We start from the raw sequence: 285,155 nt of genomic DNA, 5'->3' as shown, positions 1-285,155 counted from the left end.
ACCGACTGAGCCACCCAGGCGTCCCAGGAGTTTGGTTTTGAACATGTTGCCTTTGGGGACTTCTTGGGGCCTAAAGTGAAAGTGCCTGGAAGGCCTTAGCTATTTGATCCTGGAATTTGGGGACAGAGGTGAGCTGCTGCTTTGCTATGGACAGTTGGTAGAGTCTAGATGAGACTACAAACAGAGTGGGTGTCCACAGAGAAGAGAGAGTCCCAGGACTGAGCTCTGGGCACAGCAGCATGACAATGGCGGGAAGATGAGGGAGAATCAGCATGAGAGACAAAAGAGTGGCTTGGGAACTGAGAGAAAAACCTTCCCTCTGGAAGTCCAGACTGTGTTTCAAGGAGGATGTATTATGTTGAATGCTGCTGGCGGCGAGAGAAGATGATCTCTGAGAATTAATTGACCATCGCGCTTAACGAGGTGGGAGGGGTTCAGTCATGTTCCACTCTCTGGATTCATCTCCCTCCGGTAACAAAATCATCCATTCATTCAAATTCTATCAAGCACTGTGCTAGCCATTCTCCCAGATGGCTCCCAATGATCCCTGCCTCCCACCCCAAACACGGCTGGCCTCTTAACCAATAGCATGTTGCAGAAATGAAGGTGTTTGACCTCTGAGACTAGGTCTTAAAAGACATGAGTCTGGAATTAGTAGTGATGATTTGCAACTTGGTGAATATACTAAAAAAGGGGCACCTGGGTGGCTCGGTCGGTGAAGCGTCTGCCTTCAGCTTAGGTCACAATCCCAGGATCCTGGGATCGAGTCCCACATAGGCTCCCTGCTCAGTGGGGAGCCTGCTTTCTCCTCCTCCCTCTGCCTGCTGCCACTCCTCCTGCTTGTGCTCTCTCTCTGTCAAATAAATAAATAAAACTTAAAAAAAAACACACACTAAAAAAAAACCCCACTGAAGTGTATACTTTCAAAGGGTGAATTTTAGGGTATGTGAATTTATCTCAATGACAGAAATATATACATATATACATATTTCATATATATATTAGAAACAATTGAGATGGGGCACCTGGGTGGCTCAGTGGGTTAAAGCCTCTGCCTTGGGCTCAGGTCATGATCCCAGGATCCTTGGATCGAGCCCTGCATTGGGCTCTCTGCTCAGCAGGGAGCCTGCTTCTCCCTCTCTCCCTCTGCCTGCCTCTCTGCTTAGTTGTGATCTCTGTCTGTCAAAATAAATAAAATAAAAAATATTTTTAAATGAATGAATGAATAATAAATAATAAAATCATTTTTTAAAAGATTTATTAAAAAAAAAAAAGAACAATTGAGATGAAATGAATCAGATCAGTCACATCAGTGACCACAATAAATGTGAGTAAAATGAGTGATTCTGCTTAACAAAATAAGTCCCCGTGGCTACCAGGCCACTCTCAGCTCTCTCACGGGTGCCCTGTTGGGAGGATCCTCACGGAGTCCTGTGGCTGGTCCACCTGAGGACCCTCGGGTAGCCCCGTGGAGAGGTCCCCGCGGGTCGTGTCATCTGGAAGGAGGCCCTCCCGCCCCAGCCAGAGCCTCAGGGGACGGCCCTCCGGCCCACATGTGGACGGTCACCTCGCGAGGAACTACAGGCCAGAGCCATCCGAAGAAGCCGCTCCCGCATTCCCGACCCACAGAAACGACGAGATAATAAATGTTTATTGTTCTAAGACACTAAGTTCGAGGTAACTTGTGACCCAGCAGCAATACAAGCGCCGACTCTGCTCTAGGCTCTGGCCCCGGGGAGTGAGAAGGGCGGGCAGTTGCCCGGTGGACTCTGTAGACGCCCGGGAGCAGCGTCTCCACTACCCAGGGCGGCTGGTGTCCCTGGGATCCCCGAGAGCGTGGCGGCTGTGCTCGTCCAGACGGTCACAGAGGCCGGAATCCCGGGCTGTCCAGTCACGGAGCGGGGAGCCTTTCAGTCCGTTTGAAAGTGTAACCAGGAACTCGGGGAGCCTGGGTGGCTCCTTAATCGTCTGACCCTTGATTTCGGCTCCCGTTGTGGTCTTGGGGTCACGGGATCGAGCCCCACCGTGGGGCTGGGTGTGTTCAGCAGGGAGTCCGCTGGAGATGCTCCCTCTCCTCCTCCCTGGGCCCTCCCCGCCACTCAAGCTCTCTCTCTAAATAAATAAAATCTGAAAGAAAGAAAAAGAATAAGCAAGAACAGTGGAGGTACACACCTGTGAGAAGAGCTAAAAGCAAAGACACAAGAAACAACAGGTGTTGGTAAGGACGCAGAGGAAGGGGGACTCTGTCGCACTGTGGCTGGGAATGCAAACTGGGGCAGCCCCTCTGGAAACCAGCACGGAGGTTCCTCAAAAAGTTACAAATAGAACCACCCTACGACCCAGCAATTGCTCTGGTAGGTATTTACCCAAAAAAATACAAAAACATTCATTCAAAGGGATGCATGCGCCCCAATGTTTACAGCAGCGTTATCTGCTAGATAGCCCATTCCGGAAAGAGCCCAGATGGCCATCGGCAGATGAATGGATAAAGAAGATGTGAGGTACGTCGTGAAATATTAGTCAGCCATTTGCAACAACATGGACGGAGCTAGAGAGTATAATGCTAAGTGGAAAAGGTCAGAGATAGACAAATACCACGTTTCCAGTCATATGTGGAATTTAAGAAAGAAAACAAATGAGCAAAGGGAAAAAGAGAGAGGCAAACCTAGAAACAGACTCTTAACTATAGAGAACAAACTGGTAGTTACCAGAAGGGAGATGGATGGGGGGTGGGGAAGGAGGTGATGGGATTAAGGAGTGCGCCTGTGATGAGCTCTACGAATATACAGAAGTGTTGCATCACTATATTGTACACCCGAAACTAATATTACACTGTGCATTAACTAACTGGAATTTAAATTAAAAATTTTTAAAAAGGGGTAACTAGGTGGCTCAGTTGTTAAGCTTCTGCCTTCGGCCCAGGTCATGATCCCAGGGTCTTGGGATTGAGCCCAGAGTGGCTGAGCAGGGAGCCTGCTTCTCCCTCTCCCACGCCCCCTGCTTGTGTTCCCTCTCTCGCTGTCTCTCTCTGTCAAATAAATAAGTAAAATCCTTGAGAGAAAGGAAGAAAGAAAGAAAGGAAACGAATGAATAGGGGAGGTATAATGAAATACTCCTGCCGGAGAAGTATAACCCCAAAGCTTCTTGAGATACATCCATATCAATATCTAGACCCACATCCACACCCACAGCCATAGCCTTATCTATCCATAGATAGAGCTCTTGTAAATAAGAAACCAGATTATGGAAAACTTTGTGTCCTTAAAAAGTGTTTTCTGAAGAAAAAAAATCTTGTTTATCTGATCCATCTTCTCCTTCAAGTCCCAGTTCAAATGTCACCTTTTTAGGTGGAAACTTACTGGAGATACTCCCATAAGGCATTATCTGTTCACTGGAAAACATTTCCTGAGCACCCAGTGTATACCTGCTTTGTGCAAGGGGCCAGGAACACAGCAGGCAACTTCCCAGCCCTCAAGGACTGGGGTCAGTACCTGACCGGGAGACAGGTTTGCTGGCGAGTACAACAGTTTGAGTTCCACACGCAGACAAGTGTGCTGGGAGGTGCCCTAGAGCTTTATGGCAGAGAATCCCACCTTTGGAGAAAGGCAGAGCGGATGGCGGAGGTGGGGCGGTTAAGGGTGGTGATGGATTTGACAGCTACACAAAGAAATCCTCAACCCTTAAGAGATCAGGCATGCATCAAAAGAAATGAAATCTTGCCATTTGCAACAACATGGATGGAACTAGAGGGTGTTATGCTGAGCAAAATAAGTCAATCAGAGAAAAACAATTATCACATGATCTCACTGATGTGAGGAATTTGAGAGGCAGGGGAGGGGGCTGTTGGGGGAAGGGAGGGAAAAATGAAACAAGATGGGATCGGGAGGGAGACAAACCATAAGGGACTCTTAATCTCACTAAACGAACTGAACTGGGAGTTGCTGGGGGAGGTGGGGTAGGGATAGGGTGGCCTGGTGATGGACACTGGGGAGTGTACCAGCTATGGTGTGTGCTATGAAATGTGTAAGCCTGATGATTCGCAGACCTGTACCTCTGGGGCAAATAATACACTATAATATTATAATATTATAATATATTATAATAATATATATAGTACATGGTTAGTAAAAATAATTTTTTTGAAGATTTTCATTTATTTATTTGACAGATCACAAGTACGCAGAGAGGCAGGCGGCAGAGGTGGGGGAGGGGGGGTAGGAGTGGGGGAAGGGGGTCGGGGAGGGGGGAGGAAGCAGACTCCCTGCTGAGCAGAGAGCCCAATGTGGGGCTCCATCCCAGGACCCCGGGATCATGACCTGAGCCGAAGGCAGAGGCTTTAACCCACTGAGCCACCCAGGCACCCCTAATAAAAATAATTTTAAAAAAGAAAGATCAGGCATGTTTTCATGGGCGTATGACATTGGAACTGGGTTTTGAAGGCTGTCTCAGTGACAAAGAAATAGGCATCCACACCACGTTATCTTGTTTTCCCAGCATTCCTGAGGCTTACTGACCAATAAGAATTGTGCACACTTACGGCATACAACGTGGTGATTTGTACACGTGTGCAATGTGAAACGGTGACCGCAATCAAAGTAATTAACACCGCCGTCTCCCCAGGGAGTTGCCGCATTGTTTTGTTTTTAATGTGAGAAAACCGCCATACATTTATCAGAAGAAGCATCACGTGGGTACCATCGCGTGTGGCAGATCAAGGCAGAGCTCGTCCCCAAGGCTCCCCTGTCCGTGTGAAAAAGAATTATTACATAAAATTTGCTTTTCTCCTGTTCATCTGTCTTGCCTCGACTTCATTCTCAGGCCCAGCCAGAGACCCTAAGACGTAGAGGAGGAGTTCTGCGTTCTTTGTAGTATTACTTGCTTCATTAGCGGCCGTATTTCATTGTCTTCAGAGTGACATATTGTTAACATGGCCTTCCGTGTTTTGTCCTTAGATGCTGGGCCAGCCAAACGAGGACCATGGTCAAGGTTTGAGTCCCATCCGAGCTGCTGGGCCGAGTCTTCCCAGGTAGGAGCGATGGGAAGGTCATGGTTTTAATAAATTGTCTTAGGACGGGCAATCAAAGGTTGGGAGGATGGATCGGCTCTCCGGAGGGGCAGAGCTGAGAGACCAGCTCTGGGGCTGGGGGTTTGCCAGGCTCCAGGAGAAGCACAGGGTCCCTAAGCCTGGACCTCCAGCCTTCCTTCCGTTCTCTCCAACCCCGCTTCTCTGTGGTCTCCCCACCGGCACCCCTCCCCACCCTACACTCTTCCACTTATCTGTGGCCAGACCAGCTCTGGGGACCAGTGGAGCCTCAAGGGTGACCAGCTAAGGAAAAACTAAAACAACGGTACCTCCCACTTGCTGAGAATCGTCCTCGACATGCTGTATTATATACACACGTACGTGTAAAAACTGTTACATACGTAACATGATATATGCAGCATGTAGGGACACATAGAGATCCATAACAATGTTTTGCACCTGTATTTCCTTAAAACAACCCAACAAGGCAAGCACTGCCTTTAGCCCCATTTTACAAACGACAAAATGAGGTACAGAGAGTTAAGGAACTTGGCCAACACCAAAGTGAGGAGGCTTGGGTTTGGCCCCAGCCGATCTGGTTCCAGATTCCACCTTCTGACCCACTGTGCCGTACACCGAAAGGCTTATGAACAGGTGAGCGGCGCCATCAGAAAGCTTTTCAAACCAGCGCATGTTTGATTTGAAACGTTACTGCATCTGAGAATGTCTCAAGCCACCAATTCTTCTGCGTTCGTATTTTTAGTCCCAAAAATATTGCACAAACAGAAGTACCAGTATTGTAGCTCTTAGAATGAGCACGATAGACAAGGATATGAAACTGCCCCGAAATGGCTCTGCCATGAGTAATTGCTAATTATAAATAAAATTTAAAAGGGGAGGGGAGTTCCTATTGAGTAAATATAGTCCTAGACAACGGGGTGCGTCGGGTGAAGGATTGGGATTCCACAGAAGTCTCTTTACTTCTTTTCCCGCACTAAGAGGGAGCCCTTAGCCTGTGATTTTATGTTTGAGCATGTCCTCCTCTCCCTACACTCGCAGGGCTCCCATTGGGCAAGCTCCCGGCCATGCTGTAAAAAGGCATTGTCCCCAGAACATATTTAAATTTCAAATACATGCTTAATAACGCCAAGCTCTGTGCTGATTAAGTTCTCTGCATAACTCGAGGGGTCGTTTCATTTCACTCCAGCAATCTGGAATTCTGAACTTAGGTTTTGTCCACACACCGCCCCCTCCCAGCCCCCAAGCCCGTCTTCCTTTTTTCTCTGCAAATCTGCTAGTGGCAATTAGCCTCAAAGATATATACCTTTCTGCTCTGGTTTGGTTTAAAAAAGGCATTAATCTGGGTTATGGGGAATATTCTATGCTAATGTGTGTTTTATTTTCATCAAGTCTCATTGATCTGCACTTTTCATTCTTCCTTATTAATGTCCAGCAGCCCAACTTTTAAAGGGTCAGATTTCAAAGAGACTACATCCTCTCCTTGGGAAGTACTTCCCCCTCATATTTCTGGAAACACAAGTAGGCTATCTGGCCCCTGATCAATATGCATGGCTTGGTTCACGCTGGCATCCTGTGGCTCGCGGGCCCTCAGTGTCAGGGTACCCGAAGCAGAATCTCTCAGGGTCACTGCAAAACGTTTTTAGAACGCTAAGGGGGAGAAAACCACCAAAATCCCCTCTTTCAATGTGAGAATCTCTATTTTCTGGTTTTGGAACCACCTAAACTTAACATTTCAATACTTGCCTGATCCCAGAGCTGTTTATAGAAGGGCTATTTATAGAAATTCCAGATGTGATCATTTCAGGGACCATGGATAAGGGCAGCAACAGAAACCGAGAAGCCAAAAGATCATTCCAACTTCAGAACTTATCTTTTTAAAAGAAATTTCTTACTTGGGCAAGATTTTAAGTTTACAGGAAAATTGCAAAGACGGTTTTGGGGGTCCTCCCATACTCTTCACTCAATCTCTCCTAATTTTAGCATCTACATGCAATGAACCATTTGTCAAAATTGGGAAATGAACATTGGTAAAATACCATTGACTCAAGTCTGGGCTTCATTATGATTTCCTCCATCTTCCACTGCTGTTCTGTTTTCTGTGCCAGGGTCCAATCCAGTATACCACATTGCATTTTTAGTGATATTTTTCCTAATCTTATTTTGTTTTCAGCATCTTTTTTTTTTGCCACTCAATTTAAAAAAAAAAATCAAAGGACAATGGATTATTAAAAGGAATCCTGAAGTCTATTTCTTTCAGTAATTCCTAAATGGTCATACACATTCTCACTAGTGGTACACATGAGATAATTTTAGGTAGTTTACTGATGAATATTTTTAATTTAAATAATTACATATATATTTTAAGGGCTTTAGAGAAATATATAACAAGCCAAGAACACCTTTTTTTTTTTTTTTTCCTTTAAGATTTTATTTAGGGGCATCTGGGTGGCTCAGTTGGTTAAGTGTCTGCCTTTGGCTCAGGTCATGATCTCAGGGTTCTGGGATCAAGCCTGCCTCCCACTTCCTGCTCTTCAGGACATCTGCTTCTCCCTCTGCATCTCACCCGACTCATGCTCTATCTCTCAGTCTCTCTCTTGCTCTCTCAATAAATAAATAAAAATCTTAAAAAAAAAATGATCATGACCCGAGCAGAAGGCAGACACTTAGCCCCCCAAGAAGACCATCTTACAGATATTCTTTCTAAGAATGAGGCTAAATGTAAAAAATAAAATGAGTCCATATAAAGATAGCGTAAAGGAGAATGTTAAGTAAGTAATTGTACAAGGGGATTCACGGGCCAGAGTTTGGAAACACTCATCGCTTTCAAACCCTTCCTTATGCACATGAGGGAAACTGAGGCCCGGGAGGGAAGTGGCTTATGCCTCCTCCTCTTTCCTGGGTAGCCCCATCCCAACGGGGGGCTGGCATCTCCGCAGACCCAGGGCCCTGGGTGGTCCTGTGTGTCCTGCTAGGCACTGGGTGCAGTTCTGGGCTAGAGATCATTCTGGTATGGGAGACGGGAGAGCAACTCCACCAGAGGGTTCAGGAAGGTTTTCTTGCGTCTTTAAAAGGGACCCAGTCATCAACAGTGGACCAGATCCATTAACCAGGACACCTCCACGAGAACAAGGCTCCACAGAAACGAGGACTCTGTTTCCATACCGCACTGCAAAGGGATCGCCAAAGCTTGCTGTCCTAAGGGGACAGCCGGGAGAAGTAGGTCAGGTACGTGTGCCACTATCCATCTAAGGGGGGGCCAGTACACAAATACATATACATGTTTGGCTATATTTTAAAATGATGTAAAAAGAAACCAAAAATTTTTAAACACTGGTTACCATTAAGGAATGGGAGAGGAAAGCAGAAAGTCAGGCCAGAAAATTCTCTGAAAATTTTTTACTTTGGTCCCATGTCAGTGTCTTGCATAATGAAAATTTAAATTCAGTTCTTAAGAAAGCAAGCCCTAGGGATGCCTGGGTGGCTCAGTTGGTTGGACGACTGCTTTCGGCTCAGGTCATGACCCCGGAGTCCCGGGATCGAGTCCCGCATCAGGCTCCCAGCTCCGGGGGAGTCTGCTTCTCCCTCTGACCTTCTCCTCACTCATGCTCTCTCTTACTGCCTCTCTCTCAAATAGATAAATAAAATCTTAAAAAAAAAAAAAAAAAAGAAAGAAAGAAAGCCCTAAAATTTGAAAACAGAATAAGAAGTGAAACAAAGGGAGTGTCTAGGTGGCTCAGTCAGTTGGACATCTGACTCTTAATTTCAGCTCAGGTTATGATCTTGGTGTCATGGACTTGAGGTCTGCGTCAGACTCTGCTCAGTGGGGAGTCTGCTTGTGATTTTCTCTCTCTCTCTGCCTCTCTCCCCCCCTAAAATAAATGAATAAAATCTTTAAAAAAAAAATTAAAGACCCTAACTGCCTATTTACTTGGTAGCATGACCACACACAGGGGAAAGGTGTCAAGGCGGGTAACACACATAATTTGGCTGCATATCTTTGGTGCTCTCAAGACAGAAGCACTGCACATAATGAATCTTTAAAACAATTTTTCCAGGGGCACCTGACTTAGTGGACAGTATGATTCTTAATCTCAGGGTCATGAGTTCAAGCCCCACACTGACTGTGGAGATTACTTAAATAAAAACTTAAAAAAAAAAAAATAGAACTTAAAAAAAACCCTAAAAACTATCTTCCAGAATCATATTGTTGGTAGTCAAGTTGATACGGCTCTTCTTAGATGCTTATGTATATATGGTGGGATAAAACAAGTACTTGTCTCCAAGGTTAAATGATTATCTGAGAACAAAAGCCTTTTAAATACAATCTTTTTGCTAATTAATATGTATTTATTCATTAGTACATTGGAGGAGGCAAGTAACCTTCATGAAAATTGCCCCATAATCTCATTGTTCAGAGATAGCTGCTGTTATCACTGAATGTCTTTAAGTTGTTTTCCTCTGTGGGACTATGCAATTTTGCCAAAATGACATCATGCTGAATATATGTTCAGTATCCCATTTTTCAAATTTTTTGTGACTGCATGAAATTTTTTTCATATCCTTCAAGTGTTTTTCTGCCTCTGCTAGATGGTAAATGCCATGAGGGCAGAGTCTTTGAACACTATTTCTCCAACCTTATTAACCATGCCCCAATCTCAAATTTTGCCATGTATATATAACGTCTATACAAGAATTCACTTAATATTTACTTGTAAAGCAACTCACATTTTTTCTTAGCCTAACCTTAACCAATTGTCTTCTTGAAATTATAGGCTTGATAAACTTGCTATACATTTTTTTTAAGATTTTATTTTTAGGGTGCCTGGGTGGCTCAGTGGGTTAAGCCTCTGCCTTCAGCTCAGGTCCTGATCTCAGGGTCCTAGGATCGAGCCCCGCATAGGGCTCTGTGCTCAGTGGGGAGCCTGCTTCTGCCTCTCTGCCTACTTGTGATCTTTCATTCTCTGTCAAATAAATAAATAAAAAAAAAAGATTTTATTTTTAACCTCTATACCCAAGGTAGGACTCAAACTCACAACCTCAAGGTCCAAGAGCCGCACACTCTACTGACTTAGTGAACCAGCCAGGTGCCCCTAACTATATATTTTTCTAATGTGAGTTAATGTAAATATGTAACTAATACAATTCAAATGTTCATCTGGGTATGGCTGTCAGTCATCTTGCGAATGCCCAGAGGCGTGTAGACCACATTTTTACAAAGTTCTATAGCATCCTATTGAAATAGATTTTAGATTGTATTATCGACTCTATATGTGTCTACGTTCTATGAGTCTCAACACACTGCAAGAGGGCTGTGCAGCCACCACACAATTAGGATACAGAAGAGTTCCGTCCACCCCCAAATTTCCCTCCTGCTGCCCCTTTGTAGACTTCTCTCCTCTGGACAGACCACGGTCTCCTACTGTTGGGTCATCAAGTTGTTTCCTAGTTTCCTCTTTGATGATTAACTTGCTTCCTTTCAGTATTGTTGTGTTTGAACCCCTCTGGGATAGCTTCAAATTGTAATCAATCTGGGGCTTTAAGCACTTACATAAATACCAGACGGTCATAAGTTACCCGGTTCTTCTTCTACTTTGATTCTCTGTCTCCCCCAAGATTTTATGCATTCATAAGGAAGTCATGGTTTCTGTTGTTCCTGAGCACAATTAAACGAAGACAAACAGTGTAAGCCAAAGGCAGAGTATCTCAGATCTAATACACAACACAAAGGGAGCCTGATTTTGGTTTTAGGGCTTGTCTCTTTCATTCCCTCTGTCCTTCCTTCTCCCCCGACCCCTATCCCCTCAGTGCTTGGCAAACCAGCCCTTATGCTAACAACACTCCCCAGCATGTGGGCCACCTCTCCACTAGCCTGTGTCGGTGAGAGACATCACTAATCAATCACCGCACCCTTCAACTGTCGCTCAGATGCCTCAGAGCCCTTCTCAACCCAGTATTCCAGGCGGCTGGCAGGAGGCAAACCACCAGAGGACATGTATTTGCTGTCCTAACTCAGTCTTATATTAAGGCTGAAATACTGTCTCCATCTTGACCTGCAGGGTCTCTCAGCCCACATGTCGTCAATCTTCGCAGCCGAGTTCACTTATCCCCAGTGTAGACGGAGGTCCAATCCCAGCTTAGGGCTGGGGGGTAGGGTATGACTGGAGAACAGGAGCACAAAGTAGTTCTTTGGGTGATGGGACTGTTGTGTGTTCTGACTGTAGTGGTGGTTACACAGACTGGCATGTGTGTTAAAACGCATCAAAATGTATACCGCCCCCCCCTCCAAAAAAAGAAAAGTTAATTTTAAAATGTTAACACAAGTGAGAATGGGTGCTGTTATTCCAGAATGGGTGCTATTATGGTTGCTAAAATTCCAGATTGATTTATTTATTTTAAAATGTTCTTTTATTTTTTTTAAAGATTTTATTTTCAAGTAATCTCTACAACCAGCATGGGGCTCGAACTCACAACCCCAAGATCAAGAGTCACGTGCTCTACTGACTTAGCCAGCCAGGTACCCCACAAATCTACCCTAATTTATAAACAGGAAGTAGTGGACCAGTTTCCAGCCTGGATCCTCTGCCTCCTTAGGCAGGTTGCTTGGTGTACATTTCATATGTAAGTGTACTTGTGTCTTGACCCCAGTGAGGCTGGAAGGTGTGGGTCAAGGGCAAAGCCAACTATCTGGGTTTGAGCTTTTCTGTTTTGGCCATAGTTATTCTCATTTCCCAGCAAACAAGGTCCTTCCTAGTGGGGTGGTTGTTACCTACCTGGGGACCCTAGAGCCTTCTCCCTGCCAGCTTCTTTGCCCCCATGTTGCCCCTGGAGCTTGGATCCCAAGTGTCCTGGAAGAGCCAGCTGTGTCCTCTTCTCCTCATTTACCTAATCTGAATCCTGCCTGTCCTTCCAGCGCCTTCCAGCTCCCTTTCCGTCCCGGCCAACTCAGATGAAGAGATGACTTCATTTCACACAGCACTTGTCCTGATCTGGGCCAGGGGAAAACGTTTCTGGAAATGGATTAAATCAGTGCTCTGCTGTGTCAGTTCTTAGACGGGAGGGAGTATAGCGTCCCATCATTCCACACACTCCCCCCACAAGTGGTGTTTACCGAAGATATTCTTTTTTTTTTTAAAGATTTTATTTATTTATTTGACAGAATAAGCAGGGGGAGTGGCAGGCAGATGGAGAAGCAGGCTCCCCACTGAGCAGGGAGCCCAGTACAGGACTTGATCCCATGACCCCGGGATCACGACCTGAGCCGAAGGCAAATGCTTAATGACTGAGCCACCCAGGAGCTCCTACCGAAGCGATTCTGAAGGCTACTAAAGCCACAGTTCTCCAGATGTGGTCCCCGGCCAGCAGCATCCGCAGCACCTGTAAGAAAGCAAATTCTCGGGGCCCACCCATGACTTGCTAAATCAGAAACTCTGGGGGTGCCACCCAACAGTGTTTGCCCAACCCCTGCAAGTGATTTTCACACTTGCTGAAAAGCATTAAGGTTTGAGAGTCACTGGCCTGGGGACCCAGAGGACCCTGTCTCCACTGCCTCTTAGAGGGGCTCTTAAATGCCGACACCCAGGGAGGAAATGATGGCACCTGGGACAAAGCTGGCAGTGCTGGGGGGCATGAGAGGTGGTCAGACACAGGGTGTATTTTAGTGGTAGAACCAGCACAATTCCCTGAAAAGCTTTGGAGGAGAATCCAAGAATTCGAATCACCTGGGGAGCATTAAAAACAGCTGAGCCAACCCCCCTCGGCCCCAGAAGTGAAGTGTTGCTGCGTTTCTTAGAAGCTTTCCAGACATTTCCCAACGTGCAGCCAAGAGTGAGCGCCAGCCTAGAAGAGCATTTCTCAAAGTGTATGCACGGGAGCACCTGGGGACCTCAGTCAAAGTCAGGTGGTGGTGGAACCTGAGAGTTTTCATTTCTTTTTTTTTTTTTTTTAAAGATTTTATTTGACAGACAGAGATCACAAGTAGGCAGAGAAGCAGGCAGAGAGAGAGAGGAAGGGAAGCAGTCTCCCTGCTGAGCAGAGAGCCCGGTGTGGGATTCAATCCCAGGACCCTGAGACCATGACCTGAGCTGAAGGCAGAGGCTTTAACCCACTGAGCCACCCAGGCGCCCCAAGAGTTTTCATTTCTAAGAAGCACCCACGTAATAGGGCTCTCGCTGGGACTGCTAGCCCGTGAACCGCTCTTTGAGGACCTAGAGCAGGATCCCAGCTCTGTCTGAGGCTCATCAACCTGCCATCTTGCCTTGTCTCATTCCCTGCACCCAAAGGTAAGTCCCGTCAACATTGCCTTGAGATATCCAGAGTCTCCCTGCTTCTCACCTCCTCCACCAGCTCAGTCCTAGCCACTACCTGTCACTTACCCAGTATATCCCCATTTCCGTGCTTCCCCACTGATGACTGTTTTCTGTGCAGCAGTCAGAGTCACCGTCTTAAACTCTGGCTCAGATCACACCATCACTCTCTGCTCAATTCTGATCACTGGTCTGACCCCATCTGTAATACCCTTCCTGTCTTTCTGACTTCATTCCCTACCACTCTCTCTCTCCCATCTCTCTCCAGCTGTGCCAACCGGAACCACAAGTACCTTCCTGCCACGGGGCCTTTGCATGTGCTCTTCTCACTGCCTTGAAAGCTCTTATCCCACATCCACATTGTTCCTTCTCCACTTGATTCAGGTCTCTGCTCAGATGCCCCCTCAACAGAGAGGCCTGCCCTGACCTTACCCCCAAACACCCTCCACTCCATCACTCATGCCTCTGCATTAGTGATCTCTTACTGTGTAACAGATCTTCCCCAAACTTGATGGCTTAAAGCAACAGTAATAATTTTTCACCTCACTTGGTTTCTGTGGGCCATGAATTTAGAAAGAGCACAGCAGGGATGGCTTATCTCTGTGCACACTGACTGGGACCTCAGCTGGGACACAAACAGGCTGAGGCCTGAGATTATCTGCAGGCCTCTCACTCCCAGGCTGTCTGCCACCTGGAACCCTCAGCATGACCACTCCATGTGGCCCAAGTTTCCTTTCCGCATGGTAGCTGGATTCTGAGGCACGGATCCCAAGACGTAGAAAGAGGGCCCGGCAGAATCTGTATCCTCAGAAACAGACATCACAGGGCTCTACCACATTCTGTCTGGGGGATGTGGGCTCTCGGTCCAGCCCACATTCGAGGGGAAGGGAATCGACTTCACCTCTGCCAGGAGGAGGGTCAAGGAATTCGTGGACACCTTTTAAAAGGCCCACACTCCCCCTGACCTTGGCTGTATTCTTCCTTGGAACCATTTCACTTCCTAACATACTGTGTTTCTTTTTCTGTGTGTGTGTTGACCATCTTTGCTGTCCAGATGTCAGCTCCTTGTCGATCCTGATCCCTCCCCTACCCGTTTTGCTGAGGACCAGGCAAGACAAAGGGCAGATGCTCAATATCTATTTTTTGAGTGGGTCAATTACCATGTAATAACACCTGTTCGGTTGGGAAACAGGCTGTTTTCTGGGATCCCAAAGACACTGCACGAGAGAAAAACAATCTGCTCATGAAGAAGAGGACCAAAGAAGCTTGAGAGGGGCTAACGGAGATGGGCTTTGTCATTCCACCTCCTGGAATTATTCCTGATCTGTGGAATAATCAGGCTCCTGCCTGCCCAGACAGGCAGCTTGCTCCCGAAGGGGAAGGCCATGAACGTGTCTTCATTTTCTGGTGTCCCACACACCGAGCAGCGTACTTCAACTCCACGGGCTCTCTAGATGAAAGATGCCAGCCATAGTCGAATAGTAACAGCTACTGTGCATTGAGTGTGTGCTCAGTGCCCGGTTCTGTGGTTAATAACTGATGGGTGATGCTCTTGATGCTCAGAAAGAATCGTGTCCCTTTCAGGATGAGCACACTGAGACCCAGAGTGATAAAGAACAAGAGTCTGGAGAAAAAAAAAGGAAAAAAAAAAATGGGTAAGGGGAAAAAAAAAGTATACTAGCCTGGCTGGCTCAGGCCATAGAGCATGCGACTCTTGATCTTGGGGTCGTGAGTTCAAGCCCCGAGTTGGGTGTGGCGTTCACCTAAAACAAAATAAAAAAAACCAGGGTCCTGCACACTGTTGGGAACTCAGTACATATCTGTAGAATGACTGGATTACTGTTATGTGGTTATGCCTCCGCACTATATACTGTGTGGCATTATATGATTGACATACATAATTTGGAGGTAAATAAATTTTTCAGGGCGCCTGGGTGGCTCAGTGGGTTAAGCCGCTGCCTTCGGCTCAGGTCATGATCTCAGGGTCCTGGGATCGAGGCCCGCATCGGGCTCTCTGCTCAGCAGGGAGCCTGCTTCCCTCTCTCTCTCTCTCTGCCTGCCTCTCCGTCTACTTGTGATCTCTCTCTGTCAAATAAATAAATAAAATCTTTTAAAAAAAATAAATAAAAAATAAATTTTTCATTGGGCCATAGGCTGCCAGCTCCTGAGATGCCACATCCAGACGAAAGCAGGGGAAGGCACACCGCCTAGAAATACTCGGACGTTGAGGTGCCTCCTATTGGGTAAGTCAGCTTTACTCTATTAACACTGCGTAGCTAGCGTTTTTGGAATTTTGTGCAAGGAAGAAGGAGATGTATGTGTGTCTCTCTTGAGAATGACGGCCCCTGGAGTTGTGCAATAGATTGCCCCAGACTTTCCTTCCATGGCCACTCGGCTTCCTTTGGGAAACTCCCAGCCCTCTGGGATGATGGGGAAGCTGACGATCAAGGTGTCCTGTTGTATATCCCCACCCACACCATCCACCAATTAGAGAACTCTATTCCAGTCTCCTACTACCAGCACTGCCTCCCTGATTGGTCCAGAGACGAACAGGGGATCACCTTGAGCCAATCAGAGTATGCCCTGGGACTCCTCTGCCAGAGTTAACTTGGAGAATGAATTTAGCTTTAAAGGGTTAGGAAAACTCCCCAGTCAGGTGCGTGTCGGTGTCCTCCTCAGCTCCACTTCTGTCCCAGATGGTCGGTTTCCTTAATGGCGTTATCCTGAAGGCATCCATCTCCATAATGGTCATCCTCACCATACTGATCCCCATATTTGTTTGATATGGGGAGGGAGAGGGAAGGGCTGGCAATTATAGGGCAAAAGAAAGTATCGACCTCCTTTCTTTATATGTAGTGTTCTTTAAAAAAAAAAAAAAAAAAGATGGGGGCATCTGAGTGGCTTGGTTGGTTAAGTGTACGACTCTTGATTTCGGTTCCGGTCGTGATCTCAGGTCTGTGAGATTGAGCCCCACATCGCGCTCAGTCTGCTTGAAATTCTCTCTCTCCCTCTTCCTCTGTCCCTCTCCTCGCTTGCATGTGCCCTCTAAATAAAAAATAAAGAAAGAATAAAGAATTTTATTTATTTATTTATTTATTTATTTATTTAACGGAGGGGTGCCTGACTGGCTGGGAGCATGTCAGTCTTGATCTCGGGGCTGTGAGTTCAAGCCCCATGTTGGGTGTAGAGTTTACTTAAGGATAAAATCTTTAAAAGGGGGGGACCTCTGGTTGCATATTGATACCAGCAAAGACCATGTTTAAATTTGGATGGCAAGTTCCTGGTGCTGAAGTGTTTGCGTCCGCTTGTCATGGCCCTTCATGTCTATTGAGGGTAATTAGATGCTAGTCACGGTGAGAAGCAGGGAGGAGACAACCGTGAGAAGACAGTGTGCCAGGGCTGAGTCTCAGGAGGTCCGAATTCAGCTCCCCCTTGCCACTAGCTGTAAACTTTGTTTTCTAAACCCACTTACCAGGAGCCCTCATGGGAGCCTTTTAGCACCAGCTGTGTTGTCTCAATCCTGCCAGTCCCATCCTCTTCCTCAGGGCTCCAGAAGCCCTCTGATCGATCCCAGCAGATACTCTCAGAATTGTCCTCCACCCATGCCGCCTGGTCACTGAGCTTAGAATAACCTGAAATCCAAGCTGGGTTTTATTTTGTGGGGTTTCTTTCTTTTTTATTTCCAAATAAATTATCTCCAATATAACAATTCAAATACTGTATGAGTAGATGGTATAACGTCCACATGTCCCCGAGAAAGTCATTACTTCTAGTTTGGTGGGTTTTCGATCAGATTTGTTTTAATGTATAAATTAACATATACTGGAGCACCTGGGTGGCTCAGTCAGTTGAGCGTCTGACTCTCGATTTCCGCTCAGGTCACCATCTCCGGATTGTGGGATCAAGCCCTGAGTCAGGCTCCACACTGGACAGGGAGCCTGCTTGGGATTCTCTCTCTCCCTCTCCCTCTGCCTCTCCTTTCTCTCTCTCCCAGTCTCCTCCTCCCTCTCTAAATATTAATTAATTAATTAATTAAGTTGTAAAAAAATGAAGTGACATATATTATTTATTATCTTTTAAGGGAATCATACTCTCTACACTATTTTTCAATGAACATTTTCTTCAAATAATATGTTCTAGATACGTGTTATCCGGTCCATTACCATGGACCTCATGTGACTATTTGAATTTAAATAAATAAATTTTAAAAAGTCAAACCTTCAGTTCTTTGGTTGCACTTTGCACATTTCTAGTGTTACGTGTGGCTAGTAACGACCATGCTGGACCCAGAACATGTCCATCATTACAGAAAATTCTTTTGGACAGCAGTGGTCTGGATAATTTTTTATATCCACGTAAAAACTTCCTGCTTCATTCCTTTTTTCTTTTTTAATTTTTTTGGCCGTCCCTTCATTTTTCTAGATATGGATATACAGCAATATATTTCATCCTTTCTGCTTTGGGACACTGAGTTTGTTTCCAGTTTTTCGCAGTTGTAGACAATGCTGCAAAGCACACCCTCGGATATAAAACTTGACACGTCTGTGCTGTGTCTGTGCAGAATCAAGTCCCAGGAGGGGAAATGCTCAGATAAAAAGTATAAAACTCTGTCCCCATTTTTTAGTTTTTAAAATAAAACCTTTGTTTTCCAGGAGATGAGACTGAGAAGAAATCTTCTCAGTGCTTAAGATGTCTGGGTATATGTCAGTATAGAAGAAAAGAAAACTTCTGTGCCTTTGGGTTATTTTAATATCCATTAATTGTAGCAGTGCAGTTTGCGAAGTTGCATATGAAGTGGAGATTTTATTTTGAAGCCCGTCTGGGAAGGAAAAATGCATACAATCCAAATATGTCCCTCAAAAAAATCCCTTAAATGGACAATAAAATACAGTCTGACTTTGTGCACATTATACCTACTCTTCATAAGCCTGACATAGCCCATCATTTCTCTGTGGCAGGAAGCACTATTTAATGGGCCACGAGCCAAATAAAGAAGTGGCCTTGCGTGGAAGGGCCATATATCAGCTGAGCTGGAGTGTGTGGCTGCCACTGGAGCTAGGCCTCTTGCTAGCCGCCTCCCTCCTGGAACCTTCGCTAGCCAGACCCAGGGAGCCTCTGGGAGCCAAGACTTTTGGTGTTTCCTAATCCCAGGGCTGACCTCCAGCCTCTCACAGAAGCGTATCTTGTGAGTCTTCCTATCATTGCTCTCTAGAACACAGACGCTCCTCCATGCTGTGTGGACATTGCCATCCCATGCAACAAAGAGAAAGCTCATTCTGGTGGTCTGATGTGGTGGGTCCTGGCCCAGGAAGTCCTGCATGTTTGGGGCACCATCTCCTGTGAACATGCACAGGAGGCGTGGCTGATGTCTGCTTCTGCGGAGATCCAAAGAGATTGAGAAGGAAGAACAGGCAGCTGCTGGAAAGGCTGTGACCCAGGAGGAATTTAGGAGCAAATGAACTGCTCTGGCTTCCAACCTCACTGCTGCTCAACCCAAGGTCACAGGGTGGTCTGAAGGCATGCAGGTGCCCTCTGTGCCCTTTCACTGGTTCCTTGGTGAGGACCACAGGGATCAGCCCACCACTGAAGATTGACCCGCAGCTCCTACTGCTCAGGCCACCAAATAGGCAGGAACGACCTCTGAGCGGTCTGAAGCTATTCTTCCAAGAAAATGGAACTAAGGTTGGCAGAAAATAAAATGTCTAGAAATATTAAGGGCTCCTGAAGTACAGAGTAGAAAGAAAGGAAAATTTTTTACAGTGGAGAAATTTAACAAATACAACATGAGCCAGGGGATCAAAGCTAACATCAACAGTGATAAGTCGTGTTGATAGGACATCCCCTTGATGGGATGGAATGAGACCGGCTTTACCTCTGTGGTCTTCCTCCCACAAATATATAACATCAGACAAATCCCAATTGAGGACTTTCTACAAAATACCTGACCAGTAATCCTCAAAACTGTTCCAGTAAAACAAAAACAAACAAACAAAAACCAAATACCAAACATGGGACTGTCTGTGAGTCTGTCCCAGCCAAGAGAAGTCTAAGTTTAGGACAGCTAAATGTCATGTGGTGGCCTGGATGGGTTCCTCACATGGAAAAAGGACATTAGGTGAAAACTAAAGAAATATCAGGAAAGTATGTGTGTTAGTTAATAATAATGAATCTCTATTTGTTCATTAATTGAAAAATAAATGTACCATACAAATGTAGGAGGGTAATATTAAGGGAAATTGAGTGTGGAGTGTGGGGACCCTCAATACAATCTTCACAATCTTTCTGTAAGCCTAAAACTGTTCTGCAATTGAGTTTTTTTTCCCCCAAGATAATTGCTTAAGCGAAAATAACAAAGCATCTCAGGATCTATAACATAAGTCATAGTACAGTTTATGACAAATATAGCACAGAAGTACTTTGGAAGCATTTTGTGATAAGGTTTCTACATTATGTGTGAAGTATTATAATACCATTTGATGGTAAGCAGTGATAAGTTAAAGATGCATATTATAAGCCCTCAAGCAACAACTAAGAAATAAAAAAATAGAGCTATTTATCCAACAGTGGAGATAAAATGGAATCATAAAAAATAATTCAATTAATCCAAAAGAAAGCAAGACAAAAATAAAACAGATGAGACCATAGCAAACAAAGAGCAAGATGGTAGACTTAATTCCAACCATATAAAAAATTACTGTAAGTATAAATGACCTAAATATTCCAATTAAAAATTCAGAGATTGTCAAGGTGCATAAAACGGCAAGAGCCAAGAAAACAACTTCAAATATAAAGACACAGAGTACAAGTAAAGAATTGAAAGAGAGCCATCATACAAATGCTAAGCACAGTAAAGTGGAATAGCTATCCTAATTTCAAAGTAGACTTCACCACAAAGACTATTTACCAGGGTTAAAATGGGACATTACAAAATGAAAATGGGGTCAATTTACCAAATGGGGTCAATTTCCTAAATGTGTATGTCCTTAATAACACAGAACTGAAACAATAGTATGTGCAGGAGTGCCTGGGTGGCGGAGTTGGTTGAGAGTCCCACTCTTAGTTTCAGCTGAGGCCACGATCCTGGAGTTGTGGGATTCAGCCTTACATCAGGCTCTGTGCTCGGCACAGAGTCTGCTTGGGCTTCTCTCTCCTTCTCCCACTGCCTCTCTCACTTGTGCGTTCTCTCTCTTTCTCTCTCTCTCTCTAAAAAAAAAAGAAAGAAAGAAAGAAAGAAAGAAAGAAAGAAAGAAAGAAAGAAAGAAAGAAAGAGAAAAGGATCTTAAAAAAAAAAAGAAGACGACGACATGCACATGACATGGAACCCCAAACAGAAATAATCTGTTTGACACAGAGACTGTGTGGTTATCTGTTAGATGAGTTCCTATTCATTGAATTGCTGGGTCAAAGAGCACAATGATTTGAAATTTGGTGGATACTGCCGTTTTCAGTCAAATGAGGTTATATCAGTTCATACTTCACAACAATTGGAGACAAACAAGTGAAGGAACACTTGCTGTTAACAATAACCTAATAAGAATAACAGCTAAACCCTATGACCCAGCTATTGCACTACTGGGTATTTACCTCAAAGATACAAATGTAGTGATCCAAAGGGGCACGTGTACTCCATTGTCTATAGCATCAGTGTCCACAATAGCCAAACTATGGAAAGAGCCGGATGTCCATAGACAGATAAATGGATACAGAAGATGTGGTATATATATGCCATGGAGTATTACTCAACCATCAAAAAAAAAAAAATGAAATCTTGGCATTTGCAACGACGTGGATGGAACTAGAGGGTATTATGCTAAGTGAAATAAGTCAATCAGAGAAAGACAATTATCATATGATCTCATTTGTATGTGGAATTTAAGGAAGAGGATCATAAGGGAAGAGAGGAAAAAATAAGACGAAATCAGAGAGGGAGACAAAATGTAAGAGACTCTTAATCATAGGAAGCAAAGTGAGGGCTGCTGGAGGGGAGGAATGTAGGGGGATGAGGTAACTGGGGGATGGACAGTAAGGAGGGCACGTGATGTGATGAGCACTGGATGTTATACAAGACTGATGAATCACTGACCTCTACCTCTGAAACCAATAATACTTTATATCTTAATTAATTGAATTTAAATTTTTAAAAAGGAAAAAATAAATTGCATTAGAGAGAGGTAAGCTAAGATTTTTTGAGCATCTACCATATGCCAAGCTATTCTCATGTATTAACTTTTATGAGAGGGGCACTCTGCTTCTGTCTCATTCTGTAGAGGATCATAACAGGGGCTGTGAGTGTGGGGGACATAGCAAGTTATGATTATCACAAATTCTGCATATCTTCACGTATACAAATTTTTAAATTTTCCTGCATAGTTGGGGGGTTAAAAATGGAGAACAAAGTAGCTAATTCATCTGCCATATTTTCCTTCCCTGCCATCTTTCCTTTGCTTTACCATTTTACCTCCAGAGGCTAGAAGCTGCATTCCAGGAAAGTTTTCTTAAGGCATATTGAAGTGTAATTTTGTATCATTTTCATGCATCATGAGATGGCTTTTTTTTTTTTTTTTTTAATTGTTTCTCAACCATTTAGCCCGAATAAAGTGTTCCACCTTTCTGGGTGTGTGCGTTACAGTACACTGAATGCCCGTGCCCCTCCCTTTCCAAGATTTTCAAGCACCTCCACACCCCCACCCCACCCCCACCCAGCTTAACATGTTTCCTCCTATTGTGAAAAGAAAATTCCATGAATGCAGAAGCAGAGGCTCATGAATTTTTTTTCTCCCCAAGGTGCTTACCTAAGATGAGCTTTGCGATTGGAATGCAAAGGGGCATCAAACAGAATCTCAATCGCATTAGAGAAGATAAGCAGTTATCAGATGGCTTGACTGATTGGGTGGTTAAGTATTTTACTAAGGAAGCCACTTGCAGTATTGAATTCAAGGGGCTTAGCGAGCAGGATCTGGCCTGGCGAAGTCCTGTTGCTAACTTTTGCTTTTGGTAATATCATTTCTTTTTTTTCTATCTCTTGCAGCCTATGCAGGTTTTGATTTTCCAAATAAAAAGGCTGAAAAATCTCCCTTTCTTGCCCACTGAGGCAGTCCCCAAATCACTGAGGTCATCCCCACTGTAATCAGAGTCCTTGGAACAAAATAAGGTTATTTGGGGGTTTTCTTCCAACATGCATTCTTCCACTTCTGCAAGTAGAATTCCAAGGCCAATGGAGAGGCAGGCACTGGTGAAAATCTTTAGAGACTTAGAAACCCAAATTCACAACTGCCCCCAAAGCAAACTAATCATTTTGAATCAATCGCTTTTCTTTCTGACTAAAGACATTATCAGCATTTGAAAAAGCCCATTCACTAGGCAAGATGTAATAATTATTATAATCATAAAAATGACAAGGATTTAAAGAGCCAGATGCCAACCCAGTGAGAATAGGGCTTAATGGGGCAGAGGGACCCAGGGAGGTTTCCCATCTGCAATGCATAACTTGAAGGGAAATCCTGACTCCAATTATAAAGCAAAGACAAAATCCCTTGAATCCTTTCAATACATCCATCTTCTCTGGCCAGATTGTGTTCTTTCTCCTCCCCACACCCTATGCCCTCCCACATTTCCATAAACAATATGACTATCGGCTGAGCCCCTTGGTCAGCAAATAAAGGCAGAGGACTAAGTAAATTTGCTTCCCAGCAATTATTTTTGTGAGGTCACGGAGTTAAGCATTAAATAGAACACTACTGTGGCCGGGGGTATTCAGTAACTGTATGATTTGTGCTCAAAACTGACAAAAGGACTCGGCCAGTCTTTTACCTCCATACCCACAGAAATCATTGACCACGGGGTCTTTGTTCCCTAAATTCATCTAAGAGGAATCTTTCACATGAACGCCCCTAGATGACAGCTAATCCCCTCCAGCACTCTGCTTCCCAAAGAAAAAAGTCTGTTTGGTCATTTGGGCTGAGACTACACCTGCAAATTATCAGGATAATTATGATCTTTAAAAAAAAAAATGAAAGAAAGTAAAAGAAAAATCTAAGGGGTTGAGGGGAAGAAAAAGAAAAATCTACCAAGATCTTTCGTCTCCAGAGGAGGAATTAGCAAGCTTTTTCTGGAACGGGGCGGAGGAGATTGAGGGTTTTTGGCTTTGAGGGTTACACGCAGGGTTTCCGTGGTGAGACCACTAACTCGGCCTCCACGTGGGAAAATAGCCACAGAAAATGCTAAAGCAAATGACGGTTCTGCGGGCTCCTGAACAACTTCATTTATGGACACCGGGATTTGAACGGATGTAATTCTCATGTGTCCTAAAATTCTTCTTCTTTTGAGGGCTTCTCAACCGTCTAAAAATGTAGCTGCCATTCTTGGCTCATGCACAGAGTTGGTCCAAGGGCCATAGGTTGTGTCTCCTCCTTGATCTAGAAGAGTTAGCTTTTGGGGACCCCTTTTGGCCTTGGTGATGTGGCTCCTTCTACGTGGGTCTCATTACACTCCCAGGGAAGTGCAGACATTTGAAGACACAGGTAGATAATGGTTTCTGGATTTTAATATCCTTTGCAAGATGGAATAAAGAATTCCAGGGGTTGAAGCCCGGGACTGGACACCATGCCACATACGCTGAGAAGTCCTCACCAGGCTTTTAGTTGTGAATTCATCCATTGAAATCCTGGGAAATGTAGCATACTGGTCATACAGAGAAGATTGTCAATCAAGCGTCTTCTTGTAAACCACGTTTCTCAGCCTCAGCACTACCAATGTGTTGGGCCAGGTGACTCCATGGTGGCGCTGTCCTGGGCGCTGTAGAATATTGGCAGCAGCCCTGCCTCGACCCACTAGACGCTAGTTGTATTCCCCAAGTTGTGTTCCCCAGCCAAATGCTCCCGGATCCACATCAGCTCTGTCAATAGAACTTTCTGTGATGGTAGAGATGTTCTCTCTCTATCTGGGCTGCCTGTTCACCACTCTTGAGTCCTGAGTGCTTGAAATGTCCTAGGATGCCTGAGGAGCTGAATTTTTACTTTTATTTTTCTAACTTTAATTCCTTGGAAGTTACATTTCAGTAGCCACATATGGCCGGCTGGTGGCTGCCATATTGGGTGGTACTGCTCTCAGGACCACCACCCACCAGCCTAGTGCCCTCCCAGTCACCATGTGAGACGTGAGAGGAAGCACAGTTTTGTGTCTGCAGCAGGGACTTCTCAGACACTGATTCTGAGGTTCATTCTTTCATTAAGTTAATGCATTTATAGAGCACCTACTGCATGCCTGGGGATAGATACATAGATGAACCGGAGGAATAAAAGCCCTTAGGGGCTCCTGAGTGGCTCAGTAGGTTAAGCCTCTGCCTTCAGCTCAGGTCATGATCTCAGGGATCAAGCCCCCATATGGCTCTTTACTCAGCAGGGAGCCTGCTTCCCCCCACTCTCTCTCTGCCCGCCTCTCTGCCTACTTGTGATCTCTGTCTGTCAAATAAATAAAAAATTTTTTTTAAATCTTTAAAAATAATTTTAGAAAAGAAAAGCCCTTAGGGGACTTTCATTCCTAGTGGTGAGGACAGACCAAAATATAAATTTAAATAAAGTAACCAAAAGTCCTGATCAGGGCTTTATGCAATAGAAAAAGTGGGTGGGGAGAGGTTCTCTTTTAGATCAGATGTCCAGAGATAGCTCTCCAAAGGCCTACTTAAATTAAAATTGCAAATGTGAATTGCTTAACACAGCACAAGATTCCTGGAACAGAACAAAGACTTAATGATGGTTACCTGCTTTTCCTTTTAACAGCCAGCATTCCTTGACCTTGTAAGACATTTGGACTTGCCAGGTATTAGTAATCCTCACACAATGTTATGTCTATTATGACCATTTTTCAGATGAGGAAAACTGAGTCCCATTAACTTGTTCAACATTACACATGGATTATACTTGAGCTAGGATTAGACCCCAACCTGTGCCTGCCGTTACAGGAATGTGAGCAACTCATTTGGATTTTCCAGAGCCAAAATATACTAGCATCAGTTTTTCAATTTTCCTTACAAACTAAAGATAGGGATGATAATTAGAGGTGCCTTCCTGTCCTGGGGAAGAAGGACTTCTTCAGCCTTCATCTCTTGATTGAAATGTCCTAGCCACCAAGAATTCTTCAATAATAAATTGTAACATGCCTAGAATGTGTACAAATCTTTGGTTTCTAGGTACAATGGAAAACACTGCCTTTGCTTCCTAATTCTTGAAATATGAGAAGCTGCATCAGCTGGGAGACTCTCAGCTATGGGCAAGTGGGAGATTTTAACTCAACATTTCCCCCTGCAACAGCCCTGACACCTTGGCCACCAGCACGAGGCGGCTGCCTCTTCTGTGCGAACTCCCAAGAAGGTGTTCTTCCAAAGAGAGTGTATCCTCATCCTCCCGGAAATGCATATTTTAGCCTGCCCACTATACTTTATTTCCAACCCCAAACCAATGCTCTGGCTGCCTTCTCAGTCATTTGCAGACCTATGCAGAGCAATACCCAATACACGTTGTGATTTCTTTTTTTATTACTTTTTTTAAAGATTTGATTCTTCAGCCATCCCCACATCCAAAGTGGGGCTAGAACTCACAACCCTGAGATCAAGAGCCACATGCTCCCCCGAAGGAGCCGGCCAGGTGCCCCATCTCTGTACGTTGCAATTTCTTGTTTCATCTATCATACTGTCCATGCGGCCTTTTCCCACCTGTCTGGTGCCATATTCCACACATCTTTTTGTGCTTTTTTTTGGTGAGTTTGTTGTTGAGATGCCCCCTCCCCACCCCCACCCCTGTGCAGGGCTGAAGAGCGGGCTAGGGTTCCCAAACTCGGGAAGGCTGGCATGTGCCTTAGGAGGGAAATCCTAGTGCTCGTGAGGCTTCCTTCCAGCCTGAGTTCCAGTGATGTGCCATGAACTCAAGGTTAATGAATCAACTATGTCGGTGAAATAAGGTGTCTTTCAGCAGAGACGCACATAAAACAAGGTTGTGTATTGGTCGGTTGATGAAAGTGTTGGGACCAGAGACTCAGAACCTAAGCCTGTATTTGTTCTACCGGCAACGGTTCAGAATTTGAGAATTTGGTGTGCACGGCGACTTCATAGAGCAGACCTAGAGTAAGGAGGACTGGTGTAAGTGGCTAATTTGGGGGATCCCAGTCAGAGCACACCCTGCAGGTAAGTGCCCCCGGGTGGTACCCCCAGATCATACACGCAAATCCCCTCTCAGAGCTGGCCCTAGCAATACTTAATCAGATGTTGGCAAGGCTTATACCGTTGATCAAATTTTCTCTTTTCTGGCCTGAATTTTCAATGAGTGTAAGATGGAGACCAGAAAAATCCCCCAGGCTGTTTACCAGGCACACGACACTAGTGTGACCTTGGCATGCAGAATAAGGACAACAGCTAACACTTACTGAGTAGAAACTAGATTCACTTAGCATAAAGGGCTTTACTTATATTCACTCATACCCTCCCAACCACTCTGTAAGGGAAATTTTATAATTGTGTCCATTTTACAGATTAGGAAATGAAGGTCTTAAGAGGCTAAAAATAACGGCGCCACCTCACACAGCCTGGGGAGCCTTCGAACCAGGATTTGAATTCAGAGCCCATGCTTGCAACCGTGAAATCAAACTGCTGTCTTGTTCCTACACCCTCTTTCTCCCTCCCTATCCTGCCGCCTGTGTCTTCAGCAGGTTTCAAACACGAAGGAGCCCATCTGCTCTTTGGGTCAGGTTCATGGTGCAAATCTGGCTTCCCAGAGGATCCTGAAGGCTGGCTTTCTAGAGGAGCTTCTGTAGAAAGAAAGGCTGCTGAATTTTCAAGATGTTCTTTTGCAGCAAAGATCAAATCACATATGACTAAATATACAAGTGTCCCCTAATTCGGATTATCAGACGTCGTCTTTATGTCTTACCCTCTGCGCCTATAGCAGAAATCCCCTGGGATTGGTCAGCAGCTTGTTTATTAACTCCTAATCTTCCTCCCTCTCTCCCTTCCTCCCTCCCTTCTTTCCTTCCTTCCTTCCTTCGGTCCTTCCTTAGCTGAGAGCCCATATTAGGTGGGGGCAGGGAGAGGCGGAGGGAGAGGGAATCTCAAACAGACTCCCACTGAGCATGGAGCCCAACGCAGGGCTCCATCTCACAACCCGGAGACCATGAGCCAAAATCAAGAGTCTGACACTTAACTGACTGAGCCACAAAGGCGCCCCTTTAAACGTTGTTTATAAAGTGCCCGCTGTGTGCCAGACACCTTTCTAATGGTGAACAAAACAGACACCGCCCTGGCATTCACAGCACCTAATGAGAGAGGCAAAATTTTAACAAGAATTTATACAAATCGCTTAATTTTGCTTTTGAGCAGTGCCACGATGGCAACACTTAGGAATGAAGGGTAGGAAGAAGGCTGATGTGGCTGTCACAGGAGGTCAGTGGCACTAGACTGCAGACAATGAGGTTGCACATGTGAGCTGGGGCCAAATTGCTGGGGGCCCGGGTGGGGGGCATCAGAGAACGGGGTCTTTTATTTTTATTTATTTGAGAGAGAGAGAGAATAAGCAGGGGGAGAAGCAGGCAGAGGGAAAGGGAGAAGCAAGTTCCCCACTGAGCAAGGAGCCCAATGTGGGGCTTGATCCCAGGAGTTCAAGGTCAAGTTGGGAGTTCAAGTCTCACACTGGGTGTAGAGCTTACCTAAAAAATGCGCACACACACACACACACACATTTCGTATACCATGAAATTCACCCTTCTATCTATTATTTTAGATTAGATTTTCTTTTTTTAGGTAATCTTCATACCCAATGAGGATCTGGAACTTACAACACCGAGATCAAGAGTCTCATGTTCCACCGACAGCCAGCCAGGTGCCCCTAAAATTTGCCTTTTTGAAGTGTAAGATTCAGCGCTTTCTTCATATAGTCACAGAATTGTGCAACCATCACCACTATCTAATTGGAGAACATTTTCATCATTCTTCCCCAACCCGCACGAGGAACAGTACCCACCAGCCCTGACTCCTTGTTCTCCGCTCTCTCCAGCCCCTGGCAACTACTAACCTGATTTCTGTCTGGATTTGCCTGATCGGGACATTTCATGTAAATGGATTCCTGCAGGATGTGGTCCTTTGTGTCTGGCCCCTGTGTCAGCATCCTGTCCTCAGGGTTCCTCCATGTTGTGGCCTGTCAACACGTCATCCTTTCTTGTTTGCTTTGTTGTTTCTACCAGTTTCTCTTCTGTTGTTGTTTTAGTTTGGTTTTTTGTTTGTTTGTTTTGTTTTCTCAAGATTTTATTTTTAACTAATCTCTGCACCCAACCTGGGGCTCAAACTCACAACCCCAAGATAGAGTCCCTCGCTCCCCCGGTGAGCCAGCCAGGAGCCCCTATGCTGTTGTTGACTACCTGCCGTTGTGGTACAGCAGATCCCAAGGACGAACCATCTTCCGGGACTGAACCCTGTACCCATGGAATAGCAGCTCCCTGTTTACCCCTCCTCCCAGACCCTGGCAACCACCCTTCTCCTTTCTGTTTTTTGGGTTTTTGTTTTTAAGATTTTCTTAATTTATTTTTTTTTATTTTTTTTTAAAGATTTTTATTTATTTGACAGACAGATCACAAGTAGGCAGAGAGGCAGGCAGAGAGAGAGAGGAGGAGGAGGCAGGCTCCCTGCTGAGCAGAGAGCCCGATGTGAGGCTCGATCCCAGGACCCCGGGATCATGACCTGAGACGAAGGCAGAGGCTTTAACCACTGAGCCACCCAGGCGCCCCAAGATTTTCTTAATTTATTTGAGAGAGAGAGGGAGAGAGCACGAGCAGGGGGAGGGGCAGGGGAGAGGGAGAAGCAGACTCCCCACTGAGTGCAGAGCTGGTCATGGGGCTCAGACCCAGGACCCTGATATCATGACCTGAGCTGAAGTTGGATGCTTAACCGACTGAGCCACCCAGGCGTGCCTACTTTCTATTTTTATGAAGTTGGCTATTTTTTATTTTTTGAAGTTGGCTATTTTTGATACCTCATATGAATGGAATTATTTGGGGACTGGCTTATTTCACTTAGCATAATGTCCTCTAGATTCATCCGTGTTGCAGCATGTGACAGAATTCCTTTCCTTTTTTTTTTTTTAAAGATGTTTATTTATTTGACAGAGATCACAAGTAGGCGGAGAGGCAGGCAGAGAGGGAGAGGAGGAAGCAGGCTCCCCACAGAGCAGAGAGCCCGAAGCAGGGCTTGATCCCAGGACTCTGAGATCATGACCTAAGCCGAAGGCAGAGGCTTTAACCCACTGAGCCACCCAGGCGCCCCTCCTTTCTTTTTTAAGACCAAATAATACTCTATCATATGGCTACACCGCATTGTCTCGATTCCAACGTCAATGGACATCTGGGCTGTTTCCACATCTTGGCTATTGAGAATAATGCCGGAACAGATGTGGGTGTGCATGTATCTCTTCAAGGACCTGTTTTCAACTTTTTTGGATAAATACTGAGCAGTGAGATTGCTAGATCATGTGGTAATTTGTTAAGGAAACTTCATACTGTTTCTTACAGAGGCTGCCCCATTTTATAATCCCACCAATATGTGTAAGGATTTCGATTGTTCTATATTCTTGTCAACACTTATAATTTTCAGGAATTTTGACAGTGACCATCCTAATGAGCCTGAGGTAGTGTCTCACTGTAGTTTGGATTTGCATTTTCCTGATGATTTGCAATGTTGAGCATCTATTCATATGCTTGTTAACCATTTGTGTATCTTCTTTGGAGAAATACAAGCCTTTTGCCCATTTTTAAATCAGTTTGTTTTTTTAATTACTGAGTTGTAGGAGGGTTTTTTGGTTTGGTTTGGTTTGGTTTTGTTTTTTAAGTACTCTCTTTGCCCAGCGTGGGGCTCCAACTCACAAATGACCCCAAGATCAAGAGTTACATGCTCCATGGACTGACCCAGTCAGGTGCCCCGGGTGTTCTTTATGCATTCTGGATATTAGCCGTTTATCTAAAATCAGGCTTGCAAATACTTTCTCCCCTTTGGTCTGGGAGAAAACAATCAACGGAATGATCAGGTCAATCAACAGAGTGAATCAACATCTGTTGATTGTTTTCTTTGCTCTGCAGAAGTCTTTAAGTTTGCTGTGGCCCCATTTTCTGTTTTTGCTCCCCGTGCTTTTGGTGTCATAGCCAAGAAAGCATTGCCTATTCTAATGTCATAAAGTTTCCCTTGTGTGTTTTTTGTTTTTTTTTTTAAGATTTTATTTATTTGTCAGAGAAAGAGAGAGCGCACACCCGGGGTGGGGGGTGGCAGGCAGAAGGAGAAGCAGGCTTCCCACTCAGCAAGGAGCCTGAGGCAGAACTTGATCCCAGGACCCTGGGATCAATCACGACCTGAGCCAATAGCAGACGCTTTATTGACTAAACCACCCAGTCGTCCCTTCCCTATGTCTTCTTCTGGGAGTTTCATAGTTTCAGATCTTATATTTAAATCATTGATCTATTTTGCATTCATTTTTGTGTGTGGTAGAAGATAAGAGTCCTCCTTTTATTCCATTTGCCTGTGGACACTCAGTTTTCCCAACACCATTTATTGATGAGACTGTCTTTTCCTCATGGTATTGTCTTGGCACCCCTTTTGAAGGTCATTTGACCTCATACACAACGGATTCTTTTTTAATCTCTATTCCACTGGTCTACTTCATTTCTTTGCATAACTGTATTAATATCCCATTGTATGCATGTACCACATTTTATCTATTTACTGGTAGATAGATATTTGGGTTGTTTCCACTTTTTGGCTATGGGCAGCAAGGCTGTGATAAACATTCATGTACAAGTCTTTGTGTAGATATATGTTTTCAATTCTCTTGGTTATATACCTATACATAGAATTTCTAGGTCAATGGAAATTCTATGTTTAATATTTTAAGGATCTGTGGAACTGTTTTCTAAAGTGTCTGCACCATTTTCCATTCCCATCAGCAATGTATGACCGTTCTAATTTCTCTACATCTTCATCAACCTTACCTTTGTATTTTTATTATTATTTTAGCCACACTAGAGGATATGAAATGATATCTCATTGTGGTTTTTATTTGCATTTTCTTAATAACTAATGATGTTGAGCATATTTTCATGTGATCATTGGTCATTTATGTGTCTTCTCTGGACTAACTATTGAAATTTTTGCCCACCTATAATTGGGTCGTTTGTCTTAAAAGCAACAAAATTGTTAGGTTGTAAGAGTGCTTTATATATTTTGGATACTAGTCCCTTATCAGATATAAGACTTGCAAATATCTTATGACAAGGTGTTAACTGGGCAGCAAAATGATCAGATTTGTGGTACACAGGTTCATCCATTCCTACCAGTTTACAAGAGGATGGAATTAATAAGGGTACACATAGATTTCTTTATATGTTTAACTCATCAATTAGGAATGGCACAGATTTTAAGACTATTATTAGTGGCTAGAATAGTGATACATTTATAAGTAAGTTACCACGTGTCAGATAGTGTCTTCAGCATTTTACATGTTTTAAACTCATTTAATCCTGCATTTACTCTCAGCTGCATTTTATAGATGAGAAACTAGGGTATAAAGAATTTATGTACTTTGCCCTGGGTCACACAGCTAGTAAACAAAGGATGTCAAATTTGAACCCAGGCTTCTGGCTGCCAAATTCGAGCATTTAAGCACAGCACTGTGGTGATGTTCACGGGCAGCCGGGATTTTTCGGTCTCATCTGGAATATCTTTCCTAGTCGGTGACGCAAGGTAGGCTTCCAGCCTCATCGTTCTAAAACTGGGCTGTTTAGGGCGCCTGGGTGGCTCAGGGGGTTAAGCCGCTGCCTTCGGCTCAGGTCATGATCTCAGGGTCCTGGGATCGAGTCCCGCATCGGGCTCTCTGCTCAGCAGGGAGCCTGCTTCCCTCTTTCTCTCTCTCTGCCTGCCTCTCCGTCTACTTGTGATCTCTCTCTGTCAAATAAATAAATAAAATCTTTTAAAAAAAAAATAAATAAATAAATAATAAAACTGGGCTGTTTAATGAGATGATTCCAGTACCTTTTTGTTCTCAAAAATCTGTGATGTCACAGCCACACGCAACCAGGCATTTAAAGATGACTTTACAGCACATAGTCAATCTCATTTATGTCATCCCAGAGAGGCAGCTTTATGTGGGGTGATTTGGGGTACAGTTTTTGGTATCAGGTGTTTCTGGGTTCAAATCCCAACTCCACCACTCTTGGAGGCTGTAAAACCCCGAGCAAGACACTTAACCCCTCTGTGGTCTGGGATCCTCATCTGTCGCATGGTGGGGGGGCTGATAACGTCCCCCTTTATACGTTATTTTGGAAGTGACATAATGCATTCATAGCACCCAGCACATAGTTTATACCCAATAATAACTTTCAATTACAGTGAAAATAAATAATACTTGAACAATCAAGGACATAGATATTATCAGTTCTGTCTTACTAATAAATATATCTGGGGTCCCTGACAATGAGTCAAGGCTCAAAACCACACTATTTCTAAGTGTCAGGATAGGACTTTTACTCTGGAACACCAAGTCTTATGGGCTTTTCCTCCCCTCATATCCCCCAGAAGATCTAGGAACCAAACATAGACATTTCACATATGAATTATTTATTCGATTGGACCCTGGAAACACCATAAAATCTTGCATGACAAAATATATACTTCATACATTTTTCTTTTCCATATTTCACCCAGGGATGGATATCGATCGATCTATATGCATTTTCAAGTTAACTATAAATTGTATTGTTAAAAAGAACTATGAAAATCAAATAGGGCCCATGTAACGTGCTGCTATTACAATTTAATAATGATGAAAATGTAACTAAGATGCCCTTATAAGATTTAATTGAGTAGCCAAGAAGGGTCAAAAATATTGTGGCATATGTGTTTTTCTTAAAAAAAAAAAAAATGAAGCTTCCCAAATGAGGAGGATGGGAAGGATTAATCTATTCCTTGTTCCTTCAAAGTACTGATTGCGAGATTAACCCCGAGATATCTGGCACATATTTTGGCTTTATTTCTCATCACTGGTGGGTAGCACACTTTTTTCTGGAGAGAGGGGGAAAAAAGCCTCAGCCTTAAAAGACGCCTATTTGAGGAAGCATTTTGACTGATTAGTAGAAATCAAAACAAAACAAAAAACCAAAAACCACTGTATTTATTTGTCCAGAAACTCCTTTCCCTGCTGAGAAGCAAAAGTTGCTCGGCTTTGCTGATTCTCACACCCTCCCTGTTAAATTCCTCACCAGCGAGGAGGAGGCATGTGAACAGTCCCCAGACGCTTTCAGTCCAAACTCAGTAGAAATGTGCAGAGTTCCGTGGCGGGGGGGCGGGGGGACCCGCTGAGGTTTCCCAGAAGTGAGCAGCCTGGCGGGGAGAACCCTCGGGATGTTTGATAAGGTTTAATTCCCTGCGACCCGAGAGCTGCTTGGGCGTGTAAATTGCAGGAAGCGCCGGGGTAGCAAAGACGCTCCCTCGGAAGCTTGGCCAGGAAGGGGTGGTATGGAGGCGAGGGTCGTAAATTGCCCTGTGGCTTTTCAGGACTTTATGAGCTCCCAGGCCTCCACCACAATAGGCTGCAGGGTGACTCTTAACACCTCATTAAGGTTGTTTTTTACCAAATGCTAATAATAAAAAGGAGCCCTAAAAGCCAGGCTTATTTTTATTCAGAATTCTCTCCTCTGGGATATAAAAAGATGTCATAAAATGGAACTACAATGGAGAGCCCACATCTTGGGGAGACCCATTGAAATGTTCTTGTTGACAAGAATCCTGGGAAGTCAAGGCTAGGCTCCTGGGGTGGGAAAGCGCCTTCCCCTCTGGGCAAAAGTACCGTCAGTCTCCGGAGAAACGTAATGCCCCCCAGGTCCCTAATTCCTATATTGCTTCATTTCCTGCTATGAAATATTATTTTGAACTTTTTCTTTGTGATCGTGATGCTGGGGCCTTTTCAGGAGCTATCTCTGACGCCTTTTAATTTATTGCGTAGTCTACCGCCTCTAATAGGGCCACAACTAATTAAAAAAAAAAAAAAAAGAGGGGTCTGTGCTAAAAAGAAGGGTATACTCATTAATCCCAGGACAGGGAGAAGATACTGCCTATGAGCCCCCAAAGCTGTTCTCGTTTCTGGACCTTCTGGCCTGCGACAATGGATTTCAATGGGAACCACCTTAGAGACCCCCTAAGTCATTCCCCAGCTGTGTGGCCCTGACATGGGCCCACTCCTCTCTGCACCTGTCTCTTAAGGTCGAGGGTGGAAATACCTGCCCCCAGGAGGTGAGTCGATGTTCTGAGGACTGAATGAAAGATGCGGGCGATAGGCTTGCCAGGCTGCCTGGCAGACAGAAAGCCCTCTGTGAATTGCTACTTAGTATTCTTCTGTGCACTCATTCCACACCTATTTCCTGAGCACCTACTTTGTACCCAACACTGTTGCAGCAGCAAACAGACAAAACAACCGTCCCTTCCTGGGCTAACCTTTTAGTAATTATTCTCCAAGGTACATGACCAGAAGGGCAGGCAGGATCTCTCTTCACTACTCTGCCCCCTTCCAAGGCATGGGCTACAGGTGAATCCCTCACTCAAACTCTGGGGTGAGGGGTTCCCCAAGATGCCGGAGCCTTTCCATGGTTTAGAGCAGTTTTTAGCACTATTGAAAATTAGTGGCTAAAGAAGTCTTTGCTGGGGGGAGAAGGGGTCCTTTCTGCGCACGGTAGGCTGTTGGACAACGTCCCAGGCCTCTCTCCCCCAGATGCCGAGCGCACTTCTCCCCAGGCTGCGACAACCAGAAATGTCTCCAGGATTGCCATGTGTCCCGTGGGGAGTGAAGTTGCCCTCGTGAGACCCCCTGCTCTGGTTCAGTCTCTCGAGCTCCCCACACCTCAGTATCCTCATCTCTGAGCTAAAATAACAATCTTATCTATTTCACAGGTAGTTAGATGTGAGAAGTGAATGGAATAAAGCCTTGCCTGGCACATAGTAAGCCCTCAATAAAAGTGATCTATTAGCTGATACGGCCGCTGTCCCGTATCTCACCTCTGAAGAGGACTTTGGTGAGGCCAGGGTTTCCCTGTGGTCGCAGGTGCTCTGAACTCCGAGAATGTTCTGAATTTGGTGGGGGGACCTCAGCTCAGCCTGGCTCCAGTCCTCGCCGGTGCTGGGGCGAATGGGACAGCGGCGATGGCCTAGCCTCGGCCAGGTACATCTGTGAGTGATTTATGGACCGTCCTTCCAACTTGGCCTTTGCCAGTGAAAAGGTCCAGACAGTTATCGAAAATTAGACTTGACTTTTTAACACAAAAATGCATTTCAGCTGCTAGTCTGACCCCTCGCGGGGCATTCGCCTACCATCCTGGGGAGCAAGTGTGCTGACTTCTGCGTCTCTTTCTGTGGGAGGCTTCTGGAAACTCCAGAAATCCCAGTTTGTGCCGGAGGCAGAGTAAGAAAGAAGAGGGATTTCCAGATTCCAATTTCCAGACTGATGGAAATGGTCGGCAATCTGCACTTTTCTAATACAAGCTATGGAGATACAGACACCAGCTCAGTGGGACCTGAGGCAAGTCACTTGGGCACTCTGAGCCTGTTTCTGCGCCTGTAAAATAGGAACAAAGAAGCTTTGAGATAAAGAGCTGTCTTGCCGGACACATTGTAGAACCCAATGAATGGGTGGCTAACTCTGAAAAAAAATTCTGTTGCCCTGCCCTGGAACTCACCAGATATAACTTTATCCCCCAGGAACAGAGGAAACAGGGTGACGAATATGTCCAGGTTTGCCTGAGATTTTGTGGGGTTTCATCCTGAAAATCTCAAGTCCCAGGAAATTGGATGGTCCTGGGCTAAGGAGGACAGCTGGGCACCCTGTAGAATGACTTTGAAAGTGATTTTCTGGTTCAGTGTCCTGGGCAGAGAGCCCAGTAGGGTTAAACTGTGACTAGCTGGTGGTTTGGGAAAAGCCGCGAGCCCCCCTCACCCGACGGGCCGCTCAGGAGAGAATCTGCTTTGTGAGTTTGGAGAGGAGGTTTACGAGCACTCTTCGTGATGGTTTAATGGTCCCGGGTGATTTATCCTATCTGGAGAGTCATTGCTCTAAGGAGAAACCTGCTTCTCTGAGCTTCTGCTTTCCTTTATCATCAAACCTTTCATCTTCCCGGAGAGTGGTCTCCATCCTCCATAAATAACCTTATTACGGCCACACAAAGGCAGGGCCCAGCCGCCTGGGAGACTGGACTTCTCAGACTGTGGTTTCATAAACCAGTTCGACCAGAACCTGGGAGTACTTCATAGGATGGACTGAGGATGTTTGAAACGGATGGAAAGATGCAGAGGGGACCGGGGTGGCGGGTCCATGGAACGATAAGCTCAGACTCACACGCAACCTGTTCTCCAGAGTGGCAGCTTAATAAGAAGGAATTCACTAACTACCTCTCCTGGACATCTCTGAAGACTTAAAATGCAAGAATGCCTAAAAATCCTATCAAATGAGGCGGACAATGCTTTAAATCAGTGCTAGCCAGTAGAGATTTCCAGATTGGAAATGGTCTGTAATCTACACTGTCTAATACAGTAGCCACCCACCACAAGCAACTATTGGGCGCTTGAAATGGTGTTAGGAGGACTGAGGGGCTAAATTGCTATTATTATTTAATTAGAATTAGTTTTAACTTAAACATAGCTTTAACATAGAGCTCATGGCTGCCATATTTGAAAGCACAGGTTTTATTCGTTTTCTTTTTTTTTTTAAAGATTTTATTTATTTATTTGACAGAGATCACAAGTAGGCAGAGAGGCAGAGGAGGAAGCAGGCTCCCCGCTGAGCAGAGAGCCCGATGCGGGGCTCAATCCCAGGACCCTGAGATCATGACCTGAGCCGAAGGCAGAGGCTTTAACCCACTGAGCCACCCAGGTGCCCCTTATTTGTTTTCTATTTATGATTTTTTTAAAAATTGAAGTATAGGGGCACCTGGGTGTCTCAGTTGGTTAAGCTTTTGCCTTCTGCTCAGGTCACGAACCTAGAGTCCCAGGATCGAGCTCTGCATCGGGCTCACTGCTCTGCGGGGAGTCTGCTTCTCCCTCTCCCTGCTCCCCTGCTTATGCTCTCTTGCTCTCTTGCTTGCTCGCTCTCTCCCCCCAATAAATACATAAAACCTTAGAAAATTTTTAAAAATTATTTTTTGGTATGAAAATGGGATTGATCACACATGTTGATGTATATCTTGCTTAATTTTTATTTTAATTTTATAGGCAGTATATTAAAACATTTTTGTTGTAAAAACATTAAACCATACAGAACAAACAGAAGGTCCATACCACAGTCCTCTTTCCCTACTCGCTTCTCAGAGGGACTCACTGATATCATTGTGGTGTGTAGACAGATCTTTTTCTGGGCATTCATACCCATACAGAAATACATTGCTTTTTTGTGGGGGTGGGTTTTTAAAAATACATAAAGTAGATCAAGCAGTATATACTGTTCCATAATCTCCCTATCTCACTTGAAGATAATGCCAGTGTTAGTACTAGGAGTTAATCTCATTCTCTTCATATTCTCTTATACCACTTCCTCTATTTCCTTCATGTGAATGAAGCCGTTGGCTTAGCTATGTCTATTGATAACAGAAAGCGAAGTGGTTTATAATTTGTCATTACTGAACAGCACGGCGAAGTGCACTTTTACCTGCCATGCTGGGAACAAGGCAATACTCGTGGGTACGTGGCCCAGAGGGGTTTGAAAGGAAGAATAGGGGTTCCTTTCTTTTCCTTTCCTTTCCTTTCCTTTCCTTTCCTTTCCTTCCCTTCCCTTCCCTTCCCCTTTCCCTTCCATTCCTTTCCTTTCCTTTTCTTGGCCCCCTTCCTTCCCCTCCCCTCTCCTCCTCTTCCCTACCCTTCCCTTCTTCCTAGATTTATTAATTTCAGAGAGAGAGAACACACAGAGGCAGAGAAGCAGACTCCCCACTGAGCAGGGAGCCCAGTGTGAGGCTGGATCCCAGGACCCTGGGATCATGACCTGAGCCAAAGTCAGACACTTGACTGGCTGAGCCACCCAGGAGCCCCAAGAATGGGATTTTCCTTTAAATCCCCCTCTGTACTGGATTGATTACTGTGCTACTAAAATTCTTTTCCTTCCCAGAACCTCAGACATTGATCTTATTTGGAAATAGGGTCATTACAGATGTAAGTAGTTGAGATGAGATCCTAGGAGAGTAGGGTGGGTCCTTCACTCAGGGACTGGTGTCCTTGTAAAGAGAGGAGAAGAAACACAGAGACCCAAGAAGAGAACATCATGCGAAGACAGGCAGAGACGGGGGCGGTGCAGGGGCAAGCCAAGGAATACCAGAGATGGCCCGGAGCCGCAGGATGTTGGAAGAAGCAAGGAAGGATTCTCTCTGAGAGCCTACAGAGGGAGCATGGCCCTGCCTACACCTTGATTTCAGACTTCCAGCCTTCAGAACACTGAGAGAATGATCCCCAGGGTTTTAAACTACCTCACGGGTAGTCATTGGTCTCGGCAACCCTAGGAAACTAACATACCCTTAAAAAGGTTTCACTCGTTGATGCTCCTGTAAACCAACATGTGAGAGTTCCCAGTAGTCCCTAATTCCATACCTTCACCAACCCTAAATGGTATTCTTCTTTTTTTTTTTTAATAAACATTCATTTTGGAATAATATAAATTTACAGTAGAGTTGCAGAGATGGTGTAGAATTCCCGTATACCCTTCATCCAGCTTCCCCCAAAGTTAACATGTTCCCCAGTAGCATTTGTCAAAACTTAAGAAATTCCTGTTGGTAAAATGCTACTAAATAAACTGCAGACCTCATTTGGATGTCACCAGTTTTTCCATTATTGTCATCTTCCTGTTCCAAGATCCAACCCAGGAACCTATGATGCATTTTTTAAAATAGTTTTTTAAATACATTTTTTTCCCATTTACTACCTAGTGGGTGCATTTGAAGGATTCTTCTGATCTTTTAACAAAAGTTCGAATAATCTTGGGGCACGTGGCTGGCCCAGTCAGTAGAACTTGTGACTCTTGATCTCAGGGTCATGAGTTTGAGTCACATGTTGGGCATAGAGCCTACTTAAAAAAAAAAAAGTTTTAGGGTGCCTGGGTGGCTCAGTCGCTTAAGTGTCTGCCTTCAACTCAGGTTATGATCCCAGGGTCCTGGGATAGAGTCCCATATCAGGCTCCCTGCTCAGTGGGGATACTGCTTTTCCCTCTCTCTCTGCCTGCTGCTTCTCCTCCTTGTGCTCTCTCTCTCTCTCTGTCTGTCAAATAAAATCTTTAAAAAAAAATTTTTTTAATGATCTTATATTTGGAAGTATTTCAAACATTCAGAGAAGGACAAACAAGTAATACAACAGATACATATGTTTTATATCATCCAGATTTAATAACACTTAATACCTACAAATCCAAGATTCCTTCTTGCAATTGCAAATGTAAGAAACCCTGAAAACCAGAAGTTAATGTGAGGCTACTTATAATCCTCAGATTTCACCTAATTTGAAATACTTATGTTTTATTGCAGATGTATCAGTGTGTTTGATTCCAGGGGCGTCCCTAGGTCCCAATGGGAACATTATATAATGCAGCCATATGTACCATATTACCCTCCTTAAAATCTAGAAAATTCTAAATTTGAAATACATCTGGCCCCAAGAGTTTCCGATAAGGCGTGGTAGATCTCCACCAAATTAGTTTCAAAACTCTTTTCATACAGTGTTTAAGAGAAAAAAAGTCATCGCAGAGAAAGCTACCATCCCACCCATTCCTATATGATCTCATTTCCCTACACCCTTCCCCAGAGAAAACCCCAGCCTGACTGAAGCTGGAGTTGATGTTCAATAAACTGGAAAAAAATAAAATAAAATAAAAAAGTAAATAAAATACATTATGCAAGATAATTATTTACTCCCAAGGAGAAAAATAAAATTAGATTTCACCCACATATCAAACATAAAAATTAATTCTAAAGGGTGCATTTTATGGTATGTGAAAGATATCTCAAAACCAAAAGCTATTCTGGGTGATCAAAGACTTAAAAGAGGAAGGCAAATGTGGAAGATATAGGAAAATGTTTTTATATATTTGAGTTACAAAATGACTTCTTTTTTTCTTTTTTTTTTTTAAGTATTATTTTTGGGGCCCCTGTATGCCTCTGTCATTAAGCATCTGCCTTCAGCGCAGGTCATGATCCCAAGGTCCTGGGATCAAGCCCCACATCGTGCTCCCTGCTTAATGGGGAGCCTGCTTCTCCCTCTCCCATTCCCTTTGCTTGTGTTCCCTCTCTCACTGTCTCTCTCTGTCAAATAAATAAATAAAATCTTTTTTTTTTTTTTTAAGATTTTAGTTTTCAGTGATCTCTACTCACAGCATTGGACTCAAAATCACAACCCTGAGAGCAAGAGTCCCACACTCTATGGACTGAGCCAGCCAGGTGCCCCTGAAATGATTTCTTACATAAGACACAGAATGCACAAACATAAAGGAAAAAATTTGATAATACAACTACATTAAAATACAATAAATTGATAAATACAGCTATATCAGGGGACACCACAAAGATATTGAAAGGATGAGCTAGTATGTGGGAGAAAAATACATTTACAGTTATTAGAAGATTATCTGGAATATGTAAAGAGCTTCTGTAAATCAATAAGAAAAAGACAAAGAGTTTAATAGAAAATGAACAAAATACTTGAATAGGCATTTCACAGTGGAGGAAACATGAATGCCCAGCAAATGTGCAGGTAATTATCAACCTCAATAATAACTAATGATAATTATATAATAATTAATAATTGCAGCAAGGAGGTGCCAATTAAAACCACCAGGTTAGTAAAAACTCATAAATTTGAGAACATCCGTAGCAGTCAGGATGTCCTACATCAGGATGTAGGACAACCAAAACTGTTTTACACTGTTGGTGAAAAGTGTAATTGGTATAATCTCTTTGAAAAAAATGTTGAAATATCAGGTAAATCTGAAAATACACAAGGCCTATGACCAAGCAATTCTACCGTTAGGTCACGTACCCTAAAAATTTATTGCATATATGTGGCAGACACTAGGTACAAGCATGTTTCTGGCAACAAGGTGAGAAATAGCCAAAAATCTGGAAACAACACAAATGGTTTTTCATGAGGAAAATGGGTAAAATAAATTATGTGTAGCATACATGAGAATACGCACAGCAGTGAAATCAATCGTGTTCTCATTGAAGCTCCAGGACATTCAAAACAATGCACGTAGACGGGCACCTGCGTGGCTCAGTTGGTTGGGCGGCTGCTTCCGGCTCAGATCATGATTCTGGAGTCCCAGGATCCAGTCCAGCATTGGGCTCCCTGATCAGTGGGGCGTCTGCTTCTCCCTCTGACCCTCGCCCCTCTCATGGTCTCTCTCTCTCTCATTCTCTCTCTCTTGAAGAAATAAATAAAAATCTTAAGGGGCACCCTGGTGGCTCAGTGATGAAACGTTTGCCTTCGGCTCAGGTCATGATCCCAGGATCCTGGGATGGAGCCCCACATCGGGCTCTCTGTTCAGCAGGAAGCCTGCTTCTCCCTCTCCCACTCCCCCTACTTGTGTTCCCTCTCTGTCAAATAGATGAATAAAGTCTTTAAAAAGAAAAAAAAAACTTAAAAAAAAAGGATGTTTTTTTATATGTTTCCATATATGTATGTTTCCATACATATGTTTCCAAAAATGTATGCAAAAACTAAAAAGAATAATGCTTAGTGATGTATGTCTATGCAATCATACTATTAAAAAAAAAAGCAAGGCAATAAAAGATTAAAATTCAATACACAGATGGTTTTGGAAGAGAGGCTAGGGGTAAGATCTGGAAGAGTCCATGGCAATGTTTCATTTCTACAGCAGGGCTGTAGGTAGATAAGCAGTTGTAGGATTGTGATGATTGTGATTCTTTTAATCATATCTCTTAAAGATTTTTTTCATATATTTAAATTTCAATTTTTTAAAAAAGGTTTGTTTTCCAGGTAATAGATACACAGAGACTTGGGTTCAAATCCCAGCTCCCTCCTTTATAATAAACTGAGAGCGTCAGGCAATTATTTACCTCCCTAAACTCTAGCTTTTCCAACTTTAAAATAAGAATGCTTGGGGTAGGGGGCCTGGGTGGCTCAGTGGGTAAGCCTCTGCCTTTGGCTCAGGTCATGATCTCAGGGCCCTAAGATCGAGCCCCGCATCAGGCTCTCTGCTCAGCGGGAAGCCTGCTTCCTCCTCTCTCTCTGCCTGCCTCTCTGCCTGCTTGTGATCTCTGTCTGTCAAATAAATAAATAAAATCTTAAAAAAAAAAAAAAGAGAGAGAATGCTTGGGGCACCTGGGTAGCTCTGTCGTTAAGAGTCTGTTTTAGAAAAAAAAGAAAAAAAGACTCTGCCTTGAGCTCAGGTCATGATCTCAGGGTCCTGGGATCGAGTGCTGCATCAGGCTCCCTGCTCAGCCGGAAGTCTGCTTCTTCCTCTCCCTCCCTCCCGGCTCTTTGCTCTCTCTCTCTCTCTCTCAAATAAATAATAAAATCTTCATAAACAAATAAGTAAACAAAATCTTTTAATACAATAAAATAGGAATGCTTACATTATGCAGAGCAACTGTCATAGAATAAAAAGAAAGGGAGAAGATAAAGCAAATGTGGCGAAATGTTAATTAATGAATTTAAGCTGACACTATGGTGGTGATCATTTTGCAAACTGTATCAAATCAACACATCACATAACTCAAACTTACACAATGTTATCCATCAGTTATATCTCAATAAAGGTGGAAAATTGGTGAGGAAAAAAAAAAAAAGGTGAGCCTTTGACTACAAACCTGATTTCTTAACCCTTTAGATGTGACTTCCTAAAAGATACTTTTCAAAATTTTATATTTAAGGGGCACCTGGGTGGCTCAGTCGATTGAGCTTCTGCCTTCAGCTCAGGTCATGATTCTGGGGTCCTGGGATCATGATCCACGTCGGGCTCCCCACTCAGTGGAGGGTCTGCTTGTCCCTCTCGCTCTGTCCCTCTGCCCCTCTCCCCACTCATGGGCTTCTCTTTCTTTCTTAAATAAATACATAAAATCTTTTTAAAAAATGAAATAAAATGTTTTTATTTTTTCTCTTAAGACTTTATTTATTGGGGCACCTGGGTGGCTCAGTGGGTTAAGCCTCTGCCTTCAGCTCAGGTCATGATCTCAGGGTCCTGGGATCGAGCCCCACATCAGGCTCTCTGCTCAGCAGGGAGCCTGATTCCTCCTCTCTCTCTCTCTCTCTCTGCCTACTCGTGATATTTCTCTCTCTGTCAAATAAATAAATAAAATTTAAGAAATATTTTATTTATTTGTCAGAGAGAGAGCACAAGCAGGGGGACCAGTAGGCAGAGCAGGCAGAGGGAGAAGCAGGCTTCCTGCTGAGCAGGGAGCCAGATGCAGGACTCAAGCCCGGCACCCTGGGATCGTGACCTGAGCCGAAGGCAGACACTGAACCAACTGAGCCACTCAGGCGTCCCAAAATGTTTATATCTGAAAGAGAAAAAGTAACATAGTGGTTGAGGACATTGGCTTCAGCAACAAACAGATGTAGGTTGTGTCTTACAGCTGGGTGACAACGGCCAATATTTCTAAGTCCCCATTTCCTCATCCCAAAGTGGGGATAAGAATAACACGTGCTTCGTGAGGATGCGAATGACGATGAAAGTCTGGGCTCTTTGAAAGCTCACTTATGTCTTGTTCATGTGTCTCTAGCTTCTTCTGTGTGTCTGCTCCATGAGGATGTGTTGACTGATCTTGATACATGAATCACCATATCCCCCCAATGTGGTCATGATGCCAACCAGATTTCTCCTCCAGACTTCTCATCTGATCGTCAAGGCTATATCCGCCCATGTCTACTCGAGAGTTACTCATTCATCCAGTTTGCCCACACAACACATACTTTCTGAAAACCAGGTCCAGCTCTAAGCTCTGGAGACACAGCAGTGACCAGGAGAGACAAAGCCACTGCCCTCAGGGAGTAGACATTCCACTAGGGTGAGAAGGACATTAAAGAAATGAATAACTGAATGGGAAAAATATCTTGGTATAAACTCACATAAGGAGATAGAGTAGTGGGGAGGGAAGGATATGTTGACTGGATGGTCAAGGAAGGTCTCTCTAGAGATGTATCTAGAAATCCCTAGCCAGTGCCTTTTCAGAATGACAGCAAGTGCAAAAGCCCTGAGGTAGGAATAAGTTTGGCTTGCGCACGAAAATTCAAGAGAGGAGCACCTGGGTGGCTCAGTGGGTTAAGCCTCTGCCTTCAGCTCAGGTCATGATCTCAGGGTCCTGGGATCAAGTCCCGCATCGGGCTCTTTGCTCAGCCTGGAGCCTGCTTCCCCCACCTCTTTCTCTGCCTCCTGCTCTGCCTACTTGTGTTCTCTCTCTCTGTCAAATAAATAAATAAAATCTAAAAAAAAAAAAAAAAAGAAAGAAAGAAAATTCAAGAGAGCCAGTGCAACAGATGAGAATAAGCACGGGGCAGAGTGACAGAGACAGTGTCAGAAGGGGAGGCCAGCCTGTACAGGGTTTTGAAGACCAGAGCAGGTGCTCTGGATTTTGTTCTGAGAGTGAAAGGAAGTCCCTGGAGGACTTTAAGCAGAGGAGTGAGGGGCCCTGCCTTACCTTTTTAAGGTATAATTGACATATGATAAAATTACACAATATTATTATACAATAATAGTTCAATTAACTTAAACTTTTATACTCACCAGCTAAAATAAGATATAGATTTTTTTCCCATCATTCCAGAAAGTTCCCTGATGCTCCTTTCCAACCATTCCCCCTTCACCCTCCCACCAGCCCTTGTTTCTAAATTACACCATCATGGATTAGTTTTGCCTTTTCTAGAAACTCATTTCATATAAATGAAATCATCCCTTATGTCCAGCTCCTTTCATTCAGCAGAATGTCTATAAGATTCATTCCCATCATTGATTATACCAGTAATTCATTTCTTGTGTTGATGAGGCATATTCCAATGTGTGAACATACTTCTGATGGTTCATCTATTTTCCTGCTGATGGGTATTGGCGTGGGTTTTGGTTGGGGACATGAGAGCCAAGCTGCTATGAACATTCTTGTGGAAACATTTTTCGTTTCTTTGGGTAAGCATCTAGGAAGAGAACTGCTAAGGTTATAAGGTAGATGTACATTTCACATCCTAAGAAATGTCTAAACATTTATCCAACATGTTTGCCCCCTTGTGCCCCCTCCCATGTATGAGAGTTCCGGTTACTCCAGATCCTTGTTGGCATTTGATAGTGTCAGTCTTTTTATTCTAGCCATTCTTGTACCTGAGGCTTTCAGATGCTACACGCAACTCTCCAATGTGGGGTGCAATCCATCTTTTTTATTTTATACGTTCTAGTGGGTGGGCCTACGGTGGCATCTCCTCGTGGTTTAATTTTTATTTCCCCAGTGACTAACTCGTGCCAAGCATCTTTTTATGCCGACTTTCATTTTTACTAGATTTCACTATGGCTGCTGGTAGAGACCAGACTAGAAAGGTTCAAAAGAGGAAGCAGGGGAGCTCTTAGAAAGCTAGCTGGGGGGGCGCCTGGGTGGCTCAGTGGGTTAAGCCGCTGCCTTCGGCTCAGGTCATGATCTCAGGGTCCTGGGATCGAGTCCCGCGTCGGGCTCTCTGCTCGACAGGGAGCCTGCTTCCCTCTCTCTCTCTCTCTCTCTCTCTGCCTGCCTGCCTCTCTGTCTACTTGTGATCTCTCTCTGTCAAAATAAATAATAAATAAAATCTTTAAAAAAAAAAAAAAAAGAAAGCTAGCTGGGGAGAGGGTGAGGAGGGATTCCAACAGGGGTACAATTTGAGATACAGAGAGCAGGAGTTCCTAACAGGTGGGCTATAGGTGGTGAGAATAAGAGAAGAATCAAGGAAATGGCTCAGCGTTTGCTCTGAAACCAGGGAGTGACTGGTGATGCTGGTCCCTGAGATGGAGCCCACTGGGGGAGAGGCAGGTTGGGGCATGTTTGTTAATCTTGCAGGAGGAGATGTCTATGAGGCATTTGAATGGTGATGTTGAGGAATGTGATAAGCAGGGCTGGGATTCGAGAGTGGTCGCAGCTGACATCATCTGCATTTTGAACCCATAGAGATGGATAAGACCACCAGGCAGTGGATGTCAGCTTTGGCTATGCTTTGGAACCACCCAGGTGGGGTGGGGGGCATTAGAAATACTGATGCGTGCACCCCGCCCCAGGGATTCTAATTTAATTGGTGTAGGGCTGAGGCTCAGGCATAAGGATTTTGAGAAGTTTCTCTGGTCCTTCTAAAGTGCATCCTCCCAGGGTTGAGAACCACTGATGGAGGGCATGATGGTGAAGAGAAGAACTTTGGGAGTCCTGGCAATCTGTACGTTCCAGTAAGGTCTACTGTGTAGCCTCACGGGGTCTTATTTCCTACTGGAGCTCATTGTCCCAAGCTTCTTCAGTTAAACTCAACAATACCTATCCATGGGGGAGTGGGAATGAATGTGTTGACTCTATGGACACCAGACTCGCTGGACCACTGAATCTCAGAGTTGGAAATGACGTTAAAGGTCATCTCACCTCTGTATTATGGGAACTTTTCTGCCTCGGCTTGAGCACTCCTGTCAGTGGGGGGCTCGCTGTCACTGAGATGAAAGTTGGGGGGAGAAAATAAGTCAGAAGAGAGCATTCCAGGGAGAGTTTGGGGGAGAGCTGGAGGCAAGAGAATCCAGCTGGAACCAGGGGCATTGGTTTGGGGTCAAGGCAGTATTTTCTGCCTGTCCCGAGGAGTCTGATTTTCTGGGAGATGGACTTCTGGGGTTTTTCCTTACTGGATCCAAGGTCTCAGACCCAGAAGTGGTCATGTGAAGAGGCCACCCTGGTCTTCCCACACTTCTCCCCAGGGACCCACCCCCTCCAGGCTAGAGAAGCAGAAGGTCATCCCAGAGACTCCCCCGTGTACCACCAGCCCAGCCTTTTGCAGCCTTGGAGCTGTCCTCCCAGCAGCAGGAAAGCAGGGAAAACGAGGGATTCACGCACCCACACAACGGGATGTGAGGTGGCATCAAGCCCAGAGAAGGCTGTGACGGAGTCTGCTAGTTCTTCCTCCACGTCATAGAGGTAGTAGAGAGGAGCCCGAGCTGTCCTCCGTGAAGCGCACAGACCCCTGTGGTCCAGTGGCTAGATTCAGGTCAGGGAGATGTGTGTGGATGTGCCTGAGAAGCTTCCAGGTCAACTTCTCCTGGGGCTACCCTTCCCTTCCTATTGGTGGGAGTGGGGATGCAGAGGACAGCCCACCAGACCTGGCGACAAGGCATGGCCCCAGATAGAGCAGCAAGACAGAAGGCGGGACCCAGGTGGTGGAGATGGCACCCCACGTCTGGACGGCTGGTGCTGGAGGTTGGCATGGAAGAAAGCCATTCCTTATGCTCTAGTTCCAACCTCAGTTCCTGTGTGTCCCTGTCACAGCAGTCACACCTACACCCTCAACTAATACCAACACAGTGGCACCGGTGTCGGCCCCTGGTTGGTCCCTGCATCTGACCTGGAGTCCCCTGACCTCACCCCACCGCGCCACTGCGCCAGACCTTTGACCGGGCCAAGTGGGTCTCTCTCTGCAGGAGTCGGCAAAGGTTCTTTGTCACGGACTAGATGGCAAATATTCCAGACTGTGTGGCCCAGGAAGCCTCTGTCGCAACTACCCCACTCTGCTGCTGGGGCGCCAGAGCAGCCCCACCCCCCAGGGGGAAAGAGGCGGGAATATGTTCCAATAAAACTGTACTTAGGGACACTGAAATTTGAATATCCTATCATTTTCAGGGGTCATGAGATAGAATCCTCTGATTCTTTTTCCAACCATTTAGAGATGCAGAAACCACTCTTAGAGCACAAGTTTTGTCCAGAAACCACCTGTGGCTGTAGTGGGCCCACTCCTCATCTTCAGCAGCCCCTGTGAGAGGGCAAGCCATTTTGGGATGGACGTGGGCCCCGACATTTCTGGTGAAACTCATGGGAAACTCATGGTGTCTTCTGGGATTGCGCAGTGCACAGCCTGAGAGCTGACCCTTCAAGGGGCTCCTCCTGAGTTGGCCGGAAGGAGCCAGAAAAGCAGATCCAGAGATTAAGAGGTCAGAACCTGATGACCCAGCCCGAGACCCTGGATTCAGCCATACCTGCAGCCTAGAAGGGTTTTGTGGGGGGTTTTGGTAATTTCTTTTTGTGGTGGTTAAAAATAATAACATGAGATCTACTCTCTTAATATATCTTTAAGTACAAAGTCCAGTTCTATTAACTGTAAGCACAACGTTGTACAGCAGGTCTCTGGAACTTTTTTGTCTTGTATAACAAAAACTTTACACCCACTGAAGAGCAGCTCTCCCCGCCCCCTTCTCCTCAGCTCCCCGTAACTGCTGTTCCACTTTCTGCTTCTGTGAGTTTGGTGACTCTGTGCACTTCATGGGATAAGTGGAATCATGCAGTATTTGTCCTTCTTTGATGAGCCTGTTTCACTTTTGCATGGTGTCCTCAAGTTTCATCAAGACTGTGGTATATTACAGGATTCCCTTCTTTTGAAAGGCTGAGTAATATTCCTGTGTGTGTGTGTGTGTGTCTGTGTGTCTACGTGTCTGTGTGTACGTAAGAGAAAGGGAGATTTCCTTCCTTCATTCATCTATCCTTAAACATGTAGGCTGCTTCCCTGTCTCAGCACTGGGAATAACTCTGAGTCAATATGGGTGTGCCGATATCTCTTCAAGATCCTGTTTCCAATGCTTTGGGGTACATACCCAGACGTGGGATTGCTGGATTGTGTGGTAATTCTGCTTAACTCTTTGAGGAGCCGCCACACACCCTAGAGTCTGGAGCCCGGAAGTTTTTGAACCAAAGCATCAACACAGAGGGGCAGTGTGAGTGGCCTTTATTGTATTCTGAGGTCTGACCGCCTGGATTCAAATCCACTGTGTGACTTTAGGCAAGCTGTTTAACCTCTGTGAAAACCCAGTTTCTTCATCTGCACAATCAGAATTTACTTATCAATGAACTATTTATTGATGCAATAATATTTCTGATGCAGGGGAGGGAGTGGTGAATAATACAGAAAAATCCCATTCCTCATGAAGCTTATATTCTATTTGAGAAGATAACTATGTCTTTTAAAAGGAAGTAAAATATGTGGCCAATCTTATAGAGATAAGCACTAAAGAAAAAAAATAGGAAAGAGTTACAGGAAGCATTGAAGGGGCATAAAATTATATGTAGGATGGCTTGGGGAAATAGCTCTAGAAGCTGAGGTTTGCATAAAAACCTGCAAGAATTAAGGAGCAAGCCATGCAGATACCTGGTAGAAGGGAAAACAGTGGTAACAGCAAGTGCAAAGGTCCTGAGGCTGGAGTTGCTTGAGGATTTCAAGGAACAGCAAGGGGGCTAGTGTGGTGGAATGGAGAGAGCAAGAGTAAGAAGAGCAGGAAATTACATCAGAGAGATGGGAGTGTGGGGGAAATGACATAGGGTCTTGTACATCACAGTCAAGATTTTGGCTTTTATTCCAAGTGAGGTGGGAGCCACAGGAGGGTGTGGAGCCAACACCCTTAGGTTTTTGTTTTGTTTTGGTTTAAGTAATCGCTACACCCAACGTGGGGCTCAAACTCATGACCCTGAGACCAAGAGTTGCATGCTCTACCAACTGTGCCAGCCACGTGCCCCTTCATGATGCTTTCCTGGTCTCTCCTGATAGGCATCTATCCTCATAAGGACAGGGCTGGTGACCAATGTCCATGTCTAGTTAAGGGCCAGGATAAAAAAAACAGCAGCTCCCTGGAGGCTGAGGCAAAAGAGTAGAAATAAACACTTTCCCAGGTTTCCTCTCTCTATTCCCTTCAGGACTGAATGCTCCCTAGAGCCAGAGGCCTAATTCTGCATTTGCATCTAAACTGGGGTCTCTGTGGAGTCAGAAGTTATGTTCTGTTTGTTTCCGTAATCTCAGCAATCTGGCAGCCAGCACCAGGCAAGGAAAGCATCAGTAAGTGAGTGGGTGGGTGGGTGAGTGTGTGGATGGATGGATGCATGGATGCATGGATGGATGGATGGATGGATGGATGGTGGATGGATGGATGGATGGATGGATGGATGCATTTGGAGGAAGGAGAGTAGAAAGAAAAGAAACAAAGGAAATGTGGATTGATGAGTGGACGAATACATAAAAGGAAGGAGGAAATGTGGATGGATGGATGGAGGGAGGGAGGGAGGTATGGTCAGTGAGTATACTGAATGGATGAATGCATGAATGATAGATAATACTAGTGAACATTTTTAAGCCCTTATTATGTGCCAGACAGTTCACACAGATCATTTGATTTAATCATTCCCACCATTTTCCATATATGGAAAAGAAACTTCAAGAAGGTTTAATCACAAGCCCCAAATAATGCTAGATTCTGCTGACTCCTGAGTGAACGTGCTAAGCCATTATATGCTAATGCTGAAAAATGGATGAGTAAATGAATGAAAGATTTGTCTGTAAACAGATTTTTTTCCCAAAATATGTACAAAAGCTAAAGAAGAACAAAACGCACCCCATGTCTTCAGTGTTACCTTTGCTGGGAGCAAATCTGGAAGTTCTCCTCCCATTGCTTTGCAAACCAAACACCGTATGTATGGAGTTTGGAGAATTAAAACAAAACAACAACAAACCATTGTATGGGTGTTCAAAGGGGTTCCAATTTACAAGTTAGTTTGGTTCCAACTTACAAATTAGTTCCAAATTACAAATTAGTTATAAATTACTTTGACCATAGAAGGGTAGAGCCTAGGTAGAAAGTGGATTCTGCTCCTCATTGTCCCTGTGTGACCCACCATAGAACTCACATAGATTCTCCAGACCTCAGCATCCTGTCAGTCCATTCAGTAGGTGGGATGATCATGAATGTCCCTTCTAGAGACCGTTCTGCTCAGGATTCGCACTCACCCTTGACCCGGACCAGCTGGAGTCCCCCTGAGCCAAGACGCAGCAAACAGCATGACGATGCCAGTGGGCTCCGGATTCGATCAGCCTGGGCCTCGGATTCTGACGCTGTGTGGCTTCAGACTACTGATTTCACCTCTGTGCCTCTGTTTCCTCCTCTGTAAAGTGAGACTTTACACCCGAAGGGCTGTTGGGAAGCGTTGTCACAGTGTAGGCCTCCAGTAACCTCAATTCAATGCCAGGTGTTGGTTTGTAAAATTTTTTTTTGTTTTTAATATTCATTCAAATATGAAAATACATAGGTAATTATGTTTCTTCTTTTTTTAAATGACGTGTATTCTAGAGTGTTCTAGAATAAAATTATCGTATATGTCCTTCTAGAATTTCTTCTACATAAATACAATCATTCCATATAAAGCATTTCTGCACTTGCTCTTTTTGCTTGATAATGGGACTTGGAGGGATTTCAGCAGAGTGGATCTGTCCCTGCCTCATTTTTCATGCTGCATTCTGTTTTGTGAGTTTGTTTGGGTTATCATTTATGTAGCTATTCTTCCATAGATGGGCTTTCTTCATTTCTTTAATTTTTTTTCTTTTCTTTTTTTTTTTTTTAGATTTTATTTATTTATTTGACAGACAGATATCACAAGCAGGCAGAGAGGCAGGCAGAGAGAGAGAAAGGGAAGCAGGCTCCCCGCTGAGCAGAGAGCCCTATGTGGGGCTCGATCCCAGGACCCTGGGATCATGACCTGAGCCAAAGGCAGAGGCTTTAACTCACTGAGCCACCCAGGCGCCCTTCTTATCTTTAATTTTTAAGCTCACTAATGATGCATGAACATATTCTCTTTGCAAAAAACAACAACAACAAATAAAAACCAAAAAATCCAAAATGAAAAAACTTAACCTAAAACATAAATAAGGCTAAAGTCCCCTTTGCCGACCTGCTGACCCAACTTCTTTTCCTCCCTCCCCCCCGAATAAAACCTCAGCCGTCAATTTGGAATGTGGGTTTCCAGAACTTTTTTCAATGCATGTCCCCACAGAACTGTGCATCTACAGAGAACATACAGCACTATTTTGTGTTTTCGGTGTTTTGTCTTACAACTCGCTCTGACCCCTCAGTAATATATGTGAAGCCTGCGAAGTCAGCTCATAGAGACTCGTCTCTTTCTGTTTTGCTACACCAGAATATTTCTGTAATTTGGGTGTCCACCCTGCACCCCGGTTTCATTGTTTAATTCCCTATTGATTGACATTTAGGTGGTTCCCCGTTTTCCCCTCTTACCCTTAATGCTACAGCCCAGAGGCCACTCCACATGCACATGGAAGGACATCCATCCGTCAGTTACTGGAAAGCCAAGGACATGTGACACAGAGTCATCAACCAAGTGAAGGTATTCCCTCTCCTTCCATTTAGACTGTGTGATCCGCTGGAAAGAGGGAAAGCAGCAGAACCAAAGAGAGCTCATTTTAATCCCAGCCTTTTACCAACAGCTTTGAAACCCTGGGCAAAGGAACTTTTCTTTCGGAGTCTCGGGTTGTCTCCAGGGCACCCCTCATGACACCAACTTAAATAGCGTGTCAGGCACCTGCCCATTAGGGAACCCTCAGTCGATACAGACCTGTCACTGTTAAAATACAGTCTCTTTCTCTCTCATACCATAGGATCTGAGGTGTCTGCTTTAGACTTTCCATGCTGCTTTTTTTTTTTTTTTAAGATTTTATTTATTTATTTGACAGACAGAGATCACAAGTAGGCAGAGCAGCAGACAGAGAGAGAGGGAGAAGCAGGCTCCCCGCTGAGCAGAGAGCCCGATGCGGGGCTTGATGCAAGGACTCCGAGACCATGACCTGAGCTGTAGACAGAGGCTTTAACCCACTGAGCCACCCAGGTCCCCCATGTGCTAACTTTTTAAAAAGCTTAATTCAGGGGCGCCTGGGTGGCTCAGTGGGTTGGGCTGCTGCCTTCGGCTCAGATCATGATCCCAGGTCCTGGGTTCGAGCCCCGCATCGGGCTTTCTGCTCAGCGGGGAGCCTGCTTCCTCCTCTCTCTCTGCCTGCCTCTCTGCCTACTTGGGATTTCTCTCTGTCAAATAAATAAATAAAATCTTTAAAAAAAAAAAAAAAAGCTTAATTCAGACAACCTTTTTCTAAAAGTGACGTTACAATAATAAGCCAAGTTTGTAGAGGAGTCTGAATATTAAGATTTCCCGCCCAAACGCCCGCATTCTGCGGTGAAACGCAGCACTGGAGAGATGACACTCTCCGAGACTCATTCTGACAAGATTGGAGCTTCTCCCGCTCACCCCAACCCGATAATTAATAGGAGCCAGGAAAAAGCCCCTGTATTTCTAAGTGCCGATTCCCGCTGGACCGGCGCTCCAAACATCTGAAGGAAAAACAGTTTGTTAATTGCTGTCTAGACAGTTTATTGCGGCAATAAGATCAAAACCCAGAATCCTAAGGTTTGTGGTATGAATCATGCAGACTAAACAATTGTTTTATTGCATTTACAGAGAACTTGATTTATAATGTCACTGGGCAATAAAATTCCTTCATGGTTTATCCAAAATAATTTTGCTCCTTTTACACCACTCTGTGATAATTCCACCTCTCTGGGGCTGTTAAATGCGTTCTCTGTCACGTCTACACCGTTCCTTGTCGGATGTCTTGTCACCAACGGCCAGGATTCACCCAGTGCTGGCAGAACCCCTGGGAGGGCAGGCTGCCTGGCTGGGGTGGCCTTTGTGACCAGCTGTCATAGCTGTGTCCACCCACCCCGAGACGAGTGGACAGTTCCTGAGCCTAACACCTTCCTGTCTAAGGTTTGCTGGCAAAGGCCAACTTGATGGCTCCCCCTTCACCCCAGTGACCAGCTCCTGGATGAAGCCAGCCAGTTCCTCCGACCTCGGGCTTCCTTCCCTCTGCCTGCAGCCCCGTCGGTCCCCTGATAACCTATGGAATATGAGAGAAGGAAGGAACAGTCCAACATGCACACCCCCTTACTCCCCCCAGTGCTCGCAGCTGCCCCGGAGAGCGGGGCTGCCCTCTGTTCAAAGGAGGCACTCGCTCAAAGCGCAGAGCCTCAAAGGGGCTCACTCAGAGTCAAATACTGGAAAGTTCTTCTGGCTCTGAGGCCAGTGGTCTTGGGCACCAGCAGCCACTCAGGCCATCTATTCCAGCAAGATGAAAGCTTAACAGTCACACAAAAAACTGTGTATGAATGTTTCTAGCAGTTTCCCTCACTGTCGACCCGGAGTGGAAACAGCACAGACGTTTCCCGACGAGTGAATGGGGAAACTGTGGAGTGTCCACACTGTGGAGTACCATTCAACACGGGACAGGAACAAGCTGTTGATCCCCTCGACCTCCTGGATGAACCTCCCGGAGAGTTATATGCATGAAAAAAGCCAATCCCCCCAAGTTACATAATATATGATTCCATTTATGTAACTCCTAGAAAGGACAAAACTATGGAAATGTACAACAGATCAGTTGACCCACCCCCTCACCCCCTCACCCCTTCTCCAGCCTCCCCCTCCTCCCCCTACTGCCCGCCTCAGGGAGACTGGGCTGGGAGGAAAGTGGGTGTGGCCACAAATGGACAACAGGAAGGATCCCTGTGTCTTGATTGTATCAAAATCAACAGCCACCTGTGATACTGCGCTCTGGGCTTGTAGGATGTTACCATTTAAGGGAACTAGGTAGAGTACACCCAGCTATCATCCCTCTGTATGATTTCTTACAACTGCGTTTGAATCTACACGTATCCCAAAATTAAAAGCTTAAGTAAAAAAAAATATATATATGTAAAATATTGAATCATAACACATTTTTATGTGTACATGTAAAAAATGGTTTAATATTGGCACTTTCACACGGTTCAACCTGATACTTTTTTGCTTCTCAGCTGATTTGGTAGCATCTTTAAGACACAGTGCGGCGGCTTCTTTTTTCATTTCACTCTACCCCTGATAGAATGTTCCATATCAGTACCAACAACTGCCTCCAGCTGCAGAACTTGGGTGCCTGTTATAGATGACAGGAACTTATTTTGACAGTTTCCTCTAATGGACTTTTTGGTTGTTTCCATTATTTGGCTTTCACATACAATGTTGCAGTGTATTTCCTTGTTCGTAGATCATTTGTCATGTGTTCAGTGTGGATCTGGAGAATAAGTTTCCAGCAGACTGTTAGGTCAAAGGATATGAACATCTTTTATTTTAGTAAATGTTTCCAAATACCCCTCAGGGAGGTCGAACCAGTTTTAACTCCCACCCACCCAGGCCCTGTATGAGAGAGTCAGTTGCCCCACACTTTACAGAGACAGTGTTATCAAACTTTGGTATCTGCTAATCTGATAAATGGAAAAAAAAAAAGAGGTATCTCTTAGGAATTTATATTTGCATTTTTCTTATAATGCCTCGGGGTTAAGAATCTTTTCTTATACACCCTGCTAACCTAATCCACAATGATCATTTGCAATCTCGTAAAGGGATTTTGTTTTATATTTCTTTTTTATCACATAAGTATTTGCATTCAGTGGAAGATTAAGAAATACTTGAAGATTCGTTGCCACACCTGCACCCAAGCCCCCGGCCTTCCCTTCGGAGCCTCACCCTCACCTCCTGAGGCTAAATGGACAAATGACAAGGAGAAATCAGAAATGTGCTTTACGAAGGGTAGCAAATACACCTAAGTGAGTATTTATGTGTGGGTCAGCTCCACTAGAAAGCCAAGGGTTGCTTTCGGGGTTATCTTTACAGGGTGCTGGGGCACTAGATCAAGGTCCGATGAGCTTTGCAGGAGCCAAAGAAAACTATAGAACTTATAAATAACTACGAAATGTATCATCGTGCTAACTGCCACCTGCTACTGAATTATGTAGTTTTTAGGGGTTTTTCCATCTGAAGAGCAGAATATTCCATTTTTAACAAAATCAATCATTGAACATTTAATTTTTGAAATGTTCAAAACTTATGTGTGTCTATCTTCAATATGAATTATATAGTAACATAATATAGCAAAGTGTAAAGGGCTGTTTTATTATTCCTGAGCATTTAACATAAACAATGAGACATTCATTAAAACATTCCTTAAGACATTCATGGAAAAAGTCTTTATATGAAGTTATAAATTGAGACCAAAGGGAAAGACCTCTCTTGACCTTTAAGAGATGGCAGTAGCTTCTGATTTTGAAAAATGGGTGGGACTCAAGCTGATAAGAAACCTTTTATGCATTAATGAATGCTAACTAGGAAGATAGTTGAGAACATTCCAAAAGTTTATTCCTTTTCTCTCTCTCTCCCTCTCCCTCCCTCCCTCCCTCTCTCTGGGTGCTCCTCGATAACCATCATGGCCCTTGGAAACCTCTTTTACTAAGCTGTCCCATTGTATGCTAAGTTATGGTGGGCTCGAGACTGATCCTTTCACCAAAGTCCTTTGTTTGGGGATTCCTTCTATAAACTGGAAACCAGTGAATTATGCTCCTTCTGGGAAGACTTCCTTAGCCCGATTATATTTACCTAAACAAGCATTATTTTCTGCCTTGTTTTCTTCTTTTTTCTCAAGCATAATTCAGATGTCAGGAAAGCGTGTGAAAGACAAGGAAATTACTCATAAGCAACAAGGTGTTTCTGGCTTCTATACTCTGGAAAGTATAGACAAGTACTTGCCATTTTTTGAAAAATTCTGTTTCTTGCGTTCTGGGACCAGGGCGGGGGCGGGGGGGGGCTTTTGCAGGGACCTGTTTTCTCCCCGCCCCACCCCCCCCCCCAGCCCTGGAAATGACATGAAATGTTCTGATTTTGACATCGTTTTCCTTGTCAACAGTTTCTAGTCTCTTTCATTTTTCTTAGTTTTGTTTTAGTAGCCAGGGTGGGAGGAGAACGGGTGAAACTGGCTTTTTCCTCTTCATCATTTTTATACTAGAAGAAGATCTTTAATCTTTTTTAAAATGGGAGATGCTTTAACAGCAAAATTGCAGAAATTTTTATTTCCAGTTCTCTTTAAAGAAAATAGGTGAGACGTTTAAGAAAAAAGGCCAAGCCCCATAAAATGAGAGCAGCAAAGGGTGAGATGCCAATGAAGGCGCCATGGAGGGTGGGGGGTGGGAAGCGTGTCCCCTTAGGATGGAGAATGTCTCTCTCCTCCTGTGAAAAGCAGCTTTCTTTTCATGGGAAACCAAGCCCCTGGGTTATGAGGTTCGCAATGAGTTCCCCAGATGTCGTTCCCATGAGTGAGGATTCACAGAGGACTAAAGAGAACCCTAGAAGCTTCTGTTTGGTTTGTTTTGTTCTTGTTTCAGTAAAGTTTTGAATAGATAATGCTTTTAAGTGGTTCAAAAATCACAAAGTATAACAAACAGCAAAAAGTCTCTGCTTGCCTGCAGTCACCTGTTTCCCTATTTCTTACCATGACGCCCAACTATTTTGTATTTATTTTGTAGAGGATAATATTGGGGGGGTGATTGTGCATACATAAGCAAATAGAAATATTTTTTTTTGACACAGTGTTAACATATGTTACTGAATGGTCTTTTCCTCCTTGCATTACCCATTTATCTTGGCTTTTGCTCTGTCTCTACACATCCAGAGCCCCCGATCTTTTCTAGGGCTGCATAGTGTTCCACTTAGTCTATGTAACCGTTCCCTGCTGGCGGGCCAACGTTTAGATGGTCTTTGCTCTTTGGCTCTTTCAGACAATGCTCCCTTGACTAACCTTAGTTGGACATCATTTCACACATGTGTGAGCAATTCTGAAGAGTACGTCCCTCCACGGAGAACCGCTACATCAGAGTTTGTTGTTGGCCATTGGCGCAGAGGAAGGACGGAGACACATGCACGCATTATTTGCCAAGCGAGCTTTTCTTTTATTTATTTTCTTTAAGACGTGTTTTTTTAAGTAGTCTCCACACCCAAAGAGGGGCTTGAACTTACAGCCCTGAGACCAAGAGTCCCACTCTCTACCGACTGAGCCAGGCAGGCGCCCCCGTAAAGTGAGCTTTTCGTGTCTTCATGTCTTCCGTTTTACGTGATCTTAATATTTAAGTTTAAGTTACCCTAGTAATATATTACCAGATTCTCCCTGTAGATTAAATCAATAAACAATGCAGAAGGATGGATGGTAAAATGGGAAATTCCCCCTTGAGTTCTCAATCCCCTACCTGTCACCACCACATTCTCCTCAAAAGCCATTCACCTCAACATTAACCTCTGTGGGCAGTTAGTGCATGTGATTCTAGACCTTTCTACACACTTCTATTTCTATTCATATACATATTTCTGTGTACATCTAGATAGATGCACGGATAGCTACAATGTGCGTTTAGGTGTCTGAGTGGGTCTGCAAATGTAAAAGTTTACAGTAATGCTTGTAAAACTTTTATGTGCTGAACATTTTTGTTAAATTGCAGGTTTTGGTTCATTGTGTCTGGGGTGGGAAGATAATGTGGATAAGGGCTTGTAAGTTTTTTGAGCAGCTCTGTACATATTGATACTATAAGTTTGGGGGGTTTTTTTGATACTATAAGCTTTTTTCTTTAAGATTTTATTTACTTATTTGAGAGAGAATGAGTGGGAGAGAGAGATGGAGAGAGAGAATGGGGAGGAGCAGAGGGAAAAGCAGACTCCCCGCTGAGCAGGGAGCCCGATGAGGGACTTGATCCCATGACCCTGGGACCATGACCTGAGCCGAAGGCAGATGCTTCACCGACTGAGCCACCCAGGCATCCCTGATGTTATAAGCTTTTATGAAAAAAAAATCGCTTTAATTGGTTTTCAACTTGCCAAGGCTCTGAGGCCTTCCCAGACTGATTAAACGAATGTAAAGCTCTGTAGTGGTATTAGAAGCAGTTTTTATTTGCTGAGGAAATGAAACTTTAGGGGCACCTGGGGGCTCAGTGGGTTAAGCCTCTGCCTTCCGCTCAGGTCATGATCTCAGGGTACTAGGATCGAGCCCTGCATCGGGCTCTCTGGTTGGCGGGGAGCCTGCTCCCCCCCCCACCCCACCACCTGCCTCTCTGCCTACTTGTGATCTCTCTCTCCCTCTGTCAAATAACTAAATAAAATCTTAAAAAAAAAAAAAGAAAGAAAGAAAGAAAGAAAGAAATGAAGCTTTAAATGACATGAGAATGGCTTCTGACTGGTTTGTTCTCCTATCCTGGCACTGAGCAACAGTGAGTCTTTGAGAATGCAACAGACACGAAGAGAGAAGAGATTCTAGATTCTGCATGGAACTCACTTCACTGGCCAAAACCAAGTTTCCATGGGGCATTGCCATTAGCACAGAGAAAAGCAAAGAGCCCCACACAGTCCTTTCTTCAACAGAGAGATTTCTAGGTCAGTCCCTACCTGTGTGTGGCAGGGGTGGATGGTGTGAATGTGGGAAGGTCCCTGGAGGGGTCACCACAGCATCTAGTCGCTGGAGCTAGAGGCCAAGGCTCCCTGAGTCTCCCGCTCACCACTCACGGGCTCCAACACCAACTTCCGAATCCCCTCACGAACCCACCCATTGCACGTCTGTGTGATACCATCATTGTCTCTCATCCATGCAGCGGAGGGACCTTCCTCACTGGTCTTCCCATCCACTCTCCCTCCCTCCAGTGGGTTCTGCAATGGCAGCCAGGGTAGACTGACTGAACCCAGAGTGAATCCCCTTGGTGCCCCATCCAGGACTGCCCAGATGCTCCCCACAACCTTCGTGTGCTGGCCTCAAGGCCTTTCCCGTGTAGCTGACCATCTTCCTTTCCAGGCTCCTCTTGCTCAGCATCTTCCGGCACCAAGGACTTCGGTTCCTTTTACTGACCCTGTTCCTGCCTGCTTCATCCAGTGACCTCGTCCTACAGGTTTCAGCTCAGAGGTCCCCTCCTCAGAGCCTCCAAGAAGCCCCCTTGCACTAACCCTACCGCCTCCCAGCCATCCGGAGCATGATGGCATCTCTCTGCGGATTTGGGAATGACTAGTTGGCTGATCTCCTTCTCCCTGCCGTAGACCATGGGTTCCGTGAGGGCGGGAAGGCGTCGGCGTCGGCTTGTTGTTGTGTCCCCGGGCGGAACATAGGGCTTGGGCTGTAGCAGGTCGTTGAGTTATCATTTTGTCATTCCAAGAAAGGGAGAAGAGAGGACTCAGGGCACGGTGGCTGTTGTTGATACTGTGGCGGACGTAACTTGGTGCGAATGCTGAGGGAGGAGGTGACAAATTGAAGTAGATGGGTTTGGGGTGGTGGAAGGGGCCAGAAAGCGAAGCTAGCGCCTTTCTTTGTACCTGGGCCAGAAGGTGAGATGATGGGTATTGATGGCAACCCAGAGGTCACGTGGGGCAACTGAGTCCTGCCGGGGGCTCTCACTTGACAGAGAAAAAGAACAGTCCCTGCCTGTATTTCAAGGCAATATTCAAGGCAATATCTTTTTTTTTTTTTTTTTTAAGATTTTATTTCTAAGTAACCTCTATGCCCAACGTGGGGCTTGAACTTACGACCTGGAGATCAAGAGTCCCACGGTCTATAGAATAAGCCAGCCTGGCCCCCAAAGGCAATATCTTGACTCCAGCCCACCCGCAAGGAAGTGAGTAAGATTCAACTAGACTCAACCAATCTTAAGTAAAAGTATAGACTGGTGAACAGCACCCACTCGAGGGTCATTCAGATCGTCTCTGTGTGGGATCTCCCCCAAGTTACAGATCAACTATGACCTCAGCCTGGAGAGATGGTGATAATCCAAGCTCCCACCTAAGGGGTATTGCACAGATTAGATTGCTCTGGGGTGGATAGCATCAGGCATTGGTAAGCATTCGGGAAGTGGGTTGTCCCATTGTGCAAGCCCGTCCCGAGCCAGGAAGGATGACCTGGGGATGCGGAATGAGAAACCAAGCAGAGCAAGACGGCCAAGGAGGTCATTTAATAACCGTGAGGTGAGAGGTGGGCAAAAACGTCTGTTTCTAGAACCAGCCAAGCACCTGCATATCCAGCCCCAAAATGTGGAGACTTGATCATGTCTCTAGCTTTACCTTTTCTTTCCCTCCATTTGTTTTGTTTGCTGCTGTAGTCATGGTATGCGGACAAGAATGGGGCGAGGGGGGGTCCTCCCAGCTTGGGCCCCAAGTCCCCATCTGGTCTCACTCTAGACCCCAGCCTGGCCTAGCATGCGGCGGGTGTTCGATAGACAGTTGCTGAATGAATGAATCCAGATATGTGGAAACAACCAGATCTTTGAGTGAAGCTTTTCTCCCAGATGTTTTGACCTCAGATTTGAGCAGCCCTTGGCTAATTTGGCGACAGTTCCTCTGATCTCTGCCTCCCAGACAACAACCATTGTGATCACCAGAACTTTGGTGATAATACTGTTATTCAGCCTTTCTGGAACCTTGCACCTCGGTCTTTTCCAGTTCTTGCCAGAACATCCGAAGGAGCTCTATTTGCTTTTATGTACCAGGACTGTGAAATAGGCCATGAGAGAAAAGGGGGAGAGAGAGGGAGGGAGAATTGGCTACTGTTGATGGAGATAATTTCCACCTAGAAAAGGTAATAGAAGGGCTGGCTCCATCCGTGTTTTAATCCCACACTGACCTACTTGCCAACTAAATTTAGTTCTGCAATTGACCTTCGCATCAAAAGCAAACTTACGATGTTGTAAAACTTTGGGACATGTTGCCTTTGCATTCCCAAAAGCTTTTCTTCGTTTTTGTCCTGCTTGTTTTATTTTTTTATTTTATTTATTTATTTTTATTAAGATTTTTTTATTTTTAGGTAATCTCTACACCCAACATGGGGCTTGAACTCACAATCCCGAGACCAAGAGTCTAACGCTCCACCGGCTAAGCCAGCCAGGCACCCCTTCTCTCATTTATTGTAAATGGTGAACAATGGGGCGCCTGGGTGGCTCAGTGGGTTAAGCATCTGACTTCAGCTCGGGTCATGATCTCCTGGTCCTGGGATCACTCCTCACTCAGTGGGGAGTCTGCCTGTCCCTCTCGGTCTGCCCCTCTACCTGCTCGTGTGTTCTCTTCTCTCTCTCTCTAATAAATAAATGTGAAAAAAAAACTTTTTAAATTTATTATTTTTTTTAACTTTTAAATTTATATCTCCACAGAAGGTCTTGGGAAAAAAAATTCAAATTGTCAGATAAGTCATACATTCACACGATCCAAAAACCTAGACAGAATAAGCATTGTGGAAAGATGCCCCCAGCTCTTGCTCCTTCTGTCCCCACGTCCCGCCCGGCTATGTCCTGTGGATTCTTGCTGTGGTCTCCACGTGAATGCACTTCCCATTTCTTTTACATACAATAGCATACTGTACACATTTCCCTCCCTCAGCTTGCTTTTTTCTCTTGGTCCACTACCTTGAAGATCATTTCCTATCTGTTTCTAGGAGCTTCCTCTTTCTTTCGTTTCTCTCACTCCCTCTCTCTCTCTCTCTTTTTTTTTTTAAAGCGTGGAGCCCAGTGCAGGACTTGAACTCACAACCCAGAAATCAAGAACTGAGCTGAGATCAAGAGTCAGGCGCCCCGGTTTTTTTTTTTTTTTTTTTCTTCTTAATTGTAGTAGAGTTGACTCAGTTCCCTCATTCTTTGAAACAATCACATTATTCCACTGCATGAATGGACCATAAACTCCAGTCCTCCATTGACGAAGACGTGTGTTGCTCCCTCTCTTTCCCTGTTTAAATTGGATGTCATCTGAATCTCCTAAATGTCTTAGAGAAGTATGCAGATGGATTTCATTCCCTCTTCCGTGTTTCGTTAAAACAATACATCCTTGTTACAAAAAAAAAAAAAAAATTCGAGCGATACACAGTTTTTGACCTACCACTGTTAGTGTTTCGGTGGTTATTCCTTTTCCATTCATACACAAATACATTAGAATAATCTGAGGGGCACCTGGCTGGCCTCGTCTGTGGAGCCTGTGACTCTTGATCTCAGGGTTGTAAGTTCGAGTCCCAGGTTGGGTGCAGAGCTCACTTAAAGATAAAATCTTTTAAAAAGTAAAATAAAAAAAAAATCTCTGTAATGTTTCATAACATGTTATTTATATAAATTAAACATACACAAAACAAAACTATATGTACATATACACATATAGCTGTATTTAAAGACACATGAATAAACGTACATATATAGAAAATGGATTGGGAGGATCTGCTTTTTTTTTTTTTTTTTTAAGATTTTATTTTTAAGGACTGTTTACACCCAGCATAGGGCTGGAACTCACAACCCTGAGACCAAGAGAGTCGCATGCTCTACCGACGGAGCCAACCAGGTGCCCCAGAAGGATTCATCTTAAATACACAGAGTGGCTGCGTAGGACAAAGAAGGGAATGGGATTAGAGGTGGAGATGAAGGAGAAGAATTGTAAAACCATGTTCTATTCTTGCATATTGATCCTGTAGATGTTCGCACATGTGTGATATGATGTACCCATATGTATGTATAAAATTATAGATACACTCTGCCCTCCCCTCCCAGGGCATTGCTTTTAATCCCAGAATACTAGAAACAGCCTAAATACTTAGGTTTAGGTTAAGGGTTCCGACCACATTTATCAGTCTCTCCGTATGGTGAAATATTATGCAGCCGTTAAAAATCATGGAGTCACTCCATGGTGGGGCTATGGAATAAACTCCGGAATATTTGTTAAATGACAAAAAGCAAAAAGCAAGTCAGTGCATCAACAGAAAGGCAAGTGTGTGTGTACTGGGACTCCCACTCTTAAAGGAGACACAAAGAAACTTCCTTCAGAAAGACCTAGAAGGAGGGAGAATTTGGTGGCCGGGGCATAGGGAGGGGCAGACCTTCTTTCCCTGTTACACCCATTGGAACCTTTAAAATTTGCTGACCCATTTCATGTATAGATTGCATAAGTAAATAATAGATTTTAGATGATTCTTAGTGCACAAACCAATGATGAGAGCATGAATGGAGGCACATGGTCGGTTCCATTCTATGCCTGAGGTTCCTCAAAATCCATCCAAAGGTTCCGTGAGAAAATGCAGGTCATAATCCCAGTGAGCATCGTCCACTGTCAGTGGGGCTGGGGCTTCCTTTGACAGGCCCAGCCCCTGCTCCCTTTAGCTCCGTTGACCGCCAGTAAGTCAGCACACCTCTCGGCGCCTCAGTGTCTTGATCTGTAAAATGGGGACAGTAGCATTTCCCTCTCCCTAGCGGCATCCAGAGGATGAACCGAGATCGCGCATGCGCAGCACTGGGACCTGTCCTGGCCCGGAGCGGACTCCCAATGACGCGACCTCTTCTGGTTCTTGTTGCCGCCCCTAAGTGTTTCAAACTAGATGACGTCAGGAGTCCAAAGCGTTGAACGTTAGGAGAAAGAAAAAAAAAAATAGGCTTAATTTCAGAGCTGGGTCAAGAATCAGCCCGTGGCGGGGCTGCTGCCGGCTTCCCCTCCTTGCCTCCGCCTTCCCCGGAGGACTGGAGCCTCGAGGTTTCTCCAGGCTGTGCAAATTGCCTAAGGGCCATCGGGCCAGGGCAACCCCGGGCCATTTATTCTCCCTCCTTCAGCCTGTTCCTGTGTTTATACTACCCTGTTTAGCTTAATGCACATCCCAAGATTACCCCTAATACACATTCTCAGAAATGTTTATGGAAATTCTTTATAAGCAAACGGCTTTATTTCCCTTGAGTAGCTGCAGATACAAAGCAGTGGTCACTTTTTTTTTTATTGACAGGCTTAAACACCTCGCGGTGCCCGGAGCCCCCACCCCGGGGGGATCTGTTACCCCAGCCCACCCACGCTTCCACGGTGGGATACTACAATTAGGACAAGCTGGTGCCTGCCCACTCTGGATCCGTCCTGGATTCCCAGCCCTTAGTCATCTTTCCAAAGCGGGGTCTTGGCGGCTCTCTTCGACATCTGGCTCTTTCCTGTGGTGTTTGGCAGGTAGGGGGAGGAAGAGGGAGAACAGAAGCTATTTGTTTCTCCTCCCCCTCCCCGCCTAGCGTTCCTCCCGGCCTGTGAAGTGCCAGGCGCGGTTGTAGGCCCTGGAGATTGTGCAGTGAGCAAAGCCGTTCTCAGCTGTCAGAGAAAGTGCATCCTGATGGCCGAGGCAGCTCACAGGGAAACCAGCAAGTACGTAAACACGGTGAGGGCTTAGGGTGATCAATACTGTGAGGACAGTAATAGAAAATGAGGTAGTAGGGACCCCGAGTGGCTCAGGTTAAGTGTCTGCCTTCCACTCAGGTCATAATCTCCAGGTCCTGGAATCGAGCCCCACAGCAGGCTCTCAGCTCAGCGGGGTTTCTGCTTCTGCCTCTCCCTCTGCTTGTGCTCTCTCTCTCTCTCTCCCAAATGAATAAATAAAAATCTTAAGAAGAAAGAAAGAAAAAGAAAATGAGGCAGTGAGGACCAGAGGGAGCAGGAGGGCCAATATATCCAGGAAACGGAGGCCAAGGATGACCTCTGCAAGGAGGTAAAGTTCAGGCAGAAACTCGAGTGAAGTGGGCAAAAAGCCAAAGTTCCGGGAAGGGTATTCTGTGAAAGGAACAGCAAGTACAAAGGCCCTAGTGCTGGATTCACTTGTTACATTGCAAGAGCAAGAAGACACACGCGGCTAGAATGCAGTGACAGGAGGACAGTCGGAAGTGACGCTGGAGGGGCAGACAGAGACCAGTTTATTAGGGCCTTGGAAACTAGAGCAAGGGCAGAGGGATTTTGTTCTATTTTTTTCTTTTCTTTTTTTCTGTCTTTTTTTATTCCAGTAGATTTTGTTCTGAGTTTAAAGGAAAGCTACTAGGAGCTTTAAGCAAGGAAAGACGTGATGTGATCCATGCTTTTAAGGATCCTTTCGGGAGAGCCCGACTGGCCCGGTTAACAGAGCATGCAACTCTTAATCTCGGGGTCGTGAGTTCGAGTCCTACGTTGGGTGTAGAGATTATTAAAAAAAAAAAATCCCTTTAACTCCTATATAGAGGATGACCGGTAGGTAAGGGAGTGAAATAATAATTAATTTAGGAGGCCACTATTTGCTCAAGAGAGGAGGATGATGGCTCGTTGTGACATCTAACTCACAGAGATGGAAAGAAAGTGAACAGATTCAGAAGGGACGTGCCTGAGGACAGACACCGGTCAGGCTCATAGATGGTGTGACATGGAGATGACAAGAAGAGAGGAATCAGGGGGTGCCTGGGTGGCTCAGTCACTTAAGCTTTTTTTTTTTTTTTTTTGATAGTTTTTTTTTTAAATAAAAAAGATTTTATTTATTTATTTGACAGAGAGAGAAAAAGCAAAAGAGGGAACACAAGCAGGGGGGAGTGGGAGAGAGCGAGGAAGAAGCAGACTCCCTGCAGCAGGGAGCCTGATGTGGGGCTCAATCCCAGGACCCCGGGATCATGACCTGAGCTGAAGGCAGAGGCTTAATGACTGAGGCACCCAGGCCCCCCAGCATCTGATTCTTGATTTTGGCTCAGGTCATGATCTCAGGATCCTGGGATCGAGCCCCTCACTGGGCTCCATACTCAGAAGGGAGTCTGCTTGGGATTCTCTATCCCCGCTCCTTCTATCCCTTCCTCTGCTCTCTCTCTCTCTTTCAGATAAATAAAATAAATCATAAAAAAAAGTGGGGGGGCATCATGATGAATGAGCAACGATTGGTTGGGGTGCCATTTTTATAGATGGGTGAGATCGAGAAAGGAGCCCATTGGGTAGACACACCTGTAGACATCCAAATGGACATGGCATCTAGAAGTATCACACTTTTTTTTTTAAGGTTTTTTTTATTACTTTTAAGTAATCTCCGCATCCAATGTGGGGCTCGAACCCACAACTCTGAGATCAAGAGTCACATGCTCTACCGACGGAGCCAGCCAGCCGCCCCTGAGGTATAACACTTGAGCTTTAATAACAGAAAGATCCCGAATGGTTCAACACCCGTCACAGGCCAGGCACTTCTGAAGCTTTCTCACCCGTGTTATTTCACGGTATCCTTGCCATCACTCTGAGAATAATGTGGCAATATTACCTTCGCTTTCCAGATGAGGAACTAGAAACACTGAGCAGTTTAGGGGCCCCTGGTTGGCTCGTCTGGCAGAGCACGTGACTCTTGATATTGGGATGGTGAGTTCAAGCCCCATGTTGGGTGTGAAGTTTACTTAATAAAATTTTTTTTAAAAAACCCGGCAAACAGTTTATAACTGGATTTGAACTCCTACATATCAGACTCTGTCGTGGGTTAAACTGTGTACCTTCCAAAGAGATACCTTGTCGTCCTTTCTCCAGCACCTCAGAATGTGACCCTATCTGGAAGAATGGTCTTTCCAGAGGTAATCAAGAAAAAAGGAGGTCATTAGGGTGGACCTTGGTCCAATGTGACCCACGGTGTTTGGGGAAGTGTGGACACAGAGATAGACCTGAGAGAGGGAAGACTGTATGAAGGAAGAGACACAGGGAGAAGATGAGCACCTACAAGGCAAGGAGAGAGACCTGGAACAGGTCCCTCCTTTGCAGCCCCCCCGCCCCAAGAACCACCCCTGCCAACCCCTTGATCTTGGACTTCTGGTCTCCACAAGTGTGAGACAGTCCATTTCTGTGGCTGAGGCCATCCAATCTGTTATTTTATTTTATTTTTCTTAAAGATTTTATTTATTTATTTGACAAACAGAGATCACAAGTAGACAGAGGGGCAGGGAAGCAGACTCCCTGCTGAGCAGAGAGCCCTATTTGGGGCTCGATCCCAGGACCCTGAGATCATGACCTGAGCGGAAGGCAGAGGCTTAACCCACTGAGCCACGCAGGTGCCCCCAACCAATCTGTTACAAGAACCCCAGCAAACTGAACACCAGACCCTTACACCAGCACTCTTAACCGCTAAATTGTCTTCCTCCTCATAGTATGGTTTCTTGTTGGATTCTCTATCTTCTCCGCTAAAATAGATGATTTCTGGACAGCTGAAACCATATATAGCTTGCCTCTGTAGTCACTGATAGGTAAAAGGCACCTAAATAATATCAACTTCGTGTTTGGCTACAGTTTTGATATTGACCTCTCAGTCGTGAGGATCGCCTCCCACTGGGACAGGAAGCCGTCATGACAGAAAGGCTCAAGGTCCTGGAAGATTTTGATTTCCAACCATAATATGACATAAAGCAGGGGGTCCATTCAGGGTGCTGGCAAGAACAAGAAAGCTCACCCGAGGAGGCTAAGGGAGGAGTGTTGAATAAAGAAGATTCTGCACAGCACAGGCAGGGTGTGGAGAATCCGGCAAGAGTGGTGATGCGCCCTCAGGCTACCAGCAGCAGGGGGCCCTTACCTCCTCTGGGCCTGAAAAGGCAGCAGGAAGTGACCTTACAAGGGCCAGAGGAGAGGGCCACCCCACACAAGCTGTGGCTTCAGTAGACAGGCAGGGCCACTGTGAAATCAGGGAGAGTCAAGACCTCAACCTCACTCTCCCCCAGCCTCCCATCTCCAGTGGCAACAGGAGCCACCGAATGCAGACCCCGTGGCTCAGCCTCCTGGGTACAGAGCAGGGCAGAGAACACGGAAAGTGAATCCATAAGGGCACATCGAATATTCTGCACACTTGGGATGTCTACAGGGCTATCGCTGGTTGAGTTGACAGACCCCATTTCTTGAAAACCGTCCAGTAACCCTTCTGGTTACTTATGGTGCTACTCTTCTGTAAGAACCACATAAAATATTTTACATGCTTTTAAAACTCATACGTGTAATGAAGCCAAGATGTTTCAGCAAATGTGCTTGACAGACAAATCCTGCCCAAGATCCTCTCTTCACTGGTGTCGGGACCAAAGGCGATCTCATGACCTGCAAAACATCTGACATAGAAACTAATAAATGCATCCCCCAGCCCGCGTGGCTCCCAAGATGCCCAGGCTGTCACTAGGTCTTGAGAACGTATCTATTTCTTCATTTGCTTCCTGCCATCATCTCTTGCAAGTGTTTACTACTCTTTGCAAACTGGATGTGGACAGTTGGAAATGCATCCCTTTGACAATGCAAGGCAGGATCCCTGCACTTTGGAGGTTGTGCACACAACCTCCACTATGAGCTTCCTGAGACATTGATAAAAACTCGTGTGCTCAAAATTTGGGCTGATCATTTCTAGGGACTACGTGTAAAAATCAGTAACAGTTTAACACAAAATCTAGTATATGAAAATAGCTAATTTGAGTATACATCCTGTGTCAAGTATGGTTGTAGCCTGTTCCCATTTTGCAGATGGGTATGTGTGGCCCAGAGGTGGATCAGTCAACTTGCCTCGGCCACATTGCTGGCAGATAGAGCCGGGAGTCAAATCCAGGCAGTCTGATTCCAGAGGACCTTTTTAACCCCATATGCAATGAAGGATATTCTTGGGAAATAGTTTAGGTCAAGGGTTTGAATACCCATGGACTTGGGTGTTCTGTAAGTGGGCTTTGATGGTATATTTGTAACCTCAGTCTTCAGATGTGGAGCTCAGGTGGAGCCATGGTTCTGATATATGAGTGTGCCCAAAGGCCATAGCTTGGGGTATCTGCCAGGTATCTGGCACTACACGAGACACTAGGGATACAAGATTGGATCAAACGGATATGGGCCCTACTCAGATGGCACTTAAAGTCTAGAGAAGGAGAGAGATCTTAGTCAAGTAACTCACAAATAAAGCAAAATTGTAAGTGATAAATGCAAGTGGAGAGTAGTCACCCTCTTCAAGGGCCATCTGTGAGGGAGCCTACCCTAGTCATGGAGGAAGGGGAGACAGGACTGAAATAGGGCTCGAGTCTGAGTCATTCCCAAGATTGGAGAAGGTATGAGTGTTTCAAACAAGGAGGTGCAAAGGCACTGTGGTAAGGGACAAGGTCTGAAAAGAAACTGGTGGAGGCTTGGAGGCTCAAAATGAGGAGGTCATGCAGATTTTATAGGAGCTGTGACTTCCTTCCCTGGGAGAAGCATATGAAGGCATGCACAGAATTTTTATATGCCAAAAGGTTCATGGCCCCATCCCCAGACCTTAGACCCTTGTTAAAAATCACTGCCTTAAAGAAGGACTTCATTTACACCTGAAAAGGGCTCAAAAACTTTGATGAGAAACTAGTATTTGTATCACAATAACTGGTGATATTAAGTCACCTGATAATTAAGCAACAACCTTCTCTGCCTCCAGTTTAAGATTTTTTTCAGCCACACCCATCAGACCTCAAGCAAAAACACTGAAGGAACAAAAGAATGGAGAAACGTGGGGGAGGAGGCGGAAATGCTCTGAGAATATTGGAATACAGGCATAACACAGGAGATCGCAGAGTCCAGAAATCCTAGAGAGAGACTTCTCCCCACGCTGGGACACCCCTCAAACCGCACCTTGGGATGCTTCCCGTTTGATTTTCCGGCTCAGAAACTAGAATCATTTTAGGCAACTGGCTTAGGATCATGCCTTAAAGGAAAGGCAAAAAGTGGGTACTTGCTGTTGTGGATGGGACGGGCTACGGAATGTGGCAGGTCCGGGCTCAAATGCAGACCACGGGAACCTGGGAAGGTCACTTGACCTGTCCATGACTTTGTTTCCTCATCTGGAAAACAGGTAGAAAAGTTGGGTACTGCTCACCTTCTTCTTCCTGCTTTCTTGCCTACTCTGGTAATTTGCTGGTAATTTCTGCCAAACTAGCCACTGCCAAACCAAACCCCTCCTCGTGAACAGCACTCTTGTCAGAATGACTCCCGAGTCCCTCCATCCTGACCCCAGAAACACAACTAAATCAGACCACTCTCGGCTTTCTCTGTCCTTAGTGCCACAGGTCCTCAAATATCTAACGAGCCCCTCTTCCCCACCCCACCCAGCACTCCAAGAAACACAGGAAGGGGACTCCATTGGAAGGGAGAACCCAAATATATAAACCTGCTTTATTCCTGGATCCATTCATTCATTCACAAACAATACTCAAGCATCTCCTGTCTGCCCGGAGGTAGGAATACAGTGGGGGGGAACTGCACAAAGGCATGGAGCCTAAATGTGAATGAGGACAGGCAGGTAATGAACAAAATGGAAAGCAGCTAATACAGCGCAGGAAGGTGCCACGCAGAGAAACTCCAGCAGGATGAGGGCACGGTGCCTACAACCACGGGGACTGTGAAGGCGGGAGGATGTTGTTACCCATGGGACAGTCGGGGAAGGTCTCTGGGAAAGGGCCATGGGGGGCTTCTGGGTGGCTCAGTCAGTTAGGCACCCGACTTGATTTGGCTCAGGTTGTGAACTCATGGTTGTGGGATCAAGTCCACCATTGGGCTCCGTGCTCAGTGGGGAATCTGCTCCTGATTCCTCCTCTCCCTCTGCTCCTCCCCTGCTCATGCTCTCTAATTAAATAAGCAGATAGATAGATAGAATTTTTTAAAAAGAAAAGAAAAGGGACACGAGTGCAGAGACCCAGGGGAATGAGGGGGCCGGGCCAGGTGGAGCTCTGCAGCAGGTGGTCCGGGCAGAGGGAAGAGCGAAGCCCCGAGGCCCCGGTAGATGAACCAGGGCAGAGCAAGGTTAAGCTTCAGACTCCTGATTGCCGCTCGGGTGGTGGGTCTCAGGGGTGGTGGGATCGAGCCCCGGTCAGGCTCTGTGCTCAGTGCTCTGCCCCTCCCCCCATGCTCTCTCTCTAAAATAAATAAATAAGACCTTAAAAAAAGCAAACAAACCCTCCATTGCCCCCTACCCCCTGCCCTCTTTCCTCTCCTCACGCGCCCCACTTATTCCAAGGCTCCCACTTGAGCCTCCGCCGTTTGTGGAAAGAGTCGTTACACGTGTCACCGAGAGCTCTCTCCCAGCCTCCCAGCCCTTATCTCTCAATCCAATAGGCATTTTGTCCAGCCCTTAACTTAATCTCTGAGCAGCATCAAGATACCGTGGAGTGTAGACAAGTCGTGCCTTCCTTCCGGGGAGAGCCCCTCGGTGAGCCATCACTCACCCTCTGGGCTTGGCCTCCTTTGTGATCACAGCCCCAAAGCACCAACCCTTTTCCAGGCTCCTCGGGAGGCACCCAAGGACCTGGTCCCTTCCTTCTGAACGCTCTCTCCCCGGACCACCTCTGCTCCTGCACATCCTAAACCTTGCACAAACCAGGGTCTCCCCCCCGGGCCCCCCCGAGTTCTAGCCCCATGCCAGACTTCTCCTTTAAGGGCCAACAACCTTCTGGAAAAGTCCCACGGGGTTCCCTACTACGAGCCAAATCTTGGCTGGAAAGCCTGGGATTCCGAAGCAAAAGAAATGGTCCAAACTCCCAGCTTCTGCAGGGCTAGAGGATGTGACAAAGCAATACGGAAATCATGCAAAATCATACAGTGTGAAACATCTTTTCTAAAAACCACAGAGCAGGGTCGGTGGGGACAGCGAGTGACGGGGGTGCCCGTGTCCTGCCGGCTGGCATGGTGGCTTTCAGAGCCCAGCACACAGTAGGTACTCAGGAACTAGCCGGGGAGTGGTGGGCTGGTCAGAAATCCGGTCGAATGCTGTTTTGTATTTGTATCATATTTACAGAAGTATTTTATATGCGCGATGATGACGTGTGTCATGATTCCTATAGGGCTCTCCCCAGTGGCCGCCTGCCTATGGTCTCCGCGGATCCTCCGAAGAGTTTTCGGTTGGGTCGACGTCAGCTTTAGTCGCTTCAGAGTCACATGATCTCCCCGTTGGGGACGGTGGTGCAGGGAGGCCTTGTTGAAGGCTGGGGCTGGGGTAGGGGTGGGAACAGCCCTCCGGGACAGCAGGGACAGGGTGCGTGAGAATGCAGGACAGGTAGCTGTTGACACCCTCCCTGCCTCAGTGTCCCCAGGGGCAGTGCGGCATCTGGAACAGGGATTTTCGCCCAGGGGTGATTTTGCCCTGTTCTCTAGGGGACATGGGGCACTGTCTGGAGACATTTTTGGTTCTCAGACTTTGGTGGGGAGGCGGGGAGGCAGGTCACTCCAGACATCCAGTGGGTAGAGGTCAGGGATGCTGACTGGGATCCCACCGTACATAGGACAGCCCCACAACAAAGCCCTGTCCACCCCGGAGATGTCAATAGTTCTCAGGTAAAGACACCCTGATCTTGGGTTTAGGTTTAGGACAGTGGGAGGCGAGCAGGAAGCTCCTCTGGGAATGTAAAGAAAGCTATAAACCTTCTCCCCAGAAAAAAATGCCCCAAATTTGGCATCCAGAGTCGGACAACCCAATTACCCAGGGAACCTACTTAAGGATCGCAAAGACCACGAGCCCTAGATTTCATGCAGGGTCTCATTCACGCAGGGACGTGTTCAAAATCTCGGCTACCATGTTGGGAAAAAAAAAAGGCAGGTATCATGTTTTCCCAACAGGTAAGCAATTCATTTCCACATGGATTATTCTCCTATAACCAGTGATATCTTGCCTCCCCCAATAACGTTGGAAGAAAAATGACACAGAAGGAGTACAAATAATAAAAGAAAGGCCACTTTCCCCTCCACCCTGTTGAGCGCTGTGTAGACCAGCACCATCACTGATGAGCACACCTCATCCCCTCATCCCCGCCGGCCCCACCAGGACGCATCATCTCATTTAATCTCACAACATCCCCATGAAGCAGGAACCCCGTTCTTCCTCCCACTCCCTCCAGGGGTTGTAGAAACTGAGGCTCAGGGAGGTGCCAACCACTTCCCAGCTGGTAAATGGTGCCATCTCTGGCCCTCAGCTGGGTCATTCCAGAGTCTGACTTTCTCCAAGGCTGAGCCAGGGTCTCGAACAGCTCCATCCTTCTAGACCTGCCTCATTTCTGATCTTCAAAGTCTTCATGCTCCTTCCTGCCGGAGGCCTCTTCCTGTTTTCGAGAACATCCTTCCCTCAGCTCCATAGGTCTCAGCTCAGAGGGGTCACCCCTGAACATCCCAACTCAGGTGGCTCTCACCTTGAGTCACTCTCGGCTGACCTTACCCTGTTGATGCCCTTCATGACCCACAGAAAAAGGACTTACCTGTGGATGGTTTATTTGTTTAAGATCCATCTTCCCCCTCTTGGGCCGTGAGCTCCAAGAGGCAGGAGCTTCCATTGCTGAATTGTGGGGTCTGGAACCTTGCCTGCCTGGCGAGTTGTATGAGGAAGGAAACGGATGGCCAGCTGTCAGACGAGTGGACACAAAGCCATGCGTTTGCTGCTTCCAAGGTGTGTGCCCTGGGACAGGTCACAGTTATCTCCATCCTTGGTTTCTCCATCTGTAAAATGGGAACATAATACCCATTATTAATATCTATTTCTCGGAGTTGTGAGGGCAATTGAAGACATTGCCTTCAATTTAGTTGGAGCCAATAAATACCCGTCTTCCCCGATAAACTCTTCTCCAGACCAGCCCTCCAGAACTTCTCACATAGGTCCCAACCACACCCATTTTCCCTATGAAAGTATCCCAGAGGTATACGGGGAGGGCTTTCTGCATAGCAATGGAATTTTCTGTCAGGGGTCAGATACGGAGGACAACGGTAGATTTGCTTGGATTCAATGACGTCACTCAATTCAGTTAGCTCTGTGGAACAAATCCGCCTTCCCCTCCGACAACATTTCTGAGACTGAATTCACTGTTATTCACTGTTTCTGACTCTTCCCCTCTTGATATGCTCTCTATCATGTTGAGAGGCGCTATCAATTTCAACCACCCCCAAGCCTATCTCCTCTCTCCTCCTGTCCACTTATTCATTCAAAAGCTAACATTTATCGGGGCGCCTGGGCGGCTCAGTCAGACTTTTGATATTGACTCAGGTCGTGATCTTGGGGTTACGGGATGGAGCCCCGTAGTAGTGGGCTCTGTGCTCAGCAGGGAGTCTGCTTGTCCCTCTCCCTGATGAATAAATAAAATCTTTAAAAAGCAAAACAAGGGGTGCCTGGGTGGCTCGGTGGGTTAAGCCTCTGCCTTCGGCTCAGGTCATGATCCCAGTGTCCTGGGATCGAGCCCCACATCGGGTTCTCTGCTCAGCAGGCAGCCTGCTTTCCCCTCTCTTTCTGCCTGCCTCTCTGCCTACTTGTGATCTCTCTGTGTCGAATAAATAAATAAAAATCTTTAAAAATAGGGGCGCCTGGGTGGCTCAGTGGGTTAAAGCCTCTGCTTTCGGCTCGGGTCGTGATCCCAGGGTCCTGGGATGGAGCCCCATGACGGGCTTTCTGCTCAGCAGGGAGCCTGCTTCCCCCTCTCTCTCTGCCTGCCTCTCTGCCTGCCTCTCTGCCTACTTGTGATCTCTCTCTGTCAAATAAATAAATACAATCTTTAAAAAAAAAAATCTTAAAAAAAAATCTTTAAAAATAAATACATAAATAAATAAAAAGCAAGACCAAACAACTAACATTTATCTAATACTTTTTGGGCGACACCACAGGGCTGGACTCGCACACACCTTTTAAGTCCTATGAATGAGGCGCCGGAGATCATAATGATGTCAACACTGACAATTGTCATTTATTGAGTATTTCCTCTACTGAGAGATATCTGAACACAGTCCAGAAGTCAGCAAACTTTCCCTGTAAAGGACAAGATGAAATATTTTAGGTTTTGCAGGCCAAGAGGCAAAACTGAGGATATTACTTAGATGCTTACATGAAAGACAAAAAAATAGATTTTCACAAATTTTCAACTGATGAAATGCAAAATATAATAATAATCGATTATAGTTTTTTCCAGTGCAGGTCTACTCATGAGAAGAATGGAATTCTTTGGAGGAATAACATTTTGTCTGAGTGGGGTTCAGAGTAAACGTTTCTCGTCATCAGAGAGATGGCGAATGTTCACCTGTAAAGCCCCTTCTTAGCTTGGAGGTGGCGCAGAAATGAATGGCAGGTGGATTTGGCCTTCAGGCTGTGGTTTGCTGGGTCCCTGATATGGTCCCGAGAAGTCACTTAGTTCTGAATGTTGGGCTAACACTGTGAGAGACCTTGGTCATGTCACTGACCTTTCACATCTTAACGTCCTCACTTGGAAAATGAGTAGGATCAGAAGAGTACTTCCTGCCCAGAGTAAATGATTAAACACAAGCACAGTGGTTAGAACCATGCCTGGCCCTGAGTAACTAAGTCCATGAATCCCGTAACTTCTCTCATTCTCCACCCCACCCCCCACCCTTTCCCCACTGTCTTCTGGGCCCTAATGGCAAAATCTCCCTTATGCTCACCCTCTTCTCTGATCATCCCTACATCTTTTTTATCTTGTTGCCTCTTGGTTCCCCCTCCAGCCCTCCCAACAGGTGGCTGATTCCTTCTGACATCACCGTGCATTATCCTGGAGTTAGGTTCGCTGAGCTCTTTGCTTATTCCCTCAATCACCCCTTTTTTTCCTCCCTTAAACCATTCAGCCCATTGGAGGCCCAGAATTCAGATATCCCTATCCACACCCCCTCCTCCAAACCCCTCCCCACTGCATCCTCTGCACACCTCTGAGGTTCTGCCCCTCAGTTCTTTTTTTTTTTTTTTTTTTTTTTTGATGTGCTTATTTATTTGAGAGAAAGAGAGTGGGGGTGGAGGGCAGAGGGAGAGGAAAAATCCCAAGAAGATTCCCCACTGAGCACGGAGTCCACGGGGCTCTATCTCTGGACCCTGAGAGAGTCAGAGGCTCAACTGCCCTCCCAGGCATCTCCCGCCCCTTTTCTTAAAGACACTGATGTGTCGCTCAATATATCGCTCACCGATAATAATTCTTGGTGTTGTCTGGACCTGGCAAGAGAGTCCTTTTCATGGCTGGGATGCTCAGTTCTGGGACCGGCTCTCCGCTGCGGAGCTTTGCACACACTCTGGTGCTCGTGCTCTCATTTCCAATAATGACCTCCAACGCCTCAGTCTCAAACATGTCTCCCTTCAACCATGTCCCAGTACCTTTCTAGCTCAGTCCCTTTGGTACTCCAAGCCCACCCGTTCCATGACCTTCCGAGAACCTCCACATTTACTGACTCTGTCACTGTTTTACCCTTCGCCCCTTCCTGTCCTACTAGGTATGAGTACTACATACAGTCCATCCTTACACCCCTGACCTTCACCCTGAATGCCCTTGCTCTTTTTGTTCTCTGCTAGCTTAATCCAGCCCGAACTTAATCTGACTTTTAGTCTATTTTGCACCTTCACGGAAGCAACTGAAGAATCAGGGAAGAAACAGCCAACCCCAAGAACCTGTCTTTAAATGTATCCCCACCCACGTGGGCCAAGCCACCCCCCTGCCCCATATGCCTCTTCCACTCATGCTTCCGCTCTCCTGGAAGACAGTTTCACCCCTTCCTCTCTCAACAACCTCTCCCCTCCCTTGCTCTTATTTCTAACTTGGGTGACCAGATAGACGCAATTAGTGGAGGCCTTCCACACACTCCCAAGCTAAATCAATCTATTTTCCTAGATGTGCACCCAAATATTTTCCTTCCATGCCGTTATGGACGAAGTGCATGGTACCGTCTGATGGCCCAGCACCCCACCCTTTCGCACCTTCTTAGAATCTTGGCTCCGTAGTTGTTCCTTTTCTCTCCAGTGTTATCAATAACTCCCCTTGCCTTGGATCCTTCCTGTCATCCTCCAACACCTGCCATGGTATCCCCCTTGAACTTATATCCCCGCTGCAGCTCTCCTTCCCATCCCGCTCTGTCCCCTTCCCCCAACGCACCATGAAACACCTTCAGAAGAGTGGCCCCTCCTCACCCCTCCTCCCATCCTTCTCAACCCTCTCTAATCAGCTTTTGCCCTGTGGCTCCCCTGGAGAGTCTCCTGATGACTGGCCACCTCTACGTGGCACGAGTCAATGGTCAGCCCAGGGCTTGTCTGCCTTGACACAGACAGTGGCTCAGTCCGTCCCTCGCGAAGCACGTTCTGTTCTCAGCTTCTGGACGGCTCTTTCTTCATCCTTCTGATTCACTGGCCACTCCTTCTTAGTCACCTCTGTGGGTCTCTCCTCGACTTCCCTTGGTTCAGGTCTGGAGCTCTTCAAGCCTCGTCTTTGCACTTGTTTCCTCCTTATCTCCCTTCACTGGCTAGAAAATTCAGCCAGTCCTGCGGCTTCAAATACCATCTCATGCTGCTGTCACCAGACTCCCGGGCTTCACCCCTGAACTCCAGACTGGTCTAGCCTCCTCCTGATAGGACTTTTCCGATTGAATGTCCAATTGGCATCTCAAACGTGAGTCCCAAATCAGTAGGTCTCTCCTTCCAGGCATCCCCTCTCCCCCACCAGGAAGTCAGCTCGTCTCCCGGCCATCCCTGGCCGTGCACACAGCACTTGCATCGTTCCAGGCGCTCAGGGCAAGAACCTCAGCGTCATCCTTGACCTCCCTTTCCCATCGCAAGCCCTATCAGCCACACAATCACGATGTTTCCCCGAGTCCAAGGGTTTCCCCCTCCACCACTTCTGCCTTGATCCAGTCCTCTATCCTGTCTCTCCTGGATTAATGAAGTAGGCTCACTGTCCTTCCACAACTGCCTGCCCAGCCCCCACCAGCCCCCCCCCCCCCCATGCTACGGTCTCCCACGGCATTCAGAGTTCTCCTAAAACCTAAGGACAACATGGGACTCCTCTGCTCAAACCCTCCAACAGCTTTGCATCTCAAAAAAGAAGAGGAAGAAGAAGGAGGAGAAGGAGAAGAAGGGTACTGCTATTGTCTTAACATTAAGACATGAAGATGAAGGGCGCCTGGGTGGCTCAGTTGGTTAAGCGACTGCCTTCAGCTCAGGTCATGATCCTGGAGTCCCGGGATCGAGTCCCGCATCAGGCTCCCAGCTCCACGGGGAGTCTGCTTCTCCCTCTGACCTTCTCCTCGCTCATGCTCTCTCTCACTGTCTCTCTCTTCTCTCAAATAAATAAATAAAATGTTTAAAAAAAAAAAAAAGACATGAAGATGAAGCCTAGTAAATATTTCAACTCTTAGATGTCTTTGGCGCAGGACAATTAAGACTTAAGCCCGTCACCGCTTTTGAGTTATGCTTTACATCTTTGACATGTCCTAGTGGTTGTTTGGGTATCTGCCAGGTAAGGTACCACTGTGGGATGACACTTAAAATAATGAACAGCGGTTTTTCTGGGGCAGAAATATGCATATATAAAACCTAGAAAAAGATGCTTAGCATCACCGATAATTAGGGAACTGCAAATCAAAACCAGAATGAGATACTATCTCACACCCATTGGATAGTTTCTGTTAAAAAAAAAAACAAAACACCAAAAAGGGGCACCTGGCTGGCTCAGTCAAAGGAGCATGTGACTCTTGATCTTGGGCATGTGAGTTCGAGCCCCTGTTGACTATAGAGATCACATAAAATAAAATAAAATAAAATAAAATAAAATAAAACAAAACACCCCCCACAAAATAGCAAGTGTTGGTGAGGAGGCAGAGAAATTGGAACCCTGTGCACTATTAGTGGGGGGGAAGGGAACATGGAGAGTTATTGTTGCGTAGAAATGGAGTTTAAGATACGCACCATAGAAACAGTTTTGGAGATTGCTCAACAATGTGAATGTTCTCAATGCCACAAATTGTACAATTTTAAAAAGGATTAAGATGTTAAATTTCATATTCTATTTCACCACAATTTTTCTTTATTAAAAAAAACTAAAAGCCCTAGATCACTAAAGCCATACAGCTCCACCCCCACGACCTCTCACTTACTCTACTCCAGCTCCACTGGCCTTTTTAAGGTTCTTCAAACACGTCAAACATGTTCCTGCCTCAGGGCCTTTGCACTGTCTGTTGTCTCTGCCTGGAATGCTCTTCCCATAGTTATCTGTATGGCTCACCTCCTTCATGTCTCTGCTCACATGTCTTCTTATCAGTGAGTCCTTTCCTGGTCACCCTGCAAAGAAGCATCTACTGACGTTCTCTATCCCTTTACCTTGCTTTAACTGTTTTCGTGGCACTTGCTTTTGACATATATTAAAGGTATTTGTTTATGCGATGGTGAATGTGATGACCACGGCCCCTGTCACGGCATGTCTCGTCTGGAAGGGGATGTGTCTTCGATTATGCCTTTCATGACTTCATCCCACCCCAGCCCCTTTTTAGGCAGAGTCCTTGTACTATATATGACCATTTTTGTATGAGCCTACAACATTGACATGAAGTGGTCACACATTCTAGACTATGACTGTTTGCATTTTTCATCTCTAACATTCCTGGCACCTGGCTCCAGGCCTGGCACATAGTGGACAAAAGAATTACTCATTGAATGAATGAATGAACAAATGAATGACTTAGTAAATCCAGTAATTCTGATCCCCGAACTCTCACATAGGTGGTGGGGTCAACTTAATAAGATGAAGATCCTTAGATAAATATTCCTGCCGTAGCCTGAAGAAATGGGTCTGGTAAGGAGAGATATTTCCTGAGCGCCAGTCACGTGCTAGAGACTTGACAAAAATCATTTCTAATTTTCAAGGCAATGCCTCACGGAGAGTTCAGTCTCCGCATTTGCTGGGGAAGAAGACAGGGCATAGAGAAAGGGACACAGTTTGGACAGAAATTACAAGGACAAGCCCCACATGGGGGTCTGCTTCGTGGGCTCTTCCGTGTCGTGGCTTTCAGACATTAACCTTCAGATCTCCTGAAGGGGGAGAAATGAGTGAAAACTTTCTTGTGCTTCCCTGGGCTTAATTAACTGTCGTGCTTTTCCCTTGGAATATGATTCATTCTCTTTTGAATAAATCTGTTGACTGATTCCCCTGCACTCATCAGCCCGCTGTATTTTTCTTCTTCAGCATTTGCTTTCTCCTCCTTCCTCTTGTTTGGCCTTTGCTCCCCGCTGCCTCTGCCCCCCCACATTCTGGTCCCCCCCCCCCAGTTCTTTTGTGACCCAACCAGACTGGGACGAAGCCATTTGTTTATGCCTGGGTGGGTGAGGGGGGGTAGTTAAAATCTCTCCACACATTAAAACAAAGAAAGGAACATTTTATATTCCCTTTCATGGTCAAAAGATGATCCTTTCTTCCCCTTCACAAAATCCATTTAGGTGTTTATAGAGCAGTGATCTTAACAATGACTGTCCTTTGCTTTTCTCTCCATACCAAATAACATTCTTAACTGCCTTGCTCCAACTGATTCACTTTTTGTGTGTGGGGGAGAGTTCCCTGACAAGTTTATTTTCAATTATAATTTATATTGCGAAGACGGATAGATATTTATGACAGTAAACTTGCCTGTGTGCTGGGCTTTTAGCTCTCCAAAGTTCTGTTGTAATAAAGAACGCTTGTGGCAAATTTACAGAAGCGACTTCTCAGTGATTTTTTTTTTTTTTTAAGACAGAGTTCAGGATAAGCACTTTTCCCGGGGTGGGGGTGGGGGGCAGTATTTGTGTCTAGTAAATAAAAAAGCAAGAGAATGCTTTAGAAAAGGTTGCGGGTGCCAATGCAGAAATCTTTTAAGAAAGAATCAGAACTGGTAAAAGAAAAAAGGAAATGAAAGGAAAGCATTTTTAGCTGAAAAATTGTTCAATCAATTGAACCTTCGACTTGTTTTTGAAAATCTATATATTTCTTCTGTCCGGTTACGAAATATGGGAGCACCCTGATAAGCGTGTTTATGACCTAGCTCACCATTTAGCGCGATCACTCCTGTTACCCAGGCTCACGTCTTGCACAAGAGCCCACAAAGGGAGTAAGATAGTATTTGGAAAATGCTCTTGAAGGGTTGTGAATTTGTGAAACACCAACGTTCATTTCAGAACGACTCAGGACAGGAGTCCTTAAGAAGAGAAATCCAAATGTGAGCAGAGTTCTATGACTAGGATAGCCCCTGAAACAGGATTCATAATAAAGACACACAACTCGAATGTATAACAAAGGCCTGTTAAGCAAATTAAAGGTTTCTTTCCAGAGTGAAAAAAAAATGCATTATAAAACACATTTACAATGTGTTGGTCTTTTAATGTGGTGGGAAAGGCTTATGACCCTCTGGTTCAGTGAAGTAAACAGAACGCCAGACTGTATTTTCAAATCCATCTCAGTTACGTTAAAGGTATGATATTCATGGAAGAAAGATTAGAAGAAAATTCACTAGAATGTTATCTTTCTCTGATCTACAGAGGAAGCAGATAAATTACTCAAATCATCCCATGAGCGAATATAAGATTGCAGTTGTGCAATCTTTGAGGGAAAAGGCAAGAATGCAGGGGTTTGATTTTTAGTTGGGGGAGGTTAAGAAGGTTCCCCTGGAAAAGATACAAGGATTTGATGGTGATTTAGTATTTCAAGTTTTATTAGAAAATGTCTTACTATTAGAAAAAGTATTAGGTCAAGGCTAACATGGTCTTGAACTCATAATGCCTATGGTCCTGGTTTTTCACTTCCGGCGCTGTTGACATTCTGGGTCAGATTATTCCTTTTTGTGGGGTAGCTATTCTGGGCATTGCCTGCTGTTAGTAGGACCCCCGGCCTCTACCGTCAAGATAACAGCAGCTCTCTTGAGTTGCGACAACCAAAACCCGGCCCCAGACCCTGCCAAACGTTGCTGCTTGGGGAGGGAGAAAACCACCCCCCACTGAGAGAACCTTTGCTGTGGACTAAAGAGAATCAACATTCTCTACAGCACGTGAGTGCCTGAGAGGGACCTCGAGACCTGCAGGCCCAGACTAGAGCGAGCTAGTCAGATGGCTGAGGGACAAAAGTGCCCCTCACATCAATTTTTTCATTCTTTGACCATCTAGTCTTCAATCGAAGAACCGGCAGGAGAAATTCTTCTTGCTGACATTCATTCCCGCTCTAACGAATTCTGGAGTATTAATAGTTGGGTTTTGCTTTTTTTTTTTGAGTATACACTTGTAGATTTCCATATATTAGCAGCAACTAGGAAGACTAATTAGGGCAGGAAATTGTTCGATACCAATTTGGGATTGATAAAATGGCAACTTGTTGAGATATCAAAATGAGAGACGGGGAGAATCATCAGTTAAGTGGCGATTATTGCAATTAGCCAGGGTTTGCAACCATAAATCATCCTAACAGAGGAGCTCCGGGCCAGGACACTCAGAAAAGTGGACGTTTGGCCCCATAATAAAGCACTCCTGGTGAATTACAAGCATGATTTCTTAAGCAATTTCAGCTCGACTTCTAAATCTCTAGAATTTGAAGACTTCCTTCCAGAAATAAAGCCTTCCATGGGGCAGGCGGAGAGCAGATCGATGCAAGTCCATAGCCTCCAAGAGGTTGGTCCATGCGGAGGAAAAGGCCACTCTTCCTACTTCCCGAATCCAAACTCACATTTCCCAAATTAGAGTGGCGATGGTTACCATGCCGGTCCACGTGGCCGTTTCCTGGCATGAATAGTTAGAGACCCAAAAAGGCACAGTTTCGCAGGGGCAGATCGTGATTTATGGACCCCCCCCCCCCAGCCTTAACACTTTAGTCTTTTCAAGCTTGCGATGCCGGGAATCTCACATAAGAAAAAAAAAAAAAAAAACAACCCACCCCCATATTAATGGCCCTTTCAATTATAGGGATAACCAATTATCTAACGGCCTTCCTAAAAACTTCATTTAGGGATGCTTTACATATCACAAAATGCACCCATGTAAGTGTACAGTGTGATAGTTTTTAATAAATTAATACAATTGGGGCAGCCGTCAGTTTGTAATTGCTTTGTTTCCCCAATTGTGGTGAAATACAATTTTACCATCTTTACCATCTTAACCATCTTAGGTGTATTGTTCAGTGGTATTAAGGACATTCGCAATTTAAAAAAGGGGGCGGGGGGGGGCGCCTGGGTGGCTCAGTGGGTTAAAGCCTCTGCCTTTGGCTCAGGTCATAATCCGGGGTCCTGGGATGGAACCCCACATCAGGGTCTCTGCTCCGTGGGGAGCCTGCTTCCCCCTCCCCCCACCGCCTGCTTCTCTGTCTACTTATGAGCTCTCTCTGTCAAATAAATAAATAAAATCTTAAAAAAAAAAAACCATTCACATTGCCATGCACTCTCCAGATCTCTTTCCATCTTGCAAAACTGAAATTCCATACCAGTTAAACAACAACTCCCCCTTCCCTTCCCTCTTCTTCCAAGTACCTCATGTAAGTGGAATCAATTGGTCGTTGTCTTTTCGTGACTAGCTTATTTCCTTTAGCATCATGTCCCCAAGCTTCATCCACGTTGTAGCGCATGCCCGAATTTCTTCCATGTTTAAGGCTGAATAATATTTCTTTGTGTGTACACACATTTTGTGTATCCCTTCATCTGTGGATGAACTCTTGGCTTGCCACCACGTTTTAGCTCTTAGGAATAATGCGGCTACAAACATGGGTCTACAAATATCTCTTTGTGTCCCTGTTTTTGGTTCTTTGGGGTGGAAACCCAGAAGTGAAAATGCTTTATCTTATCGTAACGCAACGCTTGATTTTTTTTTTTTTTTTTTTGAGAACTACCATACTGTTTTCCATGGTAGCTGCACCAATTTACATTCCCACCAACGGTAATTGCCTTTTAATACTTAATTTTATATTCAGGCCTGCAAAATCATTTCCCATTGATGGATTCATTCAATTATTATTTATTGCGACTTCTGTGCTCCATTGCAGTGCTGGAGGGCTAGGGACTCAGTGGTGAAGGTGTCTGCCTTCGCGTAGCCTGCACGGTGGAAACAAGCAATAAACGGACATACAATAAAATCTTTCGTCATAAATTTTGAACTGTGCTATCAAAGGAAAGAATTGGCTTCTAGCAGACTAAGAGGTGAGACCTGGTTTGGATCAGGAAAGGCGGGTGTCAGGCAGGGAAATCGGAACCGGAGACTGGAAATTTAGTAGGGAAGAGCCAGGGGACGCTGAGGTGTGGTTTTTGCAGAAATGGGTGGAAGCTCTGAGAGCCAGAGGGAGCTATGCCCTTTAACTGCAAAGTTATGGAGTTCATATGTTGAGCGTGAATTTGCGAGTACCCACAAGGCACCGACAGGAGCTCCGACCTTGTTTTTCCATCATGAAACAGGAATAAAAAAAGGATTTTAATGAGGATGAAGTAGGATTATGTATCTCAGATATCTTCATTGACAGTAAAGCCTCAGTTTTCATAGACCGCTGGCCTGAAAGATAGAACAAGACATGAATTTCCCAACAATTTCTGCCTGGGACAGAGGGAGAATGATTGCATTATATAAACCCAGCCACCTAACAGAAGGTATTAAAAAGCTAAATATTATCTTTTACTTTGATCTTTTCTTTCTTTTCTTTCTGATCCCACTTGGGTCGTTTGATTGTTCAAAGTATATTAAATAATTTTTAAAAATGCCTTTGATTTAGGGGCGCCTGGGTGGCTCAGTGGGTTCAGCCTCTGCCTTTGGCTCAGGTCATGATCTCAGGGTCCTGGAATTGAGCCCCGCATCGTCCAGGTTTTTGCTCCGAGGGGAGCCTGCTTCCCCCTCTCTCCCTCTGCCTGCCCCTCTGCCTCCTTGTGATCTCTCTCGCTGTGTCAAATAAATAAATAAAATCTTTTTTTAAAAAGTGCCTTTGATTTAGAGACTTGCAGGTAGCTGTCTCTTCTCCATTCACCGGCTCTACTCTAGGGTCTTTGCTCCTGGCTGCTGACTTGGAAGTAGGTTCCAAACGTGTACGACAGCCTTCTTTTCTTGATATGATGTTCATGGAAGGTTTCCGTCGGAGGAGAACTTCTCCTTGATTTTACCTGTAGAATTTACTTCTACAGAACCTCAATTTTCCAGGACAGGCTTAATTTAGCCTATGTTTTCTTTTACCCCCATTTTTTCTTTTTCTTGTTTTCGTGTCTTTATTCAGCTTCAGTGGCATGACAGGTGTGGGATACGATAAAAATTTTGGAGCCAGGTTTAGGGATCCATCACCAGCTCAGCCACTTCCTAATTAAGTCACTTGACCTCTCTGAGCCTCAGTTTCCCTGGGAAGAGAAAACAAGAGAGTGTGCATTTAGCAAGTCTGCCGCACCTAAGAAGGGTTCAAACAATAATTATCATCATCATCACTTGGAGACAAGTGGCAGTTTTCTAACCTTGTCCTAAGTAGAAATGATGAAACTATCAACTAAAATAAATAAATGTAAGAAACGATATCTTTGATGAGGTTCTCCTTAATCCACTAAGATGCCTTGAGCTGTACATTCATTTAGATCTGTCAATTACATCTCCTGCCACGCCATGGTAACCAGAAAAGGTGTTGGGAATATAAGTAAATTAGTCAGCAAGGCAGGTGTTAATTGGTTTTTTTACTCAGTATGAGAATTCTAAACAGCTTCCATATATTATTAAACCCAATCCTTAACCTTCCCAAATTTGGCCATTGACCGCAAATCTTTTTTGCTTTAGGGGACTTACATAAAACAATGCAAAACATTTTCAAACAGAGACTCAAAACTGGAGGTTAGCCTTCTTTCAGTAAGCTTTTATTGATGGCCATGAATATCAAGAAGATTATCAAGCTGATTTATTTTCTGCCTTGGGATGTCCAAACACCCAGGTGGATGTATTTATGAGCCCAGCATTCTATTTTGCTTGCATTTCTGATGAGCCTACAAGAAACTCTTACAAGCTGGGAACTTGATGTATAACTAATCGAGAAAATGCAAGGCACAAATGTGGATGGTTTACAGTTCTCTTACGATGAAGTAAATGCCAAATAAAGAGGCAGGCCCAGAGGCGTCACGGAAACACCAATCAGAGACTTAGAAGCCTGAAAATTTCATCATTTATTCAACACTTATTGAGCTTTTACATTTGCAAGGCAGTTAGTGGACTTAAATATAGAGATTTACTGTATCAATATATATATATGCATGTAATATTACACACACACAATTTTAGAAAATGCCAGGTATCCCCATGTCAGGGTGATGCAATCACTTTGAACTCTCCCTTTTCCATAATGAAGTCCGTATTGCACAAAATTCCAATAATGATTAGTTTAGTGACACCCAGTCACCCTGACACTACTCACTGCTATTTCATGGGAGATACAAAAGCATTGTCTCAGCAATAAAATATGATGTTATCAGACATTTATGGCTTGTGGGGGAAAAAATGCAATTGCTTGCTGTTTTGATATTATCTCTGGCTATACTGGCCTTTAATCTGCTTTTTCTGTATTTAGTATCCAGTCATTTTAGAGTAAAAATAAGCCCACAAACCAAAAACCAAGGTCGCATGGTAACAACAAACCAATCCTTGTGAATATGAACCCTGGGGCTATTATTTAGCATTTAAAGGAAATAAACCATGGTGAGAGGATAATCTGAAATTTTGGAAATTCCAAGGCCACTTTAAGAGGTGAAATGCACTGGGAAGGTTGAATAAACCACCATTTTCACTCTTCTTCGGGCATCTCGAAATTCCGTTTAAACATTTCAGTCAAAAATAAGATGGAAGGAGACATGTATCCCATCTCGGTTTTTTGTTTGTAGGTTTTTGGGTAGATGTAAAAATTCGCAACCAAACTACTCCACAGAAAAGACCTTCCCACCCCGGCTTGCGCGGATTATCAACCTTACGAAAGTAATTTTTGGAGCACACGACCAAATGCGCTCGTCCCAAAACTTTGACGGATGCTCCTAGTTTTTAATAAGCCCACAATTATTTTTATTCTTCTCTCCAAGGACTCAGATAGCTGGAGCGAGGATGGGTCCCCCTCCGATTTCGTGCACGATCCAGCCAATCTGAGCCCGGATGCTAATTAGTTGCGCTCCCCCGATGAACACGCCTTTGTCGCATGTAGGGCCGGACTACAAAGCCCAGAATGCCTCGCCCCTCCCTGATCAATGAGGGCTTATTTAAATGATCTCTGAGGTCTTGGACCCAGGCCAATCAGCTGTCAGGGCTCATGATAAATCGCAATGCATTATTGATAATAATAATTACTGGGACATGCGCGTTCCGGCCGAAGGGGGGTAAATTTCCTAACTCCAGGAATTTGTGGCGGAGTGGGCAAATAACCGCGGCTCTCCAGGCGGCCCGATGCTCGCACCATGTCGAGGCGCAAGCAGGCGAAACCCCAGCACATCAACTCCGAGGAGGACCAGGGCGAGCAGCAGCCGCAGCAGCCGGCCCCGGAGTTTGCAGATGCGGCCCCAGCGGCGCCGGCGGCGGGGGAGCCGGGTGAGTGGGGCTGGGGGCGCGCGCCGGGGGCGGGCAGTTTTCCGGACGTTCGCTGGACCCTCGAAGGCGCGAGCTTCGGGGAGCTAGCGGCTCCCAGCGCAGATTCTGGAACCAAAATTTGGGGTCTCAGTTCTAGGGAAGGCACGCTCGTCCCCCCCCCCCCCCACCGCCCTTGTTAATTTTACACTTTACCGCTTCCCTCTCTTGTGTAAGTTTCACCCCCGGGTCTCGCTTCTCTTGTTGTAAGATTGACCCCCTCCCCCCCGCCGTGTCCCTCGTTCCTGAAAGGTTACCTACTCGTCCCTTGCTCCCTCTCTTAATTGGTTCCACTCCCCTCGCTAGTTACCTCCCCCCACTTGTAACTTAGGTTTCCCTCCTCCCTCCCTGGCGCCGCTTTTAAAAGAAAGACCCCGGGGGTCCCCACCTTTTCCTTCACCCCTTGGGACCTCTTCTAGGAGGCTGGAGAAGGAGCGCACCCCTGGAAGACCCCCCCGGGGGGGCGGGCGATCTGTTGCACGCGCCCCTCCCGGGCCAGGCGGGGGGAGGGGGGGCGCGACCTCTCCCCATCTCCGGGAGCTGGGGTGCGGGCCACCCGCTGAGGGGATTGGAGGGCCCGAAGAGGTGCGGGAGAAGGGCACAGTATTTCCCTTTTTAAAAAATTTCCTTAGGGCTTTGGCTTTTTCTCCCCGGTCTTTGCCGCCTGCCGATCTTCGCCCTAACCTTTCGGGGCCTGACCTCCAGCCATCTTTGATTTCCGACTTCCTAAAAATAACCGCGGCCAGCCGGAGGGGTGCAGGCCCCCAGCGGCCGGGGTCGCGGGCGCGCGGCAGCTCCTTTGGGGTGCACCAGCCTGGAATTTTGCGGGGCTTTCCTGCGGCGCCCGGCTTTCCAGAAGCGCGCCCCGGGGGCCAGGGGGGAGAGGTCGGGCCAGGGCTGGGCGGTCGCGGCCAGGGCGAGCTCCCGGGGCTGACCCGCCGCACGCTTCCGCGGCGAGCGTCTCCGGGGTCGGGAGGCGTTCGGGACCCCAACCCCGCCGGGAGCGGCCGGGCAAACTCCCCTCCTCCGGGTCACTTAACCGAGGAGGTTGAGGGAGCGAGTCGATTTCCCCCCTATCTCTCCTCCGTCCTGGCCCGCCAAATTGTCGCCTGATAAGTTTTTAGCTACGCGTGGGGGGAGGGGGCGTTGTTAACCTCGTCTTGGGCCTTGTGGATCGTTTCCCCTCTTCTCCCCGCCTGCTTTCTAATTTCTCAGCCGCTGATGGGGGTGTGCACTGCTGTCCCAGAACACTCCAAGCCGTATCTCTGGTAGGAAGGCTGCGCTCCTTTTTTGCTACCTCCCCCTTTTTGGGGGTAGGGAATGCAGTATGTTTCCCAAATTTATAATAGGTTAATGTAAATCCCTGCGACACCCCCCCCCCCGCAAATAACATTTTTTTCCAGGGCAAATTAAAGAGATCGTCTTGACGAGGGGCGGCTGTGCGTTTTCGGGGCGTCTGATGGTCAGGGCTGCCGGCACCCGAGGTCCCAGGAGAATGGACTCTCTTTGTGCCTCGGGTTGGGGGGGTGGGGGGGAGAGCATGGAGAGGCTTCGTCGGTCGCCTGGCCCACCTGGAACAAAAGGGTTAACCCTCCGCCCGCCCGCTTCCTCCCGAGAGGAGGGGCGAGCTCCGGGCTCTGACCCCTCCCCTGGTTCAGCTCTGACCTCCCCATTCTCGTACCCCCTTGGTTTTTGGTGGGCGCACGCAAGTGGTGCTTTTGGTGTTATTCGGCACCTTTGCGGGGAGCTTGTTACACGGCGGCTTCTTAAATTACGCTGGTTGGAGTGTACAGTCAGTTACCCGGGGCTGGGCTTAGGATCTCGGGCCTGACTGTGCGCCCCTCCACGATTTGGGCGGGGGGGTTGGTTCGCTATAGATCGCTGGGGTTGGAGCGGACCGCCGAGTTGCACGCGGGCGCCCCCTGGAGGCCCAGCCTGGAGCCGCACGCTTTGCTGAGAGGCGGGTCCCCTCACAGGTACCGGCTCACACCTGAAGGGTGGGACGGGTTGGGGGTGGGAGAGCGCCGGGCTGGGCCGAAGGACGGGCGCCCCTGGGGACTCAGAGCAGTTCCTTGCCGGAGCCCTAGCTGTACCTGCTATTCTTTGCCAAGTCTTTGGAATTCTTGCAAAGAATTCCTTAGTCCTCGAATGTATTTGCAGAATCTTCCGATGCCACCATGGGACAGAAGGTAGTTTCCTCAAGCAATACGTTTTAACGGCTGCATTTTGCATTTGAGCAGCCTGTTATGTGTGTACCTATCTATATATTATATCTGTGTAGCTATAGGGAGAGATAACATGGATCTATAGAGGTAGATGTGTCTATACCGATACTTATGTGGAATGTATAATTTTTTAAAAACTAAGATTGGGCCAGTCCTATTTTTGCAAAACCAACTTGAGATCCTCTTGGAAAGAATGCAGTTCTTGGGGCGCCTGGGTGGCTCAGTGGGTTAAAGCCTCTGCCTTCAGCTCAGGTCATGATCCCAGGATCCTGGGATGGAGCCCCACATCAGGCTCTCTGCTCAGCGGGGAGCCTGCCCCCCCCTTCCTACTTGTGATCTCTCTCTGTGTCAGATAAATAAACAATCTTTTAAAAAAAGAATGTAGTTCTTGAGGAAAATGGAGTTTGGAGATCAAAACATCTGCAGGTGGGCAGTGGACTCATGCTACATACGGGAAAATTAGCATTTTCTCAAAAGAGTTTCGAATGCCCTTTGTGCCAAACTGGATTACAACCATCAACGATTAAGATTCCCAAGTTTCAAGCAGCTGCCTAGCCCCAGTTTCTAAACTGAAATTACCTCCTCTGGCTGTAATGATTTTGAGAAGAAGGCCCTTGGAAGTTCCTATTTTAATTGCAGGAGGGAGGGAAACCTCCCGGATAGTGGCTGGAATGTTTCAGACGGACCTTCTGTGTTCCCATCTTCGTTTCCGATAGAGAAAGGGGCTCCCGCTTGCCCGGAGCCCCTTTTGTTCCGTTAAAAATAAATTGCACAAGTCCTACGTGGTCATTTCAGCCTCCCCTGGCTTCCTCATGGTTGGGGAGGGGGGCAGTTGGGGAGCCATCTTGGGAGGCAGGAGAAGGAGTTAGGACTTCCTCTTTTTGAATAAAGTTAGTGCATCCATTCCAGTCTGCACTGCCAAAACAGCCCTCCTACAAGCAAAAGGTCTGACAAGGCTCTCTGCACATCCATTCCAGTCTGCACTGAATAAAGTTAGTGTTCTGGTAAGGTTTTAGAGCTGACAGTTCCAGTCTGGTTGTAGGACTTTCAGCTGTATAATCTGGAGACCTCGATTTCTCTGAGCTTTTGAATTTTTCTTTCATACAGTGGGGGTGAAGAGCCCTGTTCAGATCATTTCAACTGCAGAAGTCCCCCAATGTGCTGGGAATGTGATTTGTAATCAATTTTGTTCAACATAATAGTGTTTCAGTTTTATTTCATGCATTGAGATTGTTGAGAAGTGCCCATTGAGATCATTCTGTGGTTTTTAACTGTAGCCTACTGAGTGCCAGTGATGAGGCTGGGGACCTCTAGTGTGACGAGGCTGGGGACCTCTAGTACATGATCTTTAATTCTCATTTGTACTCATTTTAGAGTAAACAGTAGCCCCGGGTTGAAATGGTTTGCTCATGGTTGGTTTCAACCTTTTGCTCCAAATCCACGGAGCTGCTTATCATGATCTGACTCTGGTTGGTTATGAGATGGGATTTTCCATCCCTTCCTTTGATGAAGGAGCCCTGATGAGTGTTTAGTCGAGTTTGACGATCTCTCCTCCCTTTTAATGTTTGAGATGTGCCTTTTCGGACTTAGATTAAGGGGTCTTTGGGGAGGAGACTTGGAAATAAAATAAGTGTTTGCATGTCATGCTCTGGGCCTTAGTGCCCTGGAAAAGTCATGGGGAAGAGTTCAACAAGTTCCCCTTTATCAACCCTTTACCTGTTGTACTTTTGATTTTTTTTTTTTTTAAAGAAAGCATCTGTACCATTTTAAAAGGGTAGATGCGAACAAGCACTGCAATGCTAGTTACCCCCATCCCCCCCCCCTTTTTTTTTTTTTTCAAATGAACTGCTTGACTGTTGGTCTTTTGTTGAGGGGAGAGGGTGCTTTGTAGAAGGGGACTACACAAGCCCCTGCCTGCATGGAGTTTACAGGTTTGCTTAAAAGAAGAACTCCAATTCTTCTGGAAAATAGGACCTATCTCTTAAATGTGTAAATAGCAGAACCCAGACACATTAACAGCTGTTACAGCCTCCTTTGATTCTTTTACTGTTTCTCCTTCTCAGCAGAGTCTCTGAATTTTGATCCAACACTGTTCTGAAACAAGTTTTTAGCTCTTAATTAAGTAGAACTTAATTATAGCTTTAATCTGTTATCTGTGAATCGAGTTAAAGCCTTGTTAGTAAGTGTTTCTCGGTTTCTGAATTGAGATGTAAAATTAAACTGGTAAATGGGCACTTTCTTTCAGCCGGTTCAAAGGACATCTCTTTTCCTTTTGTTTTTTTCGGTAAGCAATTATCCTGTGGGTGGGGGAGGGTAGAAGATACTGTATACTTTAGGTAAATCTACTCATTGTGGTTCTTTTTAATACAGAAAAGGGGGAGAGGAAAATAAGCTTGAGTCAGAATGCTTTTCTCAAGATTATACTGGTTTTGTTTTTTAAGCATTTTGGAGTTCGCAGAGTTTGATTGGCTTCTGGCAGATGAGCTTTTCTTCTCTACAATAGTAAGAGTATTTTCTATCCATTTGGCAATGATTGAATCTAAGACCCCTGCTGGGTTTACTGCATTCTTCTAACTTATTGGATAACTAGATGCTGAGAGATAACATTCCTAAAATTCGAGTGGGGGCGGGGTGGAAAGATGGAAGACCGAGTTGCCGGGTAATCTCTCTGAACTTTGCCTTTTTCCCTTTTGGGAAGGGGTAACTTAAGCATAGCAGGCAATTGTCCATAACCCACTTCTCTTACTCCCGGGCAAATAGGGCTTCGGTGTTTGCTCGCGGTGGTCTGGATGGAGAAGGTCCGTTTTACTGCACATGCGTTCAGAGCTGCTCTGTTTTAAGACTCAAGTGGGATGTTGCTGGCGTTGCATCCAGCCCACAGAAGAGGCCAGCCTGTGTATACAGTGACGGCAAGCTGGTATTCAGGTTGTAAATCACTCTTGGAAACTGTTAGATCCTTCTAGTGTGGGGGTGGGGGGGTGTTTAACCATTTTTGTGCCATAGCTTCCTTCTCCACAGAACTATTTCAGTGCAAAGAGTAAAATACACAGAAACACCAAGGAAATAGATTGCACTGAAATAACACTTATTGAAACCAAAAAACATTTGTGATAGAATAAGGTGCTTCTTTATGAACGCATTAAATAAGATTAGCACAGCTGGTCAGGTAACCCAGAATTTCCAGTAAGGCAGCAGCATTAACATCATAGGAAAAGATTGGCTTTCTGTTGGTGATGAAGTCGCAGGTTCTGCAAGTACCACTGTGGTGTGTCTCCTACATTTGTCATTGAAAGTCAAATACTCTATTTTAGTTGAGATTAGTGAAAATAAAGATCTCATTTTTGTTTCTTACCTAATTTCATGGACTCCAGTTTAAAAATGCTAGTTTAGAAATTGCTTTCTCAATGAAGGAATATTGTCCCCAAGGGGGTGAACTTTTTTTTTTTTTTTTAAGATTTTATTTATTTATTTGACAGAGAGATCACAAGTAGGCAGAGAGGCAGGCAGAGAGAGAGGGAAGCAGGCTCCTCGCTAGGCAGAGAGCCGTACGTGGGGCTCAGATCCCAGGTGCCCCCTTTTCTTTTTAAAATTTTTTGGGGGTGTGTGTGTGAACATTTTCATGAGGAGATGGGGACAGAAAACTTGATTTACAGTGGTTTTTGGCCTTCCTAAAGGACCATAGTGCACATACAGATATACAATATATTTGTGGTATTAAAGTTTCAAGGTGAGGGAGGAGAGGTAGTAGTTAAGAAAGCTCTAAAAGCCTCCGTAGAAGGATGAAATGGAAAAAAAAAAAAAAGTGAGAAACTGCTCTAGAAGAAGCAATGATAAATGAGGCCCCTAAGTTTAGCGCCCTTCTTGATGGTACTTAAGAATACAATCCCTGGTCGCCTTTTCCTGGTGAGCAGTTTCTTACCTTGAGCCACTTAATTCTGTCTGAACCTCAGTTTGCACATCTGCAAATTGGGCCCGAGGACACTTGTCTAAGATGTGGCTGCAGAGATGAATGGGTTAAGGGAGCATGTGTTTTGCTGGAGGGTGGGGTGGTTCCCCTTACAGACCTGGATGGTATTCTTGCTGTGGCTTTATTGGAGATTTCCAGAAGTTAACAATGGTTGAGTCTAAGGGTTGAAACATGCTAATGAAAAAGAAACCATAGTACAAAGGTGGACCCTTGTAAAATGTTCTCTCCCCCCTGAGTCCCCAGGCCCACACTCCCAAGAGCTAGCGCGCAGCCCCAGTGCCTCTTACTGCAGACCGAGGATGTTCCATGTGCATATTTGTATCTTTACCCACAAAGGCAGATGGGACCAAAGATCTACACCCCGTTCTCTTCCTCCTCTTGAAATAAATCTGGGGCGGTTTCCCTCTAGAACACCACAAGTAAGAGATATGCTTTATTTTTTTTGTAGGCTACAGACAAATCCCTTTTTCTCTGTGCCCTGACTTAACCGGAGCCTTCCTGCTTGGCCACAGAGTGTACCTGTTTTTGCTGTTTGTTAATAAGAGAAATGTATCCTTATTTCATAAAGCGAATTCCTAACAAGGGTCAGAGAAGAACTGCAGGAACCAACGTGATGTTGCTGAGTGCTGCCGAAGGAACTGTATCTTTCTCTTTCTGTGCACCTCCTGGCCCTGTGTATTTCCCTGCCAAGGGAAACTTGTTAAAAGTTGTCCTTTTTAAAGTTCTGGACACATAATTGCCAGAATTGCTTTTCCAAAAAGAGTGCTACATAACAAACACTCCCTCTAACACCTCACTCCCAATCCTGGGAAAGTAGGAGGATAGGTACTGACTGTATTCTGGGAATTGACAAGAATTTTTAACTTGACCCTTGAAATATGGCTGGGATTGGGAACTTAACCTGTTGAACACCTGGAGGGTAGCAGGGATGTATTTTGTACTAGTGCTTTTTTTTTTTTTTTTAAAGATTTTATTTACTTATTCATTCATTCATTCATTCATTCATTTATTTGATGGAGACATAGCCAGAGACACAAGCAGGGGGAATGGGAGAGGGAGAAGCAGGTTTCCTGCTTAGCAGGTGGCTGGGTGCAGGGTTCGATCCGGGGATGCTAGGATCATCATGATCTGAGCTGAAGGCCGACGCTTAACGACGGAGCCACCCAGGTGCCCCTCTGCACTAACTTTTCAAGTGACTTCCAGGAGTTCCAGAAAGATTGTAGTAGCATGTGTCCTCGTCCCTTTCCCCTTCCTTGCCAACCTGACCCCTTAGGCTTTTCTGTCCTGCCTGGGGTGTCTTTGAGAGGAAAGATAGTTGCAGTCTCTACAGAAGAAACATGATGGTAGGAAGTGTAGGAAGGAGGAAGGGTGTGGGTGTTGCATGCCTGGGTTTTAATATTGGCCCTGCCCTTTATCACGTGTATTACTTGGGCAAACTGATGTCCCCTGTGCCTCTGAAATACAACAGCCCCTACCTCAGAGTTGTTAGAACGTGTGAGTTGTTTAGAATTACGCCTGGCAACATAGTAAGTGCTCAGAAGTTAGCTGACTGATTTTTAATTGTGTTGCCTTGGGCAAGGCACAATCCTTCAGTTTGTTTCTCTCGTTTGTCTTGTGGGGCAGGTAATTTAATAGATTGGGTGAGTATAGTAGGGGGCACCTAGAGGTCCCTGGTCCGACCTGCAGACAGAACATCATGGTCATCATTTCACCACCGGTCGGATCCCTAGCTGCCCTGTGGTGTGCCCAGTAGGAGGTAGGATGTGTTGGTGAATGAGTTAGGCATTCAGTGACGGTTGTTAGGAAAGTTTTGTTCCCCAGTTTCCCAGCTAAGATAGAAGGTGTAGAGAATAATGTTCACTGAACACAGTATCTGCACCTTTTTTGCCAGAGTCCATCCAGGATGGCATCGGGCACATTAGTAGGTATTTCACACATTTGTTAAAACTTCACTGAACCCAGGCATACCTACCGCATGAGGTTGTCACGATTATGCTTGTTCTGGGCAGATCCTGAAGGGTAAGCCTTCCATATCCAGCTTGTTCACAGGCAAGTGCTGGGTCAGCCCTAACCTACTTTCCCTACACTGGCAGGCCAGACCTGTTAGTGGCTGTTGGCTCTTCGTCCCTGGCCCACCCCCAACCCACACAACACCTTACAAAACTTCGTTGTGCCAGGTCTGAAATTCATAAAGAATGGGCTACCTTATGTAAATTTTAAAGAATTACTTTTTGAAAGTCAGAAATCTGTAGATCTTCTCAAGAGAAATACACTTTCCTGGAACACCTGCGTGTCTGTCAGTTAAGCGTCTGACTTCAGCTCAGGTCATGATCCCAGAGTCCTGGGATGAATCCCCCATCTGACTCCTTGCTCAGCGGGGAGCCTGCTTCTCCCTCTGCCTACCGCTGGCCCTGCTTGTGCTTAAAACTCTCTCTCTCTGGCAAATAAATAAAATCTTAAAAAAAAAAAAAGGAAATAAACTTTTCTTTCAAGATCACCTCCACCCCCATACTGTGGGGGACTCCTCAATCAAACCCCCATGATTTTAGGGACTGTAATCACCCAAGAAGGAGTTGAGAGGCAAAATATATTAGTTTGCTTTAAAAAGTAATAATTTATTTAAACGTGAGATGTATCCTTCTCGGTCTCTCTTCTATCCATTTGTACATTTCAGACATGTTGTATTTTAAACAAAAGTGGTCACATTTTATGTATTTTTCTGCAGCCTGTTTTCTTTCACCTAACTTCGTCTCCATGGGAGAGCATCCAGAAGTTATGCCATTTCTGTTAAAAAAACAAAACAAAACACATAAAACCAAAACTGTTCTTATATGGATCTTTGTATACATGTGCAATTATCTGTTGGTTTAGATCCTGACTCTGAGGTATATACCTCTGGTTTCTCCGTGGGGGAGTGTACCTACAATTGGATAGCCAGGAAATGAGAACAGTAAAGTAGCTTAGGGGACTTTTCACCTGACTTCTTATTTTCAGGACCCAGATGTCCAGATAAAAGCCACAGTCTCAAGATGGGCATTTTATTTTTTTTTTTAATTTATTTATTTTTTTTAAAGATTTTATTTATTTATTTGTCATAGAGAAGCGAGAGAGAGCACAGGCAGACAGAGTGGCAGGCAGAGGCAGAGGGAGAAGCAGGCTCCCTGCCAAGCAAGGAGCCCGATGTGGGACTCGATCCCAGGATGCTGGGATCATGACCTGAGCCGAAGGCAGCTGCTTAACCAACTGAGCCACCCAGGCGTCCCAAGATGGGCATTTTAATATGCAGGCTTCCATTAACCCTGAATAGGGTTATAGGACCCAATTACAAAAGAAATCCGGAGACCAGTCCTTTCTACGAATGTAACTGCCCAGAACAGGAAGGTGTTTGATTTTGTATATTTCATTTCAGATACATTATAGGAATAGAAGTTGCAGTGAAACCCATCATTCCCATCCCCTTTCCATTCTCAGGCTTCTCTTTTTATATAATGGCTTGTTAATGTAGTGTTCACACCAGTGAGACATTTCTCTAGTTTTTCATGATCTGTAAGATCATCAAAGTCTTTTTTTTTCCCTATGGTCACAGCCGTCTTTGAAGATGCAATCTTTACTTTTGTCAGTGTCTGATGAAAATGTTCCTAGGATGGGGCGCCTGGGTGGCTCAGTCATGAAGCCTCTGCCCTCGGCTCAGGTCATGATCACAGCGTCCTGGGATCGAGCCCCTACATCGGGCTCCCTGCTCAGGGGGGAGTCTGCATCTCCCTGTCTAGCTCCCTTGTGCTTGGTTTCCCTCTTTCACTATCTCTCTCTGTCATAAATAAATAAAAATCTTTTTAAAAAAAGAAAATACTCTTGGAACATCCACTTGGCCTTCCTGTGTAAATGGACCCAGTGTGCTGTTCTCTGTATTTTCAGTGTTGGCACCTTGGAACTGGGAAGGTGCACTTGTCATGTGGTTCCCTTTCAGCGGCCCCGGCGTGGGGATGAGCAGCCGTATTTGAGCAGGTTCCCAGTGTCATTTACATTCACTGCGTGAGACCCACTGGCCTTTGCAAGCTCGCTCTGAGTGGGGTGCAGAGCTCCAAGGGAATTATTTTAATAAAGAGAAGTTGTATGAATTTCCTAGGGTTTCCATAAACTATTGCTGCAAATTGGATGGTTTTTAAGCGTAGTTCAGTCGAATGGTTCTGGAGGCCGGACACCTGAAATTGAGGTGTCCACGAGGATGGTTTCCTTCTGGAGACAGGGGAAAAGGGTTTCAAGCCTCCTTTCGGCTTCTGGCAGTCCTGGCTTAGAACCCCGGTAATTCCTTCCTAGGGCCTTACTTGTTCCATCTCACGTTTCCCTGTCTCTTCAAGAACATCAAGCAATGGGTTAGGAACTCTCCCAGTTAGATTTGTAAAGATCCTGTTCCCAGTAAGTTCACATGCACAGGTGCTGGGTATAAGGACTTGGACATACTTGGCGCCCCCCGTGGGTGGGGCGGGGGTGGGGGTGGGGGGTGGAGGGGGGTGGGCACAGTTAACCCACTACACAAGTGGTTAGTTGGTTCCGACCTCTGGAGGCCTAGTTCCCTTTTACAGTCTTCTGCCTGTTTGGACACAGGAAGGCGTCTGTATGGTGAGTTGTGGTTCTTTGCTAGAAAGAGCCCCCACGCCCCTTCTTAGGCACCATTCTTAGCTTGTGCTCTCTTGTCCCAGGTGCTCCCATGAACCCCCCGGGGAGTGGCAGTGAAGCCAGCAGGGATGGCCTGACCGCGAAGAGGACCCGTCGGGAGGAGACTCACATCTGCGAGAAATGCTGCGCGGAGTTCTTCAGCTTCTCCGAGTTCTTCGAACACAAGAAAAATTGCACTAAGAACCCCCCCGTCCTCATCATGAACGACAGCGAGGGGCCAGTGCCTTCTGACGACTTCTCCGGGGCTGGGCTGAGCCCGGGCAGCAAGGAGGGGCCCAGGGAGGACGGCGGCGGCGGTGGATCGGGGGAGGCGAAGGAGAAGCTGGGCGCCGAGCCTGTCGTGTACCTGAAGACCGAGACCGCCCTGCCGGCCGCGTCCCAGGACATAAGCTACATACCCAAAGGCAAAGTGGCCAACACGAACGTCACTCTGCAGGCGCTGCGGGGCACCAAGGTGGCAGTGAACCAGCGGAGCGCGGACGCGCCACCCGCCCCCCTGCCCGGCGCCAGCAGCATCCCGTGGGTCCTGGAGCAGATCCTGTGCCTCCAGCAGCAGCAGCTGCAGCAGATCCAGCTCACGGAGCAGATCCGCGTGCAGGTGAACACGTGGGCCTCGCACGCGCTCCACTCCGGCGCCGCGGGGGCCGACGCCCTCAAGACCTTGGGCAGCCACATGTCCCAGCAGGTGTCGGCGGCCGTGGCGTTGCTCAGCCAGAAAGCGGGAAGCCAGGGCCTGTCCCTGGACGCCTTGAAGCCAGCCAAGCTACCTCACGCAAACGTCCCTTCCGCCGGCACCGGCTCCGCGTCCCCGGGGCTGGCGCCCTTCGCCCTGAAGCCGGACGGGACGCGGGTGCTACCAGGCGTCATGTCGCGCCTCCCCGGCGCTTTGCTACCTCAGGCCCCAGCCTCTGTGCTCTTCCAGAGCCCTTTCTCCACGGTGGCCTTAGACCCGTCCAAGAAAGGGAAGGGGAAGCCACCGAACGTGTCCCCCGTGGAGGTCAAACCCAAAGACGAGGCCGTCCTCTGCAAGCACAAGTGTAAGTACTGTAGCAAGGTTTTTGGGACTGATAGCTCCTTGCAGATCCACCTCCGCTCCCATACCGGAGAGAGACCCTTCGTGTGCTCGGTCTGTGGCCACCGGTTCACCACCAAGGGCAACCTCAAGGTGCACTTTCATCGACATCCCCAGGTGAAGGCGAACCCCCAGCTCTTTGCTGAGTTCCACGACAAAATGGCGGCGGGCAATGGCATTCCCTATGCACTCTCTGTACCTGTCCCCGTAGAGGAGGCGAGTCTCTCTTTAGACAGCAAACCTGTCCTTGTAACAGGGACCCCCAACATAGGGCTACCTCAGAATCTCTCATCAGGGACTAACCCCAAGGACCTCATGGGCGGCCCCCTGCCCCATGACCTGCAGCCCGGGCCTTCTCCAGACAGTGAGGATGGATCCCTACTACCTGGGGTGGGGCCACACCACAGTTCCCCAAGGGTTGGTGGCTTCCAAGGGAGCGGGACACCCGAGCCGGGGTCCGAGACCCTGAAATTGCAGCAGCTGGTGGAGAACATCGACAAGGCCACCACCGACCCCAACGAGTGTCTCATCTGCCACCGGGTCTTAAGCTGCCAGAGCTCCCTCAAGATGCATTACCGCACGCACACCGGGGAGAGGCCTTTCCAGTGTAAGATCTGCGGTCGGGCCTTCTCCACCAAGGGCAACCTGAAGACGCACCTCGGGGTCCACCGAACCAGCGCGTCCGTGAAGACGCAGCACTCGTGCCCCATCTGCCAGAAGAAGTTCACCAATGCGGTCCTGCTGCAGCAGCACATCCGGATGCACATGGGCGGCCAGATTCCCAACACGCCCCTGCCCGAGAGCCCCTGTGACTTCACGGGGCCCGAGCCCATGATGGTCAGCGAAAACGGCGGCACAGGTGCCGTCTGTCAGGACGACGTTCTGGAAAGCATCGATGTGGACGAGGTCGGCCCCCAGGATGCCCCCGGGAGCTCCTTGAAGGTCCCCATCCCTCTTCCCAGCGTCCACTCGGTGTCACCCACGCTTGGGTTTGCCGTGACGGCGTCCCTCGATGCCCCGGGGAAGGTGGGTCCTGCTCCTCTCGTCCTGCAGCGGCAGAGCAGCAGAGAGAACGGCTCGGTGGAGAGTGATGGCCTGACCAACGACTCGTCGTCCTCCGTGATGGGAGACCAGGAGTACCAGAGCCGAAGTCCAGATGTCCTAGAGACGGCATCCTTCCAGGCGCTGTCCCCAGCCAATAGCCAGGCGGAAAGCCTAAAGTCCAGATCTCCTGATGCTGGTGGCAAGGCAGACGGCTCCGAGAACAGCCGCACTGAGATGGAAGGTGATAGAGCTTTGGATTTAACTTAGGTCCATTTTGGGCACAAGGTCCTCCAAAAGGAACCTGGGTTGAACTTGGCAAATGGACAGTGTGGCGTGTGCAGAGCAGCTCCTTCTGTAGGGCAATTAGCCTCTCGGTGCTTCTGGGTAGAGGGGATTCGTAACTGCCTCTGTCCGAGCACTGACAGCCTTCTGTTTATGGTGGTTAATGCAGTTTGGGTACGGACAGCACACTTGCCAGTTTTTAACGTCTGTGGTTGAGCCCCAGGGAGACATTGGGTAATCTTACGGAAATGATCCAGTAGAAGAATGTGTTTGAGAACGTAAGCACTGCTTTTTGGCCACTGAGATAAGCCGTAGTTCCTTGATTCTGAGGTCCCACTCCCTGTTGCAGGGTTCAAAGATGCATAACATGGGGGGGGGGTGAGGAGAATCTGACCCATTTTTAAAATGCACATACAAAACAGGAGGGGGTACCCGTTGATGTTGTTAGTGGTGAAATGGGGGAACAGCTGCTGAGAGAATGAAATAAACCTGGTGTCTGGGTGTGCCCTTTTTTTTTTTTTTTTTGCTTAGTTTGGGGGGGGTGGGGGTGAGGGGGGCAGCAAAGCCAAGTTCATTGAGCTATAGCAAAGCGGTAGCACAAAGCTCCCAAGGAGGGAGGGGACCTGAGAAGGTTGCCCTCTGGGCATAAAAGATAACTTTTTCTTAAAAAATAGTTTTTAGGTATTTATTCTTAAGTAAACTCCACACCCCACACCCAACATAGGTTTGGAACTCACAACCCGGAGGTCAACAAGAGTCACGGTCCTCCACCCTCTGAGCCAGCCAGGCTCCCCTTAAAGATAACTTTTTATGCAGGAACTTGAATTTTAGGTGTTTGTGTGTTGCCTGTACCCTTATGCCAACATGGTGACTTCCCCCAAGTACTTGAGCTGTTACTCCCTGGGCAGGTCGATGTGCCAGAGAGGAAGGCTGCGTCCGAGGTACACAGTTTGCAGAAGCGGTTTCCAGGCTCTCGGTGGGCAGTTGTCATCAGAGCTCTTTTGTGGTTTGAGAAGGCATGAATATGGGATGATAAAGGTCTGGGGTTTCTTTTCTCTGGATACTAGGTCGTAGCAGTCTGCCATCGACGTTTATCCGAGCCCAGCCAACCTATGTCAAAGTTGAAGTCCCTGGCGCCTTTGGTGGACCCACGACCATGTCCCCAGGCATGACGCCTTTGTTAGCGGCCCAGCCACGCCGACAGGCCAAGCAGCACGGCTGCACACGCTGTGGGAAGAACTTCTCCTCAGCGAGCGCCCTGCAGATCCATGAGCGGACTCACACGGGGGAGAAGCCTTTCGTGTGTAACATATGTGGGCGAGCGTTCACCACCAAAGGCAACCTGAAGGTGCGTTTCTCGGGGGGTGGGGGGGATGTTGAGCAGCAAGTCTTAATTGGTGTTCATCTGTGACAGATTCTTCTGTTAAGAACAGTGGGATAGGGGCTCCTGGGTGGCTCAGTGGGTTAAAGCCTCAGCCTTCAGTTCAGGTCATGATCCTGGGGTCCTGGGATCGAGCCCCGCATCGGGCTCTCTGCTCAGTGGGGTGCTGCTTCCCCCTCTCTCTCTGCCTGCCTCTCTGCCTGCTTGTGATGTCAGATAAATGAATAAAATCTTTTTTTTTTTTTAAGGTTTTATTTATTTATTTGACAGAGATCACAAGTAGGCAGAGAGGGGAAGGGATACAGGCTGGGTTGAAGTACAGAACCGTGAATTAAGCGTATCTGATAGCAAGTCTCCAAGTTACCAGTTGTGTTAAAACCCAGTGGCTGGGTCCTTTCAGAGAATGGCCTAATGACTATCCTTAGATTCCACCCAGAATTTATTGGGGAGATGGCGAGGAGACTCATCCACGTACGGACTAAAAGTGGCATGTGTAAGAGCAAAGGGTGGGAACTGGGGATCTGGGTTTTTTCCCCTGGCCCCACCTGGTGGTTTGGGTGAGATGTTCTCGGCTTTCTTCTTTATTTCTCCCATGGGTAGACAGTTGAGTTGAATTCATTGTGGCTCAGGGGTTAAAACTTAGTCTTTTTTTTTTTTTTTTTTTTTTTTTTAAGATTTTATTTATTTGTCAGAGGGAGAGAGAGTGAGCGAGTGTGCTCAGGCAAGGGAGAGCAGCAGGTAGAGGGGAGGGAGAACCAGACTTGCGGCTGAGCAGGGAGCCTGATGAGGGACTGGATCCCAGGACCCGGGACCATGACCTGAGCTGAAGGCAGATGTTTAACTGACTGAGCCACCCAGCCATCCCAAAACTTCAAGTCTTAATATATAGCCTTAAAGAGCTGTAAGACTATGTATCATTTAATTTAAAAAAGTACACATACTACAAAAACAAGCTGTGTTTTAATTTTGTTGTTGGTGAAAATGTCAAGGAAGGAGCACTAATACCGATTTCCGAAATCCAAAGCTTCAGTTAATTCCCAGGACCTGGGATCTGCCCAGGGAAGGTGTGGAGCTCCTTTCGCTGCACAAATGGCTTTGGGCAGAAAATGGCTCCTTGTACCTATTTCCCAGGCATGGGGATAATGGTAGTGACAATTTCAGAGTTGTCCTGGAGATTAAGTGAGTTGTATCAGTAATGTGTTTCCAGTTATGCGTGGAACATCTTAACAGCGTAGAGTGCTGAAGCGCAGGTTACTTCTGAGCCCACTGGCAAGATAGCTACTAACTTCTGAGGGTGTTGGTGCGTTGAAATGAGGTGACCTGGGGCACCCGGATGGCTCACTGGTTAAGCGCCTGCCTTCAGCTCTGGTCATGATCCCAGGATTCTGGGACCGAGCCCCGCATTGGGCTCCTTGCTTGGCAGGAAGCCTGGTTCTCTCCCTCTCCCACTCCCCCTGCTTGTGTTCTCTCTCTTGCTGTGTCTCTGTCAAATAAATAAATAAAATCTTAAAAAAAAAGAAATGAAAGAAATGAGGTGACCTGAGAAAATAGTGCCCACCGCATTTTTTGGAAAGGGATTTAGAAACTCAAAAGCCAGACAAGACCCGTCATTTTAGAAAGGGCGCCAAGTGGAAGGAGGTGGTATGATTTCTGTCATCAGAAGGCCTGCCACCCCAGAATGACCAGCATTCATTCCCACGGTGGCCTTCTGTCACTGCCCCAGCGGGGCTTGCTTCTCTCTGTTGATGATCGTTGATGATGATCATTGACGAAGCATGTGTTTGTAGATCAGTTCCACGAGGGCAGCATCTGTTCTGTTCAAAAGTTAGTTTTCAGCTTGGGTTTTTACTCAAGCTGCTTGGAGACCTCATGTGCAGTGAGAATTCGTCCTTACACACTTCGTCCAGTATTCCCCGATGGCAGGATTTTGCAAAAAAGCTAATGTGAATAGATAACATAACCAGGATATTGACATGGATGCAATGCCCTGGTCTTACGGATTTTCCCATTTTATTTGTACTCCGTGTGTGCCTGCGTGTCGAGTTCTGTGCAGTGTTACTACCTGTGCAGGCTGGTTCTAAACAGATTTTAACCGTAGCACTTGAGAAGGCTTGGTACACAGTAAGGGTCCCTGTAGTTGTTTATGGGGACAGAATGGGAGCAAATGTCCCCCGCTTTGGTTGTCTTTACTTGCCTCCAGGCAGGAACGTGGGCCCATCGTTGCCAGATCTTATGATTTTCATGCCCCCTTCCAACACCGTCCCCCAACACCAGAGAACAGATACCTGCATTTTGAAAATGTTCCAGTCCATCCGCAGATGGACGAGCTTGCCGATATGCACGCTATCAAATCTGTTTTGGCGGAAACCTTTCTGTTCCTCTTCCCATAGGTCCATTACATGACGCACGGGGCCAACAACAGCTCGGCGCGCCGTGGGAGGAAGCTGGCCATCGAGAACACCATGGCTCTGTTAGGAAATGATGGGAAGAGAGTCCCTGAGATGTTTCCCAAAGAAATCCTGGCGCCTTCGGTGAACGTGGACCCCGTTGTGTGGAACCAGTACACCACCATGCTCAATGGTGGTCTGGCCATGAAGACCAATGAAATCTCTGTGATCCAGAGCGGAGGGATTCCTACTCTCCCGGTTTCCCTGGGAGCCAGCTCCATGGTGAACAACACCACGATCTCCAAGATGGATGGCTCCCAGTCAGCCATCAGTGCCGAAGTGGAAAAACCAGGTGCTGCTGATGGCGTCCCCAAACACCAGTTCCCTCACTTCCTCGAAGAAAACAAGATTGCAGTCAGCTAAGCTCTAGGAGAGGAATGCTGATTGAAGGAGAAACGCAGGCAGAATGACCTCTGGAACTGTACTTTCTTCTCCCTTTTTTCAAAGAACCCATCTCCTCCTGTTTGTTTCTTACTGATGTGCAAATAATGTTTACAGTTGTGATCACAACCTCAGGCAAGTCCTACAATCAGATGTCAGTATGCTGCTTTGCCAAAAAAAAAAAAAAAAAGAAAGAAAAAAAGGAAAAAAATGAAAAAATTGAAAAAGAAAAAAAACTGAAAAAAAAAAAAAAAAAAACCCAAAAGAAGAAAATACATACTAAAACAAATACAGACTAGAATTTCTTTAATTTTGGAAAGAAGCGGGTCTTGCAAAGTAGCTCTGTTACTTGGCGACAAACTGTATACATAAAACCTTTGTACAACCGAGAGTAACTATTTCCAAAGACTCTCCCTATTTCAAGTTGGAACTTACTGAACTACAATGGAAAAGACAACTCTTAGCCTAATTCGGGGGGTGGTTACTAGATACTTCCCTGGTAACTGTATGCGGGTACGTGGACGTGATCTGGCATCTCTCTGTTTAGGGACCTGTGTTTGACCCCCAAGCCTCCTTCACCCATCCTTCCTTCCTTTTTTTCCTGAATGTACTTTTTTTTTTTTTAAACTAAGGTTATAGAATTACAAAATTCCTTCAACCTTGGAACCTTAAATAGAATGCCCTCAAATGGACTGCGTTTAGTCCAAAGGGAGTCGATGTGTGTTGCTGCTTATTTAAATAACAGTTCAGTTAGAGCCCCAAGAGTGCCAATGTACTGCCTTGCTTTCCAGATGCCTCCTTCCTGAGCCACCAGGAGAGGTGGGCAGCTGAGCAGGGACCCTCAGGTGACTTCATTTGGTTCGCCAGTGCCTACTCTATTGAAGAACTTGGGTTTTTATTCTAGAAGAAAGTCACAGAAGGGCACGTTCCTCATAGGTTCTCATACTAATTTGTACAAAAATGTCCTTGGTGCATCTTAATGCCAAGTTACTATGAAGATTGTTGAGTGTTGCATGAAGGCTACGAAGTTGGAACAGGCAAGTCATGGGTGTGAAAGCTTTAATTTATCTACCTCATTTTTTTATTTTTGTAGCCATAGCGTCTATTTTCCTATTTTCTGACCGCTGAAGTGTTCTCATGCCCTGTCTTAAACCTTGAGTTGATTAATGTGGTGAGAGCCGCCGGACATTTAAGATATTTTCTTGATTCTTTGGTTTTTGGTTTTGTTTTGTTTTGTTTTTAAACTCCCTCCCCTTTTTGTATATGGAATGATGAAACGTGCTCTCATGGTTTAAAAAGGAAGGAGAAAGACAGACCTTAATGTCTGAGTGGAGAAATCTCCTGCTTTGTGGGGAAGTAGATCAAGGCTGTTACCAAAAGTTTGTCTGTGTTATTGCACCTGACTTTTAGGATCCAAAAATTTTTTTTTTTGCCACATTGTGCCTTTCCTTCTGGAATTGTATGTTGAACACAATGCTAGTAACCTGTTGACACTGTGAAGTGGATATTGTTACAGAGAACACGCCAGAGCCTTTCTTACTGTTAAGTAATGCCCTTGTGAATGTATAATCTTTGGAGAAACCCTGTAGTTTTACCTGCTGATGCTGTCTTGTTGGAGAATAAATTTTGGATGGTTTTTTTTTTTTTTTTTTTTTTTCCCCCTTTCCCCCCACCACCAGGCGTGTATGAGTTATTCTGGTTCGTTTCTGCTCTAAACCTGAGAACTCTCACTTAAGCATCATTTTGCCCTCAGGACCCTCCAGGTCCTAGAATCGAAGATGTATGTGCATCTGGTTACATCCATTCTGTCCCCGTTTCCTCACGCACACAGATAACTGCTTGCTGCTTGGCATCTTTCTTTTTAAGCCAAAAAGTTATGTTAGAGTAAATTTATTCTAGAGAACTCCTGCTTGTGGCCACAGGAGGCTTATCCTCTGTAACTGCCCATCCTAATCTGGTATGAGTCACTGGGCAGAGAGAACACACCATTTCCTCCAGAATGGACTGCTGAGAATCACATAGGACTTGGCACTTTATTCCAAGGGAAGATTGCATGAGAGGATGGTGGAAGAAATACCCACTAGGGAGAGAGAACAAGGGCAAGATCAGGTTAGTGTCCTACTGGGAAAGTATCCTGTTGTCTTACCTTCTTTTGCAGTGTTTCTCTTTGCAAACCCAGTGGGAAGTACCAGAGTTAGGCTTGAGAACCTTGCAGATGTGGATGCGACCCCATCCGTGAATGGGTTCTCCTGATTGTCGAGGACGTTGGGGATTCCGTTCTCGTGGCCTTTAACCTGATGTGAGCCCTGCTTGGCTACCTCCTTGGGAGGTGGGTGGCCTCTCCTCCCTCCAAGGGTTGTCCGTCCTTTGGCCTCAACTCACCTAAATTTGGAGTGAGGTAGGCATTCCATTTACTCTGAAAGCAAGATTAACCCGGCCCTTAGATAACGGAAATCGAAGTATAAACTCTTCTCACACTGGGAAGTACTTATTTGGCAGAGAGGGGAAAGCAGGCTCCCTGCTGAGCAGAGAGTCCGATGAGGGCCTTGATCCCAGGACCCTGAGATCATGACCTGAGCGGAAGGCAGCGGCTTAACCCACTGAGCCACCCAGGCACCCCTCGTAAACAGTCTTGATCATCATTGAGGGATAGTGTTCCTCCTGGCCAGTTAATCGGGGAGCTTCCTACCAGAGGGATCGATGGGGCAAAGATGGATGGTTCCACATGGGTTGGCAGTGGTTTGCGTAAGTGTGCGTTATGTCTGTATGTTTTATCTGCCCTTAGTTTGAAGCTAATTCTCCAGGTTGTGGTGTGAGCGCTATGTAGAGTCGCGCTTGTCGTTTCTGTTGAAGGAGCCAGAATGTAAGCAGTGCAGATGTCACAAGACTTGGTCATTTGAGACCTGCCTACCTCTTGGTATTTCCTTTACGGGTTCCTTGTAGTCAGACTCTGTTGAAACCTGATGGGAGATGGAAGGAAATCTCAGCTTACAGACTTTAAACTGTCACTTGTAGCTCAGTGTGACTGGAAGGGGGGGGGGATAAACTCCGTATTTCCCCCTGACCCTCTGCCTTCAGTTGGCACCCCTAGAACCTGTTAGAAAAGTGTTCTGGGAAAGGAACTGTTGCTTTGTTGCAGTTGTGTTTGCAGAGAGGGTCTGGGGAAGGTTAGAGGAGGCCCCTTGCTCCAGGTGGAGATGGTTCCTTGTTTGATGGGCCCACCTGGCCTGTCAGCTGTGCAGAAGGGGAGGGCAGTCTGGAAGGAAGGTGGCGGTTTCCTTCTCTGTGTCTGGGAGCACTGGGTTGAGCCAGGTGACATTCGAAAGTATTGAAATGCGGGGCGCCTGGGTGGCTCAGTGGGTTAAAGCCTCTGCCTTCGGCTCGGGTCATGGTCTCAGGGTCCTGGGATCGAGCCCCACATCGGGCTCTCTGCTCGGCAGGGAGCCTGCTTCCCCCTCTCTCTCTCTGCCTGTATCTCTGCCTGCTTCCCCCTCTCTCTCTCTCTGCCTGCCTCTCTGCCTGCTTGTGATCTCTGTCTGTCAAATAAATAAATAAAATCTTAAAAAAAAAAAAAAAAGAAAGTATTGAAATGCCTGCATGTTACAGGAAGCCCTTAGAGTTGTTTCAGAGGCAACCCTCAGAGCTGCAAGACCTGTTTACAGTGCTGTAGGCGGCTTGAGCCCCAACTGGGGGGTTAATGCCTGTCCACATCCATAGAACATCAGGAAACGAAGTCAGGGGTTAGGTGACATGGGTACACATCTAGTCTGCAAAGGATGGGTTCATGAGATCACTGGCTGGTCATTCAGGAAGGAAGTTCAGGTCAACACTTAGCCTGAGTGCCCTGGGGCAAGGTAATTTATAGGACCTTGGATACCTCATCTGCGAAATGGGGAGAATAGATTTGATTTATAGGATTATGGCGAGAGCATGAAAACAACCTGGGACGCACGGAGTGTTCAGTATGGCAGTCCCCCTTGTTTCTCCTGTTGGGCTCAGAAAGTCGACACTATCCTTAGGGAGAATTGTCCCAACCCCGGGGGCAGGTGGATCCTGATTCAGTGTGTTGAGACCAAGGAGGAGGTCACCTGGGTCAGGAGATACCCAGCAGTGGGCAGCTCCTTTATCTTGAAGATGATGGTTATGTAGCTCCTTGCGTGTGTGCAATGATGTATTTTCATCATTCCCTGATGGATTGCTTTCCAAGCATAAGGTGCAAGGGGAAATAGAGGCTTAGTCGGGGTAATTATTTTTTTTAAGATTTTTATTTATTAGACAGACAGAGATCACAACTAGGCAGAGAGAGAGGAAGGGATGCAGGTTCCCTGCTGAGCGGAGAGCCTGATGTGGGGCTCGATCCCAGGACCCTGGAATCATGACCTGAGCCGAAGGCAGAGGCTGTAACCCACTGAGCCACCCCAGTGCCCCAAGTTGGGGTAATTTTTAAGGTGGGTTTTCACATAGCAACGGAGTTTCAACAGGGTTCATCCCGTTTCATTGGTTCCTGTGTGTGCGTTTGACCTTCCCCACCTGCTGCTGTTGACCCAACCCAGGATCTCCCGATGCTTGTGGTCGGAAGTGAAAGTGGCAGGATGCTGCTGCTCTCCTAGACCCTCATTCCTTGGTGTGGCAGAAGTTCATTCTGGGTGTAAAAAAGCCGTATTTTGGCTAAGCCTGTGTTTCTGACACAGGACTCAATCCCAGGACCCTGGGATCACGACCTAAGCGGAAGACAGATGCCCCCAAATGTAGTCATTGAAAGAAGGCACTTTTTCCTGTGGAGAAAGCTGAAGGTCTTTGTAGAGCCTTGATTCTACCAGTTCCCTCAGTTCTGTTCTTTAAAACAAAAGCATGAAGCGCTTAAATAAGGAGTGCCCATTTCTCTCAGATTTTATTTGCGATAGAGCTGGCATGTGCAAAAGTGTACACGGGTTGGGGCGGGGAGAAGGGAGAGAAGCAGGCTCCCCGTCTGAGCTGAAGGCAGACGCTTAACTGACTGAGCCACCCAGGTGCCCCAGGGATGCCCATTCCTTTTTGAAAAAAGAAATTTACTGTTTATTGCTTTTGCATAACAAAATACATCTCTTTGGCCATCTATTTTATTTGAAGCCACAGGCAGTGCATTACTCACAAATGGCAGAGAATGTCCTTTATCTTCCAGAAAGATCTAAAAGTAAATGAGTCTTGAAGGATGTATACATGCAAAAGCAAATTTTCTAAGGAAAGCTGGGGAAAGGTTTAGATAGAAAATTAAAGTATGTTTTGCTGTAAAATGTAACTGGCAAAGTGGCATGACCCCAAATAGGAATTATGATTGTACTGAATGTATGTGTGTGTGTGTGTGTGTGTGTATATATATATATATATATAATTTTAAGATTCCCAGGCACCCCGAATTTGTACTTTTTTTTTTTTAAAGATTTTATTTATTTATTTGACAGAGAGATCACAAGCAGGCAGAGAGGCAGGCAGAGAGGAGGAAGCAGGCTCCCTGCTGAGCAGAGAGCCCGATGTGGGGCTCGATCCCAGGACTCTGAGATCATGACCTGAGCCGAAGGCAGCAGCTTAACCCACTGAGCCACCCAGGTGCCCCCCGAATTTGTACTTTTAAAATTGAGGTATATGTCATATTTATTAGTGGCAGGTATGACATAATGATTCAGCATTTGTGAAATGATCACAGAGATTAGGAATGCCCTTTTTTTTTTTTTTAAAGGTTTTACTTTTTTATTTGACAGAGCACAAGCAGGGGGAGAGGCAGAGGGAGACGGAGAAGCAGGCTCTCTCAGAGAAGAGGAAGTCTGATAGGAGACTGGAGCCTAGGATTCCAGGATCATGACCTGAGCAGAAGGCAGTGGCTTAAGCAACTGAGCCACACAGACACCCTAGGAACCCATTTATATTAAAAGGAAATGGGTTGGCTTTCAAAGCAATCAGTCTGATATGCCCAAAGAAGCCATTGTTTTTGGTCAAATATGGCTGTTGTGTATGGTTTTACGATCTTAGCACACATGAAAACCCCGACTTACGCCTAAAGGAAAAAATCCGGAACCAGAGACACCTGGGTGGCTCAGTCGGTTGGGCATCTGTCTTCGGCTTAGATCATGATCCTGGGGTCCTGGGATGGAGTTTTGCGTTGGGCTCCCTGCTCAGCACAGAGCCTGGTTCTCCCTTGGCCTGCTGTTCTCCGCTTGTGCTCTTTGTCTCACGTGTTCTCTCTCTCTCTCTCTCTCTCTCTCTCTCTCAAAATTCAAAAAGCAAAAACCCTAGGTCTGTATCATTTAGCTTTAACCTGTTCCAACTATTCCTGAATATCAAAAGAAAGAGCGTTAGTTAAACTAGGCCAAAATCAGGATAAGGAAGTAAATTTACCTCTCAAAAGGCTTTGCAATTGTGGTATTTAAGATAAGATCTTGCAAATATGTTCCGAAGAAGCATCAAGCTCTGTTTTATTAAAGTCAAAAGTATATTTGGTGGCGCCTGGGTGGCCAGTTGGTTAAGTGTCTGCATTTGGCTCAGGTCATGATCCCAGGATGCTGGGATCAAGTCCTAGGTTGGGCTCCCTGCTCTGCAGGGAGTCTGCTTTTCCCCCTGCTCATTCTCTCTCTCCCTCCTCTCTCTCTCTCTCTCTCTCTCTCTCTCTCGCATGTGTGCTGTCTCTCAAATAAAGTCTTAAAAAAAAAGAAGTATATTTGAAAGTGACCCTTTTGGGAGAAGAAACATCCCAAATGGCCTCCAGAACTGTCCCCTCCCTATTCTTTCCACCCTCCACGCTTTTGTAACAACTGTTTTAAGCAAAGAGTAAGTTGAAAGGAATAGGGGCGTCCTAAAGACTGAGGCACCAAACAAGGATGAAGTTAATTTTATCCCGACTGGATCACTGTGGGTCCTTAAAAGCCATGAGGCCAGTGGCCCTCCGGGTCCACTGGTATGTGCTCTAGCTAGACCCGGTGTTGAAGACACTTGTCCCCTTTTCCTATTTCCCATAAATCCGTTTGAGGTTTTTTGTTTTTGTTTTCTAACATGCTGATACTTTGATGGGAAAAATTATTTCTGCTAACTTCTTGAAATATCCTGAGGTAATTGACATGACAGAGACCAATAATACCTTCATCTTCATTTTTCTCATATGGCAAAGACCCCAGAGAAAAAAAGGGGACGCTCAAGGATTTTCAGATCGCCGCCCTTTGGGATCATGCAGGGCAGTGAAATTAAGGGGGAAATCAGAGGGGTCCACTTAGGTGGCTAATGTTCTATTTTTATCGAGTAAGGAGGATTAGCAGCTGCACAACGGATATCTTTCCCATCCACATGGCGTTTTGCTCTCTCAAAATGTTTACTTGTGGATTTGCTGTCTACTCTTATATAATATTTTAAAAAAGGAAAATCATGGCTCCTACAAATAGAAAAGGACATGTGTCAAAGATTTCACGAACAGATTTACAGCCAATTCAAAAGACAATCAACCCCGCCCCCACACCCGCCACCCCACTCCACTCCCCAGGAAAGCAGGCAGTCAGGACCATGGAAGCAAAGGCACACTGGGATCCACAGGGCAATGCTTGCATTCCACTGGATAAAATTCATCTGCATTTCTATGGGCAAGAGTCATGTGTACTACAGCAGTTTCTCAACAGAGTTGTGAAATAAGACAATGAAAGGCACAGGTTGCCGGGATAATATCTTCTAGAAGCCAGCAGTCCCGGACACCAGAGAGCAGGGATTGTGTGTGTCTGTTAACTGTATCTCCCCAGTCCCCTGTACCCTGTACCCAGTACCCAGGAACACTAGTTCCTCCGTGAAGATTACTTGAGTGAATGACTGTTCTGTGGCATCTTCCCAAAACTCCCTATGTCTTTTTGGAGGTAAAAACACTACAAACCAAGTAGTATTACTAAGTCCTAGGTAGATACTGTTGCTTCTGGAAAGTTCTTAAGGAGTTATTTTTCAAAAGAGGGGTCGGTGTGTTTCAGGGAGGGGAATGATGAGATTAGATTAGTGTTGGACACAGCCTTGCTAGACATTTAAAAATAATTTCACCTCCCATTCTGGCCTGGTGGGTCTCAACCCTCCAGGACATTTTGCCCTCCAGGACATTTCACAATATCTGAAGACATCTGTGATTGTCACAACTGGGAGGGGGGAGGGGAGCTGCTGCTGGCTTGTAGGGGAAAGCAACCAGGGTACTGCTAAACATCCTACAATGCACAGGAAAGCCCCCAGGATAAAGGACTATTCAGCCCACATGTCAGTAGCACCCAGGTTGAGCAGCTCTGCTGGAGGGAACACCTAGAGCCTTCACCCAGAATCTTCACCCAGAAGATTCCAGGCACCCAAAGAACTTCACTTCTCCCTGCAGCTGGAGAGCACCCAAAAGATTTGTAATAATTCTGAGTTCCCAAGGCGCCTGGGTGGCTCAGCTGGTTAAGTGTCCGTCTGACTCTTGACTTCGGCTCAGGGCATGATTTCAGGGTTGTGGGTTCGTGCCCCGTGTTGGGGTCTGAGCTCAGTTGGGAGTCTACTTGAGAGTCTCTCTGTGTCCCTACTCCGCTCAAGTTTGCTCTCTGTCTAGCTCTAAAATATATATTTTTTTAAATTTTATTTATTTGACAGAGCGCATACAGACAGAGAGGCAGGCAGAGGGGAGAGGGAGAAGCAGGCTCGAGCCCAACGCAGGGCTCCATCCCAGGACCCTGGGACCATGACCCAAGCTGAAGGCAGACACTGAACCGACTGAGCCGCCCAGGTGCTCCATAAATAAATAAGTCTTAAAAAAATAATAATTCTGAGTTCCCATGTTCCCTGCCTCCATTTCATGTATGCTAGCGCCCTTGACCTCTTGTCTACTTACTGCCAACATGCTATAAACAGCTTGGAGATCCATGTAAACAAGGCTTTGTGGTGGGCTGTACAGAGATCTCAAAACAGATTATGGCCTCAGCCTACCATCTGTGGATGAGGCTGGGTGGCCTCTATGCACCTCACTGTCTTCTGGAAAGCAGAGACTGGACTAGGTTGGCTTATCTGTTAAAGACCTTTCTGTTCCAGGTATCAGTACGGGGAGCTTCCTGTTCTCAGGGCCTGCTGGGCCGAGAGGGCTCCAAGGGTCACAAAGAGACTGCAAGCAGAACCCCGAGGTGACCATTCCCAGGACCGCGGGGAGAAGGCAGGGCCGGGCCGGGAAGAGGGAAGCGGTGTCCTGCTGAGTGGGACCCCCAGCTACCCCTCCCTCCAGTCACTGCCCTGTCCTAGCTCTGCTCTTCTCCTGGCCCACAGCACGGCTCTCAAAGGCCCCACAGGCCTCTCTCCTGCCCCATGCATCTAGATCTCTCGCAAGATGAGATAAAAGCTTTTAAGTGCTTCTCTTCCTGAGGGATTGCCTTGCTGAAGTCTTTTGAGAAGTGTCTTTTCCAATGCTTATTTATAAAAGTGTACTGAAAAAAAAAACAAACTTGGGAAAACAGAAAAACAGTAAAAATCATCCCTCTTTTCACATGAAAATATTACCTCTGGAGAATAAGAGGGGGCTCCCTTGGTCTTTTAAAAAATTGTTCATTTAGGTACACCTGACTGGCTTGGTTGGAAGAGCATGTGACTCTTAATCTTGGGGTGAGTTTGAGCCCCACGGTGGGGTGCCTGAGTGGCTCAGTGGGTTAAGCCTCTGCCTTAGGCTTGGGTCATGATCTTAGGGTCCTGGGATCGAGCCCTACATCGGGCTCTCTGCTCAGCGGGGAGCCTGCTTCCCCCTCTCCGTCTGCCTTCTGTTCTGCCTACTTGTGATCTTTCTCACTGTCAAATAAAATCTTTAAAAAAAAATGAATAAGACACAATAAAAAATGATTATGTAAAAACATTGTAAAAGTCATACATGTTTACTAAAGAAAAAAGTAGAAAGAGTAGATTAAAAATAAGGAAACTTCTAAGATCCATGTACCAGCCTCATGCAAGATGTTAATAACAATGGAACTGCTGAGTTTGGGTTGGGGGCGACATGGAGTAGATAGGTATGGGGTTAGGGGAAGGAGCTCTTGCTCCTATCTGCTCAGATTTTGTGTAAATCCCAAACTAACCCCCCAAAATAGTCTATAAATTAAACCATATTTTAAATATCTATCTAGAATCTTTTTGTCCAGAGAGGACCAATGGATAAGTACTATGGTGCTTGTTCTTTAATTAGGGAAACATAAGGATATTCCCAACAGTAGGGGGAGGAGGAATAGTAATCGCTTCCCTTCCCTGAGTGTTACCGTGCACATGCATTGTGCTAAGGGCTTTCCATTCCCATGATTGTACTGAACTCGTCCAACTCTGTAATAATGAGCCTTACAGAGTGCTTCCTCTGCATAGCCACCTTCCAATTGTTTTCTATTTACGATGAACTTATTTAAACCTTCCAACAATCCTGTGAGGCTGGCATCATCCACACTTTATGGATGAAGCCACTGAGGTCTGGCCATTTGTAAGTTGTCCGGGAGAGTGATACAGGATAGCAGAGCCATGGTTCTACTCCAGCTTTCAGAAAAAGCACAGTCTGACGGCGGTGGCCGCGGATGGGTTCCACAAAGGCCGCAGGGAGCTTGGAGCTATCTGGAAATGGGGACTGGGAGGTGGCTGGAAGTGTCGTAACTTCGTCCTGCCTGTGAGAGCCTGAAAAGCCAGGCCCTGGAGCCCAGCCTAGTTCCTTCCTAAGCTCATTGCTTTGTGCAGGCCACTCTGACCTGCTATGTCCCCACCTGTAAAATCGGGTTGATAGCGCCCTAGCTGGCAGAGCTGTTGGAGGATTAAATATGGAACCCCATGCACGTTTTAGGTGCATGAGGAAAAACCAAAGCTCACCTGTGCAGGGCCCCAGATGTGTGGGGTCACAATCTCTGGTCTTTTCTTTTGGCCTGTGTGGGAGTGGAGTGGAGAGGAGGGTCTGGGGTTTGCCGATGAGGTGAGGTGGGTGGAGCTTAAGGGGGACCTCCAGGGGAGCAGGTAGGAGAGGGTGGGGAGGCCCTACCTTGATGCCACAGTCAGTAAACACAACCAGGTGTTCACGTTTCCTCCACGCAATGAGCACAGAGCAAACCTAGCTCTGTTAGCCAGACAGTGCTCTTTTCCCTTCGAAGGCACAATGGCCCCATTCTAATGGCCTGCTTCTTTTCATGAGGAACTTCACTGTGACATGACATAAGTCACACTTCTGGGTTTGAGATTGGCCTTCCTTTAGGCAGGGTCCTAGGCACAGATACCTGGTGGCTCATAGCACACATATTAAAAGGCACCCATACGCCGTGTGAAATATATTAGGTGTAATTAACTTAGAACTTCGCCTTAGTTACAGGAAGCTAGTTTACAGGGTTTGACACTTTGAGGCTCCTCAATTACATATAGCTTTTTAATCCCCCCCGCCCCTTCTCACTTTCCTTCTGGCACCAGGACTCATTTTCTTCCTGTTCTCAAAGCTTTAACAGGCCCTTGAAGGTTCATGGATCCTACAGACTGTGTGGGAGTGTGTGAACACCTGGGTGCGGATGTGGGTCTGGGTGGAGGGGTCAGGTGTGCGTGTGTGTGTGAGATTCTCAGCATGTTTGAATGTGTGTGAAGGCCTGGGAGGGCAAGTGTAAGCCCCAGAGGCAGCTGAGGGAGGGAGTGTGACAATGAGTGTGTGCATGTGTGTGATTGCGAATCCCAGGGATCCAGGCGGGAGAGTGAGGGTGTGTGAGGGGGATTGAAAGTGGAGTGAGTTAGGGTGTGCGATTGTGATCCTGGAGCACCCAAGTATGAGGCCTAAGATTCAGGATGGGGAGAGGAGGGGGACCAATGCGGGGTGAGTGTGGTAGGGTGTACAGGTGTGTGATCGTGGATGTCGGGGGGTGAGATGACGGCGTGTGTGTGTGCACATGCATGCGTGTTCGTGGATGTCGGGGGGTGAGGTGGCAGGGTGCGCATGTGGTTGTGAAAGGGGACGACCACAGGGAACAAGCAGGTGAGAATGAGTGCGTGTCTGCAGGGCTGGAGCGTGGCAGTGCATGTTGGTGCCAGCGTGACCACGAGAGGAAATGCCCCGGGTGGGACCGGGGAGTGCGACTGGTGTGTGCATGTGCGGGAGAGCGGCGGATGGGGTTGGGGGGGCGGCCGGCGGGCGCGCGCGCGCACGGCGAGGCGTGGGCGGGGGGCGCGTGGCCGGGTGGGCGCGCGTGGGGGGCGCGCGGCGCGGGCGGGGGGCGGGGACACTGCGGCGGCGGCGGCGCGGACACAGCCGGCCGCCCCCCGTGGCAGGCGCGGCGCGGGGCGAGCGGGCGCAGCGCGGAGCTCGGGCCCATGGTGCGCCCGTGTCCGTCGGTCGGGCCGCGCGGGCGGCTCCGCGCGTGGCCCGGCGCTCGCGAGCTCGCCCCCTCGCTGCGGGCCCGGCCCGCCCGCTGCCGCCGCCTCCTCCCCCGGGGCGGCGCGGCGCCGGCGGGCGGCGGCGCGGAGGCCGGACCGGGCGGCGGCCCAGGCGGCGCTGGGGGCGCGGCGGCCAAGGCGGGCGGCGCGGGCGACATGACGGACAACATCCCGCTGCAGCCGGTGCGCCAGAAGAAGCGGATGGACAGCAGGCCCCGCGCCGGGTGAGCGGGGCCCAGGGACGGCGGCCGCCTTTGTCCGCGCGGGCTGGGGTTGGGCGCCGGGGCGGCCTGGCTGGGCCTGACAGGTTGGCCGCTCCGCACCCGGCGCCATGAACCGGCGGCTGGCCGGGGAGGCGGGCGGGTCATCCCCGCTGCAGCTCGGGCCCGGGCCCCGTGGGCGATCCCGTCCCTTCTGGGCCCGAGCGCGCGGCTGCCTTGCACTCCTGCCCACCTTCCTTTAGAAACCCCGAGAAGCCGGACCCGCCGCGGCGCTGTTTATCGCGCGCGGAATTAAGACCAGCCGTGCCTTTTCACCCCTTTATTGTTTCCTGATTACTTCTTGTCGTTGTGATTACGATCTGGTCCACATCAAACCTTGCTCCGCGCCTGGGAACGGCCCTCGGGAGCCCGGATATGCTGAGCTTACTGGTGGGGCGAGGCTCGGCCTCTCCGCAGACCCGGCGCGGGGTCCCCCATCAGCGCCTCCGGGTCCCAGCCTCCGGACGCCGCCTTGCCTTCCCGGCCCTGGGTGGATCTGAAACCCGCAGCCGCAGGAGGCCGGGCGGGGCTCCTCCTGGTCCACGGGAGGACCTCCCGTTCCCCACTATTTGAGGGAAGGAGCCCCCCTGGCAGGGGTGGGGGTTGCCACCTGCTGTGCGTTCCCCGCATTGGCAGACCTCAGGGCCGCCTAGGCGTGCGTTTCCTTCTCCTAGAGAGAGAGGACGGGTAGGTATTTTGCGCCCTGCTGTCCTTCCGTTCGGAGGGTGGCAGTGACCTGTTGAGATTGTGAGGGACTTCTGCCTGCGACAGACTTACCTGGGGGTAAGGATTGATGGGGGGGGGGGGGGAGATGGTTAAAATAAATGCACATTCCCTGGCCTTGGCCAGGCCCGCCAATCAGAGTTCTTGGGGGTGGGGATGGAACCTGGAAATGTGCTTTTTCCCAGGCTGCCCAGGTGAGGTTGACGTCCCCTCTCGGCTGAGGCCGGGAGCTGGGCGGGGCTGCGGCCTTGGACCCGCCCTTTCCCTTAACATCCTGCGCTCTCAGGCCATTTCCTTGTGGCGGCTGCTGGATGCGGCGTCAGTTGCTTGGTGCAGGAGGCGGGGAGGGTGCGCCCTTAGGGTTGCTTGCTTCCATCGGGTGTCCGTGGAATTAAAAAAAAAAAAAAAAAAAGTGACGCTAGCTGCCATTTTGTGGGGTCTTTGTCCCCGTCTTCCTTGAGTGTTGCGGAGGACCCTGTTGATGTGAAACAGGAGAAAGGAGCTCAGTGAGGTTAAGGACTGCGGGGGAGATGCTGCGAAATGGAGACTGCGCTCAGGGTCGGTCCGCCCGAAGACAGCCCCCCATCCCTGCTTTCACTGTTCTCGCGTCTTTTAATCCTGACTACTCAAGGCTAAGCAATGATGATTAACTTGAGCTCTGTGCCTGGATAGTGTCCGCGTGTGAGATACACCCTCGGTAAATACTTCAATGGATTTGTGTTATCAGTGGACTCAAGTCCTCTAGTTACAGTTCGCGTTTAAAAACAATTATGAGCCGCCTACTTGGTGCAGGGGCGGTGCCAGGGGACGGGAATGCAAAGATTAATTAAAAAGCCTTGTCGACGGCGCCTGGGTGGCCCAGCGGGTTGGGCGTCTGTCTTTGGCTGGGGTCATGATCTCCAGGACCTGGGATTGAGCCCCGCGTGGGGCTTCCTGCTCTCCGGGGAGTTTGCTTTTCTTTCTTTCTCTCTCTCTCTCTCTCTCTCCCTTTCTTCTTCTCTTCCTCTCTCCCTTCCTTCCTCCCTCTCTCCTTCCCTCACCCGCTCCTCCTCACTGCTCTTTCTGTCCCTCTCTCAAATAAATAAATGAAATCTTTTATTTTTTTATTTTTTTAAGATTTTATTTATTTATTTGACAGAGAGATCACAAGTAGACGGAGAGGCAGGCAGAGAGAGAGAGAGAGAGAGAGAGGGAAGCAGGCTCCCTGCTGAGCAGGAAATCTTTTAAAACACACACACACACACACACACACACGCACACACGCACAAAACAAAAAACCAAAAGACAAAAAAACCCAAGCCCTTTCAAACTCGCACAGGCCTCCTGATGCTGGCTGTGCGTTGAAATCACCTGGGGACCTTAACAACTACCATCTCTGCCCCTGTGTTAAACCTTTGAAATAATCTGGGGTGGGACCTGGGTATCTTTTATTTTTTAAAGCCCCCGGTATGATTTTACTGTGCCATGGTAGTTGAGAACCCCTGATTCAGTGCATGAGAGAGAAATGCAGGTAATTATTTAAAAGTGATGATTACCAGGATAGAGATGTACTGTTAATATGGGGGTCAGAGGGAGTGGTGCAGACAGTTAACAAAATTTGTTTGGTGTTGGAGTGGAGGAACACACTCCCTTTTAGAATTTGCCACTTTGGAACTAATTTATTTCCTAAACAGTGACTCTGATTGAGATTCAGATCCTCTATCAGGAGAGCCAGGCATATGTGTATATCTTTTCATATTTAATTTGCATTTTTAGGAGTAGCCACATCAAGGGGGGAATCTGGGTGTTTGGAAACACTTTGGGAGCAGAGTGGCGCGGAGCTCCCTGAAATATAATGAGGGGGAGTTAAAGGAAGAAGAAACTAATACAGATGTTCCTGGACTTTTTTTCTTTTAAGGATTTTGTCTATTTATTAGGGAGAGAGGGACAGGCAGGGGGAATGGCAGGCAGAGGGAGAAGCAGGCTCCCATCTGAGCAAGGAGCCCCATGCGATGCACAAGATGTTTCTGGACTTTGGATGGGGTTACATCCCGATAAACCTGTTGTAAGCTGAAAATATCTGAAGTTGAAAGTGCATTTACTACACTTAACCTAAGGAACATCATAGTTTAGCCTGGCCCGCCTTAAACATGCTCAGAACACTTAAGTTAGCCTACCGTTGCGGAAATCATGTCACACAAAGCCTGTTTGATAACAAAGTGCCGCATATTTCACATAATGTATTGAATATTGTATTGAAAGTGACAGAATGGTTGTAGGGGATGAGGTGGTTGTCAGTGCCTCAGTTCGTACCCTGTGGCCAGCAGGGGCTCATTGCTGCCCAGCATCAGGACGGAGGATCGCATCACTGGGAAATGGTTACAATTCGAAATTTGATATCAAATGCATATAGATTTTGCACTATAGTAAAGTTGAAAAATCTGAATTCGAATTGTCATGAATCAGGGACTTTCTGTTTGTGGTCGGTCAGGCTCTCTGAGTACTTGAGATAAGTAGCCTTTTTTTTTTTTTTTTTTTTTTTTTAAGATTTTATTTATTTGAGAGAGAATGAGAGATTACACATGCTTTTTCTCTCTCTTGCCCTTGCGTGCTCGTACAAGCAAGCACAAGCAGTGTGGGGAAGGGCAGAGGGAGAGGGAGACCTAGGCTCCCCGCTGAGCAGGGAGCCCTATGGGGGCTCCATCCCAGGACACCGAGATCATGACCTGAGCCGAAGGCAGACGGTTAACCAACTGAGCCACCCGGGCGCCCCAGTAGCCCTGTTTTAATTCTTGTAATGACTGTATGGGTTTTGGGAGCTAGTTTCCTCATTTATAGACAAGGAAAGTTAAGTTTCAGTGATGTTAAATCATTTGTGTAAGGTCACAGAGATAGCCAGTGTGAGGGGGTGGATTTGAACCCTGTCGACTCATTTCGTCTAAATGGCTCTAAGCTGTAGGATGGTTGGGGGTTTTATGGTTAAACCAAAAACTTAGGTGCTGTGAGTCCCAGGAGACAGAGGGTAATTAATGCTGGGTCACTCAGTGTATGTTACCAGGACGTGTAGTTTATTCGCTGAAGGAATCCTGTCGCTCTGATGTTCTTTTTCTCTCTCGATTAAGTTTCCACATCCTGATACTGGGAAACTTTCCCCAGTGGCTCAGGTAGGAAACATGGCTTGCGCACAGCATTGCTGGAAACCATTCTCTGACTAAACGAGCTTTGTGGCTCCTTGAATGGCGTTCCCTTCTTGGTGAAGGACCATACGTTGGTCGTGAGGAGTGTGGGTTCCAGAGTTGAGGAGCTTGGTTCAAGTCCAGGCTCCATCTCTGACTAGCTATTTGACTTTGGGAAAATTATTTCACCTCTCTGAGTCTCAGTTTTTCCATCTGTAAAGTGGGACGAACAAGAATTCTGGCTACCTCAGAGCGTCGTTTTAGAGATTAATCCATGTATGGTTTAGAACAGTAAGCACTCAGTACATCTTAGTATTTGCTGGGGCGAATGGGGATAAACAGGCCTCTGCATGAGGTTTGCTACTGGGGGTGTTCCGGAAGCCTGCGTTGAGAGAAAGGGGCCTTCGATAATGGGACATTAAAAATACCATGGATCTCATAACTCTGTTCTGATCAAAGCTGGAAAAATGATTATCTTCTTTCCGCTATTCCAACCAGGTGTGTGGAGGCGCTGGTGGGATATTGTAGGGCAAGGAGCTTGTGCTCTGGCCAAACTAAGACTTCGTGGCCATATTGGATGAGGATGCTTTGATTTTTGATGTATTTGGACTAGGAAGTTCCAGACAATGAATTGGGTTTAGGAAGAGCTGATTAGGTTCATATTCTACTAAATCTTTTTTTTTTTTTAAGATTTTATTTATTTATTTGACAGAGATCACAAGTAGGCAGAGAGGCAGGCAGAGACAGAGGAAGGGAAGCAGGCTCCCTGCTGAGCAGAGAGCCCGATGTGGGGCTTGATCCCAGGACCCTGGGATCATGACCTGAGCTGAAGGCAGAGGCTTTAACCCACTGAGCCACCCAGGCGCCCCCTACTAAATTTTTTTTAACAATTTTATTGAGGCATAATTTACATAACAAAATACTTATGTAGTAAATGTACAGTTCTTTGATTTTTTTTTACTTTATTTTATTTTATTTTATTTTTTTTAAAGATTTTATTTATTTATTTGACAGAGAGAAATCACAAGTAGGCAGAGAGGCAGGCAGAGAGAGAGGAGGAAGCAGGCTCCCTTCTGAGCAGAAAGCCCGATGTGGGGCTCGAACCCAGGACCTGGGATCATGACCTGAGCCGAAGGCAGTGGCTTAACCCACTGAGCCACCCAGGCGCCCCTTTATTTTTACTTTAAAAGATTTTATTTACTAGAGCGAGTGCAAGCCTGAACAAGGAGGGAGAGAGGGAGAGGCAGACTCCCCACTGAGCAGGGAGCCCGAAACGGGGCTGGATCCCAGGACCCTGAGATAAAGGTAGAGCTCATGATTAACTTAACTGACTGACCCACCCAGGTGCCTCACAATTCATTGATTTTGTTTTGTTTTGTTTTGTTTATTTATTATTATTATTTATTTATTTTTTTAAAAGATTTTATTTATTTATTTATTTATTTATTTATTTATTTTTTAAAGGTTTTATTTATTTATTTGACAGACAGAGATCACAAGTAGGCAGAGAGGCAGGCAGAGAGAGAGGAGGAAGCAGGCTCCCTGCCAAGCAGAGAGCCCGATGTGGGACTTGACCCCAGGACATGGGATCATGACCTGAGCCGAAGGCAGAGGCTTTAACCCACTGAGCCACCCAGGCGCCCCTGTTTTGTTTTTTTTAAAAGCAAAGTTAGTAGGGGAGCCTGGCTGGCTTATTGGGAAGAGCATGAGACCTGATCTCTGGGTTGCGAGTTCAAGCCCACATTGGGTGTAGAGATTACTTAAAAATAAAGGTAAAAATAATAAAAGTAAAGTTACAGAGTTGGTGCAGCTATCATCACAGTCTGGTTTTCAAACACTTCTGTCCTCATGCCCATTTGCACTTGGTCCCATCGATGTTTCTATTTCCATAGGTTTGCATTTTTTGGAAATTTCATGTAAATGAAATCATGCAATATGTCATCTTTGTGTCTGGTTTCTTTCAGCACAGTGGTTTCAAAGTGCCTTTTTATTGCTTAATAGGGTATATATATATACTCTATAATATATAATAGTGTATATTATATATGGGTATATACTTTTTTTTTTTTAACCAAGATGGACATTTGGATTATTTCTGGTTTTTGGGTGTTATAACTAATACCATAAAGAACATTCAAGTCTCTTTGTGGACAAAGGTGTTCATTTCTCTTGTCTACCCTGAGTTTTAGAGAGGCAGTGTGTCAGTGTTTCCTGTGTCCCCCATGACGGGATGGTTCTGCCTCTTCTTTCGCCATTAATTTGGTCCTGGACCTCCTCCCCTTTAGAAGTCTGGGTGGAGCTCACGCATACCCACGGCCCCAGTGGCCACCCTACCAGAGAACCAAGTCGTCTGTCTGCCTCCTGACTCCTGCCCTCAGCCTGCTCGAAAGCAAACTCACGGTCTGGCTCCCACCACAAGCCTGGTCTTCCCTCCTCTGGTGTTCCCAACCTCCCAGAGCCGGTACCATCTCCTCAGTGGCACAATCTGGAAACCCAGGCATCATCCCAGATGCCGCCTTTGCCCTCATCTTCCCTGGTTCATCCTTTACCAATGCCTCCCACGTTCCCCCTCCCTCCCCCACTCCAAATTGCCTGGCACATGGCAGTCTGCATACATGTCCCTCAAGGCCGCCATCACCGTCACTGTCGTCACTTACCTCCCTGCATCCAAGGTGTCCACTGGCCAGTGAAGGGTCCACCCTGCGGCCAGAGCAGAGGTGGCCAGATGCTCTGATCATGAAAACGGTTTGCTCGAAGCCCTCTTGTAGCTTTCCATTTCTTGAGGCCCTGTGCCGCCCACCATGGTGGTCATGAGCCTCATGTGGCTATTCACATTCAGAGTTAGAATAATTAGAATTACATACAGGTAAAAATTTAGTGCCTTAGTGGCACTAGCCACCTTTCAGTCCCCGGTACCTGTGTGTGGGCAGTGTCTGCATGTGGGATGATGAAAGTACATGCATTTCCACCATCGTAGAAAGTTCTGCTGTGGCCCCTGCTTCCTTCCATCATCACCTTCACACACTGTATACTGTAGCCTGGCCTCTTTCCCCTGTAGCCACACTGTGTTCACTCTTTCCTCCTGAGGTCCCTCTGGACACAGGACCTTTGTACATCCTGTTCTCTGCCTGGAATGTCCTCTCCCCTCTTCACCTAGTCAGTGAAGCCATACTGGGGTCTCCCATCCTCAGGGGCGCCTTCGCTGATGTTCCTGATGAGCAATCAGATCCCACTTAGAGCCTCTCTGCTTCTTTTCTGTCTTGCACAGTTGGAGTGTGACATGGGCTCGTGTGATCATTCGGCTGGGAACAGTGGGGCCCCGGTTGGTGCAGCTTAATCACCATCACACAGAGGCTGGCACAGAGTAGGTGCCCAGTAAGTCCTTTTTGAGAGAAGGAATGCCTGAAGCTGATCTCCAGTTTATGGTCTCCTGGGGATGGGGGATGGTAACCTCGATAATCCAGGCAGAAGTCTGTTGGGCGTTCTCAGAATGCTGCTCACTCCTTCTTCTGATGTGACTCTGTGGCCCACAGTCTTCGCTGGTGGATGCACCAAGTCTTAACCACATGGTTTGAGCATGGGGGTGGGAAACTTGGGGGTGTGAGTACCAGAAGGGAGCCTCAGGCAGAGAGAAGACACCCTGGGTTCCCTCTGCCTTTGTCTCTTTTCCTCCACCGAGGGACAGAACCTTAGGTGGTGTCTGGGCTTGTGAGGTGAGTTTTCATCTTTAAATACAAGACTCTTGGGGCGCCTGGGTGGCTCAGATGGTTAAGCGTCTGCCTTTCGGCTCAGGTCGTGATCTCCATGTCCTGGGATCGAGCCCCACGACGGGCTCCCTGCTCAGTGGGTGTCTGCTTCTCCCTATCCCTCTGCCTCTCCCCCTGCTTCTGTGTGCATACTTTCTCTCTCTCTTTCTCTCTCTAATGAATAAATCTTTATTTTTTTAAGATTTTATTATTCATTTGACAGAGACTACAAGCAGGCAGAGAGGCAGGCAGAGAGAGAGAGGAGGAAGCAGGCTCCCTGCTGAGCAGAGAGCCCAATGCTAGGCTCGATCCCAGGACCCTGGGATCATGGCCAGAGCTGAAGGCAGAGGCTTTAACTCACTGAGCCACCCAGGTGCCCCTCTAATGAATAAATCTTTAAAAAAAAATAAATAAAAGCTGCATATTCTAGTGAGGAGTTTTTTTGGTGGATGATTTATGTGAAAAACCTTATATGCCATTCATGCAAGTAGTCAAGCATTTAAGGGAAAAGAGTAAAAGAATACGGAATCTGGATTGCATGCGGAGGGGGGTGGGCAGAATGACGGCCCCTGGACCTGGGAGTGTATGAACTTCCATGGCAAAACGGACTTTGCCAGTGCGATTAAGTGAATGATTGTGAGACGGGGAGACTGTCCTGGATTAGCCAGGTGGGCCCAGTGTCATCACAGACGCCCTTGAAATTGAGGAGAGTGAGTCCGAGAGACTCTGGAAGACCTGGAAGACGGGGCTGCTGGCTTGGAGATGGAGAAGGGAGCGTGTGCAGGGGGCAGGGTAGGGGGAAGTGAGGGGGGCATCTGGAAACGGGAAACTTCAAGGAAACAAACAGCTTCCAGAGGGAACCTGGCCCTGCTGACATCTTGACTGGAGGCGGGTGAGACCTGCTGTGGACTCCTGACCTCTAGAACCGTAAGATGATAGACGCATGGTGATGGGTTACAGCAGCGAGCGGGGACCAGTGCTGGATGGGTGGATCCCCTAAGCCCTAATGACTACATTCCTGCCCTGGCTTCACATCCCAGGGGGTCTGCGGCGGGCAGGGGCAGGGGAGGCCTGCCTGCTGGGTACAGCAGAGGCATCGCAAGGCTCAGAGCTCATGCTTACCTTTTGCTTGAGGGTGCAGAATTAATTAAAATGTTATTTATTTAGTTAGTTATCAGAGAAAGAGAACACAAGCAGGGGGAGCCGCTGGCAGAGGGAGAGGCAGACACCCCGCTGAGCAGGGAGCCCGATGAGGGACCCCATCCCAGTGACCCTGGGATCATGACCTGAGCCAAGGGCAGACGCCCAACCGTCTGAGTCACCAGGCATCCCAGAGGGTGCAGAATTTAAACGGATGTGTTGTGTGACCCGCTCCCTGACCGTCGGCGGGAGAAGCAGTGCTTCCTCGGGGTCGTCAGTGTCTCGGCTCTGAACTAAGGTTTTCTTGCCCACCCTGCACGGTGCCCCTTTGATGTTGGTACTTTTTTTTTTTTTTTAAGATTTTATTTATTTATTTGACAGGGAGAGATCACAGGTAGGCAGAGAGGCAGACAGAGAGAGAGAGAGGTGGAAGCAGGCTCCCTGCCAAGCAGAGAGCCCGATGCGGGACTCGATCCCAGGACCCTGAGATCATGACCTGAGCTGAAGGCAGAGGCTTAACCCACTGAGCCACCCAGGCGCCCAGGACTCTGTATTTAATATATGTTTTTGATTCATTAGCAGTGGACTTGTGACCAGCAGCGCTGCGACTCATAAAGCTTCCTATTCTCAGGACACTGGACAGCATGTCAGCGCTATGCTTGGGGGCTCTTTGAAACAGTGATGATCACTAACAAAAAGCTCCGAAGTGCACAAAGCATGGCCCTGAACAGACGGTAGGAAGGGCCTGCATGTACAGTGTGGAGCTGGACTGGATGTCGCGCTGTCCCACCTCATCTGGGGAAGTTGTGAGAGGTGGTACGGATGTTTTGCCACACGTGTCTGTGAGTGACCACGACACTCCTGTGAGCATTGATTTTGAGATTATAAATTTTAGGTAGTGGGTGGATTTGCAAATACAGAAACCACAAGTAATGAGGATCAGATGTATATAGGGGTGTGTGTGTGTGTGTGTGTGTGTTGACACCGTGAGGGTGGTATTAGGTATACAGGGTACAGAGGTGTGCTTGGGGGCAGGACAGAGGAGGGGGGCATGCTGATCGGTGACATCCATAGCCCCCAGCTCTGCCCCTCCCCGTGGTGGAATGGAGAGTTGTGTAAACAGCTCTTTGCCCCCTTGGATGAGAATAGTCGAGACAAGCCCGGACAGCGGCCCACTGGAAAGTGCCCTCTGCGTCCTCTGCCAGCCCGGTCAGCTGTACTTACGCCAACCATTTCCTGTTCCAGGGTCCCTGCCCAGAACCAGGCAGTGACGCCAGGAGGATTGGAATTACAGACCCGGGCAGGGATGCTGAAGTGTAGAGGTGAATGTGGGAGCTGTGCTGTAGGGGGCTTCCTAGAGGAGGACTGGTGGCTGGAGGCCCTGCCCCCTGGTCCCAAAGAGAGAGTGTGGCTGTTTGATGTTGTTCTTTTAGCATCGTTCCCAAGTGCAAACGATGGAAGTCCTGAATTCACTCTGGTGGTATTTTGTGGCCACTTTGGGAATGGATGTGGGGTGCCTCCAGCTTTACTTATGACAGTGACTGGACTTTGGTTTAATTTCTAAAGGAAAAGATTACTTGTGGGGTGCCTGGGTGGCTCCGTGGGTTAAGCCTCTGCCTTCGGCTCAGATCATGATCTCAGGGTCCTGGGATTGAGCCCCGCATCGGGCTCTCTGCTCAGCAGGGAGCCTGCTTCCCTCTCTCTCCGCCTGACTCTCTGCCTACTTGTGATCTCTCTCTCTGTCAAATAAATAAATAAAATCTTAAAAAAAAAAAAAAAAGAAAAAGACTACTTGTAATGTTCTTAGCAATGACTTTTACCTAAAGAGCTAGGAAAGTGCTGATTTTAAAAAAATTTTATTTATTTATTTGTCAGAGAGAGAGTGTGTACGAGTGAGCACACGCAGGGGGAGCAGCAGGCAGAGGGAGAAATGTGCTCCGTGCTCGGCGGGGAGCCCCATACAGGACTCGATCCCAGGACCCTAGAATCGACTTGAGCTGAAGGTGGTGCTTAATCGACTGAGCTGCCCAGATGTCACCCCCTGCCTTTTTTTTTTTTTTTTAAGATTTATTTATTTATTTTAAAGGACCCACAGAACAAGCAGGGGGCAGGCAGAGGGAAAGAGAGAGGATCTCCAGCAGACTCCGTGCTCAGTGAGGAGCCTGACGCGGGGCTTGATCCCAGGACCCTGAGATCATGACCTGAGCCGAAACCAAGAGTTGGAGGCTCCACAGACCACATTGCCTGTTTGCCCAGAACAGTGCCCAATTCTTAAGCTCATATCTGTTTTCTTTCATTTGTGTGATTTGGAAAGATTGGTGGAGAAACGTCGCCAAAGATCACTTTGGGTGGCCCATGGCCAGACCCTGAAAGGCTAGCAATTATTTTTATGGTTCTTTCTGTTTGTGCCAAGTGATACTTGCTTTTTTGTTGTTGTTGTTGTTGTAGTGATAGTGAATTTCCTTTCAGAATACATTTCCATGAAAAACAGAGAACTGACTTAAAGAACAGTATGAATTCCATCAAAGATCGTGAAGTTTGTAGATGTGCCCCCAGACGTGTCTGATCTTTAGGGAGTGGCTGCCTGTGCTAAAATGTTGCTTTTAGCCTAAAAATACTGTAATATTGCTGTAAGGGGGAGGAAATGGGATAATCTGATTTTGCTAATAGATTAAAACATTTTTTTGTTTTGCCAAGTTATCCATGAAAACCCAAGATTTTTTTTTAAACATGAGTTTTAAACAATGGCTAGTTTACCAGGTCAATTTGGGATCTTCATGTTGCCTTTATCATTGTATAAACAGTCTGGGGGGGATTTTGGGAGGGGCAGTTGGAAGGGGCCCAGGGAGAGCGAGGCTCCCGGTGGGAAATGAAGGGCAGCCGGATGCTTTTGTCATCACAGTGAGATCTCTGTGGCATTTGCCAAATGCCAGGAGGAGGAGCCTGTTGGCCTGCCTCGCCGAGGAGGAAGTAGGGTGGCGCGTGGACAGTGCCCTCCCCGTAGAATGGGGCCTGGCAGAATCTCCCACCCTCTGCCGGGCCATCTGCTGTGACACAGGGTGAAGTCAGACCTGGCTGGGTGGGACCTTGGCAATTCTCAGCCTCAGCACTGTTGACATTAGGGGTGTGACAGTTGTCTGTTGTGGGGGCTGTCCTGTCTGTTGTTGGATGTGTGAGAGCAGCCCGGGCCCCTGCCCACGGGATGCCAACAATGTCCTCCACCCAGTTATGACAACCAGACACGTCGCAGACGTTGCCCAGGGTCCCCCTGTGCCAGGGGTTGGGGAGTGGGGGTGGGAGGGGGCAAAATTGCACCTGTTCGGAGCAGCTGGGCTAAGGGTATGCATGTTCACTATGCTTGCTGTGTCCTTTAGTGTCCTGTGAAGGTTGCCCGTTTCTCTTTCTCTCCCTCCCTCCCTCCTTCCCTCCCTCCCTCCCTCCCTCTTCCTCCCTCCCTCCCTCTTATTTCTTAAGGAAATACCTGTTAGGCAAGAAGTTCATGTTGGGACTGTTGCTCCTCACTCTGAGTTCAGCTTTCTGATTCAGTGGCTACAGAAGCCCTGAGTGGTTGGAAGAGAGCCCCTGGGAAGTGTTAGGGGCTGAGGTGTAGCCCTTCGCAGATTCTCTGTTGAAGCCTTAACCTCCAGGCCCTCGGACTGTGATTCCTGTATTTGGTGATAGAGCCTTTAAAAAAGATGTGAGGCTGTTAGGATGGGCCCTGTTGCAGTCTGACCGGTGTCCTTATGAGAAGTGGAAACAGGGACACACAAGTGAGATGCCAGGGGTGGGAGGAAAGACCATGTGAGGACCCAGGAGCAGGGCATCCCTCTGCAAACCACGGGGAGAGGCCCAGGAGAAACCCACCTTGCCTACACCTTGACCTTGGACTTCTAGCCTCCAGAACTGGGAGAAAATAAAGTTCTATTTAAGGCACCCATCCTGTGGTGCTTTATTATGGGAACCTAGCAAACTCATACTGGAAGTATCCTACTTATGACCATTTTGGCAAGCGGGGTATCTGCTGATGTTATTAATAAGCCTTCACTCTAAATTGATGATGAGTTCCTTAGCAGTTCTCTTTAGATAGTCCTGTCTCCAGAGCCCTCTGTGAGCATGTTGCAAAGTCATGGGGACTGGAAGGGTGCCTGGGTGGCTCAGTCGTTAAGTGTCTGCCTTCAGCTCAGGTCGTGATCCCAGAGCCTGGGATCGAGCCCCGTATCAGGCTCGCTGGTCAACGGGAAGCCTGCTTCTCCCTCTCCCACTCCTCTGCTGTGTTCCCTCTCTTGCTCTGTCTGTCTCTGTCAAATGAATACATAAAATCTTTAAAAAAAAAGTCATGGGGACTGGAGCTGACCCCCCTCACCCCCCCCAACCTGAAACATGTACCATGTGCTCTGCCAGGTGGAGGGGCTGGAGGCACTGGCTGCTTCCTTTGGCTTAAAGAGCTCCCGGCAGTCACACATCAGGCTGTGCTTTGTATGGTTTGTTGCTAGTTCTAGTTATTGGATTGTGCTAGAGGAATTTGATGACGATTTTAATGGTTGCTAACCACCACTGCATGCTTACTAGGTGCCGAGCAGTGTTCTAGAGTTTTAAGCACATCCTGTTCCTCCTGACAGCCCTGCTTTACGGATGATGAGACTGAGGAACAGAGGGTTTTTTCCTTTGAGAATGGTTTTGGGGATGCCTGGGTGGCTTAGTGGGTTAAGTATCTGCCTTTGGCTCAGGTCATGATCTTAGGGTCCCATTGGGCTCCCTGCTCATCAGGGAGTGTGCTTCTCCCTCTCTCTCTGCCTGTAGCTGTCCCTGCTTGTGCTCTCTCTTTCTCCTTCTCTGACAAATAAATAAGTGAAAATCTTAAAAAAAAAAAAAGTGGTTTTGGTTTAGAATGACAAAGAATTCTCTTAATTTTAATTTTAACTTTTTTTTTTTTTTTTAAGATTTCATTTATTTATTTGACAGAGAGAGGTCACAATGAGGCAGAGAGGCAGAGATGGGGAAGCAGGCTCCCCGCCAAGCAGAGAGCCCAGATGCAGGGCTTGATCCCAGGACCCTGTTTTCTCCCAGCGTCCTTTCTGTGTACATTGTTTTATTTTATTTTTTAATTTTTTATTTTTTTATTTTTTTAAAGATTTTATTTATTTGACAGAGAGAGATCACAAGTAGATGGAGAGGCAGGCAGAGAGAGAGAGAGAGAGAGGGAAGCAGGCTCCCTGCTGAGCAGAGAGCCCGATGTGGGACTCGATCCCAGGACCCTGAGATCATGACCTGAGCCGAAGGCAGTGGCTTAACCCACTGAGCCACCCAGGCGCCCCAATTTTTATTATTTTTTAAAGATTTTTTTTTATTAGAAAGCACGTAAGTGGGGGCTGTGGAGGGACAGAGGCAGAAGGAGAAGCAGACTCCCCAGTGAGCACCAATGCAGGGCTCCTTCCCAGGACCCTGGGATCATGACCTGAGCTGAAGGCAGATGCTTAATGAATTGAGCAACCCAGGCGCCCCTCAAATTTTTTTTTAAGATCTACTTATTTGAGAGAGAGAATGTGTATGCAAGTGGGGGGAAGGGTAGAGAGAGAGAATCTCAAGTAGACTCCCCGCTGAGCACAGAGCCCGGCTCTGGGGCTTGATCTCATGACCCGGAGCTCATGACCTGAGCCAAAACCAAGAGTCAACCCTTAACCCACTGAGCCACCTGGGTGCCGTCATTTCAGTTTTTTAAAAGACTCATTTTAATTTGAGCTCAGGCAGTAAATTGCATTTTGCGACCTGTCTTGATGACATCTACTATTTGACTTTTCCTGTCATATCCATTCAGAGCAGGTGATTTTTGTTGAGGGGAAAGGGACTGAGGGTTTGTGAGACTGGGCAAAATGGTCACATCACAGTGGATTTCCTCTCTGACCAAGCACCCTCTTCTTCAGTAGCTCATATCACGAGGGGAGGGTAAAAATACATAAAATTTATTTTCTTTTCATTGTAAAATGAGTGCATCTGTACTAAAGAAAGCTTGGGAGGACAGAGAAGACTGAAGAGTGGAACACTGGTATTAACTTCCTTCACGGACTATCTTAGAACATCACAGATACCCTGTTTTCTCCCAGCGTCCTTTCTGTGTACATTGTTTTATTTTATTTTATTTATTTTTATTTTTTTATTTTTTTAAAGATTTTATTTATTTGACAGAGAGAGATCACAAGTAGATGGAGAGGCAGGCAGAGAGAGAGAGAGAGAGAGGGAAGCAGGCTCCCTGCTGAGCAGAGAGCCCGATGTGGGACTCGATCCCAGGACCCTGAGATCATGACCTGAGCCGAAGGCAGTGGCTTAACCCACTGAGCCACCCAGGCGCCCCAATTTTTATTATTTTTTAAAGATTTTTTTTATTAGAAAGCACGTAAGTGGGGGCTGTGGAGGGACAGAGGCAGAAGGAGAAGCAGACTCCCCAGTGAGCACCAATGCAGGGCTCCTTCCCAGGACCCTGGGATCATGACCTGAGCTGAAGGCAGATGCTTAATGAATTGAGCAACCCAGGCGCCCCTCAAATTTTTTTTTAAGATCTACTTATTTGAGAGAGAGAATGTGTATGCAAGTGGGGGGAAGGGTAGAGAGAGAGAATCTCAAGTAGACTCCCCGCTGAGCACAGAGCCCGGCTCTGGGGCTTGATCTCATGACCCGGAGCTCATGACCTGAGCCAAAACCAAGAGTCAACCCTTAACCCACTGAGCCACCTGGGTGCCGTCATTTCAGTTTTTTAAAAGACTCATTTTAATTTGAGCTCAGGCAGTAAATTGCATTTTGCGACCTGTCTTGATGACATCTACTATTTGACTTTTCCTGTCATATCCATTCAGAGCAGGTGATTTTTGTTGAGGGGAAAGGGACTGAGGGTTTGTGAGACTGGGCAAAATGGTCACATCACAGTGGATTTCCTCTCTGACCAAGCACCCTCTTCTTCAGTAGCTCATATCACGAGGGGAGGGTAAAAATACATAAAATTTATTTTCTTTTCATTGTAAAATGAGTGCATCTGTACTAAAGAAAGCTTGGGAGGACAGAGAAGACTGAAGAGTGGAACACTGGTATTAACTTCCTTCACGGACTATCTTAGAACATCACAGATACCCTGTTTTCTCCCAGCGTCCTTTCTGTGTACATTGTTTTATAAATTATAACCATGTAGCCGTGTGTTTTTATTTCCTGTTGTTGATTTAACATTTTAATATAAGGCTCTCTCTGTTTCATGAGGTACTTTGTAAATGACATTTTTAATGGCAACATAATATTTCTTGGAGTAGGTTGGCTAATTTACTTTAACCAGTGCCCTGTATTTTCACAAGTTGTTTCTAATTTTAGTTTCACTTAAACATTTTAAAGATTTTATTTACTTATTTGACAGAGAGAGAGAGAGAGAGAGAGAGGGAGGGAGTAGGTGCATTCAAGCAGGGGGAGCAGTGGGCAGAGGGAGAGGGGGAAGACCCCCCGCGGAGCAGGGAGCCCGATGCGGGACTCGATCCCGGGACCATGACCTTAACCATGGGCAGATGCTTAAGCAACTGAGCCACCCAGGTGCCCCTTAGTTTCTCTTTTTAAGTTATGATTTTGTTCTGGATGCTGGCAGAGTCACCCCAAAGACAGAGGGAAAGGGAAAGCTGAGGGAGGCGCCAGCCCCCCGGCTTGCAATGTCACCTCCTGGGAGCTGGATGAGCCCAGTCTGCGCAGTGACTGTCACAGAACAGCAGCACTCACCACCCCACAGAAAACCGGGAACGTAGCTGTGAATGTGGGACATTTCAGAGGGTTACGATTCATTTACCCCGTAGGTATTTGCCCAGCACCTGCTCTGCCCCCAGGGAACAGTTTGCATGCCGGGAATCTAGGAGCAAACTCAAGAGACAGGAGTCCCCGCCTGCAGGGACACGTAGGGCTGCGCTTGCATGAATTTTGTTCTGCCCTGTCTGCTTAGCCGCCAGGACCACGGTCCTCTCAAGCGGTGGCTTCGGTGGATGGTCTTGTGGCTTTCACACCTAGTCCTGTGGCTGGTGCCGTTGTTGTGTTTCCTGGGAAACCAGGGCTTGGAGGGGTTAGGTGACTAGCCCAGGGTCACCCAGCTTTCAAGCTGCTACTGCCTTCTTATCTCAGCGGTCAGGTCAGCGGTCTCTTCCTTCAGAGAGGTCTTCCCAGACCACGTACTCAGGAGCCGCCTTCCCCGCAGTGACATGTTCTTGCCATGTGTACTTTTTGCTGTTTCCTGTCGCCACCTGCCCACCTGAGAAATAATAGGTGCCCCAAGGGCAGGGCCCTCACTTGTCTTGTTTGCGTGTCCCACTGCTTAGTACCGAGGTGCATGTAGTAGGTGCTCAGTAAACATATGCTAACTGACCGACGGAGCCAGGGGATGAAGAGTGGAGCCACGTGCCCTTAGTTTTATTTGGAAATCTTTGTCTCCCCAAGGGATGTCCCATTTCTGATTCATCAGGGGGGTATGCGGTGTGCAGGGCACGGGGGCTTTCCGTGAAGGTGTGTGCTGAATATTGGAGCCCACGGGAGAAAACAACAGAACCATTTCGCAGAAGGAAAGGGGGAATCCAGGCCTCTTCTGTCTTCTTTCTCTCCTCTCTCCCTCCTTCCTTGTTCATGTAGCCTGTTGCCGTAAGGAATTAGCCACAAAGGCCTTTGTCAGGGGCCTGGGTTACAGAATTCTAATTGATCCTGTATTTGCTGCTTGGCTGGGGATGCCCCCATTCTGTCCGCGCTGGCTCCCAGCAGCTTCCTCCGGAATGGCTGAGACTTACGGCATTTCCAGGGAATTGCATTAACCCGGGCTGAGCCTTTGTCAGTACTCACTGGCACCCCCCTGAATAGCATCAGCCAGTTCATGCCAGGTGATGGAACTAGGGGCTGGGGCACCAGCCCTTGCCAGAGTAGGAAGGACCCATGCACAGGCAAGCCAGAGGCGGCCAGCGAGGCCCAGGAGGTGCTCAGAGCCTGGCCCGAGCACCCTTCCCCACCCTGGGGCCCTGCGTGGCACTTCTATACACTAGGGTTCTATTTTTTCCATTATTAAAGTAGTAATTCCTGTTACAGAAAAGTCAAAGATGTGGTTCTTAAAATTATTTAAAGCCTTATCTGCTATTGTTAGCATTCAGGTGTATGTTTCCTTTGATCTCTGTTTTAATCCAGTGGCTATTTGACAGAGAGAGATCACAAGTAGACGGAGAGGCAGGCAGAGAGAGAGAGAGAGGGAAGCAGGCTTCTTGCTGAGCAGAGAGCCCGATGCGGGACTCGATCCCAGGACCCTGAGATCATGACCTGAGCCGAAGGCAGCGGCTTAACCCACTGAGCCACCCAGGCGCCCCCTTTTTTTTTTTTTTAATTTTTTAATTTTTTTTTTAAAGATTTTATTTATTTATTTAATCCAGTGGCTATTAAGTGACATGACTTCAGTTTGATTTTGCTCTTATAAATTAGAGCTTAGCCTAGGGAGGATATTGTGGCATAAGCTTTCTCCTACATTTGGAAACTTTTTTTTTTAAAGATTCATTTATTTATTTTGGAGAGAACAAGAGAGAGAGTGTGAATGTTGGGGGGGAGGGGCAGAGGGAGAGGGAGAGAGAGAACCTTCAGCAGACTCCCTACTGATGTGGGGCCCTGTCCCATGACCCTAAGATCATGACCTGAGTGGAAATCAAGAGTCAGACGCCCAACTGACTGAGCCACCCACGTGCCCCTGCATTTAGACAATTTTATTTTAATTTTTTAAAAAGATTTTATTTATTTATTTAAAGATTTTTTAAATTTATTAATTTGACACAGAGAGAGATCACAAGTAGGCAGAGAGGCAGGCAGAGGGGGGGGGGAAGCAGGCTCCCTGCTGAGCAGAGAGCCCGATGTGGGACTCGATCCCAGGACCCTGAGGTCATGACCCGAACCAAAGGCAGAGGCCTAACCCAGGTGCCCCAACGTTTAGACGATTTTAATAAGCTAGACTCCCCAGTTCCCTGGGTTAAATGGAATCCGTGGTCGGCTGAGGGCTCTAACCATGTGGCCCTGACTGAGTGGCTGTCTGGAAGGGCTCTGCCGTTTTACGCCCAGGGAATGGCAGAGCTGCCTTCTGTTCCAGGTCAGGAGAGGAGTGGTGACCTTTTTCACCCATTTTTTGTTGTTGTTGTTTTTTTTTTTAAGATTTTATTTATTTATTTGACAGAGAGAGATCCCAAGTAGGCAGAGAGGCAGGCAGAGAGAGAGGGGGAAGCAGGCTCCCTGCTGAGCAGAGAGCCCATGTGTGGCTCGATCCCAGGACCCTGAGATCATGACCTGAGCCGAAGGCAGAGGCCTTAACCCACTGAGCCACCCAGGTGCCCCACCCACTGTTTTTATTCTGCCTTTTGTTCAATGCATGTCCGTGAGATTGGGAAGGTTAAAAGAAAAAGAAAAAGAAGTAAAAACACATGTCTTCCTATCTCCGTCTACCACATATCGGGCTTCCCGTTGATCCATGTGTGAGACGGATGCCTGTGGAGACAGAAGGAGCCTGTGGTCGGCTGGGGAGATGCTCGGTACACAGCACATTCCCTGTGGGTGTACTGGCTGGACTGGGGTGCTCACCGTCATACGTCCGGTAGTTTTCTAAGGCACGTCTGAGGGTCTGCAAGCATTTGATAAGTATTTGTTGAACGACGACTAGAAAATCTTTCTGGAGACCGTTGCTCATGCCAGGGCTTGTGTGGAGCCCGGGGCCAAGGGCAGTAGCGTGTGGCTTCCCTGCGGAGAGCGGAGGTCGGAGGCGCGGCTGCTGGAGCCCTGGTTCACCCGGTACGTTCACCCACCACGGTCACGGGAGCAGAGGTGTGAACTTGCTGCCTGGGGAGTGTCCCCGCGAGCGGTCCCTGAGCTGGACCCTCAGCAGCCCTGCCACCTGCTTCTAGAGCTAAAGCCTTTGCAGGGGACTGGCGGGGGAACCTCCTGCGTCTTGCACGCAGGCGCCCTCGGAAACCTCCCCCGGGGCCTTCCTGGGGCTGTCTCCGTGCCAGAGCCACGCCCGAGGTGGAGTGGAGCCACCCGCAGTTTCTCCCCCCGGAGCTGCGGAGGAGCCAGAGGCTGGGAAGGAAAGGGTTCCTGGCAGGAGGGGGCAGCTCCCCAAGGCCAGGGTTGGCTGCTGAGGACAGCGAGGCGTTGAGAGCGCGGATTCAAGCAAGACCATCTTGGTGCAAGTCTGGGCTCCGCCACTTACTGGCTGCATGACCTTGGGCGAGTGAGTTCACCTCCCTGTAAATGAGCATGTGGTTGTGCAAGTCGTTTGGAGGGCTGAGTGAGGTCATGCGGGCAGCGCGCTTAGCCCCCAAAGCATGTGGCCCGTGGAGAGGAGAGGAGCAGGGTTAGCCACTGTTAACCCTTGACAGTGCTCCGAGGGAGGAGCCAGGCAGCGGGGCAGGTGCCCCTGGGGACCCTTGGTGCATTCCTGCTATGTCCCTGTCACTAGGCTGGTCTTGACGACAGCCCGGAGGCAGCTCTCCGATCCTTCCGTGGGGTGAGGGTGAGCTCTCGCAGCGCTGTGGTCGAGGGCCGGCCCCAAGGCCAGCCTGCCCGACTCACGGCAGGCTCTGCCCCCACCTGCCGCTGGGCTCTGGGTGCCGTTTCCTCCTCTCCAGGAGGGGGAGGGCCTGCCTGCAGGACTCTGGGGAGGAGTGAGGGGAGTGACACGGCTGTCTGGGCTGTGGCCCCAGACCTGGTTTAGAACCCGTGAGCCAATGCTGCAGACACAGTATAAACACACAAGGTTAGGCAGTAGGTCTCTGCATGCTGGGGGTGTGTGTGTGTGGGGGGGCTGGGGCGGGGGAGAAGCTCCAGAGAGGCGCCTCAGCCTGCATGGGGCATCTGAGCCCCTTCTGTATATCCGATCTGGGGTGTGAGGGGAATAGTATCTGGTTCTGCCCTCTGGGCTTGTGGCCAAGCTCCGAGGCTGCGGATGGAGAGCTGGGTGCTGTGTGGGGAGTGCGGTGGGGTTTTTTGTTTTGTTTGTATGTTAGAAAAAAAAGTCTCACAGTCACATAGTTCACTGTTGAAAAGGTACAGAAGTGTGTACTTTGCAAACGTAGCCTCCCTCCGTCCCCTGCTTTGGCTATCCTGTGCCCTTCTGTGCAACCACTCCTCAATTTCTTCTGTGTCGTCTAGAGAATTTTTGACCGTTTTCCAAAAGAAGGCCTATGTATTTTATATTTATCTATCTAGACACCCACACGTAGATTTTGACCTTTTTTATTCTGTTGTTAGTCTACACGATGCAACACGACATATTTCTTTCACTTAAGAGTACACACTGGGCTTGTTTCGTGTCATTACATGAAAAGCTTTTTCATTCCTTTTTTTTTTTTTTTTTAAACAAAATGGCTTTAAAGGATTTCATTGAATAGACTTACCATACTTAATATAATCACCCTACCACTGTTGGACACCTGGGTTATATCTAATGGTACCTATTACTAACAATGTTACGGAGAATGACGTTGAACCTAAGTCTTTGTGCCCAGTTATAAAGTACATAATATCTCGAAGGGGAATCATTGGGTCCAGGTGAATGCATTGGTAATTTCTTTTTAAAGATTTTATTTATTTATTTCACAGACAGAGATCACAAGTCAGACAGAGTTCATAAGTCAGAGATCACAAGTAGGCAGAGAAGCAGACAGAGAGAGAGGGGGAAGCAGGCTCCCCACCGAGCAGAGAGCCCGATGTGGGGCTTGATCCCAGGACCCTGGGATCATGACCTGAGCCGAAGGCAGAGGCTTTAACCCACTGAGCTACCCAGGTGCCCCTGCATTGGTAATTTTGAGAGCTGTCACCAGGCTGCCTTCCCTCAAGGCTGTACTGATCTCAACCCCTCTCAGCAGTGGAAAGTGTCTGTTTGCCCATCCCAATCAAAACCAGTGTTATTAAGCTCTTTGATTTTGGTTATTCATGCTAAGTAAAAAATGACACCTCGGTGTGATTTTAGTTTTGCATAATATTTAAATATTGTGTTAGTTACCAGCATTTAAAAACCGAGGCCTTGCACTTCAGAATCTGTACTTTTTGTCTTTTTTTTTTTTTTTTAAAGATTTAATTTATTTATTTGACAGAGAGCTAGAGAGCACAAGTAGGCAGAGTAGCAGAGGGAGAAGCAGCCCTCTGCTGAGCAAGGAGCCCAATGTGGGGCTCGATCCTAGGACTCTGGGATCATGACCTGAGTCGAAGGCAGACGTTTAACCGTCTGAGCCACCCAGGTGCCCCTTCTGTCTCTGTCATAAAAAATCTTACGGTCTGTATGTGAGCAGCCCGGTGGCCACTTCCTTCCCACAGGTCCTCAGTGTGCCCTGTCCCCTGGACCCAGGGTTTATTTTTGTTCAATATTTTTATATGTTGCTTGCTGGGCTTCCATAGACTTGAGTTTTCTAGAAACAAACAGGCAAATGCAGTCTAAGGGAGAACAGACCTGCTTTCTGTGAAGACCTTCTTTTCTGTGAAGAGCACAGAGTTGGGTTTTGAAGTAGAGGAAGGGGAATGGGTTGCTCAAGGAAATCTGGTGTGAAGGAGTCTTGCCAGAGGGGTTGGAAGTTGGAGAAAAGTAGAGTCCTGGAGCTCATTTGCCTTGGCCACAGTCGGAAGTTTGATAACAGAGGACCGGGGATGAGAGGTGACAGGCTTGGGCTTGAGTCTTCGTTCATTGACTCATCGTGGGGGCGAGACACAGTGTGAGTCATACTCGTGTAAGGGGTGCCCTGCACTGTTGAGCAGCGAGAGACCAGTAGGGAAAGGCTTCTGGCAGGAGAAATAGGAAAGGCGACAGATCCTGCCACCCGTGACTGCCGCCTTCCCCCGGGAGAACCAGAATTAACGGTCTGGGTGTGTGTCTGCCTATTCGTTTCTCAGTGTTATTTTCCCATGTGTGTATTATCATATGCTATTTTTATTAAAATATAGCATAGGGGCGCCTGGGTGGCTCAGTGGGTTAAAGCCTCTGCCTTCGGCTCAGGTCATGATCCCAGGGTCCTAGGATCGAGTCCCGCATCAGGGTCTCTGCTCAGCGGGGAGCCTGCTTCCTCCTCTCTCTCTCTCTGCCTGCCTCTCTGCCTACTTGTGATATCACTCTCTGTCAAATAAATAAATAAAATCTTAAAAAAATATATAGCATAATAAATTGCATATCTTTTACTTTATTTTTCCCCTCCCCCTTCATCACTTGGGTCTTGCCCTGTCAGTGTGTGCATCTGCCTTATTCTCTTAATTAGTGCAAGTCCAGGGCGCCTGGGCGGCTCAGTCTGTTAAGTATCTGCCTAGGGCTCAGGTCATGATCTCAGGGTCCTGGGATCGAGCCCCTGCATCAGATTCCCTGTGCAGTGGGGAGTCTGCTTCTCCCTCTCCCTCTACCCCTCTCTCTGCTCATCCTCTCTCTGTCTCTCTCAAATAAATAAATAAAATCTTAAAAAAAAATGGTGCAGGTGTACTATGAGGGGGGTTCCTCTCTGATGGTCATTTGGTCATTTCCAGGGTTTTCTTTCTTTTCTTTTTTCTTTTCTTTTCTTTCTCTCTCTCTCTTTCTTTTTTCTTTTTTAAGATTTTATTTATTCATTTGCCAGAGAGAGAGAGAGAGAGAGAGAACACAAGCAGGGAGAGCAGCAGGCAGAGTGAGAAGGAGAAGCAGGCTCCCCTCTGAGCAGGGAGCCCGACGTGGGACTTGATCCCAGGACCCTGGGATCATGACCTGAGCCAAAGGCAGCTGCTTCACTAACAGAGCCACCCAGGTGCCCCAGGGTTTTGCTTTCTTGTTGCTGGGAGCATCCTTGTACCTTTCCTGTTGCTCACCCATACCAGAATTCATACAACAGTCCATCCCTCCAGGTAGACTTGCTAGATCAGAGGACCTGTTTCTATTTAAAGAGAAAGTTCCACATTGACTTGGCTTTTTTCTTTGATATGGCCCAGTTTTTCCACCAATAGGTAGTGTTGCTGTGACCAGAGAAAATGTTCAGACTTCAGTGAACTAGCTCCCTTTTTTGCATGCTTTCTGACTTTAGATTTTATTTTTATTTTTAATTTTTAAAGATTTTATTTTATTTATTTATTTATTTATTTATTTATTTTATTTTTTTTAAAGATTTTATTTATTTATTTGACAGAGAGAGATCACAAGTAGGCAGAGAGGCAAGCAGAGAGAGGGAGGGAAGCAGGCTTCTTGCTGAGTAGAGAGCCCGATGCGGGACTCGATCCCAGGACCCTGAGATCATGACCTGAGCCGAAGGCAGCGGCTTAACCCACTGAGCCACCCAGGCGCCCCAATTTATTTATTTTTTTTTTAAAGTAATCTCTATACCCACCACGTGGTGAGTGCAGAGTTACTTACAACCCTGAGATCAGGAATCACATGCTTTACCAACTGAGCCAGCCAGGTGCCCCGACTCGAGATTTCATATTCCCTTAGTTTAAAAAAAAAAAAAAAAACAGCCTTCTAGATGTTCTTAGAACACAGAGCAGAATTGTCCCTCATACCTTCTTTTCCATGCCTTTCGGCATCCCTCCCCAGGCATCTAGGATTATTAACAACTTGAATTCCGTCCTTCTAGACCTGCTGTCCAATATGGTACATGCTAGGTCTATGTAGCTATTTTCATTAATTAATGGAACAACATTTAAATTTCACATTTTGAGTGCTCAACAGCCACACGTGGCTGTGGCTGCCGTGTGAGACCACGTGGATGGAGAGCATTTCCGTCACTGCAGGAAGTTATCCAACAGTGCTGCTCGAGACTGGGGTTCTCAAACTCAGCACTGTTGACATGTGGGGCTGGGTAATCCTCTGTGTGGGGCTGCCGTGGGCGTTACAGGACGTTCGGCCTCTACCCGCGAGATGCCAGGAGTCCCTCCCTGCCCCTGTAGTTGTGACAACCAAATCTCTCTCTAGACCCTGCCAAGTGTCCCCAGGGCAGGGGGCAAATCCCCACCCCACTGCCAGCCTGCCCCTTCCATTGAGAACCATTGCGTAGACTTTTTTTTTCATATTGCTTTTAATTTTTCTTTAAATTCTTCCTGGATCTTCCCAGTATCAGCAGAGAGATGATAGCTTCCTGGACTCTGGCTTCTGGAAAGTTCAGCACACAGTGAGGGCAATTCAGCAAGTATTTACGGATGGCTGGGCTGATGGTGGTTATACCCAGAGCAAGGTGATCATTTCCTCAGCGCCTTATGACAGTAGTTACCTTTTCCAGAAATATTGTTCCCTTGGCGCTTCCCCCTGTAATATTTACTTTCCCTTGCCTTTCAGCCAGATTGTGTGAAACCACCGCACATCTGGCCAACAGGCTGCCCATCGTGAAAACCTTTGTTTGTTTTAGAGTCAAATCATAAGAAAATTTACTTTGATTTTCCTTTGTTTAAGTGGTCTAAGCTAGAAGCAGTGTAAACTAAATTATTCCCAGCCTTACATCTTAACCTCATTGAATGGCTCTTGTTATCAGTAGGTAAGAACATTGTTTTATGTTTTCTTTTCTTATCTGGGAAAAAAAACCCCTTAAATATAGGTACTATTAATTTCCTGCCTGTCATGTGCTACATATTGTCATACGCCTTTCCTATATAAATTCCTTTGTCCTCATAGTGATTTAGCAAGGCAGGTCTTACTGTCATTTTTTATTTTTTATTTATTTTTATTTTTTTTTTTAAAGATTTTATTTATTTATTTGACAGAGAGATCACAAGCAGGCAGAGAGGCAGGCAGAGAGAGAGGAGGAAGCAGGCTCCCTGCTGAGATCATGACCTGAGCCGAAGGCAGCGGCTTAACCCACTGAGCCACCCAGGCGCCCCCTTACTGTCATTTTTTAGACAGAAAAAGTGGGATCACAAAAGATGAGTACAAAGCCACGGAGCCTGTGTAGAGCGGCTCGGCGTGGCACACGGTCCCTCTGACTTAGGAGCGGGTGTTCCTACTGGACCCATTATGGTCCTGCTGTTTCAATACTGTGGCTCTCATCTGTTATTTCTTCTTTAGTTTCTGTATGAATTTCTCATTTTTAGAACATTTTATTTATTTATTGGAGAGAGAGAGTGAGTGAGCAGGAGTGGGGGGGATGGGCCAGAGGGAGAAGGAGAAGCAGAGTCCCCACTGAGCAGGGAACCCAAGGCGGGGCTCAATCCCAGGATCTTCAGATCATAGCTTGAGCCCCAGGCAGACGCTTCACCGACTGAACCACCCAGGTGCCCCTAATTTCTCATTCTGTCTTGTAGCCCATCTCCCTGGCCCATCTAGAAGGTAGGAGTGACTTTGTGATGACAGGTGGCAGACAGCTTGGTTTGGTGTTAAGAAACAATAGCAGTAGGGGTGGCTGGGTGGCTCAGTCGGTAAAGCGTCTCCCTTCGGCTCAGGTCATGATCTCAGGGTCCTGGGATCGAGCCCTGCATCGGGCTCCCTGGTCAGCGGGGAGCCTGTTTCTCTCTCTCCCACTCCCCCTGCTTGTGTTCCCTCTCTTGCTGCTGTCTCTCTCTCTCTGTCAAATAAATAAGTAAAATCTCTAAAAGATGACACTAGGGTGACAGTTGCCACAACACAGCCCTGGGCGGCTGCCCCTCTCAGGCCTTGAGGGGACGGAAGTCTATACCCTAGACAGACTGGGTGTGGTGGTAGAGGGAGTTGCAGGGGTCAGTCCAGATGTTGAGAGGGAGCCTGGCTGCCCCCTCTTCTGTTTGGGGTGTAGGGGGGGTCTTGGTTGCTCGTAAATTTGCCAGCCCAAAGCTTCTGCAGTGGGACAGTAGTTCCCCAAACGTAGGCAGGCGAGGGCTTGAGGTGCAGCCCTGATAACATCCCAAGTAATTCATGGGCAGGAACTAAATCACATCGAGACATGCAGTAAGGTACTTCCCTTGTTTTTCAACCCCCTCTCCATGTTTCTAACGCTGCCAGGGGGAACTTTTTAGTAGCCGACCCTCGCTGTCGTCTCAGCCATAGAAACGGAAGAAGGAGCAAGAGCCGTGCTGGTGCTCAGTGCTCAGAGCCACTGACTCTGGCCTGAAACTGGTAACACTGTTTGCTTTCCATTGTGCTGGTTGGAATGTTTACCTTGTGTTGATGGCGGTGATACTCCCATTTATGATAGTAGCACAAAGTGACCCCTTAAAATTTATGTAAATAAAATCTAGGGCAGGAGTTCCCGACCCCAGGCACTGCTGGCACTTGGGGTTGGACATTCTTTGTTGGGGGGCTGTCCTGCGTGTGACAACCGAACTGGTCTCCAGATGTTGCCAGGTACTCCTGGGCAGGGAGGGGACCGGAAGTGACCTAGGTGAGAACCCACAGTTAGAGGCAAGTAGGCTTAGCCAGTACCATGAAGTTGGAAAGTAGAGGCAGTTGGATGCAGGAGGAAATACTGTGCGCATGTGCAGATCCTGAGCCTGAGCGCGGTCAGTGGTGAGGGCCACTTACTGATGCTCGCGTGTTGTGTGTCCTCTGGTGCTGGTGTCAGATAAAGAACGAGGTGGAAGGAGCGGTCTTGAAAGGGATGCCCTGAAGCAGTGCCATCCAGCACAGCTTTCTGTCGTGCTGGAATGTTCTGGATCTTCAGGCCACAGGGGCTGTGGAGCACTCTGAACGTGGCGCATGGGAACAGGGGGCGGAATTCTTCTACTTTAATTAATTTAAACATAAATAGCCCCATGGAATGGAAGCCACCGTGTTGGGCAGCACCGCTCTAACGAAGCCGGAGCCGAGGGGTCAGGATGGAGGAGTGCGGGCTCGAAGGTGTTGGCCGCACTCTCCAGAAGCTTAGAATCGCAGACACTCAAAACCAATAGGGTTGTGTCTTTAAGGACAGAGCAGCCGGGTGGCGGACAGGAATATCAGACAGGAGGTTTGGGGCAGCGCTTAGCACAGACCTAACTAATATTGGCTTGAGCAAAAGTAAAAACCAATGAATTGATTTCTAAGACTGAAAAGCCCAGGGAACGGACCAACGGGCAGACCCGTGCACCCTTCCCTAAGCGTCAGGAACCTTTGCCTTCTTCCTGGTGACGCCCGTTATCAGGCAGACTCTTCCCCAGACAAGAACAAAGGGGCCACCTGCAGCCCCTCACGTGTTTGCTGCCTCTGCCACCTCACCGGGAAGGGCACGTTCTTTCTTAGGTTTCTGGTGATAATCGCAGCCTCATCACCAAGGCTATGCCTGGATCCTTGCGCTCCCCGCACCGGGGGCTCGGAGATGGGGTTGGCCCGGCTAGCCCAGGTGGAGAGATGGAGGGAGGTGACTTAGTAAATTACTGAGGATAAAGGGTAATTATAGGATAGAGGAGGACACTGGGGTAGTCAAAGCTGAGGGAGTGGACCCAAGGAAGGATGCACTTGGGAGGTGGCCTTTCCCCAAGGTGGCGGGGGCGGGGGGGTACAGATGTGGTTGGAGATGGTGTTAATTCAGGCTGCCCGGGGCGCCTGGGTGGCTCAGTTGGTGAAGCATCTGCCTTCAGCTCAGGTCATAATCTTGGGGTCCATGATCGAGCCCTGCATCGGGCTCCCTGGTCAGCGGGGAGCCTGCTTTTCCCTTTCCCTCTGCCTGCCACTCTGCTTACTTGTGCTGTCTCTCAAATAAATAAATAAAATCCTTAAAAAAAATAAAAAAATTCAGGCTGTTGGAAGGCAGGGTGAGAGTTGGTCTGCAGGCACGGGGCAAGCAGAAAGTGATCTGGAGGTGCAGGTGGGGTGACGGGCCCAGCCGGCGATTGACACATTGGGTGTGCAGTGGGATTGGGACACCGGGGGCTACAGTGACAAGAGGACCTCAGGAGACAAGCATGGACATGAGGGATCAGGGTGCTGGTGGCAGAGGAGGCAGGATGTTCGTGTTGCGAGAGCCCCGGGAAAGTCTCTGCAGTGGGGCTTGGAGGCCTCCAAGGGCTGCACATCCCGGGTGGGTGGCGGGGCAGAGCTCCACTGGGAGGCCTTCCACTCAGGCCGCTGATCCACAGGGTCAGCCCAGGAGACCCTCTCCTCCAGTGGTGTCCCCCCAGTGTCCTCTACTGAGAAAGCATAGCATTGTGCTGGCCATGGAGGAGCGCAGACGGGAGCTCTGTCCGTTTTCCCAGAGCAGGCAGGGAAGTGGGCCCTGGAGCTGAGAGGCAAGGGGTTCATAACCAGCAGGAGGAGGAGCCTGTGGGAGAACTGTGTCGGCAGGATGACGGCCACTGCTCTCAGGGCTCTAAAGATCGCTCTGACACTATGAGATGATGAGAGCCTGGGGAGAAAAAAAAAAAAGGCTGGAAAGTAATTGTGCTGATGAGGCCGTTCATGGCAATGCACAGTGCTCTCAGGCTCTCAGCTCAGGATCTGGATCCCACAGGCCTGGGCTTAAGGCCAGCTTCCCCCACTCAGCGTGGAACAAACAGATGTTGGCAAATCACGGAGTCCTCTCGGACTCAGTTTCTCTACTGTGAAAATGGGGGCGATGCTCATAGATACCATGTGGGATTATCATGAATGTTAAATGAAATAATGCATTTCTTTTTTTTTTTTAAATTATTTTTTAACAGATTTTATTATTGACTCATTTTAGAGACAGAGCATGGGTGAGTTGGGGACGGGAGGCAAAAGGAGAGGGAGAGACAGAATCCCAAGCAGATCCTGCTTAGCGTGGAGCCTGATGCGGGGCTCGATCCTATAGCTGAGACCATGACCTGAGCCGAAATCAAGAGTCAGATGCTCAACCGACTGAGCCACCCAGCACCCCAGTGCTTTTTTTTTTTTTTTTTTTTTAAATATTTGGTTAAAGACAGTGTGTTTCTACGTCTGTAACATCTTGGAAATCTGTACCTGCTGCCCCCACTCCTCTGGACCGCCATCTCTGCCTGCCTTGCTGATGACAGTAGCTTCCTGAATGACCCCCCTGTTTCCACTTTTTTTGGTTAATGTAAGGTTTATTAAGACACAGTTCCCATGCCCTGCCATTTGCCTCTCTGAAGTGTATGATTGGCCGTTCTGAGTACATTCGTACAGTTGTGTAACTGTCGCCACCATCGATATTCGAGCATGCCCATTTCCCCAGAAAGGAACCTCACACCTCTTGATCTGTTTTTACTCTTTTTATTTTTTAGAAAACTTTTTTAAAAAAGATTTTATTTATTTACTTGACAGAGAGAGAGATCACAAGCAGGCAGAGAGGGAGGCAGAGAGAGGGGGGAAGCAGGCTCCTTGCTGAGCGGAGAGCCCGATTCGGGGCTTGATCCCAGGACCCTGAGATCATGACCTGAGCCGAAGGCAGAGGCTTAAGCCACTGAGCCACCCAGACGCCCCTCTGTTTGTACTCTTAACCCACTGCCGCGTCTTCTCTGCTCTGCCACAGATGGGACTTTTAAAAATGTCAATCAGATCATGCCACCTCCTGCTTGTAACCCTTCAGTGACCCCGGACTCCCGGCCCCAGAGACAAGGTCCAGTGTCTTCTGGCCTCTCCTCCTCCTTCCATTTTCCTTCCCCCTTTCCCCTGTGGTTGGTAAACATCAGTCTTTCTTGGCAGGTGTGTAACCAGGCTTGTTCCCACCTCTGGATCTTTGCCCTTGGGGCTCCCTTCCACTGTGCCCAGACTGCTTCCTTGCGTGGCTGTGGCTACCCGTCCCTCCCCCCAGCTGTCACACCAGCCTCCCTGACCACCCAGTCTTCCCGAGCCACACCCCTCCCCCACGCCCTCTCTTGCCCAGGCCTTATTTTATTTTGGGTGGTTGTTTACGGTCTGTCTCCCTGCACTAGAGTATAAGCTGCAGAGGGGGGAGGACCTGTCTGTTGTGTTCACTCCTGAATGCCCAAGTGCCAGGGGCGGGCCCGGCGCACCGAGCACATGAGACCTAGCTGGTGAATGAACAGGTGACAAAAAAGAGGCAATGATTTGCTTGTCTTAAGTTATTTTTGTTGTTGGTGTTCAATAAACACTGTTGACCTGAGAGTCGGATTGATCATATATGGGAAGCGTGCGGGGTATACAGCGTGGCTGGTGCGAGGAGAGAGTAAATGCGGTGACCCTCAGATCGGCTAAATGAGATGGCCTTGTGGCCAGTTATTCTGGGCTCGAGTGACACAAAGTTTTTATTTTATCCTGTGCTGAACACTTACCCTGTTTTGCAGTGGGATTGCGAGGAAGGAGAAGGCAAGGATCCTGTTCCAATATTCGGTTCCCATAGGACCTGGAGTAGTACTTCGTACCAACTAGGTACTTCATAATGCTTACTCTGAGGAATGGAACCGCATTGAGTCCCTGGATAATATGAAACATTGTAACTAAAGAATACATAGCACAAAGTTCTCCTTGCTTCCTCCTTCCCAGGGGGAACCAGTGCTGGAGATTTCCTGCACTTGAAGCCTGTCTGGGTGCGTATCCCCTTGTGTTCATGCAAAGAATGGCATTCTGGAAACGTCTTTTAGCCTCTTGCTTTTCACTTTAGCTTACCTTGCAAAATGGGCCATTTAGTGCATACAGCTCGCTCTCTCCTTGACTCTGCTAAGACTACTGTGGCTGTTCCATGTTCATTTCACCAGCACCCCCCCCCCCAAAGTCAGTTAGGTTTGTTGCCAGTCTTTTGCTGCCACAGTGTCGGCTGCAGTGACGGTCCACCTACTTTGGGCTCGTGTGCAGATCTGCAGGTTAAGTAATGAATGGCTCAACCTGATAGTTAGCCGTGCAGAGCCTGCTAAAATGACACAGACAAAACGCCGACAAACAGCGGACCTGATGCTTGGTTTTCTGAAATCCGTTCTTCAGCTCTGGATGGGGAGATCCTGGTTCACCAGCAGGATGGCTTCCCCAAATAAGAGTAGTGCTCCCTGTCCCGTGAGTCCCCCCTCCCTCCTTCCTGCTTCCTGTGCTCATTCAGCACTTAGCCTGTGTCACCTGATGGCCCGCATGGATGCTTCCCATCCACGGGCACCAATTGGACTCCTCGAGGCTTCTGTCCCTGGCCTTTGGACAACTTAGAACAGAGCCAGCACAGATGAGTTACTAGAAGTGAAACCTGTCCTTGCCATGTATACTCTACCTGAGCACCAGTTTACTGGAACGAAGATGCTATTTTTAAGAAAGAGCTTTGTGTTTCATCATGGAAGTTCTGAGCACCTGGGCAGGCAGCTTGCTGATGCCCAGGGACCGTGTTTGCCAGATCTGTACCCCAGCACCCCACCAGGACCTGCCTGGTCCATAGGCGGAGGGGAGAAGGGTGGGCTGACCAGTGTTTACGTAAGTCATAATCTCCCTGTCTGCTTGGGGCTGGCAGGATTGGGGTTTCTCCCTCCCGGCCTGTGGGGGGGGGGTGGTCAGAGGCCAACAATTCGGCATGGGGTGTTTCCATCGCAGTGCTTACGAGGGCTTGTGATTCTTGAAATGCTTTGTGTATGGGCTTTCCGGAAGGATGAGCTGCCTTTTTTTGGGGTGTTTTCAGAGTGTCTTTGTTCCACTGGAGCTGCCCGCATTGCTCTGCCTGGTGCGGGCCACCCGGGAGCAGGTGCACGCATGAGCTGACCTCACAGGACAGTCCAGACAGCTGGGGGAGTGGGGGCGGGGTGGTCAGTTGGCTGGCAGCCGGCATCTGGCCGGGCTCCAGAGGACGCCTGGCCCTGAGCCATTGTCTTCCGTGCTGGCTCCTCTGGGGTGCTGCAGAAAGGAGATCTGGGTATGGAGAGGAGATTCTCCCCCTCCCCCTTTACCTGGTTATCTTGGTGGAACCAGCAACCTTGACAGCATGGGGTGCTGGAAAGATACTAGGTTTTCGAATGAGATGGGGTTCAAGGCCAGACTCCCCTGTTTCTCACCTCCTGACAAACTTGGGTGCTTTATTTTTTATTTTATTTTTTCAAAGCAAACAGACTTTCTTTTGGGTAATGAGAATTGCTATTAGGGAGACACAGATTGAGGTAGAAATCTGAATTCGGTCCTCCTTGGGTGCCTTATTTAACTGTTTCAAGGTTTCCTCTCTCATCAGCAAAATGTGAAAGTAATAGTGCTAATGTGTTGCTGTATCTTTACTTTTTTAACCTAAATCTCATTTTAAAAATGAATCTTACATTTTGAATTAAGTAATTTGTGCTTGGGCGCAAACCAACCTTTATCTGGATCATAGCTTTTTAGAACCTGGGCTCTGTTTTCCCTTCTCAGACAGCTGTTGTCCTGACTCAGTGCAGATGCTCGAGAAAATACGGAGAAAAGTGGGCAGGTGTGGACGTGGCCTTGACAGTGTGACGCTGTCTTTCCCACAGGTGCTGCGAGTGGCTGAGATGCTGTGGTGGAGGGGAGCCCAGGCCCCGCACAGTGTGGTTGGGGCATCCCGAGAAGAGGGACCAGAGGTACCCTCGAAATGTCATCAACAACCAGAAGTACAACTTCTTCACCTTTCTTCCTGGGGTACGTACGGCCGGGGCCATTTTTAGGAGACCCAGGTCCCCGTGGCAGAAGAGCCTGTGTGTTTTCTAGACTGCCTTAGCCACTGGCCATGCATCTTCCAAAAACCCCAAACCACAAAACCCATAAAAACCCAAAACCCATCAGTCCCTAAATTCCACACCCCCCATCATGAAATGTACATTCGCCCTAGGAACGTCAGGAGATAGATATATAGAGAAAATTTTTAAGAGGTAAGTTTCATTCCTGCCATCCAAGGAGAGTGTCTGTGGATATTTTTGCTAATGAATGTTTCTGTTTTGCTTGGTATTTTATGCACTGGAGTCACCGCATTTCCACATTAACTTAGACCAATCCGCGGATGTGTACTCTACAAACCCCCCCCCCCCCCCGCTCCCCATACTTAAATTGCATACCTATTTATATCCAGCAGAGCCTCCAAACACACACCAGCTGACTTTAGAAGCAGCAGCAGCAATCCGTTCCAGTGCTGGAAGGAAAAAAAAAATAATGACTCTTTGATTTATTGAGAGAGAGTCCAGAAGCACGAATGTGTAATGCTGTCGCTTAAGGTCAGTTGGAATGTTGTTTTAGGGTGACTCCGACTACACCGATTGCTACCTTCAACTCCCCCCAAATCTCAGTATCTTAAATCAGGAAAGAGTTTATTTCTCGTTGATGGACATTCTGGTGTAGTCGGGACCACTGTCTTCCGAGTTGTAGCTGCGCTCTCTGGACTACGAGGCCAACCACGTGTCCAAGACTGAGCAGGAGTGAGGCGGCCAGAAAATGGCTGTTAGTTGCCTTCACCCCAGAGAGACGCATCATGTCTGCCCAGAGCCCCAGACAAGTCCCGCAGCGCCAGTCCACACCCAGGGTGCGTGGGCTCAGCCGGGCTCTGCCGGGACCCACCTCCACACGGAATGGGATTCTGCTATATTTACTGTATGGTGTTGAGATCATATTGTGGAAATGATGATTTACCTCGTTTTCTTTTCTTTCTTTCTTTCTTTTTTTTTTTTTTTTTTAAAGATTTTATTTATTTGACAGACAGACATCACAAGTAGGCAGAGAGGCAGGCAGAGAGAGAGGAGGAAACAGGCTCCCTGCCCAGCAGAGAGCCCGATGTGGGGCTCGATCCCAGGACCCTGGGATCATGACCTGAGCCGAAGGCAGAGGCTTTAACCCACTGAGCCACCCAGGCACCCCTTACCTCATTTTCTTGATCAATCTTAGAGTAGAGGTATTTTCCACTGAAACCTCCTCTTCATGTTTTGAGGGGCCCACCTGTACTCCACATGGTTTTTAAGAAATAAAGTCATAACAGATAAAGTTGAAGCCTTCCCCCGCAGCCCCCAGGGTACCCACTCTTCCTGAAATTTATCATTTCCGTGTGTATCATTATGTATATTTTTACTTTGATTAAGGATATTTTTATTGCCCGTGTGTATTTTCCTGAACAATCTGTAGGAGTGTTTCAGGTTCCCACGGAAGGTACCGTGAACGTTGCATTCTTGGGTAGGAATGCTTTCCGCGGCGGTTCCCTCCTGCAAAACCTCCCCCGACCCCACCGGACAAGGCTTGACGGTCTTCCCTCTCTCCTTTCTCCTCTTTCCAGGTGCTGTTTAACCAGTTCAAATACTTCTTCAACCTCTATTTCTTACTTCTGGCCTGCTCTCAGTTTGTCCCTGAGATGAGACTCGGTGCCCTCTACACGTACTGGGTCCCCCTGGTAAGTAGGTCGGCCTGGTTTGTTCAGTGACCTCGGGGCTTTGGGAACAGACACTTCTTTGCCTCTGTCCCCCGGGCATCTGAAACAGGCCCTTTAAGAGAGGAGACCCCCTCCAGCCCCACGTGGACGCCCCCGTTCAGGCACCTCCAGGAGCAGAGTGTGGTGAAGCCTGCATTCTTGATTCCTTCCGTCCGTCGGTTGCTCGGTCATGCATTTCTTTAGCTACTGTGTATTGCGTACTTACTGTGCCTTTCACCCCCTTCTAGACTCTGGGCACACAGTGGCAAGCAAGAAAGACGAAGTTTCTGTCTTTGTGGGTTATGCTATTAAAACGGTTTTCTGAGATTGCATTTTCTGTTTATGTAGAGTCTGTTGGCGAGACGGTTTGAAAAGTCCCGGGTTCTGTGCTTTGTGTATGAAGTCAGACGGAACTGGCCAGAATGCCTCTCCATTCCCTCCCTTCCCTCCTTTTGGCAAGTGGTTATGGAGCACCAGCTGTGTGCCAGGCACTGTGCTGGGTGCTGGGGACACTGCGCCAAATGAAACCAATAAAAACTCCTGCCCTCGTGGAGCTGGTTTTCAGAGGGGATAGACTGTAAACAGATGAATGAAATGATTTTGAATTGTAGGAAGTGCCACAGAGCTTATAGAATGAGGTCACAGGCTAGAGGGGCAATCCCATCTAATATTTAGATTTTTAATATTAATAATTAATTAATAATTAAATAATTAATATTAATAAAATCCCATTTAATATTTGTTGAATGGATGAAGGTGGGGGAAGGAGGTGTGGGGGGACAGCCTTAGCTGGTGTGGCCTTGGAAAGCCTCTTGAGAAAGGGATGGGTGGAGGGGTAGGAGGGCAGGAGTATTCCAACTACAGGGACCAGCAGTGCAAAGGCCCCGCGGCAGGCATGTGCTCAGAGCACTGGAAGAACAGAAGGAAGCTCAGTGTGACTGGGGGGTGGAGAGGGTGGAACTGACAGCTCTTCTTCAAATAGAGGCTGTTTATTTCTCACTGAGTTAGGTGGGACTTGGGGGAGAACTCGGATTCTCTGTTCACGAATATTGTTTAAGTTTTAATTGGGAGAAGACTGTTAAAGTAGAAAAGATTTAAGCCTTCCTTCAAGAAATAAGAACAGACTTTTTTTTTTCCCTTCAGTGGCAGGTGGGAGATGATGAGGATTTGGTGGCCGGACACTTACCATGTAGGGGGGCCACTTGCTAAGGGATCCCTGAGTGCGTGGGTGTCCACACTGTGTCGTGTTGGCGGACAAGTCCGGCCAGCAGCTCCGGACCTGAGAAAGGAGAGGGGAGTCATTTTCCCCATGTGGACCGGAAAGGTGCTCTGGGGATGTGTGGACTGTTCTGTCCTGCTCTCATTTGTAGGTGAGCCGGGACTCTGGCAGCGGGAGCCAACTTCTGTTTGCATCCTTCCCTCGCAGACAAGCATTCCGGTCTGTGCACTGTGTCCTTACCCAGGGAGTGGCCTGCTGCAGACTCAGGGACTGGGCTGACACCGTCCAGCAAGGGGGAGCAAGGGAGCTCCTGTCCCATCCAATACGGAATGTACTGCTCTGTTCCCACAGGTGTGGACGTAGGCCTGGAGTTGCCAGACCCCAGAGTCAGAAACTTTAGAGTTTTATATGAAATACTCCAATTTTATTTGTCTTTTTTTGTTTCACTGTTTACCACATAGCTATACAGACTCAAACCCTGAGTTGCTTATTTTTAAAAAGTTAGTCTCTAATGTGCATAAAATATAACTTGTCACATTGCCTTTCATGGTTCCCTTTTTGAAGTGTAGTTATTTGAAAGGTAATGCATTCACTTGGTGCGTGAAACATAAAAACATTCCCGGTGAAAATCTCCCTCCTTTCCAGTCCAGGGGGGCTGGAGCAAGTGATGGGGACTGCGATGGCCTAGAGAGTCCCCCCCACCTAAATTAGAGGGCCTGGCCCCAGCCCCTGCCTCTGTTTCCTCACTGAAGTGATGCCTAGAGTTTCCTGGAGAGATCTGACCTTCGGTGCATGCGGTCACTGTGGCCCCTGCCACTGCTGCCGTCTCCCCGCTGATGCACCTGATTCCCTCAACTGTGGCCGCAGGTGAAACCAGGCAGGTGAGCAGCAGCCGCTCATGGCCCTGAGCTTCCTGCTTCTGCATCTGTGCCTCGTTTTACAGCCGGCTTTTCCCGTGAAGGCCAGGACTGAGGGCAGTTTTTCCTCTTCCCAGGGGCTGCAGAGAAGGAGGTTTGGGGTCAAAGACAAAGTAGATGGCATCTATTTCTAGGTGACTACACCTGATTTCCCCTAGTTTTTTTTTTTTTAATATTTCAGAAAATCCTTTTTTTAAAAAAAGATTTTATTTATTTATTTGAGAGAGAGAGAGCGTACGTAAGAGACAGCATAAGGAGGGGGTAGAGGGGGAAGCAGGCTCCCCGCTGAGCAGGAAGCCTGATGTGGGGCTTGATCCCAGGACCCTGGGACCATGACCTGAGCTGAAGGCAGATGCTTAAGTGAGCCACCCAGGCGCCCCTCATTTATTTATTAGAGAGAGAGCATGAGAGCATGAGAGTGCGCACAAGCACGGGGGAGGGGTTGAGGGAGATGCAGACTCCCCCGTGATCAGGGAGCCCGAGGAGTGGACTCCATCCTGGGACTCTGGGATCATGACCTGAGTGATAGGCAGAAGCTTAACTGACTGAACTACCCAGGTGCCCTCCCCTAGATTTTTCTGTGCAGAGTCTCCGCCCACTTTGAAAGGCCTCTCCTTCATCTGTAAAATGGGGACATTCATGTCTACTTCTTCAGCTTGTTGGATGCATTAAATGAAGTACTACAAATAAGAAGCCTCCTTTGGCTCCCAATGGACAGAAAATTCTCAGGACATGCTTCCATTTGAATGTTAAAAATCTGGCACTAGTGACATTGCTCATTGTCTGGATGAAGATTTAATTTAGTTTTTTTTTTTTTTTTTAAGATTTTTTGTTTGTTCATTAGAGAGTGAGAGAGCATGAGAATGAGCAGGGTAGAGGGTTAGAGAGGAGGAGCCCGTTCCCTGCTGAGCAGGGCACCCAATGTGGGGTTTTGATCCCAGGACCCTGGGGTCCTAGGATCATGACCTGAACCGAAGGCAAATGCTTAACCAACTGAGCCACCCAGCCGCCCCAAGATTTAGCTTTTGATAACATTTTCGTGGTACTAATATCTTAGATGCACAGATACTGTGTTCGCGATGCGGTGAGCGTTGAAATCTGTCAGCACCCATGGAAACAGCACCTCGGTCAAAATAGAGTACGTTTTCATCACCCTGGTTCCCTAATGCCCCTTTCCAGTTGCCCCCTCCTGAACCAGAGGCAACTGCTTTTCTGATTTCTAGCTCATAGATTTGTTTTGCTTTAGTAAATCTATTTTTGACACACAACTTTACAAAGGGAGGCTTACCACCTTCAGAATGGCTTTGTCTGGGCTCTCATCAGAGGCTGTCACTGCCTCCGATTCCTTTACAAGCTCAGACAACCCCAGGCCTCCCTGTTAAAGCCTCTCTCTGACTATCTGTGACTGTGAGGGGCCTCTTTAGCTGCAGAGTTGGAATTTATTTCGGGACTACATTTGTATCTCTTTGTGAAGGCGTTTTCTGCCCTAAGGGATGGCCTGACCTCTGGGATTGATGGGAACTGTGTGTTTGTGGGTAGGGCCGGGGGAGAGCAGATACGATAATTCAGGAGGCAGCAGGGTTGGTCAGAGGCTCCGGTCTCTTTGGGAGCACACACGTTCCACCAGCCATCAAGGGGGTTTAGCTGGGCCCACGCAGAGAGAAGTAGAAACTGGAACATTTGAAAAAACAAACAGCAAGCACCTGGGTTCTGGCCCAGAACAAGGAAACCGGCAGCTTGGGAGGGGGAGGAGTTGTGCACCCTGGGTCTGTGCTCCCCCAGAACAGGTCTCCTCTCCCCCACCCCCGTCTGGTGATGCTTTTATTCTGGAACATGCCAGTTTTGCTCTGGCCGCAGCCAGGACTGCGCGATCTGATTGGAAACAGGAGTAATCCTTTGATTGTAAAGATGAAGGAGGCCTTGGAGGAGTTCCACAAAGCCGCACATCTCTGGCTAGATTTACAGAAGAGATTTAAAGTCCTTTGAATCGAAGTTAATATATTTCACAGAGTAAACGGTAAGAAAATGAAATGCTCCAAGAGTCACTGCTGCTAACCTTTAGCGTGGTGATGCTTTCTGTATTTTTTTTTTTTTTAATGACTTTAAAAGGAGATGACAAGGCTGTTTTGTAAGAAAAGTGAATGCATGTTCTTGCCTTTATTGACACGAGAGGAGAAATCTAGATGGAAATAGGTTCTGGTTATGGCTGACTCCTACGCCATTCCCTCCCAAATTCGATGAGTTGGGGTACCTGGCCCCGGAAAGGTCGGGCAGTTTCCAATGTTCTTTTTATTTGTTGCTACTTGCGCAGTTAATACTTGGATGTGTTCTCTTTATAAGGATTTAACACTGTACAGAGAAGACTGAAGTCCCCTTGGCCCCTTCCTCCCTCTCGGTGCCTTCCTTGCAGAGGAGTCTAGCCAGTAGTTAAGGAAATGGGGAACTCCTCCCAGAGGATGGTGGCTGTCCCTGGTTGTGTAAATGCACGGTGTTACATTGTATGTTGTGAAGTTGATTTGTCTCCTGGGTGGGTCAGGGTGTGGGATGGATCGCCTTCTTTTTAACTGTCTCCTGGTGCCCCATCTGACTGGCTGGTAGGTCTTCCAGGTTTCTCCGGGTGCAGAACAACATGACTGTTAGGAGCAAGGACTCTGAGCCAGATTTCCTGCTGGTCACTTAGAGCTTCCTGTCCTTGGGCAAGATGACTCAGCCTTTCTGTGCTTCCGAGGCTCTTCTCTCTCAGTGGCCACGAGCAGAGGGTTGCTGTGGGGGTGTAGCCTAGTTGGAAGGACACCCAGCACGTGGACTGTTAGCAGACGTCATCCCTCTGTTGCTGCCTGCGGACGGACCACCTTTTCCTCTTAGAAGCCCCGCGGTGGTGGTGAATAGGGCTGCCTGTCTGTCTGTGTGTGGGTGTGTTTTCGCAGGGCGCGTGTGCAAGAAGGAGTCTGAGAAGTGGGCTTGCTGGGGAGTGTGCATTGGGGGTAATTAGCAGGCTCTGCCCCGCTGCCCTCCGGTGTGGCCTCTGGCCTTTTCCGTCCCCAGCACCAGAAGAGGAAGGTCGCCTTGAGCAGGGCTCACCCTTTCTGTGCTCTCTCTGCAGGGCTTCGTGCTGGCCGTCACCGTCATCCGAGAGGCTGTAGAGGAGACCCGATGCTATGTGCGGGACAGGGAAGTCAACTGCCAGGCCTACAGCCGGCTCACAGCAAGAGGTCAGCCTCCTGGCTCTGCCTGGGCCACCTCCTGCCACCTGACCTTGGGCCGCAGGGTTGCAACTCTCATCATGGGCTGCTGAGTGAGAGTCAGGGAGCAGAGTTCAAGGCCCAGGGTCCGTGGGTGTGCAGACAGGACAGTGTGTGGTGGGGCAGTCACTCAGTTGCTGGGACCAGGGAGACCAGGATGTGCCTGGGCCTGCCACCGTCTCTCTCAGAGCCAGGCCTGTGGGCTAACTTGTGCATCATCCAGGCTGGAATGAAACTTTGATCATTGGGCACCCTCTTCTGGCTAACCCTGTCCCTTTGCCTGTCCCTGTGCTGACTGTGAAGAGGAGGGGCTCCTCTTGTTCAGGTGGAGGCTACAAGGTCTGTCCTACAAGCTGTAAAAGATACTCTTTCAACATTACAAAATGCATGCTACAATTTTGCAACATTCGTTTTTAAATAGGCACCAGATTTATATAAACACTGCATCTGTGAAGATTTCCTTGAAAGGCATTAAATCCTGAAAATTAAGGTGGGGAGTGTATATAGTCAGACCGAAGGAGAAGTGACTAGATTGCCTTTAATCATTGAATCCCTTGCAAGATGTGTGCATTTTAAATTGGTGGAATTAAAAAAAACAAACACCCAAACACCCCATGAAAACCCACAAAGCAACCCAGCCAATGTTGACTTCTATTTCAAGTACAAATTCTACAGGAGATTACCTGTAAGGATGTGTTTAGGAATGAGAGCATGTTACCTAAAGTTCCAGAAGATGGCTGATCCCGCTCAGAGCTTAGTAATGTTTTGGGAGCAGCAAAAACCTGTGCCTTACCTTCAGGTTGTTCAAAATGCTGAAAAAGATGAGATGTTTCAGGGAGGGCATATCTGAGTCAAGTGTGAACTGGTTTCCCATGTTTTAATCTTCCCAAGAAAAGGCATCCACACGTGGTTTCAGGGTTTTGCACAGAATTTCCCTTCTAGGAACAATGTTGGAGGAATATGTTTTAGGCTCAAAAAAAAAATTAAAAAAAAAAAAAATTCCCAAGGGCATGAACGTCTTTCGTTTTAGTGCATTTAAATAGATTTTCATAGTTGGTGGTCTTAACATTTCGCAAGTCTCTTGGAGAAGTGCGGGATGTAGAGTTGGTATAAAAATGCTTTATTATCCCTAAACTACTGTATTTAGGACATTTTGCTATGTAAAGAAAGAAAGCCCAGCATAATCTTTGCAAAGGCAGGTGGCTTGGGCTTTCCACGTGGGTAATCAGAAGACCACTCTGCAGGGTGTTTTTTGTGGTTTGTGTATATTAAATCCTCCCTTAATAACATATTCTGACTATAACATTTAAAATGCTAGGCAACCGACAAAAGCCCCATTGGGGAGAGGGTGCGGTGGATCTCTTTAGAGGGATTCCATTCATTCATCTATCCAGGCTCCAAACCTTCTTTGGTTCTTTTCATATTGCAATTGCTTTTCCCGTGAATGATTTTTCTGCCCTCCCCTGCATACCCTCTTCTCAGCTCCCGCTTTATCTTCACTCGGTTCTTGGAAAGATCCTAAGGAGAATTGGCAGATGGCTCTAGCATTAAAAACGTGTCTTCCTTTGTTGGTCTCCTTTTGTGGTCCATGGTTTCCATTGTCATGCCAATGCGACAGTAGGGGAAACCGAGCGGAATTCTGAATATTAACCCAGCCCCTGCTCGGCCCCGATTGTTTTGAAAGCCCCCCAAAAAGCACTGAAGAAACTGTCAGCTCAGAAAGTGATCGAGGTGAGTTTAGTTATTTGATACACTTGAAGGCAAGGGGTGGGGGAGGGCCAGAGTAGGAAGCCCCAAATGGAGGATTTCAGAGAGAGGAAGAGAAAGAAGCCTTTTTTGACCTGTTTAATTACTTACTAATTTTCTTGAGTGAGGCTTTTCACATTAGTAAGTTTAAATGCGAAATGAAACAAACATGTATACATGTATCCACCCAGTGTGGACCGGTTCCTTTTGTATCACACGCTGTCTTCAAATGTATTTTCCAACACAGTTTTTAGAGTTCAGAAACCTTTAGAAACCAGAATATTGAATCCTTGATCACTAGATGTCATGATGTTTATCTGCATTCTGCATCATTTCCAGGACTTGTGCTGATAAAATTTTAAAAATGGGGGGGGGGGGGGGTAGTGATTTCTAACTAGGAAAAAAGTTACAAAAATCCTGTGGTGGACTCCAAATGTTAACATTTTTCCATGTTTGCTTTTTAATAGTTCCTCCCTCCCTGGAGAATTAAGTTGCAGGCATTATCCCCTTTACTCCTAAATACTTCCACGCTTAATTCCTCATAGGGCATTTCTCTCAAATAACACGCTACAATGATCAAAATCAGGGAATTCAGCTTTGGTACATTACTATGAATCCAATCTACAGTCCTTACGCAAAATTTGCCATTTGTTCCTGAAAACATGTCCTGTGTTTTTGTTTTTTGTTTTTTCCATCCCCGAGCCCCCAGCATCTAAAATATTCTTTTAACAACGTTTTTTTCCCAGGTACAGAAATCAGGATGGGTTTTCCCAGTGGCATTTAATTGTCCTTGTTCCTTAATTTCCTCTAGCCTGGCATAGCTCCTTGGTTTTCTTTGATACGATGTTGACATTTTGAAAAGAACTGGCCAGTTTCAGGGAAGTTGCTTTGTGGCTTGTCCCTCAACTTGTGTTTGTCTGATGTGTCAAAATTAGATTCAGGACATGCCTTTTCAGCAAGAGTTAATATAGTTTTAGGAAGGCCAATGTCACAAGTCTTGTTGGGACTTGACCAGAGTTTTAGAGACATTATGGTAATCACGTTGAAAAAAAAATTCCAAACTTCAAGAAAAAAGTGGATTTTAAACAACTAAAAATCCTGAAAGTAAGGCATCATCACGTGAGGAAAAATGGATGATAGTTTTTTTGTTTTGATTAATAGCTACTTCCATTTAGATCATCTTATTTCATTCAAATAATTTGTTACCTAAAATAACACACCAGTTAGATTAATTTTTAATGTCATTGTCATGGTTTAATAGGAAATATTTGAAGTATTTTATTTTGTTATTAAATTTTTAAAAATTTTTAAAAAATGATTTTATTTATTTGACAGAGCCCAAGTAGGCAGAGCAGCAGGCAGAGGGAGAGGGAGAGGCGTCCTGTGTTTGAAATATTTTAATATGTCATGTCAAAACCACTTTTTCTTTGCTTTCTTGAGAATTTTTTTGACTATCACACGTCCGAAGTTTACAGTAGGCTTCCGTATTACAGAGATAAACCCAAGGAGCCGGGGATTCTGGGTGAAGTGTGCAGACATTTAAATACATAGTTGAAAAATGCAACTAGTAATTATATGTCCGGGGTAGGAGTGGGGCGTCTGTCATAAAGACTGTCCCTTTCTTGATCACTGCATTCCTGGTTCTGAGCACAGTGCCTGGCAGTTGAAGAAAACGGTTCTGAGCCTGTGCCCTGCCTGGACCCAAGTGTCCTGCTTCCCCCTGCACCCAGCTCCATGGGCAGGTCCTTAACCTGTCAGTAAATTGGGGTAGTAATAGTGCCTACCTTAGAGTTGCTCTAAATATAACTCTTGGATGAGAAGAACATAACACTGTGCCTGGGATTTGGTGTGGGCTCAAGAAGGCCAGTGGTGATGGTGTTGTAACAGTGGTCCGTTAAACGTTGGTGGGGGTGGATAAATAAATGGGGGTATGAGCCAGGGGTCGTGGGAGGTTATGGGAGCGAGTCAGAGAGGAGCTGCTCGGTCTTCTCAGAAGTGACCTTCATCTTAAGTCTTACAGGGTGGAAAGAAGCAGGATTGGTTGCGTGTTTGTGGTACGTGGTGCAAAATGAACATGGGGGGCCCTTGTTCAAAAGTTAAGTATTTCAAGATGGCGGCAGGCACGCGTGGAGCCCAGTCTAGGACCCTTCTGAGCTTGGGGCCCCGTGCTAGGACCCAGAGCACACAGGCACGAAGTCTCCCAAAGGCCATGGGTGTGATGGCTGGGAGTGTGGGGTATGTACCCCAGGTTCAGGCTCTGTGTTGTTCTTCCCACTCAGGCCGAGTTTCCTGAGTCTCCCTCCTGGGAGAACAGAGGAGAAGACCGTGCAGGCCAACGAGGGCTGACACTGTGGCAAAGTCCGTTCTGTGCTCTGGGAATCTGTATACAAGGTGTGCTAGGAAGGAGATGGCATTGGAATTTGAGAAATTCTGTCGAAATTGGAAAACTGTAGAAAAAGATGAACGATTACCCACCGTAAGCCAGCAGGTACCGGGCAAGGTCTGGCGTGTAATTTCTTAAATAGCTGTGTGGAGGTGCCTTTTACAGATTGAACTGAGAGGCTCAGGGAAGGGGCTATGTTTCAGATGGTGTCGCTAGGTGGGGGGCAGGGCTGTGACTCGAACCCCGGCCTGTCTGAATGCACGTCTTTAGCCTGTAGGTCTGGGTACCTACCATGTGCCGGGAGCTGGGCTCAGCACTTTCACACAGAATATCTTACCTATAGTGGTGATATTCATATTCAGCCTTAAGATGTGTGCTACAGGAGGGCTGGTAGGTTTAGATCATTTTAAAGCATGTTTCTGAGTCCAAAGGAATTTATTAATACAGCATCTTCATTCTGTTTCTTTAATTTTAAAAAAAAATTTTTTTAAATTTTAAATTAAAAAAAAATTAAAAAATTTTAAAAGATTTTATTTATTTATTTGACAGGCAGAGATCACAAGTAGGCAGAGAGGCAGGCAGAGAGTCAGGCAGAGAGAGAGGAGGAAGCAGGCTCCCTGCTGAGCAGAGAGCCCAATGCAGGGCTTGATCCCAGGATCCTGGGATCATGACCTGAGCCGGAGGCAGTCGGTTAACAACTGAGCCACCCAGGCGCCCCATAAAAATAATTTATTCAATTATTTTAGAGTGAGACGGAGGGAAAGAGTGAGTGGGGAGAAGGAGAGAAAATTTCAAGCCAGCTCCTCGCTGAGCGTGGGGCCCAGCCTGGGGGTTGGTTTCAGGACCCACGAGATCATGACCAGAGCCTCCATCACGCACGAGCTGGGGGCTTAACCGACTGAGCCAGTCAGGGGCCCCGAGCATCCTTATTCTGAGGTGGACAAGCTGCCCGTTTGTTGACAACCCTATAGGGATCATGCTTTCAGACAAAGAAGCCTCCCCTCTCCTCCTTGAAATCCGCATTTGTAACATGATCAGCCTGGAGGAAGGCTCCTAGGTCCTTGGGAGTTTTCTAGACCTGACTGCTCCAACGGTGTTCAGAGGCCCTGGAGATACCAAAGCCAAAGAAGAGAGTGTCTTGAAGGGTCAGCAGACCCAGTGAGACGTCATTTTGTTGCTGTAGAGACTGGGGTTGGGTAGGGAAAGAGTAATCCGTAAATGGATTGTTTCTCGTTCTGTATGTCTGGCCCAAACCAAAAGTTTCATTCTGGGCGTAGAGGGATGTGCCTTGATTGTCACAGGTGGTGAGGGCCGTTGGATTTGCATGTTCCCAGGAGGAATTACTGGGGTCTTCCTTCCTACCAGGAATGTTTTCAGACTAACCTGTGACCAAGGGCTAAGTGAGGCACGCGGGTAATTAGCTTTGAAAGAAAGTGCACACAGAGGTACCATGAACACAATTGCTGATGTTTCTTCCCCACTGTGGACATCTGGGCACCCCTGGGAGCCATAAGTCATAGGCCCAGGGTCTATGTGAGATGGAAAGAACCCTCCTGTCTTCAGTTCTTGAGTACTGTGTGGTGGTATAAACCAGCTGATATGTTTAATCTTCCCCAGGTCTTTCCAGATAGCTGTGCATCCTTCCAGGCCCTCTTTTCACCCTTTCCCAGGTACAGAATCATCTCAGAAACTCACCTCCACTTAAGAATAATATATATATGTATTTTTTCCAATTCAGTTCAAAATCCATTTTGGACCATGATTTAGGATTGAGGTTTCCTACTGAATGTTGAGGGCAAAGGATATTGGCAGTTTTATTCCATTGGAGTTTATCCAGGAGAAGGGAGGATAACATAGGAAAGATGCGTTCACTAATGGGGCATTGTTTAGCTCATGGGTAATTAAATTGAAATTCTGTATTCTTTTTTTTTTTTTTTCTTTTACTTGAGAGACAGAGTGAGACAGCATGAGAGGGGAGAGGGGCAGAGGGAGAAGCAGACTCCCCACTGAGCAGGGAGCCTAATTGGGGACTCAATCCCAGGACTCCAGGATCATGACCTGAGCCAAAGGCAGTCACTTAACCAGCTGAGCCACCCAGGCGCCTGAAATTCTGTATTCTTAAACACAAGTACCATTTGTGTTTTCGGAGTATAAACTCTGTAGAGACATGATACGTTTTATACTTTAAATTTTTTTCATTTCATTTTTAAAGTTTCAGATATTTATTAATCAGTGCAAACCCCAACACAATTCACTGTGATTTTGGGCTTTAGAGGGGAAATATTTCCTGGATAAGTGGAAAACTGTGCAGATGCTTTCTGGAAGACTTTCACCTTTCTAGTGAAACATTTCATTTAGAAGTGTAGGCCATTGGGGGCACTTGGGTGGCTCAGTTGGTTAAGCAACTGCTTTTGGCTCAGGTCATGATCCCAGAGTCCTGAGATCGAGCCCCACATCAGGCTCCTTGATCAGTGGGGAGCTTGCTTCTCCCTCTCCCTGCTACTCTGCCTGCTTGTGCTCTCTCTCTGTCAAATAAATAAAATTTATTGGAAAAAAAAAAAGGACATCTAGACTGTCTTCAGTTTGTTACCAGAATGTGGAATGTGCCACGGTCATGGAGTAGAACTTGTGTTGATCACTGGGACCCAGTTTGTTCTGGGCTTCCGCGTTATTCTTCCCATCCCAGCTGACATCCTGATTGAACAGTGCCAGGTGCAAGGCATACAGCTTTGCTCCAAAACCTCCCACTCCAGTAAATGGGAAGAGCGGGGAATCGAGCTCTTAGGCTTCTCGGCTGATCCAGGATCTGGCGTGACCTGGTTGTGGCTGAGGCCTCTGGTCCAGAAGAAGAAAAGATCAAATCTGCAAGACGCCCAACACTAAGGTGTCCCTACACTGGCGGGACATCCCTGTTGTATACTTCCTTCCTAGAGAAGAGAATTACAGTGATGGTCTTTTTAATATTAACTACAGCAGACGTACTGCCAAAGTCCTTTACGGAGGAGTTCAAAGGCAGTCGAGGAAGCAGAGTCTTCCCCTGCCGAACGTCCCTCGTTAGGATTCCGCGCATTAGTTTTACAAGTCTTGTTTAAAACAGATCTTGCCAGACAGACACTTTCCCATACGTTCTCCGACAGATGCCAGGTTATTTCAGACTCATTCATTTCCTTGTTTTTTCAAAGTACTTAGTTTTACTTTATTACACATCATTGGTGAACTGATCTATTGTTTAATTAAAAAAGACCTCCCCCCCCCCAAAAAAAAAAACCCCTGAAAGCAATCTCACATGCACATTGCACTGTTATCTCTCCCAAATTGTATCTGTCTCCACCCCTGCCCCCACCCACCACGGGGGTGTGGGTCTGTTTCTTCACTGGGCACCCGAAGGAGGGAGGACCATTTATATATTTATTTTAATTAATTAATTAATTTATTTATTTATTTTAAAGACTTTATTTATTCACTTGACAGAGATCACAAGTAGGCAGAGAGGCAGGCAGAGAGAGAGGAAGGGAAGCAGGCTCCCCTGGAATCATGACCTGAGCCAAAGGCAGAGGCTTTAACCCACTGAGCCACCCAGGCGCCCCTATATATTTATTTTAAAAGCCTCTGTTGGGTCTAAACTTGTTATCCTTAAACCTCAGCTTTCTTTTTTAAGTTCCCACTATTTTAAACAAAAGCCTCAGGATGTGGCCCTGGAATTTACAATACTACTTCTCAGCCCTTTGCCTGTTTTTAAGTAAGTCTTTTCTTAGGCTCTGGGGAGTGCAGACAGCTCTCCTGGAATATGAACATTTCAACGTGAAACCTCTGAACTCTGCCAGGTCTGCAGAGGCGTTTTAACGTCCACCCCAGGAACTGTACACACGCTGTAGAATTTACAACTCATCACTGTCACAGACTGAGCTCAAGAGTAATACATGAACCAGCCTTGGTGTGTAGTTTGCCGGCCAAGATCTAGAAAAGCAATCGGTGTCCTGCATGCACAATGGAAAAGAGAAGTAGGGCCGGAGGTGTATGGGGTCAAAGCAGAGGCCCACACATACGGGTGCCCCGGAATTTATTAAAAATTTCTTTCTTGCGGGCTGGTCCGTAGTTTGACTGAATCGTCATTTGTTTGTTTTGACTCCAGGGAAACATCTGGTTCCTCCCTGCAGTGGAGACAAACTGCTCTTATTCTGAGGCTGTCATCCATGAAAAGCATGGTTTGGGCTCAATAGCTTTGCTTATGAAAGGCTTGGGGTCCCTCTCCGCAGAAATAAACAGCTCTTGTAGTTGGAATTTTGTTCTCTGTTATAAACTCTGGCTCAGGGGTGACTCGGGAAGAGTGTCGAAAGCTGAAAGGGATAAATTTATTTTATAGAAGGCATTTGATGATTGAGGATGTGGCCAGCAGACAGTTTCCCACTTAACCTTTGTAAAAATGTCTTAGCCAAACTTCTATAAAGTTTCTGCAACTTTATCTGGAAATCCCAGAGGCTGGAGGTTGGAGGCTGGGTGTTAGGGCGAACCCGGAGAGCAGGGCGGGCTGGGGAAGGGGGAAGGGCTGTGGCCTTCTGTTCTCAGAAGGTGGCCAGGTTGTCCTGTGCCCTGTGTACTGAAGATCTTACTGGATGCTTTTGCCTCTGTTCGGGGAGCAGTTACGTAATTTGGGGGGACCCCGTGCAAAATGACCTTGTTGAAAAGTTACTAAGAATTTTAAGATGATGACAGGTCATTCACCCGAGGGTGGGGGGCTTGTGTGGACACACGGGTTGCACCCTCAGGGGGCCGGCTCTCCTTCCGCTGTAGGAACCTCAAGGAAAGTGAGAGGGAAAAGGGAAGAAGCCGTGTTCGGGTGTGTGCTGACTTCTCTCAGTGGGACGTCGGGGGAGTATTTTCTTCTAGTCGGAGACCGGGCAGTAGGGAGCCGTCCTCCTGTTTCTGAATGCTCATTGTTACTTTGTTAGGGGGACGGGAGGTCTGCCAGAGTGCGTCTGCACCTTGCTCTGTCTTTTGTTTTTTTGTTGTTTTGTTTTGGCAAGAACATTTGTAGAAAACTCAGAATAGCAGTGGATGTAAGGTTAGAAATCATGTACTCAGAACCCGTTCCACAGTTTGAAGTGTTTTTCATTCTGCGGGTTAATCCCAGCCCCCGGAATGCCTGGCCCGTCAGTCTCATTTTGTCTCCCTTTCCTTCTGCTTCCCTCCGTCACCCTGGCCCATGGCAGCCGCGAGGGCCGTGTGAAGGCCTTGGTTCAGATGTCCACAGCCGGCTGTGATACCTGGCTGGTGGAAAAGCCCAGTCAACGTTGGAACAGGAACCCTGGTATCTGTTTTCCCTTCTCTTTTCTTCCTGCCATGTTTTCATTCTTCTGGTTTTATGCCTGTCCTCATTCAGAACACACACACACACACAGACCCACACCACCCTGCACACAGCCCTGCATGGCGTGTTGTTGATTGCTGACAAATGGCAATGTGGAAAGGGAAATCCAAAGTAATGGTCAGGACCGTGGGGTCAGCTCAACAGAGTGGAGAGTCTGAAGATATCCCTTTGTGCAAGCTGCAGAGACCACCCCCTCCCCCGCCCCTGCCAATGCACACACACATGCTAGGGAGGAACCGTGGCTAAGAAATGCAAGTGGCCTCTTGGTTGTGTGGCTCCCGTTGCCCTCTTTCCCGAGAGGGAGCCTGCTGGCTGGCTGACAGATACAGTAGAAGACCTTGTCTGGGGGATCGGCCTGCTGGCCTCGGTCAGAATCTGCTCGGCAAGCGCGCGGATTAAAAGGGGTTTTTGTTGAGGTAGAGCAGATGGACAGGGAGAGGCAAGAGTTCACATAACTGATCGTAAATCAGGGCTCCGTTGTAGAAGGGAGAGATCTGGGTCTGGTCACTTAGAAGTTTGAGCTAATTTAATTTCTTCTTCTTTCTTATTAGAAGAACACCTCATGCTTATAAAAAAAAAATCACTGTGAAGAATTTAGAAAGTGTGTGTGCCAGAGAAAGGGATAAACTCCCTTTGTCCCCAGGAAGAATCATCCGTCAAGGCCTCCAGCATAATCCTGCTGATTTTGTCTGTCCTGCCGACATCCCCGCGCATACATATGCAGTTATGATTAAGACTGAAAATACCAATTTCTCTTTGAGTTAAATACAAGAGACGACTGGGAGCCAGGTCCGGAAGTTTGGAACACAAGCCCAGCGATCGCCTGGGTCAGGCCCCCAGCCTCAATGTTAGTAATAAAACCAAAGACTATGTGTAAATTTATGTTTGGGAAAGCCGAGGCGAGCTCAGGTGAAGGAGAAGTTCATTGGCACAGAGGGCCGTGCGGAATTTACCGTCTTCCTTCGAGCATCGCCTCGATCCGCTCCCTGGGAAGACTAGCGTGTCTGTGCTGTGTATGTTTTTCTTGCTGCCCCCTAGTGGCGCTGGGAGAAATGGTCGGGCAGGGAAAGAATTCTGCACATTGGACTCGGTCTTCCCCCATTTTTCTTTTCTTTTTCTTTTTTAAAAAAGATTTTATTTATTTATTTGACAGAGATCACAAACAGGCAGAGCAGCAGACAGAAAGGGAGGAGGAAGCAGGCTCCCTGCCGAGCAGAGAGCCTGACCTGGGACTCGATCCCAGGACCCCGGGATCATGACCCAAGCTGAAAGCAGAGGCTTTAACCCACTGAGCCACCCAGGCACCCCGTCCACGTTTCTTTTCTTCCTTTCCTTTCTCCCTCCCTCCCTCCTTCCCTCCCTCTCTCTTCCTCCCTCCCTTTCTTTCTTTCTAATTTTATTTTATTTATTTGAGAGAGAGTGATAGAGCCTGAATGGTGGGAAAGGGGTTGGGGCAAACAGAGGGAGAGGGAGAAGCACACTCCCTATTGAGCAGGGAGCCCAACGCTGGGTCCCAGGACCCCAGGATCATGACCGGAGCTGAAGGCAGATGCTTAACCGGTTGAGCCACCCGGGCATCTCTCTCTTCCCCCATTTCATTTTCCTTTCCTTTCCTTTTCCTTCCTTCCTTCCTTCCTTCCTTCCTTCCTTTCTTTCTCATTTTTCATTTTATTTTATTTTATTTATTTGAGGGAGAGTGATAGAGCCTGAGCGGTGGGAAAGGGATTGGGGCAGAGGGAGAAGCAGACCCTGTTGAGCAGGGAGCCCAGCGCTGGTCCCAGGACCCCAGGATCATGACCCGAGCTGAAGGCAGATGCTTAACCGGTTGAGCCACACAGGCATCTCTCTCTTCTCCCATTTCTAATGCTCTCACTCTGGCTTAGTGGATGTTCTCCATTCCGTCTGCACATATTTTGATAAAAGGAACCCTTGAGGCTCTGGGGCTCTCATTGAATTTAGTCCTGTGCTCGGTGAAAATGAGGCACATGGAACATTCAGTGTGAGATGTCCCAGCTGGGAGAGTCCAGAAGCCCTCAGAGCAGCTGAGGGTTGGTTCAGTTCACTGCTTGCTGGGTAGTCTGTCTAGAAGTCATTCTTCATGTTTGGGGGTTTCCCTCCTAGTGGTAGTTCCACTGACTGTTACCAGCACAAAATTCAATTAAGTACAAGAATTAATTAAGATGAAACTCTGTGGAACCTATTGGAAAATTTCGTTCAGTAGAGATCATTGGAATGCTATGGAAAATCTCAACAGCGGTAAATTATTAAAAAGACATATTGAATTATGTGAAAAGCATAGGATACTGTGAAGAACTGTAAAAGCCTGGAGTTGTACACTCAGATTATTTCATTAGTGTCTTTAAGTTCTTAAGCTCAAGCTAGAAATCCTATGCTTAGTGAACGTTGGGGTTTTGTGGAATGAGTGACCACAGGGAGGGAATAGCAGATTCGCGATTCCCTTTCCACTTTTGCCCTCGAGGCTGGATGAAAGGGCACTTTATTGAGAAGGATTGAGAGTCATTATTACTTCCTTTCTTTCTTGGCCTAATGTTTGTAAGTTAAATGGGCTTTTTACGAAAAGCCAGTGACTTAATGATTTCTCTTGGTGTTGCCCCTTCTGCAAGAATTTGACCATCACCAGAATCACGGCTCCCCTCCCCTCTGGGCTTGTCCATAGACCCACCAGGCCCCGACCTGCCCTTCCACCTTCCTCTCTTGCTGTTCCCTGCCTTCCATCCAGTGCTTTTGGCCTTGCCGAGGGAGGTGCAGCCTGCGGCCACACGTAGGCATGGACAACTCACATACACCGCTTTCTCCCATCTCATGAGTTTTCATGGGTTACTGGTCACCAGTGTCCTTCACCTGGCCAACTCTGGTCTCACCTTCCCTGCCAAGCCCACCCCGTTTGCTCCTGATTTACCCATTGCCTCCTTCCCTCCACTGGAATGTGAGTTCCGTGTATCCCCGCCTCTGGATCAGCGGGCATACAGCAGGCATTCAGTAGATGGTGCTGGAACATTGAAAGTATGACCAAGAGCCTTCTGTTTGCTGGGCAGTGTTCGGGTCCTCTTCCAAAGGGGGAGATTCCCCCCCCCCCTTTTCTGCTCCCTAGTCCCCCTGACTCACCTACATCCTTTCTCTCATGATTTCGCACTAACCGCATCTGTCTGGCTCTCTTTCTTACCAGCTCCTGGGTTTGCAACTACAGCCCTGGAGCCAAATTCAGCCCTGATGCCTTTTTTTTTTTTTTTTTTTGCGGGGGTGGGGGGATGGCCTGGTTGCTAAGAATAGTTTTGACCCTTTGGCGGCGGGACTGATCGCTGGCAGAGTTGGGAACCTCACCTCTTGTCCTACAAACCTAAACTGTTCACTGCCTTGGCCCCCGCCAGCGTGTCTGTGGACTCCAGAAGGAACCCGACCCTTTTTTTTCCTGGATAAGGGGACTGCCTTGCATCTTTGAATTCCCACGATGTAGCACTCAGTAAATGTTCTTTTTTGGCCTTGAACTGTACTCACTTTTTTTTTTTTTTTTTTTTTTAAATATCCTCCCTCTGCAGTCAGATGGGGTTGTGAATCCTGGCTCTGATCCTTTCTAACTGTGAGGCTGGTGGGGTGGGGATGGTGCAGGTCTGAGCCTAATTTCCTTGTCTGAAAACTCCCGAGGCGATAACAGCCATTTCTAAAGGCCATTGTGAGGACTAAAGGCAGCTGTCACCATGTCAGTGCCTCTACGGTGCTGAGTTCAGGTTTGTGTTTAATGTTAGCTGTTACTGTTTATCCATGTAAACATCCAGCTCAAGTGGTGTAGTCTGATCAGAGTCACATAAAATAGGTACCGATCGCAATTTTTTTTTAAAGATTGATTTATTTGAGAGAGAGAGAGAGAGCAGAAGTGAGCGAGAGCAGAGGGAGAAGCAGACTCCCCACACTGAGCCAGGAGCCCAGCTTGGGACTCAGTCCCAGCTAGGATCATGACCCAAGCTGAAGGCAGACGCTTAACTGATGGAGCCACCCACCCGCCCAGCAACCACAAATTTTAAAAAAATCAGTCATGTTAGGATGACTTCTTTCTTTTCAGGGATGTCGAAAATTAAAAGCTGATTTTCCAGGGGGCATCTGGGTGACTCCGTCTGTTGAGTAATCATGATCTCGTGATTTCGGCGCAGGTCATGATCTCTGGATTGTGAGATCAAGCCCCACGTTGGGCTCTGTGCTCAGTGGGCAGTCTGCTTGAGGTTCTCTCCCTCTATCTCTCCCCCTACTTGTGCCTTTTCTCTCTCTCTCTCTCAAATAAATAAAGTCCTAAAAAAGAAAAAAAAAAAAAGGAGTTACCCTGTCTATGGATCTGGTCCTTAATTTTCTTCTCCTTTTCTGTGTTCTTTTTTGTCTTCTTTTGAGGTTGAATGAATCTCACGGTACCAATTTAGAAAAGTAGCTGAAGTGCCGTTAAGACAGAAGGCACCTGCTGTGAGGGGGTGGGTTAGTGCAGGGCTCTGAGAGGTGGGGATTTGTTCCCGGAGCAGTCTCTGCAGCAGGTGTCTCTTCCTGGAGAGGCAGGCGACGCCCATGAGGTTGGCAGGGCCCAGAAGGGAATTACTTCTGGGCGTACCCTATTGGCTTTGCAGGCTCGTGGGCACTCTACAAAGGCGTGAGGAATTGAAATGCATTCACACATGATGTATCTTGGATCTCTTTCTTCACAGGGACAGTGAAGGTGAAAAGCTCCAACATCCAGGTTGGAGATCTTATCATCGTGGAAAAGGTGGGTGGGATCCCACAGTTTGTGACCGGTTGCTGTGTGAGTGTGTTAAGGGGGAAGTCATGGCCACCTCGTCATAGATCCTGACTCCGGTAGACTAACTGAATGTAGGCTTTTTGGGATTCTCTCCTAAAGCTTTGCCTGGGGAGGAAAATTTCTTTGCCATGAGACACCCACATAGAATAATTTTTCAAGGTTTATGTATGCTGTTTAGCCAAAACTTCTGCTTACAAACCCAAGTTTTGATTCCTATTGGTGTTTTTTTTAAAATATTACCATGAAGTCTTTCCTTGAAGCCTGCTTTCCCATAAAAATATTTGTCATTTACCGTTTTGAGCGATTTAAGCTTGCATTTTTTTTTTTGACTTAAACATCATGTTCTTCTGTCGTTTTTGTGGGGAGCACGGATCACGTGTAATACGAGAATAGTAAAAAATGGCCCAAAATGCCTTTTTAAAAATAGCGCCATTCATACGTTTATGACTTCAGCAAACACTCCCATCTCTTTTTGGAAGGTCCTGGTTTTGGGGGTGGCCCTGGAGAGGCTTGGAATAATATTTGATTAGAAAAGGATTGTATCCTAGCTTGTTTCTGTAGGAAGTGAACTATGCTCCTTTAAAGGGATTAAATCCAAGAACTCAAAGTTGATTTGAGGTGAAGGGAAGCTCCCCCGTGTAGTAGCTCAGGAGACCCCACGGACCCTCTATGTTATTACATACTTCTCTGTAATTAAACGAGGGCTGCCGTTGGCTTACGCCCGTGTTTTCTCGAGAATGGCTTTTGTCGCTTCTTACTACTCGACTTCCTTATTAAAATTCCACTCAAAGCCAAACATCAAGCCAGAGAATTGGCAGGAGCAGAAAGCGTGAGCAAGTGTGCGTGTGTCTTTGGTTTCAGCAGACTGACTGCAAGAAAGCCGGTGAGGGTGGCTGGCTTTTGGCCCGGGCCCTTCTGGCTGGAATTTCGGGAGGTAATGGTTGGATTCTCCAGAAAACTAGAAGCTCTCTTTCTGAGAGAAGATTTCAATAGGGGATTAGTAAAGTAACAGCAGCGGGCAAGATTTTTCAGATTCAAAACAAATTAAATCCCCAAAGCTGTGTGTGACAAAGGCAGAAAATGAGGCTGTGGGTTTCGGCTGCCCCCCCTCCCTGGTGAGGGGGCTGCGGTGGGGGGGGGTGGACGGAAACCCCACACATGGCTATTCACGGTAACAGTCTTTCTTTTCATTACACAGAACCAGCGGGTCCCTGCTGACATGATCTTCCTGAGGACATCAGAAAAAAACGGTAAACATCTGGGATCAATTTTGAAAATAACCATTAACCTTTCAGTGGTAATTTGGCAAAATAATCATTTGAAAATGGAACAGAAGTAGATGATCATTTTGGAGCCATGACGGCAAATCAGAAACATCTCTTTTAATAGAGCAGTCTTTACACAAAACAAAACAAAACGTCTTCGGTCCTCGCAGGTCAGTAGATTTTGATCGTCACCAAGATACAGTTAGCTGGGCCCAGGCTGACTGCCAGCTGGTGGGTCCACAGACCGCGGCTATGATTTTCCTTTCTGGGCTGCTGTTGGGCTCAACTGTAGGACTTGGCGGGATCAGGAAGCATGTTTCACAGATAGAAGCACCCAGAAATCCTCTCTCTTCTGAGAAAATGCCAGGAGATACGTGGGACCCTAGAGAAGGTGGGGAGAGAGGTAGGTGGCCTTTCTGGCCCTTCACTCATGAGCCGTGAGGCCACGCCTATCATCACCCATGAATGTATTTATTACCACAGCCCACTGGGACCTGAGCGAGCTGCTCTAGGCTCCTACCCGATGCTGCTCCCTCCCAGTTTTTCCCGGGGTGGCTGACACCTCTGCACCCCAACCCCATCTGTTGATTTTCATCTCCTTCTTCTTTTCTTTTTTTCTGTTATTTAAGCTGTTTTGAGGAAATGAGGCTGTTTCTCGCCTGAGTACAGGCACAATCAGATCTTTGAGCATCTGAAAAAAATAACATTTATATTCCTTCAGGGTTGCTGTAACTTATTTTATTATGAGTCAGATAAAAGTGCAGGTGAAACTTGATACGAACAATAATTTATCCAGAGATGGAGTGGAAGGCCCTAGATTCAAAGTCTTCTTTCAGAGTCTCCAGCTTCGTCCTCAGTGGGTTCTTGTATCCTTATCTGTGAAGACAGAGTGTCATGGATTAGGGTCCCTGAAATGCATCCTTCCCTGCCCCTTGCCCGCCCCCCCAAAGATTAGACATGCTTTTCCTCAGTGGTGCCCGGAGGTCTTAGCTGCGGTGTCCGGGAATTGAGCGTGTTCTGGGTCTGATGAAATCCACCGCTGACTCATTGCTGGGCGAGCTCGTTGGATGGAAAGAGGCCTCCGCGTGCGGGTGGGGAACGAGCACATGCTTTTGTAGCGCTTCCTGTATTTTGAGCAGCCGCCAGGGTCCGTTGTGGCATCCACACTGCGGGTGCTGTTCTGTCCACTTTTACACGCAGGGAAACCAAGGCTTGGAGAGGCTAAGCGTCCCCAAGGACGTGCGGCCAGTAAGTCGGGTAGCTGGTCTTGAATCCAGGAGTCTGGTTCCTGATCAGGTATCTCCTGCCCAGAACGGCCTCGAATGCTGTCTGTGCCAGCCCCCTGCTGGGGCTTCTCGCACCCAATCTCCATAGCAAGCTCCTGTGCTCTCTGTCCTCCCATTTCACAGACTGGGCCTGCTGGGTTTAGCAAAGTCAGGAAACTGGCCTAGGTTCCTATTGTGAGTGGATGATGGACTGAGGACTTTTTTTTTTTTTTAATTACCTTATTTGTCGGGGCGCCTGGGTGGCTCAGTGTAGGTTAAGCCTCTGCCTTTGGCTCAGGTCATGATCTCAGGGTCCTGGGATCGAGCCCCGCATCAGGCTCTCTGCTCAGCAGGGAGCCTGCTTCCCCCTCTCTCTCTCTGCCTGCCTTTCTGCCTACTTGTGATCTCTCTCTCTGTCAAGTAAATAAATAAAATCTTTTTAAAAATTTCCTTATTTGTCAGAGAGAACAGCAGGCAGAGCAGGCAGAGGGAGAAGCAGGCCCCTTGCTGAGCAGGGAGCCCGATATGGGACTCGATCCCAAGACCCTGGGATCATGACCTGAGCCGAAGGCAGACGCTTCACCGACTGAGCCACCCAGGTGTCCCTGGAGTGAGGATTTGAACCCAGATCTTCCGACCCCAGAGCTTACAGAGGAAGTGGGAAATGGGGTATTTGTTTTCCCTTTTGGTGGTTGGTCCCTGACTGGGTTTTTACAACGGCGAGAGCAGGCACTGCTGAGAGCCGCCGGGGGAGGGATCCTTGAATCGAAACGGACAGACAGCGCCCACCTTCCTTCCACAGGCTCCTGCTTCCTGCGCACAGACCAGCTGGACGGCGAGACGGACTGGAAGCTGCGGCTCCCCGTGGCCTGCACGCAGAGGCTCCCCACCGCGGCCGTGAGTAGCTTTCCCGCGGAAAGGCAGACTGGCACCCGTGTCCTTGTTGGGCTCTCGGACTCAGAGGCCCTCCAGGGCCCGATGAGGGATGTCAGGTGGGAAGGAGGGCGGGCAGGATGGGGTCCTGGGGGGCCTCCCGAGCACCTGTTGTTTCAAGTCACGCGGCCGAATGAAGTGCAGGCTTGGGAGGCTCTTTAGAGGGAAGCTCAGAATCTTACAAAGCCTCGACAAGGCGTCTTGCGTAAAGCTAGAAGGAAAGGCACATAGGTATATCGTCCCTCTGCTCAGGGCCTCTGGAGGCTTCTCGTTCCTGAGAACCCAGACTACCGTCCTTGCTGTTGTCCTCAAGCCCCGTGGGGTCTGTGTCCCTGCCAGGACCCTGACCTCAGCCTGGGTGCTCTGCCTGCCTGTGCCCTCTCCCTCTGGGTCCCAGTGTTTGCCCTCGCTGTTTCCTCTGCAGGGGACAGTTGTGCTCCAGTGGCTGCCTGGCTGGGCCTCTCCAGCCTACCTCCTGGGTTTTGTGCACAGATCTCCTTGCTTGAGAGACATTTTCTGACCACCCTCCCCTTGTCTTCCCACCCAACTCACTTCCAGGCAGTATCTCTGAGAGCAGAGTTCTGCCTGGTATGTTCACTGCTGAATACCCTATGCGTGGAACAGTGTGAGGAACAGCATGTAGAGCCATGTGTGGTACAGCCACGGGCCCTCTCCCAGGGCGTGGCCTAAGGAGTTAGAACCAGCAAGCTCTCAAGGGTGTGCAGAGCCCCACACTTCCCTGTCAGCCCCACATTACTCAGGCTATGATCTGTAAAGCAAGAGGGGCAGGGAGCCAAAGAGTAAGTTTAAGGACGAGCCACATGGATTGGATGTGGCCCATGGACAAGGTTACAGAGTCACAAAATGTAATTTAAACGCACAGAGGCCAACATGCCCCAACAGTGGCCTGAAAGGATTCGGCAGAACATGAAAGCTTTTCCTGGGCTTGTGGTCACAGGATTAATGCTGTCCCTTATCCATGTTCTGTGAGGAAGGAGTGAGCAGGACAATGTTCCATGTTATTAGGCCAGTAAATGCGCCCCCTGTCCTAATGATGTCTCATGGTCAGCGACAAGTGAAGTGGCACCATTACTAATATTAATTCTTAAACCAGAATTCTGGAGCAGTGAGTTTCTAACACTGTTTGGGAGCCCCTGGGAATCCTGAGGGGGCACCGTCCTGCCCTGAGATGGGGTTGGTCTAGTGAGAGGGTTCTGGTTTTTCTGGGTGACGCGTTTTAACTTCCTGGTAAGATTTCTCCAAGGGAAGCTTTCTGGTCCTCATAATGATTTGAAGGACTCTCTTTAAGAGATGGTCTGGAAGCGCCTAGAATCATGAAGGTGTGGGTCTGTCACGAAGGTGTGGGTCTGTTGCTGCACAGAGTTGCTTTGTCGGTGTGTGCTTTGGATGCGTCAGTTTAAGGAACACCACTGTTGGCCCCTCTCCCTGTTCCCCCATCCCCCGCCCCTGCCCTGCCCCGTCGGGCCCAGGCCTGGGCTGGGGCCCAGAGAAGGAGATGCTGCTGTCCTTGTTAGGAGACTCCTCCTTGCTGGGCTAGAGGGATCCGAGAGGGGAGCAGTGATTTAGCAGAAGAACCGTATGAAGGGACGACCTGGGCATCACAAGACTATGCTCTTGTTAAACTAAATAACTTAATTAATTGTATGGAAAGCCCTGGAGGAAGAAATGAAAAGTCTTGCTTGTGGCCTCTGCCCCAGACCTTACCTGCTTCCCTCTGGGGATCCTGTAAAGTCAGTGGTGATCTTCCCAGACCTCTGCCAGCACACCTCCCTACGTATGTACAGCTGTGAACTTGCTGATGGGCGAGGGGAGCGCACACGTATATGAGATTACCCTGTGTTTGGGATTCTGCAACTTTTGCTCCTGTCCACTTTGAATGTATCCCTGGGTTTTTTTTTTTTTTTTTTTTTTAGATTTATTTATTTTTATTTTTTAGATTTATTTATTTATTTGAGAGAGAGCAAGGAGGAGTGGTAAAGGGAGAGGGAGAGAGAAAAACTCAAGCAGACACCACGCTGAGCACAGAGCCCGATATGGGACTTGATCTCACAACTCTGAGATTACGACCCTGAGATCACGACCTGAGCCCCGAAATCAAGAGTCTGACTCTTAAATGAGTGTGTCACCCAAGCGCCCCTTCGGGACCTTTTCTTATTAGTACATAGAGGCCACAGGATAAACACATCTGCATGTGGGACCTCCTAGCTAGTTAGTAGAGGCCACAGGCCCTGGGCAGGGGATGACCAGTAACCTCTGCCCCACTCTGGGTCCCTGTAGCCAAGGTATATTGTGGTCTGGATTTGCCTGTCTACCTGATTGGAGATTTTTTTTTTCTCAATTTTTTTCATTGTGGTAAAACACACATCAAATTTACCACGTTATCGTTTTAAAATGTACAGTTCAGGGGCGGTAAGCCCATTCGCGCTGTGCAGCTGTCCCCACCGTCCATCTCCAGAGCTCTTCACCATGCGAAACAGAAACTCTGACCCATCAAACACAAGTTCCCCATTGCCCAGTCCCCCGTATCCACTACTGCACTTTCTGTCTCTATGAATTTGACTGTTCTAGGGACCCGATCTAAGGGGAATCATACAGTATTGGTCCTTTAGTGATGGATTTATTTCACTTAGCATAATGTGGTGGCCTGTGTCAGGATTCCCTTCCTCTATAAGGCTGGACAATATTCCATTATATGCTGTATCCCATTTTGTTCATCCATTTACCCGTCAGTGGGAGCATGGGTTGTCAGCATCTTTTGGTGACTGTGCGTAATCACAGCCGTACAGCATCTTCAAGACCCTGCTGTCACTTCCCCGCAAGTGGCTTGCTAATCACAGTAATTGTAAGTGTAAGTTTTTGAGGAACCGCCATATTGTTTTCCATGGTGGCTGCACCACTTTACGTTCCTTTGAACAGTCCATGGGCGTTCCGGTTCCTCCACATTCTTGCCCATACTTTTCGGATGGTTGCCATCCTCCTGGGTGTGAGGTGTTCTGTTTGCTTTTTATGCCTTTTCCAAGGCCTTACACAGAGCAGGGCCAAGTAAGTACCGTTGACTGAGCACAGACCTTCGTAGGTACCAACAGCTCTTGGCCCAGGCAGTGGAGCAGAAGGGGGACCTAGGCCGTGAGCTAGTTTGGGAAGCACCGGGTGAACACAGACACACAGGCATCTTCACTGAAGTCTGTCGGGGTGTTGTGGGATAGCATGTGGGGCGACCGCTAAGCGTAGTTTATAATAGATAATTTTTTCTTCTCTTTTTCCACCTCGCCTATACTTTTGAGAGCCTGCTTGCTGTTTGGGGGATGGAGTTGCTTTCGAAAAACTCTGGGGGCCTCCTGAGATCTCTTTACTTATTTATTTTTTAATATTTTATTTATTTATGTGACAGAGAGAGATCACAAGTAGGCAGAGAGGCAGAGAGAGAGAGAGGGAAGCAGGCTCCCCGCTGAGCAGAGAGCCCGATGCGGGGTTCAATCCCAAGACCCTGAGATCATGACCTGAGCCAAAGGCAGAGGCTTTAACCCACTGAGCCACCCAGGCACCCCTCCTGAGATCTCTTTAATCCTGAACTTTGTTTTTTTTTTTTTTTTTTTTAAGATTTTATTTATTTCTTTGACAGAGAGAGACACAGCAAGAGAGGGAACACAAGCAGGGTGAGTGGGAGAGGGACAAGCAGGCTTCCTGCCCAGCAGGGAGCCCGATGCGGGGACTCGATCCCAGGACCCCGGAATCATGACCCGAGCCACAGGCAGACACTTAATGACTGAGCCACCCAGGTGCCCCCTGAACTTTGTTTTAACTCCAAAACGTTACCTCTGTTGAACAGGATCTCCTTCAGATTCGATCGTACGTCTATGCAGAAGAGCCAAATATCGACATTCACAACTTTGTGGGAACTTTCACCAGAGTAAGTAGGCTTCGCTGACCGGGCGCTCCCGCCTTGCTGAGAGCACGTCTGGGGACAGAGACCTGCAGACAAGAAGTGTTTCCAGGTCTTTGTCAGGGGGTAGCTCTGCTCCAGGAAGGGGTGGGCTTCCCCTAAGAAGCCCCAGCTTGAAAACTGACGTAGTGTTTCTCAGTGAGGTTGGCACAGCGGGGGCTTTCTCCCAGCCTGTGAACAGCATGAGTTTCCCCGACAACGTAGACCCCAGCAGCGTTAGAATTACTGTGAACTCTGTGGTGGGAAGGCAGGTACTTTTGCTGTCTGCTTTGGACACATCCATGACCTCTTCTACTCACACAAGCCCCGGCTGGCATTGTTAACAGTTTTTAAGCCACTTCCCAACTATTCTACCTAAAGGCTAGAAATTAAATTTAGCTTTCAATTATTTGGAGAACCTGGGACCCCCACAGAATTCATGGTCTCTTCCTAGAAGCCATAGGACAGGCCAGCAGAGGGCTGCTTCTGTTTGATTTGCTTCTGCATTTTAGTTCCTGCCTTGCTGGACGTGTCTTCAGTGTTGGAAGCCTGTCCTCCTTTGGTCACGGATGACCCTGGGGATGAAAAGCACGCCCAGGACGGTGGCTTTGGAGCTTGGCCCTTCTCTCCTGGCTCACCTGGGGGCTTCCAAATAGGGGTCATCCTCTCTTCCTGTCTTGGGACGAGCAGGTTGGAAATAGCCTGTGGATTCTTCCAGAACCTTGTTGGATAAATGCGTGCCCATCGGTCTTTTCCAGGAAGACAGCGACCCTCCGATCAGCGAGAGCTTGAGCATAGAGAACACGCTCTGGGCCGGCACTGTCATCGCGTCGGGTAAGGGCGCCCTTTCTGGGGAATGTGTTAGCAATTTGAAAAGGAAAGAAAATCCTCTTGTGTAATTAGAATAATCATCTGTCAGTGGGGGAAATTAGCCGGCGGTCACATGGTATTTTCCACTTGCTGCTGCCCTCCAGGGAGTCTCGCTGACATCTGGTTGCCCCTCAGACGGTTGTGGACACCTCTGAGAGAAGCTGTTGTGGCCGGCGCTCTTTTCGGCAGCATCCACTCCGGGAATAGCCCTTAATTGCCACCTGAGATTGACGTTCTAATCTCTCCCAGAAACTGGGCCAGCCTGGATGTGCTGGCCGGAGGTCGTGTCTGGGGGGGCTGCTGAGCTCATCCTGCCAGTCCTAGGCGGTCCCTCCCCCAAGCACAGGAAAGGGCCACGGGCCTGAGTTGGAAACACCAAGATGATGTGGAAATTGGTGTCTTTTAGTTTTGGAACACTGGGGAGAGACTGAGCAGCAGCGGTTCCAGGGGCCGAGCAGTGTCTACCGTCATGGTGGTTGGTGGCAGTTGGGGGCCACGGATCTGTCCAGCACCTTGGGGAGGCCTTTACATGCATTACCCATTGCACTGATCCCTCCCATCGTTACTGTGAGGGGAGGTGCCGGTATTATCCCATTCTGCAGATGAGGAAACCGAGGCTCTGTGAGGCTAAGGAACTTGCCCAAGGTCACACAGGAGGTAAAAGGCAAAGTTGGGACTTGAACCCAGGCACTTTGTTGCAGAAGCAGAACATATTGCACGGTACTTGTTACTTTGTTACGTTACATATATGAGGTAATAGTATATACTATTATTAATATATAATTTTACTATTGCCAACTTCCTGTCTCTACTGCTGGAGGACGGCTTTCTCCCTCTCAAGCACCTCTTCCTCCTACCAACCCGTTTTCTTCTGCTTGATGCTGCTTTGTGGCTCTTTAGTATAATGTAGGTGCTCAGTCAGGATACTCTGTGGCTAAGGAAGGGAATGACCAGCACAGACCAGCACAAACTAAACGCGGGGCCGCCTTGTTCACCATCCACAGATGAACCACGTAATGCACATAGAGATGAGCACTCCTTTTACGTCTTCTGCTGTTTTTCCTTTTCCACTCCCTGCCTGTATTTGCTGCCTAATCTGGAATGTCTCTCAATTCCTCTTGCTGGCTAAAGAAGAGAAATGGGTCCTTAAGGCTCTGCACGGGCCAGGAGGAACTGCCTGCCACGCCCACAAACCCCACCCACAAACCACGCCCACACCATTGGCCACACCCACCAGCCCCTGCTGCAGCCCTTCCCCTCCAGCCTCTCCCCTGCCACAGGTCCACCCACGTCTCTCAGAACTGGTTACTCTTCCTTCCCAGTTTTCCTCCCCTTTGAAGGCATTTATTAACAAGTAGTTATTCCTTTTAATCTTTAATAATTTGGCAGAAAAATAAGGAGTGTGTTTTGATTTGCATTTCCTGGATTGCCTGGAAGGTTGGCTTTCCTTGTGGTCTGTGTGGTCTCTACCTTTCTCCCTTACTTTTTGTGCCTGCTAGCTATTTCTTCTCTTTCTCTTACTCGTTTGTGAGAGTTCCCCATTTCTGGTTTTTGAAAGGATTTTGTGGCGTATTTGATATGCAGGAGTTTCATAGTGTTATACTGTTCTTGTCTGTGATAGAGGTTCTCTTGTTATTGTTTTGTTTATTTCATTGAGAATATAGGAACCTCTTTCTACACATAAGACAGTTCTTAATGTTTTGGTCGATCTACTTTCTGTTTCTTCATATTGACTTGTGAGCGTGCTTCCTAGCAAAGACAATATCAAACTCATCTCGTATGTGATGCAAATCTCTTTTCAACGTTTATTGTTTGGCTTTTGCTTTTGTCTTTGATGTGCTTTGTTTGTTTTTTCCAGAGAGAAGTTCTAAATATTGATGTTATCCACATTTCCATAGAAACGGGAATCCTAGAGTAAAGGGCAGATACGTTTTACGTTGAGTGAGAGAATCCCAAGCAGACTCTGCACTGAACACGAGAGCTGGTCTTGGGGCTCCATCTCACAACTTTGAGATCATGACCCGAGCTGAAATCAAGAGTCAAATACTAGCTGACTGCACCACTCAGGCGTCCCAAAAATAAAATCTGAAAAAAAAAGTTATTTGTGAAGTTGGATTTTTAAAAGTGTTTTATTTTCATTTGCATTTTTCCAATTTGCATTTTTAAAATGTATATATGATTTGCCAGTTTATGGCCAATGCCCATTTTTTTCTATTGATGGATTCCTTTAAAAATTGATTCCTGGGGCACCTGGGTGGCTCATTCGGTGAAGTGTCTGCCTTCCACTCACGTCATGATCTCAGGGTCCTGAGATCGAATCCCGTATAGGGCTCCTGGCTTAGTGGGGAGTCTGCTTCTCCCTTTGCCCCTTCCCCCTGTTCATGCACGCTCTCTCTCTCTCTCTCTCAAATAAATAAATCTTAAAAGAATTAAAAAAAAATGATTTCCAAGAACTCTTTATAGGCTAAGAATATTATCCTTCTGCTTTTTACCTTAATTGCAATTACTGTCTCCCAGTTGGTCTCATTTGTATTTTGGCACAAAAATTTAAAATTTTTATACCCTCAAACCTATTGATTTTTTTTTTCTTTATGGTTTCTGGTTTTTCTGACATGCTGAGAAAATCTTACCTGCTTTAAAATAAGACAAATACACTGATGTTTTCTTGGAGTGTTTATACAGTTTCAGATTAAAATATTTGAATGTATGGAGTGAAGTTAGGAAAACTTACTGGCAGAAGGGCCTTACTTGGGCTCCAGCCGGAAGCTCTAGACCCTTGTGCCCAGTCTGTGCATGTGGCCCTGTGTCGAGACCGCCCCTGGGGACTGGACGTGTGTGAAAGGAGAGAGCGCACAGTTTGGGATGGAGAACAGCGGGCGGAATGGGGGTGTGAATGGAGATCAGATATGAGGGGGTAGAACTCCGGAGTTATGCTGTGTCCAGTGCCGGCAGAGCTGGGGGCACAGGGGCGCCTGGGATGTGGGCATCTGCTTGCCAGGCAGTAAGTCCAGTGGTCCGCACATCATTCCTTGCAGGCGGGTGTCCTTCTCCTTCCCTTTTACTGAAAGATAACACATATACGGACTGAATCCCAAACGTAGCACCAGTGCTCCGATCAGTAATCCAGGTTTTGTCAGCCCCCAGCAGTCCCTCCGCTGCCTTCCAGTGCCCCCACAGCGACCTCTATAAAAAGATTATTTATTTGAGAGAGAGTGAACAGAGCTAGCTAGAAGGCGGGCGATGGGGGGAGGGGCTGAGGAGGGGAGAAGCAGGCTCCCCACTGGGCAGGGAGCTGGATGTATGGGTGGGATGGGGGGCCCTCGATCTCAGGACCCCGAGATCATAACCAGAGCTGAAGGCAGATGGTTAAGTGACTGAGCCTCCCAGGCGTCCCAAGGGTAACAGCTATGTTGATTCCTCGTAGCTTTGAGTTTTTTGGTTAGCCACTTGTTTCAACAATATTAACATTTTAGTAGTAAATACATGTTCACATGTCTGTCTGGTTTTTATTCTGGTGATTTTCTTCTCTCCTGGCTGCTGCTTTCCATGCAGCAGAGCAAAATAAAACAAACGCATTTATTTTATTTTTTATTTTATTTTATTTTCATTTTTAAAAGATTTTATTTATTTATTTGACAGAGAGAGTACAAGTAGGCAGAGTGGCAGGCAGGGGAAGAGGGAGAAGCAGGCTCTCCACGGAGCGGGGAGCCCGATGCGGGACTCGATCCCAAGACCCTGAGATCATGACCTGAGCTGAAGGCAGCTGCTTAACTGACTGAGCCACCCAGGCACCCCTATTTTTATTTTTTTGAAAAAAAAAATTAAAGGATCATTTTAAGTATAATCTGCTTCCCAGTGTGAGGCTCAGGCTCACAACCCTGAGATCAAGAGTCGTAAACTCTTCATCTGGCTGAGCCAGCCAGACCCCCCAAAAACCTTTCCTGGGTGTCTCTATGGGATGCGGCCATGCTCTGTTGCTCGGTCCTGGCGCTGTGGTGGCTTGCTGGAAAATCCTCGTCTCCATCATGGTGGTGTTTCTAGTTCACTCTAAAAGTAATACAAATGACAGAGGAGATGGGAGGAAATGGGGGTGGGTCTCTGAAATCCCTCTGAAACCAGTGTAAAGGGAAGCAATTTAAGTGGCCATGTGGAGAGTTCTGAGGTGGAGGGACTTGTCAGCCTTCATCTCAGAGATGAACAGTGATGAGTCTTTTGTTTATCAGGCTCTTTTTATTTTTTTTAAGATTTTATTTATTTATTTGACAGAGAGAGATCACAAGTAGGCAGAGCGGCAGGCAGGGGAAGAGGGAGAAGGAGGCTGTCCACTGAGCAGAGAGCCCGATGTGGGACTCGATCCCAGGACCCTGAGATCATGACCTGAACCAAAGGCAGAGGCTTAATCCACTGAGCCACCCAGGCACCCTATCAGGCTCTTTTTATTTATGAAGCATTTTGCTGCCATTCTCTTGTTTTGGTCTCACAACATTAAAGGGGGGTTTAATGGAATGAAGAATGGAGTCTCAGAGACGTTAAGCAACTTGTCTAAGGTCGCACAGCCTAGGAGGTCCTCTCCTGGGAGGCAGAGTGGAAAACAGGTTGGGAGAAGAGATTGAAGATGGGAGAAGAGATTTCAAAGTTTGTGATTGGTGATGTGGGAGGAAAGTGAGTGGTGAGAGCAGTGACCCAGTGGTATTACCCGCTGAGCCCTTCAGCGGGCGTGGGTTTCGGAGTCCGAGACACTGGACACATACCATTTCCTTACGTGGCCTCAGTTTCCCCTGCTTCTCAATGAGTAATCCTCTGACTGCATTCTGATTCTGACGCAAGCCTGGTTATATGCAAGCCATTTCCTTCTGGTGCACCCCGTCGAGAAACCGCCATCGTTAGTCATCTGGATTCTGTGAGATTTCACTTCTCAGTTCTCTTTAGAAGCGAAGTCCTATGTTCCGGTCACTCTGCTGTTACCACTTGAAAGTCTGAAAGAATGAGAAAGCTTGCCAGACAGCGCTTAGGGCCCAGCTGCCTCTGCTGGCCTCAACCTGGAGAGGACGCAGTCACCATGGCAACCCTGGGGAGTTTGCTGCTGGGCTGGGGAGTCACTGGGCTTTGCTGCTGGGCTGCGGAGTCACTGGGCTGTGAGAGGGAAGGGATGGGGCGTGGCCCGGGGGCTGTGGAGCCCGGTTCTTCTCAGGCTCTCCAGTTGCTTGTGCGGCTGCCTCCCCCGGCTCCGGTCCGCAGCCCATCAGTCCGTGGCCCTTGCACAGCCTGCAGGCAGTCGTGCCTGTGCACATGGGCACGTGAGCTTGAGTGTGTCCAGCTGGTCTGGACCCTGTCCAGTGGCACTGGTCCTGCGCTCGCACACTTGAATGTCGCAGCGGTATCTGACTGCTGTGAACCTTTCCGAAAGCTCACTCTCAGGGGTAGCATTTATCTTGCTGCAGACAGGGACAGAGGGGTCACAGAGTAGGCCCTGACCCCGGGACCGGGCTGTCGTGGAGTTAGGAAGAAGTTGGTGTGACACCCGACCACAGCAGTGTGATTTGGAGAAACCAGCTGGCTGAGTGGAGAGGATTCTGCACTCTGCCCACTGTGGAGGGCGAGGCGGGGGACAGCGGCACCGATGGCACAGGACACGGGGGGCGGGCAGAGAGGCTTGGGTCAGGAGGTCTTGAAGGGATGGCTTGGGCCACGTGGGGGTCAGGATGAGCTGAGAGCCTGCCCCCGGATAAAGGGAGTGCCCGTGCTTGACACCTGCTGGGACTACAGACCCAGTGTCTCCAGATCTTCTGAGTTTGCAGGAGGAGCCAGAATTCTCAATTTTTTATATGAAAGTTCCTGTATTTAAAAGATGGTGATGAATTCAAAACCTTGAAAGCCCAGTATAGACCAAACCAGTGCACGTGTGTGGTTTCCCTCTGGGCGACTGTGGCTGGCGTTTGGATCTTATGGAAGGGGTTTTGGCCTTGAGCAGAGGCAGGCGCTGGGGAGAAGGGCCATTTTCATTTCAGCCTTGGCAAGCATCAAGGTTGGCTGGCGCCAGTGCAGGACCTGTTCAGAGGTCCTTGTCATTAGGACCCTCTTGAACCCTCGATTGTGGGGACTGACACCCACCACATTATGCAGGAATGAGTGCAGTGGCTGCGTGGCCACCTCTGGTTTGACTATCTGCTGTGGCTGCAGGCCTGCGTTCACTGGAGCCGCCATTTGCCAGGGGGCCAGCAATGAGCTCTGCTCGGCCCGCCATCTGCTGAGCCTTCCTGGAAGGGAACCACATTGCGTGCATTAAGCTTGGAGGGGGGACCTCAGTGTGTCCTCCCGGGGTTTTGTTGGGGAGACGTAGTCCCAGTGCGTCTTCTGGGCTGGGGCTCCTTGACCAGCTCTGTTTGACGCTCTCTGAGGTTTTGGCATCTCCCTCTGAGAGAGGAGAGTGGAGGTGGTTCTCGTTCCCAGCAGAGGCCAGCTTGCTTGTGTTCCTGGCCGCCTCCCTGAGAGCGTGACGGGGCTGGCCCCTTCTCAGGGTTCAGGCTCCTGCTCAGGCGTCCTCATCTCAGAGGCTGCTTCTCTGACTACCCAGTACCAACCAGCAGGCTTCTCCGGCTCCTTCCAGTCTGCTCCTCCGCCTGATTTTCATGATGGCACCTGCCCCCGTCCATGATTACCTGTTTCTCGTTTCCTCCTTCGTTGTCAGTCTTCCCCACTGTGTTGAACATTTCCATGGCATACACTGAGGAGGGGAGACAGGTAGATTGTTAATAGATATGACCAGTTTCACCCCAAAATAGATTGTTCCCATTTATATTCCAGCCGATAGCGTGTTATGACAGGGCCCATTTGGCGGAGACACTGGGTGATATCAGTCTGCGGAATTTCTGTTGTTGCAATAGTGATAAAAGTGGCTTATTTTGCATTTCTTTGATTACTCACAAAGTTGAGCATCTTTTCTAATGTTAACTGGCCTTTTGTGTTTCTACTATAAGTTGTTGACTTTTAGAAAGATTGATAAACGGGGCAGGGCGGGGGGGGGGGCGTGAGGGGGGGGGAAGTTCTCAGGAAAGATGGGTCATCTGGCCCGTGTTCTAGTCGCACACAGAATCTAAAGGAGTCAGACTCAGCGGGAAGAAGCCGCTACTGAGAGCGTGTTTGTAAGTTCTCATAGTGTCTGAATATAGGAATGTCCAATAAGCGCCTCTGGAAGCCTCTGAGGGCGGTGGCATGAAGGGCAGACCCCCCCCCCCGTTAGGTCCCCAGGGGACCCCACAGGCCCGCACTGAGCAGTTGACCTTTCCGCAGCAGGAACAGCGCTCTGTGTCTTCACCGTGACCGCCGAGTGCTCGAAACTGTGGCGGACACGGAGGGAAGGCGGGGAACTGGACGTATTAATTTCTGTTGAGCTTAAATCGAAACGGCTGCCTGTGGCGAGGAGCGGCGGTGCTGGTCCTCGTGGCCCCGGATACCGTCGGTGTTCACGTCTCTGTGCTGTGCTTTTCTCGCGTTAGGTACTGTCGTGGGTGTTGTTCTTTACACGGGCAGAGAGCTCCGGAGTGTCATGAACACCTCAAATCCTCGAAGTAAGGTGAGCTCGATGTTTGTTTGTTTTAAAGATTTTATTTATTTATTTGACAGAGAGAGCGTGGGATGGGGGAGGGTCAGAGGGAGAAGCACAGTCCCCACTGAGCAGGGAGCCCGATGCGGGATTCGATCCCGGGACTCCAGGATCATGACCTGAGCCGAAGGCAGTCGCTTAACCAACTGAGCCACCCAGGCCCCCAGAGGAGCTGGATTTAAAGGCAGGAACACCTCACGGTGTTATTTCATTCATGTAGACGTACTGTCTTCTCATGTGTCTGTGCACGTGTGCGCGTGTGCACACGCGTCCGTATAACACAGGAGCATGCGTTCCTGTGTATTTGTGGGAATTCATAAAATTTTTAAAGCTTTCAAGTTCAAACTGTTGAGCACATCCCGTGTGCTCTGCCTGGTGCCCCATCCTTCACAGGCGCCCCTCCCCCGTTTAATCCCCAACACCCCCACCCCAGCCAGGGAGCCTGGGTGCTTCCTTGGGCTCATGAGCTGAGCAGTGGCTGTGAGAAGCCCCATGTCTTCACGCTGCCCGGCAGGGAACGGGCGGGTTAAGATCCACCCCACAGGGGACACTGGCTGTGGCGTGGTGAGCGGGGTCTGCTCTGTGGCCTCCAGGTGGGCTCCGTTCTCACTCATTTCACACCACAACCCACCCTCCCAGCCCCACCCCTCCCCCACAGTTCAAGACTTAGCTAGAAACTGTACAATAACTTCCTCTGTCAACACCGCGAACGAGTGCGGTTTCCAGACCTTTGGTCATTGCCTCCTCATCGTCACGACTGTCCTGACAACTAGAAGGCCATTTATTCGATGCTTTAGCCTTGTGCTGGGCACGATTCTGTGAAGTTACAGCTTTGGCCTGCTGGTTCCGTTTTTTTTTTTTTTTTTTTCTTTTTTCTTTTTTTTTTGCAGACACGTTAAAGTAAATCTGTCATTATTCAAATCATCGCACTCATGAGTGTGGCTCTTAGCCATCAGGTCCCACCTGTGTGTGTGCCCTGAGCTGTCAGGCAGCCCTGAATCCATGTGTGGGGCAGTTCCAGGAGTCGGGGACCGAGCCCATTTTATAGGCCATGGCGTACATCACCCCACACGTAGCCCCCAATGCACCGTGACCTGTTTATGTGTTTCCGAGTCTAAGTGTTCTTGTTTGTTTGTTTTTTATTTTATTTGTTAAAGATTTTACTTATTTATTTGAGGGAGAGAAAGGGGGCATGAGTTGAGGGGGTGGGGTGGGGGGGTGGAAGTAGAGGGAGAAGCAGACCCTCCACTGCAGGGAGCCTGACACTGGGCTTGATCCCCGGACCCTGAGATCATGACTGAGCCGAAGGCAGACGCTTCACTGACTGAGCCACCCAGTGCCCCTAAGTCTTCTTGATTGTTAAAAAAATTAATGCAGTCAGAAATCCTTGAGGCCCCTTGGATGTGTGTTAGGAAGCCCAGCCCCTGGAGCCCAGTATTCTGAACCAAAGACGGAGGGACTGAAGGGTCCCACTGTCTCTCGCCTGGGGCGCAGGTGCTCCTGGAGAAGGACCAGTTCTCCAACTGGGCTCCGGGTGCACTGACTAAGCAAGGCTCCCCCTGCTGCTCCGTCCCACAGATCGGCCTGTTTGACCTGGAGGTGAACTGCCTGACCAAGATCCTCTTCGGCGCTCTGGTGGTGGTGTCGCTGGTCATGGTGGCCCTTCAGCACTTTGCTGGGCGCTGGTACCTCCAGATCATCCGCTTCCTCCTGCTGTTCTCCAACATCATCCCCATCAGGTGAGCAGAAAAGGAGCCAGGCCATTGTCCTCTTTTTCGCTTGTGGTCCCCTTGGAGACGACGATGGGGCGCAGTCGGGAACCTGAGTCCTGTTCTGGGCCCCAGCAGGGGAAGGGCGGTTCCTCCTTGAACCAGCCTTTCTTGAATCAGTCTTTGCTCAGAAGCCCTTGCCCTGCCTGCCCTGTGCCGGGGATGCCGCTTAGCGCCCGTCTCGTGGGCCGGCTCTGGAGCTTGGCGCTGGCTGCCGGGGGGGCTGTGTTGAGATGGATCCTGGGCTCGAGTCCACACTCAGAGGGAAATACTGGGACTAAGGAGCATTCGTGACACAGGCCAGCCGCTGGCTTGCCTTCCTTGGAGGCTGAATAAATGCTCTTAGAAGATAATACAAGGAATTGTCGTAGTAGGAGAAAACAAAGATTCACAGTGACCAGAGAATAAGATCAAAATCACCTCTAATCTCACAACTAAGTGATACGTGCTCTTAATATTTTGGCGTATATATCTTTCTAGCCTCTTTTCTATTTTAAAGGGAGAGTCTACCTTTTTTTTTTTTTTTTTTCTTAGAGCAATGTATTGTAAGTAACTCTGGACATCAGATATACTGGTGACTGGTACCCCGATGTGTTTTAGAACAGCCCTATTATATATTCTAGGTTTAACTGTTTAGCTCTGTATTTTTGGGGACTCGTTTCAACTGTCCCCCATAATTGATGTTTAGTAAATATTATTAAAATAAATCATTTTCCCCCCCGAAACTTCTAGTGCTTCTAATATTAAACTTGGTATTTTGCCTTGTAATTTGTCTTGCTCTTTTGGGTGTTTATGTCATCCCAGCTAGAATTCATGTTTTCCTAAGGATAGGGATTGTAGTTTTGGTACCGCAGTGTTCCTAGAACAGGGGCATTGGACCCCTCGCCAGTGTGGTCTGGATCTTGGTTTCAAAGAATAAGTACATCTGCTCTATCACCAGCAAAAAAAGTGTGAGGTAACGTTAAGTGACGTTGTAATCTTTAAAGCTCTGTCTACTGCGTGATTGAAAATTAGTGAGTTGACTCTTTCTACGGCCAATGACTAGCCAGGAAAATAGTGGGCAGTTTGATTAATTTATAGGAGTATGAATGAATGTGACAATTTTTAAAATTTTATTTTTTACAATAACATAATATCTCAAGATGAATAGAATACATATAATGGAATATTATTCAGCCTTAAAAAGGAATGAAATTCAGACACACAGTACAACGTCCCTGAAGACATTATGCTGAGTGTCATCAGCTGGTCCCAGAAGGTCACATGCTGTATGAGTCTTCTCGTGTGAGGTCCCCAGAGCAGTCAAGTTCAGAGAGACAGAAAGGAGAGTGGTGGGTGCCAGGGATTGGAGGAAGGGGAGAGTGGGGAGTTGTTTCATAGGCATGGGATTTCAGTTGGGGAAGATAGAATGTTCTGGAGAGGGATGGTGGTGATAGTTGCACAACAGTGTGATTAAACTTAATACCACTGAGCTGCACGCTTAATGGTTTCTCTCTCTCTTTTTAGAGATTTATTTAATTGCGAGAGAAAAAGCCTGTGGGGTGGGGAGAAGGGGGAGGAGGAGGAGCAGACTCGCTGCTGATCTGATACGGGTTTTTTTTTTTTTCTAAGATTTTAATTATTTGACAGAGAGACATAGCTAGAGAGAGGGAGCACAAGCAGGGGAGTGGGAGAAGCAGGCTCCCCACTGAGCAGAGAGCCCAATTTGGGGCTCAATCCCAGGATCCTGGGACCATGACCCGAGCTGAAGGCAGATGCTTAACCCACTGAGCCACCCACACACCCCGCTTTTCAGTATTTTAGAAGCATTTTAAACTTTCATTGTTTTATTTTAGTCCAAAATAACTTCGTGGTAGTGGTGATTTTTTTTCTGTGAGGTAGCTGAGAGATGACTTGTGGACTCTGTGGCTCCCGCCGCAAGGCTGTGCTGCCCCCGGGGAGGGGTTTCCAAATGTTACGGCCCCACTGATGGGGTTTAGAGTCATTTAGGGTCCTCGCCGTCTGCAGATAGAGACACAGGGAGCCTCACAGACATCCTGTTAACCTGTTTGCTCTGCTTTTCGGACTAGCCTGCGTGTGAACCTGGACATGGGCAAGATTGTGTACAGCTGGGTGATCCGGAGGGACTCGAAAATCCCCGGGACGGTGGTTCGTTCCAGCACCATCCCTGAGCAGCTGGGCAGGATTTCTTACTTACTCACGGACAAGACAGGTGAGCTGTTACCTGGAGCTTCCTGGGCTTCCCAGTGAGAGGAGGCGCTTGCATTCTCTTCCTGGAGATGTTAGAGATGGATGCTTGCTGCTGTTTTATTCTCTTCAGCTATTGAGGAATGTTGATTTTTTGTGTGATGATGCTGGTGACGATTGTCCTCACTGTCAAGCAGCAAAGCCTTACCTGGTACTAATTAGGCTCAAAGCACTTCTCGGGGTGCTCACAGAGGGTGGTCTAGTGAATCCTCAACCTCATCTTGTGAGGGAGGCATTTTTAGCCCCATTTTACAGATGAGGAAACGAGGCACGGGGAGGTTGACTGCCGTGTCAGAAGCACAGGGTGACCGAGCAGGCTTCAAGTCCTCAGAGCTGCACCCCAGAACACTGCCCTGCAATTTGCTTTCAGAGTGGCTAAGAGCAAGGACGGGGAGTGGGGACACCTGGGTTGAGCTTCCTCTCTACCACTTAGTGACCGTGGGACAAAAGCGAGTCTGTTGCAAAGATCTGGGGTGGCTCACCCCATCAGAGAAAAATGAGGTTTCAGGAAGGAACAGAACCAGAAAATTTCTGGATATGTCTGCTTCAGAGCCCCTGGGGTAGCCGCTGTAGGACTCCCTCAGTGGGGTGAACCTGACTCTGTCCGTCTTCTGTCCGTATATCCGTCTGCCCAGGGTTCAGATCCCTTCTGGACAGAATCCAGTGTAAGTCCTGTGCTACCGTCTGGGCTGCTGGAATGAGTCAGCCGCCCTGCCTGACCCTCCCTCTAGACCATCCCAGGGAATGAGGGTGATGGTTCCCCCTGTGGAAATCCAGGAAGGTACTTTGAAAAGAAAAGGAGTTCGATCCTGGACAGACCAGATAAACAGCGCAGACATCTCCTGAGCAGGGGCAGTGCTGAAACCAGGGCAGGGCGTAGAGTAGTAAACGCTCAGAAAACGGACAGCTGTCCCTCCTGTTCCTCGAAGCCCCAGGAGGTGGGCGGGGTTCCTCATGTGTCTTGTGTTGCAGGAACTCTCACCCAGAACGAGATGGTTTTCAAACGGCTGCACCTGGGCACCGTGGCCTATAGCCTTGACTCCATGGATGAAGTTCAGAGCCACATTTTCAGTGTTTATACCCAGGTAACGCCTTCTGCTTTGATACTGGAAACAATTCTTTTGCATCTACTGACGCCTGTATTGAAATAGGATTCCTGATACTGTCCCATTCACTCAGCTAACCAGTACCGTCCAATGGTTCTTGGTGTATTCCCAGAGCTGTGTAACTATCACCACTATCAGTTTTGTCTCATCCCCCCCAAAAGAGACCCCTGTCCCCAGTAGCCATTATTCCCTGTCCCTCCCCCATCACCTCTCCTTCCAAATCCAGGGCAACCATCAGTCCTTTATGTTTTGAATAAAATCACCCTTGAAATCACCTCTCCCCCTCCCCTGTGCCATCTTTCTCATTTCCAGAGTTACCCTGCTCTACTGAAATGCTTATGGATACTGGGAAAAACCTGAGAGAGACTTGTCTGCCAGTGACTAGTGCCAGAAATAGCTTTGGGCACCCGCGGGTCACTTTTACTTCCTTTCCCTGGTCAGGAGCCAAAGCAGCAGGCATGACTGATCTGCTCAGGAAAAACCGTCATCACCGGTGGGCTTCAGTTTCCCGTCCGGGTCAACTCTGTGACCACATGGAAGGGGTTAATTTATCGGAGGTGGCCTGCAGCTTCTCTGCTCCCGCATTTGTTTCCACGAGGTTTTTCAAAACTAGTCCTTTTTCAGAGAAAGGTATTACTGGAAAGCGTCCTCATATTCCTAAAAAGTTATACCTGTGGGTGGGCGCGCGCACACACACACACCCTTGGGTATACGACCTTGGCTACTCAGAATCGCTAGTGATGTTTTAAGAACAAAAACAAAAGGAAGGACGTTGACTTGGGCCTCATACGTGAGGGATTCTAACTCACTGTGATTAGGGCAGGGCTGGGCTGCTGTGTCTCAGAGGTAAGATGACACACGGGCAAACCCTTGGTAATTCTGAGATGCATCAGGGCTGATGGGCCAGCTGTGCATGGTGGCACTTGTCTGGACATGAGAATAGAGAGGCCATGTTTTGCTTAAATTTGTCAAAATAGATAATAATGTTGTTGTCAGAAGGCCAGTTAGAAATGCGAAGGGAGTATTTCCCAATACGGGGTAGAGGTAGAACTCCTGAATGCTTTGTGCCATGGTTACATGGGACGTTGAGTTTTCCGGAACATTCACTGGTAGGCACTCCTGGATTTCTAGGGTTATTTCCTGAGAATGGCAGAGCAGGGGATACAGTTTGGAAGTTGGAGTGAATTTTAAACAGAGGACAGTTAATTTGATCCACGTAAGTGAAACACCTGTAATTCTTCTAGGCTGCCTGTGTGGGCATTTGTGGCTTGTCTCCAGATGGATCCCTGGACTAGTTTTAAAGATGGACTCTAGGACTCTTAAAGACTCACGAGGACTTAGTTGGATGGGAAGGAAAAGCCACGTCCAGCCCCCTGTCCCTGTCCCTCTCTCTTGTCCCATCTCCCTCCATAGCGTTGGTGGTCTGTAGCTCTGTACTGGCCCCCATGTGTCACTCTCCAGATGGTCCCTCCTCCTCCTCCTTCCATCGCCCCCGCAGGTGCTAATGACCCCTGTCTCTGTCTACGGCCCCACCTGGAGCTCTAGACTTGAGACACTAGCGTGCTTGGCATGGCTGCTTACGGAGCCTAAGGACAGAGTCCCTATAGTCCTGACTTCCTTCCCATATTCCCACACCCCTGCTTCTTTTCCAGAGGTTCTTGTCCTAGGGAGTGCTACCCCTGCCTGCTACACTGCTCTCTCCCAGGATCTGAGAAATGCCCCTTCCTTCCCCATCCCTACCTGCCTTCAGCCATCAGTCCCAGGCCCTTGGTGAGGTCTGCTCCCACCTGATCATGTGTTTGGCCTTTTGTCTTCATCTCTTGTCACCTGCTAGGCCAAACCTGCCCTCTCCCATGCCTGGCTGTGCACACATCCCCCTGCCTCACACAGTCTCCCTGCTGCTCCTCTTGAACCCCTCCCGTGAGCACGGGGTGCCCCTTGTTCTGTTAACTCCATCTTGGGCCTGAGACCTCCGTGTGCTGCAGGCATGGCCTGCATCCCCACCCCTCCCTCCTGGCGTTCACCCTCTCCTCCACTTACTCCTTTGGCATGGGGGGCAGGGGGAGCTGCCTTGTTTCTGTGTCTTGGAACAGACTCTTCCCTCTGAACCGTTGAACCCACATGCCTTGTGGGCCCCACCCGAGGGGGTCCACTGTGTGGGTGGTCACGCTCACCAGCGCCTGGCTGAACCCCCCTCCCTCCAGCCCTCTCCTTGGCACTGCAGGGTGACTGGTGATTGTGGTGCCGCGCCCCGCCCCCCCGGCAGGAGACACCCCTTTGCCCACTGGGGTGGGGTTTTTAAGAGCTTGTGATATTTACAGAAACCATCCCTTCTCAGGGTATTTGCGTAGTTCAGCTTTTATGGTCCGTTTTTGCTTCAGCACAGATAAACACACTTTGTAAAGTATTAAAAGTCCCAGAAAGACATTTCTTACCGTGAGCACTACCCCAGCCCCCTGGCTTAGCGGAAGCTCATAAATTCACTTACCCACCCTGGCCTTGGAGTTAAAAATCGCTGAGCGTTACAGGTCAGGTTGTCTGGAGGCTGGCGTGAGCTCAGAGTTACGGTACCCACTCACCCCGCGAGGTGTGTGCGTTCTCCCACGCCATCCAAAGACCCTGCTGTGAACACGGGAATACTTTCGTGATGAGGCTTTCAAGGGCTCTTCCAGGTTTTTAAAACCGCTTTATGGATGTGTAGTTGATCTACCATAAAATGCGGCTCTGTTAAGTGTTCAAGTCGGTGACTTTTTTTTTTTTTTTAAAGATTTTATTTATTTATTTGACAGAGAGAGATCACAAGCAGGCAGAGAGGCAGGTAGAGAGAGAGGAAGGGAAGCAGGCTCCCCGGCTGAGCAGAGAGCCCGACGCGGGGCTCGATCCCAGCACCCTGAGATCATGACCTGAGCCGAAGGCAGCGGCTTAACCCACTGAGCCACCCAGGCGCCCCTTTTTTTTTAAGTAAATTTACAGAGCTGTGGAACCAGTGCCACAACCCCAGAAAGATCCCCTGAGCTTCCCACAGCCATTGACTTGACTTTAGAGTTTAATAATGGGATTTTAGGCCAGCGTTTCATGAAGTCCACCATCTGAAACTCCTGGGGCAGATCCCTTGGGATGGTCGGACCCTCTAGACCTACAGTTCTAACCAGTGAACCGGGTGATTCTGAAGTACAATAGCATTTGAAAGGCTCCCATGAACCTGAGGCTTGCCCTGTTTTCCAGAAAACCAGTGTCTCAATCTGCGGACTCCACAGCAGGGTTTGCAAGGTGACCTGTTGGAGAGATGGAAGAAGAGAGTAGGGCGTCTCTTTGCTCTGCATTTGTATTTTCAAACTTAAAGCAAAATTTAAATCTTAAATTTCGAGAGCATTGAGATCAAGCCAGGGACCCTTGGTCCATCCGTATGTCCGACGAGCGTCTTGAGGTGTCCTGTGGGAAGAGTGGCAGGAGTCAAGAATTCTGTGGAGGTTTATTTTTAGGACGTGGAAATGTAGATCGCAGGTGATGAGTGTCCGTGTGACCTGTTTGACGGACGTCATTTCACTAAATTAACCTCATAAAGAGGGGGCTTTAAAAAGATTTCTGTAGGGAGACTGCTGACTATTAATAAAAACCTAAATAAACTGTAAATGTCCAACACATTTTGAGGAAAAACCATGACAGGCTGAGGAGATAGGATGATTTTTTCCTTTGGCTTCTTTATTTACTAGTACATTAAAAAAAATTGAGCTACAGAGGTGTCTGGGTGGTGCCTCGGTTAAGAATCCAACTTTTCATTTTGGCTTGGGTTGTGATCTCGGGGTCATGAGATTGAGCCCCACGTTGAGTCCTGTGTGGGGCTGCACACTCAGCACAGAGTCCGCTGAAATTTCTCTCTCCCTCTGTCCCTCCCTCCTGCGCACGGCTTTGCTCTCAAATCAATAAGTAAATCTAAAAAAAATATATTTTTTAAAGATTTTATTTATTTATTTGACAGACAGAGATCACAAGCAGGCAGAGAGAGAGAGGAGAAAGCAGGCTTCCCGCAGAGCAGAAAGCCTGATGTGGGGCTCGATCCCAGGACCCTGGCATCATGACCTGAGCCGAAGGCAGAGGCTTATCCCACAAAGCCACCCAGGCGCCTCTAAAAATTTTTTTCTAAAATTGAGATATAATTGTCATGTGAGCTGTGCTGGGCCTCCCAGTGTTCAGTAGCGTCCTTTCCTTCTACCTTCTGGATGCCTGAGGTGCCCCCTCCCTCAGTTATGATAACCAGAAATATCTCTGGACACTGCCTGATGGGGGGGCGAAACCCTGGGTTATATGGGGTTCAGTTTCCGCAGACTGAAAAGTGTGGCCTTAGCGGTGCTCGTGATGTCTGTGAAGTAGTTAACATTGAGTTTATTCAATCGCGTAATCATCCCATAGCTCAGCTGACTCATTTGGAAGTAGAGGCTCGCAGCCCGAGTCTGGGGGTGGGGGGTGACCTGCGCGGGTAACGAGCTATGAGCTTTGAGCCTTCTTTGGGGGGCGAAGTGGGGCTTCCACGACCGTTCTTCCTCTTTGGTGGAACCGCATTTTTACCAGTTGCAACCTGTCCCCAGGGTCCGTTATTACGAACGCTCCTACGTGGAGATGTTTTAATTGCATTTAGGAAGAAAACGGGTATTTGTGGGGGATCGACCTTTAATTTTGGTATTTGTCGTCCCTCTGACACAGACCGGCATTCTTGCTGGGAGGGGCCGCTGCCGTGGATCGCCAGCGAGACGGGGAGGCCCAGTGTTCGTTTTCAGCCGTGTGTCTCACGTGTCGTCTGGGACGTGCAGAATGACCTTGAAGTGGTGTATGGTGTGAGGTAGCCACGCGAGGGCCCTCGTCAGGGGCCTCTGTCTGTGGAGGCCTTGATTTCCTCTTCCAGCTTCTGACCTCGTGTGGGCCCGTTGGGTCCCCCCTCGACAAGGGGACCCGTGGTTTCTCCTCCGGGGCAGAAGGAGTTGGAGCCCCACCTCTGTGGGTACCACATCTGGTTTTGTTTTCCCCTGGTATTTTTTAAGTAAGGAGAAATGTGCGTAGGTTCAAGGCCTATGGGGAGGAGGCCACAGATAAACACGGTACAATGTGAAACTCTTCCATATGGGGAATGTGAGGATGTTTGAAGACTGGGCCCTCCTCTTGACGCGGGCCGAGCCTCTGGTGATCACCAGCACGTTCAAGGTGCATGTGGACAGCCCTTCGGTGGGTGGATGAGCCTTTCCTTTGAGAATTAAGAGACCATTTCAGAATCCACGGTTTTATTTCTCCTCCCTGAAACGTCTTTGGTTGGAAAGGGGGATAAGTGTTAATTTGAGGGAGAAAATAAATGAACTTGGAGACACGACACCTGTGGCCTGTGGTGTTGGTAGGGGTTAATCACCCATCTTCTGATTGGATGTCGGCTGGTTCCCTGGTCTGGGAGCGAGGTCTTTGCAAAAAATTCAGGGCTCCTGTGTTTCTCTCTTTGCCTTGCTCTCGGCTGGTTTCACCTGGAATGCAAAGTCCCAGAGCTCGGTGCTGTCCCCCATTTGAAATACTAGGGGGAGTATTTCTGGAGACGTGAGTTCAGATGGCTTATATAGTTCAGAGATTTGGAGAGGATGCCCTTCCCTTGTCCTTTCCTTCAAACCCATTCTTACTGAAACTTGCTGGCCAAAGCAATGATGTTGTCAGAGGTCTTGTTATTGCCCCAAATGTTAAATAATAATTTGGTCCAGGTGCTGAGGCATGTGGGCAAATCGAAGACACGCAGCTGTGGCTAGATCGTAAATTACGGAGCTCGTGGAGAACCCTCTGGGTGTAGTCTTTCCAGGGGAGAGAACCTTTCTGTAAATCTTCAGTCCTTGTTATACTTTTAGAGTTAAATTCTTTATAATTAAAAGCACTTGGCAAATAATGATTCATTTAAACTGTAGTTCTGATTCATTGCTCTAATTACCGTAACCATGCAGTGCCCTTTGGCCTGGAAGTGAAACTCGTGTCCTCTTGACACCAGAGGTTAACAGAGCAGGAAGCTAAAGCAGTGTGTGCGCCTGCATGACCAGAATAATTTAGTAATTGTCTAATTACCTGGGGAGGCTAATGCCACTGCTAAAAATAGTATTAAAAAAATGAAATGAAAGTCGTTTTCTTATTTCTCCTGACCCATCTGTTCTCTGTTTTGGGGCAGTCACGTGTTCGTGGGTATAAAACACAATTCATTTTGCGGGACTGGACTGCTTCTCTTCTGTTGGATAAAATATGTTTCTAATGGCGTCCACCACCCCAGTAAGTCCAGAGGTGTCTCTAACTTCCGGGACTCCGTTAGCTGTGGAGGAAGACCTTTGCAGGGGTTCCTTTTGTCCACAACTGTGATTTAAAACCTGGGAGGGGTGTTGGTCAGTTTGATATTTATTTCTTCCTGGAAATAGGAAAATAGTCAAGTCAGGGAAGGATGCCCCACTATCCCTTAGGAGTCCTGAGCTCTTAATTTGTTTAGCAAGTATCGGCACGTGCCAGGCACTGCTCTGGGTACGAGGCCTGCAGTGATGAATAACACACACGGACAAGTTCTGTTCTCATGGCTTAATTGGAGAATCCTCGGGCGAACGAGCCTGTTTTGGACTGAACACAGCAATGCACATTGTAGTGTGGGAGCGTGACTCCCGGTGTGGGGGACTGTGAGCTGGGGGACTCGGGGAGGGCCTCTCTGAGTATGTAACATTTGAATTGAGACCTCAGGGATGAGAAGGAGTGAGCCAGCCCTGCGAGATCTGGGTAATGATGTTCCAAGCAGAGGGCAAGGCAGGTGCAAAGGCCCTGAGGTAGGAAGGAGCTTGGTGGTATTCAAAGAATAGAACGGCCAGTGTGGCTGGAGCAGAGAGGAGGAGGAGGAACACTGCATGAAGGGAGGCTGCAGGGTGGGCAGGGGCTGGTCAGGTAGGCCGCATGGACCACAGAGGGCATCTGAGTTTTACTGAAGACTGAGTGCGGGACAGCCCCTGCAACAGAGAATTTCCTCTCCAAGGGTCAGTCATGCCAGCTTGAGAAGCCTTGACCTCCTACGCCAGCCTCACTTGTGGTGTATGAGGCCTCCCTCTGTCAGGGGCTCCTGATCCCACCCAAAGGAGGACAGATTCATGTGTTCAAAGGTAGAATCACCCACATTTGCTGATTTGTAATGTTTTTTTCTCTATTTTGCATATACTTTTTTTTTTTTGCCAATTATGAATGATTGGGTCCATAAAAAGGACACGCCGTATATTGTAATGTCACTGTAGACGTATATTCATGTCTAAGGGTTGCTCCATGTGGTGGTTCTTCCACACGTTCTAGACCCTTCTGTGTCTCCAGTCATCTTCTTGTTCCTTTCTCTTTCCTGTAGCAATCCCAGGACCCGCCTGCTCAGAAGGGCCCCACGCTCACTACCAAGGTCCGGCGGACCATGAGCAGCCGTGTGCACGAGGCCGTGAAGGCCATCGCGCTCTGCCACAACGTGACTCCCGTGTACGAGTCCAACGGTGTGACTGACCAGGCCGAGGCCGAGAAGCAGTACGAAGACTCCTGCCGCGTGTACCAGGCGTCCAGCCCAGATGAGGTAAAGCCCAGGTGGAGACGGTCGGATGCACAGAAGAGTCTGTGCCTGTTTTCCACGTGCTGGGGCGTGGGGTTCCCCGAGGGAGCCACCTGTCCGCAGACACGAGCCGGGGGGGACTGGGCTGCTAGGGAAACACATTTTCGGATTCATGTAGGACTTGCTTCCCTCTAGAACAAATGTTCTTGGACTCCAGATATAGCCCAAATAAGCAAAGAGAAAGAGGTTTGGTTCGTGACTCAGGTGGCCAGCGTGTGGGCACAAGGCCTCACTTAAGTGGCGCCTTCCCTTTGCTAAAAAACTCCCACACTCTGAAGCTAGAGCCCGTGTATCGTACTTACTCATTTAACACACGCAGTTCAGTGTTTCTTTCTCGTGTATTCACAGAGTTCTGCGACTGTTAGGACAATCATTTTCACCACCTAAAATGAAGTACCCCATTCCGTGTCCTCCTGGACTCCTGCCCTCCCCCCAGCCCTGGCAGCCCCCAGCCCTGCTCTCTCTCTAGACCTGCCTATTCTGGACACTTATTCTGTACTGGACATTATTCTGTACAGTATGTGACCTTTGTGTCTGGCTGCCTTCACTTAGCGTTGGTTTTCCAGATTCATCCATGCAGTGGTGTGTATCAGTCCCTCAGGCCTTTTCATGGGTGACCGATGGCCCATGGCATGGGTAATACTACATTTTGTTTATCCGTTCATCAGTTGGTGAACATTTGGAGTGTTCCTTTTTTTCTTTCCTTCTTTTGCTGTTATGGATAATGCTGTTGGGATCTTTTGTGCACAAGTTTTTGGGTGGACGTACATCTTCATGGAGTGGAACTGCTGGGTCCCACGTGAGCACCACGTTTGAGCTTCCCGAAACTACCATGCCACTCCCTAAAGTGGCTGTGTCATTTTACAGCCTGAGCCATGATGCATGTAAGGGTTCCAGTTTCCCTTCTCCTTTGCCAACAGGGTCCTTGTCAGTCCTTTGGATTCTGGCCATTCTAGTGAGTGTGAAGTGGGACCTCCCTTGTGGTTTTCATCTGCATTTTCCTTGACGGCTCCGTGCTCAGCGTCTTTCCATGTGCTCACTGGCTACTTGTGTATCTTCTTCTCTCCAGTATCCTCTGCCCCCTTTTAAATATGTGTCTTTTTGTTGCTGAGTTGAGTTTTTTTTTAATACATTCCAGATCAAAAGTCTCTTATGGGATACATGCTTTGCAAGTATTTTCTCCTACTAGGAAGGCCGTCTTTTTAAATTTCACGATGATGTCCTTTGAAACCCTAAAGTGTTTAGTTTTTTTTTTTTAAAGATTTATTTATTTATTTGACAGACAGAGATCACAAGTAGGCAGAGAGGCAGGCAGAGAGAGAGGAGGAAGCAGGCTTCCCGCTGAGCAGAGAGCCCGATGGGGGGCTTGATGTGGGGCTCGATCCCAGGACACTGGGATCATGACCTGAGCCAAGGCAGAGGCTTCAACCCACTGAGCCACCCAGGTGCCCCAAGTGTTTAGTTTTGATCAAGTCCAATAAGCCACGTACTTCCAGGTTGTTGTTTCTGTGTAACACATTCTCTGGCTAGAACCGGGACTCATTTGATTCCATGTTCAAGAACCAAGGGTCTCTTAGCATGATGGCTCTTTACAGTTTTTTGTAACAGGCCCCTGATTGCTCTCCCTCCCGGGGTCTCGGGGTGTCATGTGATGGGAGTGCCCTCTTCATGAAAATAGGATCTTCTTTGTCTTCCTGACTTCAGTGTGATTCAGACTCAGGGATAGTTCACAAGCGGGTAACTTCCTGGTCTTTTTTCCTTCTTTTCCTTCCCTTCCAGAAAACTTGTATTCTGATTATGAAAGCTGTTACTTTTCAGTATAGAACATTTGGACATTTCAGACAACCATAAAGAAGAACCTGGATCAGTTGCAGTCTCATTCTTGAAAGATGACAATGGGCCCCTTTCCTTGAGCCTTTGGTGCCCATCAGATCCCGTTTGAAGTGCTTTCTGTGTAGAATCTCATCTTAATGTTTCTAGCAATGAAGGGGCCCCATTATGACCCCATTTTCAGAAGAGAAAAGTCAAAGAGAGGTTAAATATTTAGCCTAAAGTCATCTGGATTTTTTTTTTTAACTTTTTGTTTTGGAAATAATTTCAGACTTAGAAGTTGTAAAATTAGTACCAAGAATTCCCCAGCACCAAATCGTCACTCTGACTCCTCAAATGTTACGTATTTTCTACCCGTGCTTTATCATTCCTCACCTTAGAGGAGTTAGCTGTGGACATGATCTTCTTTTACTTGTAAGTATTTTATTTTTTTCCCTAAAAGACAAGGACATTTATCAGAAACAGGAAATTAACATTGATACAGTACTGCTCTCTATCCTGCGATGTCATCAGTTGTCCCACTGACAACTTATTTCAAACACACACACACACACACAAGAATATTTCTCCCCCCAGATCAGAGTCCAACCCAGGAACGCATGCGATCTTCAGTTGTCATACCTTTTCTCTCTCTCTCTCTTTTTATTTTTTTTTAAGATTTTGTTTATTTATTAGGGAGCACGAATCAGGGGAGGGGCAGAAGGAGAAGCAGACTCCTTCTGAGCAGGGAGCCTGACTTGGGGCTCAATTCCAGGACCCTGAGATCATGAGCTGGGCTGAAGGCAAACGCCTAACTGACTGAGCCACCCAGGCACCCCTCATACCTCTTATCTCTTTTAAGGTGGAATGGTTCCTCAGGTTTCCTTGACTTTCGTGGCCCCCACACTTTCAAAGATAAAGGCTGTTGTAGAACGTCCCTAAGTTTTGGTTTGATGACATTTTGTCATCAAAATTTGGTGAGGACTCAGTTTATTGCAAATTTGGCTCTGTCCTCAGTACGTGTTATAGGGAGACCTGCTGTTGGGGTGTCCTGCTCTTCAAGATACTAACTTATGGTCACGTGGGTCAGGTGGTGTCCCCAGGTTTCTTCATGGTAAAGTTGCTGTTCTTTCTTGCTAATTACTCTTATGATAAAGCCCCTGCCTGACAGGGCCAGGGTTCGAACCCAGGGAATGTGTTGTCACAACCCAAACTCGTAGTCATTTTACTTAGTTATTTTTCAGAAACCACTAAGAACTTTTTTCCCCTAAGATTTTATTTATTTATTTATTTAGAACAAATGTGGGGAGGGGCAGAGGGAGAGAGAGACTCCCAAGCAGACTCCCCACTGAACACAGAGCCTGGTGTAGGCTGGATCTCATGACCACGAGACTGTGACCTGAACCAAAATCAAGATTTGGACACTTCACTGATGGAGCCACCCAGGTGCCCACCACTAAGAACTTTTTGAATGTGGTCCTCCGATATCTTTTCATATATTTTTTTTCCTAAAAAAATGGGAGTTTTTAACAAAGTTTTGTATTCTCCGTTTTAAACTGGATACTTCCATCATGCCTCCTTGCCACATTTTTTGAATATCCTTGAAAGAAAGCTTTTTATAATTACTGTTTACGTACACACGCTAATGTCTTCAACCCTTCTCCTCTTGTGGGAACTTGGGTTATCTCTCATGTTTAGCCTAACGTTTATACACATTTTCTGTGAGTATCCTTACACCCGATATTTCTAGAAATGGTGTGACTGGGCTTATTAATTCAGCAGGCATTCTGGAGTGCCTATGATGAATGGGGCACTGGGGTGGGGGGGTCAGTGTTTCACAAGACAGCAGCTCCTGTCCCCAGGGACGCGGCAGGGGTGAGACCGTTGAGCACGTTAGTCTTGGGATCCCAGCTCCACACGTGGCTGGCCGCTCCTCGCTGTACCTCCGTGCCCCTGTGACAAGAGGGTTGTCGTGAGCCCCTTAACGGACAGTCAGTCCTGTGGGTCACAGTGAAGGAGTGTTTCTAAGGCTCCTGGTATAAATGAACGGATAATTCCCAGAATTATTTTTATTCTTTTTTAAAGATTTTATTTATTTGACAGGCAGAGATCACAAGTAGGCAGAGAGGCAGGCAGAGAGAGAGAGGAGGAACCAGGCACCCTGCTGAGCAGAGAGCCCGATGCAGGGCTCGATCCCAGGATCCTGGGATCATGACCTGAGCCGAAGGCAGAGGCTTTAACCTACTGAGCCACCCAGGCGCCCCAATGCTCACTTTTCCATTTGGAAATGGGAGACAGTATCCCTAAACGGGAGATGTGTGAAAGGGCCGGATTCTTGGTAGTTATGCACTGGAAACCAGAAGCTGACGGGTGTTTGAAGGGACTTGAATTTGAACATGTTTCAGACGTTGACGATCTGATCAGCACGGCTACCCGTGAGCTCCTAACACGGGCCATTGATTGACACGCGTATGGGGGTTCTCTAATGCCTGTCCCCCACTCCTGGTTCCCACTGAACTTTGATATATTTGTGTTAACACTTGGCAGAGTTTTTCCACGAGGGTAAATCTTTCACGGAATGCTTTGTGCTTCTCAGCCCCTGTTCATTAATTGCACTCAGATTCAGCCCTGTCATGTTTTTCTAAGATTTGAATAGTGTTTGGGGGAAAAAAAAAAAGTATTTTCTTTCGGTCTTTGATGTCATCACATAGGTCAGTGTTACCTTACTAGTATCTCCCCCCCCCCACCCAACAAATTGATTTATTAATGCTTAGTTATTTCATGTTTATGGCAGAATATGTGAAAATACAGATAAGTCAAAGAAGGAAGAAGCAAACTGTAATCCGGCTAACTAAAGATATGACCACTGTTAATACTTTACCGACCTGCTTTCTGAGTTGTTTCCAAAGATGTATACTGCAGAATACAATCTGTGTATATGGAAACACTACGTGACAGAAAGGAGGCTACATCGAGTTCCAGCAAAATCTTTAAGAAAGCTGTACTGTTTCTAAATCCCTGTGGGTTTCCACCTAGACTTGGCTGGGTCTAGAATCCTACCTTTGATATTCTGTATCAATAAAACCTTGCCGGTCTAGGCAAGGTCAGTGTCTGGAAAACGCATAGAAACCGGCATTCCTTTTACTTCGGGGCTGGCGGAATAATTTCTGCCAGTCAGGGGAGGATTCATTTCCTGTAACAGAAAGCAGGATTTCCTAAATTTGTTTCCTGTGCACATTCTGCTTGGGAAAAAGCCTTGAAGTGGCTTTATTCAGCCACTGATTGCAGCCCGAGGGGCACTGGGCCCTGCTTGCCACCATAGGGTGACGCCCAGGGGAAATGAAATCCGTGTAATCTGGCCAGAGAGAGGTGCTCCATAGTGCTCAGCCCCGAGGGCAAACCATCTCTTCCTGGATGTTCGGCAGCATTGGAAGTGGGGCCCGGGCCTGCAGGCAAGGGAGGAGGGCTGGCCGAGGTGGTGTGACGAATGTTTAATGCATTTGTTTCTTGGTGTGAATGGTCAAGGAGGTGCTCGCCTAAGAGCAGGTTGAATCAACCCTAGGACTCATTTTTTTTTTTTGTTTTTTCCAGGAATTCGTTCATATTGAAAACTTTTTTAGGCATCTAAAATCCCAAGTACTAATGTGCTCATTACAGGAAAAGTAAAATTGTAGATACGAGAAAAAAGTAGATGAGCATTAATTTTATCCCCCACCTACAGATTACAGTTTATTCTCTGCTATAGATTTGCCCCAGGTGTCTGCTCCTATATGTAGAGATGTAATTGCATGTTTCCATAGTACAGCATCCTGCTGTAGCACAGGGAAGGAAGGAGCTTGGAGTGAGTTCACTAACACCCTTTAGCAAGTCTCCGATGTCCTATTCCTGTAGAATTTCTGTGTGCATGAGTGTGTGTGTGTGTGTGTGTGTGTGTTCATCTGTATGTAGGCATGAGTGTATGTGTGTGTGCACGTGTGTACCTTATGAGCACCTGCCACGTGTGGACTTGTTATGTGTATGATGGAAAGTTTCTTGATGCCTTGGCCTTGCCTTGGATGGATCACTAATTTCAGAGCAATTAATGACAAGTTCTAGGTCATGTCTAGGATGTTCTTCGAGGCTGCCCCGTGCTGGCAGCGTAGGGTGAAATACGTGTCTCCTCCTTACCCAGAGCCCTTCACTCTTGCCTGCTCTGCAAGGGACCTCCTCCCTCCCTCTGAGACACCCATTGTGATGGGTATCTGAGTATCCTTGCAGAAATAATTCTTTGCATGGATTAGAATTTTTCTCGCCCCTTCATTATTAACATATTTTAAAATCATAGAAGTGCAGTTGTAAATTATAGACTCGGTTGTGTACCTTTGCTTTCAGCGTGTCAGTGCCTGGAGTGTCACCAAGTGGTGACGTGCGCAGAGGCCTGAGTTTTACTAAAATATTGGGGTACTGTGTGTTCTCGTAGTGTCTCAGGGGCATTTTAGGACCCTCCTGTCCACTTTCATGGCAGGTAAGGGCATCACACTGGCTTCTTGTCTCCCCCAGGCCAGTGGTCAGCTGTGTTTAACTGCCACATGCTGACTTTTTATTTTACTGCTTAATTTTTTTTAACTTAAAAAATATTTATTTTTGGGGGGCCTGGGTGGCTCAGTGGGTTAAGCCTCTGCCTTTGGCTCACATCGTGATCTCAGGGTCCTGGGATTGAGCCCCGCATCAGGCTCTCTGCTCAGCCAGGAGCCTGCTTCCCCCTCTCTCTCTGCCTGCCTTTCTGCCTACTTGTGATCTCTCTCTCTGTCAAATAAATAAAATAAAAAAATCTTAAAAAAAAGGTTTATTTTATGTCCTTTCATTTTAGTCCAGTTAACACACAGTGTAATATTCATTTCAGGAGTACAACCAGATGATTCCATCCATCACCCGGTGCCCCTGACAAGGGCCCTCCTTCATCCCACCACCTGTTTCCCCCATCCCTCCGCCCCCCACCTCCCCCTCCCCTCCGGTGACCATCAGTGTGTTCTCTGCAGTTAAGAGTCTCTTTCTTGGCCTGTCTCTCTTTTTTTTCCCCCTTGCTCATTTGTTTGTTTGTTTGTTTTTTAAATTCCACACATGAGTGAAATTGTATGGTATTTGTCTTTCTCTGACTGACTTCTTTCATTTAGCGTTAAACCCTCTCGTTCCGTTCATGTCACTGCGCATGGCAAATGGCGTTCTTCCTTATGACTGGGTGATGCTCCAGTGCATATGTGGATCTGTTTATCGCCTCTTTTTTTTTTTTTAAAGATTTTATTTATTTATTTGACAGACAGAGATCACAAGTAGGTAGAGAGGCAGGCAGAGAGAGAGGAAGGGAAGCAGGCTCCCCGCTGAGCAGAGAGCCCGACGCGGGACTCGATCCCAGGACCCTGAGATCATGACCTGAGCCGAAGGCAGCGGCTTAACCCACTGAGCCACCCAGGCGCCCCTGTTTATCGCCTCTTTATCCATTCCTTTATCGACGGGCGCTTGGGCTGCTTCCATAATTCGGCTCTAGTAAATATGGCTGCATGTATCCCTTCGTTGTTTTGTTTTTTGGGTAAATACCCAGTAGTGTGGTTACTGGTTCATAGGGTAGTTCTGTTTTTAACTTTTTATTTTATGTATTTAGGACATTTTTTACTTAAATTCAATATAATTAATGTATACTATATTATTAGTTTCAGAGGGAGAATTTAGTGATTTATCAGTCGCATGTGACACCCAGCGCTCATTCCATCATGTGCCTCCTTCATGCCCATTCCCCAGTGACCCCATCCCCCTCCCCACCTCCCCTCCAGCCACTCTCAGTTTGTTTCCTGGAGTTAAGAGTCTCTTATGGTTTGTCTCCCTGTTGTCATCTTATTTTTTTTTTCCTTTCTTTCCCCTAGGCTCATCTGTTTTACTTCTTAAATTCCACATATGAATGAAATCATAGGACATTTGTCTTCCTCTGACTTACTTCACTTAACATAATACTCTCTTGTTACAATTTTATTTGTTTATTTTTTAAAGATCTTATTTATTTATTTGACAGGACAGAGAGAGAGAGAGCAAGTGAGCACAAGCAGGGGAGCAGCAGAGGGAGAGGGAGAAGCAGAGGGAGAGGGAGAAGCAGGCTCCCTGCTGAGCAAGGAGCTGGACTTGGGCCTCAGTCTCAGGACCCCGGGATCATGACCTGAGCTGAAGGCAGACACTCAACTGACCGAGCCACCCAGGCACTCCATTTTTATTTTTTTTTTAAAGCAATCTCTGTGCCCAGCGTAGGACTCAGACTCCGAGATCCAAGATCGAGAGTTGCATGCTTTACTGACTGAGCCAGCCAGGCACTCCCTTTTTTAACTTTTTGAGCAACCGTCGCACTGCTTTCCGCAGGGGCTGCGCCAGTCTGAATTCCCACCAACAGTGCCAGATGGTTCCTTAGTGGAGTGATTTTAGGCAAATCGTCGGTGAGCGGACGGTTGTAGGAAGTGGCCACTTGCTGAATACTTGCTCTCCGTGCGGGCGCTGTGCCCTGGGCAGCCCTTGCAACCCAGTTACTACGATCATGTCTGTTTTGCCAATGAGGTGTAGGTTGGCTCCGGGGTGTCCCCAAGGCCATGTGGCTGGCAGGATTAAAACGAGGCAGCCCACGTCCTGGGGCTGGCCGTGGGACGCTGCGGTACTGCTTCTCCACCCATGGGATGAGGGCTTGAACGTGCTTTGTCACTCATGAGGGACTCAGTGCTGTGCACCTGTGTTGGGAGCTCAGGGCTAATGCTGGGTGACCTTCCCAGTGTCTGGTTAATCTTGCCTTTTCTGAGCTGGCGTTCAGGGTCTCTTTGCCTCCCAGGCTCAGTGAAGTATGTTTTTTGGTCCCTTCCCTTTCTCATTTTGGGCAGCTTCCATGCTTGGTGCTAAGAAACCTAGCAGACCCCAGAATCCTTCCCACTGAGTGTCTTGTCTTCACCACTCATTTCTCCAGGATCCTATCCTTGGAAAGGAAAACCGACAACGGTGCGTTTCTCCCCTGGTAGCCCCCTGACAGATGTACGAGAGAGAAGCAAAGAGCTGTGTGCACAGGTCTTTCCCCAGTGACTTAGTGGCAGGAGGGCGTTCCTGTGTCCAGGTCACTGTGCTGGGAGATAGAAAAGTATAGTGAAGATAAAGTTCACCTAGAAGCAGATTTTATTTTTAGTTGTCCCCCCTAATTATAAGAGTAACATAAGCACGTTATAGAAAAAGGAAGCAGGGGTGCCTGGGTGGCCCCATCTGTTAAGCATCCGACTCTTGATTTAAGCTCAGGTTCTGATCTCAAGGTTCTGAGATCAAGCCCAGAGTTGGGCTCTGCATGCGGTCTGGAGTCTGCTTCAGGTTCTCTCCCTCTCCCTCTGCCCTTCCCCACTACACTTGCAAGCTCTCTCTCAAATAAATCTTAAAAAAAAAAAAAAAGAAATAGAAAAAATGAACTATTAGAGAAAAAAACATTTGGTATTTTCCCTTCCCATCTCTCTTCTGTGCATAGAATTTAAATGTTTGGTGTTGTTCCACATTCCATCTTGATTTGTCCCCTTGGTGATATATCGTCTCATCCCTGCCCTGGAGTGTCTATGGTAGGATGTTTAGTGGCTACACTCTTTTCTGCTGCTCACATACGCCCCAGATGATTTACTCTGTCCCCCATGTCTGGCTGTCTGAGGTTTTTTTTTTTTTTTTTTTTTTTTTATTTGACAGAGAGAGAGGAGATCACAAGTAGGCAAAGAGGCAGGCAGAGAGAGGGGGAAGCAGGCTCACCGCTGAGCAGAGAGCCTGACGCGGGGCTCGATCCCAGGACCCCGAGATCATGACCGGAGTCGAAGGCAGAGGCTCAACCCACTGAGCCACCCAGGTGCCCCTGTCCTGAGTTTTAAGGTCCCGACAGATAGCCGGATGGATTCAGTCTCTCTGCACGTCCCCGAGTGTGTATGTAAAAGGTCCCAGTTGTCTCATTTTGCATTTTCCCAACCCTGTTGCAGAGTGACGCTGAGAACCACTGGGAATAATAACCGTGGCTTTGCAGTGGGGCGTGGGACATGGGGGACATGGGAGCATGGTGGTAGTGGGCAAGGTCCCGCAGGTTCAGTCCTTGTGGGGCAGCCCGTGAGGTTTTCCCCTGCAGGGCCACGTTCATCAGGGGTGTGTGCCGCCTGCAAATGCCTCCTGGTATCTGCGCTGCAGGCAGGGGGACAGGAGTCAGAGGGGAGGATGGGAGGGAGAAGGATTTGAGAGGTGAGTGGGGCTCTGCCCTTGCACTGTGGGCCAGGTCCTCCGCCTGCCCCAGGGTGAGCTCAGAAAACAGAGTCAGGAACTTAAGGAGAAAACTCTCCTCCGTCAATGTTATTTATTAACCCCGGGGGGTAAGACTCTTGAACGGAGTTTTGGCTGCTCAGAAGAGAGGGGGCTCTGTGAGCGTGTGAGGGACAGGGGAGGAAACTGTCTAATGAGCTGCGCTTGGTGTTAGCTCCCTCATGGGCGGGAGGTGCGAGAATATTCTGTCCCGTTTCTTATTTGGGCTGGCCAAGAATGGGCTTAAGGGAATAGAAGCTTCTAAAGGGCTAATTTTTTATGGAGATGACGCCATTCTTTTCAGATACGAATTTTCATCTGATTCAGTGATTCAGCTGATCCAGGTACCGGGTCATGAAACATGGGTCAGGGAGTGGCCTTTTACCCCACGATCTTGCTGGCAGGTTCTTAAGCAAGACCCGTGGTGTTTTGTTTGCTCCAGGCTGTGGGGTTTTTTTTTGTTTGTTTTGTTTTGTTTTTGTTTTTTTAATATCTGCTGCAATATTTTTAAAATCACTTAATGTTACCCAAGAATCAGCTTTTCTTGAGGAAGATCAGATCTGGAAATGGTGGGCCTAGTTTCTACTAGGCAGTGGTTAGCGGGGCTGGGTGGCTGCTGCCTCAGTTTACCCCTGCCCCTGTGGAGCCTGCCCTCCTCCTGTCTGCTGCCTGTCCAACCCCCAGCGGTGCCTTGTTGACTCAGTTTCCTCATTAGGTAAATACTACCTTAGGTCTCTGGACGTACGCATAGCCTTGAAAGGCTGGGTTAGGGAGGACTGGCCCGTCTCTGTGAGCCTGAGTGTTGATCTTCTTGAATGCCCCCAAAGATACCAGATTCCCGTGTGCTCTTAGGATTACTGCGTATCCTGTCCCTGACAAGAATTCAAGGTTCGTTAGCCTGACCTGGCATCTTTCCCAAGCACATATTCCCAGGTACAAAGGGAAAATTATTAAAACTTGTCACAGGTGGTTTATTGCTGACCCACAATGATGAAAAAGCCCTTTCATGGATCGTTCTGGCATGAATTCTTCAGATGGGCATTTTAGGGAGGGGGCGTAGCAGCCTGTCCTTTTGATTTCCTGACCCAAACCAGAATACACAGGCGACTCAGGACCCCAGCTCCCCACCCTCCGTCCCTTCTCGGTTTTCATTTGATTGAGTTAATTTACTTGTTCATTCATTCATTCATTCAACCTTAACGGGGTTTCTTTTTCTGCTGCTGCTCTGAGCTCTGGATATTTCTGATCCGAAGCCCCAGAGACCCTACTTCTGGCTGTCAAGGACAGGGAGACTCAAAACTCCCGAAATCCTTTCTGCTTGGGTGATATGGGATGATTCTTTTTTTTTTTTTTTAAAGATTTTGTTTATTTATTTGACAGACAGAGATCACAAACAGGCAGAGAGGCAGGCAGAGAGAGAGGAGGAAGCAGGCTCCTTGCTGAGCAGAGAGCCCGATGCAGGGCTCGATCCCAGGACCCTGAGATCATGACCTGAGCCGAAGGCAGCGGCTTAACCCACTGAGCCACCCAGGCGCCCCGGGATGATTCTTTTGAATGGGAGCCCGGACCCACCAGGATGAGAAAGAAGTAGCCTCATTTTATACATCTTGTTTTGGAAAGAAATGCAGTTGTCTCTCCTGACCCCTGAAATGGTTGTCCCCACTGCAATCAAGAAGGGTTGGCGAGCACCCCAGTTCCCAACCGGTTTCTTCTCAGTAGGACCTCAGGGATTTCAAGCTTCAAATTAACTCTGACTTAGGTTAACGTGGGCCAGAGAGTGGAAGGTGAGAATCAGAGACCCCCTCCACGCCACCCCCACCATGGGGCTCATGTCCTAAGGGTGTCAGTCCCCAGGGAAACCTAGGGAAGTTTTGATGAGGAAGTTGGACCCAGGGTGGGGGCCAGCAATCACTCCATTGAGAGGTTCGCTGCCAAGCAAAGTGCAGTTAGAAGGTGTTTGCCTACAGGTGTAATTCACCTGTCAGCATTTGTCACTGCTTGTCATTTCAGATTTATAGACCCAACTGTTCCTCCAGTAGGGTCCATTAGGTCCCTGGGCTGGCCAAGGCCAGAACTGCCTTACCATCTAAGAAGCCCCATCCAGGTCTGGAGTTCCACATTCTTTCTTGATTGTGGAGCAGGCTCTGGGGGAGTTACTGTATTTCCTTGAAACCCAGCAACACCAACTTTTCACATCTTTTCAGAGCAATGAAACAGGTTTTTAAGGGGTGAAGTCACAGCAGCTTGAAAACAAGACTGGAAAAACCCCTTTCGCTAACAGTCTTGGTCGAAGGCCTCCCGTGAAGAGTTTTTCTTTGTTAGAAAATTGGTCTGTAAAGGTGTAAACTTTTTCAGCTCGTGTGTCCTTACGTGTTTGTGATATCTTGTGTTGGGATATGTGTTTCCTTAATTAAAGTTAAAAATAAAAGAAGTGCATGGACTTGACAAAAATGCTGCAGTGGTAACAGAGGGATAAAAAGTAGAAGACAAGTCTTGCTCACATGTGTGGCCCCGGATACACATTTTGCGTACAGATGGGATTATTTTGTGTATACCCATGTTCCTTCATTTTAGACTTTAAGGAAGGATTGTTAGCAGATAAGACAGACGCTACTGAAAGTCAGAGTCATTGACTTAAACAAGTTAATGAATGGGTTTCCAAAGGCTGATGTAGGCTCATAGCGAAAAAGACCGAAAACAGTCATTACTTGATTAGCCTGTTCCGTGGAGGTGGAGGTCAGTGTGACAGCACCTTCCATTCATGGGAATCCTGGTTGCCTTCTTACGACATCATTCAAACAGGGTGGACTTTCCCATTCTAGAGCATAAACCTCTTGCTAGCGTAAACCCCATCCGTGTCCACAGCAAAAACCTCGTTAGGTATCCGAGCGTAGCCCACTGAAGATGGGTGCGCAGAATGTGTCGAGCTGGAACAGAAACGGAAAAGAAGCCCCTCGGAGCCCTGCACTTGGCTGAGAGGAGGGAGTGGGGGTGGGTGGCAGAGCTGGGTGGGATCCCGGGTTGGATCTCCCCACTGCTTCAGGCAGTAGCAGCCCAGGAGAGCCTCGGGGTCCTGGAAACAGAAAGAACCGTGAAGCCGCAGGTGTCCACTTGTGCAGAGTCTCTTGGAGGAGGAAGAGGGGGGCTCAGCACCCCGATGGAGTGGAAGTGTGGACATCTGTGGGTTCCCTAGGACAGTGACTCTTACGGCGTCTGGCCCCCACAGGGACCCTGTGGAATATTGCTCATGGTTACAGAGGACCATATTGGGCACCTGTGTCCCCACTTCTGGTCTTAAAGATAATACATCTGAGAACTGACACCTCCCATACGCTCCTTTCTCTGTCACCCTCTGTCACTCCCCAGGTCTGCTCTCTCCTAAAACCTGCCTCTGTCTCCTTCCCTAAAGATTAAATCTTCCAGGAACAAAGGGGAAGGGGTTCCTTTTCTTTTTTAGACCCCCTCCCCCCAGTGCTCTTGGACTTGGCTCAAAATAACATGGCAGCTTGTTTGGCATTAAAATTGCTAGACTCTTGGATGTGTTTCCTATCACTGCCGTCGCCAGCTGCTGCGATCTGATGTTTTGAAACAGTCGATGGATTCCAGTGGTGTAGGTGAGAGGTCGGAGCTGGGGCTCACCCACCTGTGATCAGGGTGTCGGCAGGGCATCCTGTGTTGCTCCTGGATGCCCCAGGGTGACTCTGCAGCCTATCCTTTCCCAGCTCCTAGATGCTGTCCGCATTGCTTGGTTTTTGTTCCTTCCCCCGTCTTCAAAACCAACACCCTCTCATCGTCCGGAGCCTCCCTCTGCCCGCAGTTTTCTCCCTGGCCACAGCTGGGAGCGTTCTGCCGCTTGAGGACTCCTGTGATTATGACAATCCAGAATGGTCTCCCAGGGCCCCGTCCCTTGTCTTTGTCTTCCCCGCCAAGCCCGTTTTGCCCTGTAAGGTAACAGACTCCCACCGCTGGGGATTGGGATGTGGGCCTCTTTGGGGCCATTATTCGGCCTTGCTGCGCACCCTGTGAACTTGCCACTCAGTGGCAGGGCGGGGGACATGGGGTTTGGACTCCTGACTATGGCCAGGCACCCCCTGAGGGTATGCTGATGCGCGAGCCCCTGTGCTCTGCCTGCGGCATGGGGGGAGCTGGAAGCTGGGATGTGTTTCCTTTGGGCTTTTTTACTTGGGTCACTTAGACCCAGGAGGCGATCATGTGACAGCAGCAACCATCACCGTTGCTGGCCGGGAGCAGCCCGCCACGCTTGCCTCTGAGTCTGTTTCTGCGCCCGTCAGGTGGAGTCGGTCCTTCTCAGCTCAGCGGGCTGGTGAGGGGCCGGCTGACCCTGGGTGTGGACCCTGCCCCTTGGGTGCACCGTGGGCTTGTCACGCTTACTTGTGTCTCCTTCCCAGGCAATGGCAGGAAGGGCCAGTGGGGTTGCATGCGCTGCTGTCCCATCCCTCCCCATCTCCCCTCTCTGTCCCCACCATTGCGTTCCTTTTCTGCTCTTACTTCCTTCTCTTCCTGGACACTCAGCCAGAGTCATCTGTGGATGGGGTTTTATTTTCTTCCCCAGCTTTTAAAACAGGTGCATTAATTGCATCTAAAAGGAAATCTCAGGGACAGGTCCAGATTTCTGGTTTTTCTTGAGAAGCTGGAAGCTCTGGCTCTTCCTGGGCTGCGTTCCCTTGGGGCAGTGTCCTTCTTCAGTGTGATGGGGGTCACCACCCCTGTGGATGTGACGCGGGTCCTGTTGCCCCCACCCCCCACCCCCGCAGTCCTCTTCACTCCCTTGCACGACCAATTTGGCCCCCGTTTTGGAGTTCGCAAGCCCCCTGCCTTTGACCAAAGTGAAGCAAGCCTCACTGAGGTTACTAGAAGCTTCCAGGTGGCAATAGAAGCCTTGCCTCTGGGAAGTGCCATGTGTGGTAGGCGGGCTTGGGCGCCAGGTAAACCGAGGACCCACATGGCCTGGCCACGCCACCGCCCGCCAGCATCACCTTGTGCAGCTGAATTAGTGACCTTCCTCACCTGCGTAGACCAGTGATCTCCCCGTTGGCAGTACCGCCTTCTGGGCTGGGGGCCTGAGGGCTGTGTTGTGGGCTGTTTAGCAGCCCCTTGCGGGGTAGGAACCAGGACGTGTGAGGGGCACACACCCCTTTCTCCAGTTGTGACGACCAGAACTGTCCCCACACGTTGCTCTGGGTCCCCTAGGGGCAGAGCTGCCTGGTGGAGACCCGCTGTGGACACCTGCCTGGTTGGGTGTTGGAGAAGCTTACAGCAGAGTGTGAATGAGGGGCTCCCCCTCCCCCCACCTGCACTGCTCCCTCCTTTCCGGCTATTGCTGTGGGCTCAGTGCGAATCCTCCAGAAGGGGGCACTCTTGACCCTGTGTGCTCTCCTGGTAGCGTGTAGCCCTCTCTGGGGCCTGGGGGAGAAGGTGAGCCTTACTGTGTGGAGGGCGGCTGGGCGAGTGGCCGTGCTTGCCAGCCCAGAGGGACGGATGCTGTCCCCACCGGCAGACCCAGCCTTCCCCGGGGACACAGTGACAGCTGGTGCTTTGCCGGTTGCGGCACCCCTCCCGCCTTGGTGTTCGTTTGCTTGACCTCTGAACCGGGACCCTTGGCGGTGTATCTGACCTTCGACCCTGTGTCCCGTTTAGGTGGCCCTGGTCCAGTGGACTGAAAGTGTGGGCTTAACCCTGGTGGGCCGAGACCAGTCGTCCATGCAGCTGAGGACCCCTGGCGACCAGATCCTGAACTTCACCATCTTACAGATCTTCCCTTTCACCTACGAAAGCAAGCGGATGGGCGTCATCGTGAGGGTGAGTTACCCCCATCGGGACTCGAGACTCGAGGCGATTCCAAAACTCAGGTCTCCTGTGTGGGTCCCCGTAGCTCAGCGTTCTTTCTTAACCTTTTCTTACCGTCTTTCTGGCGGTGATGTCTGTTGTCCAGACTAACGAGAGAGTAGAATTGCCTGAATGGAAAGAATGTTCTTGGTCCGCTGAAGTAGACAAGACCTCGGATAGGGCATCAGCTTCCGGTTAACCTAGTTCTAGAAGGAAAGGTCTCACGTACGCGGACTGGGCATTCTTGATACAATGCATTCCTCGCTGTGTACGCTTTTGTTTAAACACCTGTCTGCTGAGGTGAAATTCACGTAAGTGAACCATTTTGAAGTGTATAATTCAGTGGCATTTAGTAGATTCAGTATTGCACACCCACCACTTGTTTTTTTTTTTTTTCTTTTTTTTTCTCTCTCTCTCTCTCTTTTTTTTTAGAGCATTTATGTGCCCTGGGAGGGTGGAGTAGAGGGAGAGAGAGAATTTTAAACAGACTCCTCACCCAGCATGGAGCCCAGTGCGGGGCTCGATCTCACGACCCCCCGATCATGACCTGAGCTGAAATCAAGAGTCAGACCCTTAACTAACTGAGCCACCCAAGCGCCCTGCAGCTACCCTTTCTGTCAAGTTTCCAAACATTTTTAATCACCCCAAAAGGAACCCTCATGCCCTTTAAATATAGTGACTCCCCATCCGTCCTTCATTCTAGTCCCTGAAATCACCCGTCTGCTTTTTGTCTCAAGAAGTTAACTGATTCTGGATTCTTCCTGTGACCGGAATCCTATGATACGTGACCTTTGGTGTCTGACTTCTTTCATTCAGCCTGATGTTGTGCTGGATCCATCCATGTGGAAGCACGAACCAGAGCCCCGTTCCTTTGTGTGTCTGGGTCATCGCTTGTCCGTTGGTTGTTGATAGACATTGGGTTGTTGCATTTTTGGCTGTTGTGGGTCGTGCCGCTGTGAGCACTCACTTGCAAGGATTTGGATACCTGTTCTCAGTCCTTTTGGGTTGAGACCTAGGAGTGGAATTGCTGGGTCATGCTGGGTCCATTACCTACTTGCTGGATAATTCCATCATTTAACTTTATAAGGAAACTCCAAATGGTTTTCTGTAACACAGCACCATTTTACATTCCCAGCTGATGTGGGAAGGTTCCCATTTCCCCACATCCTCGCCAACACTTTTTATTTTCCTTTTTTTTTTTTAATTATAGCCATTGTCGTGGTTGGGAAGTGATATTTCATTGTGGTTATGATTTGTATTGACTTAATGACTGATGATGTTGTGTATCTTTTTGTGTGCTTATTGGGCAGTTTTATATCTTCCATGGAGAAATGTGTATCTGAGGACTTTGCACACCTTTTAATTTGGTTGTCTTTCTGTTGTTCAGTTGTAAGAGTTCCTTACATAGTCTGGATATCATCTGGGAGATGATTTGTAACTATTTTCTTTTACTCTGTAGGTTGCTTTTCACTTTCTTGATAAAATTCCTTTGATTCACAGAAGTCACTAATTTTGACGAAGCCCAGTTTATCTGTTTTTTCTTTTGTTGCCCTTAAGTGTTATATCCAAGAATTTATTGTTAAATCCAAGGTCATGAAAATTTACCCCTATGTTTTCTTACTTTTTTAAGATTTTATTTATTTGACAGAGAAATGTACCCCTATATTTAGAAAGAAAATTTATCCCTATATTTAGAAAAAAAATTTACCCCTTTATTTTCTTTCCTTTTTTTTTTTTTTAAAAGATTTTATTTACTTATTTGGCAGAGAGAAAGATCACAAGTAGGTAGAGAGAGAGGGGGAAGCAGGCTCCCTGCTGAGCAGAGAGCCCTATACGGGGCTGATGCGGGGCTCGATCCCAGGACCCTGAGATCATGATCTAAGCCAGAGGCAGAGGCTTAACCCACTGAGCCACCCAGATGCCCCATACCCCTTTATTTTCTTTTAGGAGTTTTGTGGTTTTAGCTCTTTAAGTCATTGATGCATTTTGGGTATTTTGATGAATTTTGTATATGCCGCGTGAGGTGGGGGTTCAACTTTATTCTTTTTTTTTAAAGATTTTATTTATTTGTTTGACAGACAGAGATCACAAGTAGGCAGAGAGGCAGGCAGAGAGAGAAGGGGAAGCAGCCTCCCTGCTCAGCAGAGAGCCCCATGTGGGGCTCAATCCCAGGATCCTGAGATCATGATCTGAGCCGAAAGCAGAGGCTTTAAACCACTGAGCCACCTAGGCGCCCCTCAACTTCATTCTTTTGTTGGTGTGTACGCAGCTGTCCCAGCACCATTTGTTGGAGAGACTCTTCTTTCTCTATTGAGTAGTCTTGGCCCCCCCCTTGTTGTAATTCAGTATTTTAAATGGTTTTCATTTGTACGATCACAAAAGTTATTGGGAAAAAATTTAGTGATCCTTCAGTATCATCATTTTGTCGCATTTATTTCGAATTTTGTTTTTTTATATTTTGAAATTTTTATTGAAATACAGCAGCCCCAGAGAACAGTGAAGACGTCCTAAGTGTGCAGCTCAAGTGTTTTACACGGTTAGGGCACCCATGCGACTGGCATCCAGAGCAAGGATCAGAATCCCAGCCTTCGCTACCCCAGCAACCCCCTGGTGCTCCTTCCTGGTCACCTACATCCCTCTCCCCACAGGGATAGAGCCACTCTCCCAATTTCTACCACTGATTGATCACTTTTTGAGATTTTCTCCTTACATAAAAGAAATCATGCTGTACATTTTCGTGTTTGAGTTCATTTGCTCAAATTTATATTTTGAGATTAATCCCTGTTTTTATAGGTATTGTAGATTAAATTTTTTTTTAAAGAAATAAAATATTGTGTATTCAGTGGAAGGCCCATCTGTCCTTCCTAGATGTGCTTCCCTTCCATTCCTGCAGAGGTTCGTAATTTTTAAGGAATTTTAAAATACTGTTATCAGACATGGTTGGGTGTAAATAATGCGTGTTATGGTTTTGCATATTTTTATTCTTCATATAAGTGGCATTGCATCATCATCTCCCTTTGTGTTCTTAACATTTATTTATTTTTTCAAGATTTTATTTATTTATTTGACAGAGATCACAAGTAGGCAGAGAAGCAGGCAGAGAGAGAGGAGGAAGCAGGCTCCCTGCTGAGCAGAAACCCTAATTCGGGACTCGATCCCAAGACTCTGGGATCATGACCTGAGCTGAAGGCAGAGGCTTTAAGCCACTGAGCCACCCAGGCGCCCCTGTTCTTAACATTTAAAAGAGCTTTATGTTCTTTACCCTCCTTGACTAATTGTAGCCACGTTGGACTGTTACACTGTATACCTATACCTTGGAGTGTTACACTGTATACCTACACCTCTCTTCCTTTGGCTTGCGGGGTTTCTTGCTGATAAGCGTCAGATAGTTGCTACTTGTTTTTCCATTGGAAACAGCACAGCCACGCGTGTCCGTTTCTGTCCTGATCTCCATTACACATGGTGCTGATGTTTCTCTGGGGAGTGTGTCCAGAGGTCGCGTTGCTGGGTTGGCAATATATACATCTTTTTAAATTTTTTAGACATTTTATTTATTCATTTGAGAAAGAGAGAGAGAGAGCCTGAGAGGGGAGGAGGTCTGAGGGAGAAGCAGGCTCCCCATGGAGCTGGGAGCCCGATGTGGGACTCGATCCCGGGACTCTGGGATCATGACCTGAGCCGAAGGCAGTCGCTCAACCAACTGAGCCACCCAGGCACCCTGCAGTATATACATCTTTACTACTTCCCCAAAGTGCTTGTACTAATCTTGGTGCCACTGTTCCTCCACATCCTCCCCACTGTTTGATGGCATCAGACTTTTAAAATGTTGTCACCGTCTTGTTTTACCATTTGTTCTTTTACTCAGAGAACCTCACTCTCCATTCCGGAAAGCCTGGGAACCCTGTGTTCCAGACACCACCGTGTTCAGTAACTCTTAAACCTGTCTGGTCATCAGAATTACCCAGGGACCTTTAAAAATGCAGATGATTCTGTCCCATCTGGACCTGTTTTGGTATTGGGATGGTTCCTTGGCATTTGTAAAGGTTTTTCACATCATTTGGCTTGATTGGAGAAAATTCTGCCCAGATCATGGGCAACTTTGGGATATGACTCATCTTTTTAATTTTGTTTTTAAAAGAAACAAGGCATTGAATTTAAATAAAATTTTAAAAATAAAAGGAATTAAAAAAAAAAGAAAAGAAATGAGGCTCCCCTCTGCCCTGATCTACCGAAGCGTTTTATGCATTAAAAAATCAAAGAGCTGTAGATTCCATTATAATAAATCTGTATTAGTAATATGAATAGTTGGTGATCAGGGTACTTAGTAGCAGAGGTACTAGGAGTTGCTGTAGGAACAGAAATAATGTAGTGCTGGGTTATATTTAATGATGCTTATGGCATGCCGGATGCTGTTCTAAGTGATTTGCATAGTCTCGTTAATTCTTCCCCTAAGCCAACAAGGTAGCACCATTCTGATTGGCATTTGACAGGGGAGAATACTGAGGTGTAGGGTGGCCAAGCTGTCTCCGCAGGTTCGCCTCGCTGGAGAATGTGGAGCTTGGACTGGCCCCTGGTCATGTGGCTGCCAAGTCCATATTCTTTAACCACGAGGACCTGGGAGTTCTGGTGCAGTGCGAGGGGCGTCGAAAAGCTCCTAGAGCCCCCGTAGTGACGTTGGGGTGTAGTGTGTCACGTGTTGCTGCATAGCCGATCACCCCACACTTAGCGGCTTCAAACAACAGAAGATGGTATCTCACCGGGTTTCTGGGCCAAGAATCTGGGTGCAGCTTCACTGGGTCCTGTGGCCCGTGTGTGGGTCACGCAGCGTTTTGCTGGGGCAGGATCCGCTTCCAGATAAAATCGGTGTTGTTGGCAGGACTCGACCCCTTGCGCTTGCTGGACTGAGGGCGTCAGGTCTTCACTGTTTTGGCGGGAGGTCCCCCTCGTTCACGGCTCTGTGGGCTTCTCTGGAGGGCAGCTCGCGGGTCAGCGGGCTTCGTCGGAGGGGACGAGGGAGCGTGTGAGCAGGTGAAGGCACAGTCTTTGTCACGTGACCTCAGAACTGGCCGTCCATCAGTTCAGTCCCGTGTTGCTAACTAGAGGCAGGTCACCAGGTCTGTGCCCCCTCCCCCTGCTCAGTGGGAACAGGTCTCCCGGGGCGTGGATACCATGGGGGTGGGGGTCACTGGAAGCCCTTGAAGAAGTCGCCTCCCCTCTCCGTGTAGAAGAAACAGCTTCATGAGCTGCATTTTGATGACCCCGTGACGCAGCACAAATGTGCTTGGAAATTGACACACTTCAAGGGGTTTTTATGTCCCCGATGCCAGTAGGTACTTTGAGACTCAACAGGACACCTCTCCTTGGCAACTTTTGGGTGGGAAGGGAGCTCTTTGTCCCACGCTGCTGCTGCTTCCCCCACGAGCCTATACCTTGTCTGACCCGTGGCTTCTAAACTGTGTCTTGAACACACATCTGATATCAAGAACATCCGTGGCTTGGAAGCAGCAGCATAGATCAGGTGGGTGGGTGTTTCCTGGTGAATCAGAGTCATTATCTCCCACGGATTTACTTTTGTTCCAGCTTTTATGTTTTCAAGTTCTAGGACCATGGGCTCTGCTGAAGTCATTTGAGGGCTGACTCATCCCCAGATACCCAATATCAGCCATTCTAAGATAAGTGAGCAACATCCCCCACCCTTCCTTTCGCTCTGAAGGGCTCTCCTTCCCAGATACGCGTCCTGGTTTATGAGCTGTGGCCCTGTGTTCTCACAGCAGGAACGGTAGGGGATTTGGATGGACAAATCCTTACTTTCCAAACCGCACCCCACCCTTCCAAGTTACAAAAAACAAACCAACCCATCCTTTAGTTAAGGCATTCAGAACAAATACATATGTGAAGAAAGAGCTCAAGCTCTAATCATCTTTATTTTCACCACCAAAAGATGAGACCCTCTTCCCTTTCCAGAGATTTTTCTCTCAGTTTTTTTTTTCTATTTGTATAGGAGTGTAAACATACACACAGATTTTTATGAAATTGGGATCGAATGTCACATAAGGCTTTCTAAATTCTCCCCGCATTGAACAGTATATATATGGTGAACATTTTCTGGTATCAGTGAAAGGTGATTTTTATGTGTACGTGGTGCTTGGTGGAACAAAAATATGATTGATTGAATATTCCTTTCCTTGGAAACTTAACGTTTCTCATTTCTCACTACTAAAAGTCAGTCCGTGAGCATCCATCTTTAATGAAATGCATATTATTGCTAAGTTTTCTTGTTTGCTGACCTGTCTCCCTCTTTGTCTGTGGTTCTGACGGTGACAACCAGCCTCCAGGGCGTGTGGGCAGGTTCTGTACTCTGTAGAGATCTCTCCCACTCCTCCAATGAAGGCATTCTCATCCTGGGGCCATTTTGCCTCCAGGGGACATGCAAAAAAAAAAAACGGTTGGGAGATTCTTTGGGTTGTCACGACTCAGGATGGTGCCACTGATGTCACCTCGTGGGTGGAGGCCAGGACAGCCTCCTGACAAAGAATGGTCCCCTCTGCATGGTTGTTGTGTGGGGCCCGCAGCTCCCGTCTGATGCACCCAGATAGCCTCCTGTCATTTAAAGACACCAGCCCAGTTACCTGCCGGGAGGAAGCATCAGCTCAGCCGTATGTCTCGGTTTCGTGCCTGTGGACCGTTAGGAACATGCTCTCGGTGGGTTCATCGCCCCCCACCAAAAATACATGTGAGCTCAGGGCCCGTGCTTAGCAGGTACTTCCTGCACTCACAAAGCAAAGTCTTGTCTTGGCGTGAATCTCTGTCTTTGGGGCCGGTGTGCTCGTCTCTCTGAAGGAAGGCTGCGTTGCCTGCTTTGTTTTTGTTGTGTACAGATGTTCCACTGCACCCCCCCCCCCCCGCCATCCCACGTGCAGTGATGGAGGCCGATCATTGCTGTAGATCATACCCTGTCATTGTTTGCATAAAAGAGGCCTTTGAACAGGGGCCAGAATCAGACCACAGTGGAAAAAGATGAGGCCCCAAAACAATGCCGTGCGACCAGCAGCTCCCTGTGAATTTACGGCGTAGTCTTGCCATTGTATGAGAGCGAAGTAACCTTGTGATGAACCGGGTGGGAGGAAATGAGTATAACGGGAGGAGACAGTGGATACGTGTTTATATTGGACGAGCTGGCCGAGCTCTCCCGAGCACCCTCGGCAGGAGAGGAAGCTGGGGGTGGTGGGGGGGCGGGAGCTATTTCTTTTTTTTTTTTTTTTTTTTTTTAAGATTTTATTTATTTATTTGACAGAGCGAGATCACAAGTAGGCAGAGAGGCAGGCAGAGAGAGAGGCAGAGAGAGAGAGAGAGGAGGAAGCAGGCTCCCCGCCAAGCAGAGAGCCCGATGCGGGACTCGATCCCAGGACCCTGGGATCATGACCTGAGCCGAAGGCAGAGGCTTAACCCACTGAGCCACCCAGGCGCCCCCGGGAGCTATTTCCTATCCCTGTGTTGTTAAGCACCATTTGGGTAAAGGGAGCAGGGAGAAGAGCCCTGGGATGCTTTCATGCCGTTCTCTTTGGCCCGAGTCACAGGCATACACAGGTGCGATCCGTGGAACGTGCACCACGCGGAGTTTCCGCTTTGGAGAGGCAGGTGCTTTCCGGAGTAAGCGCGTAGTTCTCGAAGACTGTCGGTGATCCCAGGGCATTAGAGAGCTGTCTTGAAGGAGGAAACTTACACTGAGAATTTGGCTTTGGGTATTTATTTCACGTGTAGTAAAGAGTTCACAGGCACGCATTCTGGGCTTCCCGGGGTGACGGGATTTAGGCAGGAGGCGGGAAGGGCCATGCTCCGCTCCCTTGCCCGTCTCCCCTGCCTTCAGGCTCCCTGCGATGGGGGTTGCCAAGGAAGGAATGTCAAGGAATAAGAACCGGGGATTTTACTGCTGTTCTCCAAAGCCAGGATTTCTCAGCCTCGGTGCTCTTGATGCTGGGACCTGATGATTCCTGGCTGGGGCTGCCCTGTGCCCTGTGAGATGCTTCCCAGCATCCCGGACCTCTACCCACTGGATGCCGGTAGCATCCACAACCCCGAGTTGTGACAACCAAAAAGATCACCAGATATTGGTAAATGCAAGATCTCCTCCGCTGAGAACCACTGGGCTAATAAGCCTTGGTCTCCCCACACGGCGCACTCGAGGGGTGTGTCACGTTCCCGTCCCCCGAGCAGGACTGAGGACGTGGAGTGGACGCTGTCTCTGTGTCTGGCCCTTGGCTGTGCGCTCTGTGTAAGCGACATCATTTAAGCCACAACAGCCTGTGCGGTAAGAGTTGTTAGTATTCCTATTTTACAGATGAGAAAACAGGTTTAGAGAAAAGAAGAAGCATGTCCAAGTGCACACAGCTGAAAGCTGGTGTCGGGTCTAAGCATTCGACACTGGGGCCATGGTGTTACCTACTCCCCAGAAAATCTGGTCAGTGTGAACGAGAACCTGGGTAATCTGATCCCTAGCTAGGTCCTCGGGTAGACATAAGGGTCTGGAAGTACCAGGGTCGGCAGTTCTCAGGGAAGGCAGTTTGCTCCCCAGGGGGTGTTTATTTATGTCTGGAGACATTGGGTTGTCCCCATGGGGGTGCTGCTGGCATCTGGTGGGGACAGCCCGGGGATGCCTCAAAAGGTCCTGCAGTGCACAGGTCAGCCCCCGCAGCAAAGAATTCACCAGCCCGTATGTGAATGATACCAAGGTCGAGAACCCCACTCTGGGTAACAACCTTACTTCCCCATGTTTCCAGGTAGACCACAGTTTGATGATCCTGGCAGTCCCGTCTGTAAATTAAGATGCGCTTCCAGCGTGGGAGTCTGTTCCTGTTGGGATAGTAATAACTAAAAACAAAGTCTTTAAATCCTTTTGATCTTGCTTTCATCATTTAATGCGTTTCCAAATGCTTTGAGTTTTCTTCTGTTTTCTTGTGGCCTTTGCCCCAAAGTGAGCCCCCCCACCTTCTGGCTTTTTATCTTTAGCCAAGTGAGAAAACACTGGCGTCCGCTGAGTACACTTTGTACGCCATCTGTCTTGGGAAGTGGGCACAGGCGCAGAAAGTGGGTGTTCCTCTTGGGTATTCATTCCCTCGGGCCCCCTCTCTAGGATGAATCCACCGGAGAGATCACGTTTTACATGAAAGGAGCAGATGTCGTCATGGCTGGCATCGTGCAGTACAATGACTGGCTGGAGGAGGAGGTAAGCGGGGTGCGCGGAGTGAGAACCGGGCTGCAGGGGCATGTCTACAGGCTGCCCCTCGCATGGCAAAGCGAGATGGGGCTCCGCTTGTCACCTGTGCCTACGTAACAGGTGGCCCCCGAACTTAGCGTCAAATAACACGCTTCTGTTTCTCATGGTTTCTGTGGGCCAGGGATCTGGGCATAGCTTCGTTGGCTCCTCTGCTCAGGGTCTCCAGAGGGTTTGCTTGGGTCCAGCTCTCATCTGAAGGCTCATGCGGGGCAAGACCCACTTCCGTGCTCACCCAGCTGCCCTGTGCGGGAAGTCAGCTTCTCTCTGGCTTTTGGGTGGAGGCCGGTCCCAGGAGGGCGGGGAGCACTGGGGGCCACGTCCCAGGCCGCCTCTTCTGGTTCGTGGTCTGGAGAATTGGCCACAGCCAGGAGGGAGGAAACTCTCCAGTTTATCAGGCCGATCTTGTTTTATCTCTCTGCTCCAGGTAGGAAAAGGCACATTTTCCATTCAGTAATATTCTGTTTTCAGTTAGAGGGTGGCAAACTCAAATGCCAGTGGGGGCCAGGCAGGTAAGTCAAAAGGAACAGGCTGGGGTGTGTTCTTCTAGCAGGGTCGACTTTGTATGTTAAGCATATTAGAATATTCTTCCCTTGACAACTGTTTTCTGGGAAGACTTAGAAGCTGCTGCTTTTCATCCATCGCTGGTTGTGGTTATTTGGGAAGGTGTGGGCGGTTTCATCTGAAGTTCAAATCCAGACTTACCTGTGAAGTCTTAACAGCGTTGACTTAAATTTTGAAATGTATACTGTGTCAATCAGAGACAACCTCTGTTTGGTCTATGGACTGCCATGTTGCGGCCTCCCTTGAGAAGGTTTGCTTTAGGGGAAAGCCGTAGTCTGATTTGCCACTTCCCCAGCCCCTGTGTCAACTGTAGCGTCTGGCCCTCCTCCATGAGAGTCTGGGGCTTAGAGGTGGAGCTCTTAGTGCACCGCTCCACTGACTGTGGTCTGCTTTGCAGTGTGGAAACATGGCGCGAGAAGGTCTGCGGGTGCTGGTAGTGGCGAAAAAGTCTCTAGCAGAGGAACAGTATCAAGACTTTGAAGTAAGTGGTCCTGGGACCTTTTTGTTATTCTTTGCAGCCCTACCCTTATCTCCCCCTCGCTCATTCCCCTGTAGCCCTACTGAGGTCCTTTCTGAGCTCCCCAGGCTCACTTCTGCCACAGGGCCTTTGCACTTGCTCTTTCCTCTGCCTGGAACTCTCTTACTACACAGAGCTCCATGGCCTGCTCCCTTGTTTCCTTTGGGTCTCTGCTCAAATGCCACTGCCTCTGAGAAGTCTTCCCGGACTCACCATCTAAGGCAGCCCCAGCTCACTGCTCACCATCCATCACCTGCCTCACTTTCTTCACTGTGGGAGTCCCCACCTAGGATGACCTTGTTTCTGTGTTTCCATCTCACATTCTTCTCTGAAGAATCAAATTTTTTTTCAGTGCAGAGACTGTCAGCTTGGTTCACTCTTACATCCCAGCACTTGTTAGTCATGGACACATGGGATATCCTCTGGAAAATTTGAAATGATTCACCTCCTTGGAGCCCTCATTTCTTTACATTGTGAAAAGAGTTGAACTAGATCATTGACATTGATGGTCAAGGGTTCCAGCATGAATATGTGTGGTTTATTGTCCTCTTGTCCCATAAATTCTTGAGGGCAGGGTCCTGGCCTGACACAAAGCCCAGCATGTGCACGGGCGCGTGACCACCCGGGGGAGGTATGGCTGGGGACAGGCTTCAGGGGTCCTTGTCCTGGCCCTCCCAGGGGAGCTGTGCCCGAGTCTGTCTCTTCCTTGTGCTTGAGTTCTCTGCGGAGAATTATTTAGCAAGAATTCTAGCCCTGAAAATTGTCCTTCCAAGTTTAAAAGCATGTGTTTGAAACAACCCATTTGGGGGATTTTTTATTTTCTTCCACGTCTTCACTAACCCTATAAAGTGGCTAAACTGAAGGGTTGGGTCCATGGTCTTTGGAGTGAGACTTCATCTTCAGAAAACCGGGTGATCAGGGGCTTTTGGTCACAAAGTGTGTGCTGTGTGTGGGAGAACGTGCTCTCTTTTTGAGATCTTGAGTTGTACCGATCCTTGCAACGGCCCGGGGAGGGTGGGACTGTTACTGCTGCTTCATGGATGAGAACAGTCGAGAATCAGATACACTGAGCGACTTGCTAGAAGTTGTACAGCAGGCAAGTATAAAGGAAAGGGTGGTACTAAGGCCTGTGTAAGATCTGGGCTGATGAACTCGGAAGGACGCTGGACGTCTCCGTTCATCCCCCGCTGGGTGTTCCCCTCCCCACCCTAAGCAGTGGTGGCATCTCCCGCTGTGTCGCAGGCCCGCTACGTCCAGGCCAAGCTGAGCGTGCACGACCGCTCGCTCAAAGTGGCCACCGTGATCGAGAGCCTGGAGATGGAGATGGAGCTGCTCTGCTTGACTGGGGTGGAGGACCAGCTGCAGGCAGACGTGAGGCCCACCCTGGAGACCCTGAGGAACGCCGGCATCAAGGTAGGCTGACCCGGCCTGGGGCCCAGCTGCTGAGGTGCACGATGGTCCCCACTGCAGAGCATAGAAATGAGAGAGGAGGGCGGGGAAGAGGTGGGAACCGAGGAACCCTAGAGCGCGGACAGTGACCACGGCCCTGGCTGGGATGGGCCACTGTGTCCCTCCTGCCCCTCGGGCCCTGTTTCTGGAGGACATCTCCCCCCGCCCCCCACTGGGCTCCACGAAGGCGGGACCGCCTGCCGCGTCTCCGCCCTCCAGCCGGCTCGGGGTGTCCGGCACATTCTTGTTGAGCCACCGGCCGGCCGTCTGCCGGTTGTTCTGGGTGAATGAGTGGCCACCCCGCGGACTGACCGCCTGTTCCAGCAAACTGCTGTCTTCACACGGTTTGGGGCCAAAAAGAAAAAAGAAAAGAAACCCCGGCGTTTAATCCAGAGAGGCCAGCAGAGGGCGACAGAGGCGCGCGCGCCGCCTTTACAGCGAGCGCAGCCCCCGTGTAAACCCGATGCTTTCCTGTGTCTTGGGGCCAGAGGCCTAGTTCATTGCAAGGAAATGGTCAGCAAGGTCCCCCTTGTGGAAAAAAGGTCCGAAGTCAGAAGGGCTCGCTTCTGTTGCACCGCGGTGCTCGGATCTGTCCCTGGCAACTTCCGTGGACCCCGTCTCTCTAAGTTTGGGCCTTTCCAGTTCCTGCTTCTGGCTCCATCTCGAGCTTCTCCTCAAAGCTGTTCTCTCCAAAAGGCTGGGTTCTTGTTTTTGTTTTTTAAAGGCTTTATTTGACAGAGAGACACCGCAAGAGAGGGAACACAAGCAAGGGGAGTGGGAGAGGGAGAAGCAGGCTTCCCGCTGAGCGGGGAGCCCGATGCAGGACTGGATCCCAGGACCCCGGGATCATGACCTGAGCTGAAGGCAGAGGCTTAGCGATGGAGCCACCCAGGTGCCGCCAAAAAGCTGTTCTAATCCCAGAGTGTGGACTGGACTTCTCTTTCTGGTTTCCTTGGTCAGACGGGAGGGGGAAGGGAGTGTTGGGGGGAGGGATGGGGAGGGGCGGGATTGGAGGCAGGCCTAGCGTAAGGTCCTTCACAGGCCAGAAGCTGTGGGAGCTTGGAATTCCCACTTCGGCCCCTTTCTAGACGCAGCGGCCAAGGCCGAGCGACGTGGGAGACGTGCTGCTGGGCCTGGGGCTCAGGTCTGGGCACGCACCTGCGGTACCCCTGTCGTCCTGACGTGGGGCCTCCGTACCGTCCTGCACCAGTGACTTTCCATGGTTTTCTAGAACTTGAGCCTCCCAGCTCCTTCCCTGGTGTTTCAGCAAACCCTGAACACTGGCACCAAACTGGGATCACTAAAAAGAATACATTTTTTAAACGGCCAGATGAGGTGTTGAGAGAAGAGGCTGACACCCACCAGGGTCAAGCCCAGAGCCACGGCCCTCCCCCACCCCGACAAAAGGGCCCAGTGCCCGTGTCCTGGCTGTCTCATGGCCTGGGTTTGAATCCGGTTTCTCCGCTGACTACTTCGGCAGTCCTTGGCAAGTGGCTTGGCTTCTCAGGGCTGTTTCCTGCCTCAGCACGTCACTGTTAAGGTCACATGCACTGAACATGGATGACACTTGATGGGCACCTGGCACGGCAAACGCTCTGGAAACCATTGCCGTTTGCTTTCCCCTACCTCCCCTGCTGCCAGCGTGTCCTTTGCACAGTGACTCCGCGCCCTTCCCTGCTGGGGGCAGCGAGAGCAGAGGGTTGATGGGTAAACCAGCAGAGCAGGAAGCACATTCCATTTGGACTGTGAACACGGGGATTCTGGGCCTGTTCGGAATGGGAGCTGGCTGTGTGGCTTTGGGGCAAGTCACCTACCCTCTCTGAGCCCATGGCAGCGAGACACAGAATGATCTGTTGGGAGGGGCAGAGGAACTTGGCATGTTTGCCGTTGGCTTAACCAACCACCTAGAAAGACTGCATGTAACGTGACAAAACAGTGTTTCCTGTAGGGCATGGAAGTGACCCTCACCCATCCTGCTGTCCCCTTCTTTGAAATTATTTATTGCTTTAAGAAAAATTTCCGGAAGGGGGATGAGGAGGTCAGAAACCGAACCTCATGATGTCTGTGGAAGCGTGTGGCCAAACGGTTTTCTAGAAGCACCAGCTTTCACTGCCCCCAGCAGTGGTCACTTGGGGTCCTGAAGCCTTTGGAGTGGGGTATTCCTGCAGTGTGTTGGGGACACCATGAGCCTCAAGATAAGTTAGAATAAATGAGGGGCACCTGGGGGGCTCCGTTGTTAAGCATCTGCCTTCAGCTCAAGTCATGATCCCAGCGTCCTGGGATCGAGCCCCACATTGGACTCCTTGCTCAGTGGAGAGCCTGTTTCTCCCTCTCCCAATCCCCCTGTTTGTGCTCCCTCCTAGCTGTCTTTCTCTCTGTCAAATAAATAAATAAAATCTTTTTTAAAAATTTGGAATAAATGGAGTTTAGCTCAATGTTCTTGGGAACTGAGCAGACACGGGCTGCAGGCTGGCCTTGGACAGTGGCCCAGAAGAGCCCCTCTCTGCTGTGGTTTTAGGTTTGGATGCTGACAGGGGACAAGCTGGAGACGGCTACGTGCACAGCGAAGAACGCACACCTGGTGACCAGAAACCAAGACATCCATGTTTTTCGGCTGGTAAAGTATTGTCTGCACTGGGGCCTCGCAGGGACGATGCTGCAGTTTGCGGGGTGACCTCAGAACCCTAAAGAGGGGAGAGAGGAGTGTAGTAACCACCTTGGGTGGGGGAACTTATATCGTTGGGTTTGAGGGGAATTACTGAGTGGCCCCGGCGAGGCTGCAGGGTTCGTTCCTTCTGGTGGCGGTTCAGACGCACCTAGTTACGGTCCAGTGTTCCTACCCTGGTGGGGGTCACGGTCCCTTTGAGAAGCTGATGCAGGACACCATCGGGGCGAAGGGTGCAGACAGGCCCATGCGTGGGGAATTGTACCTGCGAGTCCAGATGCCACCAGACCCTTGAAGACCAAGTCCTTGGATAAGAAGTAAATTCCAGATCTCAGATTGTGGCGGGTCTGTCCTCCTGAAGGAAACCCTTGAGGAGCCTTTAGAAGGAGATGTACTAGGTGGGCAAGTGGGAAATTTCCTGCCCTTGTGGCAAGCACTTGACCCCAGCAGTGCGGCCCTGAGGAGCTGCTCGAGGCCAGAAGCCGCAAGCTGGGGTCGGCTTGACAGAGCTGGGAGGTGAGGAGCGGGTGGTCCCCTTCCGCAGCCAGAGCCCGCAGACTGGAGGGCCCCTGTCCGTCCCAGGAGTGTCCCCTCGACTCCCTGCCTTTGGTCCACAGCCCTCAGCACCCTCAGGAGATCGGCAGTTTGGGGCCCCACCCGGTAGTGTGGGGTAGAGCCAGGGACAGCTCGTCTTCAGCAGCTGGGGACTCCACACTTGCAAACGCTCTTACTTCCTAGAATGTATTTGTAACCCCGAGATCGGTGCTCAGGGCCAGAGTCCTCCATGGCCAAGTGCAGAGCAGGGGGGAACCGTCATTGCCTGCCGTGCACGTTCCCAGTTGGGCTCACACGAGGCGACTCCCGCCTTCTCGGCTCTCGTCCTGCCCACGAGCACAGTCCACGGTCTTGGAGGGCCACTTTTTTCTTGCATTTTTGTGCCGTCAGTGATTTCACTGTTTCAAATCCCCCCTCTCAGCACAGGGCTGGACTGTGTCTAGTGTCGCAAAGTGTAGGAAGGCCCGATGTCCCTCACGGAGAAGGTGCGAGTGTCGGCTGGAGTTCCTTCAGACATGAGCTCGAATGCTGTTGGTTAGGAGTTCCGCGTTCGTGAATCGACAATGTGCATTTCAGAAGATGTGTTTAGGGTGCACTGGGGTGGCTCCATCGGTGAAACGTCTGACTCTTAATTTCACCATCTTGGGGGTTGTGAGATCGAGCCCTGTGTCAGTTGGACTCTGTGCTGGGCATGGAGCCGGCTTAAGATTCTCTACCTCTCCCTCTGCCCCTCCTCCTGCTCATGTGTGTGCGTATGCTCACTCTCTCTCTAAATAAAATCTTGAAAAAATGCATTTAAATAAAAACACATATAAAACAAGATTTTTGTGTTGACTGAGGGAAGTATTATGGCCAAAGGCTCATAGGAACCTCGCCTGTATTTCCCCCAGGAGCAATGAATGGTTCCTTATTTGCTAAGTTGGTGTTCAAAGCAACTTTACAGAGCATAACTACTGAACATAATGAGACTCAACTGTATGTTGTGTAGATTCTGTATTCTCTACATTCTGTATATTTAGGGGTTGCAAACGACAGTCCATGTGGCCACCTGCTTTTGTAAATAAAGTTTTATTTATTTTTTTTAAAAGATTTTATTTATTTATTTGACAGAGAGAGATTACAAGTAGACAGGCAGGCAGAGAGAGAGAGGAGGAAGCAGGCTCCCCGCTGAGCAAAGAGCCCGATGCGGGACTCGATCCCAGGACCCTGAGATCATGACCTGAGCTGAAGGCAGCAGCTTAACCCACTGAGCCACCCAGGCGCCCTAAAGTTTTATTTTTTTTAAGATTTTTATTTTTTTGAGAGAGAGAGAGCATGAGCAGGGGGGAGGGGTAGAGGCAGAAGGAGCGGCAGACTCTTCACCGAGCAGGGAACCTGACGTGGGACTCGATCCCAGGATCCTGGGACCATAACCTGAGCCGAAGGCAGATGCTTAACCGAATGAGCCATCCAGGCGCCCAAATAAAGTTTTATTTAAACACAGATATGCCCCCTTGTTTACCTGTCGTCTGTGGTTGCCTTGGTGCTATGATAGCAGAGTCGAGTCATTTTGGCCAGCACTGTAGGGTCCCCGGGGCCTGCAGGGGGTACCGTCCGGTGCGCCACAGAAAAGTTGGTCCCCCGGCTAGATGCCTGGCTTCTGTTGCCTGCTGTCCAGCCCCTGAGACGAGTTACCTGAGGCGGGCTCACGGATCTCGCCGTGCCTTCGTTTCCTTATGTGAGAAGGACGCTGTTATCATTATGCACCTTGTAGGGCTGTTGTGAGATGTAAATGTGGAAAAATCCATGGAAAGGGCCTAGCATAGTGCCTGGCACACAATGAAAGTGGGGTCACAGTTAGCTTTTTTTCTTTTACTATGTGGGTCACAGCCGTGCTGGGGGAAATGCAAGGTAGTAGTTGGCATACCGGCTCTCCCGCTTCCCGCAGAATCATAACAAACCCGGTTTGATTTGGCTCTGGGTCTGGTGGCAGGGGCAGGGCGGGGGTCCCGGGCTGGGGCGGCCATTGTCTTCATCCCGGCTTCAGGAAGCCGCTGTTTGTTGTTCTGCCATCTCCGGAGAGCACGGCCCCCTCCACCCCTCCGTTCCCTTCCAGGTGACGAACCGCAGCGAGGCCCACCTCGAGCTGAACGCTTTCCGCAGGAAGCATGACTGTGCCCTGGTCATCTCTGGAGACTCCCTGGAGGTGGGTGCGGGGACCCCGCCCGCCGGGTCCTCCTGGGAGTGCGCTTCCCTTCCTGCCTGGGGGGCGGGGGCAGGGACCTCGGGTGACCCACCCCCTCTGCCTCCCCCCCCCCCCCCAGGTCTGCCTCAAGTACTATGAGTACGAGTTCATGGAGCTGGCCTGCCAGTGCCCGGCCGTGGTCTGCTGCCGCTGCACGCCCACCCAGAAGGCCCAGATCGTGCGGCTGCTGCAGGAGCGCACCGGGAAGCTCACTTGTGCAGTAGGTAGGTGCCCCCCCACACCCGTCCCCACCCCCTGCCCCTCCACCCCGGCCACTGATGCACTGGATCCCTCTCTCCGAGGGTGGCTGGACTCTGCTGCTGTGTCCTGGCCCCTTCACATAGGTCATGCTCTTCTCCCCCAACAGACCTTGGCTCTGATATTATTTTTAGTATTTCCCCCTGAGTGAGAGGAGATAAGCGCGCTGCAGGGCTTTTCTCCTGAGCTTGCTTTTCCTTTGCTCAGGAGGCAGGAAGCCGCCTTGCAGAGGGATGCGGACTGCACAAGGTGGGGCCAGATCCGGGCCGCCTGGGCGCCTGTCCCCATCTGAGCCTCTGTCTTCCCGTTGGTAGAATGGGGTCATAAGCACTCAGGTGGTGCTGATGAGAACGAAAAAGGGGTAGATTTCAAAAGTGCTGGCCGCAGGGCTCAGGATCGGCTCCGTAAGCGTCGAGTCGGTCACTGCTGCTGATGGGCTGCGGCACCCGGCGCCTCCCACGCAGGGGTGGGGTGTGGACACGGTCCCCCTGCCGCCGCTCCATGGCTGGGGCTCTCGCCAGTCACCTGGTGTTCCTCTGACGCTCAGCTGCTCCGTCTGAGGGACAGGAAGCCGATGCTATGGGGTGTGGGGTGGTTAAATGGATTGGGGCAGAAAAGGCTATAGTAATAAGAAGCGCTCAGTGAAAGGCCACAGACTTCTACAGTGCTTCAAAGTAAGAATGAAATGTGGGGATCCTGTTTCTCGCCGCTCTCTAATTTCCCGGCTTTTCTCTCCGGTCCGTGCGGCCCGCAGGTGATGGAGGCAACGACGTCAGCATGATTCAGGAATCCGACTGCGGCGTGGGAGTGGAGGGGAAGGTGAGTGCGGGCGCGGGGCGTGGGGGGTGCTGGTCGTTGCCGGGTGCTTGGGGCCACGGTGACAGGTCATTGTATTGGGTTGGGAGCTGCTCTTCTCTGCTAGCCGGAGCTGCTTTTTCCCTCAAAACATAGCTTTGATGCTTCTGAAAATTCTAGATTCACATTACGAAGCACAAGGAACCACGAAGCGTGATCCCCTGGTATTATTACATGGGAGTCGGGTTATCACGTGGGAGTCGGGGATCTACATCACTCCATCTTACAGATGACGAGTGATGATTTTTCGCGTGCCAACGCTTAAAAAAAGAGTGTTTTGCTGTATTGTCAGGGCACTGTGAATGTACTTCACTTTTCCGTGGCCATCACAGTGTCCGTAAAAGCATCGGTCATCACGCTGTCTGCTGATGTCTTGGGGGTCAGAGGAGAATGTGGCGCAGTCTTTCCCTCACTAAAAGCTGCATTTTTAAAAAAGTTGGTGTGTTATAACAGTTTTTCTCTTGCTGTCCTTATCACCTCTGTGCTTGCCTTTTACTGTTTCCTCTGTCCTAATTTGTGACTTCTAAATGGCGACAGGCAAGTATAGGGGTTCCCAGGTTTGTTAGGACTTTGTGTTTAACAGGAGGACAGAGGCCCCAAGTGAGGGCCAGAGATGCCGTCCTGTGCGTTTGGTCCCACGGCTTCATGAATCGGGCGAATCCACACTCTCCTGTGTCCTTTCCTCCCTCAGCCCCCGCCCCCCAGCCTTACAGTTCGCTCAGAGGAACAGACCGTCGTAAGGTGCCTATGTCTGATGATTCTTGGCTCTGGATGCACTTTACGGGGTGGGCGCACCCCCAAGATACTAGATCCCTTTGACCTCCAAATTATAACTGTCTGTGACTTAGAGTGTTTTTTATTTAAATAAATTCCTCTTTTTCAATCATACGTAGACTCAGACCACCTACTGAGCACAGCTCGAAACCAAAGAAGCTCTTCACTGAAGTTTTCCAAAGATCCCCTTACGGTGTCTTGCTTTTTCCGTGGAAAACAAAACAAAACAAACGTGTTTGCCTTGACCTCCTGTGCTTCTGACAGTGCCTGTTTTGTGTGGCTTTCAGGAAGGCAAGCAGGCGTCCCTGGCGGCCGACTTCTCCATCACCCAGTTCAAGCACCTGGGCCGCCTGCTCATGGTGCATGGCCGCAACAGCTACAAGCGCTCGGCGGCCCTCAGCCAGTTTGTCATCCACCGGAGCCTCTGCATCAGCACCATGCAGGTGGGCGGGGGACGGGTCGAGGTGGGGGGCAGTTAGGGGGCGGGCAGGTGGGGGCAGGTGGCAGGGGCAGGCGGCGCGACTCTGTTCACCCTCCCTGGGGCTAGCAGGGAAAAGGCCTGGAACTCGACCGTGCTTTGGAGCTGTGACCCTCCCTGGCTGGTTGGTTGGTTGGTCAGTTGGTTGACTTTATTTTCCCACCTGACCAGTTTTAAATCCCCGCTGGGCCACGTTCCAGCCAAACAGACCTTGGATTGCCCCAGGTCCTTCCTCTGGCGGCTGGGGCAGGCCGTCCTCGCTGTGGTAGGGTGGCTGTGAGCATTAGCAGTGGGCCTGGCCATTGCTTGGCAGGAGGGAGGTGTGTTGTTGCCCAGAGTTGTTAGGATTTTTTTTGTCAGAGGGAAGCGTGCAGAGTGAGATGCGGGCAAATACTCGGGTCTTGGATTTTCCGGATGCTCACGAAAGGGCCAGCAGAGAACAACCGCGGGAGAAAAACTTGTGTTCTCCAGTTCTTCCGACACCCTGGGCCCCTGGCTCCATGTCCACAGGGCAGCACCTCACCCGGTCCTCATGGTCGCCTGCATCCGTTGTACAGATGGGGAGCCTGAGGCTCCGTGAGGCTGAGAAACACATGCAGTGTCTCTTGGGGGTTAGTCTGTATCAGGTGGGGACTCCAGAGCCCATGCTCTTGGTCGCGGTGTCTCCTTGAGTGCCTGCGATGCAGGGAGGCCTGGATCGTGGCCTCAGCTCATGTGGGCTCTCAGGTGGGGCAGCAGAGCCTGTGGCCCTGAGGGGCCTCCAATGTCACGGTTCCGCCTCCAGCCATCCCAGGTGGGAGTCGAGCTGGGCCGTCCCATTGTTCAGCTTCTCCGGAGTAACATCTTGTTCCCATCTTGTTTCTCACAAAAGAATTCCAGGTACTTTCCTCACCTCCTCTCTCACTGGCTCCTTTCACATCTGTCAACGGTCTGTGGCAATTAAGTGTACACTAGGAGGAAGGCCGAAGGGTGGGAAAGAAAACATTTTAGGTGTTGAAAAACGATTGATGGATTGATTCCTCTTCATGGATGTTTGGTGAAAATATCCCAGTTAAGTAGTGAGAACATAGGGATGATGGGACTTGAAACCCACATCTCTTTCTGACCACACCATAAATATCTCTGAGACCTAGAGACCCCTCTGGGTCTCAGTCTTCCATCCATGAAATGGGGATGATAAGACCTGCCTCGCCTCTCAGATGAGGCTACTTAGAGAAGCAGAGTTCTGTAAGACGTCAAGTGCTGAAGGCATCCTTTCCCCTCGTCATAAAACCACAGGGCGAGGTATCCAGTGAGGGGATGTTTTAATCTATGGGAAAGGCAATTGCCACATAAAAGACATCCTCCCTTTCTGAGTAAGTGAAGCGATACTGTTCGTGTACATGAGACCCTCTCCCTCTTCTGGCCTCTTTCTCACCTTCTGGAGGTCATTTTAGGTTTTCAACATCTATTGTATTTGTGAACATAGGAGCCTTAAAGTGATTTTTTGGTCAACGTGATCTACACCCAAACAGCTGTTACAGTTCCTCAGACCACATCTGTACTTCTGTGTTAGCTCGTGGGTGGCGCTCTGGATCCGTCCCTGGGAGACTGATCGGCTCGCCCCTGGGCGCGCGCACAGAAGCCGGGCTGGGCGAGCTGACTTCTGTAAAGCCTGTATGTGGTCGCTCTCAAAACATCAATTTAGAAAAAACTTCAGGATGGGAAATTGTTCTTTGGGGCTGTAGAAAAAACATCTCGCTGTCCACTGTGCTGAAAGTGGCTGGCTGAAGACAAGTCCCTCTTGGAGCCGCACCTTGGCGTCCGTCTCATTGATAGATGTGGCCGTAGTGTTTTTTTTCCCTCAGGTGTTCTCTCCACGATGAAGGCTTTATGGCTAACCTGGCCCTTTTAGGGGAAGGAGGCTCTTGACATTGATTTACAAAACGAAACACCAGATTCTTGACATTTTTACAACCATCCTTTCTGTGCCGCAGCCCAGCTGGGGTAGAAAGTCATTTGAAAGATGGCTTTCACCTTCCAGTTCTGAAATATGACCAGGGTGCAGCTGGGGCTGCCCACGACCTTGGCCCCAGGTGGCACCTGCGTTTCGAGCTTTGTGCCAGACAAACACCCACAGCAGGTGATGGGGGGTGAGACGCCTCTGGTGCCACAACCTTTCTAGTCACTAGGCTGGCTCAGGCTGGCTCTTGTATTCAGCTTTTGAAAGCCTCTTGTCGTCGTCTCTGGCCTCTTTTTGGTTTTCTGCCCCTAGGAATTCGCTTTTGAGGCCACTTTCCTTCCGTGAGCCTGTCGATGCCCAGAGACGGAAGTAACAGAGTGTCAAGTCTGATTTTATCTCCCCAGCCTGGTTTTCACGGCCAGTAGCTCCTGTTTTCCAAGTCAGGAAGCAGACATTTCAGGGAGCGTTTGGAAGGGTCTTTATTGCTCTTGTCTAACAAAGGCAGCAGGTTATGGGCTCTTTGTAAAAATTTCCAGAAACAGTAAAATGTGTCATGTAAGAGGGGCTGTGCCTTCTCTGCCGCCCTGCCCCTGGGGAGCTGGAGTATGGAGCTGGGATTGAGCCCCGCAGTGCCCTTTACCTGCTCAGAGTCCCCTCCTGTGAAATGCAGGCGATAGGACTGGATATCCTGGGTGGTTCTGGGGGTTCATAGGGATCGCACAGGGTATTTCTGAGTCCAGCCTGTGTCCCCTAATGCCAGTGTTCACAGAGGGGTGGAGAGTGGTCCCTGGTGCTAAACCACCCAGGAATGACTCCTGGCTCCCATCACTTACGAGCTGTGTTATCTTGGGCAAGTCCCTTAACCTTTCTGTGCCTTACTGTTGTCATCTGTAATAGGGGTTGATGATAACAGTACCAACCTCATGAGGTGGTTGTAATTGTGGAATGAGCTGGTTTCATTAAAGCACTCACAGCTGTGCTGAGGAAGTTTGTGCTATAAGCGTTGACTGTTACTTTATAAGTGTAGGGATTTTGTCACGATTTTTGTTAACGTCCTCCTTTCTTGTTGGCACAGGCGGTCTTTTCATCCGTGTTTTACTTTGCCTCCGTTCCTCTCTATCAAGGATTCCTCATCATTGGGTAAGAAAATCTAGGCAGGGGGCACCTGGGTGGCTCAGTGGGTTAAGGCCTCTGCCTTCGGCTCGGGTCATGGTCCCAGTGTCCTGGGATTGAGCCCCACATCGGGCTCTCTGCTCTGCAGGGAGCCTGCTTCCACCTCTCTCTCTATCTGTCTGCCTCTCTGCCTACTTGTGATCTCTGTCTGTCAAATAAATAATAAATAAAATCTTTAAAAAAAAAAAAAGAAAGAAAATCTAGGCAGGGTATTAATTTTTTATGAAACTTCTCGAAAATGCCACAGATGAGCGAGGAAATGTGCTGTCTAGGCTGTTCAGTCCCCAAGTTGCCGGCGATGCCATTTAGAACCTTCTCAGATTCACAAGTTTTTTTGAACTGACAAGCCTGTAACCACACTGAGGAAGTGGGGTCTGAAATGTTTGTGGTTCATAGCCCTTGGCCATTTGGACCTGGAGATGGAAAAATGCTTGCCCATGAGAGTCTGAGCTGACCGGTGATTAGCAATCAAAGCAAGATCAAAGGTTCAGACTCAGTGATTTCATTGCGGTCTTAGAAAAAGTGAAAGGGGAGCTCTGGAGAGTACCCTCCCTGCCATGGACCCCAGTAGAACCTTCTGCTGCTGGGTCTCTAAGGCGGCCCAGAGCCTTGATCTCTTTGCGGGGGGGTGCGTGCCTAATGGAGCTTCACTGCTGCTTGCCCCTGACCTGCTAGACTAGGGTGTCCCTGGGACATTTGCTGCCCTCAAACCCAACCCCATTCCTGACTTTGAATTCATGTTTCTTGTGATCCTTCGGAGAATGTGTTCAGTCTTTGAATTGCCAGATGGGTGGAATTTGGGTACCACATGCCCTAGATGGAGACCCATGTAGGCCATGCTCCTGGTCGTGAAGAGGCAGGAGGACAGAAAGGCTGGCTAACCCTGGGGGAGAATCTTACCAAAGTTGCCTGCCTTCTTTTTATGTTGGCCCGTTCACTCTGACAGTGGACAGTGAAATTCTGCTTGCTTCTAATTGGACAGGTGGGCATCTTTTGTTAGGTCCTAGAAGAACAAAAGAACATGCCAGAGTGTAGGCAGGGCTCCCGGAGCTTGGCTGCATGTGACCTTCCATGACTGGCCCTCTTGTCCCTCTCTGTTCCCATTTCCTTCTCTCTCCCTCTCACTCATGCAGCCGGCTGCACTGGTTGCCTTGCTGTTCTTCAAACAAGATGCACTCTCGCCTCAGGGCCTTTGCACATGCTGCCCTCTCTGCCTGCGATGCTCTTCCCTCCACTTGGGCCTGACTGCCTCTCACCTTCTCTGGGTGTTTACTCAAATGTCACATCCTTTGGGCACCCTCTCGAAAATGACACCACCCCCAGGTTTCCTTCCCTCCCTTCCATTAGAGTTTCCTTCTTAGCACTTACCTGTAACACACAGTGTAGTTTACCAACTCTGTTGACTCACTGATTAGTATGAAAGCTCTCCGAGGGCAGATGTTCCCATCAGTTTTTCATCTGAATCTCCCGAGCTTAAAATCAGCCCTGGCACCAAACAGGCACGCAGTGGGTGGTTGTTGAAGGAACGAATGAATGGAAATTGGGCTGCAGAAGCTGGAGAAACAAATTGCTCATTTTCCTTCAGCTGGGTCTTACCTGTGGTGATTTCTGCCCCTCCATCCCCCCACCCCCAGGTACTCCACCATTTACACCATGTTTCCTGTGTTTTCTCTGGTCCTGGACAAAGATGTCAAGTCGGAAGTTGCCATGCTGTATCCTGAGCTCTACAAGGATCTCCTCAAGGTTCACTGGACTCCCTGACTTCCTTCCCTCACTCCTTCCTCCTCCTTCCCCTTCTCTCTCCCTCTCTCCCTATTGTTAATTGATTTCACACAGACCCTCCATATCTGGTTTGAACACACTGATTGGAACTGCTGGTTTCTTAGAGGAAGGCGTGGGATTTTATTTTATTTTTCTTAAAAAAAGTAGTATATGCGCTTGTAAAGAATATTAAACAGTACAGCAATAGGTGAACTGCAAACGAACCAACTAACAACTTAAAAAAAAAAAAAAGCGCCTGACGGTTCCATCCTCCAGCCTCAGCTGGTGTCTGCTCCTGGAAACGTCCTTGTGTTCACTTCCAAAAGGTGTGTGCATGCTGCCTGTGGTGTGGTGTGTGTGGGTATATGATTTCATTTATTTGTCCCCAAGGAATTTTACTGAAGAGCAGATTTATTTCCAGCTTAGATCAATGCTCTTTAAAAAATGTAATTTCTCTAGTCAGTTCCGGTATGTGCAAGACCCCCCCCCCCCCTTATTGTAAATGAAAATAGACAGGTTGTCTTGTTAGTGGAGGAGCCCAGCGAGGTAGTAACCTGTTCTTTCTCGCTTCCTCATTTAGGGAAGACCATTGTCCTACAAGACCTTCCTGATATGGGTTTTGATTAGCATCTATCAAGGTAAGGCAGTGCTCAGGGTCAACTTGTCTGTTGTCTGTAGAGCATGAAGGGAAGAATCCAGAACCCTAAAATTTGGTTAAGGAGTGGGACAGTGCACCCCAGGGGAGGCCCAGCTCGGCATGTTCTAAGGACTAGAACATTCGGCAGAGCAGTAGATCTGAGAGGTGATGCCCTCTGCCTCATGAGATAAAGTCAGAGAAAAAGATAATGGATACTACTCAAAGCCTGCCAAGATGCTTAGCCATTGTAACAAAAAGTGGTTGCTTTCTGGAATGTTCTGATACTTTTTCTGAAGTCAAGTTCTAGTTTTTGAAAGATATGTTTACCTCAGAGGCCTCTGGGGGAGGGCCCCTGGATTGCAGAGACTGTAGGATGACTTGTAGGAGAAGAAAATATCCAAACCCTGCTGGTGTTTAATTCTGTCTTTATGTATGTTTTTATAATGTGCACATAATTGTGTCATGGTCCTGGTATCTGTCTGTGTCTGCCCAAGCACGAACATAGAATTTACAGATGCACGTTGTGTATTGGGAGGTCTTACTGACGGGGCATGCAACCAGAAGGTGTAGAAACCAGTGAATTTGTTGGCAGGAGGTTAAATTGTCATTAAAAAATAGAGGGGGGGCATTTTAAAGAAGTCTCTCAAAGTATAATATGTGCATCGATTATGCAGCTATGTTTTATGTATAGAATTTCATAGACAATGAGCAGGGAAGCGTCGTGTCAGCCCTCCCTCTCGAACCCTGTCGCAGTGGGCGGTGGTGTGAGGAGTTTTGGGGTTTAGCATCTAGTAATAACTCTGGTACTGCACCATCGGTTTGGTTTCTGCTGTGCTAGAAAAACACGCATCCGGACCCCGTACCCTCCTCCACTTTCCTTTCTTGCCTTGTTACAGGGGCACGACACTGAGTGTCTCTGGGCTACCTCTGTCATTTCGTGTGTGTGGGAGGGGGTGGTTAAGATAACACCTGACCGAAGATTCACCATCTTAACCCTTCTTAGGGGCACAGTTCGCTAGTGTACAGTGTATTCACGGTGGTGAGTTACGTTGTATGTTTACAGTGTTACACTGTTGCAAGAAAACAGCCCCAGAACTTTTCCATCTTGGCAAGTGGAAACTCTGTCCCCATTCCTGCTTCCCTTTAGTCTCTATGGAGGTGACTACTTTGGATTCCTCCTAGAAGTAGAATATCCACAGTATTTGCCCTTTTGTGACTGCTTGCCTCTGTCATTTTAAATAATAAAGTTTAAATTTCTCTTTCTTGTTCCATCCACTCTGGATGGTTATTCTCTCCTGTCGCTCCTTTTTTTCTTCTCTCCATCTCTCTCCCTCCCTCCTTCTCTCTTTCCTCCTCTTTCTCTCTCTCTCTTCATCCTCTCTTTCTTTCCTCTTCCCTACAGTTTTAGACTCCTTATCATATAAAGTCCAAAGGGAAAATAGGAAACCAGGACAGGGCACCTCTTTCAAGCCTCCATAAAGCACCACTCCATAAAGCACCACTCGTCAAGCGCCATCTTTCATGTCTAAACAGAAAACAAACAGAAAGGAGCTCCTGCTTGGGAGCAGGCCTCGGGAGCCTTGGGAGCCCCAGAAGGGGAGGGTGAGGGGGAGGGCGGCGGCTGCGGGCAGGACCGTGCAGGACGCCGGCTTCCTCTGCCTTTGCAGGGAGCACCATCATGTACGGGGCCCTGCTGCTGTTTGAGTCCGAGTTTGTGCACATCGTGGCGATTTCCTTCACGTCACTGATTCTCACCGAGCTGCTGATGGTGGCCCTGACCATCCAGACATGGCACTGGCTCATGACGGTGGCCGAACTGCTCAGTTTGGCCTGCTACATCGCCTCCCTGGTGTTCCTACACGAATTCATCGGTAAGACACCTTCCAGCCCCTCCCCTCCCCCTGCAGCCGCAGCCTGGCCGTCGGGTCTCGGGGCCTCCCTGGGACCCGTCCTGAGCTCTTTGTCCCACAGGCCTTGGCACTCGGTGGTCCCCATGTTGTTCCTGGTGTCCCCTTGGGGCAAGTGGCAGCTCTGACTCAGCTTCCTGGAACAGAGGCTCTTGGCTTGATGTCAGTAGGGTTTCCTTTGAAAAGCACACTGTGTGAACTGGCTTAGAAGGGATCCCATTGAGTCCAGCAAAGACTGGCTGGGATTCTCGAGGGAGCCGGTCACTGCGTCGGGCTCCGGGGGGCTGTGGAAAGGTCAGACGTCCAGGTCTCGCTCATGAATAAGGGATAGCCCCACAGGATGTGTCCTTATCACAGGGTGGAGAAACTCCGCCTTTCCCTGAAAACCCCTCTGATGATGTCTCTTGCTGGTCAGCAAATGGTCCTTCAGGTTTGGGTAAAGGGAAGACAGGCATCCGTGAAAAGTGAAGTCTGAGGAGTTTCACACTTGTCCCGAGTCTGTCCAGATGGGTTTCGTGCACACCTGTCATGTTCTCTGTGGCTTGGGGTGGTGAGCTCTGCCCTCGGGAAGCTGCCACGGGGCCGGATGGGCAGCTGTGCGTGGGCTCCACGGCCGGGCACTCAGTGGGACTGTGGCTGGTGCCAGCCACCTGCCTCCCACCCCCTCCTGTGCGCCACTGTGCGGGAGCCCGTGAGCCTCACTCTGCTCTCACAGAACCCTCTGGACTGCGGGCTTACTGTCCTGCAGCAGATGGGGGCGCCTGTCCTTAGCTGGAAGCCCCCTGAGGCTACCCCCGTTTCCGGCTTGGCACTGCCCTCAGGCCCGGCTGCCCGTAGCTTTGGTGATCATCCCAGAGGCAAAGGGAAAACGAAGGGAAACGAGGGGAAAAAGCCTTTCTGCTCTCGGGCGGCGGGGTGTACATAGAAAATCTGACATGCTGTCAGATTCCGCATCAGAACATCTGTAAGAATCGTTTGTGCCCCTGGTTTTCTTTCCCTGGTGCTGGAAACAGCATTTCACTGACTGACCGTGAATTCAGCCGCAGAAGCAGGTCAGAGAGAGGAGGGGGCGGGGAGAGTCCAGACTCTGGGGGACTGAGCCGAAGGAAAGGGCCAGTGCGCGGAGGCCGTGTGTCGGTGACGGGATCCCATGCAGAGACAGCTCTGCCCCCACTCACCCCCCATCAGAACTGTGCCGGCTATTCTGAGCCGAATAGGCCTTCCGGAACATTCCGCCCACTCATCGCGGTCTTCCCGTTTGCTTGCAGATGTGTACTTCATCGCCACTTTGTCGTTCTTGTGGAAGGTGTCCGTGATCACTCTGGTCAGCTGCCTGCCCCTGTACGTTCTCAAGTACCTGCGGAGACGGTTCTCCCCGCCCAGCTACTCGAAGCTCACGTCGTAGGCGGCGCCGGCCCAGGGCGCCGCGGCCTCGGCGCTCTCCTGCCGGGCAGAGTTCAAGTTGCGTTTTTCTTACCCGCTGCCTGTGGGTCGTGCAGGCATCGCTAACACGTGCAGTTTTGACGCGAAGAGGCTCCACGCGGGGTCCTGACACCGGACGATGGGGGAGGTCCCTGGAGGGGACCCCGCGGGCCTGCTCGGGCCCCTCGCGGTTCGGCCCGCAGTGAATGTACATATGTTAAAGCCGGCGGCTCCACTGACGGATTTATCCGTGGGTCACTGGGCAAGCTTCCGAGGACTTGCTTTCTGTTGTCACGCGATAAGGGTTTCTGTCTAGTTGACGATCGTAGAGGGGTTTTTGTTTTTGTTTTCAGCAGTCCTCCTGTGTGTGTACTCTTCACGTCCTTCTCACTCGTAAAAGCCGGCTTCGGAGAAATGTGAAAGCCCTTGGGACAGGTTTGTGGGGAAAGACAGTGACTTCGGTAGAAAGTTACGCAGGCAGTCATCTCGTGGTGGAAATGCGCGATGTCCTGTCCGAGACTCTCCAAGGCCGCACCGGCTTCCTAGAGTGACACAGAGCAAAGGAGAGGAGGGAGAGAGAGAGACAGAGGGTGCCATAAATCCAGCCTGGCCTCCTCCCTCGGACTCAGCATCTCCAGCCCTCGACTTAGCTCCACCTGCCACCTCGTAAAAGATTTTTTGGAGGTGTTCTCCTGCTTTCTTCGGACCTGGTAACGATGACCAAGCCTGCGACTGGCTGAGGACACCCTCAGACATTTTCAGCAGAGTTGTTGCAGCAGGAAACGTGCCATCGAACAGCTCCTCAACGTGTGGACAGACTGATAAGAGACTCAACTAATTCTTTAGACAACGTTGCACATGTGGCCGGGCCCTCCCGAGTCCTGAGTGCAAGGTCAGGGACGGGGGGCTCTCTGCTCCACAGAAGTCTCTTTCCCATTAGGAGGCTGAATGACAAAGGCAGAGGCATCTCCCAAGTTGCTGTGCGTCATTCATCGGGGGCAGCCCCGGTGGGAGGAGGCCCAGGCTGCTGCTCCGGGGCCCTGGGGTCCAGGGTCTGTCACACTGCCTACGGCTTTCGAGGGGAACTTGTTTAAAGGCAGCCAGTGGTAGCGATCCCCACCACCCACGGGGATAGACTACACGCCCGTGTGTTTCTCATAAAGCTGTGGCTTCTCGTTTCAGAGGAGGAAGGGGGTGTGCAAGGCCTGGACCAGGCAGGACAAGGCATCCTCGGGGTTTCGAGGCCTTCGGCACCCAGCCGTACGTGCCTGCCATCAGGGCTTGGCCGGTTGATCTTCCAGAGCTGACCACGCTCGAGGTCTTGGACTTGGATGAATTCCTTCGGCCCTTCTGCTTGTGTGGGCTTCAGGGCTGTGGGCTCCGGCTGGTGGTGGCACCCACTACCCTCCGGGCAGCCGGCTCTGGGGAAGCTGGGGGCGGGCGGAGCAGGCAGTGGTCCCCTTGCCTGGGAGCACTCTTCATATGCTCCTGCATGGGTGTTGCCCCTTTAAAACTTCGTAAAATGACCACAGGTTTCAGGCACCGGTAAGCTGGCTGCTGACATGGCTTCTGTGTGAAGACTGTGCGTTTCTGCAGTCATCTTTGCCTGCTCATGCCGGCTGTTCCTGCTGCACAGACCCACAGAGAACACAGGTTGCAGTGGGTGAATAGTTATGTAGGACTAGGACCTTGGTCTAAAGCTCTCAGAAAGATCGAACACGTCTGACTTCTTCCTGACTGATGTTTCCCAGTTTCAAAAGGAGGGGAGCAGAGTGTGGGGCTCAGAGGCTCACACTTGGTTCTGTCTTTTTGGAAGGCTGATTATAAGTCTTACGTCGTTCTGTTCTGAGTTTGTAAACCCTGATCCTGGCCTTCTGCACAGACAGAGGATGGCTCCTGGGGTAGGTCTTAGGGAACCATTGCTAGGAAATGGCAGACGTTCAGCAGATAGTGGGAGGTGGTCTCTCTGGTTTCATTCCTCAAGTCCCAAGTGATCCAGGTGTGTGAGTTGACTTTTAAAGTCCACACCTGAGCTACTGCTTGCCATCTCCCAGGAAGGGAGCTTTTCAAAGAGGCTGAAGAAGCCCTCCACCCCGACCTCCCCCTGGAAGTTGATGGATGCTTGTCTTGCTGTTACAAACCATGTTCTGTTGTCTCGGCCACACTCTAGTAGAGGTAGTCAAGGGCCAGAGGGACCGAAATCCAAGTGGAGCCCAGACCGCCGTCAGTGGGCAGCCTGTGCGCACCACATGCTGGGGGGCCTCGAGTGTCCAGGAACGCGTGTGCCCGCAAAGGGTGGGAGCCTCCAGTCGGTGAGAGTACAGGATGGTCGCCTGCACGGGTCCGCCTCATCCCAGCAGAGAGAAGTGCGGCACACGCGGGTTGTCTTAGTTGTGGGCGAGGACGAACACCCGAGCTACTTTACAGGAAGCTCCTGAGTTCATTAACCGTAAGCATAAGGCTTCTATTGACCTTTTCCTTGGTTTCCCAATCTGAAAAGAATTTAAGAAGCACCACTGACCCCTTCCCCTCACCCTGGACCTCAGTGGGACCTAAGCCTATGATAGCTGATTTAATTCGAGGCCGGAGGCCCCACAACACACAATCAGTGCTGTTCAAACATTTCTCCTTAAAGTAGAAATTACAACCCCCCACCCTCTGACACCGTTATGTATTTCTGTCACAGTAAGCACTTTTGTTTTATGATGATTTTTGCTTGATCTCGCGGTGATGGCTGTGTGTGCGTGAGGACAGTGGGATCTGTTTGTGGTTTCTCCTTTCCCCTTCCTTCCTCTAAGAAAACAACCAGACAAGCTTCTCCATCTTCAGTAATTTCTGGTGCCTCACAGCGTGGATCCTAGTTTGGCAGCGGTGTGGGCACAGGTGCGTGTGGCCCGAGGTGCTGGGCCAGGCCAGTTGCATTGACCGTGGTAGCTCGGAGTGGCAGACGTGGCCCCCGAGCCCTGGAGGGCATCCCCGGGAGCATCCTGACATCAGGGCAAACCACCTGTTTGTAGCCGCCAGGAGCTGGGAGACCAAGAGCTGGGATGTCTCCCACTGCGACGGTCGTATTCTCCGGGTCCCAGGCCAGCTTCCCTTCATAATTGAAGCCCTTTTGTGTCCTAGTAATCTTGAATGTCTGCTGACCCCTTCCCTCGGTGTGTTCTCTGCTGAAAGTTAAGGTCACACTGACAACTTTTGAATGTATTTTGAGTTTTGTGCTCATTGGAAATTGACACAATAATGCCTATTCTTCCTCCAGACTTTGCTTTTATACTTTGTTTTGTTTTTACTGGGGTGGGGATGGGAACGCCCTCATGCCTTTATGGGGCAGCATTTTAAACCTTTGCCAAAATTGCCGATGGGACCTCCATGTGCTTCCGCTCCATCCTATTGAAGGCAAACACCTGCCAGCTGTTTTTTTATCTTTAATCTTCTGTGTGTGTTTCAGTGCGTGTGTGTATGTGACTGTGTCATCTCCAGTTTTTTGATGAGATGCTTGGTTTGCATTAAAATCCCATTACTCCCAGCTTTGTTTTCATTAAGAAACCTACAAGGAGCTTTGTAAATACAACCGATTTTATTTCTCCTCCCTTCCTTTAATGTAAAGGAATTTGTTGTGTATACTTATGGGGAAATATTTCCATTAATGATGTTCATTTCGTCTTGGACAAGTGCACGTTTCTAAATGGAGCGGAGAGGCAGATGATGTCGTGAGCAGCTCCCCAGTGACCCTGAGCTCCGCAGCACCTGCTTGCTCCGTGGTTGCTGTACCCGTGGACCCGACCTGGTCACCGCGTGGCCACGGGTGCTGTCCGTTCAGGTCGCTGGGTTCCGTCAGTGAATACTGCGTTTGTTGGGGGTGGGGGCAGGGACAAGTGGGGGGTTCACAAAAAAAGCTGTGGCTAAATTATGATTTTGTCGCTCTGGGGCTAACTGTAAACTCTCCTAGGAGTCTGTGGCCGTCCTGTTAGTAGGTCCCCACGGGTAATCCGCCTTGCAGACTCTCACCAGGACAGTATTTTGTCATGAGAGGGCAGCTCTGGTACAGGATGCTTTAATTTAGCAGGGGCTCCCAGATGATTTAAATTCTCGATCCTGTGATGATACCCATGTGATCCTGCGTGCTCCGAGCGGTTCTCCTTTCATTGTCTGCCAGCCCAGCCCGTTGCTGTTGCCCAATAAAGCTTGTGTACTTTATGCCTCCGGGGGATCATTTTAATTTGTGCGGAACCATGAATTCTGGTGTCAAAATGAAGGCTTTTTATTATAATGCTGTTTTCTGTGTAACTCACGGTACAAAAAGTGTAAATAGCTTTTTCTCCAGTTAAAGTTACTGCGATTTTGGCAAAAAGAAAAAGGAAAAGAAATACCATTCCAAACCCATGCATTGTTGTTTATTCTGTACTGTCGTCTGTTACAGACATGGCATCATTTCAAAAGGTGATCAATAGAAGTAGGAAAAAGAGCACTTTATAAGATTCATTTTCTATTATTACACATGGTCCTTGATCAGTTTAGAAACCTTTTTTTAGGGCGCCTGGGTGGCTCAGTGGGTTAAGCCGCTGCCTTCGGCTCAGGTCATGATCTCAGGGTCTTGGGATCGAGTCCCGCATCAGGCTCTCTGCTCAGCAGGGAGCCTGCTTCCCTCTCTCTCTCTCTCTCTCTCTGCCTGCCTTTCTGTCTACTTGTGATCTCTCTCTGTCAAATAAATAAATAAAATCTTTAAAAAAAAAAAGAAACCTTTTTTTAAAAGATTTTATTTGTTTATTTGACAGAGATCACAAGTAGGCAGAGAGGCAGACAGAGAGAGAGGAGGAAGCAGGCTCCCCGCTGAGCAGAGAGCCCGATGCGGGGCTCGATCCCAAGTCCCTGGGATCATGACCTGAGCCAAAGGTGCCCCACTTTTTTTTTTTTAATCAGATTTAGGAATCTATCCAGTCACTGTGGGTATTAAGGAGGGCACATGTGTTGTGTTACACGCAACTCATGAATCACTGAGCGCTGTAGCAGTACTAATGACGTCTTACACCATGGCTAGCTGAGCATAATAAAAAAGGAACGCAGTCACCTAAGTTTGAGGCAGAAGAGGTTTGCAAGCTGTTGTGTACGAAGCAGAGGACATGTTTTATTCATTTCACCCAGTGCCTCTCAGCCAGGGGCGCTTTTGTCCCCCAGGGGATTCCCAGTAGTGCCAGAAAGCATTTTTGGTTGTCCCCGTTGGGGTGGGCTACTCAGGGACCTAATGAGGGAGAAGCCGGCGATGCTGCAGGACGGCCCCTAACAACATGGAATTAGTCGACCCCAGATGTCCGGTGTTCCAAGGTTGAGAGCCCTCGTCCCCACCCCCCTGCCTCCCGCACGCCTCCGTGTTATCATTTGCAGGAGACTTTCTTCATTTCCAGAGGATCGCAGAGATGGGAACGCCCGAATCTCAGGAAACCAGCTACGCACACGCCCAACTAGCCCAATGTTTTAATTAGGAGCTATTTGAGGTGTGAGCTGGTGGTTTCCTCCTGCTGGCTGAAAGGGGCATCCTCTGCTTATCGAATAGAAGGAGAATTGTAAACCAGCTGCGTCTCAGGCCGGTGGCAGCTCCTCTGAGCTCTCCGCCCCTGGGACGCGGGCTCCAGCGGGGTAGACAGACCCACGGTACTTTTCCTTAGTGGGGTGCTAGCGAAGTAGCCGCCTGGGCTGTGAAATTCCATGGGCGTGCGGACGCTGCTCCCTTCGCGCCACTAGGGGGAACTTGAGATTGAAAGACCTTTATGTTTCCTGTTTTCCACAACCACGAAGGTCCTCGAGCCCAGCTGCTCTGTTCAAGACGCGGCTTTCATAGCTCAGAACTGATTTCATGGCCAACGGCTCCGTCAAAAACAGACATTGCTTTTTTATGTTGTTGACCAGACTATTTTGCTGGGCTTTGCTTAAAAAAACAAAAAAAAAAAACAAAAAAAAAAACACACACACAAAAACTAGGGTTTGAAGGGGCGGGGTGTGTGTGGGAGATGAATATTTATTTGATCTTGGATATTTGTATTCTTGAATATTTGGCAACGGGGAGGCCTTACCCTACTCCTTATTCAGGCTAATAAGGTTTTGAGACGAAATGTTCCAACACCCCAAGTACTTTAACTGTTTTTGTTATGAAACTTTTCAGGGTGACATGAAGCCCGGCGGTATTTGTGAAGAGATCTATAAATGATGGATTTGCTCACCTCAAAATAGAACTGTAGTCGCTCCAAACTTTCCAGAAGTTGAGCACAGTAACAGAATTCATTCAGGACTTGCTAATTTCCTACTTGAAATGGGTTACATAACAAGAACAGTCCCGCCTTCGTGCCTCTCAAAACTCCCCATGCAGTGATGGTGAAATGTATCATTAAAAGCTAGAAATAGCTTTGCTCAACTCTGGGAAAAAGAGGAGTTTTTTTTCCCTGATAGCTCCCCCTTTCCTTCACCCAAACATTGCATAATGTTAAAAAAAGTCAACTCTTTCCGTGGGATTTAATTTCATTCTCCATGTGGCTGTGGTCGGAGGGTAACTGCAGCGCTCTGGGGGCTGGCAGATTTTTGGGGGATCACGCATGCCCGGATCAGTTTCCATCCAAAGCCTTAGCAGACAAACACACCCGATCCTGGGGTTTCTCCCTTTCCCCCTTCTCCCCCTTTGGTGGATGGGAAGACGTAGCGTCTTCTCAGAGAGCCTGCCTTCTCTCAGGGACGTCAAAGCCAAGCCACCCCTCAGCCTTCCATGTTGAGGTTTGGACTCTGAAGTGCATTCCCATTAAGATCTGGGGTAATTGAATCATATTGTGAGGTCACTCACTCGACAACCTGTGTCTGACGTCCAGGCAGGCCCCGTTTCTTAGAACTCAGCCTGCAGGTTCTGTTTTGCTCACACTAAGAACTTGGTGTTCCAAGCCTCGGTGGTCCATTTTCAAGAGATTGAAGAGCAAAGTCTTCTCTTTTCTTTTGTTGGATCCAGATAAGCCCAGGAATGTTTTTAAATTTTCTTCAAGGAAAATTGCAGAATCCTGAAGGAGAAAGGGGGACAGGGGTTATGTGGAATAGGTTTTTTTTGCTCATTCATTCATCAAATATTTACTGAGCACCTAGTATGTGTTGGGTACTGTTCTTTGGGCTGGAAGACAGTGGAGAACAAGATGGGCAGTCCCTGCCTTCACAGTGATTACATCCTTGTGTGATGTGCGAGAGATAGAAGACATACAGATTCTAGGGTCCTAAGAAAAAAAAACAGGGTGAGCAGTGGGCAGAGGGTATTTATCTGGCAGAAAGACTGGAGAAAGTGATAGGGTCAGAGAGGCACCCTTTGGGAATGGGCCTGCTGAAGCAGAAGCCTGAAGGATGAAGAGGAGGGAGTCATGGCAAGGTCTGGGGGAAGCCGCATTCATGCAGTAGGGTGTGCAAAGGACCTGGGGTTGGAAGGGCTGGGTATCTTGGAGGAGCAGAAAGAGGGGCATATGGCTGGTGTGCTAAGACCAAGGGGAAGCATGGAGGAGATGAGGGCAGGGACATAGGTTAAGGCCTGCAGACCATGGCATTCAGACTAAGGAGCCCTATCCCAAGAACTGAGCAAGCATCATTCAAGTTTGCCTGCTGCACTTGAACTGTGTCTGAGAGGCCCTGTTTCACTGCCATCTACTATGCCTCACTGACCCATCCCTGCCTGTTCTCATTTCCACCTCTGTGGTCTAAGAGGGCTCGGGGGAGACCCATCCCTCCCACTGGAATCAACCCCCTCTCACCCGGGTATTTCTTGTGATTTTATTGGCATAAACGATGCTATTAAATAAAGGGGAGAAGAAGCTGGTCCTTGGATGAAGTTCTTGCTTTTCCAGCAAATATTACCAAGGCCCTTCTGTTCTGCTTGGGGTGCAGTTGGCGGTGGTTCATCCGGGTCCTGGGAAGCAGGCCACCTCAGAATTGGGAGGTGAGTCGGGGGTGGGGGGAAGGACAGGTAGAGGGAAATGAATGGGGTCACATTCTTCGAAGTTGCCACATTTCCAGAAAATGCCCACTTGGGTCTGATTTGGGAGAGGAAGCCTGCGTGCAGGAGCCCAGGCTGTGTTCAAATTCCTCCCGAAGAAAGAAGGAGTAACGAGAACAGGCTGTGGAAAAGAATGTAGTTAGTGTCTTAAAGATGGGCAAATATTCATTCTCATTTGTCCTTTTATGTGAAACAGATTTTCTAAAAAGGCAATTGGAGTAGCTAATGACATCCAGAGCCCTGTTGATTCCACGGGGCGGGGGGCGGGGGCTTACACGGGCCCCAGCGATTAATCAAACCCAAAGAAAGAGGTGAGTTGCTCAGGAATTCTTCAGAGACAGGGCCAATAATTATAGTGTAAGATGCTACTCTCTATGCACATAACTTAACCTAATTTTCTCAGGCTGCTCATCACCCGCCAGAATTAGTGAAAATCAGACCAGGATGAATCTGCTCGCTGGGCTGACTTGTGCAGACGTGGAGACTTCTGCTCCGAAATGGCTTCAGGCTTGAGGAAGACACCAAGAAAAAGTGAAGCCTTTCCTCTGGGCCCTAACGCAAGGGGGAAATAGAAATGAATGCAATGCTGCTTTAGGCGAGGTGCCAGAATTGGGGGACAGGTGGCTTGGGGACACGTGCTATGGACCCAGCTGGAAAGGAGACAGATTTGAGTACCAATTCCCATATTTACTGAGTGATGGGGGCGGTGCCGATTCCTACAATTCTCTGAGCTGGGTGCCTCACCTGCAAAAGGGGCTCAGCAGTGAGAGGAAGAGGAGGAAGTCGTAGCTGTACCTCCACTGGGGACCTCTGAGCCAAAGGCGGGCTGCACGTGGAGGGAGGCCTCACGCCCAGACTCGTGTGCCTGTGTTCTTCAAACACAGAGGTCCCCAACTGGAGAGAGAGTTCGCAGAGGATTTCAGACCTTGGACAAGGAGGCAATGTCTCCCCCTGAGTCCTTCCACTAACCTTTACTAGCCTTGCGGGTGCTCTGCCTTTGAATGCCCACCCTGGGTCCTGTTCTCCCAGTGGTGCTCTGCGTGGGACTTGAACCTGCCTGCATCACGTGGGGCTGGCCTGAGCCTCCCTGGGGACACGCACACCCCTTTGTGGCTGGGGGTAGCCATGTAGCTTAGGGAGAAAGGGAACTTCCTGAAGACTCCACTGACTCAGTGGTCTGGGAGGCCAAAGGGAGGCAAGTCACTGGCCAGTCATTTAACACATATTTTTTCTTTACACAAAAGCAAAGTCATTAACATAATAGAGGAGAAGGCAAATTTTGCTTGAGTTGTAAAAAAGAAACCACAGGCCTAGGCGATGTGTTGGGGGGAGGGATGGCTGGTGCCCAGGCAGGCGGTGCCCCTCCACTGTCTCCTCTCTGTACAGATCTAAGGGACAGCTGGTTTTATCCTTAGCCAGCCCAGGGCCGGGCCCATGGTTGGGGCCCAGTAAACACTGAGGATGTTTTTTAATTGTTATCGTGGTAAAATATACATAACATAAAACTGACCATTTGAACCGTTTTGGAATGTCTCACTCAGGGACATTGAGTCATTGAGTTTTAAGAGAATGTTCTGGAAGATTCAGGAACCTGACTGAAAAAAGTGGGTCTTGCCTTCCCATGGTGTTTTAGAGTTGTGCAGAGCTTTCCCTACCGACCCCGCATGATCCCGGGAGGCAGGTGTTGTCATCCCCATTTGGGAGGTGAGAAAAATGTCAAAGGGAGGTTGAGATCGGATTGCGCCCACACGACAGTGCTCTTCACAACGGCAAAGAAGTGGACATGTCCAGCAGTTGCTGAATATGTAAACAAGATGTGGCCTAGCCGTACAACGGACATGGTTCCACCATATAAAGGAATGACGTGTGCACATGCCACGGCGTGGATGGACGGTAAAAACACAACACTCAGCGCAAGAAGCCAGGTGCCATCGGCCACATGCTGTACGTATATACGTATGGCTCCGTTTCTGTGACATGTCCGGGAGAGGCACATCTATGGAGACAGGAGACAGATTCATGGTTGCCTAGGGCTGGGGAAGATAAGGGGGAGCGAAGGGTGACTGCTAATAGGCAGAGGGCTTCTTGTTTTGGTGATTAAAACGTTCTGAAATTAGACACACAGGTGCACAACAGAAAATACACTAAAAGCCATCAAACAGAATATTTTTTTTTTTAAAGATTTTATTCATTTGTCAGAGAGAGAGAGAGAGCACAAGCAGGGGGAGTAAAAGGCAGAGGGAGAGGGAGAAGCAGGCTCCGTGCAGAGTGGGGAACCCAATGCTAAACAGTACATTTTTTTTTTTAGATTTTATTTATTTATTTGACAGACAGAGATCACAAGTAGGCAGAGAGGCAGGCAGAGAGAGAGAGAGAGAGAGAGAGAGAGGAGGAAGAAGGCTCCCTGCTGAGCAGAGATCCTAAACAGTACATTTTAAATGGGTGAGTTGTAGAGTATGTAACTTATATCTTAACAACTCTGTTAAAAAAAAAAAAAAACCTGCCAATATTTTGTACCAGCTCTCACGAGGGGCCCAGCCTCTCTACGCCTTTGTCAGCACTTGGCGTTGTCCCTGGTTTTGATTTAGGCTTTCTGGCAGATTTACCTCTTCTAGGTATGTATTGTATGTTCCTAGTGGCTGATGACATTGAACATCTTTGCATGTGCAATATTGCCACCCACATACCTTTTTTTGTGGAGGTGTTCATGTCTTTTGCCCACTTTTTAAAAAGTATGTCGCTTTCTTATTGTTGATTTCTGAGAGTTCTTTATATATTTTGGATACAAAGATATTGTTGAATATGTGATTTGAAACTCTCCCCGCCCCACTCGCCACCACCTGTAGCTCGGCATTTCCTTCTCTTTATTGCCAGTATTTCTAATTCTAGCCCCTCTGGTGGGTGCGTGGTGATATTTCACTGTGGCTCGAATTTGCATTACATCACTTCTTAGTCTGGCTTGCGGAGTCTTGGGTCAACATCATCTCGGCTACATGCATAGTGCTTTACATTCAGAATCTTTTTGAAGAGAGGGAGACCTGTTATCTTTTGTACAAACAAGGCTTTAAGAGATGCAGTAACTGGGGCGCCTGGGTGGCTCAGTGGGTTAAAGCCGCTGCCTTCGGCTCAGGTCATGATCCCGGGGTCCTGGGATCGAGCCCCATATCGGGCTCTCTGCTCAGCGGGGAGCCTGCTTCCCTTCCTTTCTCTCTGCCTGCCTCTCTGCCTACTTGTGATCTGTCTGTCAAATAAATAAATAAAATCTTAAAAAAAAAAAAAAAGAGATGCAGTAACTAACACACCTCCTAGGTGATGATTGGGGTCCAGATTGGAGGCCCGCCCTGTTGTCTGAGAGGCAGTTGTCTCTTTTGAGAGGCAATCTGATTCAACCCTTAGCTTCAAGGCGCCTGTGAAAGCAACCACTTCACGTCTCTCCAGCCAGCTGCATGCCTTCATGGCATGTCACAAAAGGTTGAGAAATGCCAACAAAGATGACGAACGAAAGCTCCATTGATTTAACTCTCGTCATCCCAAGGACCCTCCTTCCCTCCATCCCTGACATGGCAGTTCCCAGGGGTTTGCCACATTCTTTAGCTGCTGTCATTGTGGCTGTTCCCACCTTCTAATTATGAGCAGAGTCAGCCCCAGGAGGGGGCAGAGGCCTTGAGCTGTGAGTCATTGTGGGGATGTCATCACCCAGAGGGAGAGAGCCCCCGAGTTGTCTGGCGGCCCCATTCGATATCCATGGTTTGTGTATTTTATCAAGTGCCTCTTAAGCGCCAGGGAGCTTCTAGGCACCGTGGAGGCGACATTCATGGCCCCTGCTCATGTGTCCCTTCTCAGAGAGCCCTTCGCTGACTGCCCCATCTAATGTGACAGCCCTGTCACTCCCCAGCCCCTCACCCAGCTATATTTGTCCTCAGCCGCCTAGCACTCTAAGAGCGTTGTTTCCAGCCCCACCGAGGATATGTGTACACTCTGTGAGGACAGGGCTCGGACTTATTTGCTGCTCTGGAAACCTCGAAAAAGGCAGCACATTGTGGATGTTCATTAAATGTGGGATGAACAAAGGAATTAAGTGAGTGAGGTAAGTGCATTTCACAGTGATAAATATCATAATGAATTTAAATCAGGATGCCTTTAGGGAGACTGACCAGAATGAGGTGTGTGTGGCTATTTTAGACTTGGTGGTCAGGCCAGGTGTCCTTGAATAAGTGGAATTTTAAAAAAGATTTATTTACTTATTTATGTGAGAGCGAGAGAAAGAGAGAGAGAGAGAGAGAGAGAGCCCTCACACAGAGGGAGAGGGAGAAGCAGACTCCCCACTGAGCAGGGAACCAGATGCAGGACTTGATCCCAGGATGCTGGGATCATGACTTGGGCAGAAGGCAGATGCTTAACCAACTGAACCACCCAGATGCCTGAATAGGTGGATTTTAAGCTTGAGTCTGAAAGACACAGGGAACCAGCATTCACAGATGTGAGGAGACAGCATTCAGGACAGAGGAAAGCAAGCGCAAATGCCCTGTGGCAGAAAGGGTTCAGTGTATTGAGGAACAGAAAGAAGAGCAATGGCAGCTGGTGCTTATAAGTGGCAGGACGTGAGTACTGTCCGCAGGAAGGCATCTGCTTACTACCTCCCCCATCCCATCCTGCCTGTCTCCATCATACCAGAGCTCACTGTCATCTGACCTTTCCAGGCCAGTTTCAAGAGTGGACCCACTGTGTGTCATGTTGAGAGACTGCAGATCCTGGGCTCATGGATTCCCATAGCCAGAGGGGTCAGGGAAGTGGCTTATACCCCAGACCACACAGCCCCAACTATGACTGAATTCTTTTTCCCAGTGCAGGGCTGTGGCTTTTGGTAGCTGGATCAACCCATGAGAAAGCTCTCCTAATTCTTGAGAGAACCCCCTCAGGGCTCAGGAAATACCTCCCAAAAAAGAGACTCTGGCAAGCCACGTGGCTTCCAAATGGGGATATGTATGCCATGTCATAGTCACTTCCACTTCTGTTATCTCATTGAGTCCTCATTGTAACCATGTGGGCAAAGTGAAATTAACCTCCTCTAACAGATAGGGACAGCAAGAAACAACTTCAGTGCCAGACCTGGCAACTCGTTAACCACAGCAAGCCGTGCAGATGTTGCACTCTGAGCCTGAGGGTTTACATCTGTGAAATGGGCACGGGTCTGTGTGTGTGCATGACCCGTCCCTGATAATACTTGTTGGAAGAAACAGATGTGGTGACAAGTGGGAAGTGCCTGGCAGGGCGCGTTGACATACAAAGCCATCCTGTATCAGGGAGAGCTCTGTGCCTGCACCCAGCTGATGTCAGTACTGGAGACGTGAAGCAGGAAAGAGGGAGGGGGGGATTACGGCCAGGATGAGGAGCGGCTGGCTGACTGGAACTTCAGCCTGGAACGGACAATAAGCAGGATGTGCTGGGGAGGTGGTCACAGGAGCTAACGCACCTCCAGACGGGTCACCTCCAGCTGTACTGTCATCCCTCCAGCCCTCCATCTTGCATCACTCAAAAGTCAAAGTTCTGGTGGCAGAATCTCATGAGCTCAGCTTGGGTCCCACGACGGTATTTTGGCCAACAGTTTCTCCAGACCGCCTGTCTCGGGCAAGAGGTGATTCTCCAAAGGGATTGCTGCTGTGTTCCCAAGAAGCAAGGGCGAATGCACGCTTGGTGGTCAAAGGATAATTCATGTCCCCCGCGGCAGTCGTGTTGGCTTTGCGGCTGAACTCCTGCTCAAGACCTCACCTCTCCCGGCTTCTGTTCCTCCTCTGCCCAATGAAAGCGCAGAGTTCCACCCCAGCGCGGCTCTCAGAACCTCTGGTGGGATTTTACCAAAACGAGGACCTGCCTTTTGGGCCATCTCTTTGATGAGCTTGGCGAACCTTCCGGCCTTCCCGCTTACATTGTCATTGGCCGGGACTGGGACACACGCCCATGCCTGAGCCAATCACGGGCAAGAGGCGGGGTGAAGCGAGACCAATCAGATTTGACACCTCCTCTTCGGGAAATCCGGGCTCCCAGCGTGGGCTCCCAGCGTGGGCTCCCAGCGTGGGCTCCCAGCGTGGGCTCCCAGCGTGGGCTCCCAGCGTGGGCTCCCAGCGTGGGCTCCCAGCGTGGGCTCCCAGCGTGGGCTCCCAGCGTGGGGTCGTGTCTTCTGTCCCACACAAAGAATTCTCCGAGACCCTAAAAGCTTGAAAACAGGGTCGGGTGTCTTTTTTGGCCCCGAAGATGTCCGTGAAGGTTGGTTGTGTCGCCCCTGCGCCGTGGAACACCTGCGGGGGGGGGGGGGGGCATCTGTCACCCACCAGGTAGCTCGGCGGCCGCGGGCATCGAAGGTACCTACAAGGGCCAAAGCCAGCGGACGACCTGGAGAGCAAAGAAACACAAGGTGGGATCACGCGAGAAATAAGGCTTGTGGCTGCACTGGGGGAAAGAAAAGAAAAGAAAAGAAAAAGGTCATCTTGCCAGGGAGTAGTGTTGACTTAAGGAGGTTTAATTATAGTGGCAGGTGAACCCTGCTCTGCCTTTTGGGGGCTGTCCCCCGCTCAGCTGTCAGCTCCGCTTACCTTCCAGAGACCTGACAATTACATGGTGGCACTTTTCCAGTCCCCGGGGACCTAAGGCAGCCACTCTTCTCAAAGCTGGTAACTGAATTGGAGGTGCTGAAAGAAATACTGCAATTGAAATGATGCTTTAGGGGACGTTTATATGCCTCGGAGTGAATTAGTGTCTTTAAAAAAAAAAAAAAGCCCCTTCTCTGTGCACAAATATATACGTTTCACATTCCTTTTGAGGCACCAGCGATTTTAACAGCAGTGTAAATCAGACTTTACAGGCTATGTATTTCAAGTATGGAGTTCATTAAACCTGTGAAATTTGACGTTTGCTTTGGGGCGTGGCTAAGGTCCCCAGTAATGAATCACAAATTGTGTTGGGCTCTCTGATCAAGTTCAATATGCTAACTAGCCCCGTGGACTTGCAACAAAGAGGCCATTTCTCTCCGAGCCTCCCCAAACCCGGTTCTCCTAGGAACCCTTCTTCAAGGGACAAGGGACTCATGGAGGATGTGGTCCCACCATCTTTATTGAAGTTGAGAAGCATGTGGGATGTACTCTTTTCATTGATTCCGAGTGGTTGAGGGTTGATTTACTAAACCCTCGCTCAGTGCCAGGCTCTGTGCTGGCTCCCAGGACCCAGTGGCGGGTGAGACAGTGTCTGACCTGGTGGAGTTTGTAGCTTTGCAGGGAGGGGCGGGGGGAGACAGTCACAGAATAATTACTCCCACCAACAGTTAGGCAGTGGCCTGAGAAGTGCTAGGTGAGAAGCGCGTTGAGGCCCCGAGGGGACTTAATTAATTTGTGGGAGTATTAAGAAAAATCTTTCTGGGAGTCATAGTTAAGCAGAGACTTGAAGGGTGGATGGACCTTAGCTAGATTAAGAGCTGGGAATGTGGTAGGGATGGAGACGGGCTTGTGACAGGGTAGAGAGCATGCCCTGCACTCAGTTAGTCAATGATGAAGTATTTATGGATTGTTTGTGCTCTGGGATAGTCCTAACGATGTAGAGAAAACTGGACAGCTGCATCAACTGAGATTCATGGTTGCAAGAGACGGAAGCCCAATTAATTGGGAACTTGATGGTTCATGTACCTAAAAAGCCAGGGCTGACTTCAGGCATGGCTGGATCTAGGATGAACATGATACTAGGCATCTGCCTCTGTCTCCTGACTCTGTTTTGCTTCTTTCTAAGGCAGAACCTCTCTACCTAATGGCCCTAGCAGCCCAGGATCATATTCCACTAGTTTCCAATCCCAGTCCACAGAGTACCTCCCTCTCATGAATCCAGCAAAAGTTCTAGGTCTGAATCTCATTGGTTGGTCACACAACCAACTTGGGACAATCTCTGTGGCTGGGAGCTTGGGAACGCCCTGGTGGGCTGGCTCTGGGTCATGTGCTGTTATTGAAGCCAAAAAGGTGGGGTGAGTTCTGTGTAGGCCGCAAAACAAGAGTAGAGGTAGAGTGGCTCCCAGGAACACTGGTGGATAGGGTAATGGATGCCTGGCAGGCGGAATGTCTGTCCCAAGATCCAGGCTTCAGGGAGTGACTCTTGGCGTATCCTGCCAGGTGATCACAAGTGTAATATGTCTCACCGAGCTCCTGGTCTTTGTCACTCATTGTGCTCAGGAAGAGCTGAACAAGGCTGAGTCCTTGTCATCTAAGTCCCTGTCTCTCTGAGAGGGGATAGGAGGTAGGCAAGTGACCAGGAGTCCAGGGTGGTTGGTAAATTTGAGAGCACGGAAAGGTCCTTTAAGAGGCCAGGGAGTGACAGGTGTGATTCTCATGGAAGAGATGCCCCCTGCCTGAGAGATGCCGGAAGAAGAATCCGTGTCCCGCTTGGCAGTGGAATGACAAGGGCGTTTCAGGTCAAGGGAACAGCAGGACCAAGGACATGGGCTGGAGCATGGGATACACTTTGCTAATTGTTCAAGAGGTACTTTTCTCAGAAGCATAGAGATGTGCAGGAAAATAGTGGTGGCACAGCTAGCAAAGGAAGTTGGAACCATATTGTTGAGTTGTCGGTGACAGAAACTTACGTCAAACCATTTCAGATCTAAAAAAAAGACAGATATACTGAGGGGCTATGGCTAAACTGGCTTCAGGCACAGCTATATCCAGGGACATAAAGATATTTTAAAGATCACTTCTTTCTGGGTCTCACAGGTCTATCCTCCCCTATGGTGGCAAGATGGCCCTTAGCAGCTCCTGGCCTGCACCACCACCACCATCATTATCAGCATCTTCTCCTTCTCCTCCTCCTTCTTCTCCTTCTCTTTTTAAAAAAAAAATATTTATTTATTTATTTATTTGAGAGAGAGAGAGAGAGATAGAGATCAGAGGGAGGGGCAGAGGAAGAGAGAGAATCTCAAACAGACTCCACACAGAGTGTGGAGCCTGATGTGGGGCTCGATCTCATGACCCCCCAAGAGGAAGACCTGAGCTGAAACCAAGAGTAGGACGCTTCACTGAGCCACCTGGGGGCCGCAGCCTGTGTCTTCTGAGGCTGGCAACACTGAGAGAGAGACAGAGGCAGAGACAGAGAGGTAGAGAGAGACCTCAGTAGTTCCAGCCAGGCCCCAGGGGTGGCATGACGGGCCTGCCCTGGGCCACATGGCCAGTCCTGAACCAACTCCTGTGTTCAGGGGAATGTAGCACACTCATCAGCCCAGCCTGGGCTGCGCAGTCCCCTGCCAGACCTGTGACCGAAGGCCGTCCTGAACCACATGATGCAAAGGGGGAGATTGTGACTCATACCCTGTCCCCCAAGAAAACAGAGAGCAGAGTTCACAAAAGAAGAGGAAGAAGTTGGAAACCAAAGTAACGTAGGCATCACAGAAGGGTTGAGCCCTGCAGGGAGGAAGCTGGTACTTATTTTGGAGGCCATGGGAGCCAGTGAAGGTCGTGGAGCAGGGGAGCAGTAGCATCATCCAGGCTGAAGAACCCTTTGGCAGTGGTGGTGAGAGAGGGGTCAACGGGAGTGGAAAGAGAGGTGAGGTGATGTAGAAGAGGCTTCTGTGTGGGGCAGGAGGCCTGAGACCTGCCTTAGACGAGGCAGTGACTGTGGAGTGGGAAGGAGAGAGCCGAATGGGAGGGAAGTCGCTGGGGTGGGGTGTGCCAGGCGAGGGACAGGGAGGCCCACTAGCCTGCTGGCCACTTGGTCAGGGCTGGGGGTTGGGAGCTACCCTCTGGAGGTGGTGGTGATTTTGGAAGGATGTGACCCCAGGCGAAGACAGGGCTTTGGGAAGAGAACAGAGGGGCCTGTGTCTCTCCTCTGAGAGCATTTGGGGGCCAGTTGGGAATCTCATGGGCATTTGCGCTCCAGCTCTGGGGAGGGTGGGTCCTCCAAGATGCCATTTTCCACAAAGCTTTCCAGATGTTTGCTTTGTTGGTTTGCTTGCTTCATTTTTTTTTTTTTAAAGTGGTAAGAACAGAGAGACCCAAAAACAAAAAGCAAAACCAAAGTTGAACATTAGGAGCCCTTGAGGAGAAGGGCCGGAAAGCCTGGGCAGAACATGCTAGAAGTTGGAGGTGTGCTGTTTGCCCCCAGTGGCTCACTGTACCCTGCGCGCCCCTGCCCATGTGAGGACGGTTTATTAAGTGTCCTTCCCCTTTCTCTGTGCCCAGGCCCTGAAATCCAAAGGGAAAGGAGCCCTCTCGGTTTTCTGCTGAGCCCAGTGCCAGTGACTCAGACCTCCCCAGCCCCCATAGTCCATCCAGAGGGCAGCCCCATGGCTTCCTCTGAAGGATCTTTGGGGAGCAGCTCATGCCCCAATCCCTCTTGCTTGGAGGTATAGCTCCTGGAACACGGGCTGGGAGGGAAACATGGCTCTACCACTTATCAGCTGTGTGACCCCGTGAGAGTCATCAAAACTCTGAGCCTGGGGCGCCTGGGTGGCTCAGTGGGTTAAGGCCTCTGCTTTCAGCTCAGGTCATAATCCCAGGGTCCTGGGATCGAGCCCCGCATCGGGATTCCCGCCCAGCGGAAAGCCTGCTTCTCCCTCTCGCAGTCTCCCTCCTTGTGTTCTCTCTCTCTCTGTATCTCTCTCTGTCAAACACATAAATAAAATCTTAAAAAAAAAAACCCAAAACCAAAAGAACCCTCTGAGCCTCAGCTTACCCGTCTCTAAAATGAGGACTTCTGCCACCTCACAGAGTCACACTGGAAGGAGGATGCAAGAGAAGGCAGAGACGGCCTTCACCTTCAGTATGTAGTGGACATTTCTAAATTCAAGCGGGCGACGGGCCTTCACCTCACCGGCCATGTCCCTGCTCACACAGGAAATCATAGTCCGAGGAAATCAATTTTGGGGCCACGTGCTCTCCTGCCGTCGGGCCCTGAGGCTGGCCTGTGTGGAGGGAGGCAGAGCCTGAGGGCATCTCAGAGGTCTTACTAAAGATTGGGTCTCCGTGAAAGCCCAGCTCACCTCTTGGGTTCAGCTAACCTGGTCCAACTCGGGAGGGTTGCCAGATAAAACCCAGGACACTCCATTAAATTTGAATTCCAGAGAAGCAGGGAATAAATTTTTAGCCTAAGTATGTCCCCACTATTGCATAAGATATGCTAAAAAATGATTGTTTACCTGAAATTCAAAGTTCGCCTATGCCCTGAGCAACTTTACAAACTAGTCTAAGTAAAAAGAGGGAGTTTATTATTGAAAAGTCTGGGGCAGACTTCAGACCTAGTGGGTTGAAGGGGTTCAAACAATGGGACTGGGATTCAGTTTCTCTCTCTGTGTCTTGGCTCCACTTTCACTGGGCTGACTCTACCCCAGCTGGGCCCTCCGGTTGCCATGGTGGCCACATCCTTCCACCTTCCTTTCCAGCAGGAAAGAGTGAGTCTGTCCAGAGCCCAGCTGAAGACTTCTGCTGGAACCCCGGCCTGGCCTGGCTCACGTGCTTGTCCTTGAACCAATCCCCATGGTCAGGGGAATTCCACGTGCTGATGGACTTAGGCCTGGGTCACCAGCCCCTCTCTCCTCCTTCCCTCTCTCTTTTGTTTGTCTATGAGAGGATGTTTTTGGTTTTTGTTTAAGATCTTATTTATGTATTTATTTATGAGAGGGCACGCACAAGCGGGGGAGGGAGAGGGATAAGCAGACTCCGTGCTGAGGGCACGACGTGCAAAGGCCGACGCGGGGCTCGATCCCAGGACCCTGAGATCCTGACCTGAGTCCCGAAATCAAGAGTTGGATGCTTAACCGACTGAGCCACCCAGGCGCCCCTGGAAGGACGTGTTATTATTTCACTATACAACGATGACACCCATTACATTTTTTCCCCCAGTGGCCCAGGAAGCAAGAGTTCACATTTCTCTGATTCCTGAGAACCTTAATATCCTCTGTCTTTTGGAGAATCTAGTTTCTGACGACGTCGGTGGTGTTGTCCCCCGGGACGCCACCAGTGCTTAGTAGGAAAGAGCGTTCTGCGGGCTTCTCTGCGATGGGTTCCTACCTGAGGTGTTCATGATCTCATTCCGGTTCCAACTCGTGGTCACGTGCGTCCGTGTTGTCACACCAGGATTGGGCAGTGTCCCTCCCCCGGCAGATGTCAAAGCAAGCTCTGCCTGTCAGGGACAGGCACCTCGAAGGGAAGATGATGTAGATTTACGACAAACACAGGAGAAAGCCCCATCTGGGATTGGAGATAAAAGTTTCAAGATCATTTTCTTTGACTTCATCCTTTCCCGGCCACTCTTGCTGCGGTGAATCGAGATGTTCATCAGGTGATATGAAAACAAGGTTTTGAAGAGAAACCGCTTTTCAGATCTGCTTCGAGGCGCAGCGGTTCTCAGCCCTTGACAGTGGCTCCCTGCGAGCCCGCCATCTTGTCTGCATGTGACCCAGCTTTAAATTGGGGGTGAAGCCCCTCTGAGTGTCCAGGTGAGGGAGGGGAAAGGGCGACTACCAGAGAGAGATGTGTGGGGCTGTTTTGTTAGCAGGCGGGTGAACGGATGCACGACCCGGGGTCTCCCAGAAGTCTCCTGGCCCACCCCAGCAGTGTTGCCATTGACTCCGTCTAAGGAACCCGTGACCACTGCACACCAAGGGTCCCCTCCAACCCGCCAGAGTCAGCAATGACAATGACCACCAGCGTGCCTTGCATGCGGCCAGCTGTGAGGGACAGGAAGAAGTAAGTCAGGGAACTGAGGGGAACCATGTACAGAGCCTCTATTTCATCTGTTGGCTCCGGGCTAGAGCCCTCATGTGAGTCCCTTTTCCTCACAGCTGCTAGTTGAGATAAGTATGACCATTTCTGTCTTATACATAAGAAAACGGGGTATGCTGCCTGGGACACTTTTGCCCACAAGTAACACAAAACCTGACTCAAACTGGCTTACACAGACTGCCTTCAGAGGAAGCGTGTGATCTCATCATCAAGATGGGCTTCAGGAATTGCATGATCAAAGCTCTGGCTCCGTTTCTCTGCATTTCCCTTAATTTGCCCTTGTCTTTCTTGGTAGCAAGCAACTGGGGCCCATTCCCAGGTTTCAAACTCCTGTAGATGAAAGAGAAGGTGTTGCAAATGACAGAAAACATAACTCAAAGTGGCTGAAGTGAAAAAGAAATGTCTTCATATAGATGAGAGGCTAATGAAGTTTTTTGTGGCTGCAGGTATGGCTGGATCCAGGGGCTCAGATGTTGTCAGCCGCACTTAATCTCTTTCAATCTCTTGGCCTTTCTCTATGTTGCCTATATCCTCTGACATCTTGCTATATAGAATGTAAGACATCAAGATAGCTAATGATGATTCCAGGCAAATATCCTTCCATCTCAGGAGGGAAGAGAGAATGTATGTGTGAGTGGGATTCTCTTTTCTAACAGTTCAAACTAAAGTCCTGGGACTGATTCTCACTGATTTGAGCCAATCGGTCTGAATGCTGATTAGCTGGCCCTGGGTCCTCTGCTTACCCCGAGAGCTGGGAATAGAGTCAGAAAGGTCTGATCCCACAATAAGAATTAGAGTACTTATTCCAGAAGTGGGCAGGGACATTAGGGGCTAGGGGCAAAGGTGTGAGTATTTAGAAGGACCTGTCTGCAGAAGGATGCCCCAGCAGGCCATGGCATAAGGTCCCTCTCTCCCCCAGATACCCCCACCCTCCGCTGAGTCAGGGCTTCAGGATTGTTCAGGATTGGGAACCTTGAGATTGTCTTCTCCTGCATTCCATGCTCTGACTGCAGATTGGAGGAGAGAGGGCGGTGGGAGGCATGCCCTCCCTGGAGCCTTTTGCTCACAGCCCCCATTTTGTTTTTTCATTTTACTTTTACTCTTGCAGCTGATGACAATACAATAGTACACAGCTTCCTGACTCCAGGGTGAGTCAGTGCCACGAAAAAGAGTCACTTTGAGAGACTCCGGCCCATGTAAACAATTCGGTCGACTGCAGTGTCTTTGCAGAAGGAAGGAATGAGGGAGAGAAAGATGGAAGGAGGGAAAGGGAGGAAGGACAGAGAGAAATGTAATTTGTGGAATATAAAGACTCCCCAGGGAGTGCTGCCACACTACCCTCTCCTGCTGCAGGCCATGGCATAAGGTCCCTCTCGCCCCCAGATCCCCTCCCTCCCCTGAGTCAGTTCTGTGGGAGGACCGTCCTCTTCATGCTTGATTCACCCGCTCAAGCTCCCGGGCGTTAAAGCCTGGGCTGCAGAAGGCGCTTCTAAAGACACGTCAGATGGTTCCCAAATGGGGCAAACTGAGAGATCTTCCAGAGGACTTGGCTCTCCCCACATCTGCCTGCCACTGGGAGAAGTTGCCAGGCATGCACGTGAGCTGGGGACTGGAGCAGTTTGGGGATAAAGAGGTTGGGAGTTTGGGTGCATTCGATCCTGAAATCAGAGGCATCTAAAGGAGTATTCAGCTCCTAGTTTTTCTCTAGAGCTGGGTCAGCAAACTTTGTAAAGGGCCAGACTTAAGACATTTTCATCTCATAGGTCGTATGGTCTGTGTTGCAAGTCAGTCGTACCACTCTGCCATTTTATTGTGAACACGGCCATAGACAGTCCATAAAGTAATGCGGGCGTTCCAATAAAACTTTATTTATAAAACCAGGCAGTGGGCCGTATTTGGTAATGGTTTGTCACCCCCTGACTTAGACCAAAGAAATTGTAGGAAGAATTAGCACTCTGAGTCAGAAAGCTGGCATTTTTTTTAATGTCAGCTTTACTAAATTGTAATTTATGTATGATGAAACACAGGTTTTAAGTGTACAGTTCAATCAGCCAATGCAGGACGTCTCTGTTGCCTTTCACAGTGACGCCCCCCCCCCCATGCTGTGTCCAGCAAGCTGCTGATGTGACTGCCGCCCTCCAGATTGGTTTGGACGGTGCCAGAATTTCATATAAGTAGACGGGGCATGCTTTGCACTAGGAAAGGCCAGGGATCCTGAACCGCAGTGCCCTGTGTCCCTGCTCTAGCATGAGGCTCTGTCTTCCCTGCGGAGGCTGCCAGCTCCAAAGTCTGCTCTCCCTGGACCCAATCATGGCTCAGAAGGCAGGGAGCCTCAGAGCACGAACAGCGGCTCCTCTGCTCAATGGCCCAGAGCCACCAACCAGGGCTGGGATGAGCTGTGTTTACCTTGGAAGGCCGACCTCTTTTGTAACACTCACTCATTGTTGCCAGGAGCCCAAAAATACTTTTATTAATGGAAAAACAGGGATGGCTCCACAAAGAAATATTTTGACAAGCCCAGAGGAGTCAGCGGGAAGGTTTAGAGCATATCCTCAGGAAGCTTGGGCTTCTTATCTTCCACGGAGCCCACTGTGGGGAACGTGCAGCATGCTTCTCCCGGCGCGGGGCCTGCCCCCGTTTCCAGAAGACGCTCCGAGGCATGGCTTCCTGGGCTGGATTGTGCTGAGGTGGCTTTCTGCAACGTGGCCCAGTCTGCACCCCACTCTAGGTATGGCTCCCCACGGCCCCGCAGCTTTGTTCCGGTGACTGCCCCCATCCAAGTGTTCTCTCCCCGTTTCCCTTGACTGCAAATGAAGGCTCAGAGCTGGCTCCAGACATCTCTCCGGGTTCCCAGGTGCCTACCAGTGCCTGCTGGACAAGGCAAGTTCCAGCATGCTTTTCTAGCTCTCCTGGAGAGAGCTCTCTCTCATATGTGCCAACTGTTAATTTGCTTTATTTTATTTTAAAAGATTTTATTTATTTGAGAGAGAAAGAGTGAGCAAGAGGGAGAGAGAATCTGAAGCAGACTCCAATGCTGAGTGCAGAGCCTGACACGGGGCTCGATCCCACAACCCTGAGATTGTGACCTAAGCAGAAACCAAGCGTCAGACACTTACCTGACTGAGTCAGCCAGGCAACCCATGCCAGGTGCTATTTTAAATACCGTCACATGTGCTAACTCCCCACAGCAGCTCTCCAGTTGGGTAATACTATCCCCACTGTGTGGATGAGAAAACTGAAGTACAGATCAGTTAAGTTAACTCCCCTAAGATCACAGAGTTAGTGAGAGGCAGAGCTAGGATTGGTACCTAGGCCAGCTGGCTCTGGAGCCTGACTCTTAACCCGACTTCTGACCATCTTTCTGAAGTGCATATATGATTGCATTATGGCGTGTCTCTGTACTTGAGGTCTTTGTACTCTTATTTATTTATTTATTTGACAGAGGGAGAGAGATCACAAGTAGGCAGAGGAAGCAGGCTCCCCGCCAAGCAGAGAGCCCAATTGGGGGCTCGATCCCAGGACCCTGAGACCATGACCTGAGCCGAAGGCAGAGGCTTACCCCACCAGGTGCCCCGAGATCTTTGTACTCTTAAAATGGAATCCACATTGCTTAGGACAAGTTTAGTTGTTATATTGAAGATCCCCAAATAACAGTGGCCTAACCAAGTTAAATATTTTTTTTCTCTTATAAGAGAACTCGGTTAGGAGATCTAGGGTTGATATGGAGGCTCCACGATCCTCAGGGACCCGAGCTCCTTCTAGCTGGCAGCTTTGTCTTCCTTAACACAGTTTCTACCTCTTGGCCCCAAAATGGCTGCTTGAGCACCTACCATCGAGTCCCCATTTTAGCAGGAAGAGAAGAAAGGGAAATGGAGAGTATGCCCTGTCCCTTTAAGAATTTGATTCCAGGGGCGCCTGGGTGGCTCAGTGGGTTAAAGCCTCTGCCTTCGGCTCAGGTCATGATCTCAGAGTCCTGGGATCGAGCCCCACATCGGACTCTCTGCTCAGCAGGGAGCCTGCTTCCTCCTCTCTCTCTGCCTGCCTCTCTGCCTACTTGTAATCTCTGTCTGTCAAATAAATAAATAAAATCTTAAAAAAAAAAAAAAAGAGTTTGATTCCAGGCCTTCCTACCATGTGACTTAGGCCAAGTCATTTAACCTTGTTCAACATCTTCGGAAAGGGAAGATATTTGAACTTCTTTCAGAGATTATAAAGACTAGACGAGTTAATACATATCAAATACTTGGAATAAGGCAAAGTGTAGAATAAACCTTAAATTTTAGCGACTGTTATTGACACCATGTAGATGACACTGTTCGTGAAGGCAGATGTGACTAGATTATATGGCTCTCCCATGAGTCATATGGCTCTCCCATGTGTCTCCCCAAGCCTCTCCCTTAGCAGGACTAGCAACCTGCTTTGTAATGTGTGTTGACCTCTCTTGCCCCCACTGGATGGAGAGCTCCCTGAAGAGGTGTACTCTCTGTCTTCTTTTCCCACTGTGTCCCCAGCAGCAAGTTCACGATCACACGGCAGGTGCCCAGAAAGCCTGTCAAATGCATAAAGTAATGAATATTTCCAGTGCTAGCAGGCTCACTGCCATAGAGAATGCTGCCTCAGGGCCTTTGCACACACTGTTTCTGCTGTTGTCAGTGTTTCCCCAGCTATCTGCATAACCAGTTCTGCCATTTCACTCTGCTCAGTGCCAGCTGTTCAGTGAAGCCTTCCCTGACCATCCTGGCTGAAACCATCTCCTTCCCCCATCCCTTTCTAGCTTCTCGTTCGACTTTGTTTTTTCCTTGGCACGTATTGCCATGCAACGGTGTCATTGGTATTCACGTGTTCACGTTCCATCTCCCCCTCCCCTCTCCGGACTATGAGCTCAGGAGAGGCAACCTCTGCCTCTCTTTTGTCACAGCTGCATCCCCAGTGCCCAGAAGAGTGCAGGCATGTGACAATGTCTGTTGAATAAGTAAGCAAAGCGACAAGAGAGCCCATTTGGTTTTTGAAGGATGAGGAATAAAATTCGAGTTGTATGCACCTCAGTCCTCTGAACAACTGGAAGGCCTCTTTCCAGCTTAGCTCTCAGAAAAATGCAAACGAGATAAACCTTTCCTTTTCCCCCTTTCTTTTTCTTCTGCCCGCAGAAGGAGAAAGGCAAGCCAAACCGATTCCCTCTCACTCCACGTCAGCTCTCCAGCTTCTAGGAAAATCTTCCCCATCCCTGAGGGCCCCCGGGGCATTCTGAGGGCCGCCTTTGGCCTCCTGCCGCATCCCGGCTCAGCGATCTTGGAGCAGTGGAGGGAGCCCCGCAGAGGGGCAGGCTCTCCCTGGAAACTTGCTGTCAGCAGGCCGATGAGCTGGCAGGGACCGTCCAGGGTTCTCTCCAAATGTCTTGGAAACCTCCCTGTTGGGTCACATTCCGGCTTGGGGGACCCTGGGATTACCAGGACTCTCGCTGGCAGCCAGCGGCTGATGGGAGTCGCAAGATTCAGCACTTCTGAGTTGGGGAAAGCGGAGCTGGTATTATTTTGGGAACAGTCCGTCATGAGAGCCTCCAAGAGCAGATCAGAGAGGCTGGTTAAAGCAAGACGATGTATTTTGAAGTGAACCAGGCAGGGAGACACCTTGCTCTTTGCCACGACCACAGAACGGGGGGTTCTTTCCAGATGAGGTGAACCTTTCCGTCCCTTGGAAACGGGGAAAGCCTCTCCAGCTGTCCAGCCACCGCCTCGTTCCTTCTCCCCTGCCGGCCCCGACGGAGCGTCTCATCCACCCCCTCGGCCACGTGATGGGGTGAGGGGATCCTCGGCCAGCCGAGAAGGTGGCCGGACAGACAGGCCTCCCTGCCATTCAGTGAACAAACACTGAGAGCATCTAGAGGCGTGACTCTGGTGTCATCCACTGTGGTCCAAGTTCACACAGTGTCTGATGCTTACTAGTTGGTGGCCTGGAGTCTCTGTGCCTCAGTTTCCTTCCCTGCAAAATGAGGATTTTGTTGTGAGGACGCTGAGTGAGTGCATAGACTTCACCCTGTAGACAGGAGATGGGACTGTTTACCGACAACCCACCAGTTCCAGACGTCACTCTGAGCCCCACTTAAGCTGGACATGCCCCTCTCCTCCCAGTCCACTGGGGAGATGAGTCATAACCAAGCAAACAAACAGAGGAGATAATTGCATATTGTTCACTCAACAAACCTTTGGGAGATCCAGTCATATGCCGGGCATTATTCTGGGTGCCCAGGAGATAGCAGTGGATAAGACGAAGTTCCTGCCCTCGTAGAATTGCTATTTTAGGTGGGAGGCAGGGGAGATGTCCATGACACGGATGAATGTACAGTAAGTGGTAAATACTGTACAGAAATTCAACAGGGGGTTGGGGTTGAGATTTGTGGGGTGGGGTTGAGCTGGACCCTACTTCTAAGATGAGGGTCTTAGGAGAATACATTCATAGGATGACATGAGAATGGGGACCAAGAAGATGCCAGAAGCTAGCCATGAGGGTTTGGGGGACAGAGGGTTCTGGGCAGAGGGGTAAGCTAGCACAAGGGCCACGCAGTGGGGCCAGGCCAGGGAAGGGCAGGGAGGCTGGGATGGGACAGTGGGGTAGATGGGGTTGGACAGGACCAGGTCTTAGAGGCCATTGTGTTAGCTATCGGTTGTTCCCTCCAAACTTTAAAAAACGAGTGTCAGTGATCTCTGTTTCCTATGTGGGTGATGTGGCCCCTTCATCTGAAGACATGGCCATTGGCAGGAGGCTCTCCAGGGGGCTGCATGAGTGTCCCCACAACATGGCAGTGGGCTGCCCCAGCGGGAGGGACCCAGGAGGCAAGGCAGAAACCGCATGTCTCTATGACCTGGCCACGGAAGCCACCCACGTACCACCATCTGGGCAAGATCCCAGAGCGGCACAGGGCGGGAGGGAACTGCATGAGGGCAGGAACCCCTCCCCAAGGTGCACACCCTGGGACCTTCGGGGAGGCTGGCCTGGACTTCTGCGGTGGGGGCTGGGGAGCCTCTGAAATGGCATTTTTGATGGATCTGGGAGCTCCTATAGCTGCTGTCTGTAGTGGCAAGACAGTAGTTCTAGTACAATGACCAAGTGCTTATGTTACTGGGCCCTGCACTTAGAAGATGCGGTGTCCTCAGACCCTCCCGGCTCTTGGGAGCGGTAGGTACAGCTCCAGGCCAGGCCCTGGAGTCCAGTGGAATGACCTGAGTGGAGAGAGGAAAGGGGACGGGAGCCCAGAAAGAGAGGCGTGCTGGAAGGCCGGGCCTTGGGGTAGGACCAAAGGAGAATGGGGCTCTGGGTATTTCCTGGGGGCAGGAACACGGGGCTCCGGGGGCTCAGAGGTGAGCACCATGGCTGGAAGGAGTGGAGAAGGTTTTCTAGGTGTTTAAGCCACACATTGGATTCTGGACTTGATTCAGAAGGGAATTATAACCCCACAGAGGGTTTTAAGCAGGGAAGAATGGCAGGATGGGGTGCCCCGTTTAGATTCTGGAGTGTAGAAACTTCATGCAGGACGGCGTAGACTTAAGTAGGGGCAGGCATAGGAGAGAAGCAGGGACAGCAGCGAGGAGGGAGACGTGGGGTGCCCTGGCAGGACTGGTAGTATGAGGAGGAGGCAAGGTGGACGGATGCAAGAGCTTTGTAGGAGGGGAAGTGTGGCAGCAGAGGGAGGGACAGAAGTTAAGGAGGACAACCACCAGGTTCCTGGCTTAGGGAGCTGGAAGATGGACGAGCAAAGCTCACCAGCGCCCCTGACCTCCATCCGTGAGGCCTCCAGCATTTACGGTCCCCTCGGACAGTCCCTCCGCCGCTGTAGTTCACCAGTGCTCCCTTGGCATGGCCGGCGCCTTCTCAGTCAAGTTCAAGGCAAGGCCCCTGACCTGGAGTTGTATCCTCGCCCCATTCCCACCACCGCTCACCAGCACCAGGTTCATGGCGTCGGCTGGTAGGTGAATAGGGATAAGGGGGCAGTTTCTCAGAGCAGATGAGAGGCAGCCTGGTGGGTCCGAACACAGGCTCTCCGGCCAGCCGGGCGGTTTGGGCTTCACATCTCCCTCCTGCCACTTATCTCTGCGCCGCAGCTCCCTCCTCTGTGAAATGAGGATCGCAGGGGTGCAGAGACGATTTGGTGAGTTCATTCCTGCCGTAGGGTGAGTGCCCGATAAATGGCCACGGTGGCCGAGAGAGCCGCTATCCTCGCCGTTCTGGTTTGCATACACCTGTGTCTGCCCCGCTCTCAGTGCCTGGGATCTGCTGCGGTCCAGCCCAGGTGCCCTCCCCCAAGCCCTGCTGTTTACCTTTCAGCCAGGGTCAAGGTGACTGGCAGAGGGAGATGACACCTGAGCTCCAACTGCAGCTGGAGAGCTGGGGAGCTGTTTTTAGGGAAAATGCCCAAATCCTTCTAAATATTCCTGATGTTGAATCAGTCACTGGGGCTGCACCAGTAAGTGGTATTTCAGCCCAAATACCTGTGTTTCTTATTTATAGAGTTGTTGGGGGGCAGAGAGTCTAATAAAAGGCTTCCCCGGTGATTCAAGGTCTCCTGCAACCCAGATGTCTTGTAGTCTCCCCAGGCCTTTCTCCCCATGGCCACCTGGACTCCTTCTATTTGCTTTGATTCAGCTTCTTTTTCGCTTTTTCCTCCTATGCTGGCCGGTTCCCACCCCAGCTGAGAGCTTCTATTTTGGGAGTTTTCGTGGATAATTTAGTGGGCGGAAGCTCCCCACCCACCCCCCTCGGAGCATCCCTTAAAAAAAGGGAGAGTGCTCAAGAGAAGTGAAAAACAGTGGGTGGTTCAGTTCAAAAGGACAAAATATTTCTTGCCCTGGCACTGGGAGAGGAAAGAAATTGTCTGAGGAACCGAACAGCTAAACTAAGAAGTCGAAAGCTGCAGCCCATAAGGGCAAATTAGGTGACTCAGCCTCGACTCCCCCGGCTCCAATCCTTGCCGTATGAAAGTGCTTTAAAAGGGAAAAATGCTTAACTGTGACAAAGAGTGGGTTCCATAAAAATGTGGCTAATGCCACTTCTGCAGAGTTCCAAAAGGCGCCCCCTCTCAGCAGCGCTGGGCACCTGCGAGGTGGGGACTCGCCTCCGAGGCTTGAGCCTGGGTGGGACTGAGTCTAAAATTATCCCCGATAATGAGTCTGGCAGAAGAGAGCCCAGCGTGCTAGTTTCCTGCCTTGCTTCTGGCCTCTAAGACCTCGGCTCCCAGGGAGGCCTCTGGGAGCCGGGACCGTGGTGCCAAGAACACGGGCTTTGCTGCCAAACAGAGTTGGGTTCCAGTCAAGGCTGGTCATGTGAACGTCGACTCACCGAGCCTCAGTTTGCTCATCTGTCAATGGGGTGTATGGCATCAAGCCTGCTGGGAAGGTGAGACGAACAATGAGATCCTGCAAAGAATCTCTTGCATGACCTGGACAGCGCAGTTGTTTAATAAAGGGAGGCTTTTGGAGGTTAAGGGCTCAGACTGCAGGGTCGAACAGTATCAGTCCTGGCTTAAGCACTGTTCACAACTTGACCATGGGCAGGTTTTTTTGTTTTGTTTTGGTTTTGTTTTTCGTTTTGTTTAAGTTTTTATTTATTTATTTGAGAGAGGGAGAGCACATGCGGAAGGGGAAAATGGCGGTGGGGTAGGGAGAGAAGCAGACTCCTTGCTGAGCAGTGAGCCCGATGGGGAACTTGATCCCAGGACCCTGAGATCATGACCTGAGCCAAAGGCAAAGGCTTAACCGACTGAGCCACCCAGGCGCCCCTTGTTTTGTTTTAGGTTACATTTCAAGCACTTACCATACAGTTTACTGTTCTTTGCATCGCATTCTCATGTCAACTCTGAGTAAGGCATTGATGGTGTCCCCGTTTTATAGAATGGGTAAGGGTCTGTGGCTGAGCCAAGAGCCTGATTCTAGAGACTGTCCTTTATCCTGTCTCTCAGCTCATCTGACCTAGTGCTGCCTGACAGAACTTTCTACAGTGAGGGAGACCTATGCTGCTGCGCTGTACAACTCGGTAGCACATAGTGTGCAAACAGTAGCAAATAGTGTGGCATTGGAGCACCTGAAGTGTGGTGCGTGCACTGAAGAACTAAGGTGTATGTTTTATTTGTTAATTATTTTCCATTTTAACAGCTGCATGTGGCTAGTGGCGACCATCTCGGACAGAGTAGGGCCAACCCCTCCCAGGGCCAGGGTATTATTCTGCAGAAGGTCCAGAGCAGGAATCTCTAGATGACTCTAGCTCAGGGCCTGGCACACAGTAGGTGTCTAATTAGGGCTTGCTCTCTGTAGTATTTCTAAGCAGAGTGATTGTCCTCAGAAGATAGTGGCTCCCCGTCTGCCCGATGACCGGATAGCAGCAAAAGGAAGTCAAGCGCTGAGTTTCCTTCATGCCGAGGATGACCAACTTGTGCTAGCTCGCCCGTGACTCTCCCAGCTCTGAGGCTGAAAGTCCTGCGTCCTGGGAACCCGCTCAGTCCTGGCAAACCGGGATGGTTGGTCACCCTGTTTTTGCCTCTGACGAGGGGTGCACAGTCCCCAGGGAATGGGGCTTCCTCAAGAGGCTCACTGAGAAGAATTTCCTCCGGGGCCTTACAGGCTGCGTGCCAGTATTTGCCAAATGAAGCAAGAGGTAAGTTTTTCTGCCCTTGGTGTGCCTCAGTTTCCTTTTTGGAAGGTTGGGGAGAAGGACTCCCTGGTCAAGGTAAAGCAGTACAAGGTCAGGAGTCCAGGAGGTGGGCAGCTTGGCTGCTCCTGGGGGCGCACAGTGGCCCATATATCTGACGGCTGGAGGCCACTAGTGTGAGGTGGGGGGTTTCCCCAGTGGCTCTTGGAGGGACAGCACCTGCGGCAGAAGTGGTCATGTCTGAGAGCCCAGTGAGGCCTAGAAAACAGAGTGGTCCCACAGAGGGAGCCAGCTCCTCTCTGCTCTTCAAGTTGTGGTCTGTCTGTGAGGGGGTGGGCGAGCTGATGAGTCATGAGCCTTGGTGCTACCCACAGTCGGACCGACAGTATCGGCAGTGGCCACTTTCAGAGCTGACTTTTTATCTGTGGGCCCGGAGGCTCCCACCAGCGTGGCAGGTGACAGAGCCTAGCTGGGCTGCACCAAGAAAGAGCATCTTGACAGCAGCACCTCCCCCCACTCCCTCAGGCCTACTGGGGTCTGCGTGGCGCATTGGTGGGAGCCACGCGTGGCATCCCATGGACCTTTTTCTGGAGAGTGTGCAAAGTTCATGACATCCCTTCCCTTTATTTTCCTGTTTATTCAGAGCATGTGTAAACACATGGGTTGCCTGGTTCCCGCGTCTCTTTGGCCATTTCATTATTGCTGGAGCCTCTGAGCATCACTGGAAACCTTGGGTTTTCTAAATGAATCTAAAAATAAACTCTTCGAGAGAAAAAAATCTTGGAGTTGGAGAGTTGACACAAGGCACCATTATTTATTTCTTTTTCCTCCTTCCCCTCCTCCCCTCCCCCTCCCCCTGCTCTCCCCCTTCCCCACCATCTACGGACACAAAAAATTGGGGCAGCCAGAAAGGTCCCAAGAGACCTGCAAGGGCCCCTGGGTCAGTGTCCAGGGGTCTTGACTACCTGGGCTGTCGCTCTGAGCCCCGGGCAGCCCGCTCCGGGAGAGGCCCCGCTTGCAAAACGGGGGGCTTGGGAGTTGTGGGGGCACGGTTTGCTAAGAGCTGCGTGGGCTGGGGAAAGGGTGGCCGGGCCATCCTTGCAGACAGCCTCCGAGCTCCTGCAACCCCCCACCCTTCTGCTCGCCGCCGCTGCCCGCCTCTGCTCCCTCTCCCCGACTTCTCTCCCGAACAATCAGGGACTTGTGCTGGCGGCCGAGGGAGCCACGGAGCTGGCTGGCCGCGGAGGAGGCGACGTCATGGATTCCTGAGTGTGAAGTTTGCAGGAAAGCCCTTAGTTTTGGAGATGGCCGGGATCCAGCGGTTTCCATGGCGCTGGATAAACAGGAGGAAACAGTGAGGGAATCCCGTTATTTTACTGCATTGAAAGCCTATAAACACGGAGCGCGGGGAAGGAAGTCGCGTTCCCTCTCGAGTAAGCCCGAGCGCCCAGCCGCGCCGGAGCGGGAGCGGGAGCCGGGAGCCGGGAGCCGGGAGCCGGGAGCCGGGAGCCGGGAGCCGGAAGCCGGAGCCGGAGCCGGAGCCGGGAACCGGGAACCGGAGACCGAGCCTGAGCCGGGAGCCGGGAGCCCGAGCCCGGAGGCAGCGGGCGCGCAGCTCCCGGGCTGCTTGCAGGCTCCAGGGCCAGGGCAGCCGGCGAGCATGCTTTAGGGAGGACGGCCCGGGGCTCTCCCTCTCCCGCGGCGCGCCGAGCCCCCATCCCCTCCAGATGCAGAGAGAGGCTGCGTTCAGACCGGGGCACTGCCTTCCCCTCCGCATCATGGGGTCTGTGGACCAAGGTAAGCGACTCGCCTTCTGGTTCAGTCTTTTCCTCTCCCGCCTCCCAGCCCTGTCCCTTCTGCTCCTTTCGGGCAGCGCTTTCAGCTCCTGGCTGAGGTCTCCGGGGAGGCCCGGGGACTGCTCTCTCCTAGGGGCGCAGGTAGGGGGGCAGGGGCCGGGGTGCCCTCACCCTGGCCAAGGAGGGGAGACCTGGGCATGGGGGGAGTCGGCTTGAGGCCACTCTGCGGGGGCAGTGAGGCATCTCAAGGCGGGATTCCCTAGGCAGGTCTGTCGTAAGGACTGTCCCCTCCGTGGGACGGTGGGAGAGATTCGTGATGCTCACTGCTGGCTGCTTAACCATTGCAGCACTGGGCTTCTGACAGCAGATGCCATTCCGCTCTATCACCATCATCACCACCACCATCATCACCGTCATCACCATCATCATCATCATTTAGACTTTTTTCTTCTTTTAGGGGAACACGCTTGACATTTTACTATATAATAAATACAGTAATGAGGATTTTTGCTTTTTAACAGTTAGAGCAGCAGATGCCCTGGGACATTTGAACAACTTTCTTTCCCCCTTTTTGATGTGCCTAATGGATACAGTCCTCCGGCTCCCCTTTTAAGTGCAATGTACCATCAGTTTGTTTGGCGATCTGATTACACTCTACTTTCCATGTCTCTGTCTTTCCCCCTCCTCTTGGAGTCAGCGCCGGAATCACACTATTGGGATCTTACGGGAGGGGCTTGACGTATAAGAATGTGATATGAAAATAGCTGTCTGGCTGGGATTGCAGAGGGCTTAGGCTGCACGCTAATGAAGCGGGCTTTACGAGTGGGAACCAGGCAATGCGATGTGTTTTCCAGAGGCCAGCCCCGCGTGGAGCGGGGGGCACTGCCCAGCGGGCAGGACTGCAAGAGTTAAGTGAAATAAATATGCGTAGGAGGAGTTAGCCTCGTGTCATAAAATTGGAGTTGAATGTAGGTTTTGTGCTCTGTGTGGCTGATTAAAGTTCTGGGGGAAAAGAAATGACAATTTCAGTAAATAAACCTGAAGGGCTCTTTTTTTTTTCCTTCTTCTTCTTTTTTTTTTTTTTTTGAAAACCCAAGTGAGGCCAACTGCCTTGGGTTAGGTAAATGGTGTGCTTTGCCACAGTGAACCTCCATGGCTTATATATATATATATATATTTTTTTTTTTAGCTGAGTTGCGCTTTTGAAAGCAAGTCCCTGCCAATGCTTTGAACATTTTTACGGGCACCAGGTTATCCTGTCCTCTGCTAGGGGTCAAGCATATGACAATACTGGTCACAAGACATTACTGACACGGCAGCATCTGTAAAAGTGATGCTTTCAGCCAGCCAACAGACAGATGTCTTATGGACGCAAATTGGTTTTTACTGTCACACGTACTGAAGAATGGTGTTTGATGTTATGACAGTGGGGGTGGGGACAGACTAATGCAGCATTGAGCTCTATTCAGAAAGGGAGAGAGAGCTTGGAGGAGAAACTGGGCTTCTGTTTTACGGTGTGATCTAACACAAGCCTCACATTTTATTGGTGTGGCTACACCTCTCCTCTGGGTTTACGAACTTGCTCGTCCCTCCAGGTTTTGAAGTGTGTGTATTTTGGACGTGCACGTGCATTGCCTACCCTCCCCAAGCCAAGCTCGTGTGTGCAGGGGTTGTAGTATGAGCGTGCCAGTGTGTGTATGCATGTGGGAGACAGGGTACCACATTGTTCCCAGCAAACCACACTTGGCATGCCAAGGCAACGGGCACACGGAATACAATTCTAGACATCACAGACAGCTGGCATGAGTGGCTTCAGCTGTGTCCTGCATCGGGGTCTCCCCGGGGAACAACCGAAGGGCCCCTTTAAACTCAAACACCTCCGTGATCCTAGGAACAGACCTGAAGGTGCCTGCAGATGGGCGGGGTCAGCAATAGTGAATAGAAATATTTGCATGGTAAGAAAATACTGACCTTGCTGTGCAGCTCCGGGTCAAGGTCCTGGGAAAAACTGAAGATCTGAAAGAGGTGTGTTCAGTTTTATCTGAAGTGGGATGATGGAAAGTATTTTAGGAATTAAACAAGCCCAGGGTGAGCTCTGTTCACTCCCAGACCCAAACTCCCAGTCTTCTGCTTGGATTAGAGTTCCTGCTTGGCCACATTGCAACTGTGTGATCTTGGGCAAGTGACTTAACTTCTCTGTGCCTCGGTTTCCACATCTGTGAAATGGGACCAGTAATAATGTCTCCCTTACAAGTTGCTGTGAGATTCTGGGAGGTAACAGAGGTAACGCCCCTATGATGGTCTCATGCTCACAAATCAGCACTTGGCAAATATTAGCTGTGATTCCTGTTGCTTTGAAGATGCTAAGTAACAACATGGTGACAAAAATGGAATGTCGCAGCTAAAAGTCTTTGAAGAGATGTGGCGCTTTAAATCTCTTGGGGTACACTTTTAACTTATTGGAGCTTCCCAATGGCACAGGTTGGGCAAGATCATGTCTTCTAAAGCCTGTTTCCTCAGCTGCAACAGGGAATGTGATGGAGAGGATCTGGCGGGGGCGTGTCATGAGCGTCCCATGAAATCACGCTCATGGAACACTCATCTCTGTGCTGAACATGAGGTAAAACATGCTCAATGTTATTACTGCCTGACAGTTTAGGACCAAGAGAGCTACGTTGCCTGAAGTCACACAGCAAGCTGGACCTACAATGCCTGGCACGCGAACGTGTGTGTTGAGGACAATTACTGTCTCCTTCACGGAGGAGGGGAGTGAGGCACAGAGAGTGCGGGAACTGCCCAGCAGGGAAGCGGTGGAGCCATACTTTGAATCCAGCCTCTTGACCATAAGCTCTGTTGTCTCTGGAACTCATTAATATTCTCTTAATTCTTTATAACACCGTTTGACAGATGAGGGAGCGGAGGCAGACCTGACCCTGGTTCTGGGCTCTTCTGGCAAGGTGTTCTCTGATGTATCCTGGAAGGGAAGGAGAGCAGTGTGGAAGGAGGGGAAGGGTACAAGCATCATCCGTAGAGTCAGGGAAACTGAGGCAGCAGCTGATTTATTTCAATAGTAGGGTGAATCAAGGAGGGCTTCTTGCCTTGGCTCAGGGGAACAGAGGCGCGGTGTTTCCATTTCCACTAGAACAAGAACAGTTCCCGGGCGGCCGGGAGGCTCTTAAGCCAGCACTGCCTTCTGCCTGCACTGGTCAGAGACCCTTCCAGGCCCCCCCCCCCCCCCCCGCCTGGCTAAGCCCTTCTGTTGGTCCCACATCATCCCACCTCCAGCAACACCTCCGGGTCTCTCCTCCTTTCCCTAGAACTTCAGAGAGAAGCGCTCATTATCCCGGAAGCTCCTCCAACTACCTTTATGGCAAACTTTCCTTAACTGGATTGTACACCCCCTGAGGAGAGGGCCAGGTCGACTTCTGTGTCTAGGATGGGGCCCAGGACACTTCTACAGTGGAGAAGTTAATAGCCTGAGATCTGGTGATTTGAGTTCAAATCTTGGCTCTGCCCCTTGTTAGCTGCAGGACCGTAGGCAGGTAACTTCAATTTCCTCTGTCTCAATGACCCCACATGTAAAAGGGTGACCGTCATAATATGCAGAGTAATCGTTCATAACTGAGCTTTCACCAGTCAGGACAGCAGGGGTGGGGGTCCCAGCAGACTCCCCTGCTGGGCCAGGTTTTAACCCTTTGTTTGCTGAGTGGCCGGGAAGGTCCCAAGGCAGCAGAGACCCTTGGAGGGGAGGACAGCAATTATTTATTTATCTATGGAGAGTTTCACTCTTTTAATAAACAGTATGACCCTCAAAGTACCCACTTCATAATTAATTGATGTCATTATTACTGTATAATTCATTAGTTCAATATTTACCCTCCACCCCCAACCCCCGAAAAATCCAAACTAAAAAAACCAATTACCAAGTGCTTTTCTCTGGCATTTTCGCATTGGATTGATCTCCCTGACTACTTACATGAGTGGCTGAGTATTTCACATCTCGCCCGGAAGAAGCCAGGCAGGTTTCTATTTTTGTTCCTTTGTTAGAACAGGGATGTGAGGCTCTGACCTCCCAGACTGGATTGGAGGCCCCCGCCCTGTGCTGCCCTATCCGGTGCTGGTCACACTGGGATAACCTGGCCATGCTTCATCTGTGTCTTCTTTCAGACTTCAACTCCAGGAAGTAGAAACCACAGCTGTCTTGTTCACTCCTGTGGCCCCAGGGCCTTGAACAGTGCCTGGCCCTTAGTAGGTCCTCAGTATTTTTTGTGTTCAGTGGATGGCCGGACAGATGAATGGATGAATGGGTGATGCGCAGGAGGGGTTGATCTGATCTGTGAAGGCCGTGGAACTAAGACTTAAAACTCTGAAGCACTGTGCCATCTTTTTGGTTCACTCTCTTGGCCTCCTTTTCACAATGACGGTGGCCTTTGACTTCCACGTTTTCCCACCAAAGGCTACAGACCCAAACAGGATTCCTCCTGGGCCATCCAACAGACACATGCTTTCATGCTGTCGTCTGCAGAACATTGGCCCCAAAGACCACGATGGCAGCCACCACTTGTGGCTGCCAACTACGTGCCAGGCACTGTCCTAAGGGTCTCCCTTGTACCACCTTGTTAACCTCACGCCAGCCCGACGGCTGCCACGCCCATCTTGCACAAGGAGGTGCGGTCACCCCCCAGGAGCACGCGGCTAAGTCACAGAGCTTGGACGTAACCCACTCTGCCCTGTCGCTCCCCGAGGCTGAATGATCGACACCAAGCGGACCTGTTTTCTCTTTCTTGAACATTCTGTGTGGCCAAGCCCTTTCCCCATATCATCTCAGTGGCTTCTCACAACCCCCCTAAGAGGCTGGTATAGAATAGGATCCCTGCTTAGAGATGAGGAAACCGAGCTGGGGAGTGGTCAGGGCATTTCGAGGGCAGGCCCAGACCCTGCTGATGCCCCAAGCTTGGCATTTCAGAGCCCCATGGTCTTGGGTCCCCTGCTTCCAGTCGCGGGACCACCCAGCAAGATGGCGAGCGGAAGGTGGGGCTAAAGGACCCCACCCTCTGCATCATGGGGAGCAGGGGTAGGCGGCCGGGGGTCTTCTTCTTCCTCTGCTTTGACTGTCTGGGCTACTCAGTAACTTTAGGCAGCCCCCTCCCTACCATTTCTGGTTTTCTCCCACACAATGGGGCTGTCCTGGGTCCATGTCCTTCAAGCCTCTTGGAGGCTGAGGCTCCACTGATGCTTCTTTGGTGACTCTGGCACTGCTCCCCAAGCCAGTGTATCCCCACTCCTCTCCTCTGCACACTCGCCATTTGGGCCTTCCCTCGGCCTGTGCCAGCCTCGCCACCCCTTTCCTCCCGGCCCACCTCATTCTCACCGCTGCTTAGAGGCTCCCTTGGCCATTTAGTTCATTTTCGTCAACACTGTTGGGGCACTCACTGTGTACGAGTTGCCATCCCCCATGCTCGGGACAGAGCAGTGAATGCGACATCGGGACAGAGCAGTGAATGCGATAGGGTCTGCCCGCGGGAGGCAAAAGCCAGGCAAGTGACCCCGGAGACAGCCAAGATAGTTTCAGACGGCATCTGATGTTAGAGACTCAAATGAGAGAACAGAGCTGGGAATGGCTTTGTGTATGCACACTCGCATGCACACACATGCACGTGTGTACACATGTGCTACGCACGCATGTGCGCGTGTATGAGTGCACATGTGCGCATGTGTGCACATATGTAAATGTATGTGTATATGTGTGGGTTTGTGAGTGTGTGCATGGAGAAGCATGCACACGTATAGGTGTGTGCACATATATGTGCATGTGTGTATGCGTGTATATTCGTGTGCAGGCATGCATATGTGTATACAGGTACGGGGGAGTGTGTGTATGTGCATGTGCATGTATCTG

At 48.5% G+C, this 285,155-nt stretch overlaps 2 protein-coding genes and 1 long non-coding RNA gene across 11 annotated transcripts; all 3 read left to right on the top strand.

Annotated features, from left to right (window-relative positions):
- The first annotated feature begins 87,993 nt into the window (after positions 1 to 87,993).
- SALL4 (spalt like transcription factor 4) lies at positions 87,994 to 107,463 on the top strand. Of its 4 annotated transcripts, none has more exons than XM_047746880.1 (4): positions 87,994 to 88,315; positions 99,244 to 101,577; positions 102,686 to 102,966; positions 105,390 to 107,463. In XM_047746880.1, exons 1-4 carry the CDS (start codon positions 88,186 to 88,188, stop codon positions 105,807 to 105,809), a joined length of 3,165 nt encoding a protein of 1,054 aa, XP_047602836.1. In that variant the 5' UTR covers positions 87,994 to 88,185; the 3' UTR covers positions 105,810 to 107,463. The 4 variants fall into 4 exon arrangements, with proteins under 4 accessions (XP_047602836.1, XP_047602839.1, XP_047602838.1 ...); XM_047746883.1 differs by having other exon boundaries at positions 88,049 to 88,315; positions 99,244 to 100,257; XM_047746882.1 differs by lacking the exon at positions 87,994 to 88,315 and adding an exon at positions 90,144 to 90,327.
- Positions 107,464 to 117,789: 10,326 nt separating this feature from the next.
- On the top strand, positions 117,790 to 250,434 carry ATP9A (ATPase phospholipid transporting 9A (putative)). Of its 5 annotated transcripts, XM_047744964.1 has the most exons (29): positions 118,355 to 118,420; positions 149,340 to 149,582; positions 151,461 to 151,605; positions 153,221 to 153,334; positions 158,592 to 158,700; positions 172,931 to 172,989; positions 174,221 to 174,272; positions 176,355 to 176,449; positions 180,336 to 180,416; positions 181,187 to 181,262; positions 188,795 to 188,871; positions 190,480 to 190,640; positions 192,740 to 192,882; positions 193,890 to 194,002; positions 201,402 to 201,614; positions 217,428 to 217,589; positions 226,747 to 226,839; positions 227,849 to 227,932; positions 229,211 to 229,381; positions 231,936 to 232,034; positions 234,733 to 234,822; positions 234,941 to 235,085; positions 235,874 to 235,938; positions 237,036 to 237,191; positions 240,244 to 240,308; positions 241,976 to 242,084; positions 242,683 to 242,740; positions 244,407 to 244,610; positions 245,915 to 250,434. In XM_047744964.1, the coding sequence occupies exons 4-29, from the start codon at positions 153,296 to 153,298 to the stop codon at positions 246,049 to 246,051; spliced, it is 2,856 nt and encodes a 951-aa protein (XP_047600920.1). In that variant the 5' UTR covers positions 118,355 to 118,420; positions 149,340 to 149,582; positions 151,461 to 151,605; positions 153,221 to 153,295; the 3' UTR covers positions 246,052 to 250,434. The 5 variants fall into 5 exon arrangements, with proteins under 5 accessions (XP_047600916.1, XP_047600915.1, XP_047600920.1 ...); XM_047744960.1 differs by lacking the exons at positions 118,355 to 118,420; positions 149,340 to 149,582 and adding an exon at positions 117,790 to 117,902; XM_047744959.1 differs by lacking the exon at positions 149,340 to 149,582 and having other exon boundaries at positions 118,253 to 118,420.
- A 9,768-nt stretch (positions 250,435 to 260,202) lies between these two features.
- On the top strand, positions 260,203 to 278,273 carry LOC125108649 (uncharacterized). 2 transcript variants are annotated; one of them, XR_007129986.1, is made up of 3 exons: positions 260,203 to 260,491; positions 277,127 to 277,466; positions 278,104 to 278,273. It is a non-coding gene; the product is annotated as an uncharacterized LOC125108649 (long non-coding RNA). The 2 variants fall into 2 exon arrangements; XR_007129985.1 differs by lacking the exon at positions 278,104 to 278,273 and adding an exon at positions 277,897 to 278,082.
- Positions 278,274 to 285,155: the final 6,882 nt, after the last annotated feature.

Source organism: Lutra lutra, chromosome 9 (genome assembly GCF_902655055.1).
Source record: "Lutra lutra chromosome 9, mLutLut1.2, whole genome shotgun sequence".
NCBI lineage: Eukaryota > Metazoa > Chordata > Mammalia > Carnivora > Mustelidae > Lutra > Lutra lutra.
Note: the sequence above shows the minus strand (reverse complement) of the source record. Positions and strands in the feature narration are given on the sequence as shown.

Bases quoted from the DNA above. Each gene is read 5' to 3' on its own strand.
- ATP9A (XM_047744960.1), top strand. From the start codon at position 117,805: ATGAGTGCGTGTCTGCAGGGCTGGAGCGTGGCAGTGCATGTTGGTGCC. The intron at 226,840-227,848 runs GTAAGCGGGGTG...TCTGCTTTGCAG, and splicing joins ATGACTGGCTGGAGGAGGAG to TGTGGAAACATGGCGCGAGA. The intron at 232,035-234,732 runs GTAAAGTATTGT...GTTCCCTTCCAG, and splicing joins ACATCCATGTTTTTCGGCTG to GTGACGAACCGCAGCGAGGC.
- SALL4 (XM_047746880.1), top strand. From the start codon at position 88,186: ATGTCGAGGCGCAAGCAGGCGAAACCCCAGCACATCAACTCCGAGGAG. The intron at 88,316-99,243 runs GTGAGTGGGGCT...CTCTTGTCCCAG, and splicing joins GCCGGCGGCGGGGGAGCCGG to GTGCTCCCATGAACCCCCCG. The intron at 102,967-105,389 runs GTGCGTTTCTCG...CTCTTCCCATAG, and splicing joins CCACCAAAGGCAACCTGAAG to GTCCATTACATGACGCACGG.